The 283,912-nt window shown below is 51.2% G+C and overlaps 9 protein-coding genes and 1 long non-coding RNA gene across 16 annotated transcripts in view; 4 read left to right on the top strand and 6 right to left on the bottom strand.

Moving 5' to 3' along the window:
• Positions 1–18,890, bottom strand: part of KCNK3 (potassium two pore domain channel subfamily K member 3) — a 24,528-nt gene extending 5,638 nt beyond the window's left edge. The window contains exon 1 of the mRNA XM_066547656.1: positions 18,608–18,890. Coding sequence (XP_066403753.1) covers positions 18,608–18,890 — 283 coding nt within the window. The remainder of the gene's footprint in view (positions 1–18,607) is intronic.
• Positions 18,891–46,748: 27,858 nt separating this feature from the next.
• On the top strand, positions 46,749–57,766 carry LOC136554318 (fibrinogen-like protein 1). Its single transcript, XM_066546166.1, has 6 exons — positions 46,749–47,123; positions 48,724–48,946; positions 50,650–50,787; positions 52,254–52,470; positions 55,494–55,689; positions 57,332–57,766. Exons 1-6 carry the CDS (start codon positions 46,749–46,751, stop codon positions 57,476–57,478), a joined length of 1,296 nt encoding a protein of 431 aa, XP_066402263.1. The 3' UTR covers positions 57,479–57,766.
• Positions 57,767–61,836: 4,070 nt separating this feature from the next.
• Positions 61,837–73,004, bottom strand: STMN4 (stathmin 4). 2 transcript variants are annotated; one of them, XM_066547654.1, is made up of 6 exons: positions 72,927–73,004; positions 67,388–67,444; positions 65,719–65,814; positions 64,629–64,834; positions 64,349–64,540; positions 61,837–63,673 (listed from the first exon to the last, which is right to left on the bottom strand). In XM_066547654.1, the coding sequence occupies exons 1-6, from the start codon at positions 72,988–72,990 to the stop codon at positions 63,545–63,547; spliced, it is 744 nt and encodes a 247-aa protein (XP_066403751.1). In that variant the 5' UTR covers positions 72,991–73,004; the 3' UTR covers positions 61,837–63,544. The 2 variants fall into 2 exon arrangements, with proteins under 2 accessions (XP_066403751.1, XP_066403752.1); XM_066547655.1 differs by having other exon boundaries at positions 61,837–63,248; positions 72,927–73,003.
• Positions 73,005–77,777: 4,773 nt separating this feature from the next.
• Positions 77,778–82,645, top strand: LOC136555098 (uncharacterized). Of its 2 annotated transcripts, XR_010783429.1 has the most exons (4): positions 77,778–77,928; positions 78,858–79,161; positions 79,687–80,316; positions 81,605–82,645. It is a non-coding gene; the product is annotated as an uncharacterized lncRNA (long non-coding RNA). The 2 variants fall into 2 exon arrangements; XR_010783428.1 differs by lacking the exon at positions 77,778–77,928 and having other exon boundaries at positions 78,793–79,161.
• On the bottom strand, positions 79,550–91,899 carry TRIM35 (tripartite motif containing 35). The gene is made up of 7 exons (XM_066547652.1): positions 91,480–91,899; positions 88,381–88,843; positions 86,146–86,241; positions 83,416–83,646; positions 82,067–82,089; positions 81,647–81,768; positions 79,550–80,282 (listed from the first exon to the last, which is right to left on the bottom strand). Exons 1-7 carry the CDS (start codon positions 91,563–91,565, stop codon positions 79,723–79,725), a joined length of 1,581 nt encoding a protein of 526 aa, XP_066403749.1. The 5' UTR covers positions 91,566–91,899; the 3' UTR covers positions 79,550–79,722.
• A 2,490-nt stretch (positions 91,900–94,389) lies between these two features.
• DRC1 (dynein regulatory complex subunit 1) lies at positions 94,390–122,565 on the bottom strand. 2 transcript variants are annotated; one of them, XM_066545969.1, is made up of 16 exons: positions 122,272–122,565; positions 119,509–119,602; positions 116,844–116,956; positions 114,714–114,897; positions 113,705–113,842; positions 109,299–109,385; positions 106,570–106,692; positions 103,659–103,798; positions 103,444–103,578; positions 99,892–100,121; positions 98,868–99,040; positions 98,623–98,712; positions 97,441–97,527; positions 97,172–97,326; positions 94,736–94,876; positions 94,390–94,645 (listed from the first exon to the last, which is right to left on the bottom strand). In XM_066545969.1, exons 1-16 carry the CDS (start codon positions 122,559–122,561, stop codon positions 94,531–94,533), a joined length of 2,295 nt encoding a protein of 764 aa, XP_066402066.1. In that variant the 5' UTR covers positions 122,562–122,565; the 3' UTR covers positions 94,390–94,530. The 2 variants fall into 2 exon arrangements, with proteins under 2 accessions (XP_066402066.1, XP_066402067.1); XM_066545970.1 differs by lacking the exon at positions 103,444–103,578.
• Positions 122,566–124,743: 2,178 nt separating this feature from the next.
• Positions 124,744–208,803, top strand: PTK2B (protein tyrosine kinase 2 beta). 3 transcript variants are annotated; one of them, XM_066547649.1, is made up of 31 exons: positions 124,744–124,873; positions 148,121–148,431; positions 150,915–151,093; positions 151,991–152,078; positions 153,683–153,762; positions 156,554–156,616; positions 158,024–158,078; positions 162,655–162,795; positions 163,716–163,790; positions 163,900–164,001; positions 165,198–165,315; positions 165,987–166,026; positions 166,140–166,186; positions 166,421–166,474; positions 168,290–168,387; positions 168,489–168,573; positions 170,156–170,256; positions 172,792–172,907; positions 173,481–173,581; positions 173,689–173,778; positions 176,656–176,860; positions 178,535–178,649; positions 178,776–178,841; positions 181,411–181,536; positions 197,975–198,121; positions 198,962–198,997; positions 199,478–199,505; positions 199,736–199,782; positions 201,487–201,627; positions 204,487–204,567; positions 206,613–208,803. In XM_066547649.1, exons 2-31 carry the CDS (start codon positions 148,231–148,233, stop codon positions 206,826–206,828), a joined length of 3,042 nt encoding a protein of 1,013 aa, XP_066403746.1. In that variant the 5' UTR covers positions 124,744–124,873; positions 148,121–148,230; the 3' UTR covers positions 206,829–208,803. The 3 variants fall into 3 exon arrangements, with proteins under 3 accessions (XP_066403746.1, XP_066403745.1, XP_066403744.1); XM_066547648.1 differs by lacking the exon at positions 124,744–124,873 and adding an exon at positions 125,473–125,524 and having other exon boundaries at positions 197,975–198,109; XM_066547647.1 differs by lacking the exon at positions 124,744–124,873 and adding an exon at positions 125,473–125,524.
• A 4,195-nt stretch (positions 208,804–212,998) lies between these two features.
• On the bottom strand, positions 212,999–231,832 carry CHRNA2 (cholinergic receptor nicotinic alpha 2 subunit). Of its 2 annotated transcripts, XM_066547650.1 has the most exons (6): positions 231,762–231,832; positions 222,342–222,487; positions 218,485–218,529; positions 216,862–216,971; positions 214,753–215,821; positions 212,999–213,124 (listed from the first exon to the last, which is right to left on the bottom strand). In XM_066547650.1, exons 1-6 carry the CDS (start codon positions 231,817–231,819, stop codon positions 212,999–213,001), a joined length of 1,554 nt encoding a protein of 517 aa, XP_066403747.1. In that variant the 5' UTR covers positions 231,820–231,832. The 2 variants fall into 2 exon arrangements, with proteins under 2 accessions (XP_066403747.1, XP_066403748.1); XM_066547651.1 differs by lacking the exons at positions 218,485–218,529; positions 222,342–222,487; positions 231,762–231,832 and adding an exon at positions 217,832–217,861.
• Positions 231,833–248,183: 16,351 nt separating this feature from the next.
• Positions 248,184–281,414, bottom strand: EPHX2 (epoxide hydrolase 2). The gene is made up of 19 exons (XM_066547646.1): positions 281,314–281,414; positions 277,044–277,128; positions 273,734–273,893; positions 271,233–271,426; positions 268,826–268,948; positions 267,867–267,935; positions 265,993–266,088; positions 264,766–264,844; positions 263,291–263,325; positions 262,564–262,590; positions 261,268–261,353; positions 260,954–261,065; positions 260,314–260,388; positions 258,600–258,645; positions 257,374–257,476; positions 257,149–257,218; positions 253,553–253,633; positions 249,876–249,934; positions 248,184–248,576 (listed from the first exon to the last, which is right to left on the bottom strand). Exons 1-19 carry the CDS (start codon positions 281,409–281,411, stop codon positions 248,492–248,494), a joined length of 1,683 nt encoding a protein of 560 aa, XP_066403743.1. The 5' UTR covers positions 281,412–281,414; the 3' UTR covers positions 248,184–248,491.
• Positions 281,410–283,912, top strand: part of LOC136554317 (L-gulonolactone oxidase-like) — a 74,778-nt gene continuing 72,275 nt past the window's right edge. Inside the window, exon 1 of the mRNA XM_066546165.1 lies at positions 281,410–281,472. Within this exon, the coding sequence (XP_066402262.1) occupies positions 281,410–281,472 (63 nt within the window). The remainder of the gene's footprint in view (positions 281,473–283,912) is intronic.

Here is a 283,912-nt window from a genome sequence, read left to right as displayed (position 1 = left end):
CTAAGAGTATCACCTGAGCATTGCCTGAAAGCATCACCTGAGCATTCTCTGAGCATCGCTGGAGTATCCCCTGGCAGCACCACCTAAGAGTATCACCTGAGCATTGCCTGAAAGCATCACCTGGCAGCATCAGCTGAGCATCACTGGAGCATCACCTGAGAGAACCACCTGGCAGCATCACCTGAGCATTGCCTGAAAGCATCACCTGAGCATTCTCTGAGCATCACTGGAGTAGCACCTGGCAGCATCACCTGAGAAACAGCTGAGCATCACTGCAGCATCACTGGAGCATCACTGGAGCATTACCTGAGAGCATCCCCTGATCCATCCCTGCTTTGTGTGCCCCCTCCCTGTTCCCTGTGTCCCTTCCTGCCCCTTGTGTCCCTCTGTCCCTGTTCCTCATGCCCCTTCCCTGTTCCCTGTGTCCCTACCCTGTTCCTCATGTCCCATCCAGTTCCCTGTGTCCCTCTCTCCCTGTTCCTCACGTCCTTCTCATTCCTCATGTCCCTTCCCTATTCCTCATGTCATTCCCTGCTCCTTGTGACCCTTTCCAGTTCATTGTGTCCCTTCCCTGTGTCCCCTCCCTGTTCCCTGTGTCACTTCCCCTGTTCCTCATATCCCATCATGTTCCCTGTGTCCCTCTCTCCCTGTTCCTCATGTCCCTTCCCTATTCCTTGTGCCAATCCCTGTTCCTCGTGACACTTCCCTGCGTCCCTTCCCTGTTCCTTTTGTTCCTTCCCCATTCCTTCTGTCCCTTCCCTGTCCCTCGTGTCCCTCTCTCCCTGCCCCTCATGTCCCTTTCTCCCAATTCCTTCTGTCCCTTCCCTGTTCCTCGTGTCCCTCTCTCCTTGTTCTTCATGTCCCTCTCTCCCTGTCCCTCGTGTCCCTCTCTCCCAGCCCCTCGTGTCCCTCTCTCCTTGTTCTTCATGTCCCTCTCTCCCGGCCCCTCGTGTCCCTCTCTCCCCGTTCCTCGTGTCCCTCTCTCCCTGTCCCTCATGTCCCTTTCTCCCAATTCCTTCTGTCCCTTCCCTGTTCCTTGTGTCCCTCTCTCCCTGCTCCTCGTGTCCCTCTCTCCCAGCCCCTCGTGTCCCTCTCTCCCAGCTCCTCGTGTCCCTCTCTCCCTGTCCCTTGTGTCCCTCTCTCCCTGTTCCTCGTGTCCCTTTCTCCCAATTCCTTCTGTCCCTTCCCTGTGTCCCTCTCTCCCTGCTCCTCTTGTCCCACCCCTGTGTCCCTCTCTCCCAGCCCCTCATTCTCCCTCCAGTCCCACATCCCGAGCCCTCATCCTGCCCTTCCCCATCCCCTCCCCAGCAATTCCCCAATCCCCCGTTCCGGCTGTTTGGGTTGGATTTTGGGACGGAGCCTCCCGCAGTGCCCACGGGTGCCTTTCCAAAAGCCTCCCTGAGCATCCTCCTGCCCTTTCCTGCCCCCTCCAGCCTCTCCATCCCTCCCCGGCCTCCCGCAGCTATTTTTAGCGCCCTTTCCCGAGGGAAGGGAGTTTATGAGCTCTCCAAGCGTCGGTCAATCCCCCGATCCCCCCCCGTTCCCGGTTTTAGCAGGAGCTGCCTGAGCTCCGGCACGTCTGAGGGTGGGGGGAAGGTCGGGAATGGCAGGAGAGGGAAAACCCCGGGAAAACGGCCCAAGGGGCGACCCCCAAATCCCTCCGGGACCCGCGGGCGGCGAGGAATTGTGTTGGAGAGGAAGGCACATCCCAGCCGGGAAATCCGCCGGGAATAACCCCTGGAATTCCGGCTCGTTCCCCACCTCCTGCCCCCTGGCCCTTCCCAGCTCCCAGGGGTGTCCCTGGAGCCGAGCGGGGCCGGGACGAGCCGGGATCCCGCTCCGGGCAGGGCCGGGAGCAGGGATCGTGTCCCCAGGGAGGGAGGATGACACGTCCCGCAGGAACGCGGCCGATCCTGGCCTTTTTAGGGCCGGAGGAGCGGGGCTGGATCCGGCCCCGGAGCAGGTGCAGGGCTGGCCCCGGGCCTGGAGCGGATCCCGGCTGTCGGGGCGATGGATGGCCGGGATTAGCGGGACAGCTGCGGGAACGGGCTGGGAACGGGCAGGGAAGGATCTGCGGGAATGGGGATGGGGACTCCGGGAGGGGCAGGGGATGGGGCAGGGAATGGGGCAGGGGGTTTTGGGAATGGGGCAGGGGGTTTAGGGAACCTGGACAGGGAAATCAGGGAAGCAGGGGATGGGATTCAGGGAGATTCAGGGAATGGGGAAGGGGGATGCAGGGAATGGGGCAGGGGATGCAGGGAATGGGAAAGGGGGATTTAGGGAATGGGGCAGAGGATGCAGGGAATGGGGCAGGGGGTGCAGAGAATGGGGCAGAGGATGCAGGGAATGGGGTAGGGGGTTTAGGGAACCTGGACAGGAAAATCAGGGAAGCAGGGGATGGAATTCAGGGAGCAGGGACAGGGAGATTTAGGGAATGGGGCAGGGGATGCAGGGAATGGGAAAGGGGGATTTAGGGAATGGGGCAGGGATGCAGAGAATGGGGAAGGGCATGGAAGGAGCCTCCTCGTGGCAGCCCTCCCCATATCCCACTGCTCCCAGTAAGGATCAGCATCTGCTCCCAGTAGGGATCATTGTCCCATTGCTCCCAGCGAGGATCCCGTTGTTCCCAGTAAGGATCCCGCTGTTCCCAGCAAGGACCCCACTGTTCCCAGTGAGGATCCCACTGTTCCCAGTAGGGATCATTATCCCACTGTTCCCAGTAAGGATCCCGCTGTTCCCAGTAAAAATCCCACTGCTCCCAGTAAGGATACTGCTGTTCCCAGTAAGGATCCTGAAGGATCCTGCTATTCCCAGTAAGGATCCCACTGTCCCCAGTAAGAATCTCATGGTTCCCAGCAAGGATCCCACTGTTCCTAGCAAGGATATGGCTGTTCCCAGTAAGGATCCCGCTGTTCCCAGTATGATCCCACTGTTCCCAGCAAGGATCCTGCTGTTCCCAGTATGATCCCACTGTTCCCAGCAAGGATCCCGCAGCTCCCAGTATGTTCCCACTGTTCCCAGTAGGGATCATTGTCCCATTGCTCCCAGTATAATCTCACTGTTCCCAGTAGGGATCCCATTGTTCTCAGTAAGGATCCCGCTCTTCCCTGTATGATCCCGCTGCTCCCAGTAAGGATCCCATTTTTCCCAGTAAGGATCCCACTGTCCCCAGTATGATCCCGCTGTTCCCAGCAAGGATCCCACTGTTCCCAGTAAGGATTCTGCTGCTCCCAGTAAGGATTCTGCTGTTCCCAGTAAGGATCCCACTGTTCCCAGTATGATCCCACTGCTCCCAGCAAGGATCCCGCTGTTCCCAGCAAGGATCCCGCTGTTCCCAGTAGGGATCATTGTCCCATTGCTCCCAGTATAATCTCACTGTTCCCAGTAGGGATCCCATTGTTCCCAGTAAGGATCCCGCTGTTCCCAGTAAAAATCCCACTGTTCCCAGTAAGGATCCTGCTGTTCCCAGTAAGGATCCCCCTGTCCCCAGTATGATCACGCTGTTCCCAGCAAGGATCCCACTGTTCCCAGCAAGGATCCCACTGTTCCCAGTAAGGATCCCGCTGCTCCCAGTAAGGATCCCACTGTTTCTAGCAAGGATACGGCTGTTCCCAGTAAGGATCCCGCTGTTCCCAGTAAGGATCCCACTGTTCCCAGTATGATCCCACTGTTCCCAGTAAGGATCCCGCTGCTCCCAGTAAGGATCCCGCAGTTCCCAGTGCTGGGGCCACCCCAGCTGTCCCCAGGCCGGGGGAGGGGACGCAGCTGTCCCCAGAGACCCCCGCGTGCCCGGGAAGAGCAAACGCGCCTGGAGATGGCGGCTGGGAATGGCAGCAGGTGCTGGGGACAGCGGAATTCCAGCCTGTCCTGGAAAACACGGAGCTGGCACCGAGGGACACGGCCAGGGGACACGGGCAGGGGACACGGGCAGGGGGACACGGGCAGGGGGACACGGGCAGGCGACACGGGCAGGGAGACATGGACAGGGGACATGGCCAGGGGGACATGGCCAGGGGACACGGTTAGGGGGACACGGGCAGGGGGACATGGACAGGGGACACGGACAGGGGGACACAAGCAGGGGACACAGGCAGGGGACACAGGCAGGGGGACATGGGCAGGGGGACACGGACAGGGGGACACGGGCAGGGGGACATGGGCAGGGGGACATGGTCAGAGGACATGGACGGGGGACACGGGCAGGGGACACAGGCAAGGGACATGGAGAGGGGGACACGGGCAGGGGGACATGAACAGGGGACACGGACAGGGGGACATGGGCAGGGGGACATGGGCAGGGGACACGGGCAGGGGGACACGGGCAGGGGGACATGAACAGAGGACACGGGCAGGGGGACATGGGCAGGGGACATGGGCAGGGGACACAGGCAGGGGACACGGGCAGGGGACATGGAGAGGGGGACATGAACAGGGGACACGGACAGGGGACATGGGCAGGGGGACACAGGCAGGGGACATGGCCAGGGGGACACGGGCAGGGGGACATGGCCAGGGGGACGCGGTTAGGGGACATGGACAGGGGACACGGGCAGGGGACATGGACAGGGGGACATGGGCAGGGGGACACAAACAGGGGGACACGGACAGGGGACTCCTGGGTCCTGAAGGGCCACCAAAATCCCCAGGTGGGCCTGAGGGACACAGGAAGGGATGTGGGGACACCAAAATCCCTGGATGGGGCTGGGGGCAGCAGGAAGGGGACATGGGGACACCTCCTGCAGCCAGAGCAGTGGGATGGGATCTGGGATGGGCTGAACTGGGAATGGAGAGCTGGGACTCCCAAAATCCCGACTGCCCGTGTTCCAGCTGTTCCTTGGATCCATCCCTGCATCCATCCATCCCTGCATCCATCCATCCATCCATCCATCCATCCATGGAGACATGGTTCCATGGATCCTTCCATCCATCCATCCATCCATCCATCCATCCATCCATCCATCCATCCATCCATCCATCCATCCATCCCTCCATCCCCATCCCCAAATCCCCTCTCCCATCTCCCCCCTTCTCCCACATTCCCCCCCAGAAAATCGGGATCCCATTCCATGGTGGGGGTGCTGGAACATTCCAGGATCCCCCCCAATGTGATCCCAAGGATCAGGGACCCCCAGGACCCCCCATTCCCAGTGGGATTTGGGTGGGGGGGCGGGGTTGGATGTGGGGCCGGACCCTGATCTCCCCCCTTTATTCCCACATCCCCCCACATTCCCGCACCATTCCCAAAGGGACTCGGCTCCTCAGCGTGATCCCACCCCCCTGCCTCCCCCGGGATTTTTTGGGGTGTGGGGGGTGCCTGATTCCCCCTCCCCCAGCGCCTGCCGCGGCCGGGGGGGTCGGGATGGAGTCATGGAAAATCCCGGCGCCGGCCAAGCTCCCTGTTTGCGCCAAAACTGGCAATTTTTCCTTGGATTCTGGGACCCCGCCAGGCCCCTTCCCGCCCCCCCCCGCCCGTGCCGGCCCTCGCCTGGCCCGGGAAAAGGGGGGGGCCCGCAGCGGGAAGGGGGGGCCCGAATAAAAACCCCTCAGGGATTTTGGGGTGGATTTTGGGGTGGATTTAGGGGTGGATTTGGGGTGGATTTGGGGGTGGATTTGGGGTGGATTTTGGAGTGGAGTTTGGGGTGGATTTTGGGATGGATTTAGGGATGGATTTTGGGATGGATTTTGGGGTGGATTTAGGGGTGGATTTTGGGAAGGATTTAGGGGTGGATTTAGGGGTGGATTTTGGGAAGGATTTGGGGATGGATTTAGGGATGGATTTGGGGTGGCTTTAGGGATGGATTTTGGGATGGATTTTGGGGTGGACTTAGGGGTGGATTTTGGGTGGATTTTGGGGTGGATTTGTGTCCCAAAATGGTCGGGGATGGGTGTCCAGGCCCTTCCCAGGAAAATGGGGATGAGGATGTGGGGTGGGGATTTTGGGATGGGGATGGAGATTATGGGATTTTGGGATGGGAATGTGGAGTGGGGATATGGGATGGGGATGGGGATATGGAGTGGGGATTTGGGATGAGGATGAGGGATGGGGATTATGGGATGGGGATGTGGAGTGGGAATGTGGGATGGGAATGGGGATGTGGGATGGGGGTATGGGTGGGGACTGGGATGGAGATTATGGGATGGGGATGTAGCATGGGGATATGGAATGGGGATTGGGATGGATTTTATGGGATGGGAATGGGGGTGTGGGATGAGGGATGGACATTATAGGATGAGGATGTGGGGTGGGAATGTCGGATGGGGTTGGGATGTGGGATGGGGATGCAGGAGGAGGATATGGGATGGGAATGCAGGGTGGGAATGGGGACAGGGATATGGGGTGGGAATGCAGGATGGGAATGGGGACAGGGATATGGGATGGGAATGCAGGGTGGGAATGGGGACAGGGATATGGGGTGGGAATGCAGGGTGGGAATGGGGACAGGGATATGGGGTGGGAATGCAGGGTGGGAATGGGGACAGGGATATGGGATGGGAATGCAGGATGGGAATGGGGACAGGGATATGGGATGGGAATGCAGGGTGGAAATGGGGACAGGGATATGGGGTGGGAATGCAGGGTGGGAATATGGACAGGGATATGGGGTGGGAATGCAGGGTGGGAATGGGGATGCAGGACAGGAAGGAGGAATGGATCCAGTCCCTTTCCCTGGGAGCTGCTGATTCCATCCATCCATCCCAGAAATCCCATTCCAGGCTCTCGGATCCACCCTGAGCCCGAGCCACCAGCCCTGGTGCTTGGGAAAAAACAGGAAAAACTCCCAAACTTCCGGAAATCTGGGGTGACTTTCCCTGGTGCTGATCCCCCTGGCCCACGGTTCTCGTTCCTCGCTCCTGGTCGGGACTTGCTGGGATTTTGGGAGGAATGAGCTGGGAAAGGCCAGGGGCGGGAATTAATGGGAATTAATTAATGGTGTTGCTCCTGGATGGAAAAAAGACAGGAATTTATGGCCTGGGCAGGAGAGGGGGATGGGGAGGGAGGATCCAGAGGGGCCCCAATCCTGATCCTGAGCCCAATCCTGATCCCAATCCTGATCCTGAGCCCAATCCTGATCCCAATCCTGATCCTGAGCCCAATCCTGACCCCAATCCCAACTCTGATCCTGATCTCAATCCTGACCCCAACCATGATCTTGATCTGGATCTCAGACCCAATCCCAATCCCAATTCCAATCCCAATCCCGATCCCAATCCCGATCCCAATCCCTGACCTGGATCCCATGGAAACAACCCCAAGGCCTCCCCACCTCGGGTTTTGCCGGAGCCTCCTTGGGAAGAGATTCCCAGGAAAAGGCGCCAGATCCAACCCGGGCTGGGATTGTGCCCCTAAATCCCCATCCCAGTGGGAAGCGGCTCCGATCCCAATGGGAAATCTCCTCATCCTTATCCAGCCCCTTCCTGCTCATTCCCAGCAGGAAAACCCCTGGATGCAGAGGAGTCAGGAGGAACATCCAGGAATCCCAGAGTGGAACAGGGGAGGGAAGCGATCCCGATTTTCCAACAATTCCCACAATTTTCCAGCAATTTCCAACAATTCCAACAATAGATGGGATGCTCCAACAGCCCCTGGGATGGCCGGGATCACTTTCCTGGGAAAATTCCAGGAATTCCAGGAATATTCTCCTTTTCCTGCTGTTAATTCCAAAGCCTGTGGATGGTTCGGGAGGTGCCAGCATGAATTTCCATGGAAATGGTTTTTTTTGTGGAATGGGAGCAGGAATGTCCCAAGGGGTTGGGAGGAATTCCAACCCTGGAATTGAGGCAGGAATTCCCTGGATTTCCCCTTTCCCTGCTGATCCCAAGGAGCAATTTCCATGGAAATGGTTTTTTTTTTCCTGTGGAATGGGAGCAGGAATGTCCCGAGGGGACAGAGAGAGCTCCTTATCCCAGCAATTCCCAACAATTCCCAGAGATTTCCCCCCACAGAGGACAGAGGGGACAGAAGGGACAGAGGTGACACGGGGGTCAGGAGGACAGAGGGACAGAGGGGACAGGGGGGACAGAGGGGACAAGGAGGGACAAATGGGGACTGAGGGGACAGAGGGGACAGAGGGGACAGAGGGGACAGAGGGGATTGAGGGGACAAGGGGGGACAGGGACACAGGAGGGACAGGGGGGACAGAGGGGACAGAAGAGACAGAGGGGATTGAGAGGACAGGGTGGGACAGGGAGACAAGAAGGACAGAGGGGACAGAGGGGACAGGGGGGATTGAGGGGACAGAGGGGACAGAGAGGACAAGGGTGGGACAGGGACACAGGGGGGGTAGAGGGGACAGAGGGGACAGGGGGATTGAGGGGACAGAGGGGACAGAGAGGACAAGGGTGGGACAGGGACACAGGGGGGATAGAGGGGACAGAGGGGACAGGGGGATTGAGGGGACAGAGTGGGACGGGAGGGACAGAGGGGACATGGGGATTGAGGGGACAGAGAGGTCAGGCGGTGACAGGAGGGACAGAGGGGATAGGGGGGACAGAGGGGACAAGGAGGGACAGGGAGACAAGAAGGACAGAGGGGACAGAGGGGACAGAGGGGACAAGGGGGATTGAGGGGACAAGGGGGGGACAGGGACACAGGAGGGACAGGGGGGACAGGGGGGACAGAGGGGACAGGGGGGACAGGGGGGACAGAGGGGATGGAGAGGAAAAGGGGGGGACAGGGACACAGGAGGGACAGGGGGGACAGAGGGGACAGAAGGACAGGGGGGACAGGGGGGACAGGGGGGACAGAGGGGACGGAGAGGAAAAGGGGGGGACAGGGACACAGGAGGGACAGGGGGGACAGAGGGGACAGGGGATTGAGGGGACAGAGGGGTCAGGGGGTGACAGGAGGGGACAGAAGGGAAGGGGAGGGGGCTCTGAGGGGACGGGGGGGGGGACGGTGAGTGACAGGAGGGGGCAGAGGGGACAGAAGGAGGACAAGGGGGGGGGGTGACAAACGGGGACAGAAAGGGACAGGGGGAGACCACAGGGGACAGCAGCAGGTGACAAACGGGGACAGAGGGGCCCGGCCTCCCGCCGGGCGCTGTTCCCGTGGCAGGGGCCGGGGCGGGCGGCGGCGGGGACAGATGGTGACACCGCGGGGACATTCGCCACCTGCTCCCGCTGCGCGCGGCCGCGGGGGAGGCGGGGCGGGGACCGGCCCTTGGGGAGCGGGGATTTTGGGATCGGGATTTTGGGATCGGGGTTTTGGGATCGGGGTTTTTGGGATCGGGGTTTTTGGGAGCGGGGTTTTGGGATCGGGGTTTTTGGGATCGGGGTTTTTGGGAGCGGGATTTTGGGAGCGGGGTTTTTGGGATCGGGGTTTTTGGGAGCGGGGTTTTTGGGATCGGGATTTTGGGAGCGGGGTTTTTGGGAGCGGGGCTTTTTGGGATCGGGGTTTTGGGATCGGGGTTTTGGGAGCGGGGTTTTTGGGAGCGGGGTTTTTGGGATTAGCACTTTTGGGAATGGGGTTTTTGAGATCAGGGGTTTTTGGGATTGGCTTTTTTAGGATCTGTTTTTTTGGGATTGGGATTTTTGGGATCGGGGTTTTTGGGATCAGGGTTTTTGGGACTGTGATTTTTGGGATTGGTACTTTTAGGATCGGGGTTTTTGGGATCGGGGTTTTTGGGATTGGGGTTTTTTGGGACTGTGATTTTTGGCATTGGCACTTTTAGGATCGGGACTTTGGGATCGGGGTTTTTGGGATTGGGGCTTTTGGGATCGGGTTTTTTAGGATCTGTTTTTTTGGGATTGGGATTTTTGGGATCGGGATTTTAGGGATCGGGGTTTTTGGGACTGTGACTTTTGGGATTGGCACTTTTAGGATCAGGACTTTGGGATTGGGGTTTTTGGGATTGGGACTTTTGGGATCGGGGTTTTTAGGATCTGTTTTTTTGGGATTGGGATTTTTGGGATCAGGGTTTTTGGGATCAGGTTTTTTGGGACTGTGACTTTTGGGATTGGCACTTTTAGGATCGGGGTTTTTGGGATCGGGGTTTTTGGGATTGGGACTTTTGGGATCGGGACTTTGGGATCGGGGTTTTTGGGATTGGCACTTTTGGGACTGTGACTTTTGGGATCGGGGTTTTGGGATCGGGGTTTTTGGGATTGGCACTTTTGGGATCCGTGTTTTTGGGAGGCATCCAGAACCAGAGCAGCCCGCCCTGGCTCGGGACAGCGTCAGGGGTGACAAGGGACACTGCCGGTGACACTGCCACCACCCCGGGGACATCCCAGCCCCTGGAATCGCGGGATGGGGACAGAGGGGACATCCCAGCCTCTGGAATCGCGGGATGGGGACAGAGGGGACACCCCAGCCCCGGGAATTTCTCGGGAGCCGCGGGAAAGCTTTGGAGGAGCGGCGGGAGCTGCTCCTCTCCCGGCTTTTTTTCATGGAAAAAAGGAAAAACCCCCAAACCCCAAATGGATTCAAAGTTTTCCCAGCGGGATCTATAATCCCGGATTTTCCTCCCCCTATCCCACCAGGATCTGTAATCCCAGATTTTCCCCCACCGGGATCTCCCCCACCTCAGGAGCTGCTTCCCAATCCCAGTCTGGCTTTTCCCTGTCCCACCAAGAGCTGGCTGGTGAATTCCTGGGAAAATCCCTTTTTTTTCCTGCCCTGGAAAATCCAATTCCATGGGAATAAAGGGATTTTCTCCCCCTTTTCCCTGGATTTGGAGGGGTCTCTTCTCATTCCAGCCCCATCCCAGTGTTGCTGCCATATGCAGCCACCCAAATCATGGATTTTGTGGGATTGTGGGATTCTGGGATCTTCCCGCACATCCGGGTGTCCCAGCCCCTTCCCCACATCCCTGGAAATTCCGGGAAAATCAGGCTGGATACAGCAAAAGCCATTTGGGGCCATTCCCTCTGCAATTCCAACATTTGGGATATTGGGAATCCTCGTCCCAATCCCAAAGCAGCTCCCATGTGGAGCCCAACTCCAGGATTTAAGGTTTGGAGCATTGGGAGTGGCTGGAATTTTTGGGATGCAACCTTTGGGTTGGGATCAGCCCCGCTCCAGCATTCCCAGCTCCTGGCAGTGGGATTGGGAATTCCGGGATCGGGAATCCCGGGAGAGGCAGAGCGGGATCCCAGTCCATCCTTGGGATGGATCCCAGTGGATCCGTGCCCCTCTCCGGCATTTCGGGATTCCTGGGATGGGCTGGATCCCACTGGATCCTGCTGGATCCCACTGGAGATTTCCAATTCCTCCCATCCTGTCCAACACCGGAGGATCGGCCGCAATTCCAGAGCTTTTCCAGCTGCTCCTGGCAGCCGGGAGAGGCCCGAGCCGGGATAACGGGAATGGTAAACACTGGGACAATGGGATAATGGGATTGAAAAAGACTGGGATAATGGGAATGGCAAACACTGGGATAATGGGAATGTCAAACACCAGGAAAATGGGAATAGTAAACACCGGAATAATGGGATAATGGGAATGGCAAACAGTGGGATAATGGGATAATGGGAATAGCAAACAGAGGGAAAATGGGCATGGCAAACACTGGGATAACAGGAATGGCAAACACTGGAAAAATGGGAATGGCAAACGCTGGGATAATGGGGTAATGGGATAATGGGAATGGTAAACACCGGGATAACAGGAATGGCAAACACCGGGCAAACGGGATAACGGGAGTGGCAAACACTGGGATAATGGGATAATGGGAATGGCAAACACCAGGAAAATGGGATAATGGGAATGGCAAACACTGGGATAATGGGATAATGGGAATGGCAAACGTTGGGATAATGGGATAATGGGAATGGCAAATGCGGGGATAATGGGATAACAGGAATGGCAAACACCGGCATAGTGGGATAATGGGAATGGCAAACACCGGGATAATGGGATAATGGGAATGACAAACAGCAGTATAATGGGGTTGAAAACACCAGGATAACAGGAACAATAAACACCTGGATAAAGGGAATACTAAACACTGGGATAACGGGAATAGTGAATACCAGGATAATGGGATACTGGGAATGGCAACACCGGGATAACAGCTCTGGGAATAACAAATACTGGGATAAAAGCCCCGGGAATAACGAATGCCCTGACACTGGGATAATGAGAATAAATAAACATTGGGAAAACAGCCCTGGGAATAATGAACGCCCTGAGGGTGGGAATGGCAAACACCGGGATAAAAGCCCTGGGAATAACAAACACCAGGATAAAAGCCCTGGGAATGACAAACACCCTGACACTGGGATAATGGAAATAACAAACACTGGGAAAACAGTCCCTGGAATAATGAACGCCCTGAGGGTGGGAGTGTAAAACACAGCGATAAAAGCCCCGGGAATAACAAACACCAGGATAAAAACCCCGGGAATAAAAAACAGCCTGACCCGGGGAATAATAAACATTGGGAAAACAGCTCCAGGAATAATGAACACCCTGAGGGAATAACAAACACCGGGATAACAGCCCTGGAATAACAGCCTGATAAAAGTCCCAGGAATAAGGAACACACAGGGAATGGGAATAACCACTCTGGGAATGACAAACAGCAGGATAACAGCTCTGGGAATAATGAACGCCCTGAAGGTGGGAATGACAAACACCGGGAGAAAAGCCCTGGGAATAATGAACACCCTGACACCGACACCGGGATAATGGGAATGACAAACACCGGGATAAAAGCCCTGGAATAACAGCCTGACACCGGGATAACAGCCCCAGGAATAAGGAACACCCAGAAAGTGGGAACAACAGCTCCGGGAATTACAAACATCGGGATGACAGCCCCGGGAATAATATTGGGATAAAAGCCCTGGAAATAACAAACAGCCTGAGACCAGGATAATGGGAATGACAAACACTGGGAAAACAGCCCCGGGAATAACGAACGCCCTGAGGGCGGGAATGACAAACACCGGGATAAAAGCCCTGGAATAACAGCCTGACACTGGGATAAAAGCCCCAGGAATAAGGAACACCCAGAAAGTGGGAATAAGAGCTCTGGGAATTACAAACACTGGGATAACGGCTCCGGGAATAACAACACCGGGATAACAACCCCAGGAATAACAAACAGCTTGAGACCGGGATAATGGGAATAACAAACACTGGGAAAACAGCCCCGGGAATAATGAACGCCCTGAGGGTGGGAGTGTAAAACACAGCGATAAAAGCCCCGGGAATAACAAACACCAGGATAAAAACCCCGGGAATAAAAAACAGCCTGACCCGGGGAATAATAAACATTGGGAAAACAGTTCCGGGAATAATGAACACCCTGAGGGAATAACAAACACCGGGATAACAGCCCTGGAATAACAGCCTGATAAAAGTCCCAGGAATAAGGAACACACAGGGAATGGGAATAACCACTCTGGGAATGACAAACAGCAGGATAACAGCTCTGGGAATAATGAACGCCCTGAAGGTGGGAATGACAAACACCGGGAGAAAAGCCCTGGGAATAATGAACACCCTGACACCGACACCGGGATAATGGGAATGACAAACACCGGGATAAAAGCCCTGGAATAACAGCCTGACACCGGGATAACAGCCCCAGGAATAAGGAACACCCAGAAAGTGGGAACAACAGCTCCGGGAATTACAAACATCGGGATGACAGCCCCGGGAATAATATTGGGATAAAAGCCCTGGAAATAACAAACAGCCTGAGACCAGGATAATGGGAATGACAAACACTGGGAAAACAGCCCCGGGAATAACGAACGCCCTGAGGGCGGGAATGACAAACACCGGGATAAAAGCCCTGGAATAACAGCCTGACACTGGGATAAAAGCCCCAGGAATAAGGAACACCCAGAAAGTGGGAATAAGAGCTCTGGGAATTACAAACACTGGGATAACGGCTCCGGGAATAACAACACCGGGATAACAACCCCAGGAATAACAAACAGCTTGAGACCGGGATAATGGGAATAACAAACACTGGGAAAACAGCCCCGGGAATAATGAACGCCCTGAGGGTGGGAGTGTAAAACACAGCGATAAAAGCCCCGGGAATAACAAACACCAGGATAAAAACCCCGGGAATAAAAAACAGCCTGACCCGGGGAATAATAAACATTGGGAAAACAGTTCCGGGAATAATGAACACCCTGAGGGAATAACAAACACCGGGATAACAGCCCTGGAATAACGAACGCCCTGAGGGTGGGAATGACAAACAGGGGGAGAAAAGCCCTGGAATAACAGCCTGACACTGGGATAAAAGCCCCAGGAATAAGGAACACCCAGAAAGTGGGAATAACAACTCTGGGAATAAAAAAAACCCTGGGATGGAAGCCCTGGGAATAACAAACACTGGGATAACAGCTCTGGGAATGACAAACACCGGGATAACAGCCCTGGGAATAATGAACACCCTGACACTGACACCGGGATAATGGGAATAATAAACTTGGGTGGAAAAAAAACGGGAATAACAAACACCGGGATAACAGCGCTGGGAGTGACAAACAGCCTGACACCGGGATAATGGGAATAATGAACATTGGGAACACAGCCCCGGGAATAATGAACGCCCTGAGAGTGGGAATAAGAGCTCTGGGAATAAAAAAAACCCCTGGGATGGAAGCCCTGGGAATAACCAACACTGGAATAACGACTCTGGGAATGACAAACACCGGGATAAAAACTCCGGGAAGAACGAGCACCCCGAGCCCAGCGTTTCAGCTCCGGGAATTCTTTTGCTTCCACACACCGGGATTTAGGGCCTGTGAAACCTCCCCGCGTCCACACCCCAAATCTGGGAACCCACGAGCACCCCAATACCCGGATCTGAGCCCCAGGAACAAACAGGCACCCCAATATCCCTGTCCCAATCCTGGGAATGCACCCAGGGACACCCCAAAATCCCTGTGACAGCCCTGGGCACCCAGGGACACCCCAAAATCCCTGTGACAGCTCTGGGCACCCAAAGACACCCCAAAATCCCTGTGACAGCCCTGGGGAACCAGAGACACCCCAAAATCCCTGTGACAGCCCTGGGGAATCAGGGACGCCCCAAAATCCCTGTGATAGCTCTGAGGAACCAGGGACACCCCAAAATCTGTGACAGCTCTGGGGAACCTGAGACACCCCAAAATCCCTGTGACAGCTCTGGGGACCCAGGGACACCCCAAAATCTGTGACAGCCCTGGGGAACCAGGGACACCCCAAAATCCCTGTGACAGCCCTGGGGACCCAGGGACACCCCAAAATCCCTGTGACAGCTCTGGGGAACCAGGGACACCCCAAAATCCCTGTGACAGCTCTGGGGACCCAGGGACACCCCAAAATCTGTCCCTAAGCTGGTGCCCCCATCCCATTATCCCATCGCATCCCTCCCCTCTCCCCATGGGACCCGTGGAAATGGCGGCCAGGGCCCTGTGTCACTGCTGTCCCTGCCATGTCCCCTCGCTGTCCCCACCCCTCAGGCCCTCCCTAGGGCTGAGTCTGGGGGACAGTTGGGGAGCAGGGGACATTGGGTGACCCCAGCCACCCCTGGAGGGGACCCAAAGGCCAGAGGGGTGACAATGAGGGTGACAGGGGGTGACAATGGAGGTGACAGGGGGGTGACAATGGGGGTGACAGAGGGATAGGTGCCAAAGGGGGCACCCTCAGTGACACTCCCAGGGTGGGGACAGGGCTGGGGACATCCTTGAGAGTGGGGGACAGCAGTGGGGGACAGACAGACAGAGTGGGGGACCCGCTGGGAGAGCCTGGCAGGATGGGGACACGTCCCTGTCCCTATGGGGCTGGGGACACTACAGGGACACGTCCCTGTCCCCATGGGGCTGGGGACACTACGGGGACACGTCCCTGTCCCTATGGGGCTGGGGACACTACAGGGACACGTCCCTGTCCCCATGGGGCTGGGGACACTACGGGGACACGTCCCTGTCCCCATGGGGCTGGGGACCCTACAGGGACACGTCCCTGTCCCTATGGGGCTGGGGACCCTACGGGGACACGTCCCTGTCCCTATGGGGCTGGGGACCCTACGGGGACACGTCCCTGTCCCCATGGGGCTGGGGACACTACAGGGACACATCCTTGTCCCTATGGGGCTGGGGACACTGCGGGGACACGTCCCTGTCCCCATGGGGCTGGGGACACTACAGGGACACCTCCCTGTCCCCATGGGGCTGGGGACACTGCGGGGACACATCCCTGTCCCTATGGGGCTGGGGACCCTACAGGGACACCTCCCTGTCCCCATGGGGCTGGGGACACTATGGGGACACGTCCCTGTCCCTATGGGGCTGGGGACCCTACAGGGACACCTCCCTGTCCCCATGGGGTTGGGGACACTACAGGGACACGTCCCTGTCCCCATGGGGCTGGGGACACTGCGGGGACACGTCCCTGTCCCCATGGGGCTGGGGACACTGCGGGGACATGTCCCTGTCCCCATGGGGCTGGGGTCCCACAGGGGGGTCCGGCCCAGCAGAGCCACCTTGGGGGGGGTGACAGCACCTTGGGGACACATCCCAGGGTCGGGAGGGTCCCGGCCGGGAGCGTTCCCCGGTCCCGGGGGTCCCGCGGGGGTTTCCCGGTGGGAGAAGGGTGGGGCGGAGCCTCGGCACTGCGGGATCGGGGATTTGGGGGGGGCTTGGGCGGGGAATCGCCCCAAAAACATCGGGATGGGAAACGGGACCAGGGCAGGGGAATCGCCCCAAAAACATCGGGATGGGAAACGGGACCAGGGCAGGGGAATCGCCCCAAAAACATCGGGATGGGAAACGGGAATCAGGGCAGGGGGGTGGCCCCAAAAACATCGGGATGGGAAACGGGAATCAGGGCAGGGGGGTGGCCCCAAAAACATCGGGATGGGAAACGGGAATCAGGGCAGGGGGGTGGCCCCAAAAACATCGGGATGGGAAAAAGGGGGATTGCCCCGATCCCAAAGGATGGGAGAGATGGGAATCCAGGCAGGGGGATCGCCCCGATCCCAAGGGATGGGAAACAGGGGGTTCTGGGCAGGGGGATCACCCCGAAAACCCCGGGATGGGAGAGAAAGGGGTCCGGGGTTTTTTTCTCGGTTCTGGGGGAGCTGGAGAGGGATTGCCCCAATCCCACCGGGATGGGAGACGGGAATCCGGGCAGGGGGATGGCCCCAAAAACATCGTGATGGGAAACGGGAATCAGGGAAGGGGGATGGCCCCGATCCCAGGGGATGGGAGATAGGGGGGACCGGGCAGAGGGATCACCCCAAAACACCGGGATAGGAGACGGGAATCCGAGCAGGGGGATCGCCCTCGATTCCAAGGGATGGGAGACAGGGGGGACCGGGCAGGGGGATCGCCCCCAAAACACCGGGATGGGAAACGGGGGGGACCGGGATCGCCCCGAAAACACCGGGATGGGAAACAGGGGGATGGCCCCGGTTCCACCGGAATAGGAGAGAGGGGAGACCGGGCAGGTTTTTCCCGGAGCCGGAGAGGGATCGCCCGGATCCCACCGGGACGGGAGAGAGGAGGGGACCGGACAGGGGGATGGCCCCCAAAACACCGGGGTGGGAGACAGGGGGGTCCTGGCAGGTTTTTCCCGGTTCTAGAGGAGCCGGGGAGGGATTGCCCCGATGTCAGGGAATGGGAGAGAGGGGTCCGGGCACAGGGATCACCCCGATCCCAAGGGGTGGGAGAGAGGAGAGTTCGGGCAGGTTTTTCCCGGTGCTGGAGGAACCGAGTGGAGGGATCGCACCGATCCCAAGGGATGGGAGAGAGGGGGCACCGGGCAGAGGGATCGCCCCGAAAACACCAGGATGGGAAACACTGGGGTCCGGTCAGGGGGATCGCCCCGAAAACACCGGGATGGGAAACAGGGGGGTCCGGGCAGAGGGATCGCCCCCAAAACACCCGGAGGGGAAACAGGGGGGTCCGGGCAGGGGGATCGCCCCCAAAACACCGTGATGGGGAAGAGGGGGGTCCGGGCAGGGGGATCGCCCCCGAAACACCGGGATGGGAGAGAGGGGGCACCGGGCAGGGGGATCGCCCCCAAAACACCCGGAGGGGAAACAGGGGGAGCCGGGCAGAGGGATCGCCCCCAAAACACCGGGATGGGGAAGAGGGGGGTCCTGGCAGAGGGATCGCACCGATCCCAAGGGATGGGACCAAGAGCACCGGGGGGGTTTTCCCGGTGCCGGAGGAACCGAGCAGAGGGATCGCCCCGGTCCCACCGGGATGGGGAAGAGGGGGGTCCTGGCAGGGGGATCGCCCCGAAAACACCGGGATAGGAGGGAGGGGGTCCTGGCAGGGGGATCGCCCCGAAAACACCGGGAGGGGAAACAGGGGGGTCCAGGCAGAGGGATCGCACCGATCCCAAGGGATGGGAAACAGGGGGAGCCTGGCAGGGGGACCGCACCGATCCCAAGGGATGGGACAGAGGGGGGGTCCGGGCAGGTTTTTCCCGGTGCCGGAGGAACCGAGCAGAGGGATCGCCGCGGTCCCAGCGGGACGGGCGGCGGCAGCGGTGGCGGGGGGGTCTCCGGGCGGCGAAAGCCCCGAGCTCCCGATTTCCTCCCGCTCCCTCGGGGACAGGCGGGGCTTTCCCGGTGCTTCCCGCGTGGATCCCACCGGGAAAAAACCCGAACCGGGATCTGCCGGGCGGGGCGGGGGCAGCCGGTACCTATGGTGGTGATGACGGTGATGGCGAAGTAGAAGGAGCCGGCGAATTTCCACTGGACGCCGGCGTTGTGCGGCTTGAGCTTGAGCACGACCCGCTCGAGCTCGCCGTAGCTCTCGGCGCTCAGGTTGTACTTTCTCTTGAGCTCGTCGCTCTTGGCCTCCAGCCGCCGCCTCTCCGCCGTCTCCGCCTCGGACTCGAGCGCGTCGAAGACGGCGGCGCCCACCAGCAGGTAGGTGAAGGTGCAGACGATCAGCGCCAGCGTCCGCACGTTCTGCCGCTTCATGGTGCGCCGGCGGCGGCTGCGGGGCGCGGCGGGGCCGGCTGGGGCATGGCGGCAGCGCCCGGGCACGGCGGGCGGGCGGGCGGGCGGGCGGCCGGGGGAGGCGGCCCAGGCGCGGCTGCGGCGGCCGCGGCGGCGGCGGGGCCGGCGGAGGAGCGGGAGGAGGGAGAGGGAGGGAGAGGGAGGAGGAGGAGGAGGAGGAGGAGGAGGAGGAGGAGGGGGAGGAGGAGGAGGGAGGGAGGGGGCGGAGCTGTCCTTCAGCACCGGCGCCCCCGGGGACCCCCCGAGTGTCGCACGGGGCCGGGTGACCCCCGGTGACCTCCCCGGTGCCGGGAGCCGAGTCCGCGCCTGGAACAGGTCCCAAAGCCCAGATCCCAATTGCCAGCTCTGGGAATGGATCCCAAAGCTCAGGTCCCAAATCCCAACCCTGGGAAGATCTCCCAAAACCCCGAATCCCAACTCTGGGAACAGCTCCCAAACCCCAAACCCCAAATCCCAAACCTGGGAACAGGTCCCAAAACCCCAAATCCCAACTCCCAACTCTGGGAACAGCTCCTAAAGCTCAAATCCCAGTTCCCAAACCTGGGAACAGCTCCCAAACCCCGAAGACCAACTTTGGGAACAGCTCCCAAACCCCAAAGCCCAACCTTGGGAACAGCTCCCAGACCCCAAACCCCAAAGCCCAACTCTGTAACAGCTCCCAAAACACAGATCCCAATTCCCAAACCTGGGAACAGCTCCCAAAACCCCAAAGACCAACTCTGGGAACAGATTCCAAACCCCAAACCCCAAATCCCAGCCTTGGGAACAGCTCCCAAACTGCAGATCCCAACCCCAGCCCTGGGAACAGCTCCCAAAACCCCAAATTCCAAATCACAGCCCTGGGAACAGCCCCCGAAGCTCAGATCCCAGTTCCCAAACTTGGGAACAGCTCCCAAACCCCAAATTCCAAACCCCAGATCCCAAACTCCAAATCCCAACCCTGCTCCAGGGCTGTGTCTCCACCTGCACCCCATCCCATCCCATTATCCCATTATCCCATTATCCCATCCTATCCCATCCCATTATCCCATCCCATCCCATCTCATCCCATCCCATTATCCTGTCCCATCCCATCCCATCCCATCCCATCCCATTCCATTCCATCCCATCCCATCCCATCATCCCAACCCATCCAACCTTTCCTGGGACGCTCCCAGGGATTCTCTGGGAATTGCAGCCCAGCCAGGAATCCCTTCCCAAGATCCCACCATCCCAAGCTCCCCTTTCCCACTGGAAGCCATTCCCTGGCTCCTGCCCCTCCAGCCCTTGCCCCAATCCCAGCTCTCCTGGAGCCCCTTTGGGATGGGCAAGCGGCTCCAAGGATTCCCTGGATCCTCCCCTGATCCAGCTGCACATTCCCAGCGCTCCCAGCTCCGTGTCCTGCTGATTTTGGGATCCCAATTCCATGTGGGCTCTCACCCGGGTGGAATTCCCACTTTTCCTGCTGTCGGATATTGGGATCACCCCAGGATCCTTGTGGGACTGGATGGTGCTACCCTCTGGAGCAGGGAATATTTTCCAAGTTTTCCATCCCAGGACTGGTTCTGTCAGCTGCTGTCACCCGAAACCAGAGGACAATTGTCCCTCACACCTGTGCTGGCACCTCAACCCAGCCCTGATCCCATGGGAATTCCAGAGTCCCAGGGAATTCCAGCCAGGGATATGGGATAGGGGATATGGGATAGGGGACAGGGGATATGGGATATGGGATGTGGGGTTAATGGGGTACTGTGGGCTGTGGGGAGCTGTGGGTTGTGGGGTGCAGGGATTAATGGGGTGCTGTGGGGTTAATAGGGTATGGGGTATGAGGTTCAGGGTTATGGGGTGCTGTGGCTTATGGGGTGCAGCGTTATGGGGTGCAGGGTAATGGTGTGCGGGGTTAATGGGATGTGGGTTAATAGGGTGCTGTGGGTTATGGGGTGCTGTGGGTTACAGGGTGCAGGGTTATGGGGTTCTGGGTTAATGAGGTGCTGTGGGTTGTGGGGTGTGGGCTTAATGGGGTGCAGGGTTACGGGTTATGAGGTTATTAGGATGCTGTGGGTTAATGGGGTGTGGGGTTAATGGGGTGCTGTGGGTTATGGGGTGCAGGGTTATGGGGTGTGGGGTTACTCGAGTATGGGTTATGGGGTAGGGGTTGCAGGGTTAATGGGGTGCTGTGGGTTATGGCATGCAGGGTTATGGGGTGCTGTGGGGTATGGGGTGCAGGGTTATGGGGTGTGGGGTTATGGGGTCCTGTGAGTCAATGGGCTGTGGGGTTAATGGGGTGCTGTGGGTTATGGGGTGCTGTGGGTTATGGGGTGTGGGTTTAATGGGGTTCTGTGGGTTATGGGGTGCTGGGTTTTGGCATGCTGTGGGTTATGGGGTTCTGTGGGTTGATGGAGTGTGGGGTTAATGGTGTATGGGGTTAGAGGGGTGTGGGGTTAGTGGGGGTATGGGGTTAGTGGGGTGTGGGGTTAACGGGGTGCTGTGGGTTATGGGGTACAGGGCTATGGGGTGCTGGGTTAATGAGGTGCTGTGGGTTATGGGGTGCGGGGTTAATAGGGTTCAGAGTTATTGGAGTTCTGTGCGTTGTTGGGTGCTGTGGATTGTGGGGTGCAGGGTTATGGGGTACACGGTTATGGGGTACAGAGCTATTGGGTCTTTGTGCGTTATTGAGTGCTGTGGGTTATGGGGTGCAGGGTTATGGGGTGCAGGGTTATGGGGTGCTGTGGGTTATGGAGGGCAGGGTTATGGGGTGCTTTGGGTTATGGGGTGCTATGGGTTATGGAGTGCAAGGTTATGGGGTACACGGTTATGGGGTACAGAGCTATTGGGGCTTTGTGCGTTATTGAGTGCTGTGGGTTATGGGGTGCAGGGTTATGGGGTGCTGTGTGTTATGGAGTGCAGGGTTATGGGGTTCAGAGTTATTGGGGTGCTGTGCGTTATTGGGTTCTGTGGGTTATGGGGTGCAGGGTTATGGGGTGTGGGGTTAATGGGGTTCAGAGTTATTGGGGTGCTGTAGGTTATTGGGTGCTGTGGGTTATGGGGTGCAGGGTTATGGGGTTCAGAGTTATTTGGGCTCTGTGCATTATTGGGTGCTGTGGGTTATGGGGTTCTGTGGGTTATTGGGTGCTGTGCGTTATTGGGTGCAGGGTTATGAGGAGCTGTGGGATGCAGAACTGCAGGATCTGGGATCGTTGGGATCCCCTGGGATTCACCCTGGCAGGGAGCGGCGTTTTTGGGAACAAAGATCCGCGGGATCCGTCCCGGCTGCCGGAGCTCCTCGGCCTTTTCCCGCTCCCGGGGTGCGGCAGCTGCCGCGACAGCTTGGGCTGGATCCGGCTGATCTGGCACCGCTCGGCATGGAGAGGGAAACTGGGAATGGCCTGGCAGCCACGGCATCCTGGGAAAGACATCCCAAATGTCCCTGATCCACAGAATCCTGGGAATCACATCCCAAATGTCCCTGATCCACAGAATCCTGGGAAATATATCCCAAATGTCCCTGATCCACAGAACCTGGGAATCACATCCCAAATGTCCCTGATCCACAGAATCCTGGGAAACAAATCCCAAATGGCCCTGATCCACAGAATCCTGGGAATGATGTCCCAAATGGCCCTGATCCACAGAATCCTGGGAAATATATCCCAAATGTCCCTGATCCACAGAATCCTGGGAAACAAATCCCAAATGGCCCTGATCCACAGAATCCTGGGAATCGCATCCCAAATGTCCCTGATCCACAGCATCTGGGAAACAAATCCCAAATATCCCAACAGCATCCTGGGAATCACATCCCAAATGTCCCTGATCCAATGAATCCGGGAAATATAACCCAAATATCCCAAAGGCATCCTGGGAATTGCATCCCAAAATATCCCAACAGTATCCTGGGAATCAAATCCCAACCATCCCATTGGCATCCTGGGAGTCACATCCCAAATGTCCCTGATCCACAGAATCCCGGGAATTGCATCCCAACCATCCCTGATCTGGTTTCCCTCTCCCCATCCCAGTTTCCCTCTCTCCCATCCCAGTTTCTCTCTCTTCCATCCCAGTTTCCCATTTCCCCCATCCCAGTTTCCATTTCCCCCATCCCAGTTTCCCTCTCTCCCATCCCAGTTTCCATTTCCCCCATCCCAGTTTCCCTCTCTCCATCCCAGTTTCCATTTCCCCCATCCCAGTTTCCATTTCCCCCATCCCAGTTTCCCTCTCTCCCATCCCAGTTTCCCTCTCTCCCATCCCAGTTTCCATCTCCCCCATCCCAGTTTCCATCTCTCCCATCCCAGTTTCCATCTCTCCCATCCCAGTTTCCCTCTCCCCCATCCCAGTTTCCATCTCCCCCATCCCAGTTTCCCTCTTTTCCATCCCAGTTTCCCTCTCTCCTTGTCCCCTCTCCCCTTTCCTGACCTGAGTCATTCCCTGGCCCCCAGAGATTCCCGAACTCCGGCCGCTGCTGCCTCTGGAAAACCACAAATGGATCCGGGCTCCAGCCGGGCCATTTTCTCCCTCCTTGCTGCCAAAAATAAAAGGAATTAAGAGCAAAAAAAAACCCCAAAAATCCACCCGAAATTGCTCCTAAAAAGCCGAATGCGCTCCCGCTCTTCCGCCGGCGCTGCCGAGTCATTCCCAAAAAGCTTCGATTTTGGTTTTGTGGGATTCTAATGGATCTGAGCCCCGGCACCGGCGATTCCCGTGGGACTGGGGCTGCCTGACGAGGCTCCTGCAGCTTCCAAGGCTCCGTGTCCTGGCCCAGCCCTTCCTGATCCGCCTCGGGAAAATCCTGCGGGAATTTTCTTCCCGTCGCCACCTTTGGAGGGGTTTTGGGAGTGGAAATGCGGGAATGGGGAGTGTTGGGAATTCCTTGTTATCCCATCTCTGGGATTATGGGATGAACTCCTGGCCCATCCTGGGAACTGGGCCGGGAGTTCTGGAATTGCAATCCAGGGATTCGGGTGGGATTTGGGATGGGCCGAAGGAAAGGACCTTGTGCAGGTGGCTCTGGGTATCCCAAGGCATCCGTTCCAGAGGATTCCTTCTCCCAGGGTGGGAATTTGGGATCCCTGGATATCCCATGGGAACGGGCACTGATGGAACAGGACACAGCCTGGGACTGTCCTGCATTTCTGGACATCCAGGGAATTCCTGAGGGACTCCTCCCTCTGGAAAACAGAGCTGGGATGGGATAATGGGATAATGGGATTATGGGATTATGGGATGGGATGGGATGGGATGGGATGAGTTTCTCCAAAACCTACCCTTGGACACTGCCAGGGATCCAGGGATTCTCTGGGAATCCCAGCCCGGCCGGGAATCCCTTCCCAGGATCCCACCATCCCAAGCTCCCCTTTCCCACTGGAAGCCATTCCCTGGCTCCTGCCCCTCCAGCCCTTGCCCCAATCCCAGCTCTCCTGGAGCCCCTTTGGGATGGGGAAGCGGCTCCAAGGATTCCCTGGATCCTTCCCTGATCCAGCTGCACATTCCCAGCTGCTCTCCCAGCCCTGGAGCAGCTCCGTGCTCCCCTCCAGCCTCTCTCCAGCAGCTCCACACCCTCGGGATGTTGGATCCCAGACCGGAAGCAGCTCTGCAGGTCGGGAATTCCCTGAGCCAGGAATTTGCTTTTTCCTCCATCCCAGCAGCCCCAGCTCCAGGAACTGGGAATTTTCCTTGGCTGTGAAAAGTCCTTTTTTTGGTGGAGTCACTTCCAGAGTTTTGGGGAGCTCCTGGGATCTCCAGGTGAGGCGGGAATGGGGTGGAAAAGGGAACATCCCCCAGATTCCAGGTGGAAACCTGATCCTACAAATCACTGCTGCTCATCCCAGTGGGGTATTGGAATGTCCCAGTCCCGGGGGAGGGTAGCCAGGATCCATCCCAATGGGATATTTGGGATGTCCCCACTGGGATCCATCCCAGTGGGATATTAGGGATGTCCCCATTGGGATCCATCCCAATGGGATATTCAGGATGTCCCCACTGGGATCCATCCCAGTGGGATATTAGGGATGTCCCCATTTGGATCCATCCCAGTGGGATATTTGGGATGTCCCCATTGGGATCCATCGCAGTGGGATATTCGGGATGTCCCCACCCCCGGGAGACAGCCGGGATCCATCCCAGTGGGATATTCGGGATGTCCCCCATTGGGATCCATCCCGGTGGGACACTTGGAATGTCCCCATTCCAGGGAGGCCGCTGGGATCCATCCCAGTGGAATGTCCTAATTCCAGGGTGGTAACTGGGATCCATCCCAGCGGGATATTTGGGAGTGTCCCAGTTCCAGGGAGGCAGCCGGGATCCATCCTGTCCCCGCTGTCCCCGCTGTCCCTGTTTTTCCCGCTGTTCCCGCTGTTCCCGCTCTCTCCAGCCATCCCGATTTAGCTCCGCTGAAAGCTTTGCTTTTCCTGATGTGATTTTTCCTGACGTGGAGCCCTTCCCGCCCTCCCTTCCCTCGGGATGCGCTCCCTGCGGATCTGACACTTCTGGGCCAGCGGCAGCCGCCCCTCCATCCCCCCAAATCCCACCGGGAATCCCAATCCCGGCCCTCAGAACGCCCCTATCCCGTAAAAAAAACCCCTCCCAAACCACCCCATCCCGGCCGGAGCCGCCCGATCCCGACAAAACCCAAGGAAAACATGGAGCTGGCTGTCTGTGCCATCTGGAGCACAAGGAAATGGAATTTTAATTAAAAACTCATGAGCTGGATGCTATAAATACCTCGGAGCGCTGGAAGTTATTCCCACATTGGGAACACCGAGCTCCCATCCTGAGCCCGGAGACGGGAGCAGGGTTGGGATCGGGGTTTTTTATCATTCCTGGAAGTGTTTGTTTGCTTTTCCCTCATTATTTCTTTTTCTGGGAGCACTCAGGGGTTTGGGGGAGCTCCGGGTTGGAGGCAGCAAATCCTAGGAATTCTCTCTCCGGGTAGTTTGGAGCCTGGATTTCCAAGCTGTTGGGATAACATGGATGAAGAAGCAGCAAAGTTTTGGAAAATCCCCAAAATTCCAAGTGCTCTGCGCTCCCAAAAATCAGCTGAGAGGAAACTCGGATTCTCTGGCTGGAAAGTGAACCTGATCCTGGATCTGAGGGGTGATCCCTGGAATTAACAGGAAAAGGGATTCCCTGGGTGGGATCCAAAATCCTCCTGCTCCAGGATTTTCCTGGAGAACAGGGACAGATCCAGACCAGAGCGGAACATCCCGACCCCTGTCCGGACAATTCCAACACCTGGAATCCAGGGATGCACCAAGTCCAATATCCCCGCTGGGAATCTTGAGAAAGGGGCTCCATCCCAGATTTCCCTCAGGGCTGGAGCCCATGGATCACAGCGGGAATTTGGCCCGGAGCAGGAGCAGGGGGTTGATCCTGATCCCGATCCTATGGAATGCAGGGAATGCAGGGAATGCAGGGAATGCAGGCCTTGGGATCTCTGGGAAGCCGGGGAGCATCCTGGAAGTGCATGGGGGTGATTTGGGATCATTCCCACCTCTTTTCCATCTCCAAGGGAAAAGAGGTGGGAATGATCCCAAATCCTGGATCCCAGATCCCAAATCCCAGATCCCGGATCCTCCATATCCGCACAGCAAATCCTGTTCCACAGAGAGCCGGTTTTGGGATTCCTGCTGGGAATTTCTTCCCAGCTGCTCCCAGCCCATCCTCTGGGGGAGTCCCTGTGCCGAAGGATTTGGGATCCCGGCCCTTCCCGAGCTGTTTTCCAGGGAAGAGGGAGCAGAGCCAGCCTGGATGGAACCCAGGAGGGAGCAAACCCACCCCATGGATCCCTGCTCCGGAGTTTTTATGGGAGCAGGGCCTTCCCAAGGCTCCCAGGGATAAGGAGACCCCATGGGTGAGGAATTCGGGGATGGAATAATCCACTTTTAAAAACAATTAGCCCGGCAAACCTTTTATTCCCGGGAAAAACCCGCATTGCAACATCCATTTGTGATCCCTGCTGATCCCGCAGGATATTCCCACGGGAGTTTGGGATTCAGAGGAGCAGCTCCAAAATCCTCCCTCTTCCGGGGGTTTTTCCCTTCCTGGAGACCTCCACATCCATCAGGAGCTCGGGCTCATCAGGAATTCCCTTCTCCCACTGCTCTTTCGGAGCTGCTGGGCTCTGAGCCTCGGAAAAGCAGGAGCCGCCAGGAAATCGGGATGTGCTGGGGATAAATTCCCACCCATCCTCTCCCTGTCCCAAAAAAGCCGGAGCTGGGAATGTGGAGGCAGCCGGAGCAATGTAAACACGGAGCTGTGCAGTCAAAACAAGGAAAATCCGATGTTTTTCCCGTTTTTTCAGGAGAGGGAGAGCTCTGCCTCCAGGAGATAACCGGGATGGGGGAGGAATGTTTTCCCTTGGCTCCGTGGGTGCAGAATTCCCAGAGCTGAAGCAGCCGGGAGGATTTCGGGATCAAAGGAGAGGTTTGGGATGGGAAGGGGCCTCAAATCCCAGCCCAGCCCAATCCTGAAACCAATCCCAGGACGCTCCAACATTTCCATGGGACGCTCCCAGGGATTCTCTGGGAATCCCAGCCCAGCCAGGAATCCCTTCCCAAGATCCCACCATCCCAAGCTCCCCTTTCCCACTGGAAGCCATTCCCTGGCTCCTGCCCCTCCAGCCCTTGCCCCAATCCCAGCTCTCCTGGAGCCCCTTTGGGATGGGGAAGCGGCTCCAAGGATTCCCTGGATCCTCCCCTGATCCAGCTGCACATTCCCAGCTGCTCTCCCAGCCTGGCATTGGATCCAGCCCCATCCCGACTCCTCCTTGAGAAGGAATTTCGAGATCCAGGGATTTCACTGGGAGTTCAGGACTCCAGGAAGGGTCTCTCCTTCCCTTTTCCATCCCTGAATTCCATGAAAATCCCTCGGGATGGATCCTGAGTGTCCTTGATCCCAGAATCCTGGAATGGTTCAGGATGGGATCCATGGACCTTCAATCCCATCCCAGGGACACTTCCCACCATCCCAGGGTGCTCCAAATCCACCCTTGGGCACTGCCAGGGATCCAGGGATTCTCTGGGAATTCCAGCCCAGCCCATTCCATCACCATTCCCACATCCAGGATGAGCTCCCTGGGCTGATCCCACTGGGATCATCCACGGGAGGAGTGGTTGGGGTCTCGGCGTGGCACAGGAGGAGATCCATCCACCAAATCCCACTCTGGAATTCTGTCGGGATCCCAAATTCCCTTACCGTCCTTCTCCCCACAAACCAACCTCAGCCAGAATTCCTCTGGGAATTCCCTCACACTCCCAGGCTGGAAAAGCTTGGAAAAGACCTCCGGGCTCATCAAATCCAAATTTTGACCAAATCCCCATGGAAAATTGCCACATCCACTCATTTTTTAAACAATTCCAGGGATCCTGACTCCACCATTCCAACGTCCATCCCCTCTTCCAGAGGAGAAATATTCCAGAATATCCACCCATACCTTCCCGGGGGTCCTTTCCCCGTGTCCTGAGTTTGGCTGGATCCATCCCCGTGGATCCCACGGCATTCCCACGGAGCATTCCCAAGGCTCGGGGATCATTCCCAGTGCCGGAGCCGCTGCCTTGGCTCGGGAGCGGATCTTGGCAGCCGCTCCCGGCTCTGCTCCACCTCGGCCAGTCCCAAATCCCGGGAGATTTTCCAGCCTGTCGGGATTTACGTCAGCCTGGCACGGCCTGGAAAAGCTCCCTGGCACTGGGAATGGGGGCAGATCCCAAACCATCCCAGGGTTTCCTTAAATCCCAAACGTTTCAGGGGGTGCTGCTCTGTTAGAAGTCCTGGAGAGGGAGGAAATCGTGGAATTTTTGGGGGGGTCCTGGAATGGTTTGGGTGGGAAGGGACCTTAAATCCCATCCCACTCCATGGGCAGGGACAACAACTCCCACATTCCCAGATCGCTCCCGCCTGGCCTTGGACACTTCCAGGGATCCAGGGCCAGCCACAAATTCCCTGGGAATTCCATCCCAGCCTCCCAGGGAAGGATTCCTTCCCCGTATCCCAGCTCCAAATCCAATCCCGGATCCTCCAGGGATTCCTGGGGTTGCTGCCCCCGTCCCGAGCTGGCACCCCCTGGATCCGAGCCTGGAAGTGCCAATCCCGCTGGGAATGACCATCCCAAGCCCAGGCAGCGCCTCCTGCTCTCCCAGCCGGGACATTCCCGGCTCCATCCCGCCCTGGCTTTGGGGCTGGGGCAGCTGGGAGAGAAAATCCCAGCGGGATCGGGACTGGGAATGGGGCGGGACACGCCTCCGTGTAATTCCCGGGATTTTGGCTCCCGATCCTGAGTTTTCCCAGCCAATCCCTACCCTGGCCAGGCTGGGTCAGGACATGGAGGATTTTATATGCGAATTCCATGAGGAAAGCTGGGAAGGACGCTTGGGAGGGGCAGCTGGATCCTGCTGGGATGTTGTGCAGAGCACAGGGAATTCCCAGAGGGATCGACAGCTCCTGGAAAGGAGCAGAGCCCGGGCGGCGCTTCCAGAGGGCAGAATTCCAACTGCCCACGGCCACCGGGCCCAAGGAATTCTTCTGGGAAGCTCCAAAATGTGGAGCAGCGTCTCCCGGGATCCCCAGGGATCAGCTCCGGTGGGATCCCAGCCCCTACCCATGGATTGGCCCCGGGATCAGCTGATCCCAGCCCTGCTGGGAAGGAGGGAAGGAGTGAGCCGGGAGCCAGGCTGGGAGAGCAGCTGGGAATGTGCAGCTGGATCGGGGGAGGATCCAGGGAATCCTTGGAGCCGCTTGCCCATCCCAAAGGGGCTCCAGGAGAGCTGGGATTGGGGCAAGGGCTGGAGGGGCAGGAGCCAGGGAATGGCTTCCAGTGGGAAAGGGGAGCTTGGGATGGTGGGATCCTGGGAAGGGATTCCTGGCTGGGCTGCAATTCCCAGAGAATCCCTGGGAGCATCCAAGGGTGGATTTGGAGCACCCTGGGATGGTGCGAAGTGTCCCTGGAATTGTGGGATTGAAGGTCCGTGGATCCCATCCCAAACCATTCCGGGATTCTGGGATCAGGGACACTCAGGATCCATCCCGAGGGATTTTTATGGAATTCAGGGATGGAAAAGGGAAGGGAGACCCTTCCTGGAGTCCCAAATTCCCAGTGAAACCCCTGGATCCCAAAATTCCTTCTCAAGGAGGCGTCGGGATGGGGATGGATCCAATGCCAGGAGAGCTGGAGAAGGATTTGGGAAAAGGGCCTGGAATGGCAGGACAGGGAATGGCTCCCACCATGGCCAGAAGGTCGGGATTCTGGGATTTTGGGATTTTGGGAAGGAATTCCCAGCTGGGAAGGTGGGGAAGGGCTGGGCTGGAATTCCCAGGAAATCCCTGGATTTCTGGCAGTGTCCAAGGAAATGTTGGAGCACCCTGGGATCAGGGACAGTTCCAGGATTGGACTGGGATGGGATTTGAGGTCTCTTCCCACCCAAACCATTCCATGATCCTATGGCTCCCTGCTCTGGGAATTCCCTGTTCCTCCCTCCCCAGCCCAGGCTTTCCCTCTCCATCCCACCCTGGCCTCCCACTGCTTCCCTCTCCCTTTGGAATCCCTGTCCCAGGATCTCCACTCCAGGCAGAGCTGGATCCGACCCTTTCCCATCCCCAGTGGATCCCCCATGGGCTGAATCCCGTCCCTTTTCCCACCCCAGCTCCACGAGATCCATTTTCGGGAACGGTTCCGTGCTCCGGGCCCTGCGTCAGCGGCTCCGGCTCCGGAATTCCCGGGAACAAAGGGCAAAGCCCCAATCCATCTTTTTTTTTTTCCCCAAAACTGGGCACGGGGCCAGGCCTTGGCACTGCTGCTCCGGCAGCAGCCAAGGATTCCACAGAATCCCTGGGAAAAAGCCCGGAAAAGGAGATGAGAGGGACTCCTGGTGTCCGACGGGAACAAGCAGGAGAATTCCCGAAAAAAAGCCGGGCACGGGATCCAGGGGCACTGCTGGAATGTGGGTTCCCAGCAGGGCGGGGGGACGTGGCCCAGGTGAGTCACAGCCTGGGGAATTCCGGAACTGGGAGCGGGAATTCCTTGTCCTGCTCAGGGATGATGAGCCTGGGAATCACGAGAGGATGCAGAGGCAGCATTGGGATTTTCGTTTTTCCTAAAAAAAAAAAAAAATAGTGGGGAAAAGTGAAGGGAAAAGGGATTGCTCGAGGATACTGAGGGAAGTGGATTTGTATTCCAGAGGGAAAGCTCCCGGTTAGAACCAAACCACGGTCCCTGGGAACACGGGATGAGGGATTGGCTCCGGATCCATGTGGCTCCGAGCAAACCCAAGGTGAGCTGGAATTACCCTGCAGGACCCATTTGGGAATTCTTCCTGTTTTTCCAAGAGTTTTTTTGCTCTTTTTCCTGTCAGTTTCCAGCACCTGGAGGTGGTTGTGGATTCCCAAGGATCCCGCCTGAATTCCAGCTGGGATCACCCCAGGAATCACTTCCAGACCAAAGGTAGGAATTGGATAATCAGGGAATCATCAAGTATCCTGAATTTTGGGGATGATCCCAGGCTGGGATCCAGGTGTCCAGGAATCGGTGTCAGGATAACTCTGGGACATTCCCAAATTCCATGACAAACCTGGAATGCCACGGATCTGCCACGAACCCCCTTTGCCACTCCTCTGTCCCTCCAGGATCTCCTGGAATCCCAAAGTTCCTCAGGTGGATCCGGACACCAAAGTCTGGGAATTGCCTGGAGCCTGGAAAACCACGATTTCAAGGTGGTTCTTCACCATTCCTTCTGCTCCAAGGAAATTCCCAATCCTGGAATTACAGAATGGTTTGAGGGGGGCGGGGGGAAGGTTTCAATCCCATCCCATTCCATGGGCAGGGACACCTCCCATGATCCCAGGTTGCTCCAAGCCCCTGGAAATCTGGCCTGGAAAACTTCCAGGGATTCGGCAGCCACAGATTCCCTGGGAATCCTCAGGGATTTGGCTTGGTCCCAGCAGATCTCGCAGGGTTCGGAATTCTGCTTCCAAGGGGAATCTGGGATTTGCATCCCTCAGGAATCCTGGATAACCTCTCCCTTCCCTGACCTTGTTTCTCCTTCTGGAAAGATTTTCCTGAACTTTCCCTTCCTTTCCTGCCTTTGGAGCCTGGAATCTTTCCACCACCAGGACACAGGGAGAATCCCTTCCCATCCCTCAGTTTTTCCCCCTTTGGAAGCAGCAGGATGGGCCCGGCCCGGCCTCTTCCCACCACAAAAAATTCCAAATCCCCCCCAGCTGCTCCTCCTGCAGGTCGGATTTTCCTGGAAAATCACGGGAAGCAAGGAAAGCAAAGGCCCCGGTGAGCCGGGATCCGGGAGCATCTCGGAATGCCGGGAATCCGAGGCTGACCCCGGGAGCTGCTGGAACCAGGACACAACAACCCCGGGAGGAGCGAGGCTGGGAAAGCCACAGGATGTGACAGGGAGGGAGGAAATCAGGGAAAATCAATCAGGGAAAACCAGGGAAAATCCCATTTCCAGCACAAACCAACCCTGACAGGGAAGGAGGGAATGGAGCATTCCCGGATCCGCCGCGTTCCCAGGCAAACCCAACAGTGCCAGCCCGGATCCACAGCCAGGAAAAACGGGATCTGGAGCTGTTTCCTGTTTTCCCTGCCCTTTCCAGGGCTTTTCCCGTGGTTGCAAATCCCAACGGGAGCAGCCAGAGGAGGGCTGGGAATGGGACGCTGATCCCAGCCTTGGGACAGCGGGAATGTCCTGGACATCAACAGAATCCAGGGAATGGCACCGGGATGGAGCAGCTGTGGGGAGATTCCCCACCCAGGCTCTTCAGGGAAAAATCTTTGGGATCCCCACCAATGCAGATGGAAAAAGTGGGGAATTCCTGCTGGGAATGAGCCAGGAGAGGTTCCAGAGGAAAAATCCAGGCTCTGTCCCCCCTTTTCCTGGAGATCAAGCTGCTTTATCAAGGCTCCTCCCCGAGGGAATCTTGGAATTTTGGGTGGGAAGGGACCTCAAGGTCCCTCCAGTCCATGGACAGGGGCATTTCCCATTAATCCACCTGGATTTTCCCACATTTCCATTCACGCTTCTCCTCCAGGAGTGGGAATGGCCGATCCCCCTGGACGAGGCCTCTGGGGGGGCTTTTTTCCATAGATTTCCCTCGTTGCTTTTCCCTGCTTTCTCCTCTGCTCTGAAGCCGATCCCCGCGTCCAAAACTTTTCCCAGCGGGATTTTCCCAGCCTGAATCCCAGGATTGCCACCGTGGCTGGACGTGGCCGCTCTTCCCCGGAGCTCCATGGTGGGAATCTGGGAATTCCCATCCCACCCCACACCACATCCCCCCCCACTGCTCCCCATCCCATTGGGATCCCAGATTTCCCGGAGCTCGGGGGTGGTTTTTTTGGGAAAAGGGAGGGACGATGGCCCTTGGGGACGCTCTGTTGTCCCCGGGCGGTGTCCGTGACCTTGGGAAGGGCAGCGCCGCTGTTGGGAGCATTCCAATATCCACGTTTTCCGCTTCCGAGCCCTCGGGGCTGGGCTGTGGGCAGGGACGAGGCTCCTCCGGCTCCTCCGGATCCATGGGAACACCGCAAGGACCTCCCCGGTGTCCTTATCCCCAAGCCGGGATGCGGCGGGGAGGGGAGGGAATCATCCCAATCCCTTGGGATCCTCCCAGTCCTGGATGTTCTGTGCTCCCTCGGAATGCCCCACCCCGCTCTCCAGGAGCCCCGGGGGATCCGTCCTGGAATCCCCTGGAATCCCCTGGGAATGGTTTTCCGTGCGGGTGGAAGGAGATGGGGAACGAACGACACGGGAGGTGCTTCAAAATCCCAGGATTTTTGTGCCTAAGGGAGAACGCGGGGCTGGGAAGGGCCCTCCTGGAATGTTTGGGAAGGATTCTGGAAGGTTCTCCTGGAGCTGAGCCCCCTCTGGGACATTTTCCTGCCTCCATCAGCGCATTCCCGGATGTCCCAGTAGGATGCATCCGGCCCCAAATCCATCCCCGTCATGGATTCATCCCCATCCATGGGATTTCATGGAATTCCGGCATGGTTTGAGTGGGAAGGGACTTCAAATCCCATCCCATTCCAACCCCAATGTTTCCATGATCCCAGGGAGCTCCGACGGTTCCTTGGACACTCCCAGGGATCCTCTGGGAATTCCAGTCCAGCCCGTCCCCACTCTCCCAGATGGGAATTCCTTCCCAAGATCCCACCCGTCCCTGCCTTGTTCCTCCTTGATTCCAGCTGTGGAAAATCCCATTCCCGAAGCCTGGAGCAGAATTTGGAGCAAGTTCCACGCCCTCCACTCCACCTGAAGAGGTGGAAAAGACAGGGAAAAGTGGAAAATCCATGGAAGGCACATTTTCCAGAGGGATCAGCTGTCCCCACCTGGAGGAGATGCACAGGCAGAAATGTGGGAAAATCCGGGATAGTGGGAAGTGTGCCTGCCCATGGAGAGGGGTGGGATGGATGGGCTTTCAGGTCCCTTCCCACCCAAAGCCAATCTTTGATTCCCACCAAAACCATTCCGCGATTCCCATCAAAACCGGTCTGTGATTCCCACCCAAACCATTCCCCGATTCCCAACGGAACCATTCAATGTTTTTCCCTCAAACCATTCCGTGATTCCCACCAAAACCATTCCATGACTCCCACCAAAACCATTCCACGATTCTCATCAAAACTATTCCATGATTCCCACCCAAACCATTACACGATTCCACCAAACCGTTCCGCGATTCCCATCAAAACCATCCCCTGATTCCCACCCAAACCATTCTGTGATTCCCACCTAATCCATTCCCTGATTCCCACTAAAACCATTCCATGATTCCCACCTACACCGTTCCGTGATTCCCACCCAAACCATCCCCTGATTCCTAGCGGAGCCATTCCATGTTTTCCCCTCAATCCATTCCGTGATTCCCACCCAAACCATTCCGTGGTTCCCACCCAAACCATTCCATGGTTCCCACCCACACCATTCCATGATTCCAAGGGATCCTGCACCTCCTGTATCCCATCTTACCCCTCATCCCTCCCAGATCCTGCTCCCCATTCCTGGAACCGGCAGCAGCCGGAGGCAGGGGCTGCCTTTGATGGTTTTCCAGGAAATCCAAGGACACGGAACGAGCGGGAGAGGCCCATTAGGGCCGGCAGGTGCCTGATGGAAAACAGAGACGGCCGCAGGCGCTTCCCGAAATCCAATTAGGGATTGTAAACAGCTCTGCTGGGCTGGGCCTGCACACCGGGACAAATCCTGCGGAAAATGCTCCTGGGGGAAGGGTTCCTGGGAAAAGGGGGGATTTTGGGACAGCCCAGGGAGCTGGGAGGGGGGAAATGGGGCCAAGCTCGGCCCAGGTTTGGATCCGGTTCTGTCCCAGTGGTGGGAGAGGAGCTGAGGGGGGGAAAATGCAGGAGGCAAAATCCAGGAACCTCTGGGTTTGGGTTCTGCACCTCTGGGTTTGGGTTCTGCACCTCTGGATTTGGGTCCTTCACTCTGGGTTTGGGTTCTGCACCTCTGGGTTTAGGTCCTGCACCTCTGGATTTGGATCCTGTGGATCTGGGTCCTGCACCTCTGGATTTGGATTCTCCACGTCTGGGTTTGGGTCCTTCACTCTGGATTTGGGTTCTGCACCTCTGGATTTGGGTCCTTCACTCTGGGTTTAGGTTCTGCACCTCTGGATTTGGGTCCTTCACTCTGGATTTGGGTCCTGCACCTCTGGATTTGGGTCCTTCACTCTGGATTTGGGTCCTGCACCTCTGGATTTGTGTCCTTCACCTCTGGATTTGGGTCCTTCACTCTGGGTTTAGGTCCTCCACCTCTGGGTTTGGGTCCTGCACCTCTGGGTTTCTGTCCTTCACTCTGGTTTTGGGTTCTGCACCTCTGGGTTTGGATCCTGCACATCTGGATTTGGGTCCTTCATGCTGGGTTTGGGTCCTTCATCTCTGGATTTGGGTCCTCCACATCTGGATTTGGGTTCTGCACGTCTGGGTTTGGGTCCTTCACCTCTGGGTTTGGATCTTCCACCTCTGAGACTGGATCCTTCATCTCCAGGTCTGGATCCTCTGGATTTGGATCCTTCATCTCTGGGGTTGCATCCTTCATCTCCGTGTTTGGATCCTCTGGATTTGGGTCCTGGCGTGGCCTGGAGTGCCACTGTCCCTCCCCTCCCACCCCGCTGTGCCGAGATTTGGGGAATCCTGGAATGGTTTGGGTGGGAAGGGACCTTCAATCCCACCCCATCCCAACCCTGCCACCCCCCTCTGGCCCAGGGTGCTCCAAGCCTCTTCCATCCTGGCCTTGGACGCTTCCGGGGACAGCAAAGGGATCTCGCCCAGGAATGTTTTCCTCATTTCCTGCTGTTTCTGGGGGACAGGGACAAACTGATCCCTTTTGGTTCCTTTTTTGGGGGAGCAGGACCCTTTCCCTGATCCCGGCTCCCTCCAGCTGTTCCTGATCCTGCACATCCCTTCTCCAGCTGGGATGTGGGAGCGGGACAAGGGAGGAGGATGGAGCCAGCGGGAGGGAATTTGGGCAAGGGCTGGAGGGGCAGGAGCCAGGGAATGGCTTCCAGTGGGAAAGGGGAGCTTGGGATGGTGGGATCTTGGGAAGGGATTCCTGGCTGGGCTGGGATTCCCAGAGAATCCCTGGGAACGTCCAAGGAATGTTTGGAGCACCCTGGGATTGTGGGATTGAGGGTCCGTGGATCCCGTCCCAAACCATTCCGGGATTCTGGAATCCAGGAAACCCAGGATCCATCCCGAGGGATTTTTATGGAATTTGGGGATGGAAAAGGGAAGGGAGACCCTTCCTGGAGTCCTGAATCCCCAGGAAATTCCCTGGATCTCGAAATTCCATCCCAGAGAGGAGTTGCAATAGGGATGGATCCAATCCAGGAGAGCTGGAGAGGGATTTGGGAAAAGGGCCTGGAAAGCCAGGACAGGGAATGGCTCCCACTATGGCCAGAGGGTCGGGATCAGGGGATTTTGGGATTTTGGTAAGGGATTCCTGGCTGGGCTGCAATTCCCAGGAAATCCCTGGATCCCTGGCAGTGTCCAAGGAAATGTTGGAGCACCCTGGGATCAGGGATGGTTTCAGGATTGGACCGGGATGGGATTTAAGCTCTTTCCCACCCAAACCATTCCAGGATTCCACGGAACATCAGACCCCAGCATCCAGAGCCACTGGAATGAGGAATGGCAGCTGTTCCCTGCTCCAAAGGCTGGAACAGAGCCGGGATCCAGAGCCTGGATCAGATCTGATCCAACCCGGACCTTTCCAGAACCAACCTGCAAAGTGGAAGATCCTGGCTGGGAGCCGACATTCCCGGTCCCTCTCCCGGACATTCCGGATGCGCTCCCACCACCTCCTCTGCCTGTTCTAAACTTGGATTATTTCACCTCCAGGGCACTTTCCCGTTTTTCCACCCCAATCCCCGTTTTCCCCTCGTGTCGGATCCGGCGTCCCAGGTGTCCAGTGCCACCGTCTGCTTCCCAAACAGATGGATAAGGAGCTTTTTCCAGGGAGATAACGGCATTAGGGAGTCTGCCGGGAATTAGGGAAGCGCTCACAGGATTTATTATGGAGCTTAATCCAATTCCAGCCCCAGGAGAGTTTGAGCTCCGCATCCACAGCCCTTGGAGCAGAACAGACAAATCCAATTCCGATCCCCTGGAAAACCTCGGCACGGGGCGAGGGCGGCACCGCCGGGATGCTCCAGCTGGAGCAGGAATCCTTGGAGATGGAGCGGCGGGAAAATCCGCAGGGCTGGGAGAGGGGGATCCAAACTGGGATTGGGGTGCCCCGGGTAACCCAGCCTCAACATTCCCGATCCGTATTACCCAACCCAAACATTCCCGATCCGTGTCACCCAAGCTGAACATTCCCAATCCATGTCAACCAGCACTCCCGACAATCCTGTTCCAAATCACTCAACCCGAACATTCCTGATCCGTGTCACAAGACTGAACATTCCCAGTCCATGTCACCAGCCTGCGCATTCCCAATCCCAACATCAACATTCCCAATCCATGTCACCAACACCAACATTCCCAATCTACTTCTTCCAGACTGAACCTTCCCAATCCATGTTATCCAACCCCAGCATTCCCAATCCATGTTGCCCAACCCAAAATTCCCAATCTATGCCTCCAACTCGAGCATTCCCAATCCATGCCACCAGCCTGAACATTCCCAATCCACGTCACCAACCCAACATTCCCAATCCATGTCACCCATCCTGAGCATTCCCAATCCGTGTCACCCATCCCCAACATTCCCAGTCCATGTTGCTCAACCCAACATTCCCAATCCATGTCACCCATCCTGAGCATTCCCAATCCCTATCACCCAGCCTGAACATTCCCAATCCGTGCCACCCAACATCAACATTCCCAATCCACGTCACCAACCCCAGCATTCCCAATCTACTTCTTCCAGACTGAACCTTCCCAACCCGTGTTATCCAACCCAAACATTCCCAATCCATGTTGCCCAACCCAACATTCCGAGTCCATGTCACCAGCCCCAATGTTCCCAATCAACATCTTCCATTCTGAACCTTCCCAATCCAGTTTATTCAACCCCAACATTCCCAATCCATGTCATCCACAGGGAAGAATCCCTTCCCAAGATCCCACCATCCCAAGCTCCCCTTTCCCACTGGAAGCCATTCCCTGGCTCCCTCCAGCCCTTGCCCCAATCCCAGCTCTCCCGGAGCCCCTTTGGGATGGGGAAGCGGCTCCAAGGATTCCCTGGATCCTATTTTTTTGTGCTTTGATCCCTCAGAGCTTCATCCCACGGGATTGGACTGCTGGGAACCCCAGCCTGGATCCATCCCAGCAGCTCCAGAGGATCCTGGAATGGTTTGGGTGGGAAGGGCCCTTCAATCCCATCCCATTCCATGGACACTTCCATGGTCCCAGGGTGCTCCAAACTTTCCTTGGGAAAGGGAGGGCAAAAGAGGTGGGAAAAAGAGGGGAAAAGAGGAGGAAAAGGAGGGTGATGAGAGATGAAAAAGGAAATAAAACGATGATAAAAGAGGTGTGAACTGAGAGTAAAAGAGGCGTAAAAGGGGAGCAAAAAGGTTTAAAAAGAGGAGTAAAAGTGGTAAAAGAATGGGAAGAAGGTGTAAAAATAAGAGTAAAAAAAGTGTGAAAAAGGAGTCAAAGAGGTGCAAAAGGGGGGTAAAAAGGTGTAAAAATAAACGTAAAAATGGTGTAAAAAAGTAGTAAGAGAGGTGTGAGGGGAGGGTAGATGGGTTCTGAAAGGGACTTGATAAGAGATAGAAAAAAAGAAATATAATTTCCTTTTTAAAGAAAATTTCCTTTTTTAAAAAAATTAAACTTTTTTTAATAATTAAATTTTTTTTTTATAAATTTTTAAAATTCCTTTTTGATAAAAGGAAATAAAATGCTGATGAAAGAGATAAACTGAGATGCTCGTAGGGGCCCTCAAAGGTTAAAAAAATGATGATAAAAGAGCTGCGAAAGGGTGGGAGTGTGACCCCAAAATCCCCCGTGCTCCCAGGGCCTTGCCCATGGAATTGTGCCCCTCTCTGGATCCCATCCCAGGCCGGGATCAGGCTCAAGGACAAATTAATGAGCGGCTTTAATTAATTATCCCCCCCCCAGAAGCAGAGGGGAGGGCGGGGCACAGATGTTGTCCACAGCTGGATACGGGAGATCCCAATCCCAGCCCCAGGAAGGGACTGGGAGAGACCCGGGAATGAGGATGCGCCCCGATCCCGCTGGGAATGAGCCTGGGCCGGAGCTGGGAATGGCCAGGAAGGGTCTGGGAGTTGCCATCGGCCGTTTCCAAGGTGTAATCACCAGGATTAGAGGGATTAGGGGAAAGCAGGACGCGGCAATTCCCTTAATTCCACACATTTGCGCTCCCGGGGAGCATCCGGGGACAGCCTGGAATGGTTTTCCAGGGGGATTCTCCATCCTCGATCCCAGCCTGGACGTGGATCAGCACAAATCCCCTGGAATACGGAGAGGAGCTGGGGCTGGGATTTTGGGAAGCAATTCCTGGCTGGGAGGCTGGGGAGCGCCTTGGGTGGAATTCCCAGAGAATCCCTGGCAACCTCTTTTTCCCCTCATTTGGCCACCCCTTTTCCACCCCTTTTCCTCCTCTTTTTTCCACCTCTTTTCCCTCCTTTTTCCACCCCTTTTCCCTTCTCTTTCCACTGCTTTTTCCCCTCTTTTCCCACCTCATTTCCCCTCTTTTTTCACTTCTTTTCCCTCTTTTCCCCCCTCTTTCCCCCTCTTTTTCCACCTCTTTCTCCCTCCTTCTCCACCTCTTTTCCCTTCTCTTTCCACCCCTTTTCCCCACCTTTCTCCCTCTTTTCCCACTTCTTTTCCCTCCTTTTCCCCCTCTTTTCCCCCTCTTTTTCTCCCTCTTTCCCCCTCTTTTCCCACCTCTTTCCCCCTATTTTTCCCACCTATTTCCCCCCTTTTCCACTTCTTTTCCCTTCTTTTTCCACCTCTTTCCCCCTCTTTTTTCCACATCTTTTCCCCTCCCTTTCCCAAGGAAAGTTTGGAGCACCCTGGGATCATGGAGGTGTCCATGGAATGGGGTGGGATTGAAGGGCCCTTCCCACCCAAACCATTCCAGGATCCTCTGGAGTTGCTCCAGGCTGGAATTCTGTCCCAGCAGAAAAATACTTTGGGATGTGGCTCCAAGGGGGAAAAAAAGGATCCAGGGAATCCTTGGAGCCGCTTCCCCATCCCAAAGGGGCTCCAGGAGAGCTGGGATTGGGGCAAGGGCTGGAGGGGCAGGAGCCAGGGAATGGCTTCCAGTGGGAAAGGGGAGCTTGGGATGGTGGGATCCTGGGAAGGGATTCCTGGCTGGGCTGGAATTCCCAGAGAATCCCTGGATCCCTGGCAGTGTCCAAGGAAAAGCTGGATGAGATTCTGGGATAGTGGGAAGTGTCCCTGCCCTGGGAATGGTTTGGGATTCAAGGTCCCATCCCACCCAACCCGCCCCTTCATTTTGGGATCCATCCCTCCTGCTCATCCCAGGAGCATCCAAGGCTTTTGCAGAATTCCTGCCGGGATTTGCAGATCCCACAGCTCGTTCCTGGCTGATTTATGATCCCAAAAAACCAAAAAAAAAAACCCCCAAAAAAACAGGGAATTGTTCCTCTTGAAAGGCAAAGAAATGGAGCGGCCTCGTTATCCCGGCAATCAAAGAGAGCTTTTCCTTGGGATTTTTCCAGGTTTTTCCTGCTGGCGTCACCAGCATCCATCACCTGCCTGGGGCTTCAAAGGCGGACGGAGAGATCCGTGACACGGGAAACGTGATCCCGTGTCCCAGAAAAAGAGCCCGGAGGGGGAATTCTGAGCTGCGCTGAGGGAATCCGACAACGGCTCCCGAGGGTTCCGTTAAAATCCAGGGGGTCTGGAGAGATTCCATCAGAATTATCCGGGAAAACCCCACGGAATCATGGAATTGTTTAGGTGGGAAAAGAGCTCAGAGGGTGCCGAGTCCACAGGGGATTTGTTCCTCTTCCATTTTCCCGGGAATGTGCATCCTCAAGAGGAAAATTCCATCCTGGAGGGCCAAAAGCTGGGATTTGCAAATTTCGTGGAATTCTGGAATGGGTTGGGTGGGAAGGGACCTTCAATCCTGCCCCATTCCAACCCCGACGCTTCCACCATCCCAGCGTGCTCCAAGTTTTCCATGGACACCCCCAGGGATTCTCTGGGAATTCCAGCCCAGCCAGGAATTCCTTCCCAAAATCCCAAACTTTTCCGTTTAAAACGCTTCCTTTCCATTATTTCCCCCACCATCCCCACTCCATCCCGACATTCCAGCCCTGCCCTTTTCCCGGGATCTCAAATCCCACCTGGACAGGGAATCCTGGAATGCCGGGACACCGGGAATGGGGATCCTCCCTGAGGACATTTCCATCCTGGAGGGCCAAAAGCTGGGAGCAGAGCTGGGACTTGGAAATTTCGTGGAATTCTGGAATGGGTTGGGTGGGAAGGGACCTTCAATCCCGCCCCATTCCAACCCCCACGTTTCCACCATCCCAGGGTGCTCCAAGTTTTCCATGGACACCCCCAGGGATTCTCTGGGAATTCCAGCCAGAGGATTCCATTCCCTTCCCAAGGAATGGAAGGAATGGAATTCTCTGGCTGGAATTCCCAGAGAAAATTCCATTCCTTCCCAAAAATCCCAAACTTTTCCGTTTAAAACGCTTCCTTTCCATGATTTCCCCCCCACCATCCCCGCTCCATCCCGACATTCCAGCCCTGCCCTTTTCCCGGGATCTCCAATCCCACCCGGACAGGGAATCCTGGGATGCCGGGACACCGGGAATGGACCCTCCCCGGTGCCATTGGGATTTAGGGCAGGAATTCCTCCCTCGGGAGCTCCCAGGGATGCAATTCCCGAGCTCTTGCTGCCCTCTAAAGGGCCGGATCGGGAGGAGCGGCCGAGCGATCCCGGCAGGCGGGGAAAAATCCATGGAAAAGCCGGAAAATTCCTCCCCTTGGAATCTCGGGTTTGAGCTGGGAGCGGCTCCAGACCCAAAGGGGGATTCGGGATCGCCCGATCCAGGTGGGAACATCCGGAAAGGAACTCCGGGATCAGATCCCGGTCCAGGGAGGGCCCTGAGGTTCTGCCCTTCCCATTAAAGATCCCAAAGAATTCCCGGATCCATCCTGGGTTTTCCTTCATTTTCTTCCCAAGTTTTTCTTCTTATTTTTAATTTATTTTTTTGGATTTTTTTCCCCCCGATTTTGTTGCCTTCGTTTCCACCTTTCCATTCTTTCCTCCTTTTACTGCTTTTCCTCTTTTTCTTTCCTTCGTTTCCTTCCTCGGTTCCTCCGGGGCATTCCCGGGATTTTTTGGGAAGGGCGGGGCCTGAGGATCCCGCGGAGCTCTGCCTCAGTTTCCCCATTCCCAAATTCCTGCAGCTGGGAAGGGAAAAGGGGGAAAAAAAGGGGAAAAGGGGAAAAGGGGAAAGAGGAAAAGGGGGAAAGGGGAAAAGGGGGAAAGGGGAAATGAAAAAGGGAAAAATGGAGAAAAAGGGGAAAAGGGGGAAATGGGAGAAAGGCAGAAAGGGGGAAAAGGGGAAAATGGGAAAAATGGAAAAGGAGAAATGGAAAAAGGGAAAAATGGAGAAAAAGGGGAAATGAAAAAGGGAAAAAGGGGGAAAATGGGAAAAGGGAAAAAGGGGGAAAAGGGGGAAAAGGGGAAAAGGAGAAAAAGGGAAAGGGGGAAATGGGGAAATGGGGGAAAGGCAGAAAGGGAAAAAAAAGGGGAAAATGGAAAATATGAAAAAGGAGAAAAGGGAAAAATGGAGAAAAAGGGGAAAAGGGGGAAGGGGAAAGGGGGAAAAAAGGGGAAAAAAGGGGAAAAGGGGGAAAAAGGGGGAAAAAGGGGGAAAGGGGGAAAAAGGGGAGAAGGGGGAAAAAGGGGGGGGAAAGGGGGAAAAAGGGGGGAAATGGAAAAAAGGGGAAAGGGGGAAAAAGGGGGAAAAAGGGGGAAAGGGGGAAAAAGGGGGGAAAAGGGGAAAAGAGGGAAAGAGGGGAAGGGAAAAAAGGGGAAAAGGGAAAAGAGGAAAGGGGAAACAGGGAAAAAGAGAGAGGGGGGAAAAAGAGGAAAAAGGGGGAAAAGGGGAAAATGGGGCAGGAAAAGGAAAGGAAAGGAAAGGAAAGGAAAGGAAAGGAAAGGAAAGGAAAGGAAAGGAAAGGAAAGGAAAGGAAAGGAAAGGAAAGGAAAGGAAAGGAAAGGAAAGGAAAGGAAAGGAAAGGAAAGGAAAGGAAAGGAAAGGAAAGGAAAGGAAAGGAAAGGAAAGGAAAGGAAAGGAAAGGAAAGGAAAGGAAAGGAAAGGAAAGGAAAGGAAAGGAAAGGAAAGGAAAGGAAAGGAAAGGAAAGGAAAGGAAAGGAGGAGGAGAAGGGGGCGGAGGGAGGAAGGAGGGGAAGGCGGGAGGCGCGGCCCCGCTGCTGAATAATTCATCGGCGGCAGCGGGGGAAGCTCCGCACCGGCCCCGAGACCGCCCCGAGCCGCGCTCCGCGCCGTTCCCGTTATTCCGGAGGCTCCGGAATAATCCCGGCGGGGGCTGGGAAGGTCAGGCCGGGGCTCCCGGGGTCCTCCTGCCCGCCGGCGCCTCGCTCATCCCTATTTTTAGAGCCCTGAGAGGATCAGCGGGAATCAAGGATCCCGTGGCCTCCGCTCGCCGCGGGCACCGGGCCCGGACCCGGAGCTGGACGGGCCCGGAGAGCCCGGCCTGGAACGTCCGAGGTGCGCTGGGAATTTGTGGAAGTTCGTTCTGGGATTTGTGGGAGTTCTGGGAGTTTTGGGAGTTGCGGGATTTGTGGGGGAGCAATGGGATCCCCCCCCCCGCCCCCCCAGCCCGGTTCCTTATCCGTGGTTTTAATCCGGAGAAAGGTCGGGAAAAGACGGAGGGAATGTTGGGAGGGGTTAAATCCGTGTCCAGAATCCTTGGGAATGGCTGGGATGGGATTGGGAATGTTGGGAAGGGTCAAAGCCGTGTCCAGAATCCTTGGGAATGGCTGGGATGGGACTGGGAATGTTGGGATGGGTCAAAGCCATGTCCAGAATCCTTGGGAATGGCTGGGATGGGACTGGGAATGTTGGGATGGGTCAAAGCCGTGTCCAGAATCCTTGGGAATGGCTGGGATGGGATTGGGAATGTTGGGAGGGGTCCTGGATCCTTGGGAATGGCTGGAATGGGATTGGGAATGTTGGGAGGGGTCCTGGATCCTTGGGAATGGCTGGAATGGGATTGGGAATGTTGGGAAGGGTCTAATTCATGGGGGGATTCCTTGGGAATGGCTGGAATGGGATTGGAAATTTTGAGGGGGGCTCTGATCCATGAATCCTGAATGCTTGGGAATGGCTGGAATGGGATTGGGAATTTTGAGAGGGGTTAAATCCATGTCCCGAATCTTTGGGAATGGCTGGAATGGGGTGAGAAATTTAGAGGGGGTCTGATCCATGAATTCTGAATGCTTGGGAATGGCTGGGATGGGATTGGGAATGTTGGGGGGGGGGTCCTAAATCCTTGGGAATGGCTGGAATAGGGTGGGAATGTTGGGAGGGGTTAAATCCATGTCCTGAATCTTTGGGAATGGCTGGAATGGGATACGAAATTTAGAGGGGGTCTGATCCATGAATCCTGAATGCTTGGGAATGGCTGGAATGGGAATGGGAATGTTGGGAGGGGTTAAATCCATGTCAGGAATCCTTGGGAATGGCTGGAATGGGGTGAGAAATTTAGAGGGGTCTGATCCATGAATTCTGAAATCCTTGGGAATGGCTGGAATGGGTTTGGGAATTTTGGGATGGGGGTGTCCAATCCATGTCCTTTTTTCCTGGGAATGGCTGGAACGGGATAGGGAAGTTTAGTGGGATCCAACCCATGCCGTGTTTCCTTGGGAATGCCCGGAAGGATCCAGGAATTTTGGCAGCACCTCTGGATGCTGCTCCCAAAAAATTTTCCATCCCGCATCCCCTTGCTCTGATTCCCATTCCCAGGAAACGCCGGAATTCCGGGATACCCAGGAATTCTCCTTCCAAATTTCCGGAATTCCCAAGAATTCGCTCACCTCATCCCGATTTCCACACCTTCCAAACCGCTCCAGAGGGAGGGAATTGCAGCCCACGGAGCCGGAAGAGAGCGGAGGATCCCAACCGATCCCAGCCTGGAATTTCACGGGATCAGATCCCGACTGGTGCTCCGTGACCCCCCATCCCATAAATCCGCATTTCCCAGGGATTGTGGGAAATAAATCCGGATTTCCCAAAATTGCGGGAAATAAATGCGAATTTCCCGGGATTGTGGGAAATAAATCTGAATTTCCCAAGATTGTGTGAAATAAATCCACATTTCCCAGGATTGTGGGAAATAAATCTGAATTTCCCGGGATTTTGGGAAATAAATCCAAATTTCCCGGGATTGTGGGAAATAAATCTTAATTTCCCGGGATTTTGGGAGATAAATCCGCATTTCCTGAGATTGTGGGAAATAAATCTGAATTTTCAGTGATTGTAGGAAATAACCTCGCATTTCCTACAGTTGTGGGAATTAAATCTGAATTTTCCAGGATCGTGGGAAATAAATCCGCATTTCCTGGGATTTTGGGAAACAAGTCTGAATTTTCTGTGATTGTGGCAATTAAATCTGAATTTTCTGTGATTGTGGGAAATAAATCCACATTTCCCAGTATTGTGGGAAATAAATCTGAATTTCCTGCAATTGTGAGAATTAAATCTGAATTTTCCAAAATTGTGGGAAGTAAACCCGCATTTCCCGGGATTTCGGGAAATAAATTTAAATTTCCCAAAACTGTGGGAAATAACCCACATTTCCCGGGATTGTGGAAAATAAATCCACATTTCCTGGGATTTTGGCATATAAATCTGCAATTTTTGGGATTGTGTGAAATAAATGCCAATTTCCCAGGATCGTAGGAAATAAATCCCATATTTTTGGGGGGGATTGTGGGAATTAAATCTGAATTTCCCAGGATTGTGGGAAATAAATCCGAATTTCCAGTGATTGTGGGAAATAAATCTGAATTTCCTGCAATTGTGAGGATTAAATCTGAATTTCCCAAAATTGTGGGAAGTAAACCCGCATTTCCCGGGATTGTGGGAAATAAATTTAAATCTCCCAAAATTGTGGGAAATAACCCACATTTCCCAGGATTGTGGAAAATAAATCAGAATTTCCTGGGATTTTGTCATATAAATCTGCATTTCCTGGGATTGTGGGAAATAACTGCGAATTTCCCAGGATTGCAGGAAATAAATCCCATATTTTTTGGGGGGATCATGGGGAATTAAATCCGAACTTCTCGGAATCGCGGGAAACGAATCCAAATTTCCCAGGGATCGGCGGGAGCCGGCTTTAAAGCCGCCCCAATGGAATTCCAACCGGGAAAGGCCGCCTTGCTCTCCCTCCTCTTCCTGGCCTCTCTGGTCCGCCAGTCCCCGGGGAAGTCCCTTCCCGCCGGCTACCGGGAGCACGAGGATCCGCGGGGATCCCCGGGATTGATCCGGTGCGGCGAGTACAGCAACCAGGTGCTGCCGGACGGGCGGTGCCGCATCGTGGCCACGCTGCCGCAGGGCGACGAGCAGCGCTGCCCGGACCTGTTCCGCTGCACCGACGAGGTCTCCTACTGGCTCCACGAGAACGAGGAGCGCAAGCAGCAGATCCTGGAGCTGCGCGAGCTCATCTCCGAGCTCCAGGAGGAGCTCCGCAACCACCGGCACCGCCTCAAAGCCCTGGAGATACAGGTGAGGTCCAAGGGGTCGTAGGGGGTTTGTTCGGTGCGGCAGTTCTGGTTTTTGGGAATTTGGGAGGAATGGAATCTCCTCCACCTTTGGTCCCTCTTAGCAGGAGCTGTGGCTCCGTCCCATTCCCAACGCCCTGGAGATCCAGGTGAGGTCCAAGGCCGCAGCCCCATGGGGTTTGTTCGGTGGGGCGGTTCAGGTTTTTTGGAATTTGGCAGGGATTTGGATCAGGAGCATTCCAGGGTTAATTTCCTCAAGATCAGTCCCAGACCTCTGGGTTTCATCCATGGAATCTCCTCCACCATTGGTCCCTCTTAGCAGGAGCTGTGGCTCCGTCCCATTCCCAAAGCCCTGGAGATCCAGGTGAGGGTGGCGACCGTGGCGGGCGTTTTATTTCCCTGGGGGATTCCGGCTCCTGGAGTTTGGCAGGGTTGGAACTTGGATTCCAGGGTTAATTGCCTCAAAAACAGTCTCGAATCCTTGAGTTTTATCCATGGAATCTCCTTAACTTGTGGAAGGGCTGTGGCTCCATCCCATTCCCAAAGCCCTGGAGATCCAGGTGAGGTCCAGCCCATGGGGGTTTTGTTCGGTGGGGCGGTTCAGGTTTTCTGGAATTTGGCAGGGATTTGGATCAGGAGCATTCCAGGGTTCATTTCCTCAAGATCAGTCCCAGACCTCTGGGTTTCATCCATGGAATCTCCTCCACATTCGGTCCCTCTTAGCAGGAGCTGTGGCTCCGTCCCATTCCCAAAGCCCTGGAGATCCAGGTGAGGGTGGCGACCGTGGAGGGCGTTTTATTTCCGTGGGCGATTCCGGTTCCTGGAGTTTGGCAGGGTTGGAACTTGGATTCCAGGGTTAATTGCCTCAAAATCAATCCCGAATCCTTGAGTTTTATCCACAGAATCTCCTTAACTTGTGGAAGGGCTGTGGCTCCATCCCATTCCCAAGGCCCTGGAGATCCAGGTAAAAGTGGCGCCCATGGGGTTCATTCCGTGGGTGGTTCCAGCTCCTGGAATTTGGCAGGGTTGGAACTTGGATTCCAGGGATAATTCCCTCAAGAACAGTTCCAAATCTTTGAGTCTTATCCGTGGAATCTCCTCCATGGAATGGAGGAGATTTTGGAAAGGCAGTGGATCCATCCCATTCCCAAAGCCCTGGAGATCCAGGCAAAGGTGTCCCTGGGAATATTTTTGGTGGGCGCTTCCATCTCCTCGGATTTTGCAGGGTTGGAACCGGGATCAGGAGCATTCCAGGCATAATTTCCTCAAAAACAATCTCAAACCCTTGAGCTTTGTCCATGGAACACCCTCCACCTCCGATCCTTCCTAGGAAAGGCTGTGGATCCATCCCATTCCAGGACGGTTTCCCCACACCAGGCCTGGATTTCCGCCCATGCCATGGATCAGGAGCATTCCCACACTCCCAACCTGCTCTTCCCTGCCCTCTCACAGAATCCTGGGAATATCAGTCTGGCTGGGATCCTCCGTGAGAATTCCAACCCCAACCATGAGAATTCCTTGGCATCTTTGACCCACCACCCCACCACCCCGCCATCATTCCCAATCCCATTGTTTTTCCCATTTTTTCCCCCCCGCGCCGGCAGCAGGAGGAGGCGGCGGGGCGGAACCAGAGCCTGCTCCAGAGGCTGCAGGACCTGGAGCAGCATTCCCGGGAATCCAGCACGCTGCAGCACATCCAGGCCACGCTGCTCTACGACATCCAGGCGCAGATCAACAACATCTCGGCGCTGGCCGACTGGGCCTGGAGGAACCCCAGCTGCCTCCACCCCGCCGACATCCGCGCCCAGCAGGAGATGCGGCATCCAGGTGGCAGCGGGAACGGGGCCGGGAATGGGGCCGGGAACGGGGCCGGGAATGGGATCGGGAATGGGGCCGGGAATGGCGTGGGGATCCCGCTCCATCCCGGTTCTGTGAAGACTTCCATTGCTCCGTGGGTGTAGGATGCGCTCAGGATCACACCTGGACTTTGCACAAATCCTGGCATCCAAAAAACCCCCACAAAAATTCCCAGAAATCTGCTTTTACCATGAAAAAAAATCTTTTTGTCCCGCTTAAAAATGCAATTTTTTTTTTTTTAATTTCTCTGGTTTTAGTGATTTTTTTTTTCTTTTTTTTTTGGCTGGGATTTTTGGTTCTTTTCCAGGAAGAGATGTAGCATGCAGGTGGTGGGAATGGGATCGGGAATGGGATTGGGAATGGGGCCGGGATCCCACTCCATCCCAGTTCTGTGAAGACTTCCATTGCTTTTCCAGCTCCGTGGGTGTAGGATGCACTCAGGATCACACCTGGACTTTGCACAAATCCTGTGAATCCTGGCATCCAAAAAGCCCCCAAAAAATTCCCAGAAATCTGCTTTTACCATGAAAAAAATTCTTTTTTTCCCGCTTAAAAGTGCAACATTTTTTTAAATTTCTCTGGTTTCAGTTAATTTTTTTTTCTTTTTTTTTTTTGGCTGGGATTTTTGGTTCTTTTCCAGGAAGAGATGCAGCATGCAGGTGGTGGGAATGGGATCGGGAATGGGATTGGGAATGGTGGTGGGATCCCGCTCCATCCCAGACCTGTGGGGGTTTCCGTAACTTTTCCAGCTCTGTGGATGTGGGATGTGCTCAGGATCACACCTGGAGTTTGCCCAAATCCAGGGAATGTTTTCCATCCAAAAGCCGAAAAAAAAATCCAACTGAACGATTTTTTGTAAATTCTCTGGTTTTAGTGAATTTTTTTTTTCTGGGTTTTTGGGTATTCTCCCCAGAATAATTTCAGATTTTCCCTGGAATAATTTGTGATTCTCCCCAGATTACTTTCAGATTTTCCCCGGAATAATCTGTGATTCTCCCCAGAAATATTTCAGATTTTCCCTGGAATAATTTGCGATTGTCCCCAGAATAATTTTGGATTTTCCCTGGAATAATTTCAGATTCTCCCCAGAACAAATTAAATTTTTCTTGGAATAATTTGGTATTTTCCCAGGAATAATTTTGGATTTTCTCTGGAATAATTTGAGATTCTCCCTGAAATAATTTCAGATTATCCCCAGAATAATTTGGTATTCTGCCTGGAATAATTCCGGGATTTTCCCTGGAATAATTTCGGATTTTGCTTGGAATAATTTATGATTCTCCCTGGAATAATTTCAGATTTTCCCTGGAATAATTTGGGATTCTCCATGGAATAATTTTGGATTTTCCCCAGAATAAGTTCAGATTTTCCCTGGAATAATTCGTGATTCTCCCAGGAATAATTTTGAATTTTTCCTGGAATAATTTATGATTCTCACGGGAATAATTTCAGATTTTCCCTGGAATCATTTGGGATTCTCCCTGAAATAATCCCCTTTAAGTTCTGGAAAACTCTGCAAAAATCCCCAGTGACCATTGAAACCCGGACCCTCATTGCCAAAATTTCACCCCTGAACCCCCAAATCCCGGAATTTTTTTTTTTTTCCCAGCTTTTTCCCAACGTTTACGGGAAAATCCGTAACCGCGTCTCCCTTTTCCCGCTCCCGTTCCCAGAAATCAAGCACGGCCGGAACTGTCCCATCGACTGTGCGTCCGTCTACTCCAACGGGCTCCGGAGATCCGGGATTTACAGCATCCTGCCCTCCGTGCGCGGAATTCCCATCGAGGTCCTCTGCGAGATGGACACCGAAGGTCCGGAATTCCCGAGGGATTTCTTTGTTGTTGTTGCTGTTGTTGTTGTTGGATCCCGGTGATTCCAGGGCTGGTTGGGAGCTGGGATGGTTCCCAAGGCTGCCGGAGATCCGGGGAGGGTTTGGGAATTGCTCCGGTGGGAATTTTGGGGCGTCCCGGGATGTTGGAGGGATGATCCTGGTGGGTCTCATCCGGATATTCTGGGATTTGAGTTCAAGGCAGGCGTGGGGAATCCTAAATCCTGGAATGGTTTGGGTGGGAAAGGACCCTTAAATCTCGTCCCGTTCCAATCCCGGCACCTCCCGCTATCCCCCTGGGTGATCCAATTTTCCTTGGATGTTCCCAGGGATCCAGGGATTCTCTGGGAATTACAGCCCAGCCAGGAATTCCTTCCCAAATCCCCAAATCCCGACCCTCTGGCCATGGTGGGAGCCATTCCCTGTCCTGCCATTCCAGGTCCTTTTCCCAAATCCCTCTCCAGATCTCCTGGATTGGCTCCATCCCCATCCCAACTCCTCTCCAGGAGGAGATCCAGGAGCTTCCCTGGGAACTGGGGACTCCAGGAAGGGTCTCCCTTCCCTTTTCCATCCCCGAATTCCATAAAAATCCCTCGGGATGGATCCTGAGTGTCCTTGGTCCCAGAATCCCGGAATGGTTTGGGATGGGATCCATGGACCTTCAATCCCGTGATCCCAGGGTGCTCCAACCTTTCCTTGGACACTGCCAGGGATTCTCTGGGAATTCCAGCCCAGTCGGGAATTCCTTCCCAAGATCCCAAAATCCCGAAATCCCAACCCTCTGGCCATGGTGGGAGCCATTCCCTGTCCTGCCATTCCAGGCCCTTTTCCCAAATCCCTCTCCAGGAAGGAATTTCGGGATCCGGGGATTTCACTGGAAATTCGGGACTCCAGGAAGGGTCTCCCTTCTCTTTCCCATCCCCAAATTCCATAAAAATCCCTCGGGATGGATCCTGAGTGTCCTTGATCCCAGAATCCCATTGATGGTATCCATGGACCTTCAATCCCACAATCCCGGGGTGCTCCAACCATTCCTTGGACACTGCCAGGGATTCTCTGGGAATTCCAGCCCTGCCCCTCCCCACCCTCCCAGCCAGGAATTCTTTCCCAAGATCCCAAAATCTCAAAATTCCCGACCCTCTGGCCATGGTGGCAGCCATTCCCTGTCCTGCCATTCCAGGCCCTTTCCCCAAATCCCTCTCCAGCTGGAGATTTGGGATTTCTCTGGGAATTCCAGCTCAGCCGGAAATCCCTTCCCAAAATCCCACCCCAATATCCCCATTCCCAGCGGGAAGCCATTCCCTGGCTCCTGCCCCTCCACCCATTCATCCCAAATCCCAGAATCCCAGCTCTCCTGGACAACTCCAGGGATTCGAACTCCGCTTTTGCCCGACGGATCTGCCTGGAACCCTCCGGGTTTCCCCCTGGATTCTCCCGTTTTCCCGTCAGGGGGCGGCTGGACCGTCATCCAGAGGCGCCAGGACGGATCCGTGGATTTCAACCGGACCTGGAACGAGTACAAGGAAGGGTTCGGGGACCTCAACGGGGAATTCTGGCTGGGCAACGACAACATCCACAGGATGACCAGCCAGGGGGATTATTCCCTACGGATCGACCTGGAGGACTGGAATAACAAACACAAACACGCCTTCTACCAGGTCTTCAGGTAAAACCCGGGATGATTCCCGGGATTCCGAACCCCCGGGCAACGGGAATTCCGTCCGGGGAGGTTTCCGGGCTGAGCGCAGCCTCTCCTTCCCTTCCCGCCTGGATTTCACCCCAAATTTGGGATGGAAGTTGGACGTGAGCCAGGGAATGTGCGGCGTCACCCGGCCGCGCCCAAATTCCAAATCCATGGAGGGAGGAGGTGTGGGATCCCATGGATAATCCCTGGCACTCTCCCCGGTTTTTCTGGCCCCAGCTATTGAGCTCTGAGTCCAAAATCCGAGGATTTTGAGGGATTTGTCCCAACATTCCTCAAAGGGGACTCAAAATTTTTCCCAGTCTGGAATTTTTCATCCCCACTCAATGATTTCCTGGAATAGTTTGGAATTTCCGGCCCTTCCCCTTTTCCTGTGTTTTATTTTTCCAACTGCATCAGCCACATCCCGGATCATTCCAGAGGGACCAGGAGTGTCTGGATTGTCCCATTCCCTGTTTCTCCTGCAAATGCTCGGGGCTCCTGAAATCCTGGAATGTTTTGGGTGGGAAGGGACATTTCCAACCTCATCACATCCCATGGGAAGGGACACCTCCCATTATCCCAGGCTAATCCAAGCTTTCCTGGGACACTGCCAGGGATTCTCTGGGAATTCCAGCCCAGCCAGGAATCCCTTCCCAAGATCCCACCATCCCAAGCTCCCCTTTCCCACTGGAAGCCATTCCCTGGCTCCTGCCCCTCCAGCCCTTGCCCCAATCCCAGCTCTCCTGGAGCCCCTTTGGGATGGGGAAGCGGCTCCAAGGATTCCCTGGATCCTCCCCTGATCCAGCTGCACATTCCCAGCTGCTCTCCCAGCCTGCCATTGGATCCAGCCCCATCCCAAATATGGGAAGGAATTTTGGGATCCAGGGGCTTCACTGGGAATTCGGGACTCCAGGAAGGGTCTCCCTTCCCTTTTCCATCCCCAAATTCCATGAAAATCCCTCGGGATGGATCCTGAGTGTCCCTGATCCCAGAATCCCGGAATGGTTTGGGATGGGATCCACGGACCTTCAATCCCATCCCAGGGACACCTCCCACGATCCCAGGGTGCTCCAAATCCACCCTTGGACACTGCCAGGGATCCAGGGATTCTCTGGGAATCCCAGCCCAGCCAGGAATCCCTTCCCAAGATCCCACCATCCCAAGCTCCCCTTTCCCACTGGAAGCCATTCCCTGGCTCCTGCCCCTCCAGCCCTTGCCCCAATCCCAGCTCTCCCGGAGCCCCTTTGGGATGGGCAAGCGGCTCCAAGGATTCCCTGGATCCTATTTTTTTCCCTTGGAGCCACATCCCAAAGTATTTTTCTGCTGGGACAGAATTCCATCCCGGAGCCATCCCAGCAGCTCCAGAGGATCCCGGAATGGTTTGGGTGGGAAGGGCCCTCCAATCCCATCCCATTCCATGCCCTGCCATATCCCTGGCGCAGCCTGGGATTCTGGGAGCTGTCAGGGTTGGAATGGGATGGGCTTTAAGGTCCTTTCCCACCCAAACCATTCCATAATTCCGTGATTCCACTAATTTATAATCCCTGGGATGCTCCTTAAGTGGGGAGCTCTGGATAATTAATCGGATTTTCCCAAGGCTCCCACATTCCTTTGTCGTGGTTTCCCAGTCTTGCTTCACTCCCTCATCTTTGGGCTGAAAATTCAGAATTTTCACCCTGAAATTCCCAAATTCCCGACCACACCCATCCCACAGAAAAGAAATAAAAACCCCCTCATCCTTGGTTTTTTGAGGAGATCAATCCCAGCAGGGACGCAGCCTGGGCAACCCCGCCTCAGGAACGGAAAATTAAAATTCCGACACAATTCCAACAATCCCAAGGAAAAATTCCTTTGTTTCCCCCCCTCCCGCCACTGGCAGCATCGAGGACGAGGAAAATTCAGAATTCAGAATATTCAGGATATTCAGAAAATTCAGAATATTCAGAATATTCAGAATATTCAGAAAATTCAGAATTTTCATCCCGAAATTCCCACACCCATCCCACAGAAAGGAAATAAATTCCCTCATCCTTGATTTTTCGAGGAGATCAATCCCAGCAGGGACGGAGCCAGAGCAACCCCACCTCAGGAACGGAAAATTAAAATTCCGACACAATTCCGACAATCCCAAGGAAAAATTCCTTTGTTTTTCCCCTCTGGCAGTATCGAGGATGAGGAAAATTCAGAATATTCATAAAATTCATAAAATTCAGAAAATTCAGAATTTTCATCCCAAAATTCCCAAATCCCTGACCACAGAAAGGCAATAAAATGCCCCAGGCTGGAAAATGAAAATTCCGACAGAATTCCGACAATCCCAAGGAAAAATTCCTTTGTTTTTCTCCCCCCACCGTCAGCACTGAGGACGAGGAAAATTCAGAATTCAGAATATTCAGAATATTCAGAAAATTCAGAATTTTCATCCTAAAATTCCCAAATCCCTGACCACAGAAAGGCAATAAAATAGCCCAGGCTCGAAAATGAAAATTCCGACACAATTCCGACAATCCCAAGGAAAAAAATTCCGTTCTTTTTCCCCCCCCCACTGGCAGCATCGAGGACGAGGAAAATTCAGAATTCAGAATATTCAGGATATTCAGAAAATTCAGAAAATTCAGAAAATTCAGAATTTTCATCCTAAAATTCCCAAATCCCTGACCACAGAAAGGCAATAAAATAGCCCAGGCTCGAAAATGAAAATTCCGACACAATTCCGACAATCCCAAGGAAAAAAATTCCGTTCTTTTTCCCCCCCCCACTGGCAGCATCGAGGACGAGGAAAATTCAGAATTCAGAATATTCAGGATATTCAGAAAATTCAGAAAATTCAGAAAATTCAGAAAATTCAGAATTTTCATCCCGAAACTCCCAAATCCCCGACCACAGAAGGCAATAAAGTACCCCAGGCTGGAGAATGAAAAAAATGAAAAATTCCGACAGAATTCCGACAACCCCGAGGAAAAAAATTCCTTTGTTTTTCCCCCCCCCCCCCCAATCCTCGGCAGCATCGAGGATGAGGAGAACTTCTACCGGCTGCACGTGGACGGGTTCAGCGGCACCGTGGAGGATTCCTTCGCTTGGTACCACGACAAGAGGAGCTTCAGCACCCCGGATTCCGGGAACGTCTGCGCCGAGATCTCCCACGGGGGCTGGTGGTACCACCAGTGCTTCTTCTCCAACCTCAACGGCGTCTACTACAAGGTGAAGGGAGGGGATGTTGGGAGGGAATTTTGGGGAATTTTTCTTTTTCCCGGTTGGAGATTTTTTTTTTGCCACGCCCCCCCCCCCCCAAAAAAAAAGGGATGGATGTCAAGGAAAAGCGGGATGGAGAGGGTGGGAGGGTGTTGCTCCTGGAATCGTGGAATTGTTGTGGTTGGAAAAGTTCTCTGAGGCTGAATCCAACCATTCCCAGCAATTCCAATCCTGATACTGATCCGTGTCCTCCCAAATCCATCCAGGAATGGGAAATCTGCCCAAAATCCAACCAAAATCCAACCAAAATCCAACCAACCCTCCCCTGGCACAGCTGGACCCCATCCCTCATTTTCTGGGAGATCATTCCGGGATTGTTGAGGTTGGAGAAGTTCTCTGAGGCTGAATCCAACCATTCCCAGCAATTCCAATCCTGACACTGATCCGTGTCCTCCCAAATCCATCCAGGAATGGGAAATCTGCCCAAAATCCAACCAAAATCCAACCAACCCTCCCCTGGCACAGCTGGACCCCATCCCTCATTTTCTGGGAGATCATTCCGGAATTGTTGAGGTTGGAAAAGTTCTCCGGGGCTGAATCCAACCATTCCCAGCAATTCCAATCCTGCTCCTGTGTTTCCAAGAGGTTGTTTTATCCATGATCCCATCCCAAAACGCTGCCAAGTGTTTTCCACTTATAGTGGGTTTGGTTCGTTACTTAAATTAATGTTAATTAATTTAATTTTGTTAATTTAATGTTGTAATTTTCTTTAGTTATGTTAATTAAATTAATTTATTTTAATTTGTCATTATTTTTTCAATTTTGAGATTTATTAAATAATGTGTTGATGAGTGGGTTTGGTGTTATTATTATTATTATTATTATTATTATTATTATTATTATTATTATTATTATTATTATATTATTATTATGTATCATAATAAAATTAATTAATATAATAATATTGATAAATATTATTAATAATACCATTAGTACAATAATATACTAGTAATATTATAATGATAATATTATATTAATATTATATAGTGTTATAATAATATTATAATTATTTTATATGATAATGTTACTATTATATTATTATAATACATAACAGTATTATTTTTTATTTTATAATTATTATATATTTATATATTTATATAATTTATATATATATAAAATTATATAGATTTATATAATTTATATAAATCTATAAATCTATAAAATCTATAGAATATATAAAATACAGAAAATCTATAAAATATATACAAATGTTTAGAAATATAGAAACAATAAATATTATTGTTAATAATAATTATTATAATTACTATAAATTATATATTATCATATATTATAATTATAACGTATTTAATTTTTGTCGTGACACAGGATTAGGAGAGAGGTAAAGTCGATTTAAACCTTTAAAAGGCTACAAACCAGCATTTTATCAAAAGCAACTAAAAGTTCTAAAAACGGACTAAGAATCAAACCAAATTATTTTATTCTTTACTGATTATGTTGTTTTTATGGTTTTGTTAATATGTCTGTATTTTGGGGTTGGTTTTTTTTGCCGTATTTTGGGTTTTTTTGTTGTATTTTGGGGTTGTTTTGGTTTTTTTTTTACCCGATCTCCTTTCCCTGCTCTCCCCCGCAGGGCGGCCGCTATTCCATCAAGAACCGGAAGATGCTGGGCCCGGACGGGATCGTGTGGTATTCCTGGAAGGACACGGACTACTATTCCCTGCGGAAGGTGGTGATGATGATCCGGCCCCGCGCCTTCCGGCCCCACCTCTCCCCGTGACGCCTGCCCGGGACCTTCCCCGGCTCCGCGTCCCACGGGACGGCGGGAAGGGAGGGCCGGGAATGGCGCCGGGAAGCGGATTCAGGATGGGCCAAGCTGGTGCTGTTGGGTTTTGTGGGAATGGGCCCAGCCGGGATCCAACCGGGAATTGATCCCAGGGATCCAACGTGGGAGATCTCCTGGGAATGTGGAGGTGGTTCCTGGGAAGGGAATGGATCCAACAGGGATCCAGCACGGAAGCGATCCGAGACCTCCAATGTGGGAGATCTCCTGGGAATGTGGAGGTGATTCTGGATCCAGTTGGGATCCAATGGGGAATTGATCCAACATGGGACATGTCCTGGGAATGTGGATCCAACCAGGACCCAAATCCCCTGGGAATGTGGAGGTGATTCCTCGGAAGGGCATTCCCAAGACTAAATCCAGCTTGGAAGGGAATGCATCCAATCAGGATCCAAATCTGGGAATGTGGAGGTGATTCCTGGGAAAGGAGTGGATCCAACCAGAATCCAACCGGGAATTGATCCGAGTGCTCCAACGTGGGAGATCTCCTGGGAATGTGGAGGTGATTCCTGGGAAGGGAATGGATCCAACAGGGATCCAGCATGGAAGCGATCCGAGACCTCCAATGTGGGAGATCTCCTGGGAATGTGGAGGTGATTCTGGATCCAGTTGGGATCCAATGGGGAATTGATCCAACATGGGACATGTCCTGGGAATGTGGATCCAACCAGGACCCAAATCCCCTGGGAATGTGGAGGTCATTCCTCAGAAGGGCATTCCCCAGACTAAATCCAGCTTGGAAGAGAATGCATCCAATCAGGATTCAAATCTGGGAATGTGGAGGTCATTCCTGGGGAAGGAATGGATCCAACCAGAATCCAACCGGGAATTGATCCCAGGGATCCAAGGTGGGAGATCTCCTGGGAAGGTGGAGGTGATTCCTGGGAAGGGAATGGATCCAACAGGGATCCAGCATGGAAGCGATCCGAGACCTCCAATGTGGGAGATCTCCTGGGAATGTGGAGGTGATTCTGGATCCAGTCGGGATTCAACGGGGAATTGATCCAACGTGGGACATGTCCTGGGAATGTGGATCCAACCAGGACCCAAATCTCCCGGGAATGTGGAGGTGATTCCTGGGAAGGGAATGTGGATCCAACCAGGACCCAAATCTCCCGGGAATGTGGAGGTGATTCCTGGGAAGGGAATGTGGATCCAACCAGGACCCAAATCTCCTGGGAATGTGGAGGTGATTCCTGGGAAAGGAATGGATCCAACTGGCATCCAACGGGAAATTGATCCGAGTGCTCCAATGTGGGAGATCTCCTGGGAATGGGGAAGGGAATGGATCCAGCCGGGATCCAACCGGGAATTGGTCCAAGTGCTCCAACGTGGGAGATCTCCTGGGAATGTGGAGGTGATTCTGGATCCACTTGGGATCCAATGGGGAATTGATCCAACATGGGACGTGTCCTGGGAATGTGGATCCAAGCAGGACCCAAATCTCCCGGGAATGTGGAGGTGATTCCTGGGAAGGGAATGGATCCAATGGGGAATCGATCCGAGTGCTCCAGTGTGGGAGATCTCCTGGGAATGTGGGGGTGATTCCCGGGAAGGGAATTCCCAAGACTAAATCCAGGATTTCGGGTGCTGGGAATCAGCTCCAGGCTGATCCGCGTGGAGTTCCATGCCCGCCAACCCAATGGGAATTTCCCAAGGGAAGCAACGGAAGCGCTCCTGGGGGGGTTTTCCCCGTGGGATTTGATGGAGCAGATTTTATTCCTGAGGATTTGCATCCCGTTTCCGAAGATCCCGAAGATCCACAGCCGCGGGGATGCAGGGAATCGGCTCCGAGGGAAACTGGGAGATCCAAGGTTCATTCCCAGAGATGGAATCACGGGAAAACGAGGAAGGATTGTGTTCCACACCCTTGGGAATAAAAATATTCCAAATGCAAGGATTCCAAAGCGCAAAAAAAACCCCCAAAAAACTGGGAAGTTTTTCCATTTCCCCTTCCATTTTCACCTCCCTGCCCTTCCTCCGGCAAAGAATTCCGGATGGATTTCCCGTCCATCCTAAAAGGGGATCAGGAATGATCAGACAGGATTTAAACCCCATTTTTTTCCACTGCCTTAATCTGGATAATTAGAATTGATTTGGCTAATTTGAATAATTGATTTGAATAATTAATTTGGATAGTTAATTTTAATTTTCCATGGGTAGTTTCAGCCGGAAACCCTCCTTTTTTCCTGGCTTTGCCTTTTCCCGGGATCTGGATTTGGAATCTGGGACTCGGCTCCACCCTTCATGAACTTGGTGATGAATATTTAATTTAATTTAATTTAATTTAATTTAATTTAATTTAATTTAATTTAATTTAATTTAATTTAATTAATATTGAACTCAATATTTAATTAGATGACCATTTTTCCTATTCCATGTTTTCTGAGGAGGGAAAAATGGATTTATCCCTTCCAACCATTCCCTTCCCTCTTGGTGCTCTCCTGGTGGATTCCTTCTGACATTCCGGACTCTGTTTTCCCTGGAATGTCATTTTTTATGGATAAATCCATGGAAAAGTTGCCTTCCAAGCATCCCACAAATAAATAATTCCCAGAGAATGAACCAATGTTTTTTTCTTGTTTCCCAAGATTCTCCTGGATGTGTTTTGGATCTGAACATTCCCATTGGATCACCAGCCAAAATTCCATGATCCTTCCTGGATAATATCCTGCTAAGGGATTAATGAATCACTTAATAAGCAGAAGCTTAATTAATTAATTAATGATCCCATTACTGCTTTTATCCCAGGTGCAAATTCCTCCCTTTTATCCAAGTCTTGGATTCCAGGAGGATCCAGGGAATCCTTGGAGCCTTTTCCAGAAGGAAAGGAGAGCTGGGATTGGGGCAAGAGCTGGAGGGAGCCAGGGAATGGCTTCCAGTGGGAAAGGGGAGCTTGGGATGGTGGGATCTTGGGAAGGGATTCCTGGCCGGGCTGCAATTCCCAGAGAATCCCTGGATCCCTGGCAGTGTCCCAGGGGTGGATTTGGATCACCCTGGGATGGTGGGAATTGTCCATGGGATGGGATTGAGGGTCCATGGATCCCATCCCAAACCATTCTGGGATTCTGGGATCAAGGACACTCAGGATCCATCCCCAGGGATTTTTATGGAATTCGGGGATGGAAAAGGGAAGGGAGACCCTTCCTGGAGTCCCGAATTCCCAGTGAAACCCCTGGATCCCGAAATTCCTTCCCAAAGAGGAGTCGGGATGGGGCTGGATCCAATGGCAGGCTGGGAGAGCAGCTGGGAATGTGCAGCTGGATCAGGGGAGGATCCAGGGAATCCTTGGAGCCGCTTGCCCATCCCAAAGGGGCTCCAGGAGAGCTGGGATTGGGGCAAGGGCTGGAGGGGCAGGAGCCAGGGAATGGCTTCCAGTGGGAAAGGGGAGCTTGGGATGGTGGGATCTTGGGAAGGGATTCCTGGCTGGGCTGGGATTCCCAGAGAATCCCTGGGAGCGTCCCATGGAAATGTTGGAGCGTCCTGGGATAATGGAAGGCATCAATGGGAGAAAAAGAATTCCCCAAATCCTCGTTCCTCCGGATTCCCCAGGCCGTGGAATGCGATCATCCTGGAATCCTGGAGTGGTTTGGGTGGGAGGGGACCTCAAAGCCCACCCCATTCCATGGACAGGGACACCTCCCACCATCCCGGGTTTTTCAGGAAGTGTGGATGGATCCATGTCCTCTTTTCCTGCCCCACCTGGACACCACGGGAATCCCAGCTGCACCCGCAGGGAAGCCCAACCCCCTTTCCCTGGATTTGTCTGATCCCACACCCATGGGAATCACCCATCCTCAAAGATTCCCAGGATCAGGGAGGATCCTGGGATCTCCTTATCCCGGATCAGAGAGGATTGGACACTTTGGACCCTCTGGAATGCTGCTCCTGAATTTTGTTCCCATTTTCTGATGGAAAAAGACGGAAGGGGAACATTCCCATTGCTTCCTCCGTGGAGCTGGACCAGGAATTCCCAGGATTTCCTCCTGACCCTGAGGAACGGATTTTTTTTTTTTGCCTATTCCATGGATATTCCACGGATGGATGTTCCCATCTCATATCCAGCTCTTTCCCAGTTTCCTCCTCTCCCAGCACACGGATGGAATTGGGATCCGACTCCCAGCTCCAGGTCTGGGACGGGAAAATTTCATGGGATGAGTTTGGAACTCCCAAATTTTGGGGAATGGGGAGGGAGGGGGAACAGCCCAGCCTCCCACCCTAATTCCCTCCTTTTCCCAACAGTGGGATGCCCCAATCCCGAAAAAAAAAAAACCACACGGGAAGCACCGCAGGGATCATGGAAACCAAAGGAAAGGCCAAGGCAGTTTTATTTACATCCGTAGTGTACAAAAAAAAGGACAGCTCGTGCCACAATCCGTCCCCGATCCCGTTTTCCCCCCTTTTCCCCAGGGTTCTCCCCGGGGCTCCGGGTCGGAGCTCGGAATGTCTTACCCGGACACGGCGGAGACCCAACCCCTTCGTTCACACACGGGCTGGAATTTTGGGGGGAGCTGCAGCACTGGGAAGCGCTTCCAGCAGCTGGGAGTGCAGGGAATTCCCACCCCGTCCCCTGGAAAATCCAATTCTTCCTTCTCCCCGCCCTTCCTGGAGGCAGAGAATCCCCCCGGGAATCATGGCAGCTCCCAAAAAAAGCATCTCCTGGAATACTGAGGAGGTTTTCCACCCTCCCTGGTGTCACCAGGAGGTGCCACCGCGTGTCCCCAAAGGGTTCCCATGGATATTTTTCCCTGCTCTCCGCAGGGCTCCGTCCCACCTCCAGCTTTTTCCCTGAATTTTCCCTCATTCCCTTCCACCGTGGTCTCCACAGCCCTGCCCTGGCTTCTCCTGCTGCTCCATCTCCGGGAGCCGATGGTTTTCCAGCTGGAAAAGGGGGGGGTTTCACCCAAGAATTCCCAGTGGGGTTGCGAATTCCCATTTTTTGGGAGGTTCTTACTAAAAAAGCTTCTTTGGGAATTCACGGGGCTTTCCAATGTCACCCCTTGGGAAGGATCATGGGCGTCTCCAACAGCTGGGAAAAAACCTTTGGAGCAAGGGAATTTCACTCCCTGACCACTTCCAACGGTGGCGGTGGGTAAAAAAAAACTTCTCCCCCTTCCCGAAACGGTGCTGGAAGGGCAAAAAAATCCAGGAAGAGATCCCAAATCCGGGCGGGAGCAAGGGAGGGAGGGAGGGACACCAAGAGATGCCGCAGCCCACGGATGGGATGGGATGGGATGGGATGGGATTGGACGGAGAAGACTCCGGAGGGATTCCCGCCCGCCCCGCCTGCCCAGCACCAAATTAAAGTCACACACGACGCACATTTCCCACAATTCCCGCCCCACCCGCTCCGCATTCCCGGGATTTGCCCCGGGCATCACCTCCTCATGTCCCCTCCGGACCTGGCTGACGGGGCGGGACCCACGCTGGGGTGGGCATCCCGAAATTCCCGCCCTCATCCCTTTCCCTCCCCACCCTCCCCCGGAACGACGACGACGACGACTCCGATGGCTTCACCCCCTCAACTCGTCACATCCACGAACAAAGAAAGCAGAGGAACGTCCACCATTCCCACACCATTCCGACCTTGGAGCTGCCTGGAAGCCTCCGGCACCTCCCCGGAGCTGTCAGTCCGAGCAGAGCCTCTTTACCTGGAGGCTTCTTCCTTGAGCTCCTTGTTTTTCCTCACTTCTTCCGCGTGTTTGTCCTGTGGGATCGGGAAGGAGGAGGGGGAGGAGGAGGAAGAGGAGGAGGAGGAAGGAGGAGGAGGAGGAGGGGAACACGCGTTAGCCGGGTTCCAGGATTCCGGGATCCCCACGGACAGCGGCTCCGGAGGGGTTGAAGGCACGAGGTTCATCCCAAGCGTCCTCTCCTCCCCTGGGGTCACTTTAAGGGCTGCTGGTGGCACTTGGGGACACTTTGTCCTCGCCCTCTGGCTACGAGGGAGACGTCAACCGTCCCGGGAAGCCCCATGGAGCTGGGATTGGCTGGGATTTTCCGGCATTATCTGGCGCTCTCCGCCTCTGCCCCAACGGAGGCGTTCGGAGAAGGGCCCTGGGCGGGCTCCGGATGTTTTGGAGGGAGCTGGAGGTGGTGAGGGTGGGATTTTCCGTGCGGAGGTTGGGAACAGACCTGATTCGGGAGAGAGAAGAGGGCTGGAAGGGTGGGAATGGCTCCCAGCACGGAGCTGGGGAGCTGCTGGATCCGTGGGATGGGACACGGGGGGAGATCCGCCAGCCCGGAGGTGGGAAAAGTGCGAGGGGAGCGGCGGGGATGGGGCTGGGATGGAATTTCCAGAGAAATTCGGGAAATCCTGGAAATTGGGGCTGCCCCTGGATCTCTGTAAGTGTCCAAGGAAGGGTTGGATGGGGCTTGGAGCAACCTGGGATAGTCCAAGGAAAGGTTGGAGCAACCTGGGATGGTCCAAGGAGAGGTTGGAGAAACCTGGGATGGTCCAAGGACAGGTTGGACGGGGCTTGGAGAAACTTGGGATAGTGGAAGGTGCCGGGGGTAGAACCGGATGATCCTAAAGGTCCCTTCCAACCCAACCATCCCAGGATTCTACAATTCCTGGGATTCTGAGTCCCGCCTCGGTGGGACACGGGAAAAGGAAGGGCTTTGCTTATCCATGGACAAGACCCAGATCCCAACTCTCCGACCTCTCCCAAGCCTACAGATCCACCCAGGCAGGACCCTCCCCAATCCCAGTGGATCGCTGAGTTTGGGTGGGAAGGGAAGCGGGACCCCCAGGAGCCACCATTATCCCGAATATCCCGACTCATCCCAACCCCTTTTCCCGGCGCCCACCTTCTCCTGGAGGCGCTCCAGCATGGCCGCCAGGTGGGCCTCGCGGTTCTCCTTGTTGGATTCCATCTTCTGCGCCAGCTTCTCCTTGGCCATCTTGATGAAGTTGTTGTTCTCCTCGATGGCCTTCTGGATCACTTCCCGCTCGTGTTCCCGCTTTTCCGCCAGGTGCTTCAGCAGCTCCGCCTCCTGGTACTGGGGGGGGCGGCATTCCCGGGATAAAGTCACCTCTTCCCAAAAAAAGGGGGAACCCAAAAAAACCAGGGTGGGGGAATTCACCCACCTTCCTCCTCTCCTCCGCCGCTTCCAGCTTCTTCTGGATCTCCTCCAGGGAGGGGTCGCGGCGCCGGGGCAGGGAGGCGTTGAATTCCGGAATTCCGTCGAAGGACGGGGGCTTCAGGATGACCTCGAAGGACTGGCCCGAGGTGCGCTTGTTGAGCTCGATCACTTCCATGTCGGAGATGACGCACCAGGTCAGATCCACCGTGTCTGGGTTGGGGGGGGGAAAGGGGGCGTGGGATGAGCGACGGGAATTCCCATTGCCGGGATTTCGGCACCCGTGGAAGCCGATTCTGCCATCCCTGGTATCCATGAGTTTCACCAAGGTTTAGCCCAAAAAGCATCCCTGGGGTTCAGGGATGTGGGAAGTGGGGGTAAAATATCTGGGATTCCCATGGATGGGGCTGAGGTGGGAATATTTGGGAGAGCTGAGGGGTTGGGAATGTTCCTGTCTCTCCATCTCTCCCTGCTTTGGGAAGTGGGAATGGGATCATGGTCCCTTTTCCAGTGTGGATCCTCCTGGATAACCTGGAGGAGCCCCCCAAGGCTCTTCCATGGGCTCTGGACATGGATTGGGATGAATCACCTGGAGCTGAAAAATACGGATATGGGATGATGGGATAATCCTGGAGCCTCCCTGGATCCCAACCCATCCATGAGGTCAGGTTGGGAATATTTGGGAGATCTGAGGGTTGGGAATGTTCCTGAATCTCCATCTCTCCCTGCTTTGGTTAGTGGGAATGGGATCGTGATCCCTTTTCCAGTGTGGATCCCCCTGGATAACCTGGAGGAGCCCCGCAAGGCTCTGGACATGGATTGGGATGAATCACCCGGAGCTGAAAAATATGGATCTTACATTCTGGGATGAAGGAACTGAGCCCTGCTGGATCCCAACCCATCCATGGGGTCGGGTTGGGAATATTCGGGAGATCTGCGGGAGCTGCCCAAGCCCCTCCAGATCCCAACCCAGCCTTGTGCTGAATTCCCAGAAAACTCCAGAGCTTCTGTGCCCCAGGGTGACCCTGCTCGTGCCAAGGAGGGGCTGGATCCCCCCAGAAATCCCGGAATTCCGGGGGTTGGGAAGGGGGTCCCACCTTCGTAGGCGTAGGTCGGCTTGTTGAGGGGATCCGAGAGGAAACAGGAGCAGAAGAGGGAGACGAGGGGCAGCTCCTTCATCTTCTCCTTGTAGGCTGGGAAGAGACGACGGCGTCGGGATCAGAATTCCAAGTGGGATCAGAGGGATGGAAGGGTTGGGATGGAAGGGAAAAGGGATGGAGGGGATTCCAAGTGGGATCAGAGGGATGGAAGGGCCAGGGAAGGGGTTGGGATTGGGGGAAAAACGGGATTGAGGGGATTCCAAGAGGGATCAGAGGGGTGGAAGAGCTGGGGAAAGGGTTGGGATGGACGGAAAATGGGATGGAGGGAATTCCAAGGGTCAGGGAAGTTTTGGGATAGGGGTCAGTGGAATGAGGGGGCTGCCATGTATTAGGAAAAGTTTGGGATTGGGGTCAGTGGGATGAGGGAGGCTCCACGTGCCAGGGAAAGGGTTGGGATGGGGGAAAAGGGATGGAGGGATTTCCAAGGGTCAGGGAAGGGATGGGATTGGGATCAGAGGGGGGTGGGGGGAGGTTCCATGTGCCAGCAAAAGTTTGGGATTGGGGTCAGAGGGATGGGGGTGCTCCATGTGCCAGGAAAAGTTTGGGATTGGGATCAGAGGGACTGAGGGGGTCACTCCATGCCAGGCAAGGGCTGGGATTGGGGTCAAAGGAATGGAGAGGCTCCAGGTGCTGGGGAAGGTTTGGGATCGGGATCAGAGGGAAGAGGGAGGCTCCACATGCCAGGGAAATGGTTGGGATGGGGGGAAAAGGGATGGAGGGATTTCCATGTGCCAGGGAGAGGGGTGGGATTGGGGTCAGAGGGATGGGGGGAATTCCACATTCCAGGTAAAGGGATGGGATTGGGATTAGGGGGAAGAGGGAATTCCATGTGCCAGGAAAGGGATCAGGATCAGAGGGATTCGAGAATTCCACATTCCAGGGAAGGGATGGGATCGGGATCAGAGGAATGGAGGAAATTCCACATTCCAGGAAAGGGATGGGATCGGGATCAGAGGAATGGGGGAAATTCCACATTCCAGGGAAGGGATGGGATTGGGATCAGAGGAGTTGGGAATTTCCACATCCCATGGAAAGGATTGGGATGGGGATGGCGGCCAGCCCCAAACATTCCAAGCAGGATGAGCTGAGGATCCCAGACGTGCAAAGGGAAAACTCAGGAATGGCCCGGGATTGTCCCGTGCTGTCGATCCCAGTTTGTCACTACTGGGATGGGATTGGGGAGCACTCCAGGGTCGGGATGACACCTTGGGATGGGTTTGGGGAGCACTCCAGGGTCGGGATGACAGCCCGGGATGGGTTTGGGGAGCACTCCAGGGTCAGGATGACAGCCTGGGATGGGTTTGGGGAGCACTCCAGGGTCGGGATGACAGCCCGGGATGGGTTTGGGGAGCACTCCAGGGTCGGGATGACAGCCCGGGATGGGTTTGGGGAGCACTCCAGGGTCAGGATGACAGCCCGGGATGGGTTTGGGGAGCACTCCAGGGTCGGGATGACAGCCCGGGATGGGTTTGGGGAGCACTCCAGGGTCGGGATGACAGCCCGGGATGGGTTTGGGGAGCACTCCAGGGTCGGGATGACAGCCCGGGATGGGTTTGGGGAGCTGAGGATGGGGGTGAGAGGTGGGGGGGGTTGTGGGGTGGCGTACCGGCCAGAGTCATGGCGAGGAAATCCTTGGAATTCTGCAGGAAAAGCGATCCTGGGCCTGCGGAGGGAAGGAAGGGATCGGGTCAGCGGTGAGGTCCTGGGAATGGGATGGTGGGATGGAAGGATGGAATTATGGAATATAGGGATAGTGGGATATAGGGATAATGGGATATAGGGATAATGGGATATAGGGATATAGGGATGATGGGATGGGATAGGATGGGATGGGATAATGGGAAGAGATGGGGTGATTTGGGATTTGGATGGGATGGGATAATGGGACAGGAACACACTGGAGTAATGGGATTGTGTGGGATGGGATAACGGGATGGGATGGGATAACGGGATGCGATGGGATGGGATAATGGGATAAGGGGATGGGATGGGATGGGATGGGATGGGATAAGGGGATGGGATAATGGGGTGGGATGAGATGATTTGGGATGGGAATGCACTGGGATACTGGGATGGGATAATGGGATGAGGATGGGGTAGGATAATGTGATAGGAATGCAATGGGATAATGGATGGGATGGGATGATTTGGAATGGGATGGGATAACGGGATGGGATAATGGGATGGGATGGGATGGGATAATGGGATGGGATGATTTGGGATGGGATGGGATAACGGGATGGGATGGGATGATTTGGGATGGGATGGGATAACGGGATGGGATGGGATAATGGGACAGGAACACACTTGAGTGATGGGATTGTGTGGGATGGGATAATGGGATGGGATGATTTGGGATGGGATGATTTGGGATGGGATGGGATAATGGGATGGGATGATTTGGGATGGGATGAGTTGGGATGGGATGATGGGAAGGGGTGGGATGGGATAATGGGACAGGAACACACCGGCGTGACGGGATGGGATGGGATGGGCACGCACCGGGATGACGGACACATCCCGTGGGATATTCCTGCCACACTCCGCCCTTCCCAACCCACACACGTGTGGACACGTGCCGGGAGCCACACACGGACACACCTGGACACACCTGGACACGCCTGGACACGCCTGGACACACCTGGACCCCTCCCAAATTCCCCCTCCAATTCCCCCCACTCGTGTCCCAACATTCCCAGCCCTCAGCTCCCCCCTTCCCATTGCTCCAGGATCCTCTCCTGCATCCCACTGGGATCATCCCCGGGATCTCCAGGACCCACACCCACCCCCAGGGCTTGGAATGGGAATTGGGAATGCTGAAAACCAGGATAATCCAGGCTGTCCCCCATTCCTGGGGTTTTTGGGTGTGGAAATGTGGAATCGCCCTTCCAAAGCACGGAACGAGGTGGGATTTGGGGATTATTCCCAGATTTTGATCCCCAAATCCCTCCTGCGAAACAGGGATCCTTAAATCCCCGCAGCTCCCGAGGGAATGAGCATTCCAGGGCTGCGCCATGCCCCACCCATCCCGATAAATTCCCAGCCCTCCTTCCCAAATCCTGCTGGGAATCCCAAAAATAACCTGGCTGCAGCTTCCAGAGGCTGCTGGGAGGAGGTGGGAACAGGGAGAAAATCTGGGAAATATCCAGCTGGGATCCACTTCTCCTGACAGGGCTTGGGTGGGGATGGATTCCTGGGTTCTGGTTATCCACGGATAACCCAGCTGGAAGCCATTCCTTGGCTCTGGCATTCCCACCCCAAATCCAGCTTTTCCCTGGGATCCGCCAGCATTCCATGCCCGCTCCCCAGCCCTCACGTGGCGTTCCCACGGGATGAAACGTGGGGATCGCCCACCAGGGCCGGAACGGGTGGGAAACGGGATCCATCCCTATGGATACGGCAGGATGGGAGGGGAGTGGCCCAGCCCCGTTCCTGCCTGGATTGGAGACGATTTTCCAGGGGTTTGGAGGAGGGAATTCCTTCCCTGCCCCGTTCCCAGTGGGAGTGGGCTGTGGCAGGGGATCTGCTGCCGTCACCCCAAAATCCCCGTGTGGATGGGATGATCCCGATCCTGACCAGGCTATCCCATTCCTGAACGAGCGATCCCATTCCCAGACAGGCGATCCCATTCCTGAATGTGTGATCCCATTCCCAGACAGGTGATCCCATTCCTGAACGTGTGATCCCATTCCTGAACGTGTGATCCCATTCCCAGCCAGGTGATCCCATTCCAAACCACGCCATCCTATTCCTGGCTGCACAATCCCATTCCCGACCACACAATCCCATTCCCGAACACGTGATCCCATTCCAAACCACGCCATCCTATTCCTGGCCACACGATCTCATTCCCAGCCACACAATCCCATTCCCAACCAGGTGATCCCATTCCTGACCACTTGATCCCATTCCCGACCACGCTATCCCATTCCCAGCGAAGTGATCCCATTTCCAGCCCCACCATCCCATTCCCGACCACACGATCCCATTCCAAACCACGCAATCCCATTCCTGACCATGCCATCCTATTCCCGACCACACAATCCCATTCCCAACTATGAGATCCCATTCCCAGCCACGGGATCCCATTCCTAGCCAGGTGATCCCATTCCCAACCACACAATCCCAAAATCCCAAACATGCAATCCCATTCCCAGCCCCGCCATCCCATTCCCAACCTCACCATCCTATTCCAAACTACATGATCCCGTTCCCAAGCATGGGATCCCATTCCCAACCACACAATCCCATTCCCAGCCAGGTGATCCCATTCCCGACCATGCCATCCTATTCCCAACCATACAACCCCATTCCCGACCATGTGATCCCATTCCCAGGCACAAAATCCCATTCTCAACAACACCTTCCCATTCCCAGCCAGGTGATCCCATTCCAAACCACGCTGTCCTATTCCTGGCCACACGATCCCATTCCCAGCCACATGATCCCATTCCCAACCCCGTGATCCCATTCCCAGCCACACCATCCCATTCCTGACCACACAATCCCGTTCCAAACCACGCCATCCCATTCCCGACTGCGTGATCCCATTCCCAGCCAGGGGATCCCATTCTGAACCATGCAACCCCATTCCGAAACACACAATCCCAAAATCCCAGCCACACAATCCCATTCCCACCCACACTATCCCATTCCTGGCCACACAATCCCATTCCCAACCACATGATCCCATTCCCAGCCACACCATCCCATTCCCAACCTCGTGATCCCATTCCCAGCCACAAAATCCCATTCCCAACCACACAATCCCATTCCAAACCACACCATCCCATTCCCAACCACCAAATCCCATTCCAAACCACACAATCCCAAAATCCCAGCCACACAATCCCATTCCCAACCACACCATCCCATTCCCAACCACACCATCCCATTCCAAACCACCAAATCCCATTCCCAACCACACCATCCCATTCCCAGCCACGGGATCCCATTCCCAAACCGCGGGATCCCATTCCCAGCCAGCCGCACGTGGCAGGGCGAGGGATCCCGCAGGATCCACCCTCCGCAGAGCTGCCTTCATCCCTTTTCCCACCCTGAATCCCATGGGAAGGACCCTCCCATCTCCCATCATCTCCCATCTCCCATCATCTCCCATCTCCCATCATCTCCCATCTCCCATCTTTTTCCCTGGAAAAAGCATCCACCCATGGATGAAGGAATGGGAAGGGATTTGTGGAGGGGGGGGGTCCCCATTCCCTGCCTGGAAAACTGGGAAGCTCCAGAGGGGGGAAAAATGGGATGGCAGTTCCTTTTCCCTCCCCCCCCCACCCCTCATCCCTTTTTTTCCATTTCCCTGGAATAAAAATTCCAGCGGCCGCTTCCACCGGCAGAAATTCCACATTTTTTGGGGGGGGGGGGGCTCTGGGTGGGGCCGGCGCAGCCCCCGAGGGGGTGCAGAATCCCGGGAATGCTGAAGAGGATCCTCCCAGGACAACAGGGCGAGGGGCTCCCAAAAATCTGGGGCAGGGTGGGGATCCCAGGAATGCGGAGGGAGCGGGGTCCGCCCCGGGAATTTGGGACTCCGAGGATGCTGGGGGCGGGGGGGGGGCGAAATCCCGGGATTTTGGGGGGGTTCGGGTGCCCCGAGGATTTTGAGGGTGCAAAATTCATGATTTTGGGGGGTTTTGGACCTCGAGGATGCTGGGGGGGGGGCAAAATCCCGGGATTTTATGGGGATTCCGGTCCTGTGAGGATTTTGAGGGTGCAGAATCCCAGGATTTCGGGGGGATTTGGTCCCCCGAGGATGTTGGGGGGGGGTGAAATCCCAGGATTTTATGGGGGTTGGGGTGCCCCAAGGATTTTGAGGGTGCAGAATCCCGGGATTTTGGTCCCCCCAAGGATTTTGAGGGTGGAGAATCCCGGGATTTTAAGGGGGGTTCTGGTCCCCCAAAGATTTTGAGGGTGCAGAATTCCAGGATTTGGGGGGGGTTTGGTTCCCCAAGGATTTTGAGGGTGCAGAATCCCGGGATTTTGGTCCCCCCAAGGATTTTGAGGGTGCAGAATCCCGGGATTCCGGGGGGGTTCTGGTCCCCCAAGGATTTTGAGGGTGCAGAATTCCAGGATTTGGGGGGGGGGGTTTGGTTCCCCGAGGATTTTGAGGGTGCAGAATTCCGGGATTTTAGGGGAGTTTTGGTCCCCCCGAATATGGTGGGGGGTGCAGAATTCCTGGATTTTAGGGGGATTTGGGTCCCCCGAGGGTTTTGAGGGTGCAGAATCCCGGGATTTTAAGGGGGCTCGGGTCCCCCAGGGGTGCTGGAATGGGGGTCCCCCCCCTCAGAAATGGGGGTCGCCGAGGATCCCGGGATTTTGGGGGGGGGGGGGATCCCCTAAAGGATTCTGGGGGTGGGGGGGATTCTGCGGATCCCCGGAAAATTCTGGGAACTCTGGGAATGCCGGGGGTGCAGAATCCCTCGGGAATTCTGGGGGTGCGGAGACCCCGAGGACGCTGATCCCCCCCCAAACCCAAACTGGGGGGCAGCAGCCGAGGATGAGGATGGGGATGAGGATGGGGTGGGGAGTGGGGAGGGGGAAATCTCCAAAAAGAAGGGGATAAGGAATTCCAGACAGATGGAAAACGCCCCGGGAAGAGCGGGACCAGCACCCCAAAAGGGATGGGGACACCAGGGGGGACAAAATGGGGACCCCCAGAACAAAACTGCCGAACACCCGCCCCCTCCACCCCAAACCCATCCAAACCCTCCTGCCCTGAACGGAACCGGCTAAAATTAAAAATTCCCCCAAAAAAATTCCCAAAATAGACCCCCCCGAAAACTGCCCCCCAAAAAATTCTCAAAAAAAAAGCCAAAAAAATCCCCCCCCTCAAAAAAAAAATTTCACAAAATAATCCCCCCCAAAAAATGGCCCCAAAAAATTGTCAAAAAAATTCCCAAAAAATTCCCATAAAATTCCAGCGGGGTCTGCCGGACTCGCCCCACGGCGGTGGTCGCGCTGCTCCTCTCCCCACATCCTTTACGACCCCCCACCCCCCAAAATCTGCCGCACTTTAACCCCCCCCTATACAGACCCCCAAATCCACCCGAACCCTCCTGCCCTGAACGGAACCGGCCGAAATTCCCCCCAGAAAATCCCCATAAAATTCCAGCGGGGGCTGCCGGACTCACCCCACGGCGGCGGTCGCGCTGCTCCTGGCGCTCTCCCGGCTCCTTTAACGCGGCTTTGGAACATCCCGGGCGGGGGGTCCCCAGCGCCCCCCATGACATCATCGCCCGGCCCTCTGATTGGTCGAGAGCCCCGTGCGAATGAGGGCCCCGCCCGGTGACGTCACAGCCCGCAGCTATTTTGGGGGTTGGAGCAGGGAAAGGGGAAAAAAAAAAGACGGGGGAAAAAAAAAGGGATGGGTGGAAAAATTAAGGGATTAAAAAAAAAAGGGGGGGTTTTGGGGTGAAAAATGGGGATTTTGGGGGTTGGATTGGAAGGAGGGATGCGGAGCAGGGAGGAGATGGAGGGGACAAAGTGACAAAGGGACACGGAGGGGTTCGGGGCGTCGCGAGGGGGGCGAGTGTCCCTGGTCCCTTTTGTCACATGGTGGGGACATTGGGGTGTCCCCCGAATCTGGGGGGCAGAGGAGTGACATCGATATGGGGGGGGCGACAATGGGGTGACACTGATATAGGGGGACAGTCAGGTGACATCGATATGGGGGGACAATGGGGTGACAACTCCAGGGTGGGGGGAGAGACAGTGGGGTGACATCGATATGGGGGGACAATGGGGTGACAGCTCCAGGGTGGGGGAGAATGGGGTGACATCGATATGGGGGGACAATGGGGTGACAGCTCCAGGGTGGGGGACAATGGGGTGACATCGATATGGGGGGACAATGAGGTGACATCAATGTGGGGGAGGGACAATTGGGTGACACCGATATGGGGGGGACAATGGGGTGATATCGATATGGGGGGACAATGGGGTAACATCGATATGGGGGGACAGTGGGGTGACATCAGTGTGGGGGGGAGGGACAATGGGGTGACATCGATATGGGGGGGACAATGGGGTGATATCGATTTGGGGGGACAATGGGGTGACATCGATATAGGGGGACAATGGGGTGATATCGATTTGGGGGAATAATGGGGTGACATTTCCAGGGTGGGGGACAGTGGGGTGACATCAGTGTGGGGGGGAGGGACAATGGGGTGATATCGATATGGGGGGACAATGGGGTGATATCGATATAGGGGGACAATGGGGTGATATCGATTTGGGGGAATAATGGGGTGACATTTCCAGGGTGGGGGACAGTGGGGTGACATCGATATGGGGGGACAATGGGGTGACATCAATGTGGGGGACAGTGGGGTGACATCGATATGGGGGGACAATGAGGTGATATCGATTTTGGGGGGGACAATGGGGTGACATCGATATGGGGGGGGGAAATGGGGTGACATCGATTTGGGGGGACAATGGGGTGACATCTCCAGGATTTGGGGACAACGGGGTGTCCCCTCCATCCTGAGGGACAATGGGGTGACATCTCCAGGATTTGGGGACAATGGGGTGTCCTGTCCTGTCCTGTAGGACATTGGGCCGTCCCCTCCACCCTCCCATCCCCAGGACATGTCCCAATCCCGAACCCACCCCGTCCCATCATTCCCAGCCCCAAATTCCCACCAGGACTCGTCCTCCATCCCCAATCCGGGCCACGGGAACACGGAGAGGCCGAGCCCCAGATCCCAAAACTATTTTGGGGCGAGCGGAGTCTCCGGGGAATCCGTGTGGAACGAGGGCACATCTGGAGCGCCGAGTCCTTCCCAAATTCCATCTCTCCTTCCCCAAATCCACCTCATCCCGGCCTATATTCCACCCGTCACGTGCCCGGCACCTCTGGGAATCATCCCGGTATTTTTAGGTTCTGGGTTTCTCCGTCACATTTTGGGAACGTGGATTGCTCTGGAAAAGGGATTTAGGGTGGGTTTTGGGGGACAGGATATCGGAAAGGATGGGATGGTCCCCATGGAATTTGGGGAGGAATTGGTTATTCCGGCTCTCCTTCCCCAAATCCGCCTCATCCTGGCCTCTTTTCCACTGGTCACATCCCCAGCACCTCTGGGAATCATCCCGGTATTTTTAGGTTCCGGATTTCTCCGTCACGGTTTGGGAACATGGATCACTCTGGAAAAGGGATTTAGGGTGGGTTTGTGGGGGACAGGATATCAGGAAGGACGGGATGGTCCCGTTGGAATTTTGGGGGTGAATTGGGTATTCCAGATTTTCTTCCCCAAATCCACCTCGGGTTTTTTTGGGTTTTTTTGGACATTCTGGCTCTGGAATGTTTGATTCCAGGTTGGGTGGGGATTGGAGAAATCTGGAATAGGGGAAGGCATCCTTGGGGTGGGATTTAAGGACCATTCCCACCCAAACCCTTCCACGACCCAATGATTCCATGGCAAGGACACCCCGCTGAAATTCCCAAATTTCCAATCCTTTCCCCACCACCTTCCAAGCGGGCGGAATTTGGGATTCCCGTGGGAACTGGAGCACATTCCAGAGGGACAAAGGCCGGGAAAGGGTCAAATCCCAGCGGCCAAGCTGGGGACAAAGAGCCCTTGAGTGGCTCCGGGGACAGCCCGGCCGTGCCTGGCACTGGCGGCTCCTTTGAGATTCCCAGGATTCAGGCCCTTCCCGGGATCCCAGCTCTGGGCAGCACCCCCTTCCTGGTGGCCCTGGTGGCCATGGATCAGATCCTGGAGGTGGGAATGATGCTGGGAGCGGCACTGGGAGGGCCACCCCTGGAGGTGGCTCCTGTCCCCACATTCCAGGTGTGGCTGTTTTTAGGGATGGATTTTGGGATCAGATCCTGGAGCTGGGAATGACTGGGAAGGTCACACCTGGAGGTGGCTCCTGTCCCCACATTCCAGGAGTGGCTTTTTTTAGGGATGGATTTTGGGATCAAATCCTGGAGCTGGGAATGGCACTGGGTGCACTGGGAGGATCACATGTCCCCATTTCAGGTGTGGCTTTTTTAGGGATGGATTTTGGGATCAGACCCTGGAGCTGGGAATGGCACTGGGAGGGCCACACCTGGAAGTGGCTCCTGTCCCCACATTCCAGGAGTGGCTTTTTTAGGGCTGAGCTGGAATTCCCAGACAATCCCTGGATCCCCGGCAGTGTCCAAGAAAAAGTTGGATGGGGTTTAGATCACACTGGGATCATGGGAAGTGTCCCTGGGATGGGATTGAAGGTCCATGGATCCCGTCCTGAACCATTCCGGGATTCTGGGATCAAGGACACTCAGGATCCATCCCGAGGGATTTTTATGGAATTCAGGGATGGGAAAGGGAAGGGAGACCCTTCCTGGAATCCTGAACTCCCAGAGAAGCCCCTGGATCCCGAAATTCCTTCTCAAGGAGGAGTCGGGATGGGGCTGGATCCAACGCCAGGCTGGGAGAGCAGCTGGGAATGTGCAGCTGGATCAGGGGAGGATCCAGGGAATCCTTGGAGCCGCTTCCCCATCCCAAAGGGGCTCCGGGAGAGCTGGGATTGGGGCAAGGGCTGGAGGGGCAGGAGCCAGGGAATGGCTTCCAGTGGGAAAGGGGAGCTTGGGATGGTGGGATCCTGGGAAGGGATTCCTGGCTGGGCTGCAATTCCCAGAGAATCCCTGGATCCCTGGCAGCGTCCAAGGAAAGGTTGGATCACCCCGGGATGCGGGAGGTGTTGGGGTTGGAATGGGGTGGGATTTGAGCTCCTTCCCACCCAAACCATTCCCTTTCCATGATTCCTGTCCCTGGGAATTCCAGCGGTTCCCAGAATTCCCGGAGAATCTCCCCCGGTGGCTCCCGCATCCCCAGAAATCCCCCAAATTCGCCCCCAAAATCGCCCAAACCCCCCAAATTCTTGGGATGCTCCGGGTACCAGGCGGGAGGGGAGGGGCGGGGCAAAGGCGCGGTGTCGGGCGCTGATTGGTCAGAAATTACATCATCGATGAGCTGCCGGCGATGGAGGCCCCGCCCCGAATCCTGGGTGGGTCCACGGGGATCCCGGGATTGGGGCGGGAATTGTGGGAAAATTGGGAAAAAAGTGACGGGATTTTTGTTGGAAATTGGGATAAAAATGGGAAAATGGGATGGGGGAAATGTGGGAAAAATATGGGGGAAATTAATGAAAATAAATGTGAAATAAATTTTTAAAATATATGCCAAAAATAGAAAATAAATTTAAAATAAACATGGATTAAATTTAAAATAAATGCAAAAACAAATATAAAATAAATATGTAAAATAGAGAATGAATATAGAATAAATATAAACGTAAGCCCCTAAAATATGGTATAAAGCAAATCAAAAAATAAATACAACATCCCCAAAATACAAAATAAATTCAGAATAAATTAAGAAATTATGATAAATAAATAGTTATGATTGAATGGATATAAAATATTTCCATCAAATATAAAATGCAAAATAATATATAGAAGAAATACAAAAAGAGAAGTAAATACTGTATGTAAACACAAATTAATTAAAATTTTACAATTAAGGTAAACATTAAAAAATACCGAAAGTAAGCGTCAAAATATGAATAAACAGTGATCAAAAATAAAAGTTAAAATGAAAGTCTAACAAACAAAAGTAAAAGCGAAAAAACAGTTTTAAAAGTAAAAATAACAGTAAATAAAAATAAAAATAAATGTTACCATTTAAAAAATATAACGATTTTAGTATTAAAGTTGAAATAAAGGCCTAGGGAAGAAAAATTAAAATTAATTAATTTTCTTCAACCCATTAAGAAATAAAATTAATTTTAAAATTATAAATTAAAACTCAAAAGCAAAATAAATTAAAACCTAAAAAATAAAACCAAATTGTAAAAGAAAAAATAAAAATAAAAATAAAAATAAAAATAAAAATAAAAATAAAAATAAAAATAAAAATAAAAATAAAAATAAATAAAAATAAAAATAAAAATAAAAATAAAAATAAAATAGACAAAATAAAAATAAAAATAAAATAGACAAATAAAACTAAAAATAAAAATAAATATAAAAATAAAAATAAAAATTAAAAGTAAAAATAAAAATTAAAAAAACTATCAGTGAGACCCTTCCAAGCAAGAATCTGCTTTTTCCTGGGTGGAATTCCAGGTTTTGGGATGGAAAAGGTGCAGAGGAACCCCTCGACCCCCTCCAGGGTTTCCCCACATTTATCCTCCAAAATTCCCAGAAAAAAGGGAAAAATCCCAGGCCTCGCATTCCCAAATGCATCTCAAATGTGCCAGAATTGGGGTTGGGATGCCCAGAATTCTGGGAATTGCCGGCATTTTGGGGTGGTGGGAAACGTCAGGATATGGGATGGGGAGGGGGATTGGGATGGGGAGGAGGGATTGGATTGGGATTTGGATTGGGGTTGGGATTGGGATTGGGGTTGGGGATGGGGATGGGGATGGGATGGGATGGGCATGGGAATTGGGATGGGATGGGATGGGATGGGATGGGATGGAATAATGGGATGGGATTAGGATTTGGGATTTGGATTGGGGTTGGGATTGGGGTTGGGATTGGGGTTGGGATTGGGGGTGGAATTAGGGTTGGGATGGGGATGGGGATTGGGGTTGGGGTTGGGGTTGGGGCTGGGATGGGATGTGCATAGGAATTGGGATGGGATGAGATGGGATTGGGGTGGGATGGGATGGAATAAGTGGATGGAATAATGGGATGGGATTGGATTTGGGATTTGGATTGGGATTGGGGTTGGGGTTGGGATTGGGATTGGGATTGGGATGGGATTGGGGTGGGACAGGATGGAGAGAAGGGATGGAGATGGGAATGGGATGGGATTGGGGTTGGGATTGGGATGGGGATGGGGATTGGCACGGCAGAGCAGGATTGGGGTGGGATGGGTTAGGATTGGAATTGGAATTGGAATTGGGATGGGATGTGGATGAAAATGGAAATGGGATGGGATGGGATGGGATGGGCTGGGATGGGATGGGATGGGATGGGATGGGATGGAGGGAAGGTGGATGGGGATGGGATGTGCAGGGATTTGGGATGCTGCAAATCCCTTTTTCCCCTCCTTTGCCGTATCCAGGGATACGCCGTGGGAGGACCCCGGGGTCGCCCCCAGCTCCAGCCTCTCCCTTTTGTTTTCCCTCCTCCCTCTCTCGTTCCTGAGGAGCTTCCTGAGCAAATGCCGGGAAACCATGGAAACCACCCGCTCCCGGTGGAATCCAGGCAGGAAAAAAGCAGGAAAAAAGCAGGAAAAAAGCAGGAAAAAAGCAGGAAAAGGTCGGGAAGGGCCACCCAGGCCCCTTCCCTTCCCCCATGGAATCACCTGAAATCCCAAGGACCCACCTGGATTTGGGAAAAAACCGTTTGGGTGGGATTAACTCCGGGTAAAAACTCTGAACTTCCTCCTTTTCCCAACACCAACGAGGCATCTTCACTGGATTCCCAGAGCTGGGAATTCGGGGAAAAACCCCTCGGAGGGAAAAAGCTGTGGGGAAAAGGGTGGAGAAGGTGGGATGCTCCCAGGGGTGTTCCCACTGATGGTTTTCCATGTGTCAAATCCCGTGGGATTTTCCCCTTCCAAGAGCTGGGATAAGGATCACAGCAGGGATTCCTGGATCCCTAAAAACTGTGGGGGAAAAAGCCTCTAAATCCTTTAATTCCTTATTTGTCAAGGAAATCCTTTCTTCCCAAAGCATTCCCAGCTTGGATCCATGGCAGAGAGCTTCAGGAAAATTTGGGATTTGGGCACAGAACCACACAGGGGGAGGGATATATGGATAATATTTCTAATGTTTATTAATATTTATTAACGATAAAAACCTGAGACAACACGAACAAATCTTTTTATCCCTGCTTATTTTTCCTTTTTTTTTTTTTTTTTTTTGTTGTTGTTGTTTTTCCCGGAAAAGCACCTGGAGAACCCCGCTGGGAGGCGAGGAGACATCTCAGGTCGGGACATCCTCAAGGACACGGATGCGGAGCGGGCAGATCCGGAGCGTCTTGGTGTTGGCATCGCCCTGGGTGTTGCCCACGTAGAAATAGGGGAAGACGGGCCCGCCGAACTTCTCGTGGAACGTGTAGATGTGGCTCTGGAGGTCGGCGTCGTAGAAGGACAGCTCGCCCTCGGTGCAGTCCAGCTCCACCCGGACCCTCCGGATGTTCCCCGGCGCCGTCTGCGAGCGCACGGCGTTGGACGCCCGGCACTCGTCCTTGCCCTGGAGGTGGTAGATGTACCAGAAGCCGGAGCGGGAATCGTGGTGGTAACTCCAGTGGGAGCCTCTGTGGGGCCGGGAGACGCCCACCCTCCAGTTGGTCAGCCCGCCCAGGTCCACCTGCCAGGTGTGGAAGCCTTCGGAGAAGCCGCGGGAGCCCAGGATGCAGGGGGCGGAGGTGAAGCGCTCCGGGTTCTCCACGGAGCCCTTGTAGCTGCAGATGGAGACGCTGGAGAGGTCCTCGGAGACGGAGAGCCAGCCCGCGGCCGAGTTGGGATCCAGGCTGAAGGGGACTGCGGGGAAGGGGACGGTTTTATGGGAAGCTTGGTAGGGACCCGTCTGTCCCTCCGTGGAGCCCTCGATGGGATCCGTTCACACATGGATCCTTCCATCCCTACATGGATCCTTCCATGGATTCATCCATGGATGCCTTCCTCCATCCCTCCGTCCATCCATGGTTCCTTTCATGAATCCATCCATGGAACCTTTCATGGATTCATCCATGGATCCCTTCCTCCATCCATCATCCATCCATCCATGGTTCCTTTCATGAATCCATCCATCCATCCATCCATCCATCCATCCATCCATCCATCCATCCACGGACCCTTCCATGGATTCATCCATGGATCCCTTCCTCCATCCCTCCATGGAACCTTCCATGGATGCATCCATCTGTCCCTCCATCCATGGATCCATCCTTCCCTCGATCCATGGATCCTTCCATCTGTCCCTCCATCCATGGATGCTTCCATGGATCCCTCCATCCATCCATTCATCAATCCATCCCTATCCATGGTTCCATTCATCCATGGATCCATCCATCCATTCACGGATCCATCCATCCATCCATCCATCCATCCATCCATCCATCCATCCATCCATCCATCCATCCATCCATCCATCCCTACACCGATCCCTGTCCATGGATTTGTCCCTAACCCACATCACCCCTGGCAAACACAGATTCCCAAGTTTCCCTTTTTGAGGAACAAGCCCCTCCCTTCACTTCCCCAATCCCCAATCCCATCTCCACATTTCCCATCTTTCCAGACCCCACCACCATTTTTAGGGATTTATCCATCTCCACATTTCCCATCTTTCCAGACCCCATCACCATTTTTAGGGAGGAATCCATCTCCACATTTCCCATCTTTCCAGACCCCATCACCACCATTTTTTGGGAAGAATCCACTTCCACATTTCCCATCTTTCCAGACTCCACTACCACTATTTTTAGGGCTCAATCCATTTCCACATTTCCCATCTTTCCAGACGGCCCCACCACCATTTTTAGGGAAGACTCCACTTCCACGTTTCCCATCTTTCCAGACCCATCACCATCATTTTTAGGGAAGAACCCCTCTCCACATTTCCCATCTTTCCAGACCCCATCACCATCATTTTTAGGGAAGAATCCCTCTCCACATTCCCCATTTTTCCAAACCCCACTGCCACCATTTTTAGGGAAGAATCCACTTTCACATTTCCCGTCTTTCCAGACCCATCACCATCATTTTTAGGGAAGAATCCATCTCCACATTTCCCATCTTTCCAGACCCCACCGCCACCATTTTTAGGGAAGAATCCCTCTCCACATTTCCCATCTTTCCAGACCCCCTGGAAAACCCCACTCTGGACATTCCCAGCTCCTCACCGGCGGTGATGGTGTCCAGCATCTTCTTCCACACGTTGTACTGGAGCGATCCCAGGTATTTGGCCACGTCCAGGAGCAATCCCGAGGGAACAGCTTCCGGCTCCTCGGCCGTGCAGGCGATCCTAGGGCAGGGATTGGCCGTGGAGAAAGGATTGGGATGAGGCACCCGGCATCTCCCAAGCTTGTCCTCCCTCCGTTCCCGCAAAATCTGGGATTTAACGCTTCCCACAAACCCCGAAATCCCGCTTTTTGTCCCCGCCGTCCTGCCTGGAACACGCAGGGGGCATCCAGCACCTGGGAGGGGACGCTGGAATTTTCTTGGAGCGGGGAGCTCAGGAGACCCCATCCGGCCAGCGGGAAGGGCTCAGCCATTCCCAGATTCCCATGGATATGGGATTATGTGACGGGACCAGGACCTACCTCCGCTTGCGGTTCTTGTGGGTCTGGAAAAGAGAAGAAAAGAGGAATCAGATCTTGGCTGCCACCGGAATTCCAACAGCCCATGGATCACTTGGGGGTGGCTGGATTGGGATCCCGGAGGGAACTGCCATGGGCAATGTGGGAATTACCACCAGGAATGTGGGAATTACCATGGGGTAATGTGGGAAATTACCATGGGGAATGTGGGAATTACCATGGGGAAATGTGGGAATTATCATGAGGAAATGTGGGAATTACCACAAGGAATGTGGGAATTACCATGGGAAATGTGGGAATTATCACCGGAAATGTGGGAATTACCATGGGGAATGTGGAAATTACCATGGGGAATGTGGGAATTACCATGGAGAAATGTGGGAATTACCACCAGGAAATGTGGGAATTACCATGGGGCATGTGGGAATTACCATGAGGAAATGTGGAAATTTGGGAATTACCACGGGGAATGTGGGAATTACCATGAGGAAATGTGGGAATTACCATGGGGAATGTGGGAATTACCACAGGGAATGTGGGAATTACCATGGTGAAATGTGGAAATTACAACCAGGAATGTGGAAATTACCATGAGGAAATGTGAGAATTACCATGGAGAAATGTGGGAATTATCATGAGGAAATGTGGGAATTACCATGGGGCATGTGGGAATTACCATGGGGAATGTGGGAATTACCACCAGGAATGTGGAAATTACCATGAGGAAATGTGAGAATTACCATGGGGAATGTGGGAATTTGGGAATTGCCATGGGGAAATGTGGGAATTTGGGAATTGCCATGGGGAATGTGGGAATTACCATGGGGAAATGTCGGAATTACCACCAGGAATGTGGGAATTACCATTGGGAAATGTGGGAATTATCACTAGGAATGTCGGAATTACCATGGGGAATGCAGGAATTACCATGGGGCATGTGGAAATTACCACCAGGAATGTGGGAATTATCACCGGGAATGTGGGAATTACCACCAGGAAATGTGGGAATTATCACTGGGAATGTGGAAATTACCATGGGGAATGCGGGAATTACCATCGGGAATGTGGGAATTACCATGGGGGAATGTGGGAATTACCATCGGGAATGTGGGAATTACCATGAGGAAATGTGGGAATTACCATGAGGAAATGTGGAAATTACCATGGGGAATGTGGAAATTACCACGGGGAATGTGGGAATTACCATGGAGAAATGTGGGAATTACCACAAGGAATGCAGGAATTACCACGGGGAATGCAGGAATTACCACGGGGAATGCAGGAATTGCCACGGGGAATGCGGGAATTGCCACGGGGAATGCGGGAATTGCCACGGGGAATGCGGGAATTACCATCAGGAAGGTGAGGTCGTCCTGCTTGAGGTCGGCCTCGAGCCGCGCGGCCTCGTTGAGCAGGGCCTGGCTGGCCTCCGCCAGCTGCTCCATCTTGCCCTGGATCAGATCCTGCTTCCGGCCCGCCTCCTCCCGGAGCTGCGCCAGCACCGCCTGCTCCTCGTCCCACAGGAACTTGTGCAGCTTCTCGAACTCCCACTTCACCTGGCGCTCCAGGCGCTCCGATTCCACCTGCGAACGTCGGCGCCTTGCTCCGGGCGGGAACGGTGGGAGCGCCCGAATTCCCGGGATTCCTCCTTCCCAGAGCTCAGGGACTCACTGGGATCACTGGGATCACGCTGCCCTTCCCAAATTCCCATCCCTGCTTCCCAAATCCCCATCACTCTCCTTTTCCAGGATAGAATCAGGGCTTTACTCCCACTGCATTCCCAAATCAGGATCAGCATCAATCCCTAATCTGGAGCACCCAAATTCCTTGGATTCCCCATTCCCAGTGCTCAGGGATTCCCTGGGATCACTGGGATCACGCTGCCCCTCCTGAATTCCCATCCCTGCTTCCCAAATCCCCATCACTCCCATTTTCCAGGATAGGATCAATGCTCCACCCCCAGCCGCATGTGCAGGTTTGGGATTGGGTTCAATCCCACCCCTGGACCGCCCAAATTCCCTGGATTCCCCATTCCCAGAGCTCAGAGATTCACTGGGATTCCCTGGGATCACGCTGCCCTTCCCAAATTCCCATTTCCACTTCCCAAATCCCCACCACTCTCCTTTTCCAGGATGGAATCAGGGCTTCACCCCAGCTACATTCCCAAATCAGGATCAGGATCAATCCCACCACTGGAGCACCTGAATTCCCTGGATTCCCCATTCCCAGAGCTCAGGGATTCAGTGGGATCACGCTGCCCTCCCCAAATTCCCATCCCTGCTTCCCAAATCCCCATCACTCCCATTTTCCAGGATAGAATCAGGGCTTCACCCCAGCTACATTCCCAAACCCAGATCAGCATCAATCCCACCCCTGGAGCACCTGAATTCCCTGGATTCCTCCTTCCCAGAGCTCAGGAATTCCCTGGGATCACGGTGCCCTTCCCAAATTCCCATCCCCGCTTCCCAAATCCCCACCACTCTCCTTTCCTGGGATGGGATCAGGGCAAGTTTGGGATTGGGTTCAATCCCACCTCTGGAGCGCCCGAATTCCCTGGATTCCCCATTCCCAGTGCTCAGGGATTCCCTGGGATCACTGGGATCACGCTGCCCTTCCTAAATTCCCATCCCTGCTTCCCAAATCCCCATCACTCCCATTTTCCAGTATAGGATCAGTGCTACACCCCAGCTGCATGTGCAGGATTGGGATTGGGATCAATCCCCCCTCTGGAGCAACCAAATTCCCTGGATTCCCCATTCCCAGAGCTCAGGGATTCCCTGGGATCACACTGCCCTTCCCAAATTCCCATCCCTGCTTCCCAAATCCCCACTGCTCCCTTTTCCAGGATGGAATCAGGGCTTCACTCAAGCTGCATTACCAATCAGGATCAGGATCAATCCCACCTCTGGAGCATCCTGAATTCCCTGGTTCCCCCTTCCCAGTGCCCACAGATTCCCTGGGATCAGTGGGATCATGCTGCCCTCCCCAAATTCTCATCCCTGCTTCCCAAATCCCCACTGTTCACTTTTTCCAGGATGGGATCAGTGCCCCCCGTGGCTGCATGTGCAGGTTTGGGATTGGGATCAATCCCACCTCTGGAGCACCCAAATTCCCTGGATTCCCCCTTCCCAGAGCTCAGGGATCACTGGGATCATGCTGCCCTTCCCAAATTCCCATCCCTGCTTCCCAAATCCCCACTGCTCTCCTTTTCTGGGCTGGGATCAGGGCTCCACCTCAGCTGCAGGTGCAGGTTTGGGATCGGGATCAATCCCTAATCTGGAGCACCCAAATTCCTTGGATTCCCCCTTCCCAGAGCTCAGGAATTCCCTGGGATCACTGGGATCACGCTGCCCTTCCCAAATTCCCATCCCCACTTCCCAAATCCCCACCTCTCCCGTTTTCCAGGATGGGATCAATGCTCCACCCCCAGCCGCATGTGCAGGATTGGGATTTGGTTCAATCCCACCACTGGAGCACCTGAATTCCCTGGATTCCCCATTCCCAGAGTTCAGGGATTCACTGGGATTCCCTGGGATCACGCTGCCCTTCCCAAATTCCCATTTCCACTTCCCAAATCCCCACCACTCTCCTTTTCCAGGATGGAATCAGGGCTTCACTCCCACTGCATTCCCAAATCAGGCTCAGGATCAATCCCACCTCTGGAGCATCCCAATTCCCTGGATTCCCCATTCCCAGAGCTCAGGGATTCCCTGGGATCACGCTGCCCTCCCCAAATTCCCTTCCCCACTTCCCAAATCCCAACACTCCCATTTTCCAGATAGGATCAATGCTCAACCCCAGCTGCATGTGCATTTTTGGATTGGGTTCAATCCCACCTCTGGAGCACCTGAATTCCCTGGATTCCCCATTCCCAGAGCTCAGGAATTCCCAGAGCTCACTGGGATCACGCTGCCCTTCCCAAATTCCCTTCCCCACTTCCCAAATTCCCATCACTCTCCTTTTCCAGGATGGAATCAGGGCTCCACGCCATTGAACGTGCAGGATCGGGATCGGGATCGGGATCGAGATCGGGATGAGGATCGGGATCGGGGTCGATCCCAGCTCCAGGAGGGAACACGCACCTCGTTGTGCCGGGAGATGGATTCGTAGGATCGCCGCACGGCCCCAAAATCCTTGGCTTTATCCCTCAGGGATGACTCCATGTTCGCCAGCTTGGCCTGCAAGGGGGGGGAGACACCCTCAGGACTCCCCCATTCCCAGGATTTTCCGGGATTTTTCCGGGATGAACACCCTCAGAGCCGGATCCGTGCTCTATCCAACCCTTCCCCTCGGGCAGCAGGGAGGAAGAGGAGCTTTGATCCATAGGGAATGCTCCTCTCTGTTGTTTGGGATATCCCGTCCCCGCCCATCCCGGTGCTCTGGGCAGCTCCATTCCCACTCCCATTCCCCATTCCCACTCCCATTCCCACTTCCATTCCCATTCCCACCCATCCCATTCTCACTCCCATTCCCATTCCCCATTCCCCATTCCCACCCATCCCATTCCCACTCCCATTCCCACTCTCATTCCCATTCTCATTCTCCACTCTCATTCCCATTCCCATTCCCACTCTCATTCCCATTCCCATTCCCACTCCCACTCTCATTCCCACTCCGATTCCCATTCCCCATTCCCCATTCCCATTCCCATTCCCATTCCCATTTCCCATTCCCACTCTCATTTCCACTCCCACTGCCATTCCCATTCCCATTCCCATTCCCATTCCCATAAATCCACTCTCATTCTCGTTCCCATTCCCATTCCCCCTCCCCATTCCCACTCCCACTCCCATTCCCACTCCCATTCCCATTCCCTCTCCCCATTCCCACTCCCACTCCCATTCTCTTTCCCACTCCCATTCCCACTCCCCATTCCCACTCCCATTCCCGTTCCCGTTCCCATTCCCAGGAACCCCAGCCAAGCTTTTCCCGCCACGTTTGAAATCCAGTGGGATGAGTCAGGGCGGTGCCGGCTGTTTTCCAGCATGTCCTGGCAGCATTCCCAGCTCCTGGCCGCATCCCATCCCCTCCTCCTCCTCCTCCTCGGGCAGCCACATCCCTCCTTTCTGCCGGAATTGTGCAACTCCCAAATCCCAGCCCCGCTCCCAAAGCCTGGAATAACCAGCGTGGCTGGATCCGAGCTGGGATCACCGGGAATAATCATCCTGCTCCCTTTTCCCGCGGGATCATCATCGGGGATGGCGCTGGATAATTAAAGGGCAGGAGAGCATCCAGCAGCCGCCACACGCCCGCAGGGAAGCGTGGCTGCCTCATCCCAAATCCTGGGAAATCTGGGACAGCTCCAGGTTTTAGGGGTGCCTCTCTTTGCCGTCCACGCATGGGTGCATCCATGGATTCATCCCTGCATCCATCTATGTTCATCCATGGATCCATTTATCCATGGATCCATTGCTCCCTTCATCCATCCATCCATCCATGGGTGCATCCATGGATTCATCCATCCATCCATCTCTGTTCATCCATGGATCCATTGCTCCCTCCCTCCATTCATAGATCCATCCATCCATCATCCATCCAACATCCATCCAACATCCATCCATCCATCCATCATCCATCCATCCATCCATCCCTCCATCCATCCATCCATCCATCCATCCATCCCTCCATCTATCCATCATCCATCATCCATCCATCCATCCATCATCCATCCATCATCCATCCATCCATCCATCCATCCATCCATCATCCATCCATCCATCCATCCATCCATCATCCATCCATCCATCCATCCATCCATCCATCCATCCATCATCCATCCATCCATCCATCCATCCATCCATCATCCATCCATCATCCATCCATCCATCCATCCATCATCCATCCATCATCCATCCATCATCCATCCATCATCCATCCATCCATCCATCCATCCATCATCCATCATCCATCATCCATCCATCCATGTCCATCCATCCATCATCCATCCATCATCCATCCATCCATCCATCCATCCATCCATCCATCCATCCATCCATCCATCCATCCATCCATCCATCCATCCATCCATCCATCCATCCATCCATCATCCATCATCCATCATCCATCCATCCATCCATCCATCATCCATCCATCCATCCATCCATCCATCCATCCATCCATCCATCCATCCATCCATCCATCCATCCATCATCCATCCATCCATGTCCATCCATCATCCATCCATCATCCATCCATGTCCATCCATCATCCATCCATCATCCATCCATGTTCATCCATCCATCCATCCATCATCCATCCATGTTCATCCATCCATGTCCATCCATCCATCCATCCATCCCGCCCCACCATCCCCTCACCCTAAAATCCGCCGCCGCCTCCTGCACCGGCCTCATCTTGTGCCCCTGGTGCTCCTTGGACCTCTGGCAGGAGAAGCACGCCAGCTCCTTGTCCTCCAGGCAGAAGAACTTGGGCTCCTCCTGGTGCGCGGGGCACCGGGCCACGCCGCGGCTCTGCCGCTGCCCTTCCTCCCTCAGCACCAGCTCCACCAGGTTCCTCAGCGTGTGGTTGACGCGCAGCTCCTCCAGCGAGGACCTCTCCTTGCACAGGGGGCACGCGTGCCGCCGGTGCTCCCACGAGCGGCTGATGCAGCCCTTGCAGAAGTTGTGCCCGCACGGCAGCGTCACCGCTTCCCGGAACGGCTCGTAGCAGATGGGGCACAGCAATTCCTCCTTCAAGCCCGGCGCGCTGGATGCTGCTGGAGCTGCCGAGCTGCTGCTGCTGCTGCTGCTGCTGGGGCAGGCATCGTCTCCGTTTTCCATGCTGCGGGATTTTTGGGAATGGGATTTATTTTTTAATTTTTTTTGTTTCCCCCACTAAAGCTGCCCCGACCGGACAAACGGCTCCGCTTTCTGATGCAACCGCTCGGTTTCCTGCCGGTGACTCAGCCGCGCTCCCTCCCGCCCGCTGACACCGCCCCGGGGCCGCTGCCGGGGGGGTTCCGCACCGCGGGGACGGCGGCAAAAGTGGCTGGGACCCCCTCAGCCCCGCGGTTCGACCGAGAACCTTGCCCCGGACACGCCCGGGGCAGCCCCGGTGCCGGCTCTGGGTGCCCACGTCCCGGTCCCGGTCCCCTAAACTCGGGGCTGCTCCGGTGCCCGGTTCTGGGTTCCCAGGTCCCGGTTTCGGTCCCTCAAACTCGGAGCTGCTCCGGTGCCGGTTCTGGGTGCCAATGTCCCGGTCCCGGTCCCCCAAACTCGGGCAGCCCCGGTGCCGGTTCTGGGTGCCCATGTCCCGGTCCCGGTCCCCCAAACTCGGGGCTGCCCCGCTCCCCCAAACTCGGGGCTGCTCCGGTGCCCGGTTCTGGATCCCCGGTCCCGGTCCCCTAAACTTGGGGCAGTCCCGGTGCCGGTTCTGGGTCCCCAGGTCCCGGTCCCGGTTCCCCAAACTCGGGGCAGTCCCCGTGCCCCTTTCTGGGTTCCCAGGTCCCGGTCCCCTAAACTCGGAGTTGCTCCGGTTCTCCACCCTCACACGGGGCTGCCCCAGTTCCCCAAACTCGGGGCTGCTCCGGTGCCCGGTTCTGGGTCCCCAGGTCCCGGTCCCGGTCCCCCAAACTCGGGGCTGTTCCGGACCCCCAAACTCGGGGCTGCTCTGGTGCCCGGTTCTGGGTCCCCAGCTCCCGGTCCCGGTCCCCCAAACTCGGCGCCGCTCCGGACCCCCAAACCCGGGGCTGCTCCGGTGCCCGGTTCTGCATCCCCAGGTCCCGGTCCCGGTCCCTGTCCCCCAAACTCGGGGCTGCTCCTGTCCCCCAAACTCGGGGCTGCTCCGGTGCCCGGTTCTGGGTCCCCAGATCCCGGTCCCGGTCCCCCAAACTCGGCGCCGCTCCGGACCCCCAAACCCGGGGCTGCTCCGGTGCCCGGTTCTGCATCCCCAGGTCCCGGTCCCGGTCCCTGTCCCCCAAACTCGGGGCTGCCCCCGTGCCCGGATCCGGCTCCCCCGCCCTCTCCCGGGGCAGCTCCGGTGCCCGGTTCCGGTCCTCATGTCCCGGTCCCGGGTCCCACCTCCGGGGCCGCTCGGGTGACCGGAGCTGGACCCTCTGTCCCGAACCCGGATTTGGACCCTCACCCCGGGGTTCTCCCCCGTGCCCGGGCCCCGGGACAGCCCCGGTTCCCCAAATTCGGGTCCGGACCGGTGTCCCCCCGACACGGGCCAGCCCCGGGTGTCCGGACCTGCAATCCCGGGGCTGCTCCGGTGACCGGTCCCCCATCCCAGGAACAGCCCCTGTCTCCCATCCCGGCACTATTCCGGTGCCCGGTCCCCCAAATCCGGTGCCCGATCCCGCTCCCTCAAACCCGGCCCAGCCCCTGCCCCCCATCCCGGGGCCACTCCCGGTGCCCGGTCCCGGTTCCTCAGCCCCGGTCCACCCCCGGTCCCCCACTCCCGGTGCCCGGTCCCGGTCCCCCAAACCCGGACCAGCCTCTGTCCCCCATCTCGGGGCTGCTCCGGTGCCTCGTACCCCAATCCCGGTGCCCGGTCCCTCATCCCGGAGCCATTCCGGTGCCCCGTACGCGAATCCCGGTGCCCGGTGCCGGTTCCCAAGTCCCGATCCCCCATCCCGGGGCCGCTCCGGTGCCCCGTACCCCAATCCCGGTGCCCCGTACCCCAGTCCCGGTGCCCGGTGCCGGTTCCCAAGTCCCGATCCCCCATCTCGGGGCCATTCCGGTGCCCCGTACCCCAATCCCGGTGCCCGATCCCCCATCTCGGGGCCACCCCGGTGCCCCGTACCCCAATCCCGGTGCCCCGTACCCCAATCCCGGTGCCCCGTACCCGAGTCCCGGTGCCCGGTGCCGGTTCCCAAGTCCCGATCCCCCATCCTGGGGCCATTCCGGTGCCCCGTACGGCAATCCCGGTGCCCGATCCCTCATCCCGGGGCCACCCCGGTGCCCCGTACCCCAATCCCGGTGCCCGGTGCCCGCTCCCAAGTCCCGGTCCCTCATCCCGGAGCCATTCCGGTGCCCCGTACCCCAATCCCGGTGCCCGGTGCCGGTTCCCAACCCCCGATCCCTCATCCCGGGGCCGCTCCGGTGCCCCGTACCCCAATCCCGGTGCCCGATCCCTCATCCCGGGGCCGCTCCGGTGCCCCGTACCCCAATCCCGGTGCCCCGTACCCCAGTCCCGGTGCCCGGTGCCGGTTCCCAAGTCCCGATCCCCCATCTCGGGGCCATTCCGGTGCCCCATACCCCAATCCCGGTGCCCGATCCCCCATCCCGGGGCCGCTCCGGTGCCCCGTACCCCAATCCCGGTGCCCCGTACCCCAGTCCCGTTCCCGGTTCCCAAGCCCCGGTCCCGCTCCACGTGGCGCTATCCCGGTACCTGCCGGCCCTTCCCGGTGCCGGTGCCGGTTCTGGGGGGGTTCCGCGGTACCGGGGGGTGTCAGAGGGTTGGGCCGGGGCTCTCACCTGGCGGACCGGACCTGGCACCGTTTGCAGCGCTCCCTCCTCCGCTGCAGGCGGCGCAGGGGGCCCCGCTCCCCTTCCCGCGACATTCCCGGTGTTCCTGATATTCCCGGAGCTCCCGGAGGGCGGAGCGGGATGGGAGGGTCGGGACGAGGCTCCGGGGGGACGTTCCCGGTGCTGGCCCGGCCTCTCCCGGCCCGGAGCCGCCCCCGGACGGGAAATTTTGGGATCCCAGAAATGCCAAAAAATTCATTTTTTTTTTTCCTCTCTCCTCTCCCGTTTCCACCGGGAATGGAATCCCCCGAGGAATTCCTCCCGGGGATTTTCCAGGCGCGGCGCCCGCCTGGAGTTCTGCCCGTTCCTGTTTTTCCCCTTTTCCCTGTTTTCCACCCGCGCCAAAATTCCCTGGGGTTTTTTTTTGGTTGGTTGGTTGGTTTTGGTTTTTTGGGGTTTTTGGGGGGTTTTTTGGTTTTTTTTTTTTTTGTTTTTTTCACGTTCCTACCTCGGGTGTCGCGTGGCGCCTCCCAAAATCTCCCGCTCCTCCCCCCCTCCAAAAAAAAAAAAAAAAAAAAAATTCTTCCGCCGTGGGAAGCGGGGAGAAATTCAAAAATTCTCCAAGGAAAGACAAACAACGGGGGGGAGGGAAAGAAAAAAAAAGGGGAAAAAAAGGAAAAAAAAAAAAAAAGAAAAAGAAAAAAAAAGAGAAAAAAAAAGAAAGAAAAAAGGGGAAAAAAAGGAGGAAGAAAAAGAAAAAGGGAAAAAAAGAGGGGGAAAAACAGGGAAAAGAAGAAAAAATAAGAGAAAAAAGGAAAGAAAAAAAGGAAGAAAAAGAAAAAAAGGTAAAAAAATAGGGGAGAAAAAGGAAAAAGAAGAAAAAATAAGAGAAAAAAAGAAAGAAAAAATAAGAGAAAAAAAAGAAAGAAAAAAGGAAAAAAAGAAGAAAAAAAAGGAAAAAGAAAAAAACAAGACGTGGAAAAAAAAAAGAAAATTAAAAATAAAAAGATAATTTTTTTTTTTTCCCAGCCTTTGGAGCCGTTTTTTTTTTCCAAAGGCTGCAAGTCCAAGGTTAAAGATAAAACTGGCTGGGAATCCACGCTGGGAATGTGGGAATGTGAGATTGGACTGGTGGGAAGAGGGGGATGGGGAAAAAAAAAAATCAAAAAAATCCCTGCTGGGAAAAAAATCTCAGCCTGGAATTTGTGGGAATTCGGGGGACAGGGAAAAGGGGGATCGGGGTGGGATTTTCGGGAAGAGCCAGAGGGGGAAGCAGGAGGGATCATGGAATTGTTAAGGGTGGAAAACCCTCAGGAATAATCAGCAAATTCCAGGATCTGTGTCCCCGCCCCCCCCAAATCCAGAGGGATTTGAAATCCTGCCTGGAAAACCCTTCCCGGGCAGGAATTCCAAGCCTTGAACATTCCATGGGGGCTCTTGGGATCCTTGGAGCTGTCAGGGATGTCTGGGATTTTGGGAAGGAATTCATCCCCTGGGAAGGTGGGGGAGGGCCTGGGCTGGAATTCCCAGAGAATTCCCTGGAAATGTCCAAGGGAAGGTTGGAGCACCCTGGGATTGTGGAATTCCCGGAATTTGACGATTCCAGGCCTCAGATCCCAGGAGCTTGTGGCACTTCCCACAATTCCGAGAATTCCCTGGATCATGGAAGGTGTCAGGGCTGGAATTAAGATGGGATTTAATCTTCCATCCCGGAATTTGGGAATGCCATGCCTCAGATCCCAGGAGTTTGTGGCACTTCCCACAATTCCAAGAATTCCCTGGATCATGGGAGCTGCCAGACTTGGAATAGGATGAGATTTAGGTTTCCATCCCAGAATCTGGGAATTCCAGGCCTCAGATCCCAGAGTTTTGTGGCACTTCCCACAATTCCAAGAATTCCCTGGATCATGGGAGCTGCCAGGCTTGGAATAGGATGGGATTTAAGCTTCCATCCCGGAATTTGGGAATTCCAGGCCTCAGATCCCAGAGTTTTGTGGCACTTGCCACAAGAATTCCCAAGAATTCCCTGGATCATGGAAGGTGTCAGGGTTGGAATTGGGATGGGATTTAGGCTTCCATCCCAGAATTTGGGAATTCCAGGCCTCAGATCCACCAGTTTTGTGGCACTTCCCACAATTCCAAGAATTCCCTGGATGGTGGAAGATGTCAGGGTTGGAATGGGATGGGATTTAATCTTCCATCCTGGAATTTGGGAATTCCAGGCCTCAGATCCACCAGTTTTGTGGCACTTCCCACAATTCCAGGAATTCCCTGGATCATGGGAACTGCCAGACTTGGAATAGGATGAGATTTAGGTTTCCATCCCAGAATCTGGGAATTCCAGGCCTCAGATCCCAGAGTTTTGTGGCACTTCCCACAATTCCAAGAATTCCCTGGATGGTGGAAGATGTCAGGGTTGGAATGGGATGGGATTTAATCTTCCATCCTGGAATTTGGGAATTCCAGGCCTCAGATCCACCAGTTTTGTGGCACTTCCCACAATTCCAGGAATTCCCTGGATCATGGGAACTGCCAGACTTGGAATAGGATGAGATTTAGGTTTCCATCCCAGAATCTGGGAATTCCAGGCCTCAGATCCCAGAGTTTTGTGGCACTTCCACAATTCCAAGAATTCCCTGGATCATGGGAGCTGCCAGGCTTGGAATAGGATGGGATTTAAGCTTCCATCCCGGAATTTGGGAATTCCAGGCCTCAGATCCCACGGTTTTGTGGCACTTCCCACAATTCCAAGAATTCCTTGGATATTGGAAAGTGTCAGGGCTGGAATGGGATGGGATTTAAGCTTCCATCCCGGAATTCCAGGCCTCAGATCCCACGGTTTTGTGGCACTTCCCACAATTCCAGGAATTCCCTGGATCAGTGGAACCCCCGGATGTGCTCCCATTCCCCGCGCACAGCTCCAGATTTTGGGAATGATTTATTAACCCCTTGCCCGGGACTCCTGGCTCAGATCCAGGGAAATCCACGCCCACCGCCGGCCATTCCCGGGTTTTGCTCCATCCCGGTGTCCGGAATATCCCCGGGAATGCGAGGCCGAGCTCAGCGCCCTTGCGTGGATCCCAGATATTCCTCCAGCAGCATTCCCAGCTCCGAGTTCTGCCGCTGCAGGGCCATGGCCTCGGAAAAGAGCTCGGATCTCCTGGTCAGCACTTTGCTGGGAAAGGAACGCCAGGAAAACCCGTGGGATCTCGTGGAAAAACCCCTGGAATTGTCCCAGTCCCGCCCCACCCCGGCAGGCACTCACTGATATTCCAGGAGCGCGGCTCCGAGCGCGTCCCAGAGTTTGAGTTTCCGCTGGGGAATGATGCGGGTCAGGGCTTCCCAGTATTCCCCGTCCTTGGAATTGTCCCGGACGTCCTGGATCTCCCTGGGGGGTCCTTCGTCCCTGGGGATGGAGAACGGATCCTTGGGATGGGGAGAGAAAATCCTTGGGATGGGGAGGAAACCCCTGGGATGGAGAACGAATCCTTGGGATGGGGAGGAAATCCTTGGGAATAGTGGACAAATCCTTGGGATGGAGAGAAAATCCTTGGGAATAGTGGACAAATCTTTGGGATGGAGAGCAAATCCTTGGCAATTGGGAATTCAAAATTTGGAAAAAAATCCTTGGGATGGAGAACAAATCCTTGGGATGGAGGAGAAAACCTTGGGATGGGGAGGAAACCCCTGGGATGGAGAACAAATCCTTGGGATGGAGAAAAAATCTTTGGGAATAGTGGACAAATCCTTGGGATGGAGAGCAAATCCTTGGGATGGAGAGCAAATCCTTGGCAATTGGGAATTCAAAATTTGGAAAAAAATCCTTGGGATGGAGAACAAATCCTTGGGATAGACAAAAACAAATCTTGGGAAGGAGAACAAAACTTTGGGATAGAGAGCAAGTCCTAGGAATGGAGAACAAATTCTTGGGATGGAGAACAAATCCTTGGGATGGAGAACAAATCCTTGGGATGGAGAAAAAATCTTCGGGAATAGAGGACAAATTTTTGGCATGGAGAGCAGATCCTTGGAATAAAGAACAAACCCTTGGGGTGGAGAACAAATCCTTGGGAAGGAGAACAAATCTTTGGGATGGAGAACAAATCTTAGGGATAGAGAAAGAAAACTTGGGATGGAGAACAAATTCCTGGGGTGGAGAACAAATCTTTGGGATGGAGAACAAAACCTTGGGAAGGAGAGCAAATCCTTGGCAACTGGGAATTCAAAATTGGGAAACAAATCCTTGGGAAGGAGAACAAAACTTTGGGATGGAGAGCAAATCCTTGGGATGGAAAGGAAACTCTGGGAATGGACAACAAATTCCTGGGATGGAGAACAAATCTTTCAGGATAGAGAAAAGTCTTGGAATGGACAATGGAGAACAAATCTTTGGGATGGAGAACAAATCTTAGGGATAGAGAAAAAAACCTTGGGATGGAGAATGAATCCTTGGGATGGAGAAGAAATCCTTGGGATGGAGAGCAAATATTTGGAATGGAGAACAAATCCTTGGGAATAGAGAACAAATCCTTGGGATGGAGAAAAAAACCCTGGGAATAGAGAAAAAAAACTTGGGAATAGAGAACAAATCCTTGGGATGGAGACTAAATCCTTGGGATAGAGGGCAAATTTTTGGGATGGAGAACAAATCCTTGGGATAGAGAATAAATCCTTGGCAATTGGTAATTCAAAATTGGGAAACCAATTCTTGGGAAGGAGAACAAAACTTTGGGATGGAGAGCAAATCCTTGGGAATAGAGAACGAATCTTTGGGATGGAGAACAAATCCTTGGGAAGGAGAAGAAACTCTGGGAATGGAGAACAAATTCCTGGGGTGGAGAACAAATCTTTGGGATGGAGAACAAAACCTTGGGAAGGAGAGCAAATCCTTGGCAACTGGGAATTCAAAATTGGGAAACAAATCCTTGGGAAGGAGAACAAAACTTTGGGATGGAGAGCAAATCCTTGGGATGGAAAGGAAACTCTGGGAATGGACAACAAATTCCTGGGATGGAGAACGAATCTTTCAGGATAGAGAAAACAATCTTGGAATGGACAATGGAGAACAAATATTTGGGATGAAGAACAAATCTTAGGGATAGAGAAAAAAAACCTTGGGATGGAGAACAAAACCTTGGGATGGAGAACAAATCTTAGGGAAGGAGGAAAAAAGCTTGGGATAGAGAGCAAATCCTTGGAATGGACAACAAATTCCTGGGATAGAGAACAAATCCTTGGGATGGAAAACAAATCCTTGGGAAGGAGAAGAAACTCTGGGAATGGACAACAAATTCCTGGGGTGGAGAAGAAACTTTCAGGATAGAGAAAACTCTTGGAATGGACAATGGAGAACAAATCTTTGGGATGGAGAACAAATCTTAGGGATAGAGAAAAAAACCTTGGGATGGAGAGCAAATCTTGGGAATGGAGAACCAATTTTTTGGGATAGAGATCAAATCTTTGGGATGGAGAGCAAATCTTCGGGATGGAGAGCAAACCCTTGGGAAGGAGAACAAACCCCGTCTTTACCTCCCTTCCCAGCTCCTGGATCACCTCCTGCCTGGTTTATTCCCAGCCTTGGGAATCTCCTGATCCCTGAGGGAAGACTGGGAATCTCTTCCTCCAAGCAGAACCACCCAGGAACCCCCAGGACATTTCCCTGGGATCCCCAGTTTGGCTCCATCCCCGTCGCCATTCCCACCTCAGCTTGGCAAATTCCTGCAGGAATTCCCTCAGGATCGTCAGGACGTGATCCGCTTGGACGGACGGGACGCGAGGGGCGCTCCCGGGGGGTCCGCCCTGGGAACGGGATCCGCTCTTCCCGGCCGGATCCGCGGGATCTCCTACCTGGCTGACCTGGAGGGAGAAAAGCCGGATGTGGCGTTTTCGGGATGAACGCGCCCGTCTCTTCCTTCCTGCAATTCCTGGGATGCCCTTCCCAGGGGGATCTGCCGGCTGGGGATCTCCTACCGGGATCTTGGGCGCGTGGTGGGATTCGTAGTCCAGGAAAAAATCCACGAGGGCACGCAGCTCGTCCTCGTCCTCGATCCGGAGGGCCTGGGAAAAGCGGGAATTCCATCGCGGTTCCGTGGGAGGATGGGCGAGGTGGGGGGGGGGTGGGAGGGAATTTTCCCGGAGCAGGGGAAAGGCGGGAATTCTGGGAAGTGCTGGGGGATAAGCAAGGAGGAATGGCGGGAAGGGGTGGGTGCGGGACAGCCACGGAATATCCGCGGGTGGGAAAGTCTGGGAAGAGGCTGGGGGAGCCCTGGAGGGTGTTTAAATCACTGGGATGGGCTGGAGGCGGGAATCTGGGAATCATGGAATGTTCTGGGTGGGAAGGGACCTCACAGCTCATCCCGATCCATGGGCGGGGACACCTCCCACCATCCCAACCCTGGGACACTGCCAGGGATCCAGGGATTCTCTGGGAATCGCAGCCCAGCCAGGAATCCCTTCCCAAGATCCCACCATCCCGAGCTCCCCTTTCCCACTGGAAGCCATTCCCTGGCTCCTTCCAGCCCTTGCCCCAATCCCAGCTCTCCTGGAGCCCCTTTGGGATGGGGAAGCGGCTCCAAGGATTCCCTGGATCCTCCCCTGATCCAGCTGCACATTCCCAGCTGCTCTCCCAGCCTGGCATTGGATCCAGCCCCATCCCGACTCCTCCTTGAGAAGGAATTTTGGGATCCAGGGGCTTCACTGGGAATTCAGGACTCCAGGAAGGGTCTCCCTTCCCTTTTCCATCCCCAAATTCCGTGAAAACCCCTCGGGATGGATCCTGAGTGTCCTTGATCCCAGAATCCCGGAATGGTTTGGGATGGGACCCATGGACCTTCAATCCCATCCCAGGGACACTTCCCACCATCCCAGGGTGATCCAAATCCACCCTGGGACACTGCCAGGGATCCAGGGATTCTCTGGGAATCCCAGCCCAGCCAGGAATCCCTTCCCAAGATCCCACCATCCCAAGCTCCCCTTTCCCACTGGAAGCCATTCCCTGGCTCCCTCCAGCCCTTGCCCCAATCTCAGCTCTCCCGGAGCCCCTCAAGTGATTCCCTGGATCCTCCACTGATCCAGCTGAGCATTCCCAGCTCCATCTCCTCCCCGGTGCTCAGCATTCCAACCCCAATCCCAGGAGATCCCATCCCCACCCACCTGGAAGATGGTTCGGAGCTGCTGGACATCGTTCCTGGGTCCCACCACCTCCCGCAGCGGCTTCAGGAGTTTGTTCTCCAGCAGGAATGCCTTGGGAAAAAGCCCGGGAAGAGGTGGCAGGGTGAGAATTCCCAGCCCTCATTCCAAAGGGATCCACCAAAAAAACGCAAAAAACCCCAAAAAAACCCAAAAAAACCCCCTGGATCTGGGGCTGATCCCGGATCCCGAGCTCCGGCACCGCTCACCGACTCCTCGCTCGTGACCTCCAGGATTCTCCGGAGGGTTTTCCTGGGAATGCCCGGCCGGGATGTGATTCTGTCCTCCATCCTTTCCTGGTTTTCCTTCCCGCCCTCGGCGCTCCGGGCTCCTTTCTTCCTACTCCTCCTCCCTTCCTGCTCCGCTTTTCCAGGGTTGATCCCTGAAAGTCAGAGAGGGAAGTGGGAGCAAGGTCCCAAAACCAAACCATTCCCAAGGTGTGAATCCCTGGAGAACAAAGCTCCTGGGAGGAGAGCTGATTCTTGGGAAAACTGGGAAAAATCATAGCGGGAATGTCCCTTGGGATGAGCTAACGCAGGGATGGCGACTCATGGAAGATCCCAACTGGAGCAAGATCCCAAACCATGGGAACTCTTGGAAAACAAAGCTCCTGGGATCACAGCTGATTCTTGGAATTGGGAAAATTGGGAAAAACACAGCGGGAATACCCCTTGGAATGAGCCAATGCAGGGATGGCGACTCATGGAAGATCCCAACTGGAGCAAGATCCCAAACCATGGGAATTGTTGGAAAACAAAGCTCCTGGGATCACAGCTGCTTCTTGGGAAAACTGGGAAAAACACAGTGGGAATATTCCTTGTGATGAGCCAACGCAGCGCTGGCGACTCCTGGAAAATCCCAACTGGATCAAGATCCTAAACTGTGGGAATCCCTGGAAAACAAAGCTCCTGGGATCACAGCTGCTCCTTGGGAAAACTGGGAAAAATCATAGCGGGAATGTCCCTTGGGATCAGCCAACGCAGGGATGGCGACTCATGGAAAATCCCAATGGGAGCAAGATCCTAAACCATGGGAATTGTTGGAAAACAAAGCTCCTGGGATCACAGCTGCTCCTTGGGAAAACTGGGAAAAACACAGCGGGAATATCTCTTGGGATGAGCCAACTCAGGGCAGGCGACTCCCGGAAAATCCCAGCCGGAAATCCCGAGGATTGGCGGAACACAGGCGCCTTTCCAAGGAGGGAGAATTCCCAAGGAATTTAGGGATTCCCACCTTCCAGAAGCTTCGCGGCCAGCTCCATGGCGTCCCTCTTCTCCTGGCTGCCTCCCAGGGGTCCCACGTTGTCCATGAACCACAACTGGGGCTCTTCCCACGGCATTCCCAGCTGCTGGACGTGGATGATCCGATCGGCGTCCAGAACCTCCCGGATCAACGCTTTGGCCTCTTCCTCGTTCACGATCCAAACCTGCCGGAACCGCTCGGCGCTGCTGCGCGACAGCTGCCTGGAAAAATGCCAACAATCCCAATCGTTCCTTTTGGTAAAATTTTAAAAGTTTAATAGTAATAAAATTGTAATAATAGGAATATGAGTAATAAAAATGTGGAGAATTAAGATTTAGGGTAATAAAATTGCTACAAAATTCCAGGTTCACGATCCAAACCCGCCGGAATCGCTCGGCGCTGCTGCGCGACAGCTGCCTGGAAAAATGCCAATAATCCCAATCGTTCCTTTTGGTAAAATTTTAAAAGTTTAATAGTAATAAAATTGTAATAATAGTAATATAATTAGAGAAATAAAAATGTGGAGAATTAAGATTTAGGGTAATAAAATTGCTACAAAATTCCTCGTTCACGATCCGGACCCGCCGGAACCGCTCGGCGCTGCTGCGCGACAGCTGCCTGGAAAAATGCCAACAATCCCAATCGTTCTTTTCTTAAAAATTTTAAAAGTTTAATAGTAATAAAATTGTAATATAATTAGAGTCATAAAAATCCAGACCATTGGGATTTAAGTAAATAAAACTGTAGTAAAATTGTAAAAATAAAGAATAAAATAGGAGTCATAAAAATCCAGACCATTGGGATTTAAGGTAATAAAACTGTAGTAAAATTGTAAAAATAAATAATAAAATTAGCATAATAAAAATTTGGACAGTTCAGATTTAGGGCAATAAAATTGTAATAAAATTGTAAAAATAAATAATAAAATTGGGTGATAAAAATGTGGAGAATTAGGATGTAGGGTAATAAAACTGTAATAAAATTCCTCGCTCACGATCCAAACTTGCCGGAACCGCTCGGCGCTGCTGCGCGACAGCTGCCTGGAAAAATGCCAGTAATCTCAATCGTTCCTTTTTTTAAAATTCTAAAAGTTTAATAGTAATAAAATTGTAATATAATTAGAGTCATAAAAATCCAGACCATTGGGATTTAAGTAAATAAAACTGTAGTAAAATTGTAAAAATAAAGAATAAAATAGGAGTCATAAAAATCCAGACCATTGGGATTTAAGGTAATAAAACTGTAGTAAAATTGTAAAAATAAATAAGAAAATTAGCATAATAAAAATTTGGACAGTTCAGATTTAGGGCAATAAAATTGTAATAAAATTGTAAAAATAAATAATAAAATTGGGTAATAAAAATGTGGAGAATTAGGATTTAGGGTAATAAAACTGTAATAAAATTCCTCGCTCACGATCCAAACTTGCCGGAACCGCTCGGCGCTGCTGCGCGACAGCTGCCTGGAAAAATGCCAACAATCCCAATCGTTCCTTTTTTGTAAAATTTTAAAATTTTAATAGTAATAAAATTGTAATATAATTAGAGTCATAAAAATCCAGACCATTGGGATTTAAGGAAAAATAAAGAATAAAACTGGAGTCATAAAAATCCAGACCATTGGGATTTAGGGTAATAAATCTGTAATAAAATTGCAAAACTAAATAATAAAATTAGAGAAATAAAAATTTGGACCATTGGGATTTAAGGTAATAAAATTGTAGTAAAATTGTAAAAATAAATAATAAAATTAGAGTAAAAAATGTGGACAATTAGGATTTAGGATAATAAAATTGCGATAAAATTGTAAAAATAAATAATATAATCCGAGTAATAAAAGTCTGGAAAATTTGGATTTAGGATAATAAAACTGTAATAAAATTGTAAAAATAAATAATAAAATTAGAGTAATTAAAATCTGAACAATTTGGATTTAGGACAATGAAAACAAAGAGTTACGGATGGGCCGGGTCCCTTTTTCTGGGCAAAATAAGCCCAAAAAAGGCCCCAGGTTAACAGAGGATTAACCCTTTAAAGCAACAGCCTGTTGCATATTCATAGACCTCATCCATGATGCATAAATTCAATTTAAACACAGGATTCTGTCTGGGCAGTGTCAGCTTCTTCCTCTCAAACATCCTCAGGGCTGAGCGAGGCAGGAGGAAGTTCATTTCTTCTGATAATTCAAATATCAGACTAATTGATTTATATATATAATATTTTATATTATATATAAAAATTCTATAATAATGTAAATAATAATGATATAATTTATATAATTTATATAATTATATAAATTATATGATGATTTATATAATACTTATATAATTTCTATAATAATTATATAATCATATAATTTATATTATAATTTATCTAATGATTATATAATTTATTTTTCTCGGAAAGAGAAATAAATTCTTTTTCTCTGAAAGATTTCGGTGTCCTCTGGCTGCTATCTCAGAGAGATTACCTCATTCCTTTCTTAAAGAAAATTTCTCACATACAAAGATTCTATTTTAACATTATATATTTATATATATATTTATTGTAATATACAATATATATGATTTATAATATATAATATTATATGTATTATATAATTAATAACAATGTAATTATATAATAATATAATAATTATATATAATATATAATAATAGAATAATATAAAAATTAGTAATAATTGTATATTATTATATTATATAATAATAACTATATAATTAAGAATTACATAATAATATATGTTATATATTAAATAATATGTATGATATAATTATATATTATATATTATATAATTATATAATTATATATTATATATATTTATATATAACTATATATATTAATAAATATAGATACAATTACATATATTTATTAAATATAATATAATATAATATAATATAATATAATATAATATAATATAATATAATATAATATAATATAATATAATATAATATAATATAATATAATATAATATAATATAATATAATATAATATAATTTTTATATATAATTTATAGATATGATTATATTTTATATAGTATATATGTATATATATTATATATTATATATTATAGATATTTATATTTATATATTTATATATAATTTATTCATATAATTATAATTTATATATATAATTGATATAATATAATTATAATATATATCTATATCAAAATTATATATATAAAATTATATATATATAAATTATATATATAAATATATATAATTATAAATACATATTTATAATATATCATCACAATATTATACATATATGATATATATGCTATATGCTATATGATATATGATATATTATATATTATATATTATATATTTATTATAATATATATTTATATACATATATATATATTTAACACATTACTCGAAAAATTAATACAGCACAACTTTCTAACAAAACACATATAACATTAATTTTAATATCTCATCTTATTCCTATTATTTCATATTTAAAATTCCTGAAAAGCCGACAATAAAATACGCATTTTTCCACAGGGAAGGATCCCCCCGGGGTCGGAATTCCAGGCGCTCCCCACCTCATCCGGTCCCGCGTCTCCTGGAACTGCCCGGCCACCCGCTCCAGCTCCGATTCCAGGCCCTGCTTTTCCTCCTGGAATTTCGCCTCCTGCTTGGCCATTCTGTCCTCCAGCAGCTCCAGGGTGGCCCTGAGCCTGGGAAGGGACGGAGGGCCCGGGAGTGGGGGCAGTGGGAAAAGCTCTGGGGTGGGATTTGCCCCCGGCACGGGCTTTACCGGCTGATTTTCCTCTTCTGCAGGGATCGGAGCGTGGAATTTTCCACGTCCAGCTGCCGGAGCACGTCCAGGTTGTATTCCAGCTTCACCTGGTTCAGGTGGTAAATGCCCTTCATCTGACGGAGCTTCCTCTCCAGGCGCTGGAATTCCGTGGAGGCGGGGGAAGGAAAACAAAAAAAAAAAATCACAGAGAATTCCATGGAAATTCCATGGAAAAAAAAATCACAAAGACAAAGCCACAAAGACAAACCCACAAAAGCAACCCCTTCATCTGACAGAGTTTCCTCTCCAGGCGCGGGAATTCCACGGAGGGGGAATAAAAATAAATTCACAAAGAATTCCCTGGAAATTCCATGGATTTCCATGGAAATTTCATGAGGAAAAACCCACAAAGACAAACCCACAAAAGCAACCCCTTCATCTGAATGAGTTTCCTCTCCAGGCACTGGAATTCCATGGAGGGGGAATAAAAATAAATTCACAAAGAATTCCATGGAAATTCCATGGATTTCCATGGGGGAAAAAACCCACAAAGAATTCCATGGAAATTCCATGAGGAAAAACCCCACAAAGACAAACCCACAAAAACAACCCCTTCATCTGACCGAGTTTCCTCTCCAGGCACTGGAATTCCATGGAGGGGGAATAAAAATAAATTCACAAAGAATTCCATGGAAATTCCATGAGAAAAAGCCCACAAAGAATTCCATGGATTTCCATGAGAAAAAGCCCACAAAGAATTCCATGGAAATTCCATGGATTTCCCTGGGGAAAAAAACCCACAAAGAATTCCATGGAAATTCCATGAGGAAAAAACCCCACAAAGACAAACCCACAAAAGCAACCCCTTCATCTGACCGAGTTTCCTCTCCAGGTGCTGGAATTCCATGGGGAATAAAAATAAATTCACAAAGAATTCCATGGAAATTCCATGGATTTCCATGGAAATTCCATGGGAAAAAACCCACAAAGACAAACCCACAAAAGCAACCTGGAGTTTCCTCTCCAGGTACTGGAATTCTGTGGGGGGGGGAAAGAAATCACCAAGAATTCCATGGAAATTCCATGAGAAAAAACCCACAAAGAATTCCATGGAAATTCCATGAGGAAAACCATCACAAAGACAAACCCACAAAAGCAACCCCTTCATCTGAACGAGTTTCCTCTCCAGGTACTGGAATTCCATGGAGGGGAAATAAAACCCAAAAAATCACAAAGGATTCCATGAAAATTCCATGGAAATTCCGTGGGGAAAAAAAACCCACAAAGAATTCCATGGAAATTCCACGGGAAAAAAACCAAAACCACAAAGACAAGCCCGGAGTTTAGGGAAACCCCAGGGAAATTCCCAGAAGGGTTTGGATTCCCCAGGAAAAAAAACACAAAAAAAAAGCTGGAATTAAATCCCAGCAGGGCCAAGGGAATTCTTTCCCTTCCCAGAGGATGGAGGAAAGGCACGATCCAGGGGTTAATTCCCAAAAATCCCACCTGAGGCAGAAATCCAAAGGCAAATCCCAAAAAACCATCAGGGAAGCCCTTCCCAATCCCAGGCTCTCCCAGCTTGGAATTCCCACCCTAAATCCCAGCTCCAATTTTTGCTTCCAGGTTTTTGTTGTTTTTTTTTTTTTTCCACCTGCAGCAGGCACGGAGAATTCCCAATCCTCTTCCTTAGGGAATTCTGAGTTTTGTTGGGATTAATATTGGGATATTTTACACCTGTGTGGGGAGGAAAACATTCCTCAAATCCCGTGGAAAACTTTTCCCGGAACAGCCTGAGGGATTTCTCTGTTATTATCCCTGTTCCCAAGGCTGCTCCAAAAACCAGGATAAAGTTGTGGAACACCAGGAGGGAAAATTATCTCCGGAGCCTCCCCCCAGCCACAGCTCAAGGTTGTTTTCCCAACGTTTTCCCGTCTTTCCAACGGCCCCACGGCAATCCCTGGGAATGCTGAGCTCCAGCACGGAGCCGCTCCCATCCCAAAACACCCGGGAACATCCCACACTTCCCAGTTATCGGGAACTGGGGGTGTGGAGCTGCTGGAGCGAGGCCAGGGAATGCTGCAGGGCTGGGAGAGCAGCTGGGAATGTGCAGCTGGATCAGGGGAGGATCCAGGGAATCCTTGGAGCCGCTTCCCCATCCCAAAGGGGCTCCAGGAGAGCTGGGATTGGGGCAAGGGCTGGAGGGGCAGGAGCCAGGGAATGGCTTCCAGTGGGAAAGGGGAGCTTGGGATGGTGGGATCCTGGGAAGGGATTCCCGGCCGGGCTGGGATTCCCAGAGAATCCCTGGGAGCCCCCAAGGGTGGATTTGGATCACCCTGGGATGGTGGGAAGTGTCCCTGGGATGGGATTGAAGGTCCATGGATCCCATCCCAAACCATTCCGGGATTCTGGGGTCAAGGACACTCAGGATCCATCCCGAGGGATTTTTATGGAATTCGGGGATGGAAAAGGGAAGGGAGACCCTTCCTGGAGTCCTGAATTCCCAGTGAAGCCCCTGGATCCCAAAATTCCGTCTCAAGGAGGAGTCGGGATGGGGCTGGATCCAATGGCAGGCTGGGAGAGCAGCTGGGAATGTGCAGCCGGATCAGGGGAGGATCCAGGGAATCCTTGGAGCCGCTTCCCCATCCCAAAGGGGCTCCAGGAGAGCTGGGATTGGGGCAAGGGCTGGATGGAGCCAGGGAATGGCTTCCAGTGGGAAAGGGGAGCTTGGGATGGTGGGATCTTGGGAAGGGATTCCTGGCTGGGCTGGGATTCCCAGAGAATCCCTGGGAGCATCCAAGGGTGGATTGGGATCACCCAGGGATGTTGGAGGTGTCGGGGCTGGAATGGGATGGGATCTGAGGCCCCTTCCCACCCAAACCATTCCAGCATTCCCAGTGGTGATTCTGTGATCCGGGGCCTTTCCCGGTACCTCCACGTCCTGCTCCAGCTGGGATTTCAGGTTGTCGTGGATCTCCACGCTCGCATCCTGCAGCTCGTTCAGCTGCTGCTCGAAATCCAGCGCCTTGTCCATCTGCTTCCGCAGGAATTCCAGCTGCGGGAACAAGGAGAGCCTCATCCCACCACATCCCACCTCCTCCAACCTCATCCAACCTCATCCCACCTACTCCAACCTCATCCAAACTCCTCCAACCTTATCCCACGTCATCCAACCTCTTCCAAGCTCATCCAACCTCCTCCAACCTCATCCCAGGTCATTCCAGCTCATCCAACCTCATCCAACCTCCTCCCACCACAGCCAAGCTCATCCCAACCTCATTCCACCTCCTCCAAGCTCATCCAACCTCATCCAACCTCATCCAGACTCCTCCAACCTTATCTCACATCATCCAACCTCTTCCAACCTCATCCAACCTCATCCAATCTCATCCAACCTCATCCCAGGTCATTCCAGCTCATCCAACCTCTTCCAACCCCATCCCACCTCCTCCAACCTTATACCAAGCCATCCAACCTCATTCCATCCTCATCCAACTCCATCCCACCTCTTCCCGCCTAATTCCAGCTCATCCAACCTCCTCCAACTCCATCCAACCTCCTCAAGCCTCCTCCAACCTCATCCCGCTTCATCCAACCCCATCCATCCTCCTCCAGCCTCAGCCAACCCCACCCCATCTCCTCCCACCACATCCAACCCCATCCAACCTCCTCCAACCTCATCCAGACTCCTCCAACCTTATTCCACCTCATCCAGGCTCATCCCACCTCATCCAGGCTCATCCCACCTCACCCAACCCCATCTAACCTCATTCCAGCACATCCAACGTCCTCCAACCTCATCCCATCTCACCCCAGGTCATACAGGCTCATCCAACCTCCTCCCACCTCTTCCAACCTCATCGAACCCCATCCAAGCCCATCCACCCTCCTCCAACGTCATCCAACCTCCTCCAACCTCATCCAAACTCTTCCAACTTTCTCCAACCTCATCCAAGCTCATCCATCCCCGCCCATTCTCATCCAACCTCATCCCACTTCATCCATCCTCATGCAATCCCATCCAATCTCACCCAACCCCATCCCACCTCACCCAACCCAATCCCACCTCACCCAACCCCATCCCACCTCCTCCAACCTCATCCCACCGCCTCCCACCTCGTCCAACCTCATTCCATGTCATCCAAACTCATCCAACCTCCTCCAACCTCATCCAACCCCATCCCATCTCATCCAACCTCATCATCCAAGCTCCTCCCACCACATCCAACCCTATCCAACCTCCTCCAACCTCACCCAACCTCATTCCATATCATCCAAACTCATTCCAAGCCCATCCAACCTCATCCAAGCCCATCCCACCTCATTCAGCCTCTTCCAACCTCATCCAAACTCCTCCAATGTCCTCCAACCTCATCCAAACTCTTCCAACCTCCTCCAACCTCATCCCACCCCATTCCACCTCCTCCAGTCTTATCCAACCTCCTCCAACGTCCTCCAGTCTCATCCAGTCCCATCCAACCCCATCCAACCTCATCTTCCAACCTCCTCCAACCTCATCCCACCCCATCCAACATCATCCAACCCCATCCAACTCCACCCAATCTCCTCCACCCTCATCCAACCCCATCCAACCTCTTCCATCCCGATCCCAGCCTGTTCCCACCACCCCAATCCCAATCCCAATCCCAATCCCAATCCCCCCAGCCCCTGCACGCTGCCTTCCCGGCATTCCAAGATGCCGGAGCACGGAATGGCTGGAATGTGGAGCGTGTCCAGGGAAGGGAATGGATTGGGAATGGGGCTGGAGCCCCGGGAGAAGCTGATGGAGCTGGGAAAAAAAATGGTCTCAGGCTGGAGAGCAGGAGGCTCCAGAGGGACCTTCCCCACTCTGGAATTCCCAGAAAAGTTGGAGTCAGGTGGGATCGGCCTCCACTCCCAAGGGATAAGTGGGAAAGCGCCGAGGGAGGTTTAGCTGGAAATTGGGAACAATTCCCACCTGGAATGGGTTTTCCAGGCCTGGAAGGGCTGCCCAGGGCAGGGTGGAGTCCCCATTCCCGGCGGGATTGAAATCCAGGTGGATTTGGCGATTTTGGGGGGGTTTGTGGGAATGGTTGGACTCGGTGATCCCAGAGGGACCTTTCCCACTCTGGAATTCCCAGAAAAGTCAGAGCCAGGTGGGATTGGCCTCCACTCCCACAGGATAAGAGGGAAAATGCCAAGGGAGGTTTAGCTGGAAATTGGGAACAATTCCCACCTGGAATGGGTTTTCCAGCCCTGGAAGGGCTGCCCAGGGCAGGGTGGAGTCCCCATTCCCGGTGGGATTGAAATCCACATAGATTTGGTGATTTTAGGGCTGGGAATGGTTGGACTCGGCGATCCCAGAGGGACCTTTCCCACTCTGGAATTCCCAGAAAAGCTGGAGCCAGGTGGGATTGGCCTCCACTCCCACAGGATAAGAGGGAAAATGCCAAGGGAAGGTTTACCTGGAAATTGGGAACAATTCCCACCTGGAATGGGTTTTCCAGCCCTGGAAGGGCTGCCCAGGGCAGGGTGGAGACCCCATTCCTGGAGGGATTGAAATCCAGGTGGATTTGGCGATTCTGGGGGGGTTTGTGGGAATAGTTGGACTCGGCGATCCCAGAGGGGCCTTTCCCACCCTCAGCGATTCCCGGGATCCCAAAAATCTCCCACGGGATTCACCTCCTGCTCGTTGTGGGCCCGCATGGCCTCGTTCCACCTTTCCCGGTTGCTCGCCAGCATCTCCCGCCGCTCCTCCTCGAACGCTTTCTGCGGAAAAATTGGGAATTTCGCACTGGGATCTCGGGGGGTGGGAACAGCCGGGCGGCGACGCTCGGGGGTCGCTCCCAAAGTCGTTCCCGACCCCTCTCAAAACTCCGGATTCCAACCTCACCCACCCAAATTCCATCCACGGCTCCGAGTTTTTGGGGTTTTTTCCCCTCCCCCAAAAAGATGCCGAGAAGAACAGATTTGGTGATTCCAAACAATTCCGCGGGTGAGCAGGGAGATAAAAACCAGCACTGGGAGATAAAGGAAAAAATGGGACGGACGCCACTGATTGATGGGTGCGGAAAAAAATATTTGATCTTACAAATAAACTTTGGGGTTTGCGGATAAATTAAACATGGAAATATGAAAGAAACAACGGGGAGAAAAAACCCAAAATTCAGTAAAAGTTAAAAATGAAAAGGGAGGGTTGGACATTAGAGGGAAAATCTTTGGGATCAGGAGTTTTGGGAAGCCTGAACCTCTCAAGTACCTCAGAAATGGGGAAAAAAATCCTAAATTTCCTAAGAATTAAAAATGAAAAGGGAGGGTTGTACATTAGAGGCAAATCTCTGGTATCAGGCGTTTTGGGGAGTCTGTACCGCAGAAATGGGGAAAAAATCCTAAATTTCATATGAATTAAAAATGAAAAGGGAGGGTTCTACATTAGAGGGAAAATCTTTGGGATCAGGAGTTTTGGGAAGCCTGAACCTCTCAAGTACCGCAGAAATGGGGAAAAAATTCCTAAATTTCGTAAGAATTAAAACTTAAAAGGGAAGGTTCTACATTAGAGGGAAAATCTCAGGAGTTTTGTGAAGTCTGAACCTCTCAAGTACCTCGGAAATGGGGAAAAAATCCGAAATTTCGTAAGAATTAAAAATGAAAAGGGAGGGTTGTACATTAGAGGGAAATCTCTGGTATCAGGTGTTTTGGGGAGTCTGTACCTCAGAAATGGGGAAAAAAGCCCTAAATTCTGTAAAAATTAAAAATGAAAAGGGAGGGTTTACATTAGAGGGAAAATCTCTGGAATCAGGCATTTTGGGAAGTCTGAACCTCTCAAGTACCTCAGAAATGGGGAAAAAACCCCTAAATTTCGTAAGAATTAAAAATGAAAAGGGGAGGGTTGTACATTAGAGGGAAAATCTTGGGAGTTTTGGGAAGTCTGAACCTCTCAAGTATCTCAGAAACGGGGAAAAAAAATCCTAAATTTCGTAAGAATGGAAAATGAAAAGGGAGGGTTGTACATTAGAGGGAAATCTCTGGTATCAGGCATTTTGGGGAGTCTGTACCTCAGAAATGGGGAAAAAAACCCTAAATTCCATAAGAATTGAAAATGAAAAGGGAGGGTTGTACATTAGAGGGAAAATCTCTGGTATCAGGAGTTTTGGGAATCTGAACCTCTCAAGTACCTCAGAAATGGGGAAAAAATTGTAAATTTCATAAGAATTAAAAATGAAAAGGGAAGGTTCTACATTAGAGGGAAAATCTCTGGGATCAGGCATTCTGGGGAGTCTGTACCTCAGAAATGGGGAAAAACCCCCTAAATTTGGTAAGAATTAAAAATGAAAAGGGAGGGTTGTACATTAGAGGGGAATCTTTGGGATCAGGAATTTTGGGAAGTCTGAACCTCTCAGGTACCTCAGAAATGGGGAAAAAATCCTAAATTCCATAAGAACTGAAAATGAAAAGGGAGGGTTGTACATTAGAGGGAAAATCTCTGGTATCAGGCATTCTGGGGAGTCTGAACCTCTCAAGTACCTCAGAAATGGGGAAAAAAACCCCAAATTTCGTAAGAATTGGAAATTAAAAGGGGAGGGTTGTACATTAGAGGGAAAATCTCAGGAGTTTTGTGAAGTCTGAACCTCTCAAGTACCTCAGAAATGGGGAAAAAAATCCTAAATTTCGTAAGAATTAAAAATGAAAAGGGAGGGTTGTACATTAGAGGGAAAATCTCTGGTATCAGGGGTTTTGGGGAGTCTGTACCTCAGAAATGGGGAAAAACCCCCTAAATTCCGTAAGAATTGAAAATGAAAAGGCAGGGTTGTACATTAGAGGGGAATCTTTGGGATCAGGAATTTTGGGAAGCCTGAACCTCTCAAGTACCTCAGAAATGGGGGAAAAATCCGAAATTTTGTAAGAATTAAAACTTAAAAGGGAAGGTTCTACATTAGAGGGAAAATCTCAGGAGTTTTGTGAAGTCTGAACCTCTCAAGTACCTCAGAAATGGGGAAAAAATCCGAAATTTCGTAAGAATTAAAAATGAAAAGGGAGGGTTGTACATTAGAGGGAAAATCTCTGGTATCAGGGGTTTTGGGGAGTCTGTACCTCAGAAATGGGGAAAAACCCCCTAAATTCCGTAAGAATTGAAAATGAAAAGGCAGGGTTGTACATTAGAGGGGAATCTTTGGGATCAGGAATTTTGGGAAGCCTGAACCTCTCAAGTACCTCAGAAATGGGGGAAAAATCCGAAATTTTGTAAGAATTAAAACTTAAAAGGGAAGGTTCTACATTAGAGGGAAAATCTCAGGAGTTTTGTGAAGTCTGAACCTCTCAAGTACCTCAGAAATGGGGAAAAAATCCGAAATTTCGTAAGAATTAAAAATGAAAAGGGAGGGTTGTACATTAGAGGGAAAATCTCTGGTATCAGGGGTTTTGGGGAGTCTGTACCTCAGAAATGGGGAAAAAAGCCCTAAATTCTGTAAAAATTAAAAATGAAAAGGGAGGGTTGTACATTAGAGGGAAAATCTTTGGGATCAGGCGTTTTGGGAAGCCTGAACCTCTCAAGTACCTCAGAAATGGGGCAAGAGAGAAGGAAAATGCAGCTGGGAAATTGGGATAAAAAGAGAAGGAAATGGGAATAAAAAGGGAAGGAAATTGGGATAAAAATGGAGGCTGCATCCTCCAAAAATTGGAGAGATCCCAGGGGAATGCCCCATGGCCTCTCCCTCTATTGCAATAAAGGAAATCTATAAAATGTATAAAAGAATTTATATATATATAAAACATATAAAATATATAAAAGAATTTATACATATATATAAAGCAAATGTATAAAATATATATATGAAAGAATTTATATATACATATAGAAAGCAAATTTATAAAATATAAAACAGAATTTTTATATATAAAGCAAATACATATATATAAATTCTTTTATATATTTTATAGAAAGAAAATATATAAAATATATAAAAGAATATATAAAGCAAATCTATAAAATATATCAAAGAATTTTTGTATATATATAAAGCAAATCTTTAAAATGTATAAAAGAATTTATATATAAAAGAATTTATATATACATATATAAAGCAAATTTATAAAATATAAAAGAGAATTTATATATATAAAGCAAATCTATAAAATATATAAAAGAATTTATATATAAAAAGCAAATCTATAAAATATATAAAAGATTTTATATATATAAAGGAAATCTATAAAATATAAAAAAGAATTTATATATATAAAGGAAATCTATAAAATGTAGAAAAGAATCTATATATATAAAGGAAATCTATAAAATATAGAAAATAATTTATTTATATATATATAAAGGAAATCTATAAAATATGTCAAAGAATATATATATTTAAAGCAAATCTATAAATTATAGAAAATAATTTATATATAAAAGAATTTATATGTACATATATAAAGAAAATTTATAAAATATAAAACAGAATTTATATATATATAAAGCAAATCTATAAAATATACAAAAGAAATTATTTATATATGTAAAGCAAATCTGTAAATATATCAAAGAATTTATTTACATATATAAGGCAAATCTATAAAATATATCAAAGAATATATATATTTAAAGCAATCATATAAAATATATCAAAGAATTTATTTATATATGTAAAGCAAATCTATAAAATATATCAAAGAATATATATAAAGCAAATCTATAAAATATATAAAAAATATATAAAAGAATATATATTTAAAAGATACAAAATATAGAAAAGAATTTATATATATATAAAGCAAATCTATAAAATATATAAAAGGATATATAAAGCAAATCTATAAAATATATAAAAGAATTGTTTATATATATTTAAAGCAATTATATACAATATATCAAAGAATTTATATATATATATAAAGCAATTATATAAAATATATAAAAGAATTTTTATATATATATTTAAAGCAAATACATAAAAAATATCAAAGAATAAAGCAAAAAGAAGACTCCTGCTCCCTTTTTGGCCATAAGCCTCTGGTGTTTGTGGACTGATTTTCCCGAAAATACGGAAAACGAAGCGATTTTCCCGTTTTCCCCGTTTTCCCCGGGATTTGCGTACCTCGATGCGCCGGAGGTGGTGCCGGTAGGACCTGAGCATATTCCGGGTTTGCTCCTCCATCCTTTCCAGGAGCACCCGGACGGCCTCCGCCTGCTCCCGCAGGGCCTGCTCGTACTGCTCGTCCCGGGCCCTCAGCTCCTGGGAAATCCAGGGAAAAGGAGGCTGTGATCAGCGGGAATCCTCGGGGGATCATCGGGGAACCCCCGGGGAATCATCGGGGAATCATCGGGGGATCCTCGGGGAATCCTCGGGGAATCCTCGTGGAATCATCTGGGAATCACTGGGGAATCATCAGTGAGTCCTCAGGGAATCATCAGTGAATCCTCAGGGGAATCATCGCGGAATCCTCGGGGAATCATCAGGGAATCCTTGGGGAACCCTCAAGGAATCCTCGGGGATCCTCAGGGAATCACTGGGGAATCATCGGGGAGTCCTCAGGGAATCATCAGTGAATCCTCAGGGGATCCTCGGGAAATCCTCAGGGACTCCTCGGGGAAATCCTTGGGGAATCCTCAGGGAATCATCGGGGAACCATCAGGGAATCCTCGGGGAATCATCTGGGAATCCTCAGGGAACCCTCAAGGAAGCCTCATTAATCCTCAGGGAATCCTCGGGGAATCCTCAGGGGATCCTCGGGGAAAGGGGCAGGACACGGAACTGTCATGGATTGGTGGGAAGGGAGCTTGAGGATCACCCAATTCCAACCCTGCCATCCCAGGGTGATCCAACCTCTCCTGGGACATTCCCAGGGATTCTCAGGGAATCCCTTCCCAAGATCCCACCATCCCAAGCTCCCCTTTCCCACTGGAAGCCATTCCCTGGCTCCTGCCCCTCCAGCCCTTGCCCCAATCCCAGCTCTCCTGGAGCCCCTTTGGGATGGGGAAGCGGCTCCAAGGATTCCCTGGATCCTCCCCTGATCCAGCTGCACATTCCCAGCTGCTCTCCCAGCCCTGGATCCACACCAGGGGTGCTCCAGCCCCTGGGAGCAGCCCCGAGAATTCCCAAATACCTCCTGGAGCTCCCGGATGAGCTGGTTCTTCCCGGCCAGCAGCTGCTCGCACTCCTCCCGCTGCTGCTCCAGCAGCTCCCACAATTCCTGCGGGATCTTCACCTCCCCCGCCAGGGCCCACTTGGAGTTGATCTCCTCCAACTTTTCCGTGCCGTGCACGGCGTCCGCCTCCAGCTTCTCCAGCCTGAGGCAACGCAGGGAATCAGGGAGCTGGGATAGGGCTGGGATTGATCCACACATGGGGTTCTTCCCCTCCCTGAATCCCGTCCCTGAATCCCGTCCCTGAATCCCTTTCCTAAATCCCTTTCCTGAATCCCTTCCCTTCCCTGAATTCCTTTCCTTCCCAAAATGCCTTCCTAAAATCACTTCCCTAAACCTCTTCCCTAAATCCCTTTCCTTCCCTAAATCCATTCCCTAAATCCCTTCCCTAAAATCCTTTTCCTTCCCAAATCCCTTCCCTGAATCCCTTCCCTAAATCCCTTCCCTGAATCCCTTCTCTTCCCTAAATCCCCTCCGTGAATCCATTCCCTAAATCCCTTCCCTGAATCCATTCCCTGAATCTCTTCCCTAAATCCATTCCCTAAATCCCTTCCATGAATCCCTTCCCAAAATCCCCTTCCCTGAATCCCTTTCCTAAATCCCTTCCCTGAATTCCTTTCCTTCCCTAAATCCCTTCCATGAATCCTTTCCATGAATCCATTCCCTAAATCCTTTTCCTTCCCTAAATCCATTCCCTGAATCCATTCCCTAAATCTCTTGCCTAAATCTCTTCCATGAATCCCTTCCCAAAATCCCTTCCCTAAAATTCCTTCCTTCCCTAAATCCCTTCCATGAATCCTTTCCATGAATCCATTCCATAAACCCTTTTCCTTCCCTAAATCCCCTCCCAAAATCCCTTCCCTAAATCCCCTCCCTAAAATCCCTTTCCTTCCCTAAATCCCTTCCCTAGATCCTTTTCCTTCCCTAAATCCATTTCCTAAATCCATTCTCTGAATTCCTTTCCTTCCTTAAATCCCTTCCCTAAATCCCTCAATTCCTCCCCTGAATCCCTTCCCTAAATCCCAGGAGCGTGGATTTGGTGTTTCCTGGAATTTCTGGGAATGGGGCTGATGGGAAAGCAGGAGACAACCTCGGGATGATCCTGATGGGAAGATCAGGGAATGCCCAGAGGCTGGAAAAACCTTTGGAAAAAAAAATCCCAGTGGGGAAATTTTGCGCTGCCAGAGCAGGATGGGCAGGGCCTTTCCTGGAATGTGCTCAGGAATTCCAAGAAGGAATTCCAGGATGGTTTGGGATGGGATCCACGGACCTTCAATCCCAGCCCAGGGACACTTCCCATGATCCCAGGGTGCTCCAAATCCACCCTTGGATGCTCCCATGGATTCTCTGGGAATTGCAGCCCAGCCAGGAATCCCTTCCCAAGCTCCCACCATCCCAAGCTCCCCTTTCCCACTGGAAGCCATTCCCTGGCTCCCTCCAGCCCTTGCCCCAATCCCAGCTCTCCTGGAGCCCCTTTGGGATGGGGAAGCGGCTCCAAGGATTCCCTGGATCCTCCCCTGATCCAGCTGCACATTCCCAGCTGCTGTGCCAGCCTGGCATTGGATCCAGCCCCATCCCGACTCCTCCTTGAGAAGGAATTTCGGGATCCAGGGGCTTCACTGGGAATTCGGGACTCCAGGAAGGGTCTCTCCTTCCCTTTTCCATCCCCGAATTCCATAAAAATCCCTCGGGATGGATCCTGAGTGTCCTTGATCCCAAAATCCCAGAATGGTTCGGGATGGGATCCATGGACCTTCAATCCCGTGATCCCAGGGACACTTCCCACAATCCCAGACTGCTCCAGCCTTTCCTTGGACACTCCCAGGGATTCTCTGGGAATTCCAGCCCAGCCGGGAATCCCTCCCCAAGACCCCACAATCCCAAACTCCCCTTTCCCACTGGGAAAGCCATTCCCTGTTTCCCATCCCTCCATCCCACTCCCAAATCCATCTCCACCTCTCCAGGAAACCTCCAGGTAAAACTCCCTCAAACCACCTGGGCCAGGTGGGATTTCCGGGACCTTGTCGAGGGCTGGAATTTCCCATGGGAATCCAGCAGAATTCCCAAATCCCCGGCTCCTGCCCCGCTCACCTCCTGCGCTTCTCCCGCCTGTCCTTTTCCCGCCGCCGCGATTCCCGGAGGTCGGATTCCACCTGGACGTTGGTCAGCAGCTGCGTCCCGTGGAAAAGCAGCTTGGCCAGGGCCTGCCGGGGCAAGGGGACATCCCGGGAATCTGGGCTTGGAATGCACCAATCCCGGATCCTCCCTGTCCCTGGGCTGGGCGGGAATCCAAGTCCAAGGATCCCGGTCAAATGCCAGTCCCCTAAAAGATCCCGAAATCCATTTCTTTTTTTTTTTTTTTTTCCCTAAATCCCTTCCCTGAATCCCATCCCATAATCCCACCCCATAATCTCATCCTGGAATCCTATCCCAGAATCCCATCCTGGAATCCCATCCCGGAATCCCACCCCACAATTCCATCCCATCCCATCCCACCCCAGAATCCCATCACAGAATCCCATCCCATAATCTCATCCCAGAATCCCATCCTGGAATCCCACCCCACAATTCCATCCCATCCCAGAATCCCATCCCAGAATCCCATCCCAGAATCCCATCCTAAAATCCCACCCCACAATTCCATCCCATCCCAGAATCCCATCCCAGAATCCCATCCCAGAATCCCATCCCGGAATCCCATCCCATCAGAGAATCCCATCCCATAATCTCATCCGATAATCCCATAATCCCATCCCAGAATCCCACCCCACAATTCCATCCCATCCCAGAATCCCACCCCACAATTCCACCCCATCCCATCACAGAATCCCATCCCATAATCTCATCCCAGAATCACATTCCATCCCATAATCCCATCCCAGAGTCCCAATGCCAGAATCCCATCCAGGAATTCCATCCCATCCCAGAACCCCCATTTAAAGTTGGAAAAGCCCAACCATTCCCAGCACCAAGGATCCCACTCAAATCCCGGTCCCTGGGGAGTTCCTCTCCCGGTTTTTGGCCCAAAAAGGAGGAAAACAAGGGATGGGAAGGGATCCAAGGGGAGATTCCTATTGGATCCCAAATCCTGGTCCTGTTGAATTTCTCTCCCAAGTTTTTTGTCCCATCAATGGGGACACCAAGGATCAAAACAAGGGATAAGGAGGGATCCAAGAAGAAATTCCCATTGGATCCCAAATCCCGGTCCTGGGGAGTTTTTTCCCTATTTTTTGTCTCATCAATGGGACACCAAGAAGGAAAACATGGAACAAGGAGGGATCCAAGAGGAAATTCCCATTGGATCCCAAATCCCGCTCCTGTTGAATTTCTCTCCCCATTTTCTTCCCCATCAATGGGGACACCAAGGAGCAGAAGGAGGGATAAGGAGGAATCCAAGAAATTCCCATTGGATCCCAAATCCCACTCCTGGGGAGTTTCTCTCCTGGATTTTTGTCCCACCAAGGGGACACCAAGGAGGAAAACATGGAACAAGGAGGGAGGGATCCGAGAGAAAATTCCCATCAGATCCCAAATCCCGGTCCTGGGGAGTTTTTTCACTATTTTTTCTCTCATCAATGGGACACCAAGAAGGAAAACATGGAACAAGGAGGCAGGGATCTAAGAGGAAATTCCAATCGGATCCCAAATTCCGGTCCTGGGGAGTTTTCTCCTGGATTTTTGTCCCATCAAATGGACACCAAAGATCAAAACAAGGGATAAGGATGGATCCAAGAGGAAATTCCCATCAGATCCCAAATCCTGGTCCTGTTGAATTTCTCTCCCAAGTTTTTGTCCCACCAAGGAGACACCGATGAGGAAAACATGGAACAAGGAGGGATCCAAGAGGAGATTCCCATCAGATCCCAAATCCCGGTCCTGGGGAGTTTTCTCCTGGATTTTTGTCCCACCAAGGGCACACCAAGGATCAAAACAAGGGACAGGGATGGATCCAAGAGATTCCCATTGGATCCCAAGGATCCAGCCCCAGTCCCACTCCTGGGGAGTTTCTCTCCCGGTTTTTGGCCCAGAAAGGAGGAAAACAAGTGGACATTCCCATTGGATCCCAAATCCCACTCCTGGAGAGTTCCTCTCCTGGATTTTTGTCCCACCAGGGGGACACCAAGAAGGAAAACAGAAGGAACAAGGAGGGAGGGATCCAAGAGGAAATTCCCATCGGATCCCAAATCCCACTCCTGGGGAGTTTCTCTCCCAGTTTTTGGCCCCAAAATGAGGAAAATAAGGGACAAGGAGGGACCCAAGAGGAAATTCCCAGCAGATCCCAAATCCCGGTCCTGGGGAGTTCCTCTCCCGGCTTTTTGTCCCATCAAAGGGGACACCAAGAAGGAAAACAGAAGGAACAAGGAGGGATCCAAGAGAAAATTCCCATCATTCCCAGAAAGATCCCAAATCCTGGTCCTAAGGTGGTGTTCTCCCATTTTTTTTCGTCCCATCAAGGAGAAGCCAAGAAGGAAAACATGGAACCAGGAGGGGTCCAAGAGGAAATTCCCATTGGATCCCAAATCCCAGTCCTAAGGCGTTCTTCTCCCTTTTTCTTTTTTGTCTCATCTCTCACAGTTTTTGGCCCAAAAAAAGGAGGAAAATAAGGGATAAGAAAGAATCCAAGAGGAAATTCCCATTGGATTTCAAGGACCTGGCCCAAATTCCCACTCTGGCGTTTCTCTCCTGGATTTTGGCCCATAAAGGAGGAAAACCAGGGATAAAGGATCCAAGAGGAGATTCCCAAATCCTTCCTCACCCTCTCGGTCTCCTCGATCAGCTTCAGGCTCTTCCTCTTCTCTTCCTCCTCTTCCTCCTCCTCTTCCTGCTCCACCTTCTCTCCAAGCGCTTCCCTGGGAGCAAAACCGGGAAAAGTTGGGAATATTTTATAATATTTAATGAGAATATTTATAAGAATTTTATATATTAATATAATTTATTTTAATTTATATAAATGTATATAAAATTTATATATAAATATAATTAATATAATATAATATAACATAATATAATATAATCCAATATAATATAAACCAATATAATATAAACTAATATATTCTAATATAATGTAATGTAATATAATAAAAATAATAGAATATATTGTAATATGATGTAATTAATGTCAATTTAATTAATATAATTTTTGGGGGGATTTGGGATTGGGATGATGATTTTTTTGGGATTTGGGATGATCCTGGTGGGATCCTTCCAGCTCAGGATATTCCAATGGGATCGGGAAGGGATTTGGGATGATCCTAGTGGGATCAATCCCAGGTGGGATCAGGAAAGGGTTTGAGATGATCCCAATGGGATCCTTCCCACTCAGGATATTCCAGTGGGATCAATCCCAGGTGGTTCCTTGGGATGGGGAAAGGGTTTGGGATGATCCCAGTGGGATCCTTCCAGCTCAGGATATTCCAATGGGATCAGGAAAGGATTTGGGATGATCCCAGTGGGATCCTTCCAGCTCAGGATATTCCAATGGGATCAGGAAAGGATTTGGGATGATCCCAGTGGGATCCTTCCAGCTCAGGATATTCCAATGGGATCGGGAAAGGATTTGGGATGATCCCGGTGGGATCGTTCCTGTGGGATCAATCCCAGGTAGGATTGGGAAAGGATTTGGGATGATCCCAATGGGATCGTTCCCACTCAGGACATTCCAGTGGGATCAGGAAAGGGTGTGGGATGATCCCAGTGGGATCCTTCCAGCTCAGGATATTCCAATGGGATCGGGAAAGGATTTGGGATGATCCCGGTGGGATCGTTCCTGTGGGATCAATCCCAGGTAGGACCTGGAATTATTTGGAATGATCCTGGTGGGATTCTTCCCACTTGGGATATTCCAGTGGGATCAATCCCAGGTGGGATCAGGGAAGAGATTTGGGATGATCCCAATGGGATCCTTCCAATGGGATCAATCCCAGGTGGGATCGGGAAAGGATTTGGGATCGGGAAGGGAAGGAGGAGCCCGGCGGGGCGACAGATGAGATTCCATGAATTCGGAATTCCTGCTGGGAATGGGATCCACGGGCACCTCGCTGTGGGTCAGGCTGGGGGGAAGCGGTGCTTTCCATCCCAATTTTCCCTAAAAACAGCGGGAAAAGCGGGATCCTGACCCAGCCCCAGCTCGGGAGCGGATCCATCACAGTGGGATCCGATCCGGACAGGGAATCCATGGGATCCAGTTCAATCCCAGGGAAAATCCTTTGGGGAAAGGATCCCGGGATGGATCCGGGGTGGGAACGGGGATTTGTCCAAGTGGGAACGGGACTGTCCCAGGGATGAGATGTCCTGAACTTTGGGATCGGCTGGGATTGGGAATGGTGATCCCTGGGATCGGGAATCTCCTCCCAGGGGGATCCCAGAGCTCCTGCGCCCGCCCGGGAATTGTTTGGGAATGTTTGGGATCCAGGGGAGGCCCCGGCCTGGGGCCGCTTTGGGGACACTCCTGGGCCCCTGCCCCCTCCCAGCCCCCACTGTGGGAATGTTCTGGGATTTGGGAATGGCCCTGAGCTCTGGGATTGGGACTGGGATTGGGATGGATCCCCAGCCTTTGGGATGGATCCTGAGTTTGGGATTGGGATGGATCCTGAACCTTTGGGGTGGATCCTGAGTCCGGGATTGGGATGGATCCTGGGCCTTTGAGATGGATCCTGAGTCTGGGATTGCGTCTGGGATGGATCCTGAGTCTGGGATTGGGATTGGGACGGATCCTGGGCCTTTGGGATGGATCCTGAGTCTGGGATGGATCCTGGGCCTTTGGGATGGATCCTGAGCTCTGGGATTGGGTTTGGGATGGATCCTGAGCCTTTGGGATTGGGATGGATCCTGAGTCTGGGATTGGGATTGGGTTAGGAATTAGATCCTGAGCCTTGGGGATGGGTTTGGGATGGGTTTGGAGCCCTGGGATTGGATCCTGAGCCTGGGATTGTGTCTGGGATGGATCCTGGGCCTTTGGGATGGATCCTGACCCTGGGATTGGGTTTGGGATGGATTTGGAGCACTGGGAATGGTCCTGAGCACTGGGGATGGGTTTTGGATGGATCCTGAGCCTGGGATTGGGTTTGGGATGGACCCTGAGTTCTGGGAATGTACCTGAGCACCTAGGATAGGTTTGGGATGGATCCTGAGTTCTGGGATTGGATTTGGGATGGATCCTGATTTCTGGGAATATTCCTGAGCCCCTGGGAGGGATTTGGGGTCAATCCTGAGCCTGTGGGGTGTGTTTGGGAGAGATCCCAAGCCTGGGATTGGGTTTGGGACGGACTCTGAGCCTGGGACTCGGTTTGGGATGGACTCTGAGTTCTGGGAATGTTCCTGAGACCCTGGGATGGGTTTGGGACAAATCCCGAGCCCCGGTTCTGCTTCCGAGCCCCGGTTCCGAGCCCCGGTTCCGATTCGGAGCCCCGGCTTTGGGGTCGGCTCCTGATCTCCGGCCCAGTTTGGGGTGGGGAACCCCCCAGGACCACCCCCATCCCTCTGGAAAACCGGGAATGGGGCCCGGCCCCCCGTTCCTCACCGGCGCCGGACATCGATGCGGGTCCGGCGGGCGGCGATTCGCTGCTGCCGCGCCCAGTCCGCACCGGACCCGGTACCGGCATCGGCACCGGCATCGGGAACGGCATCGGTACCGGGACCGGGATCAGCAACGGGACCGGAATCGGGATAGGGACCGGTACCGGGATCGGGACCGGGATCAGCACCGGGATCCAGCTTGGGATGGAGTTTAGGATCGAGTTCAGGCTCGGGCTCGAGCTCCGCGAGCTCCAGGCTCGGGCCTGGGCCCGCCCCGTCCTCCCCCGGCTCCATGAGCACACCTGGGCGCAGGTGCGCGCCCGTTACTGCGCATGCGCGGCTCCCGTTACACCCCCCCCCCCCCCCGCCAACGGCAGCTGCGCGACGCCCACTACGCATGCGCGCACCTTGAGCGTCCCTCGTTGCCTAGCAACGCGTGAGGCATCACGGGGGCGTTGCTGCGCATGCGCAGTAGCGCTTCCCGTAGCTTGGCAACGGCGGGAGCATCATGCCCCCCCCCGCGCCCTCCCAAATTTTCCCGGTGCGTTTTCCGTGGGAAACAGCGGGAAAAAGGCACCGGGAGAGATCCTCCCGCCCCTTCCCGCCGGGAACCGGGAGCTCGGGACGGGGATGGAATGAGGGAAGGGGCTGGAATGGAATTCCCAGAGAATCCCTGGGAATGTCCCAGGAAAGGCTGGAGCACCCCGGGATCGGGGTGGGAATGGGATGGGATTGAGGGTCCATGGATCCCATCCCAAACCATTCTGGGATTCTGGGATCAAGGACACTCAGGATCCATCCCGAGGGATTTTTATGGAATTCGGGGATGGAAAAGGGAAGGGAGACCCTTCCTGGAGTCCCGAATTCCCAGAGAAGCCCCTGGATCCCGAAATTCCTTCCCAAGGAGGAGTCGGGATGGGGATGGATCCAATGGCAGGCTGGGAGAGCTGGGAATGGAGGGAATTCCATGGGAAAGGGGAGCTTGGGATGGTGGGATCTTGGGAAGGGATTCCTGGCTGGGCTGGGATTCCCAGAGAATCCCTGGATCCCTGGCAGTGTCCAAGGGTGGATTTGGAGCACCCTGGGATGGTGGGAAGTGTCCCTGGGATCATTGGATTGAAGGTCCATGGATCCCATCCCAAACCATTCCGGGATTCTGGGATCAAGGACACTCAGGATCCATCCCGAGGGATTTTTACGGAATTCGGGGATGGAAAAGGGAAGGGAGACCCTTCCTGGAGTCCTGAATTTCCAGGGAATTCCCTGGATCCCAAAATTCCTTCTCAAGGAGGGGTCGGGATGGGGCTGGATCCAATGCCAGGCTGGCACAGCAGCTGGGAATGTGCAGCTGGATCAGGGGAGGATCCAGGGAATCCTTGGAGCCGCTTCCCCATCCCAAAGGGGCTCCAGGAGAGCTGGGATTTGGGATTTGGGATGAAGGCTGGAGGGGCAGGAGCCAGGGAATGGCTTCCAGTGGGAAAGGGGAGCTCGGGATGGTGGGACCTTGGGAAGGGATTCCCGGCCGGGCTGGGATTCCCAGAGAATCCCTGGCAGCGTCCCAGGACAGAAGTCCCATCCCAATTCCCGAGGATTTGCTTTTCCAGCCTCCCTCGCGGCCGAGCTCCAGGATTTCTGGGAATTCCATGAATTCCGTGAATTCAGGCAGGGAGCAGAGCCCTCCAGGCCCAGCGTTCCCGGGCCCTTTCCTTCCTCCTCCTCCTCCTCCTCCTCCTCCTGCTGCTGCTGCTGCTCTGGGATGTGGGAGCTGCCTGTTGCCATGGGGGGTTGCCATGGGATTGGGATCCGCAGTTTCCATGGAAATCGTGGGAGGTTGGGAATGGGATGGGACGGAGGGGGAGGGGAGGGGGGAAGGGGCTGAGGCCCTGCCAGGATTCCCGGGATGGCCCCAAATTTGGGGAAAGTTTCCACCTCTTCTTCCCCAATTCCTGCTTTTTGGGGTTTTTTTTTCCTTCCTTCCTGGAATGTTCCTTTTCCAGGGAATTTCGCAGGCCCTGGTGGGGCTGATCTGGGGGTCAAGGGTTGGGAATATTCCGGGGGACAATTTATGGAAAATCCCAGATTTTTGGGATTCCCGAATCCTTTCAGATTGCTCCGGGATGCAGCAATCCAAATGATTCCCTCCAGGAGATGGGAAAAGAAGGGAAAAATCCGGGAATTTCAGCCCGATCCATCCCTCCAATCCCTTTTCCCAACCCTGATCTCAAAGGATGAGGAAAAATGGGATGAACCCACAACCTGACCCCATCCACCCACCCACCCACCCTCATTCCTGCGCTTTTCCAGGATTTTCCTCGGGAAAAGTCCCCCAAAAGTCATTCGGAAGTGGAATTACCCAAGTAAATAAATGGAATGATTGAGGTTTGGACGGCCGGGAAGCCCCGAATTCCTTGGAATGCTGGAACGGGGGAGGGGGGGGATGAGGGGGACGGAAGGTTGGGATTTTTTTGTCCCAGCTCCAGAAGATGGCAGCAAGAACCCGCGGCATTCCCGGCGCCGGGAACAGCTCCGTCCAACCCCCTGGAAGCGGCTCCAACTTCTCCCGCTCCCAAATCCCGGCCGGATCCCTCGGAGCTCATCAAAAAAAAGTGAGTAAATCCCTATTTAAAAAAAAAAAAAAAAAAAAATTATTTTAATTTTATTTTATTTTTATTTTTATTTTTATTTTATTTTTATTTTTTAATTTTATTATATTTTATTTTTATTTTATTTTTATTTTATTATATTTTATTTTATTTTTTATTTTATTTTTTAATATTATTTTTATTTTATTTTTATTTTATTTTATTTTATTTTATTTTATTTTATTTTTATTTTATTTTATTTTTTAATATTATTTTATTTTATTTTTATTTTATTTTATTTTATTTTATTTTATTTTATTTTATTTTTTAATTTAATTTAATTTTATTTTATTTTATTTTACTTTATTTTAATTTATTTTATTTTATTTTTTATTTTATTTTTTCCCGGGATGCCGCAATTCCAAAGCGTCGCTCCCTAGCGATGGGAGAGGGAAGGGGAAAAAAAAATAAAAAGGAAAAATAATAATTAAAAAAAAAAAAATCCCGGCGGATTTTGATTCCCAGCTCTCCGTGCCAATGGAAAAAGGGGAAAATTGGGAAGTGGAAGGAAAGGGGGGAGGGAGCAGCGGTTTCCCGGGAACCGTTCCCGGAGCGACCACGGGATCGCCTTTGGAAAGGGAAAAGGGAGCATGGGATGGCTCAGCCGCCTCCTGAGTGAGTCCGCGGGAATCCGCCGGGATTCGGGATCATCTCGGGAATTATTCATCGGGAATTTGGGGGGGCAGCGTTTTCCAAGCCCAAAATCGTCCGGGACTGGAGGTGGGACGGGACGGGAAAAGGGCGAGGAGGAGGAGGAGGAGCGGGATGGTTCCCGTCGGAACTCCTGCGTGGAGATTCCCGGGGGGAATTTTTTTTGGGGGGGATGATCCGAGAGCCGGGGAGATTCCCGGAGGGAATTTTTGGGGGGATTCGAGAGCCGGGGAGATTCCTGGGCAGCCCCGAGGATCCAGGATTCCAGCCGGGAGCGTGGGAACTGCGCATCTCCGAGTGCGTGGGAGAGCTCGGGAACAGCCGGGAATGGGAATCTTGGGGATCCAGGGGATCCAGGGATCTGCTCGGGATCCCGGGATTTGGGGTCCCTAAAGGGGAATTCGAGGTGGATTGCCCGGGATGTGGGATTCCAGAGAAGGGGATGTCGGAATTCCCCGGGGGTTGTGGGCAATGGGGGAGCCCCACGTCCCCTGCGGGGTCGTTCCCGAATTTTAGGGGTCGTGGCCAGGTGGGACCACCTGGATCAGGGAAAATTTGGGAGCAGCGGGGAAGGAAAAGGAGATGGGGGAATGGGAATGGGGATGGGGATGGGATTGGGAGTGGGAATGGGAATGGGGATGGGATTGGGAATGGGATTGGGAATGGGATTAGGAATGGGATTGGTTTAGGATTGGGAATGGGATTGGGAGTGGGAATGGGAATGGGGATGGGGATGGGATTGGGAATGGGATTGGGAGTGGGAATGGGAATGGAAATGGGGATGGGGATGGGATTGGAAATGGGATTGGGAATGGAAATGGGATGGGGAATGGGGATGGGAATGGGGATGGGAATGGGGATGGGATTAGGATTGGGAGTGGGATTGGGAATGGGGATGGGAATGGGGATGGGATTAGGATTGGGAGTGGGATTGGGAATGGAAATGGGATTGGAAATGGGAAGGGGATTGGGAATGGGGATGGGAGTGGGAATGAGATTGGGAGTGGGATTAGGATTCGGAGTGGGATGAGCCGGGTGTCTTTGGACTCCGTCGTGGGCTGCAGCTCCACAGGAATTCCCACTGGGAATTTCGGGAAGGGTTCACCCCCCCCCCGCCTTCACTTCCCCATTCCCACTGGGAATTCCCAGCACATCCCGGGATCACAGCCACCCCCAAACTGTGGGATCAGGGGCACCCCACGGCTCCCCTTCCCTTCCCACTTTTCCTCCTGGCATTCCCAGCAATCCCTAAACCACTCTGGGATCGGGATTTGGGATCGGGATTGGGATTCCTCCTCCATGAAGGATCCTTGGGGCAGAATTCCCAGGATCCCGGGAATCCCAGGATTGGGAAGGATCCTCTGGGCCAGGAACGGGCTGGGAGAAGAATCCTGGCAGGGGCTGCAGCTCCACAGGAATTCCCACCTGGAATTTTGGGAATTCCCACCTCACTTCCCCATTCCCACGGGGAATTCCCAGCACACGCCCAAACTGTGGGATCAGGGGCACCCCACTGCTCCCCTTCCCTTCCCATTTTTCCTCCTGGCATTCCCATAATTTTAAACCACTCTGGGATCTGGATTGGGATCGGGATTGGCATTGGGATTGGGATCGGGATCGGGATCGGGATTCCCCCTCGGTGCAGAACCCTCGAGGCAAGAATTCCCAGGATCCCGGGAATCCCAGGATTGGGAAGGATCCTCTGGGTCAGGAACGGGCTGGGAGAAAAATCCCGGCAGGGGCTGCAGCTCCTCAGGAATTCCCACCTGGAATTTCAGGAGGAGCTCACCCCCGCCTCCTTCACTTCCCCATTCCCGCCGGGAATTCCCAGCAAATCCCGGGATCGCCGCTGCGGGATCAGGGGCGCGCCCCACCGCGCCTCTTCCCGGTTTCCCCCCATGGCGTTCCCATCATTCCCAGCCCCTCTGCGCGGCTCGGCTCGGGTCCGTCCCGCGGGCGGAATTCCCAGAATTCCCAGGATCCCGGGGATCCCGGCACCGCCGGGGCGGGGGGGGGGGGGGGGGGGGAGTGGCGGCGCTTCCCGGCACCGCCCCCCCCGCTCCTTCCCCCTTCCTGCCCCGGCTCCTTCCGCGCCCCGGGAGCCGCCCCGGCTTCTCCCGGGATATCCCCCCGATCCCCGCGCCGGGACATTCCCGGGATATCCCCCCCATCCCCGCCCCGGCTTCTCCCGGGATATCCCCGCTCGCTCCCAGCGCCGGGAGATTCCCGGGAATCCGCGCCCGGAATTCCCGGCGGGTTCCCAAAGCTCCGCCGCGCAGGTGAGGGGGTCCCGGAGTTTTCCGGCTGCTTTTGCCGGGTTTTCGTCCCGGTTGGCTGGGAAGCGCTGTCTGGAAGTGTCCGGGATTCGGGATTTGGGATTCGGGATTTGGGATTCGGGATTTGGGATTCGGGATTCGATTCCCACCAGGAGCCGGGATTCAGGATTTGGGATTTGGGATCCGATTCCCACCAGGAGCCAGGATTTGGGATTTCGGATTTGGGATTCAGAATCCAATTCCCACCAGGAGCCGGGATTCAGGATCTGATCCCATTGGGAGCCAGGATTTGGGATTCGGGATTTGGGATTTGGGATCCGATTCCCACCAGGTGCCGGGATTTGGGATTTGGGATCTGGGATCTGATTCCCACCAGGATCCAGGATTTGGGATTTGGGATCTGATTCCCACCAGGTCACAGGATTTGGGATTTGGGATTTGGGATTCGGGATTCAGGATTCGGGATTCAGGATCTGATCCCACCAGGAGCTGGGATTCAGGATTCAGGATTCAGGATTCAGGATTCAGGATTCAATTCCCACTGGGATTCGGGATTCAGGATTCGGGATTTGGGATTTGGGATCTGATTCCTGCCAGGAGCCAAGATTTGGGATTTGGGATTTGGGATTTGGGATTTGGGATTCAGGATCTGATCCCGTGGGAAGGTGAGAGCCGCTTCCCAAATTCGGGAAACGCCGGGAAGAGCCGAGGGAATGGGAGCAGGAGCTTTTCCACCATCCCCTTCCCAACATTCCGGGAAAACCGGGATGAGCTCCTGGTGGAGCCGGCGGTGGGGGTGGGATGGTGGAGGTGGAAACTCGGGAATTTGGGAATACGAGAGCCGAGCACCGGGAGTTCCGTGGGATTTGCTGGAATCGAGGTTTTCCCGGCCGTTCTGGAAGCTGGGATTGGGAATGCTGCGGGTTTTGCTGGGACTTGGGTGGATCCGGGGGGGGTTTCCGTGACCCTCCTGGAATGATCCCGCCGCCGGATCGCTGGGATTGGGACGGGGATCCCCATCGGGGAAGGTCCCGGGGGGTGCGGGAATGTCCCAGGGGATCATTGGGAACACCCAGAGTCTGACCTGGAGTCGGGAAGGATTTGGGAATCTCAGAGCTGGGAAATTCCAGGAGCAGGATGAGAGTCCCCGGCCTCCATCCGGAAGATCCATGGTGTCCAGAGCTTTTCCAAGGGCTGGGAATGCGGAGTTGGAATCCTTTGGGGGTTTTTTTTTTTTCCCCCTGGTGGGACGGAGCTGGAAATCCGGGAAATTTTCCGGGTGGGATCTCCACGGTCCCTCCGCCGCCGGGAAAGGGGCAAAACCCGGGATAACCAGCAGGAAAATTCCCACAAGGAATAAAAGGAGGGTTTCCCATGGAAAATCCCACGGGTTTGGCTGTGTTGGCCCTCAGGGTGGATCCCAGGAAGGATCCTGGGAATGGATCCTGGGAAGAGCTGGGGTGGATCCCAGAAAGAGTGGGGATGGATCCTGGGAAAGATCCCTGGAAGGATCTCGGAAAGGACAGGGATGGATCCCAGGAAGGATCCCGGGAATGGATGGGAATGGATCCTGAGGAGGCCAGGGAAGGATCCCAGGAATGGATCCTGGAAAGGATTCTGGGAAAGATCCCGGGAAGGGCAGGGATGGATCCTGGGATGGATCCTGGGAAAGATCCCGGGAAGGGCAGGGATGGATCCTGGGAAAGATCCCGGGAAGGGCAGGGATGGATCCTGGGAAAGATCCCTGGAATTATCTCGGAAAGGACAGGGATGGATCCCAGGAAGGATCCCGGGAATGGATCTGGGGAAGGATCCCAGAAAAGATCCCAGGAAGGATGGGAATGGATCCGGAGGAGGCCAGGGAAGGATCCCAGGAATGGATCCTGGGAAGGACAGGAATGGATCCTGGGAAGAGTGGGGATGGATCCTGGGAAGGATCCTGGGAAAGATCCCGGGAAGGGGCAGGCATGGATTCTGGGATGGATCCTGGGAAGGATGGGAAGGGATCCTAAGGAGGGCAGGGATTGATCCCAGGATGGATCCCAGAAAGGATGGGAATGGATCCCAGGAAGGATCCTGGGAAGAATCCCAGGAAGGATCAGGGGAAGGATCCTGGGAAGGACTGGGATGGATGCCAGGAATCATGAGGATCAATCCCAGGAATTATGGAGGTGGATCCCAGGAATTATGGGGATCAGTCCCAGGAAGGATCCCAGAAAGGATCATGGGAAGGATCCCAGGAAAGATCCCAGGAAGGGCAAGGATGGATTCTGGGATGGATCCCAGGAAAGATTCTGGGAAGGATGGGAATGGATCCAGAGAAGGGCAGGGATCGATCCCAGGAAGGATCCCAGGAAGGATCAGGGGAAGGATCCCGGGAAGGACTGGGATGGATCCCAGGAACTATGAGGATCAATCCCAGGAATTACGGGGATCAATCCCAGGAATTACGGGGATCAGTCCCAGGAATTATGGGGATGGATCCCAGGAATTATGAGGATCAATCCCAGGAATTACGGGGGCGGATCCCAGGATTTACGGGGGCGGATCCCAGGGGTTACAGGGGCGGATCCCAGGGGTTACGGGGGCGGATCCCAGGGGTTACGGGGGCGGATCCCGGGGGTTACGGGGGCGGATCCCGGGGGTTACGGGGGCGGATCCGGGGGTTACAGGGAGGGGAGGGCCGGGATGCCGTCGGGGCCGTGTTTGAGGCGGCGGCAGCGGCGGCAGCGGCAAAAGGGGAACAGGAAGAGGCCGAGGCTCCCGACAGCCCCCGGGAAACCTCGGGAAGCTCCGGAGCCGGGGCCAGCAACGGCCCCAAAAACCCCGTCCGTCAAAATCCCGGGATCTGGCGGGGGAAATCCCGGGATCTGACAGGTAAAATCCCAGGATCTGAGGGGAAAAATCCTGGGATCTGACAGGAAAATCCCAGGATCTGAAGGGAAAATCCCAAGGTCTGACAGGGAAATCCCGGGATCCAAGGGGAAAAATCCTGGGATCTGACAGGAAAAGCCAAGGATCTGACAGGTAAAATCCCAGGATCTGAAGGGAAAATCCCAAGGTCTGACAGGGAAATCCCGGGATCCAAGGGGAAAAATCCTGGGATCTGACAGGAAAAGCCAAGGATCTGACAGGTAAAATCCTGGGATCTGAAGGGAAAATCCCAAGGTCTGACAGGGAAATCCTGGGATCCAAGGGGAAAATCCCAGGATCTGACAGGAAAATCATGGGATCTAATGGGATTATCCTGGGATCTGATGGGAAAATCCTGGGGTCTGACAGGGAAATCCCAGGATCTGACAGGAGGATTCTGGGATCTGATAGGGAAATCCTGGGATCTGACAGAAAAATCCTGGGATTTGACAGGAAAATCCCAGGATCTGACAGGTAAAACCCCAGGATCCAATAGGAAAATCCCTGGATCTGATGAGAAATCCTGGGATCTGACAGGGAAATCCTGGGATCTGACAGGGAAATCCCGGGATCTGACGGGAAAACCTGTTCCAGGAAGGGTGGGAAGCACCAGGAAGGAGCCTTGGATGGGGCTGGGACGGCTCCGGAGGGCAGGAAGTGCTGGAATTCCAGGATTCCCAGGAAAAAACCGGGATATTTGGAGGGATGGGAGTTGTTACGTCCCAGGAAAAGTGGGAAAGGATTCCCAGGGCTGCGGATTCCATGGAGGATTCCTGGGATCTGACTTATCCTGGCCGGATCCCAGTCCGGTCTTTGGCATTCCCGGGGTTATCCAGGTGCAATCCGACCTTTTCCAGCTCGGGGTCGAGGCTGGAAAAGCGGGAATGTCGATGGAAACGTCGGGAGCTGTTTGATCTGGGGCTGCTCCAAGCGGGGAATGGGCTGGGAAAGGTTCCCGGGAAAAAAAAATGGGGAATGGGATTTTGGGTGAAAAAGGGGGAATCGGGGTAAAAAAGGGGTTGATATGGGGGGGGATCATGTGGGAATGATGGGAATGTGGGAGTGATGGGAATGATGGGAATGTGGGAATGTGGGAATGAGGGGAATGTGGGAATGATGGGAATGATGGGAATAATGGGAATGTGGGAGTGATGGGAATGTGGGAATGAGGGATATCTAGGAATGATGGACAGGTGGGAATGATGGGAATGTGGGAATGATGGACACCTGGGAATTATGGGAGTGTGGGAATGATGGGAAAATGGGAATTATGGATATCTGGGAATGATGGGAATGTGGGAAGGATTGGAATAGGGGAATGATGGAAATGATGGGAATGATGGGAGCGATGGGAATGATGGGAGCGATGGGAGTGATGGGAATGATGGGAAAATAGGAATCATGGATATTTCAGGATGAGGGATATATGGGAATGATGGGAATGATGGACACCTGGGAATGATGGGAATGTGGGAATGATGGGAATATGGGAATGAGGAATATCTGGGAAGGATGGATATGTGGGAATGATGGGAATGATGGAATGATGGGAATGTGGGAATGAGGGATATCTGGGAATGAAGGGATCCATGGGAACGATGGGCACATGGAGAAGAGGGATGTGTGGGAATGAGGGATAGACAGAAATGATGGACACGTGGGAATGAGGGATACATGGGAATGAGGGATATCTGGGAATTACGGACACATGGGAATGATGGGAATGATGGGAATGGATCATCCACGATTTGGGAATTTGGCAGAGCCGTGGGATCTCAATCCTGGGTCAGCACAGGCCGGAAAATGAATTCCCAAAATTTTCTGGGATCACCTTTGGGCGGGGGCACAGGTGGAGCTGGGCCAGGTGGGGAATTCCTTCTTTCCTGACCTGAAAAAAATTCCGGGATTTGGGATTTTCCGAAGCCTGGGGGATGCTCTGGGATGTCTTTCCTTGGGATCGCTCCCGGCTGGAGCAGCTGGAACGGCCAAAACGTCCATCGGGATGGGGATTAGTGGGAATAATTTGGAAAACCGGGGAAAATTCCCTGAAACTTGGGAATTTTCCCTGAGGGGAGGATGCGGCGACCCCCCCCCCCTCTTGATCCCATGGAAAATTATTCCTGGGATCCCATGGAAAATTGTTCCTGGGGTTGGCTGCAGGGCTGGGAATGACGAGGCGGGGGGATCGCGCGGGCAGAATTCCAGAGGTTCTGTGGATTTGGAATCGCGATCCCCAAACAGCCCCAAAAAAAAAAAAAGAAAAGAAAAAAAAAAAAGGCGGGATTGAGGATGATCCTCCTGGAAGCTTCCATCCCGAAATTCCAGGACATCTGGTGGAGAGCTTTTCCTTCCCAGATGGTCGGGTCTGATGGGGAATGTCGGGAACGCAGAGTTCCTTCCCTGCTCTCCCCTGATCCTGAGTCATTCCCGTGCGTGGGATTCCCGGCAGCGCTCCCGGCCGGGGGCGGATTCCCGGGAAAAGGTCGGATACCCGGGGAAGGGGTTGGATTCCCGGGGAAAAAAGGTCGGATACCCGGGAAAAAAGGTCGGATTCCTGGGAAGCAGATCCTGAAGGGATGAGGGGAAAGAAGGGGAAAGAGGGGAAAAATGGGATGCAGGGAAAAGTGGGGAGCTGGAGGGAAAACGGGATGCAGGGAAAAGTGGGAAGGAGGGAAAACGGGATACAGGTGGTGATGGAATGCAGGGAAAATGGGATACAGGTGGAAATGGGAAGCAGGGAAAATGGGGAGCAGGGAAAATGGGATGCAGAAAAAATGGGAAGCGGGGAAAAACAGAGGGCAAAAGGAGATGGGATGCGGGTAAAATGGGATGCAGGGAAAAGGGATTCCCAGGAAAAGGTCGGATACCCAGGAAGGGGTTGGATTCCCGGGAAAAGGTCGGATTCCTGGGAAAAGGTCGGATTCCTGGGAAGGGGTCGGATTCCTGGGAAGCAGATCCTGAAGGGATGAGGGGAAAGAAGGGGAAAGAGGGGAAAAATGGGATGCAGGGAAAAGTGGGGAAGAGGGAAAATGGGATACAGGTGGAAATGGGAAGCAGGGAAAAACAGAGGGGCAAAAGGAGATGGGATGCGGGTAAAATGGGATGCAGGGAAAAGGGATTCCCGGGAAGGGGTCGGATTCCTAGGAAGGGGGAGGGAATGAGGGGAAAGAAGGGAAAGAGGGGAAAATGGGAAGCAGGGAAAAGTGGGAAGGAGGAAAAACGGGACACAGGTGGTGATGGGATGCAGGGAAAATGGGATACAGGTGGAAATGGGAACAGGGAAAATGGGATGCAGAAAAAATGGGAAGCGGGGAAAAACAGAGGGCAAAAGGAGATGGGATGCGGGTAAAATGGGATGCAGGGAAAAGGGATTCCCGGGAACGGGGTCGGATTCCCGGGAAGGGGTTGGATTCCTGGGAAGCAGATCCTGAGGGAATGAGGGGAAAGAAGGGGAAAGAGGGGAAAAATGGGATGCAGGGAAAAGTGGGGAGCTGGAGTGGATGGGGTGCAGGGGAAGATGGGAAAATGGGAAAATGGGATGCAGGGAAAAACAGGGAGCAGAAGGACATGGGATAGAGGGGAAGGTGGGATACAGGTGGAAATGGGAAGCAGGGGGAGATGGGAAGCAGGGAAAATGGGATTCAGGAGGAGATGGGAAGCAGGGAAAATGGGAAGCAGGGAAAAAGGGGAGCTGGAGGAGATGGGATGCAGGGAAAACGGGATGAAAGAGGAGAAAAGAAACGGGGAAAATGGGATGCAGAAGAAAATGGGGAGCTGGAGAAGGTGGGATACAGGGGAAGCAGGGAAAATGGGATGCAAGAGAGATGGGATACGAGGGAAACGGGAAGTGTGGGGAAAATGGGGTAGGAGAGAGATGGGATGCAGGGAAAACGGGATGCAGGGGGAGGTGGGAAACGGGAGAAATGGGAAGCAGGGAAAACGGGAGGCAGGGAAAAACGGGGAGGTGGAGGAGATGGGGTGCAGGGGAAAATGGGGAGCACAAGGAGATGGGAAGCAGAGAAAACGGGAGGCAGGGAAAAACGGGGAGCTGGAGGAGATGGGATAGAGGGGAAGGTGGGGATACAGGTGGAAATGGGAAGGAGGGAAAAACGGGATACAGGTGGAAATGGGATGCAGAAGGAGGTGGGAAGCAGGGAAAACGGGATGAAAGAGGAGAAAAGAAACGGGGGAAATGGGATGCAGGGAAAATGGGATGCAGGGGAAAATGGGGAGCTGGAGAAGGTGGGATACAGGGGAAGCAGGGAAGATGGGACACAAGAGAGATGGGATACGAGGGAAACGGGAAGTGTGGGGAAAATGGGGTAGGAGAGAGATGGGATGCAGGGAAAACGGGATGCAGGTGGGAATGGGGAGCAGGGAAAATGTGAGGCGGAGAAAATGGGATGCAGGGAAAAACGGGGAGCTGGAGGAGATGGATGCAGGGGGAAAATGGGAAAATGGGAAAATGGGATGCAGGTGGAAATGGGAAGCGGGGGAGATGGGATACAGGGGGAGGTGGGGAAACAAGGAAAACAGGGCAGAGAGATGGGATGCAGGGAAAACGGGATACAGGTGGTGATGGGATGCGGGGAAAATGGGATACAAGAGACATGGGATACGAGGAGAATGAGAACTGTGGGAAAATGGGATGTGGGAGAGATGGGGAGCAGGGAAAATGGGAAGCAAGAGGAGAGGGGAGCACAGGAAAATGGGATGCAGGGGGAGGTGGGAAGCAGGGAAAAACAGGGAGCGAAAGGAGATGGGAGGCAGGGAAAATGGGAAGCAGGGAAAATGGGAAGCAGGGAAAATGGGATGAAAGAGGAGAGGGGAGCCCAGGAAAATGGGATGCAGGGGGAGGTGGGAAGCAGGGAAAACGGGATGCAGGAGAGACGGGACGCAGGGAGAATGGGACGCAGGAGGAGATGGGACGTGGGAAGCAGCGGGATTTGGGAAGTGACGGGATACGGGGAAGTTGGGATGTGGGAAGTGATGGGACGCAGGGAAAATGGGGGTTTGGGGATTTGGGATGTGTGTCTCTGCCCAGCCTTGCTTCCAACCCCAGGCACTCTGATGTTTTCCCACTCTGGAAAAGTTGGAATTACAGCCGGTGCTGGGTGCTGGGTCCCAATTCCGGTCCCGATTCCAGTGCCGGGTGCCAGTTCTTGGTCCCGGTTCTGGTCCCAGCACCAGCATGGGGCGCTGGGTTCTGGGTCCCGGTGCCGGTTCCGGTTCTAGCGCTGGTGTTGGGTGCTACGTCCCGCTGCCGGTTCTGGTTCCAGCGCCTCTGTCCGGTGCCGGTTGCTGGTTCCAGCACCGGTGCTGGGTTCTGGGTCCCGGTTCTGGTGTCAGGCGCTGGGTTCTGGGTCCTGGTGTCACTGTTGGGTGCTGGGTTCTGGGTCCTGGTGCCGGTTCTGGTGTCAGGCGCTGGATTTTGGGTCCCGGTGCCAGTGTTGGGTGCTGGTCCTGCTGCTGGTTCCGATCCTGAGTGCCGGGTCCCAGTGCCACTGTTGGGATGCTGGGTTCTGGGTCCCGGTGCCGGTTCTGGTGTCAGGTTCTGGGTCCTGTTGCCAGTGTTGGGTGCTGGTACCGGTGCTGGTTCCGATGCTGAGTGCCGGGTCCCAGTGTCACTGTTGGATGCTGGGTTCTGGGTCCTGGTGCTGGTTCTGGTGTCAGGTGCTGGGTTCTGGGTCCTGTTGCCACTGTTGGGTGCTGGTACCGGTGCTGGTTCCGATGCTGAGTGCCGGGTCCCGGTCCCGGTGCCACTGTTGGGTGTTGGGTGCTGTGTTTTGGGTCTCGGTTCCGCTGCCAGTCCCAGCGTCAGGTGCTGGGTTCTGGGTCCCGGTGCCGGTTCCAGTGTCAGGTGCTGGGTTCTGGGTCCCGGTGCCGGTTCCAGTGTCAGGTGCTGGGTTCTGGGTCCCGGTGCCGGTTCCGGTGTCAGGTGCTGGGTTCTGGGTCCTGGTGCTGCTGTCAGGTGCTGGGTGCTGGGTCCCGGTGCTGGTTCTGGTCCTGGGTGCTGGGTTCTGGTCCTGGTGCTGGTCCCGGTTCCAGTGCCGCTATCAGGTGCTGGGTGCTGGGTCCCGGTGCTGGTTCTGGTGTCAGGTGCTGGGTTCTGCTCCTGGTTCTGGTGTCAGGTGCTGGGTGCTGGGTCCCGGTGCTGGTTCTGGTGCTGGGTTCTGGTCCTGGTGCCAGTCCCGGTGCCACTGTTGGGTGTTGGGTGCTGGGTTCTGGGTCCCAGTTCTGGTGCCTGGTGCTGGTCCCACCCCTGGTCCCGGTGCCGGGTGCTGGGTTCTGGGTCCCGGTGCCGGTTCCGGTGCTGCTGTTGGGGGTCAAATGCCGGGTCCAGGTGCTGGTTCAGGGTCCTGGTCCCAGGTCCTGGTGCCGGTCCCGGTTCTGGTGCTGCTGTTGGGTGTCAAGTGCTGGGTCCTGGTGCTGGTTCAGGGTCCCAGTCCTGGGTTCTGGTGCTGCTGTCGGGCACTGGGTTCTGGGTCCCAGTGCCAGTGCCGGTTCCGGTACTGGGTTCTGGGTGCCGGTTCTGGTGTCAGGTGCTGGGTTCTGGGTCCCGGTGCCGCTGTTGGGTGCTGGGTGCTGGTGCCGGTTCTGGTGTCAGGTGCTGGGTTCTGGGTGCCGGTTCTGGTGTCAGGTGCTGGGTTCTGGGTCCCGGTGCCGCTGTTGGGCACTGGGTTCTGGGTGCCGGTTCTGGTGTCAGGTGCTGGGTTCTGGGTCCCGGTGCCGCTGTTGGGTGCTGGTGCCGGTTCTGGTGTCAGGTGCTGGGTTCTGGGTGCCGGTTCTGGTGTCAGGTGCTGGGTTCTGGGTCCTGCTGCTGGTCCCAGCGCCACTGTTGGGTGCTGGTGCTGGTTCCGATGCCAAGTGCCGGGTCCCGGTGCCGCTGTTGGGTGCTGGGTTCTGGGTGCCGGTTCTGGTGTCAGGTGCTGGGTTCTGGGTCCTGGTGCTGCTGTTGGGTGCTGGGTTCTGGGTCCTGGTTCCGGTGTCAGGTGCTGGGTCCCGGTTGGGTGCTGTGTTCTGGGTCTCAGTTCCGGTGCCCGCTGCCAGCCCCGGTGTCAGGTTCTGGGTCCCGCTGCCGGTCCTGGTTCCGGTCCCAGTGTCGGTGCCAGTCCTGGTGTCAGGTGCCAGGTCCCGCCCCCGGTGCCGGGTTCTGGGTCCTGGTGCCGGCTCCAGTGCTGCTGCTGGGTGTTGAGTGCCGGGTCCCGGTGCCGGTCCCGTGTCCCGGTGCCGGTCCCGTGTCCCGGTGCCGGTTCCGTGTCCCGGTGCCGGTTCCGTGTCTCGGTGCCGGTCCCGTGTCCCGGTGCCGGTCCCGTGTCCCGGTGCCGACTCCGTGTCCCGGTGCCGGTTCCGGTCCCTCCTCTGCGCACCCGAGCCGGTCACAGCAGGAAGCGCCACCGGCGCTCGCTCGGTGCCGGTTCCGTGTCTCGGTGCCGGTTCCGTGTCCCGGTGCCGGTCCCGTGTCCCGGTGCCGGTCCCGTGTCACGGTGCCGGTTCCGGTCCCTCCTCTGCGCACCCGAGCCGGTCACAGCAGGAAGCGCCACCGGCGCTCGCTCGGGTCCTGGTCCGTGTCCCGGTGCCGGTTCCGTGTCCCGGTGCCGGTCCCGTGTCCCGGTGCCGGTTCCGGTCCCTCCTCTGCGCACCCGAGCCGGTCACAGCAGGAAGCGCCACCGGCGCTCGCTCGGGTCCTGGTCCGTGTCTCGGTGCCGGTTCCGTGTCCCGGTGCCGGTCCCGTGTCCCGGTGCCGGTTCCGGTCCCTCCTCTGCGCACCCGAGCCGGTCACAGCAGGAAGCGCCACCGGCGCTCGCTCCGCGCGGCGACAGCGGCGACGCCTCGGGGGCGCCAACAGCGGGGCCACCCCGGGGGCGACAGCGGCGACAGCGGGGCCAGCACCACTCCGTAAGTGCCGCTGGCATCCCGGGAATCCCGCGCACCGGGAGTCCCGAACACCGGGAATTCCGCGCACCGGGAATTCCGCGCACCGGGAATCCCGAACACCGGGAGTCCCGCGCACCGACCGGGAGGAGCCGCCGCTCACCTGGCGGAGGGCGGATCCCGGGAAAACTCATCCCGGAGGATTCCCCGCGGCGGGGCGGCGGGGAGGGGAATTTTGGGGCCCGCGGGGCGGGAGGGGAACCCCTCGGAGTTGTCACCCGGGTGCCACCCGGGGCTTGGCGGCAGCGCCCGGCCGGGGGAGGCGACACCGGGCGGGGACGGAGCCGAACCTCGCCGCGAGCCGCCGGTGGCGACTTCCTGGTGCGGGGAGGTGGCCCCGGGCCCCGCGGGGACCTTGGCGGTGACAGGAGGTGGCACCGGAGGCTGGAGGAGGGGTGGTGGCACCGAGGGGACACCGAGGGGACACCGAGGGTGACAGGAGGGGGCAGGGAGGGGACGTTGGTGGCAGCGCCGGGCCCGGTTTCGTTTCCTCCGCGTCCCCGCGGTTGCGTCACGGGGAGCGCGGGGATGCGCGCCCAGGGCCGAGGGGAGGTGACAGAGGCTCGGCGACAAGGGGGTGGCGATGGCACCAGGGACGCTTGGCCAGGTCTGGAAAGCGCGGGGGGGAATTTGGGGTGGGAAGGCCCGGACGGGGCGGGGGAATGGGCGCGATTGTGCCTGGCGTCCTTGCGGGGTTTGAGGGGACATTGGTGTCCCTTGATGTCCCCCCGTGTCCCTTGATGTCCCCCCGTGTCCCTCGATGTCCCTCGATGTCCCTCGATGTCCCTTGATGTCCCTCGATGTCCCTCGATGTCCCTCGATGTCCCTGGATGTCCCTGGATGTCCCCAGCTGTGGCCATGAGGGTGCTGCTGGGAATTCCCGTTGGGATTTTCCATGGGATGCTCCCTGCGTGCCGTTCCCAGCCACGGGGACAGGATGGGGACACTCTGGGGACACTCTGGGGACACCCAGCCCCGCCGTCCCCGTGCCACCCCCGTGGGAACGGGGCCGGAAATGAGGAAAAATTGTGTGTGTGTGGGGGCAAAAAAAAAACCAACCCCATAACTGGAACACTTCTGTCCCTAAAAAATCCCCTAAAAATCAGCTGCTCTCATCCCTGTTCTCGGGGCTGGATTTGGGGTCGTGCCCGCCTGGAATTCCCTGGGAGCCCAAACCCGTCCAGGTTTCATCGGGATCGGGGCGGCCTCGGATTCTGGGGGACGGGAAGGGACGAGGTGGGGGAGGCGGCCTGGGCTGCTCTTGGGGCCACCTGGGGAGGGGACACGGCCCCAGAGTCACCCGGGGTTGTGCAAAGGATGTGGCTTCCTGCAGAGAGGCCCTGGGGGTGGGGAAAGAGCAGAAAACCCCAAAGAAAACCGCCCCGAAAAAAACCCCAAAGCCGGAGGTGAATTAAAAACCCTAAAAACTGGAGGTGAATGAAAAACCCTAAAAAACCCGGAGGTGAATAAAAAACCCTAAAATCCAGAGGTGAATAAAAACCCCAAAATCCGGAGGTGAATAAAAAAACCCAAAATCCGGAGGTGAAAAAAAAATCCCAAAATCTGGAGGAGAATAAAAAATCCCAAAATCTGGAGGTGAATGAAAATCCCAAAATCTTGAGGTGAATAAAAAATCCCAAAATCTGGAGGTGAATAAAAAACCCCAAAATACAGAGGTGAATAAAAAAACCCAAAATCCGGAGGTGAAAAAAAATCCCAAAATCTGGAGGAGAATGAAAATCCCAAAATCCAGAGGTGAATAAAAAACTCCAAAATACAGAGGTGAATCAAAAACCCCAAAATCTGGAGGTGAATAAAAATCTCAAAATCTGGAGGTGAATAAAAAACCCCAAATCTGGAGGTGAATAAAAAAACCCAAAATCTGGAGGTGAATAAAAAATCCCCAAAGCCGGAGGTGAAAAAAAATCCCAAAATCCGGAGGTGAATAAAAAAACCCAAAATCTGGAGGTGAAAAAAAATCCCAAAATCCGGGGGTGAATAAAAAACCCCAATTCCGGAGGTGAATAAAAAATCCCCAAAATCCGGAGCTGAATAAAAATCCCAAAATCCGGAGGTGAATGAAAATCCCTAAAAAACCTGTAGGTGAATAAAAAACCCTCAAACCCAGAAGTGAATAAAAACCCCAAAATCCGGAGGTGAATAAAAAACCCCAAAATCCGGACGGGAATAAAAATCCCAAAATCCGGAGCTGAATAAAAATCCCAAAACCCAGAGGTGAATAAAAAACCCCAAATCCGGAGGTGAATAAAAAAATCCCCAAATCCGGAGGTGAATAAAAAAATCCCCAAATCCGGAGGTGAATAAAAACCCCAAAATCCAGAGGGAAATAAAAAATCCCAAAATCTGGAGGTGAATAAAAATCTCAAAATCTGGAGGTGAATTAAAAATCCCAAAATCCAGAGGTGAATAAAAATCCCAAAATCTGGAGGTGAATAAAAATCTCAAAACCCGGAGGTGAATAAAAAATCCCCCAAATCCGGAGGTGAATAAAAATCCCAAAATCCGGAGGTGAATAAAAATCCCTAAAAAATCTGGAAGCGAATAAAAATCTCCAAACTCTGGAGGAGAATAAAAATCTCAAAATCTGGACGTGAATAAAAAACCCCAAAATCTGGAGGTGAATAAAAAATCCCAAAACCCAGAGGTGAATCAAAATCCCTAAATAACCTGGAGGTGAATAAAAAACCCTCAAACCCAGAAGTGAATAAAAATCCCAAAATCTGGAGGTGAATAAAAAACCCCAAAACCCAGAAGTGAATAAAAAATCCCAAAATCCGGAGGTGAATAAAAGTCCCAAAATCTGGAGGTGAATAAAAATCCCTAAAAAATCCGGAAGTGAATAAAAATCCCCAAATTCTAGGGGAGAATAAAAATCTCAAAATCTGGACGTGAATAAAAAACCCCAAAATCTGGAGGTGAATAAAAAATCCCAAAACCCAGAGGTGAATGAAAATCCCTAAAAAACCTGGAGGTGAATAAAAAACCCTCAAACCCAGAAGTGAATAAAAATCCCAAAATCTGGAGGAGAATAAAAATCCCAAAATCCAGAGCTGAATAAAAATCCCCAAAATCCGGAGGTGAATAAAAAACCCCAAAATCTGGCGGTGAATAAAAAAACCCAAAATCTGGAGGTGAGTAAAAAATCCCAAAATCTGGAGGAGAATAAAAAACCCCAAAATCCGGAGCTGAATAAAAGTCCCAAAATCCGGAGGTGAATAAAAATCCCTAAAAAATCTGGAAGTGAATAAAAATCCCCAAACTCTGGAGGAGAATAAAAATCTCAAAATCTGGATGTGAATAAAAAACCCCAAAATCTGGAGGTGAATAAAAAATCCCAAAACCCAGAGGTGAATCAAAATCCCTAAATAACCTGGAGGTGAATAAAAAACCCTCAAACCCAGAAGTGAATAAAAATCCCAAAATCCGGAGGTGAATAAAAAACCCCAAAATCCAGAGGTGAATAAAAAACCCCAAATCCGGAGGTGAATAAAAATCCCAAAATCTGGAGGAGAATAAAAATCCCAAAATCCGGAGGTGAATAAAAAACCCCAAAATCTGGAGGTGAATAAAAATCCCCAAAATCCGGAGGTGAATAAAAAACCCCAAAATCTGGAGGTGAATAAAAAACCCCAAAATCCGGAGGTGAATAAAAAACCCCAAAATCCGGAGGTGAATAAAAAACCCCAAAATCTGGAGGTGAATAAAAAAACCCAAAATCCAGAGGAAAATAAAAAACCCCAAAATCCGGAGGTGAATAAAAATCCCCAAACTCTGGAGGTGAAAAAAAATCCCAAAATCTGGAGGTGAATAAAAAACCCCAAAATCCGGAGGTGAATTAAAAATCCCAAAATCCGGAGGTGAATAAAAATCCCCAAACTCTGGAGGTGAAAAAAAATCCCAAAATCTGGAGGTGAATAAAAAACCCCAAAATCCGGAGGTGAATTAAAAATCCCAAAATCCAGAGGTGAATAAAAACCCCAAAATCCAGAGGTGAATAAAAATCCCAAAATCTGGAGGTGAATCAAAAACCCCAGAGAGTGAAAAGATCCCAAACTGGTTTGGGGTGAGAGGGAGCTTAAATCCCATCCTGGTCCGATCCCGAGATTTCCATGATTCCAGGGTGATCCCACTTTTCCTTGGATATTCCCAGGGATTCTCTGGGAATCCCAGCGTAGCCGGGAATCCCTTCCCAAAATCCCCAAATCCCCCAAATCCCCAAATCCCCCAAATCCCCAAAATCCCCAAATCCCGACCCTCTGGCCACGGTTGAGCCATTCCAGGCCCTTTTCCCAAATCCTTCTCCGGCTCTCCTGGATTGGATCCAGCCCCATCCCGACTCCTACTTGGGAAGGAATTTTGGGATCCAGGGGTTTCACTGGGAATTCAGGATTCCATGAGGGTTCTCCCTTCCCTTTTCCATCCCCGAATTCCATACAAATCCCTCGGGATGGATCCTGAGTGTCCCTGATCCCAGAATCCCGGAATGGTTTGGGATGGGATCCATGGACCTTCAATCCCATCCCAGGGACACTTCCCACCATCCCAGGGTGCTCCAAATCCACCCTTGGACACTGCCAGGGATCCAGGGATTCTCTGGGAATTGCAGCCCAGCCGGGAATCCCTTCCCAGGATCCCACCATCCCAAGCTCCCCTTTCCCACTGGAAGCCATTCCCTGGCTCCTGCCCCTCCATCCTTCATCCCAAATCCCCAATCCCAGCTCTCCTTTCCCTCTGGAAAAGGCTCCAAGGATTCCCTGGATCCTCCCGCGATCCGGCTGCGCATTCCCAGCTGCTCTCCCAGCCCCGGATCGCTTCCCCCGGCGGTTTAATCGTTAACCCGAACTCCTCCGGAGCCGGAATTCCAGGCTCCAGAGGCTCCTCCGGATGCGGAATTCCTCGTTGTTCCAGAGGCTCCGGCCGCACCTTTGCTCCCTCCCGGCGCCGCCCGAGGCCAGCGGGGCCCGCCCGGGGCTCCCGGACCCAACCCGGGACAGCCCCTCGGCGTTCCCGAAAACCCTCGGGAACGGCAAAATTTGGGATCCCTTTGGATCCCAGAATTCGGGATCACCCCAGATCCTCGTCCCGGTTTTTATTTCTGGGAAGGGAGGGTTGGAGCCGTTTGGTTGTGGTGAAATTTTAAAGCAGATTTGGGATTTTTGGGGTTTTTTTTTATCCCGATTTGGGATCCCTTTGGATTCCAGAATTCGGGATCACCCCAGATCCTCATCCCAGTTTTTATTTCTGGGAAAGGAGGGTTGGAGCTGTTTCACCTTTGGTTGCAGTGAAATTTTAAGGCAGATTTGGGATTTTTGGGGTTTTTTTTAATCCCAATTTGGGATCCCTTTGGATTCCAGAATTCGGGATCACCCCAGATCCTCATCCCAGTTTTTATTTCTGGGAAGGGAGGGTTGGAGCCGTTTGGTTGTGGTGAAATTTTAAAGCAGATTTGGGATTTTTGGGGGTTTTTTTAATCCCAATTTGGGATCCCTTTGGATTCCAGAATTCGGGATCACCCCAGATCCTCATCCCAGTTTTTATTTCTGGGAAAGGAGGGTTGGAGCTGTTTCACCTTTGGTTGCAGTGAAATTTTAAGGCAGATTTGGGATTTTGGGGTTTGTATCCCCTCTAAAAATCCCAAATCCCTTTGGATTCCAAAATTCGGGATCACCCCAGATCCTCATCCCAGTTTTTATTTCTGGGAAAGGAGGCTTGGAGCTGTTTCACCTTTGGTTGTAGTGAAATTTTTAAGCATATTTGGGATTTTGGGTTTTTTATCCCCTCTAAAAATCCCAAATCCCAAATCCCTTTGGAACTCAAAATTTGGGATCACCCCAGATCCTCATCCCAGTTTTTTTCTGGGAAGGGAGGGTTGGAGCTGTTTCACCTCTGGTTGGAATTTAAAGGCAGATTTGGGATTTTTGGGGTTTGTATCCCCTCTAAAAATCCCAAATCCCTTTGTATCCCAAAATTCGGGATCACCCCAGATCCTCATCCCAGTTTTTATTTCTGGGAAGGGAGGGTTGGAGCCGTTTGGTTGTGGTGAAATTTTTAAGGCAGATTTGGGATTTTTGGGGTTTTTTTAATCCCAATTTGGGATCCCTTTGCATCCCAAAATTTGGGATAATCCCGTATCCACATCCCAGATTTTTTTTCTGGGAAAGAAGGGTTGGAGCCATTTGGTTGTGGTGACATTTTTAAGCAGATTTGGGATTTTTGTGGGTTTTTATCCCCTCTAAAAATCCCAAATCCCTTTGGATCCCAAAATTCGGGATCACCCCAGATCCTCATCCCAATTTATTTTTTTTTTTGGGAAGGGAGTGTTGGAGCCGTTTCCCCTTTGGCTGCGGTGACATTTTTAAGCAAATTTGGGATTTTTGGGGGTTTTTTATCCCCTCTAAAAATGAAGGCGATAATTGGTCTGAGTCAAGGTGGGAGTGGGGTCACTCTGGAGGTGACAGGGACATGCAGGTGTCACCATGGAGATGACAAGGACATGGAGGTGTCACTGTGAAGGTGACAAGGATATGGAGGTGTCACCATGGAGGTGACAGGGACATGGAGGTGTCATCTTGAGGGTGACAAGGATATGGAGGTGTCACCATGGAGATGACAAGGACATGAAGGTGTCACTGTGAAGGTGACAGGGACATGGAGGTGTCACCATGGAGGTGGCAGGGACATGGAGGTGTCACCATGGAGGTGACAAGGACATAGAGGTGTCACTGTGAAGGTGACAAGGACATGGCGGTGTCACCATGGAGGTGACGGGGACATGGTACTGTCACTCTGGGGGTGACAGGGACATGGAGCTGTCACCGTGGAAGTGACAAGGACATGAAGGTGTCACCATGGAGATGACAGGGACATGGAGGTGTCACTCTGAAGGTGACAGGGACATGGAGCTGTCACCGTGGAGATGACAAGGACATGGAGGTGTTGCTGTGGTGGTGACAGGAAGACAGAGATGTCACTGTGGTGGTGACAAGGACATGCAGGTGTCATCATGAAGGTGACAGGGACATGGAGGTGTCACCATGGAGGTGACAGGGACATGGAGGTGTCACTGTTGTGGTCATGAGGACATGGAGGTGTCATCATGGTGGTGACAGGGACATGGAGGTGTTGCTGTGGTGGTGACAGGGACACAGAGTTGTCACTGTGGATGTGACGGAGACATGGAGGTGTCACTGTTGTGGTCATGAGGACATGGAGATGTCACCATGGAGGTGACAGGGACATGGAGGTGTTGCTGTGGTGGTGACAAGGACATGGAGGTGTCACTGTGGAGGTGACAAGAGCATGCAGGAGTCAATGTGGAGGTGACAAGGATTTGGAGGTGTCACCGTGGAAGTGACAGGGACATGGAGATGTCCCTGAGGAGGTGTTGGGGACACAGAGATGTCACTCTGGAGGTGACAGGGACACGGAGGTGTCCCTGAGGAGGTGTTGGGTACACAGAGATGGCTCTCTGGAGGTGACAGGGACACAGAGATGTCACTCTGGAGGTGTTGGGGACACAGAGATGTCACTCTGGAGGTGACAGGGACATGGAGGTGTCACTCTGGAGGTGACAGGGACACGGAGGGCTCGCTGTGGAGGTGTTGGGGACACAGAGATGGCTCTGGGGGTGACAGGGGCACGGACATTGCTCTGGGCAGGGTGGGGACATCATTGTCACTTTCCCCCTTTTCCCCCTTTCCCATTTTTCCATTTCCCCCTTTTCCATTTTTCCTGTTTCCCTTTTCCCCATTTCCCTTTTTCCCCTCTTCCCTTTCCTTTTCCCCCATTTCCCCTTTTTCCCCTCCTTTCCTCTTCCCCCCCTTTCCTCTTTTCCCCTTTTCCCCCTTTCCCTTTTTCCTATTTTCCCCATTTCCCCCTTTTCCCCTCTTTCCCTTCTCCTTTTTCCCTTTCCCCTTTCCCTTTTCCCCCATTTCTCCCCTTTTCCCCCTTTCCCCGCATTTCTCCCCTTTTCCCCCTTTTCCCCCTTTTCCACCTTTTCTCCCTTCCCCCTTTTCCCTTTCCCCATTTCACTTTTTCCCTTTACCCCTTTTTCCCCTTTTCCCCCTTTCCCCTCTTCCCTTTCCCCTTTTCCCTTTCCCCCTTTTCCCCCATTTCCCCTTTTCCCCCTTCCCATTTCTCCCCTTTTTTCCCTTTTCCCCTTTTTTCCCTTTCCCCCTATTTCCCTTTTCCATTTCCCCCTTTCCCTTTCCCTGTTTTCCCCTTCCCCCCCTTTTTCCCCTTTTCTCCTTTTCCCCCTTTCCCCCATTTCCCCCCCTTTTCCCCTTTCCCATTTCCCCTTTTCCCCTTTTTCCCCTTTTCTCTTCCATTTCCCCTTCCCCATTTCCCCCCCTTTTCCCCTTTTCCCTTTCCCCTTTTCTCCTTTTTCCCCCTTTTTCCCTTGCCCCTTTTCCCTTCATTTTCCCTTCCTTTTCCCTTTTCCCCCTTTTCCCCCCTTTTCTCCTTTTCCCCCTTTCCTCCCTTTTCCCTCTTTTCCCCCTTTTCCCTTTTCCCCTTCCCATTTCCCTTCCTTTTCCCCTTTCCCCCTTTCCCCCATTCCCCCCCCTTTTCCCCTTTCCCATTTCCCCTTTTCCCCTTTTTCCTCTTTTCTCTTCCATTTCCCCTTCCCCCTTTCCCCTTCCTTTCCCCTTCCTTTCCCCTTCCCTTTCCCCCTCTTCCCCTTTTCCCTTTCCCCATTTTCCCTTTTTTCCCTTTTCCCCTTCCCCCTTTTCCCCTTCCCATTTCCCTTCCTTTTCCCTCTTTTCCCCCTTTCCCCTTTCCCATTTCCCCTTTTCTCTTCCATTTCCCCTTCCCCCTTTCCCCTTCCTTTCCCCTTCTTTTCCCCTTCCTTTCCCCTTCCCCTTTTCCCCTTCCCCTTTTCCCCTTTCCCCCTTTTTCCCCCATTTTCCATTTTTTCCTTTTTCCCCCTCTTCCCCTTTTCCCTTTTCCCCTTCCCATTTCCCTTCCTTTCCCCTTCCTTTTCCCCCTTTTTCCCCTTTTCTCTCTTTTCCCCCCTTTCCCCTTCCCCCTTCCTTTCCCCCCTTCCCCCCTTCCATTTCCCCTTCCTTCCCCCTTCCTTCCCCCTTCCATTTCCCCTTCCCCTTCCTTCCCCCTTCCCCCTTCCCCCTTTCCCCTTTCCCCTTCCCCCTTCCCCCTTCCTTCCCCCTTCCCCCTTCCTTCCCCCTTCCATTTCCCCTTTCCCCTTTCCCCTTTCCCCTTCCCCCTTCCCCCTTCCCCCTTCCCCCTTCCCCCTTCCATTTCCCCTTTCCCTTTTCTCCTTTCCCCCCATTTTCCCCCCATTTCCCCCCATTTTCCCCCCGTTTTCCCCCCGTTTTCCCCCCGTTTTCCCCCCGTTTTCCCCCTGTTTTCCCCCCATTTTCCCCCCTCCGTTTGTCACCGTCCCAACCCCTCCTGGCAGGGCAGGGATGTTCCTCCCCTGAGGCCCCGCCCGGGGCTGCTCTCCTGAGGACGTCCACGCTCCCCGAGCCGCCGGCACGGCCCCGCAGCCTCCCCGGCACCCTCGAGGCCATGGACACGCCGGATCCCGATCCCCACAATCACCGGGATCCCCGCCGGGATCCCCGCCGGGAGGAGGAGGAGGAGGAGGAAGGGGAGGAGGCAGGGGAGGAGGAGGAGACGCACATCCTCAAGGTTTGCTTCTACAGCAACAGCTTCAACCTGGGCAAGAACTTCAAGCTGGTCAAGTGCTCCGTGGCCACCGAGATACGGGTAGGGGGGCAAAGGGCGGGGGGTTCGGGGCGGGAAATTCGGGAATTCGGGGTTGGGGATTTGGGAATTCGGGGCTGGGGATGGGGAATTTGGGACTGGGAATTGGAAATTCGGGGGTGGGAATTGGGAATTTGGGGGTGGGGATAAGGAATTTGGGGTTGGGGTTGGGAATTCAGGGCTGGGATTGGGAATTCGGGGCTGGAATTGGGAATTCGGGGTGTAAAATGGGAATTCAGGGCTGGGATTGGGAATTCAGGGCTGGGAGTGGGAACTTGGGGCTGGGATTGGGAATTTGGGGCTGGGATTGGGAATTCGGGGCTGGGGATTGGGAATTTGGGACTGGGAATTGGGAATTCGGGGCTGGGATTGGGAATTTGGGGCTGGAATTGGGAATTTGGGGCAGAAATTGAGAATTTGGGGGTGGGAATTGGGAATTTGGGTTTTGGATTTGGAATCCTGGGCTGGGATTGGGAATTTGGGGTTGGAATTGGGAATTTGGGGTTGGGATTGGGAATTTGGGGTTGGGATTGGGAATTCAGGGCAGAAATTGGGAATTTGGGGCTGGGATTGGGAATTTGGGGCAGAAATTGGGAATCCGGGGCTGGGATTGGGAATTCAGGGCTGACGTTGGGATTTTGGGGCTGGGATTGGGAATTCAGGGCAGAAATTGGGAATTTGGGACTGGGAATTGGGAATTGGGAATTTGGGGGTGGGAACTGGGAATTCGGGGTTTGGATTGAGAATCTGGGGCTGGGAATTTGGCGCAGAAATTGGGAATTTGGGACTGGGAATTGGGAATTTGGGGGTGGGAATTCGGGGTTTGGATTGGGAATTTGGGGCTGGGAACTGGGAATTTGGGGCAGAAATTTGGAACTCGGGGCTGGGACTGGGAATCCGGGTCTGGGATTGGGAATTTGGGGCAGGAATTGGAAATTCGGGGCTGGGGTTGGGAATCTGGGGTTGGGATTGGAAATGTGGGGCTGAGATTGGGAATTTGAGGTTGGGATTGGGATTTTGGGGTTGGGATTGAGAATTCCGGGCTGAGATTGGGAATTCTGGGCTGGATCGGTTGGAGCCGCTTCCCCATCCCAAAGGGGCTCCAGGAGAGCTGGGATTGGGGCAAGGGCTGGAGGGAGCCAGGGAATGGCTTCCAGTGGGAAAGGGGAGCTTGGGATGGTGGGATCTTGGGAAGGGATTCCTGGCTGGGCTGGGATTGATCCCGCTTTTTTCCCCCAGGAGTTGATCCTGTGGGATCCCCACTCCTCAGATCCCTGGGGTTTTTTCCCCTCAGGAGTTGATCCCTGTTTTTTCACCCTCCCCAGGAGTGGATCCCTCCTCACCAGATCCCTGTTTTGGGGTGTTTTTTTTTTTTTCCCCCAGGAGTTGATCTCTGGTTTCCCCCCCCTCCGCCAGGAGTTGATCCCTGTTCCCCCCCCCCCCAATCTCCCCAGGAGTTGATCCCTGTTTTTCCCCATCCCTCTCCCCAGGAGCTGATCCCTGTTTTTCCCCATCCCTCTCCCCAGGAGCTGATCCCTCCTCACCAGACCCCTGTTTTTATCCCCCCATCCATTTCCCCAGGAGTTGATCCCTGTTTTTCCCCCCCAGGAGTGGATCCCTCCTCACCAGATCCCTGGTTTTCCCCATCTCCCCAGGAGCTGATCCCTGTTTTTTCCCCCCCATCTTCCCAGGAGTTGATCCCTGTTTTTACACACACCCACACACCCACACACCCCCCATTTCCCTAGGAGTGGATCCCTCCTCACCAGATCCCTGTTTTCCCCGCAGGAGGTGATCCCTGTTTTTATCCCCTGTCCCCAGAAGGTGATCCCTCCTCACCAGATCCCTGTTTTCCCCCATCCCATTTCCCCAGGAGTGGATCCCTGCTCACCAGATCCCTGTTTTTATCCCTGTCCCCAGGAGAGGATCCCTCCTCACCAGATCCCTGTTTCCCCCAACAGGAGTGGATCCCTCCTCACCAGACCCCTGTTTTTATCCCATTTCCCCAGGAGGGGATCCCTCCTCACCAGATCCCTGTTTTTCCCCCAACAGGAGTGGATCCCTGCTCACCAGATCCCTGTTTTCCCCAACAGGAGTGGAACCCTGCTCACCAGATCCCTGTTTTTATCCCATTTCCCCAGGAGCGGATCCCTCCTCACCAGATCCCTGTTTTTATCCCCTGTCCCCAGGAGTGGATCCCTGCTCACCAGATCCCTGTTTTCCCCCCTGTTCCCCCCCCCCAACAGGAGTGGATCCCTGCTCACCAGATCCCTGTTTTTCCCCCAACAGGAGTGGATCCCCGCTCACCAGATCCCTGTTTTTCCCCCAACAGGAGTGGATCCCTGCTCACCAGATCCCTGTTTTTATCCCATTTCCCCAACAGGAGTGGATCCCTGCTCACCAGATCCCTGTTTTTATCCCATTTCCCCAACAGGAGTGGATCCCTGCTCACCAGATCCCTGTTTCTCCCCCCCTGTCCCCCACAGGAGGTGATCCGCTCGATCCTGCAGAGCGGCCGCGTGGGGCCGGCCATCCGCCTGCCCGGCTGCTACGGGCTGCGCCTCAAGCACCTCAAGTCGCAGCAGGAGCACTGGCTGCACCCGCGCCTCACCGTGGCCCAGGCGCGGCGCAAGTACGAGCGCCGGCACCCCGAGGCCGAGTGGAGGTGGGACACGCGCGCGCGGCGAGGGGGGCGCTGGCGTTGTCACCTTGGGCGCCCGCTGGCACCCGTTGTCACCCTTTGGCACCCTTTGTCACCCATTGTCCCCGTGTCCCCTTTGTCCCCTTTGTCCACTTTGTGCCCATCGTCCCCTTTATCCCCTTTGTCCCCTTTTTCCCCGTTGTCCCCATTCTCCCCATTGTCCCCATGGGTGTCCCCTTTGTCCCCATTCTCCCCATTGTCCCCTTTGTTGCCGTTGTCCCCTTTGTCCCCCATTGTCCCCTATTGTCCCCTTTGTTTGTCCCTTTTATCCCCACTGTCACCCTTTGTCCCCTTTGTCCCCTTTATCCCCATCGTCCCCTTTGTCCCCTTTGTCACCCATTGTCCCCCATTGTCCCCATTGTCCCCTTTGTCCCCATTGTCCCCTTTGTCCCCGTTCTCCCCATTGTCCCCTTTGTTGCCGTTGTCCCCTTTGTCCCCCATTGTCCCCCATTGTCCCCTTTGTTTGTCCCCTTTATCCCCACTGTCACCCTTTGTCCCCTTTGTCCCCATTGTCCCCATTGTCCCCGTTGTCCCCATTGTCCCCTTTGTCCCCCATTGTCCCCCATTGTCCCCTTTGTTTGTCCCCTTTATCCCCACTGTCACCCATTGTCCCCTTTGTCCCCCATTGTCCCCTTTGTCCCCCATTGTCTCCCCTTTTTTCCGCATTGTCCCCCTTGTCCCCTTTGTCCCCTTTGTCCCCCATTGTCCCCATTCTCCCCATTGTCCCCGTTCTCCCCATTCTCCCCATTGTCCCCTTTGTCCCCTTTGTCCCCCATTGTCCCCATTCTCCCCATTGTCCCCATTGTCCGGAATTGCCGCGAGTGGCGGTGGTGGCATCACGGGGGGGTTTTTGTGTCCCAGGTACGACCTCCAGATCCGGTACCTGCCCGAGGATTTCATGGAGAGCTTCAAGGAGGACAGGACCACGCTGCTCTACTTCTACCAGCAGGTCAGGGCTGCTCCAGGAGCCCCCAAATTCCCCAAATTCCCGACATTCCCCAAATTCCCGAGGTTTTGGCGCCTCGGGGTGGCGGTGGTGGCACTGTCCTGGTGATGGGAAGGGGCAGCGAGGACGTGCAGGGGTGTTCATGGATGTTCAGGGAAGTCCAGGGACATCCAGGGACATCCAGGGATCTCCAGGGACATCCAGGGACATCCAGGGACATTCAGGGATCTCCAGGGACGTCCAGGGACATCCAGGGCTGTCAAGGGACATCCAGGGACATTCAGGGATCTCCAGGGATACCCAGGGACATTGAGGGACATCCAGGGATCTCCAGGGACATCCAGGAACGTCCAGGGCTGTCAAGGGATATTCAGGGACATCCAGAGACATCCAGGAAAGTCCAGGGACATCCAGGAACATTGAGGGACATCCGGCGATCTCCAGGGACACCCAGGGAGATCCAGGGATGTTCAGGGACGTCCAGGGAAATCCAGGGACATTCAGGGATGTCCAGGGACACCCACGGACACCCAGGGACACCCACGGACATCCAGGGACGTCCAGGGACATCCAGAGAAGTTCCTGGACATCCAGGGATCTCCAGGGACATCCAGGGACATCCAGGGCTGTCAAGGGACATCCAGGGACATTCAGGGACATTCAGGGACATTCAGGGATCTCCAGGGACATCCAGGGACATCCAGGGCTGTCAAGGGACATCCAGGGACATTCAGGGACATTCAGGGACATTCAGGGATCTCCAGGGACATCCAGGAACGTCCAGGGACATCCAGGAACATTGAGGGACATCCGGCGATCTCCAGGGACACCCAGGGAGATCCAGGGATGTTCAGGGACGTCCAGGGAAATCCAGGGACATCCAGGGACATCCAGGGACACCCACGGACATCCAGGGACGTCCAGGGACATCCAGAGAAGTCCCTGGACATTCAGGGATATCCAGGAATGTCCAGGGACATTCGGGGACGTTCAGGGATGTCCAGAGACATCCAGGGAGATTCAAGAACATCCAGGGACGTCCAGGGACATCCAGGGACATCCAGGGATGGGGGAGGGTGTGGGCAGTGCCAGCATTGCCTGCCACCATCCCCTGCCACCATCCCTGCCACCATCCCTGCCACCATCCCCTGCTGTCCCTGGGTGTCCCGGGTGTCCCCACTGTCCCCTGGGTGTCCCCTGCTGTCCCCGCTATCCCCTGCTGTCCCTGGGTACCCCTGGGTGTCCCCTGCTGTCCCCATTGTCCCCACGGTGACACTCTGTCCCTGGGTGACCCTGGGTGTCCCCTCCTAACCCCACTGTACCCGGGTGTCCCCACTGTCCCCTGGGTGTCCCCTGCTGTCCCTGGGTGTCCCGGGTGTCCCCACTGTCCCCTGGGTGTCCCCTGCTGTCCCCGGTGTCCCCGGGTGTCCCTGGGTATCCCTGGGTGTCCCCTGCTGTCCCCATTGTCCCCACGGTGACACGCTGTCCGAGTCTCCCTGCTGTCCCTGGGTGTCCCCTGCTGTCCCCACTGTCCCCCGTGTCCCCCAGTGTCCCCGGGTGTCCCCCGGGTGTCCCCTGAGTGTCCCCACTGTCCCCGCTGTCCCCAGCTCCGCAGTGAGTACATGCAGAACTACGCCAGCAAGGTCAGCGAGGGCATGGCGCTGCAGCTGGGCTGCCTCGAGCTCAGGTACGGTCCCCTGCTGTCACCTGTGTCCCCTGGTGTCACCTGTGTCCCCTCCTGTCCCCTGGTGTCACCCTGGTGTCACCTGTGTCCCCTCCTGTCCCCCTGTGTCCCCTCCTGTCCCTGGCGCTGCAGCTGGGCTGCCTCGAGCTCAGGTACGGTCCCCTGCTGTCACCTGTGTCCCCTGGTGTCACCCTGGTGTCACCTGTGTCACCTGTGTCCCCTGGTGTCACCCTGGTGTCACCTGTGTCCCCTCCTGTCCCCCTGTGTCCCCTCGTGTCCCTGGCACTGCAGCTGGGCTGCCTCCAGCTCAGGTACGGTCCCCTGGTGTCACCTGTGTCCCCTGGTGTCACCTGTGTCCTCTGGTGTCACCCTGGTGTCCCTCTGTGTCCCCTGTCCCTTGTGTCTCTGTGTCACTCTGTCCCTTTGTTCCCTCCTGTCCCTGGCGCTGCACTGGGCTGCCTCCAGCTCAGGTATGGCCTGGCACTGTCCCCTGCTGTCCCCCTGCTGTCCCCTGGTGTCTCCAGGTGTCCCTTTGTGTCCCCTGGTGTCCCCTGGTGTCCCCTCCTGTCCCCTGGTGTCCCCTGATGTCCCCTGGTGTCCCCTGGTGTCCCCTGGCCCTGTGTCCTTGTGTCTTTCTGTCTCTGTGTCGTTTTGTCCCTGTGTCCCCTTGTCCCCACGTGTCCCTTGTCCTCTTGTTCCCATGTGTCCCCTTGTGTCCCTCTGTCCTTGTGTCTTTGTGTCCCCATCTCCCCTGTCCCTGTGTCCCCTTGTCCCCGTGTCCCCTGGCCCTGTGTCCCTGTGTCCCCTTGTCCCCATGTGTGCCTGTGTCCCCATGTGTCCTGGTGTCCCCATGTGTGCCTGTGTCCCTGTGTCCCTGTCCTGGTGTCCCCTGTGTCCCCTGTCCCTGTGTCCCGATGTCCCCATGTCCCCTGTGAACCTGTCTCATTCTGTCCTTGTGTCCCTATGTCCCTGTGTCCCTTGTCCCCATGTGTCCCTGTGTCCTTCTGTCCTTGTGTCCTTGTGTCCCTGTGCCTTTTTGTCCCCATGTCCCCTGTCCCTGTGTCCTTGTGTCCCTGTGTCCCGTGTCCCTGTGCCCCTGTGTCCCCGTGTGCCCCTGTCCCCCTGTGTCCCTTGTCCCCATGTGTCCCTGTGTCCTTCTGTCCTTGTGGGGATGGGCAGGGAAGTTCCAGCTCCTCTGGGGGTGGCAGGAGGACCATGGGGGACATGGAGGGACAGAGGGGACATGGGAGACACGAGGGACATGGGGACATGGGGGACACGGGGGATGGGGGGGATGTGAGGGACATGGGGGACATGGAGGGACATGGGGGACGTGGGGACGTGGAGGGACATGGGCGATGTGGGGACATGGGGATGTGGGGGTCATGGAGGGACGTGGGGGGACATGGGGACATGGGAGACACTGGGGACATTGGGGACATGGAGACAAGGGGGACATGAGGGACATGAGGGTGTGGAGGGACATGGGGACATGGAGACAAGGGGGTCATGAAGGAAATAGGGGGCATGAAGACATGGGGGACATGGAGGGACATGGAGGGACATGGAGGGACATGGGGGGACATTGGGACATGAGGGACACAGGGATGTGGGGACATGAGGGACATGGGGGACATGGAGGGACGGGGAATATGGAGACAGTGGGGACATGGAGGGACATGGAGGATGTGGGGACATCCCACACCAGGGACATGAGGGACATGGGGACATGGAGGGACATGGGGGACATGAGGGACATGGAGGGACATGGAGGGACATGGAGGGACATGGAGGGACATTGGGACATGAGGGACACAGGGATGTGGGGACATGAGGGACATGGGGACATGGGGGATATGGGGACACAGGGACATGGGGACATGGAGGGACATGGGGACATGCATGGAGGGACATGGGGGACATGAGGGACATGGAGGGACATGGGGGATGTGGGGGATGTGGGGACATGGGGGATGTGGGGACATGAGGGACACGGAGGGATGTGAGGGACAAGGGGGATGTGGAAGGACATGGTGGGACATGGAGACAAGGGGGACATGGGGGGACATGGGGACACAGGGACATGGGAACATGGGGGGACATGGGGACATGGGGACATGGGGACATGATGCCCTGGTGGCACGTGTCACAGGCTGGTGTCCCCGTGTCCCCAGGAGGTTCTACAAGGACATGGGGACATGGAGGGACATGGGGACATGGGGACACGGTGGCATGTGTCACGGGCTGGTGTCCCCGTGTCCCCAGGAGGTTCTACAAGGACATGGGGACGTGGGGACATGGAGGGACATGGGGCCACGGTGGCACGTGTCACAGGCTGGTGTCCCCGTGTCCCCAGGAGGTTCTACAAGGACATGGGGACACGGGGACATGGAGACATGGGGCCATGGTGGCACGTGTCACAGGCTGGTGTCCCCGTGTCCCCAGGAGGTTCTACAAGGACATGGGGACATGGGGACATGGAGGGACATGGGGACGTGGGGACATGGGGGACATAGGGCCATGGTGGCACGTGTCACAGGCTGGTGTCCCCATGTCCCCAGGAGGTTCTACAAGGACATGGGGACATGGGGCCATGGTGGCACGTGTCACAGGCTGGTGTCCCCGTGTTCCCAGGAGGTTCTACAAGGACATGGGGACATGGGGACATGGGGACACGGTGGCACGTGTCACAGGCTGGTGTCCCCGTGTCCCCAGGAGGTTCTACAAGGACATGGGGGGACATGGGGACACGGGGACACGGGGACATGGTGGCACATGTCACATGTGTCCCCAGGAGGTTCTACAAGGACATGCCCCAGAACGCGCTGGACAAGAAATCCAACTTCGAGTTCCTGGAGTGAGTCCAGCCCGGAGCCACCGCCCGACCCCGGGGCTGGGGACGCGCGGGGGGCCTTCCTCACCTGCCTCATCTTCATCGTCTGCATCGTTCTCCTCGCCCTCCTCATCTTCATCATCATCATCCTCCTGCGGCTCCTCATCCTCCTTATTTTCCTCATCCTCCTCACCCTCCTCATCTTCATCGTCTGCATCGTTCTCCTCGCCCTCCTCATCTTCATCATCATCATCCCCCTGCAGCTCCTCATCCTCATCCTCCTCACCTTCATCATCCTCCTGCAATTCCTCATTTTCCTCATCTTCATCATCCTCCTGCAGCTCCTCATCCTCCTCACCTTCCTCATCTTCATCATTCTTCTCATCATCCTCATCTTCCTCATCATCATCATCATCCTCTTCACCTTCCTCATCCTCCTTCTCTTCATCATCCTCCTCACCCTTCTCATTGTCCTCATCTTCCTCATCATCCTGCTATTCCTCATCCTCCTCATCCTCATCATCCTCCTCCTGCAGCTCCTCATCTTCTTATCCTCACTCATCTCCTCATCCTCCTCATCTTCCTCATCCTCTTCATCCTCCTCCTCATCCTTCTCATCCTCCTCATCTTCATCATCCTCCTGCAGCTCCTCATCCTCCTCATCTTCATCATCCACATCATCCTCCCGCTACTCCTCATCCTGCTATTCCTCATCCTCCTCACCCTCAGCATCCTCCTCATCCTCCTCATCCTCCTCATCTTCCTCATCTTCATCATCCTCCTCATCTTCCTTATCTTCCTCCTCATTCTCCTGCTGCTCTTCATCCTCCTCATCCTTCTCATCCTCCTCATCTTCTTATCCTCACTCATCCCCTCATCCTCCTCGTCTTCATCATCCTCCTCATCCTTCTCATCTTCATCATCCCCGTCATCCTCCTGCTGCTCCTCATCCTGCTGTTCCTCATCGTCCTCATCCTCCTCACCCTCAGCATCCTCCTCATACTCATCATCCTCATCCTTCTCATTCTCCTCATCTTCCTCATCTTCATCATCCTCATCCTCCTAATTCTCCTCCTCCCCATTCTCCTCATCTTCATCATCATCCTCCTTATCGTCATCATCCTCTTCACCTTCCTCATCCTCCTCATCTTCATCATTCTCCTGCTACTCCTCCTCCTCCTCATCTTCATCTTCCTCCTCACCTTCCTCCTCATCCTCCTGCTGCTCCTCATCCTGCTATTCCTCATCCTCCTCACCCTCAGCATCCTCCTCATCCTCCTCATCCTCCTCATCTTGCTCCTCATCTTCCTCCTCATCCTCCTGCTGCTCCTCATCCTCCCTCACCTCCTCATGCTGCCCGGTTCCTCCGGAGCTGCCCCCCATCCCCGCTCCTGTCCCGCTGACATTCCCGGCGTTCTCTGCCCGCTGCAGGAAGGAGGTGGGCCTGGACCTCTTCTTCCCCACCCAGATGCTGGAGAACCTCAAGGTGAGGGGCACCCGGGCGTGACACGGCCGCGGCGCCTGCGGCGTGTGTCACCGCGCCCCTGTGGGTGTGTCCCTGTGTGTCCCTGTGGGTGTCCGTGTGTCTGTGTGTGTCTGTGTGTCCCTGTGTGTCACCGCGCCCCTGTGGGTGTGTCCCTGTGTGTCCCTGTGGGTGTCCGTGTGTCTGTGTGTGTCTGTGTGTCCCTGTGTGTCACCGCGCCCCTGTGGGTGTGTCCCTGTGTGTCCCTGTGGGTGTCCGTGTGTCTGTGTGTCCGTGTGTGTCCGTGTGTCACCGCGCCCCTGTGGGTGTGTCCCTGTGTGTCCCTGTGGGTGTCCCTGTGTCTGTGTGTCCCTGTGTGTGTCCCTGTGGGTGTGTCCCTGTGTGTCCCTGTCGGTGTCCGTGTGTCTGTGTGTCCGTGTGTGTCCCTGTGTGTCCGTGTGTCACCGCGCCCCTGTGGGTGTGTCCCTGTGTGTCCCTGTGGGTGTCCGTGTGTCTGTGTGTGTCTGTGTGTGTCCGTGTGTCACCGCGCCCCTGTGGGTGTGTCCCTGTGTGTCCCTGTCGGTGTCCGTGTGTCTGTGTGTCCCTGTGTCTGTGTGTCCCTGTGTCCTTGTGTGTCCCTGTGGGTGTCCCTGTGGGTGTCCCTGTGTCTGTGTGTCCCTGTGTCCCTGTGTGTCCCTGTGTCCTTGTGAGTCCCTGTGTGTCCCTGTGTGTGTCCCTGTGTGTCCCTGTGGGTGTCCCTGTGGGTGTCCCTGTGTCTGTGTGTCCCTGTGTGTCCCTGTGGGTGTCCCTGTGGGTGTCCCTGTGGGTGTCCATGTGTCTGTGTGTCCGTGTGTGTCCGTGTGTGTCCCTGTGTGTCCCTGTGTGTGTCTGTGTGTGTCTGTGTGTCCATGTGTCTGTGTGTCCCTGTGTCCTTGTGAGTCCCTGTGTGTCCCTGTGTGTCCGTGTGTCTGTGTGTCTCTGTGTCCTTGTGAGTCCCTGTGTGTCCCTGTGGGTGTCCCTGTGTCTGTGTGTCTCTGTGTGTCTGTATGTCCCTCTGTGTGTCTGTGTGTCCCTGTGTGTGTCCGTGTGTCTGTGTGTGTCTGTGTGTGTCTGTGTGTCCATGCGCGTCCCTGTGTGTCCCTCTGTGTGTCCATGTGCCCACGTGTGCCCACGTGTGCCTGCGTGTGCCTGTGTGTGTCCGTGTGTGTCCCTGTGTATCCGTGTGTGTCCATGGTGTTCATGTGTCCCTGTGTCCCTCTGTGTCCGGTGTGTCCGTGTGTCCATGTGTGTGTCTGTGTGTCCATGTGTCCGTGTGTCCGTGTGTGTCCCTGTGTGTCCCTGTGTCCATGTGTGTCCCGGTGTGTCCGTGTGTCCATGTGTGTGTCTGTGTGTCCATGTGTCCGTGTGTCCGTGTGTCCCTGTGTGTCCCTGTGTGTCCCTGTGTGTCCCTGTGTCCATGTGTCCGTGTGTCCGTGTGTGTCCCTCTGTGTCCGTGTGTCCATGTGTCCATGTATGTGTCCATGTGTGTTTCTGTGTGTCCCTGTGTCTGTGTGTCCATCTGTATCCGTGTGTCCGTGTGTCCATGTGTCGGTGTGTCCCTGTGTGTCCATGTGTGTCCCTGTGTCCATCTGTATCCGTGTCCCTGTGTGTCCCTGTGTGTCCCTGTGTGTCCGTGTGTCCCTGTGTCCATGTGTGTGTCCATGTGTGTATGTGTGCCCCTGTGTGTCCGTGTGTCCCATTGTGTCCCTGTGTCTGTGTCCATGTGTGTCTCTGTGTGTCCGTGTGTCCCTGTGTCCGTGTGTGTCCCTGTGTGTCCCTGTGTGTCCGTGTGTCCATCTGTATCCGTGTGTCTGTGTGTCCGTGTGTGTCCGTGTGTCTGTGTGTCTCTATGTCCCTCTGTGTGTCTTCCTGTGTGTGTCCCTGTGCGTCCGTGTGTCCCGTTGTGTGTCTGTGTGTCCCTGTGTGTGTCCGTATGTCCACGTGTCTGTGTGTCCATGTGAGTCCCTGTGTGTCCGTGTGTGTCTGTGTGTCCGTGTGTCCCTGTGTGTCCGTGTGTGTCTGTGTGTCTGTGTGTGTCCCTGTGTGTCTGTGTGTCCCTGTGTCCGTGTGTCCCTGTATCTGTGTTTCTCTGTGCGTCCATGTGTGCGTCCCTGTGTCCCTGTGTGTCCATGTGTGTCCATGTGTCCCTGTGTGTCCATGTGTGTGTCCGTGTGTCCCTGTGTGTCCATGTGTGTCCCTGTATGTCCCTGTGTGTCCGTGTGTCCCTGTGTGTCCGTGTGTCCCTGTATCTGTGTTCCTCTGTGTGTCCATGTGTGTCCCTGTATGTCCCTGTGTGTCCGTGTGTCCCTGTGTGTTCATGTGTCCGTGTGTCCACGTGTCCATGTGTGTCCCTGTGTGTCCCTGTGTGTCCGTGTTCCCATATCCAACACTGCGTCCATCCCTCCATTCCCAAATCCAACACCGCGTCCATCCCGCCATTCCCAAATCCAACATCCCGGTGTTCCCATATCCCACACTGCCCCCAGTCCCAGTGTTCCCATATCCAACACCGTGTCCATCCCGCTGTTCCCAAATCCAACATCCCGGTGTTCCCATATCCCACACTGCCCCCAGTCCCAGTGTTCCCATATCCAACACCGTGTCCATCCCGCTGTTCCCAAATCCAACACCCCCTTCCTGTACCCGGCGCCCCCAAACCCAACGTCGTGTCCATCCTGTTCCCATATCCCACACTGCCCCCAGTCCCAGTGTTCCCATATCCAACACCGTGTCCGTCCCGCCGTTCCCAAATCCAACACCCCGTTCCCGTCACCGGCGCCCCCAAACCCGACGTCGTGTCCATCCCCGCCGTTCCCATATCCCGCCCCGATCCCAGTGTTGCCGGTGTTGTCCCGCCAGCCGCGGCAGCTGCGGAAGATGATCCAGCAGATGTTCCAGCAGTACGCTTTCGCCCCCATTCCAGTGTTCCCATAATCAACATGGCCCCAATGCCGGTGTTCCCATATCCCACACTGCCCCCAGTCCCAGTGTCCCCATATCCAACACCGTCCCCAGTCCCAGTGTTCCCATATCCAACACCGTGTCCATCCCACCATTCCCAAATCCAACACCCCGTTCCCATATCCCATCCTGCCCCCAGTCCCAGTGTTCCCATATCCAACACCATCCCCAGTCCCAGTGTTCCCATATCCAACACCGTGTCCGTCCCGCCGTTCCCAAATCCAACACCCCGTTCCCATATCCCATCCTGCCCCCAGTCCCAGTGTTCCCATATCCAACACCATCCCCAGTCCCAGTGTTCCCATATCCAACCCCGCGTCCATCCCGCCATTCCCAAATCCAACACCCCGTTCCCATATCCCACACTGCCCCCAGTCCCAGTGTTCCCATATCCAACACCATCCCCAGTCCCAGTGTTCCCATATCCAACACCGTCCCCAGTCCCAGTGTTCCCATATCCAACACCGTCCCCAGTCCCAGTGTTCCCATATCCAACACCGTGTCCATCCCACCATTCCCAAATCCAACACCCCGTTCCCATATCCCATCCTGCCCCCAGTCCCAGTGTTCCCATATCCAACCCCGCGTCCATCCCGCCATTCCCAAATCCAACATCCCGGTGTTCCCATATCCCACACTGCCCCCAGTCCCAGTGTTCCCATATCCAACACCGTGTCCGTCCCGCCGTTCCCAAATCCAACACCCCGTTCCCGTATCCAACACTGCCCCCAGTCCCAGTGTTCCCATATCCAACACCATGTCCATCCCGCTGTTCCCAAATCCAACACCCCGTTCCCATATCCCACACTGCCCCCAGTCCCAGTGTTCCCATATCCAACACCGCGTCCATCCCGCCATTCCCAAATCCAACATCCTGTTCCCATATCCCACAGTGCCCCCAGTCCCAGTGTTCCCATATCCAACACCGCGTCCATCCCGCCATTCCCAAATCCAACACCCCGTTCCCATATCCCACACTGCCCCCAGTCCCAGTGTTCCCATATCCAACACCGCGTCCATCCCGCCATTCCCAAATCCAACACCCCGTTCCCATATCCCACACTGCCCCCAGTCCCAGTGTTCCCATATCCAACACCGCGTCCATCCCGCCATTCCCAAATCCAACATCCTGTTCCCATATCCCACAGTGCCCCCAGTCCCAGTGTTCCCATATCCAACACCGTGTCCGTCCTGCCATTCCCAAATCCAACATCCCGGTGTTCCCATATCCCACACTGCCCCCAGTCCCAGTGTTCCCATATCCAACACCGCGTCCATCCCGCTGTTCCCAAATCCAACACCCCGTACCCATATCCCACACTGCCCCCAGTCCCAGTGTTCCCATATCCAACACCATGTCCATCCCGCTGTTCCCAAATCCAACACCCCGTACCCATACCCCACGCCGCCCTCATCCTGACCTTCCCAAACCCGACATCGTGTCCATCCCCGCCGTTCCCAAATCCAACACCCCGTTCCCGTACCCGGCGTTCCCAAACCCGACACCGTGTCCATCCCCTCCGTTCCTGTATCCGCCACCCTATTCCCGTATCCCACGCCAATCCTGGTGTTCCCGGTGTTGCCGGTGTTGTCCCGCCAGCCGCGGCAGCTGCGGAAGATGATCCAGCAGACGTTCCAGCAGTACGCGCTGCTGCGGGAGGAGGAGTGCGTCCTGAAATTCCTGCACACCCTGAGCACCTTCGCCCCCATCGACCAGGAGAGCTTCCGGTGCCAGCTGGTCGTGAGTGCCCGGAAAAATGGGAGACCGGGGATTTGGGGAGGTGGGGATGTGGGGATGTGGGGATGTGGGGATTTGGGGATTTGGGAATGTGGGGATGTGGGGATTTGGGCATGTGGGGATTTGGGGATGTGGGGATGTGGGGATGTGGGGATTTGGGGATGTGGGATTTGGGATAGGGGATATGGGATTTGGGATAGGGGATAGGGGATAGGGGATATGGGATGTGGGATATGGGATATGGGATAAGGGATGTGGGATATGGGATGTGGGAGAGGGGATAGGGGATGTGGGATATGGGATATGGGATATGGAATGTGGGATATGGGATATGGGATATGGGATGTGGGGGATATGGGATAGGGGATATGGGATGTCGGGTATGGGATTTGGGATATGGGATAGGGGATATGGAGATGAGAGGCCACCAGGATGTTCCTGATGGTGATGTCCCTGGGATTTGGGATCCGTGGGATAATGGGATGTGGGATTTGGGATATGGGATATGGTATAAGGGGATTTGGGATATGGCATAATGGGATATGGGATATGGGATAATGGGATGTGGGATAGGGGATAGGGGAAAGGGGTTATCGGATGAGGGATAGGGGATATGGGTAGGGGATATGGGATGTGGGTTGTGGGATGGGATGGGATTGGATGGGATATGGGATATGGGATATGGCATGGGATGGGCTGGGCTGGGATACGGGATGGGATATGGGATGGGATACGGGATGGGATATGGGATAGGACCCGACACCCTTGGAACGGACGTGGCGGACAGCGACGGAACGGGGCGGAGCCAGCCAGAGATGGGATGAGGGCGGGGCTGGGGTCTGATGGCGGTGGGGCGGGATCTGACCTGACCCTCGGGAACGCCCCTCATCCCAAATCCCCGCCCCGGCTCCTGCTGCCCGCAGCAAGGATGGAACATCACCGTGGACCTGGTGATCGGCCCCAAGGGCATCCGCCAGGTGACCAGCGAGGACACCAAGGTGGGAATGGGAATGCCAGGCTGGGAACTGGGAACTCCCCCCCGCCGCGGGCTCGGGGGGGTGAAACCTCCCCCGGATGGAATTCCCGAGGAACTCCCCCCCTTCCCAGCCCACCTGCCTGGCGGAATTCCGGGATATCAAATCCATCCGGTGCTCCACCACCGAGGACGGGCAGGCCCTGCTGCAGCTGGGGCTGGGCGGGACCCCCCCGGTGAGGAGCTGGGGAGAATTCCTGGGAATGCCGTAGCTCATATCCCACGTCCCATATCCCACGTTCCATATCCCACATCCCATATCCCCTATCCCATATCCCATATCCCACATCCCATATCCCACATCCCACATCCCACATCCCCTATCCCATATCCCACATCCCACATCCCACATCCCATATCCCACATCCCACATCCCACATCCCATATCCCACATCCCATATCCCACATCCCACATCCCCTATCCCATATCCCATATCCCACATCCCCTATCCCACATCCCACATCCCATATCCCACATTCCATTTCTTACATCGCATATCCCCTATCCCACATCCCATATCCCATATCCCACATCCCCTATCCCATATCCCATATTCCACATCCCATATCCCATATCCCACATCCCCTATCCCATATCCCATATTCCACATCCCACATCCCATATCCCACATCCCCTATCCCACATTCCACATCCCAGATTCCCATATCCCACATCCCATATCCCACATCCCATTTCTTACATCGCATGTCCCCTATTCCATATCCCATATCCCACATCCCACATCCCATATCCCACATCCCCTATCCCATATCCCATATCCCACATCCCGTATCCCGCATCCCATATCCCACATCCCATATCCCCTATCCCATATCCCACATCTTGGGTGCCATCCTGGGTGTCATGGAATCCTGGGAGGGGTGGTTATGGAAAACTGGGATCGTGGAGAAGGGGTGACCCCGATCCATGGGATACCGGCATGGGATCAGTGATGGGATCGGGCAGAAGAGGTGACCCTGATCCATGGGATGGCGGGATGGGATCAGGGATGGGATCGGGGATGGGATCAGGGTGGGATCGGGGTGAAGGGGTGACCCCGATCCATGGGATACCGGCATGGGATCAGTGATGGGATCGGGGTGAAGGGGTGACCCCGATCCATGGGATGCCAGGATGGGATCAGGGATGGGATCGGGCAGAAGAGGTGACCCTGATCCATGGGATACCGGGATGGGATCAGGGATGGGATTGCGGTGAAGGGGTGACCCCAATCCATGGGATGCCGGGATGGGACCAGGGATGGGATTGGGGTGAAGGGGTGACCCCCATCCATGGGATGGCGGGATGGGTGGGTTGGGATCAGGGAGAAGGGGTGACCCCGATCCCGTGCTCCCATCCCGGCATTCCCAGTCGCTGTCGATCCGGACGTCGTCGCTGGCCGAGGCGGAGAACATGGCCGACCTGATTGATGGATACTGCCGGCTCCAGGGGGGAACGGAGACCTCGCTCATCGCCTTCCCCGGGAAAGGTGGGGATGCGGCGGGGTGGCCTGATGGGATCCATGGGATCCATGGGATAATGGGGTATGGGACTGGGATGGGATCCATGGGGTGGCATCCATGGGGTGGGATCCAGGGGATGGGATAATGGGATGGAGAGAAAGGATGGAGATGGGATAGGATCCATGGGATAATGGGATAATGGGGTAATGGAATTCAGGGGATGGGGTGGGATAATGGGATGGGATCAGATCATGGGATGGAATGGGATCCATGGCACGGCGTCATGGGATGCAATCCATGGGATGGGATGGGATGGGATTGGGACGGGATGGGATGGGATGGGATCATGGAATGGGATGGGATTGGGATGGGATCAATGGGTTGGGATAAGGAGTTGGGATTAATGGGATAATGGGATCATGGGATGGGATTGGGATGGGATAATAGGATGGGATGGGATGGGATGGGATTGGGATGGGATCATGGGATGGGATCATGGGATGGGACAATGGGATGGGATGGGATCCAGGGCATTGGATGGGATCCATGGGATAGGAATATAGGTAGTGTTGGAATGGGGTGGAGTGGATGGGATGAAGATGGGGTTGGGATTGGGATTGGGATTGGGACGGGATTGGGATGGGATTGGGATGGGAATTGGGAATGGGGATGGGACCTTTCCCCGCCCTCCCCGCAGACCGCGAGAAGAGGATCAGCCTCCCGCAGATCCCGGCCCCGTGAGTGATCCCCAGCCCTTTTCCCGGGATTCCCCATCCCCGGCGCGGGGCCGGGATCCCGTTCCCCACCCCACATCCCCCGTCCCGCTCCCTGACCCTCTTCCCACCCTCAGGAATCTCGGGGAGCGGCTCTCCACGCTTTCCCACAGCACCAGCGGCGGTGAGTCCCCGTTCCCACCGTCCCCGTTCCCACCGTCCCCGTTCCCACCGTCCCGCTCCGGGGCGCGTTCCGTGCGGGATTCGGGAACGCTGGACACGCCCAGCTCTTCTCCAGAGGGTTGGGATGCATCCCAGCGTCCTGCGGGGAGCACCGGACCCTCTGGAGATGCTGGAAGACCTCCCACGCCCCGCCGAACCTCCTGATCCCATTCCCGCGTCCCGTTCGCTCCCCCAGATTCCGAAATCTACGCGGAAATCCTGGACGAGTCCTCAAGGCCGAGATCTGGAAGTAGGTGGCTCCCGTGGGAATTCTGCGGCCGAGGGGTCCCAGTCCCTCCTGCCCCATCCCAAATTCCCATCCCGGCCTCACCAAAGCTCCCAGAAGGTCCTGGGGGAGCTTGGGATGAGGCGTGAGGCAGGATCCATGGATCCATGCGGGAACGATGGAGATGGGAGGATCCATGGATCCTCATAGTTCCTCATGGATCCTCATGGATGGAGAGGGCAGGATCCATGGATCCTCATAGTTCCTCATGGATCCTCACGGATGGAGAGGGCAGGATCCATGGATCCTCATAGTTCCTCATGGATCCTCATGGATGGAGAGTGCAGTATCCATGGATCTTCATGGATGGAGAGGGCAGGATCCATGGATCCTCAGGGATTCTCATGGATCCTCACGGATGGAGAGGGCAGGATCCATGGATCCGTGTAGGAATTTTGGAGGTGGGAGGATCCATGGATCCTCATGGATCTTCATGGATGGAGAGGGCAGGATCCATGGATCATCATGGATCTTCATGGATCGTCATGGATGGAGAGGGCAGGCTCCATCAATCCACGTGGGAATTTTGGAGAAGGCAGCATCCATGGATCCTCATGAGTCCTCATGGATCCTCATGGATCCTCATGGATCATCCTGGATGGACAGAGTCGGATCCATGGACCTTCCTGGATGGAGATGGGAGCATCCGTGGCTCCTCATGGCTCCTCATGGGTGGAGATGGGAGCATCCATGGATTGTATTGGTTCCTCATGGTGGAGATGGGAGGATCCATGGATTGTCATGGCTCCTCATGGCTCCTCATGGATGGAGATGGGAGCATCCATGGATCCATGTGGAAGCTCTGGAGATGGGAGGATCCATGGATTGTCATGGCTCCTCATGGCTCCTCATGGGTGGAGATGGGAGCATCCATGGATCCATGTGGAAGCTCTGGAGATGGGAGCATCCATGGATCCATGTGGAAGCTCTGGAGATGGGAGCATCCATGGATTGTCATGGCTCCTCATGACTCCTCATGGATGGAGATGGGAGGATCCATGGATCCAGGTGGAAGCTCTGGAGATGGGATCCTCACGGATCCATGTGGAAGTTCTGGCGATGGGAGGATCCACGGATCCATGTGGAAGTTCTGGAGATGGGAGCATCCATGGCTCCTCATGGCTCCTCATGGATGGGGATGGGACCATCCATGGATCCATGTGGAAACTCTGGAGATGGGATCCTCACGGATCCATGTGGAAGCTCTGGCGATGGGAGCATCCATGGATTGTCATGGCTCCTCATGACTCCTCATGGATGGAGATGGGAGGATCCATGGATCCATGTGGGAACTCTGGAGATGGGATCCTCACGGATCCATGTGGAAGCTCTGGAGATGGGAGCATCCACGGTTCCTCACGGGTCCTCATGGATGGAGATGGGAGCATCCATGGCTCCTCATGGCTCCTCATGGGTGGAGATGGGAGCATCCATGGCTCCTCATGGCTCCTCATGGGTGGAGATGGGAGCATCCATGCATCCATGTGGAAGCTCTGGTGATGGGAGGATCCATGGATCCATGTGGAAGCTCTGGCGATGGGATCCTCACGGATCCATGTGGGAACTCTGGAGATGGGAGGATCCATGGATCCATGTGGGAACTCTGGAGATGGGATCCTCACGGATCCATGTGGAAGCTCTGGAGATGGGAGCACCCACGGCTCCTCACGGGTCCTCCTGGGCCCTGGAGCCCACGGAGACGCCTGCTGGCCACGGACGTCTCCCGGCCGCTCGTCCCCACGCCCCACGCTCACGGAGTGTCCCCGTGCCCCGTTCCAGCGCAGCCCTTTGGCATCTGCCGCGACGCCGTGGCGCTGGGCCGCATCCTGGGCGAAGGCTTCTTCGGAGAGGTCTACCAGGGCACCTACACCACGCCCGTGAGAGCCCACCCCCAACCCCGATCCCAAAGCCCAGATCCCCAGCTCCGGGCTGCCCCATTCCCGCTTTTCCCCTCTCCTCTCCTGTCGTCCCCCGGCAGAAGGGGGAGCGCCTGGACGTGGCCGTCAAGACCTGCAAGAAGGACTGCAGCCCCGAGAACCGCGAGAAGTTCCTCAGCGAAGCCGGTACCGCGCGCAGGCGGCGTCACGGGGGGGCTTTGGGGTGCCTGAGGGTCCTTTTGGGGATTTTTGGGGGATCCTGAGGGTCCTTTCGGGATTTTTGGGGCTGTTCTGAGGGTCCTTTTGGGGTTCCTGAGGGTCCTTTTGAAATTTTGGGGGTTCCTGAGGGTCCTTTTGGGGTTTTTGGGATTCCCGAGGGTCCTTTTGGGATTTTTGGGGGGATCCTGAGGGTCCTTTTGGGGTTCCTGAGGGTCCTTTTGGGATTTTTGGGCGATTCTGAGGGCCCTGCCATGATTTATTTGAGATCCTGAGGGTCCTGCTGAAGGTTTTGGGGATCTTGAACCTTTGGGATCTTGGACCATTGGGTCCTTTTGGGGTTTTTGGGGTTCCTGAGGGTCCTTTTGGGAATTTTGGGGTTCCTGAGGGTCCTTTTGAAATTTTGGGGGTTCCTGAGGGTCCTTTTGGGGTTTTTGGGGTTCCCGAGGGTCCTTTTGGGATTTTTGGGGGGATCCTGAGGGTCCTTTTGGGGTTTTTGGGGCTGTTCTGAGGGTCCTTTTGGGATTTTTGGGGGGATCCTGAGGGTCCTTTTGGGGTTTTTGGGGCTGTTCTGAGGGTCCTTTTGGGATTTTTGGGGCTGTTCTGAGGGTCCTTTTGGGGTTCCTGAGGGTCCTTTTGGGGTTTTTTGGGGTTCCTGAGGGTCCTTTTGGGATTTTTGGGCGATTCTGAGGGCCCTGCCATGATTTATTTGAGATCCTGAGGGTCCTGCTGAAGGTTTTGGGGATCTTGAACCTTTGGGATCTTGGACCATTGGGTCCTTTTGGGGTTTTTGGGGTTCCTGAGGGTCCTTTTGGGAATTTTGGGGGGGATTCTGAGGGTCCTTTTGGGATTCCTGAGGGTCCTTTTGGGATTTTTGGGGTTCCTGAGGGTCCTTTTCAAATTTTGAGGGTTCCTGAGGGTCCTTTTGGGATTTTGGGGGTTCCTGAGAGTCCTTTTGGGATTTTTTGGGATCCTGAAGGTCGTTTTGGTGTTTTTTGGGGGATCCTGGGGATCTTCATGAGGTTTTTTGGGGATCCTGAATGTCCTGGTGAAGACTTTTTGGGATCTTGAAGGTCCTTTTGGGATTTGGGGGGATTCTGAAGGCCTTTTTGGGATTTTTTGGGATCTTGAAGGTCCTTTTGGGACTTTTTTTTATTCTGAAGGTCCTTTTGGGGTTTTTGGGGATCTTGAAGGATCTTCATGAGTTTTTTGGGATCCTTGAAGGTCTTTTTGAGTTTTTTTGGGGGATCCTGGGGATCTTCATGAGGTTTTTTGGGGATCCTGAAGGTCTTTTTGGGGTTTTTTGGGGATCTTGAAGGATCTTCATGAGTTTTTTTGGGATCCTGAAGGTCCTTTCGGGGTTTTTTTGGGGATCCTGAGGGTCCTGCCGGGGTTTTCTTGGGGATCCCAAAGGAACAAGGAGCCCCTTGGGAATTCCGGATGGAGGACGGAGGAGTTGATCCATGCCCAGAATCCTGGGACAGGATCCCAAAAAGCCCCCGGATCGGGGGGGGAGGGAGGGAATTCCACCTCCGTGCTGTGTTCCCCGCAGTGCTGATGAAGAAGCTGGAGCACCCCCACATCGTGAAGCTCATCGGCATCGCCGAGGACGAGCCCACCTGGATCATCATGGAGCTCTACCCCTACGGAGAGGTGAGACAGCCCCGGCCCCGATCCCGATCCCGGCCCCGATCCCGGCCCCGATCCCGATCCCGATCCCGATCCCGGCCCCGATCCCGATCCCGATCCCGTTCTCGTGGATGGAGACAGCGGGAGCCATGGATCCATGCGGGAATGATGGAGAGGGCAGGAGCCATGGATCTTCATGGATCCTCATGGATCCTCATGGAAGGATCCATGGATACTTGTGGATCTTCATGGATGGAGAGGGCAGGATCCATGGAACGTCATGGATGGAGAGGGCGGGATCCATGGATCCTCATGGATCTTCGTGGATTCTCATGGAAGGACCCATGGATCCTCATGGATTGTCATGGATCTTTCTGGATGGAGAGAGCAGGATCCATGGATCCTCATGGATGGGGAGGACAGAATCCATGGATCCTCCCAAATCCTCATGGATCCTCATGGATGGGGAGGGCAGGATCCATGGATCTTCATGGATCCTCATGGATCTTCATGGATTCTCATGGGTGATGTGGGCAGGATCCATGGATCCTCATGGATGGGGCCTGCAGGATCCATGGATCCATGTGGGAATTTTGGAGAGGGCAGGATCCATGGATCCTCATGGATCTTCATGGATGGAGAGGGCAGGATCCATGGATGCTCATGGATCTTCATGGATCCTTATGGAAGGATCCATGGATCCTCATGGATCCTCATGGATCTGCATGGGTGAAGAGGGCAGGATCCATGGATCCTCATGGATGGAGATGGGAGGATCTATGGAACTTCATGGATCATCATGGATGGAGAGGACAGAATCCATGGATCCTCCCAAATCCTCATGGATCCTCATGGATGGGGAGGGCGGGATCCATGGATCCTCATGGATCTTCATGGATCCTCATGGAAGGATCCATGAGATCCTCATGGATCCTCATGGATCTTCATGGGTGAAGAGGGCAGGATCTATGGATCCTGATTGATGGGGCCTGCAGGATCCATGGATCCATGTGGGAATTTTGGAGAGGGCAGGATCCATGGCTCCTCATGGATCTTCATGGATGGAGAGAGCAGGATCCATGGAACGTCATGAATGGAGAGAGCAGGATCCATGGATCCTCATAGATCCTCATGGATCCTCATGGATCCTCATGGATCCTCATGGATCCTCATGGATGGAGAGAGCAGGATCCGTGGATCCATGTGGGAATGATGGAGAGGGCAGGATCCACAGATCCTCACGGATGGAGAGGACAGCATCCATGGAGCCTCACAGATCCTCATGGATCTTCATGGGTGGAGAAGGCGGGATCCATGGATCCTCATGGATGGAGATGGGAGGATCTATGGAACTTCATGGATCATCATGGATGGAGAGGACAGAATCCATGGATCCTCCCAAATCCTCATGGATGGAGACAGCGGGATCCATGGATCCATGTGGGAATTTTGCAGAGGGCAGGATCCACAGATCCTCATGGATGGAGAGGGCAGGATCCATGGATCCTGATTGATGGGGCCTGCAGGATCCATGGATCCATGTGGGAATTTTGGAGAGGGCAGGATCCATGGCTCCTCATGGATCCTCATGGATGGAGAGGGCAGGATCCATGGATCCTCATGGATCTTCATGGATCCTCATGGATCTGCATGGGTGAAGAGGGCAGGATCCATGGAACGTCATGGATGGAGACAGCAGGATCCATGGATCCTCATGGATGGAGATGGGAGGATCTATGGAACGCCATGGATCGTCATGGATGGAGAGGACAGGATCCATGGATGCTCATGGATCTTCATGGGTCCTCATGGAAGGATCCATGGATGCTCATGGATCTGCATGGGTGAAGAGGGCAGAATCCATGGATCCTCATGGATGGGGCCTGCAGGATCCATGGATCCATGTGGGAATTTTGGAGAGGGCAGGATCCACGGAACCTCATGGATGGAGATGGAAGGATCTATGGAACTTCATGGATCGTCATGGATGGAGAGGACAGAATCCATGGATCCTCCCAAATCCTCATAGATCCCCATGGATCCTCATGCATCTGCATGGGTGAAGAGGGCAGGATCCATGGATCCTCCCAAATCCTCATGGATCCTCATGGATGGAGATGGGAGAATCCATGGATCCTCACGGATGGGCAGGGCGGGATCCATGGATCCCCACGGATGGGCAGGGCGGGATCCATGGATCCCCACGGATGGGCAGGGCAGGATCCATGGATCCCCACGGATCCTCACGGATGGGCAGGGCGGGATCCATCGATCCCCATGGATGGGCAGGGCGGGATCCGTGGATCCTCACGGATGGGCAGGGCGGGATCCGTGGATCCTCACGGATGGGCAGGGCGGGATCCATGGATCCTCACGGATGGGCAGGGCGGGATCCATGGATCCCCACAGTTGGGCAGGGCGGGATCCGTGGATCCCCACAGTTGGGCAGGGCGGGATCCATGGATCCCCACGGTTGGGCAGGGCGGGGTCCGTGGGGGGGTGCCGCGGTGTGTCCCGCCGTTCCGGGGCTGATCCCGTGGGGAACGTGCTCCGTTGCAGCTGGGCCAGTACCTGGAGCAGAACCGGGCGGGCCTGGCCGTGCCCACGCTGGTGCTGTTCGCGCTGCAGGTCAGCAAGGCCCTGGCCTACCTGGAGGCCATCAGCTGCGTCCACAGGTGAGCCCCGGGATCCGGGATCCGGGATCCGGGATACGGGATTCGGGATTCGGGATTTGGGATTTGGGATTTGGGATGGGGCCGGAGCCCCATGGAATTTCGGGGTGATGGGGGGGGGGGGTGGTGGGAGATGGGGCCGGGAGCAGGGGTGGGGAGGGGGTGGAGGCTCTGGGAGCTGCGTGGGCTGGGTGAGGCTGCTCCTGCTCCGGCCCGTCTGCAGCCGTCCCATCATCCCATCATCCCAAAATCACATTATCCCAATATCCCAGTATCCCAATATCCTGTCATCCCATCATCCCGTTATCCCAATATCCCGTCATCCCATCATCCCGTTATCCCAATATCCCATCATCCCATCATCCCATCATCCCATTTCCCCAAATCCCACATCCCAAATGCCGGATCCCATGGATCCCATGGATCCCACGGATCCCGAATCCCAGGGACATCGCCGTCCGGAACATCCTGGTGGCCTCTCCTCTCCATTATCCCATTTTCCCAAATCCCACATCCCAAATGCCAAATCCCATGGATCCCATGGATCCCACGGATCCCACTGATCCCGAATCCCAGGGACATCGCCGTCCGGAACATCCTGGTGGCCTCCCCGGAGTGCGTCAAGCTCGGCGACTTCGGCCTCTCCCGCTACATCGAGGATGAGGAGTACTACAAAGGTGGGATCCGTCCCGCGGGATCGGGCGCCGGGGATCCCCTGGGATCCCTCGGGACGGCCGGGGATGGGGGAAACGCGGGATCGGGATCATTCCCGGCCTCGTTCCAGCTTCCGTCTCCCGCCTCCCCATCAAGTGGATGGCGCCCGAATCCATCAACTTCCGGCGCTTCACCACGGCCAGCGACGTCTGGATGTTCGGTGAGAGAGGCGGGAACGAACGGCGGGAACGAACGGCGGGAACGAATGGCGGGAACGGCGGGAATGGCGCGCGGCCGGCACTCGGAATGAGGGGGGTGGGATCCCGGGACTCAGAATCGGGGGATCCTGGGATTCAGAATCGGGGGATCCTGGGATTCAGAATCGGGGGGTGGGAGCCCAGGATTTAGAGGGGGATCCTGGGATTCAGCATTGTGGGGTGGGACCCTGGGATTCAGAGGGGGATCCCGGGATTAAGAACTGTGGGATCCTGGGATACAGAATCGGGGGGTGGGATCCCAGGATTCAGAATTGGGGGATCCTGGGATTCAGAGGGGGATCCTGGGATTCAGAATCATGGGATCTGGGGATTCAGAGGGGGATCCCGGGATTCAGAGTGAGATTCTGGGATTTATCATTGTGGGGTGGGATCCTGGGATTCAGAGGGGAATCCCGGGATTCATCATCTTGGGGTGGGATCCTGGGATTCAGAGTGGGATTCCAGGATTCAGAGTGAGATTCCGGGATTCAGAATCATGGGATCCCGGGATTCATCATCTTGGGGTGGGATCCTGGGATTCAGAACTGTGGGATCCCAAGATTCAGCATCATGGGGTGGGATCCCGGGATTGATCCTCTTCCTGTGTGTGGGGTGGGATCCCGGGATTCATCTGCTTCCCATGGCATGGAGGGGATCCTGGGATTCCTGTGATTCCCGTGGCATGGAACGGGATCTTGGGATTCAGAATGGGATCCTGAAATTCATCATCATGGAGCGGGATTCTGGGATTGATCTGCTTCCCGCGGCGTGGAACGGGATCCTGGGATTCAGAACTGTGGGATCTGGGGATTCAGAACTGTGGGATTCTGGGATTCAGAATCGTGGGGTGGGATCCCGGGATTCAGAGTGGGATCCCGGGATTCAGAGTGAGATCCTGGGATTCATCATTGTGGGCTGGGATCCCAGGATTCATAGGGGGATCCCAGGATTCAGAGTGGGATCCTGGGATCCAGAGTGAGATTCCGGGATTCAGAAGTGTGGGATCCTGGGATTCAGAATGGGATCCTGGGATTCATCATCATGGAGTGGGATCCTGGGATTCAGAGTGGGATCCCAGGATTCAGAATTGTGGGATCCCAGGATTCAGAATTGTGGGATCCCGGGATTCATCATCGTGGGGTGGGACCCTGGGATTGAGAATGGGATCCTGGAATTCCTCCTCATGGGATGGGATCCTGGGATTCAGAATCGTGCTCTGGGATTCCCATGATTCCCATGATTCCCATGATTCCCGTGATTCCCATGGCACGGAGCAGGAATCCCAGCACACTGCTCCCTTCCCCACGGCACACGCAAGCGCAAACCCCGCTCCCGAATTCCCAAACTTTTTTTTTCCCCCCCCCAGCTCCAGATTATCCCAGTTTTTCCCCTTTGGGAGAACCCATCCCTTAGGTGGGAAGGGCTTCCGTTCCCCCATCCCTTAGGAGCTTCCTAAAAATCCAGCCGGGATTTTTGGGAGGGGGAAAAATTTTGGGATCGCTTAAAAAAACACCAAAAAAACCCCAAAAACAAACAAAAAAACCCCCCCAAAAAACAAAAAAAAAACCCAAAAAACCCCCAAAAACCCCAAAAAACCCAAAAAACCAATCTCCAGCCCCTCAAAACACCACCGGATCCCCCCCCCAAAAAAAAACCCCAAAAAATTGTTGGATTCCTGGGGTGAACTGTCGGATTCCTGGGGTGAATTCTCGGATTCCCTGGGTGAATTGTCGGATTCCCGGGGGGAATTGTCGGATTCTCAGGGTGAACTCTCGGATTCCCTGGGTGAATTTTCGGGTTCCCGGGGGGAATTGTCGGATTCCCGGGGGGAGTTGTCGGATTCCCGGGGGGAATTGTCGGATTCCTGGGGTGAATTTTTGGATTCCCAGGGTGAATTGTCGGATTCTCGGGGTGAACTGTCGGATTCCTGGGGGGAATTGTTGGATTCCTGGGGGGAATTTTTGGATTCCCTGGGTGAATTGTCGGATTCTCTGGGTGAATTGTCGGATTCTCGGGGTGAACTCTCGGATTCCCGGGGGGAATTGTCGGATTCCCGGGGTGAACTGTCGGATTCCCGGGGTGAATTGTCGGATTCCCTGGGTGAATTGTTGGATTCCCAGGGTGAATTCTCAGATTCCTGAGGGGAATTTTCGGATTCCCGGGGTGAATTCTCAGATTCCTGGGGGGAATTCTCGGATTCCCGGGGGGAGTTGTCGGATTCCTGGGGTGAATTGTCAGATTCCTGGGGTGAATTTTTGGATTCCCAGGGTGAATTGTCGGATTCTCGGGGTGAACTGTCGGATTCCTGGGGTGAATTGTTGGATTCCTGGGGGGAATTTTTGGATTCCCTGGGTGAATTGTCGGATTCTCTGGGTGAATTGTCAGATTCTCGGGGTGAATTTTCGGATTCCCGGGGTGAACTCTCGGATTCCCGGGGGGAATTGTCGGATTCCCTGGGTGAATTGTTGGATTCCCAGGGTGAATTCTCAGATTCCCGAGGGGAATTTTCGGATTCCCGGGGGGAATTCTCAGATTCCTGGGGTGAATTGTTGGATTCTCGGGGGGAGTTGTTGGATTCCCGGGGGGAATTGTCGGATTCTCAGGGTGAACTCTCGGATTCCCTGGGTGAATTTTCGGGTTCCCGGGGGGAATTTTCCGATTCCCAGGGGGAGTTGTCGGATTCCCGGGGGGAATTTTCCGATTCCCAGGGTGAATTGTCGGGTTCTTGGGGTGAATTGTCAGGTTCCCTGGGTGAATTCCCGGGTTCCCGGGGTGAATTTCCGGGTTCCCGGGGGGTTCCGGCGGGGCCCTGACGCGGGCACTGGGCGCTGCCGCCGCAGCCGTGTGCGTGTGGGAGATCCTGAGCTTCGGGAAGCAGCCGTTCTTCTGGCTGGAGAACAAGGACGTGATCGGGGTCCTGGAGAGGGGCGACCGCCTGCCCAAGCCCGACCTGTGCCCGCCCGTGCTCTACACGCTGATGGCGCGGTGCTGGGACTACGACCCCGGCGAGAGGCCCAGGTTCCAGGAGCTCGTCTGCAGCCTCAGGTGCGGCCCGGAGCGGGGCGGGATCCACGGGAAAGGGCGGGAATGTTGAGGGGGGAAAAGCTGGGAAAACATTCAAATCGGGAGAATTTATGGGAAATTTCGGTGTCGGAGGAGCCTCGGAGCCCCTTTGGAGCCCCTGTGCCAGGAACCAAAGCCCTTCCAAAGGGTCTCCAAAGGGTCCCCAAGGCTCCTCCAAGCCCCAATTCCCGGAGCTGCTCTGCAGCCTCGGGTGGGGCCCGGAGCGGGGCGGGATCCACGGGAAAGGGCGGGAATGTTGAGGGGGGAAAAGCTGGGAAAACATTCAAATCGAGAGAATTTATGGGAAATTTCGGTGTCGGAGGAGCCTCGGAGCCCCTTTGGAGCCCCTGTGCCAGGAACCAAAGCCCTTCCAGCCCCATCCCCTCCCAAAGGGTCTCCAAAGGGTCCCCAAGGCTCCTCCAAGCCCCAATTCCCGGAGCTGCTCTGCAGCCTCGGGTGGGGCCCGGAGCGGGGCGGGATCCACGGGAAAGGGCGGGAATGTTGGGGCGGAAAAGCTGGGAAAAGGGTCAGGTTTGGAATTTTTAATGAAAAGTTTGGGTTCAGAGCCTTTCCCGGGAATGGAAACGCTCCAGTTCCAAAGGGAATTCTGGAGGATCCATGGAGGGATGGAGGGGTTGGGAATGTGGATGAAAAATCCGGGAAAAACTTGGGAACGGGAGATTTTATGGAAAAGTTTGGGTTCAGAGCCTTTCCTGGGAAAATCCAAACCCTCCAAAGGGTTTCCAAGGCTGGGAATTCTGGAGTGGGATGGGGAGGTTGGAATATTGAGGTGAAAAATCTCAGAAAAGTGTGGGATTGGGAATTTTGATGGAAAAGTTTGGGATCAGAGCCTTTCCTGGGAATCAAAGCACTCCAACTCCAAAGGGAATTCTGGAGGATCCACGGAGAGATGGATTGGTGGGAATGTGGATGAAAAATCTGGGAAAAACTTGGGATTGGGAGATTTTATGGAAGAGTTTGGGTTCAGAGCCTTTCCTGGGAGAATCCAAACCCTCCAAAGGGTCTCCGACGCTGGGGGAACTCTGGGGTGGGATGGAGAGTTTGGAATATTGAGGTGAAAAATCTCAGAAAAGTCTGGGATTGGGAGAATTTATGGAAAAGTTTGGGTTCAGAGCCTTTCCCGGGAATCCAAACATTCCAGCTCCAAAGGGAATTCTGGAGGATCCATGGAGGGATGGATTGGTGGGAATGTGGAGGAAAAATCTGGGAAGAGCTTTTGGATCGGGAGTTTTTATATGGAAAAGTTTGGGTTCAGAGCCTTTCCTGGGAAAATCCAAACCCTCCAAAGGGTTTCCAAGGCTGGGAATTCTGGAGTGGGATGGAGAGGTTGGAATATTGAGGTGAAAAATCCGGGAAAACTCTGGGAGCGGGAGATTTTATGGAAAAGTTTGGGTTCAGAGCCTTTCCTGGGAAAATCCAAACCCTCCAAAGGGTCTCCGAGGCTGGGGGAATTCTGTAGTGGGATGGAGAGGTGGGAACGTGGTGGAAAAATCCGGGAAAAGTCTGGGATCGGGAGTTTTTATATGGAAGAGTTCGGGTTTTTCCTGGGCAACCCCGAGCGCTTCCAAAGGGTCTCCGGGGGCCGGGAATTCCCGGGATGGTGACCCGGCCGCCGTCCCCGCCCTGTCCCGGCAGCGACATTTACCTGATGGAGAAGGAGCTGGCCAAGGAGCAGGAGCGCAGCAGCCGGCACCGCCCGCCCAGAATCCTGGAGCTGCCGGAATTCCAGGAGCCGCCGCCGCCGCCCAAGGTTGGGACGGGGCCGAGACCCCCGGGCGGGGACGGAAATTCGGGATTGCCCGGGACGATCCAGAGGAATTCCCGGTTCTGTTTCGTTTCGTTTTTTCCCCCCCTCCCTCCGTCCTCGTTCCCGCAGCCCAGCCGGCCCTCGTACAAGCCGCCATCCCAGAATAACCTCCTGGCTCCCAGGCTGCAATTCCAGGTGAGGAATTCCCGGGATTTCGGGCGCCCGGGGGGGTGGGGAGATCCCGGGGCTGTGTCCGTCGGGGAATCCCGGGAGCGGCCGAGGTTGGAAAAGGCCTTGGAGAACCCCGGGGGGGGTCCGACCATCCCCGTACCCCCAAAACCCACCGGGGTTCGAATCCATCCGGGAATTCCGGGGATTGAATCCGCCGCTGTCCCGGGTTAATGGATGGGTTTTCCCGTGCGGGAGTCGTTCCTGGTATCCCGAAATATCCCGAAATATCCCGAAATATCCCGAAATATCCCGAGCCCACTTTTAGCATGAGGCCAATCCCGATCCGAGTGCAATTCCCGCTCTTCGGAGGCCAGAATGTCCCAAAACATCCCAAAACATCCCACAATTTCCCAAAAATTCCCCAAATAGCCCAAACTATCCCAAAAAATCCCTAAATATCTGAAAAAATCCCAGAATTTCCCAAAATATCCCGAAATTTCCCCAAACATCCCATAATTTCCCAAAAATTCCCCAAATAGCCCAAACTATCCCAAAAAAATCCCTAAATATCTGAAAAAATCCCAGAATTTCCCAAAATATCCCGAAATTTCCCCAAATATCCCATAATTTCCCAAAAATTCCCCAAATAGCCCAAACTATCCCAAAAATATCCCTAAATATCTGAAAAAATCCCAGAATTTCCCAAATATCCCGAAATTTCCCAAAATATCCCAAGCCCCTTTTTTGGATGAGATCAATCCCCATCCAAGACAGCTCCTGGCACAATTCCTGCTCTTCGGTGGCCAGAATGTTCCAGAATATCCCAAAAAAATTCCCAAATATCTGAAAATATTCAAAAATATCTGAAAAAAATCCCAAAATATCCCAAAATATCCCAAAATATTCCAAAATATTCCAAAATTCCCCAAAGTATTCCAAAATAGCCCAAAAGAATCCTAAAATATTTGAAAATATCCTAAAACACCCCAGAATATCCCAAAACATCCCCAAAAAATACCCTCAAATACCCCAGAATATCCCAAAATCCAAAAAATAGCCTAAAATAGCCCAGAATATCCCAAAATATTCCAAAATATCCCAAAATATCTGAAAAAAATCCCAGAATATCCCAGAATATCCCAAAGTATTACCAAAATATCTCAGAATATCCCAGAGTATTCCTGAATATCCCGAACTATCCCAAGCTATCCTGAAGTATCCCAGAATATCCAAGAATATCCCCAAACATCCCAAAATATCCCAAAAATTCCCCAAAATATCCCAAAACAGCTCAAAAACTCCGAAAATATTTCAAAATATCCTAAAGCGCCCCAGAATATACCAAAATCCAAAAATATCCTAAAATAGCCCAGAATATACCAAAGTATTCTCAAATATCCCAAAGTATTCCCAAAATATGTCAGAATATCCCAAACTATCCCAAACTATCCCAAAATTCCCCAAAATATTCCAAAACAGCCCAAAAAAATTCCAAAAATATTTTTGAAATATCCTAAAATACTCCAGAATATCCCAAAACATCCCCCAAAAATATCCTAAAATACCCCAGAATATCCCAAAATCCAAAAAGTCCTCAAATAGCCCAGAATATCCCAAAATAAAAAAATATCCCAAAATACCCCAGAATATCCCAAAATGTTTCACAATATCCCAAAATATCCCAAAATATCCAAAAAACCCCCAAAATATCCTGAAGTATCCCAGAATATCCAAGAATATCCAAGAATATCCCAAAATATCCCAAAGTATTCCAAAGTATCCCAAAATTTCCCAAAACACCCCAAAATACCTGAAAAAAAATTTCCCCAAAATTCCCCAAAACGTCCCCAGGAACATCCCCAAGCCCCCGTCCAGGCCCATCCCCATCCCGCTCCCAGCGCCGTCCGCGCGTCCGTCCCCGTGTCCGTCCCTGTGTCCGTCCCTGTGTCCGTCCCTGTGTCCATCCCTGTGTCCGTCCCTGTGTCCGTCCCCGTGTCTGTCCCCGTGTCTGTCCCCGTGTCCGTCCCCGTGTCCGTCCCTGTGTCCGTCCCCGTGTCCATCCCTGTGTCCGTCCCCGTGTCCGTCCCCGTGTCCATCCCTGTGTCCGTCCCCGTGTCCGTCCCTGTGTCCGTCCCCGTGTCCGTCCCCGTGTCCATCTCCGTGTCCGTCCCTGTGTCCGTCCCCGTGTCCGTCCCCGTGTCCATCTCCGTGTCCGTCCCTGTGTCCATCCCTGTGTCCGTCTGTGTGCCCATGTCCACCCCTGTGTCCGTCCCCGTGTCCATCCCTGTGTCCATCCCCGTGTCCGTCCGCACGTCCGTCCCCGTGTCCACCCCTTGTGTCCGTCCCCATGTCCGTCCCCGTGTCCATCCCTGTGTCCATCCCTGTGTCCATCCCTGTGTGTCCATCCCCGTGTCCATCCCTGTGTGTCCATCCCCGTGTCCGTCCCCGTGTCCACCCCTTGTGTCCGTCCCCGTGTCCGTCCGTCCGCGCATCCGTCCGCGCTAACCCCGCTACCGCCGCCGCTGCCGCTGCCGCTGCCGCCGTGGTTCCCGGCGCCGCCGTGGTTCCCGTCCCGGCATTCCCGGATTCCCAGGTTCCGGAGGGGCTCTGCGCCAGCTCTCCCACCCTCGCCAGCCCCGCCGAGGTCCCGAGCCCGGCGCTCTCCCGGCGCACGCCGCCCCCGGCCCGGCACGGCGGCTTCAAGAGGCACAGCGTGAGGGTAAGCGCCCACGGCGCCGCCGCCGCCGTCACCACCACCAGGCCCAGGCCTTCCCGGCGCTCCGAAAACCACTCGGAGACCGGCCCGGCGGGATTCGGGAGACGGAGGAATTCCCGGTGCTCAAAAATCGTCCCGGTTTTGGGATCCATTGGGATCCGCTTCCCGTCGGGATTTGGCATCCAGAGGAATTCCCAATCCTCAAAATCCATCCCGTTTTTGGGATTGATTTCCCATTGGAATTTGGCATACGGAGGAATTCCCAGTCCTCAGAAACCCCTCAGAGATCGGCCCGAGGGGATTCGGGGAAATTCCCAATCCTCAAAAATCCCTCAGAGATTGTTTTGGTTGGATTCGGCATCTGGAGACCTTCCCAGTCCTTAAAAACTGTCCCATTTCTGGGATGTCCTTCCTGTTGGGATTCGGGGTCTGGAGGAATTCCCAATCCTCAAAAATCCATCCCGATTTTGGGATCTGCTTCCCCTTGGGATTTGGCATCCTGAGGAATTCCCAATCCTCCAAAAAAAATCCCTCAAAGATCGTCCCGATGGGATTTGGCAGCCGGAGGAATTCCCAATCCTCAAAAATTGTCCTGTTCGGATTCGGCATCTGGAGACCTTCCCAATCCTCAAAAATGGTCCCATTGTTGGGATCCATTTCCTGTTGAGATTTGGCATCCAGAAGAATTCCCAATCCTCAAAATCCATCCCGTTTTTGGGATTGATTTCCAATTGGAATTTGGGATCTGGATGAATTCCCAATCCTCAAAAATCCCTCAGAGATTATCCTGGTGGGATTTGGCAGCCGGAGACCTTCCCAATCCTTAAAAATGGTCCCATTTTTGGGATCCATTGGAATCCACTTCCCATTGGAATTTGGCATCTGGAGGAATTCCCAATCCTCCAAAAAATCCCTCAGAGATCGGCCTGAGGGGATTCGGGGGAATTCCCAATCCTCAAAAAATTGTCCAATTTTTGGGATCTGCTTCCTGTTGGGATTTGGGTTCCAGAGGAATTCCCAATCCTCAAAAATCCCTCAGAGATTGTTTTGGTTGGATTCGGCATCTGGAGACCTTCCCAGTCCTTAAAAACTGTCCCATTTCTGGGATGTCCTTCCTGTTGGGATTCGGGATCTGGAGGAATTCCCAATCCTCAAAAATCCATCCCATTTTTGGGTGGGATCCATTGGAATCCTGCTTCCCCTTGGGATTTGGCATCCAGAGGAATTCCCAATCCTCCAAAAAATCCCTCAGAGATTGTCCCGGTGGGATTTGGCAGCCGGAGGAATTCCCGATCCTCAAAAATCCTCCCGTTTTTGGGATCCATTGGGATCCACTTCCTGTTGGGATTTGGGATCCAGAGGAATTCCCAATCCTCCAAAAAATCCCTCAGAGATCGTCCCGATGGGATTTGGCAGCCGGAGGAATTCCCGATCCGCAAAAACCCTCCCATTGCTGGAATCTATTGGGATCCACTTCCCGTTGGGATTTGGGATCCAGAGGAATTCCTGGTTCTCAAAAACTCCTCAAAGATCGTCCCACTGAGATTCGGCATCTGGAGAAATTCCCAATCCTCAAAAGTGTTCCCATTGTTGGGATCAATTTCCCATTGGGATTTGGGATCCGGAGGAATTCCCAGTCCTCAAAATCCCTCCCATTTTTGGGATCCGCTTCCCGTTGGGATTCGGGATCTCGATTCCTTCCCAGTCCTCAAAATCCGTTCCATTTTCGGGATCCCTTTGGATCTGCTTCCTGTTGGGATTTGAGATCCAGAGAAATTCCCAATCCTCAAAATCCCTCCCATTTTTAGGATTTGGGATCTGGATGCCTTCCCGATCCTAAAAATCCCTCCCATTTTTGGGATCTCCTTCCCGTTGGGATTTGGGATCTCGATTCCTTCCCAGTCCTCAAAATCCGTTCCATTTTCGGGATCCCTTGGGATTTGCTTCCCGTTGGGATTTGGGATCCGGAGGAATTCCCAATCCTCAAAAATCTTCTCTTTGGAATCCATCGGATCCACTTCCCACTGGGGATCCTAAAAAATCCATCCCATTTTTGGGATCTGCTTCCCACAGGGATTTGGGATCTGGAGGAATTCCCAATCTTCAAAATCCATCCCATTTTTAGGATTTGGGATCTGGATGCTGATGCCGATTTTTGCCCCAAAAGGCGAGAAATTACTGCTTAAGAGACTCAGTCAAATAAGCAGGAGGTATTTTATTACGACGTCGGAGAAATCCTAAAATGGGATTTCTGAATCTTTACAGCAAAAGCATACCTTTTTATACAATTTTAGGTTTGGGATTACATCATATTCATGCATATACATATGGGGAGTGGTGTAGGCGGAGCGTGGGCGGGGACTTCTCTTTTGAGGATCTTCTCAGGGGTCGTTCCGGTCGGCCTTCATCAGCTTCGAGGAGTCTTCCTCTTTAAACTTTTGAACCTCTCCCCAAATTTGGTCAATTCCCGGTGTAGTTGGCTTAGTCTCCAGGCCTTGGCAAGGGTCTCAGGGTCAATTTGACATGTTGGCCCTAAACGTGCTTTACCCAGCAGTTCTTCTTGGTTCTGAAATGCACTGAACTTATCACTGTCTGTCCTTATCTCTTCCCTGTCATTGTGTTCCATACCTTACCCAATTTATTGCTCTATGTGATTTCCTAACATTGAATATTTCTCATAACTGCTTTATATTCTATGCTTTAACCCATCATCTCTTGAAAGTAACTGTTTTAGGGGCTTCATTTCCCTCCTTTTCTTATAACTTACGAATTCTTTCGTCAAGTTCTAATCCTTCGGGGCGTTGATACGCCCGCACCATCGCCCAAATCATTTGGATCTTACTCATCAAGGATTTCAGCCTCCACCACAAGCATAGGTTCATAAAAGTCAGTATAAGCATTGCTATAGTTAAGATTAGTATCGGGTGTATCAGGTAATGAAAGACCTGTGTTGCTGTTGGGGAAAATCCTGTGAAAACGTCCCACCAGTGGTGTTGGCCTACTTGTTCTACTTCAGTCAGGATGTTTTTTATTCTTTCTGAGTTGTGCTCCACCTGTAGGACCATGCGCTTGACTGTTTGGTTCACTTTTTGCACCAGTCTTCTTACTTCTGGATGCACGAGCATCGCCTTAAGAACCTCAACATCCATACCTATCTGTAATTTTGGCAACTCATGATACAGGTCGTAGTCTGCATTAATTAGCTGCTGGGTGGTTACAGGAGCGGTATAGTTAAAATCACAACCTATAATCTTGGTAAAATTACATACACAAAAGTTAGTATTGTTAGTTTCCTCTTGGCAACTATCTACAGTTACGTTACTGCAAGCTGTTCTGACGCAGGTGCATCCATTCCCTACATAATAAACCTGCGACCGTACTCTATTGTGTAGAAGCATTTCAAAAGTGCATACACTATTTTCAGCATCTAAGTATAAATCTTCTGTTTCTACTATAGCATTTTACATATGTATCCTAGTTGCCCCCTAGGAATACATGCTTCTGTACTAACAGACTGCCACTTATTTTTGGCGTCATCATAACTCGCCCAAACATTATGATCTACTGGCCTAACAAGGACATTCTGATGTATGGTCCCTAAGGTAAGGATAGGGAAAATCGCCCTTTCCTCTGCAGCACTGATGGTAAGAACATAGGCTTCAATGTGCTCATGCTGTGGTACATAAGTAAAGTTTACTAATTGCCACCAGGCTTGATGGTCCCTTTCAAATTGTGTAGTATGACTATCCTTCAGTATCGTCTCTCTTATTTCCTGGGACAGCGTTCCTGACGTTCCTTCTCTTATTATCCCTGCTGCCACTGACTGTACCCACTGTTGTGTTTGTGTGCATTGGATAGCAAGCGCAATTTCCTTGCTAATGTCTCCTGTATAGCCGGCAATTCTAGCAAAATCTTCAGCAGTGTGATTTGCTACCAGGGTTAGTAACCTAACTACCAGTGATTGTGTTTCTGCCAATGTAAGCATGGATAAACTCAGGGGCACTTTAAGTTTTCTTAAGTTGGTGGTGACAGTACTCAATTTGTTAACCAATACCTCTTAATCTATGGTATTCGGTATTTCAAATTCAGTGCCGACCCATCTACTTATATCCCTTTGCGCCCGCCTGTGATAAGACCTAGTAGCTAGCCATGCCTCTCATCCTTTAAGGCTTTGTTGTATGAACGGTTGACAGTCCTTTTGCAGATGGGTAATGTTAGTCTGAATATTCATCTGCACCTTTTTCAGAGAGTACGTGGGGTCTAGCAGCAGTTTCAGTTTATCTGACCTCCTTATTACCTGGGGCCCGATAAAGGTTAAGTTATGCACCTTTCTACATTCAATTGGTAGAGTAATTTCTTGGGGCAAGTCTAAATTTGGATATAAGGAGATCACGTCTTCCGGTGATGCCACTTCGTATCTGGTAACACGTCTGGGGAAACTAGTACCCTGTTCCAGCGTTTTCGACTCCCTTTCACATGCGAACGTCATCGACTGATCTAACCTAAATGCCATCTCACACTGTGCTTTCCCTTCCTCGGGACCGCTAGATGCTACGATCTTTCCCACAGGAAAGAGGAGAGGGTGAGGGTCAAAGGTTATATTTTGAGGATGTAGTTCCCCAAGTGAATCTTCTCTATAAATTACCGAGTTTCGGGGTTGTGATCCAGGTGGGTCTTCCCTGAAGTCACTCCACAGACATGAAATTGGGCCCTTTTGCTGGATCCAAACGGTGGGCTTGCCCATTTTCACTAAACTAAAGGTAATCAGATTATGTATAAGAGTTGGCATCAAGGGTTGGATTGTTAATACCAGCCGCCTTGTTTTTCCTTCTACTGGGTCAAGTTCCCGGCACCCAATTTGGATTTGATCTCCCTTCTGTGCCACTAGGTATGTCCGCTTATCCCATTCCTCTTTTGGGTATGACTGATTGTTACGTAAGGCATAAACCTCAAAATGGGGCCCCTTCATCCCTGACTCCGGATGAATGCACTGGTGTGCATTGGACCATGGGTCTATTGGGGCAGAGTTTCGAGGAAAAACTACATTCTGCCCGAATTGTATGGATGTTAGAAAAATAACTATCATAAGTATGGTTTCCCCCATTGATCTTCCTACCATTTGTATTTAATGTCAGTTTGTGCTGGATTCTCTCGTGATCCCGAGGGGTCAGCTGATTCAGAAGGCTCCACATCCAAGGCAGGTCTTATCCATTTAGCTGGGATCCAAAGAGAACTTGGCTGGCATTCATATGGAACCCCAAGGGTCTGATGATCAGGATAGTAGGGGTCTGGAGTGGAATCCGGGTCACGGTGTCTACTCCTCTTGTTTACTCCCCGGTGCTTTCTTGACCCGTGAGTAATGGATCCACGTAGGTCGCTCCTTGATTCGAACCACGGTGAAGGTGGTCAGCAGCACTTGGAAAGGTCCCTCCCACTTTTCTTGTAGGGGTTTTCCTAAAAGATTCTTAACATACACCCAATCACCGGGATTAAAAGGATGCAACTTACAGTTAGGTTGTTTAGGTTGGTGATCAATCACCACCGCAGCATTCTTGTCAAATTGCTTCCCCACCATAATCACATAGTCATAAATATACTGATTACCTATTTGATCTACAGCGTCCCCATTTACAGTTTGCATAGCATAAGGTCTGCCGTACAGAATTTCAAATGGGCTTAGCCTTTCTTTCGATCTTGGCTTGACTCTCAGTCTAAGCAGAGCAATAGGCAAAGCTTGATACCAATGCAAATTAGTCTCCTGGCATATTTTGGCAATCTGCTGCTTAATAAGATGGTTCATCTTTTCCACCTGGCCGCTGGCCTGTGGGCGATAGGGCGTGTGTAATTGCCATTTGATTTGTAGTGCTTTGCTTATTGCCCTTACCACTTTTGCACAGAAATGTGTACCCCTATCCGAAGAAATGCTCTTCGGTACCCCAAACCGTGGAATGATTTTATTCAACAGTACTTTGGTCACTTCCCTTTCCTTATTTGTTCTGCAAGGGAATGCTTCAGGCCACCCAGAAAATGTATCAGTTAATACTAGCAAATATCGGAACCCTCCTTTTCTTGGGAGCTCAGAAAAATCAATTTGCCACACTTCACCTGGGAATTTACCTCGATTTATGGCCCCTGGATGTATCTTAGTTCCTGTATTCGGGTTGTTCTTCAAGCACCTCTCACACTGGGATGTGACATGTTTTACAGTGGTGAACAATTTTGGTCCTGCTATCCGAGCCTGCAAATACTGGTATAGCGGGTCCAAACTCCAATGGGCTTTCTCGTGTTCTGCTTTCACAAACTGCCACATCGTATTCCCTGGTATTATTAACTGTCCCGTTTCCAATTGACCCCAACCATTCTCTAACATTTTACCTTTATTTCTCTGAATCCACCTGTGATCTGACTCCTGATATTCTGGCCGAAAATTTGTGTCTAACTCACCTGGTACTAGAGCTGCTACTTTTATTTCTTCAGTTCTTGCAGCAGCTAATTTAGCCTCTGCGTCTGCTTTTCTATTCCCTATCTCCGGGATAGTGTCCCCCTTTAAATGTCCCTTACAATGCATTATGGCCACCTGTGCTGGGAGCTGGACTGCTTCCAGCAGTCGCAGGACCTCTTTTGCGTGTTTGACTGTTTTTCCTTGAGCAGTTAACAGTCCCCTTTCTTTCCAGATGGCCCCATGAGCATGTACGACGGAAAAGGCATACTTAGAGTCTGTCCATATGTTGATCCGCATGTTCTCCGCCAATTCCAGGGCTCGAATCAGAGCTATCAGTTCTGCCTTCTGGGCTGCAGTCCCTGCGGGTAAAGGGTTCGACTCAATTACCTCTTCTGCGGTGGTAATTGCATAGCCGGCCATTCTCACTCCCTGCCTCACGAAGCTGCTTCCATCCGTGAACCAGTCGTCCGCATCTTCGAATGGTTCTTCTTTGAGGTCCGGGCGGCTGGAGTAGACGGCCTCAATTGTTTCCAGGCAGTCGTGCTCGATCGGCTCTGCTGGGGCTCTCCCTTCTAGGAATAAAGCTGGGTTCACAATGTTAGTGACCTGAATAGTCACGTCATCTGACTCAGCCAAAATGGCCTGGTATTTTAAAAATCTGGAAGGTGACAGCCAGTGGTTACCTTTCTGCTCCAACACAGCTGAGACGGTGTGAGACACCAGCACCGTTACCTTTTGGCCGAGCGTGAGTTTCCTGGCCTCTTCGATATTAATGATTACTGCGGCCACTGCTCTCAGGCAGCCAGGCCATCCCTTGCTTACTTCATCCAACTGTTTGGAGAAGTAGGCCACAGCTCTCTTACGTGGTCTTAACTGCTGTGCCAGGACTCCTAGGGCCATCCCCTGTCGCTCGTGGGAGAACAGCCAGAATGGTCTTGATACATCTGGGAGACCTAAAGCTGGTGCTCTCATTAGCTCCTGTTTCAGCTTTTTGAAGGCCCCCTCTGCTTCGGGAGTCCAAACTAGGACACTCTTGGTCTCTTTCAACAAATCATACAGCGGTTTAGCGAGCATCCCGTACTGGTAGATCCATAGCCGACACCAACCTGTCATCCCCAGGAAGGCACGCAGTTCTCTCACCGTCTCTGGTTTAGGCATCTGGCAGATGGCCTCTTTTCTGGCTGCTCCCAGGGATCGCTGTCCTCTGGAGACTTCGTATCCCAGGTACACCACTTCTTTTTGCACCAGCTGCGCTTTCTGTTGGGAGACTCGATATCCACTTAAACCCAGAAAGTTTAACAGGGAAATAGTCCATGCAATGCACTCTTCTTCTGTCACTGTTGCTATTAGGAGGTCGTCTACGTACTGTAGGAGAGTGCCATCTCCCAGCGGCCTTTCCCACTGCTCTAACTCTTTGGCTAACTGATTCCCGAAAATCGTGGGGGAGTTACACCATCCTTGGGGCAATACTGTCCACGTAAGTTGGGTCTTTCTTCCTCTATCCACAAATTCCCACTCAAAGGCAAAAATCTTTTGACTCTCAGGAGCTAAAGGAAGGCAGAAGAATGCGTCTTTCAAATCCAATACGGTGAACCATGTCAAACTATCTTTCAGTTTAGTTAAAAGCGTGTATGGGTTAGCAACTACCGGATGTAATGTCTTGGTTATCTTATTTACTGCTCTCAAGTCTTGGGACTAATCTATAAGTTCCATTAGGTTTCTTTACTGGCAGAATTGGGGTGTTAAAATCTGATTCACATTCTATCAATAATCCTAATTCTAAGAACTTTTTAATTATGGGCTCGATTCCCTTTCTATCTTCTAACTTCAGTGGGTATTGTTTCCTAACCACCGGCCTTGCTCCAGGTATAAGTTCAATAATGATAGGTGTTGCTTGTTTTGATTTCCCAGGTGTATCAGTAGCTCATACTAGTGGGTATACTTCACTTAGGATTCGCCTGATGTTATGATTCTCAGGCTTTGGTTCTACACAGCTGATTGTCAGGCTTAGAGCTGTGATCAGCTGTTCTTCACTTACTTGGAATTCCAATTTGTCTTTGTTGAACTTTATTATAGCTCTCAAATTTTCCAGTAGATCTCTCTCCAATAAGGGCTTTGGCGAATTTGGTAAATACAGGAACTGATGAATTCTCATTTGTTTCCCAATTTTGTATTTGATGGGTTTCAAAAAGTAAGCTTTTTCTGGTTGGCCTGTTGCTCCCACAACTTGCACAAATTCATCACTTTTAGGTACCAATTCCTGATTTAGAACCGAAAAGGTTGCTCCCGTATCAATCAAAAAGTCCAATTCCTTTTCACCTTCTCCTAGCTCTATTTTAACCAGTGGGTCTGCTAGGGAACGGCCCACCGGTCCCCCTCAGTCGTTATCCTGTTGTGTGGCCGTAGTAGTGCCCAATAGTCTCTCCCTTAACTGGGGGCATTCCTGCTTCCAGTGTCCCATTTTCAGGCAGTACGCACACTGGTTTGGCCCCACTCTAGTTGGGTGGGGTTGGAGTCTCCCCCCCCTTCTTGCCGGATTGCCTCTACCTCTTCCCCTGGTTCCAGGTCCCGAGTAACTTGTATTCTGAGCTGCCACGGCTACAGCAACCACTCGAGCTATCTTCCTGTCCTCCTTTTTCTTCTCTTCAATTTCTCTATTATTATACACCTTCCATGCCTCATTTAGCAGTGTCTCCAGGTTTTTATTTGCTGGATGCTCAAGCTTTTGCAATTTCTTCCTGATGTCTGGATTACTTTGTCCCATCATTAATCCTAACAGGTGTTGTTTCCCTTCTTCCGTCGCTGGGTCCAGGGGTGTGTATTGTCTCATGGCTGCCCTAAGTCTATCCAAGAACTCTGATGGGGTCTCATCCTTTCCCTGCCTGATGTCATATAGCATTGACCAATTGATAGCCTTGGGGATCGCGTTACGCAAGCCCATTGCTATCAGTTTTCTATACTGCACTAACCGCTGATAGTGGTCTGCATTGCCCGGGTCCCATTCTGGTTTGCTGCTGGGAAAATTATCTTCTAGTCTCCCCGATAATAGTTGAGCATGTCGCTTTCCTGTTTCCAATACGAGTTCCCTTTCTGTATCTGTCAGCTCTGACAACATCACCTCTATATCCTCCCAATCAATATCCAAATTCTTTACCATTAATTCAAACCTCTTTGCTACTCCCTCCGGATTCCTTCTAAAATTCTTTGCCTCATCCCTCCAATTATTTAAATCATTGGTCGAGAACGGCACCTTTACTCTTGTCCTTTCCCCTACCATTGGCACAACTTGTCGGAGGGGAGCTATCGTGTGGTTCCCCCCCTCTCTTTGCTTTGCTTCCTCCCGTGCCACAGATCTGGTATAATACGAGTGGCTGATCCCTTCCCCGGGATCTTCTTCCTGTACCTCGGTGCCTTCTCGATTCTTTCTCTTTCTTCCGACCTTAACGGGCTAGCCTTCCCCCAACTCTTATCTAACTCCTGGTTTGGGGAGGGGCCCTGGATGGTATTCCCACAGGCTTATTTCACTCTCTTTTCCATTGTCCCTCCTTGTTAGCTTAAGACATCGCTGCCCAATGCTACATGCATCGCAGCAACGTTCTTTAGGTTTTGAGCCTTTCTTATCCTTTTCCAGGGCTAGTACCAGAGGGTCTTGAGGGGCTGCATTAATTCCACACTCCTTTTGCCACTCAGGTTTATTCCTCAGGGTGAAGAACATGTCTGCATACATCACCTCATCCCATTTATTGAGCCGGCGGAGGAAGAGCATTAGTTGTAAAATGGTATTATAATTAATTGTCCCCTCTGGTGGCCATTTCTCACCATCATCCAATTTATACAACGGCCACCACTGCGTGCAGTATTTAAGGAGTGTCTTTTTACTTATATTTCCTTCTGGAATCCCCCCTAAGTCCTTCCAATGCTTCAGAATACATCCTAAGGGGGTTTTCATATTTATATCTTTGCTCGGTTGACTCCCCATTGCTATTTTCTGGGTCGGTGTTTCTTATCTCACTAAGTAAATCTCCTTCCCACAAGCACTATATACCAGTTTATCTTAGCACCTCATTCATACAATATCCAAGCGCTTCGTCCTTTTCTGACCTGGCCTCTCGCGAGGGACAGGAACTGCAGAGCCGGACTCCCACTCGCTTCGCAGCCGGGCTGCGTCTCAGACACACTCTCTCATACACGGTGCCAATTCATTCAAACTGTCCTACCTTTCCGTTCTATCAGAATACACTGCTTTACCGTAAGATGTCGCCGGCAGACCGTAAGATACCGATATTGGTCGGCTCCAGGCCGTCACACACTCGCAAAACTGTAAATCAATAGTACGGTTTTGCCGATAATATCACAACAAATTTCAGACAACATAAAAACCACTAAACTCGTCCCTTTGCAAAAATCTTACAGTCAATACATCAAAGCATACAACAGGGTTAAACAAAGGTATAAAACATATACACTCCTTCCAAGTTCCTCCAAGGGAGTGGAGAAAATTGGACCGAGTCCCGGAATTTAGTTCAGTTCAAATAAAAACAAAAACTGACCACTCTTTTTAACCCTTAAATCACAGTTTCAAACAAACCAACAAGATCAATGCAAGAAGAAAAAGTGCATCAGAGTCTTGCCTCTTTTTTCTTACTCTCCTTATTATTATTTTTTTTTTTTTTTTTTTTTTCTCTTTTTTTTTTTTTTTTTTTTTTTCTTTTTTCCTCTTTTTTTTTTTTTTTTCTTTTTTTTTTTTCTTCCAATTACCAAAAGGTACCCACCAAAGGCATCAATTACTGGTTAGCAAAGACACCAATTACCAAAAGGTACCCACCAAAGGCATCAATTACTGGTTAGCAAAGACACCAATTACCAAAAGGTACCCACCAAAGGCATCAATTACTGGTTAGCAAAGACACCAATTACCAAAAGGTACCCACCAAAGGCATCAATTACTGGTTAGCAAAGACACCAATTACCAAAAGGTACCCACCAAAGGCATCAATTACTGGTTAGCAAAGACACCAATTACCAAAAGGTACCCACCAAAGGCATCAATTACTGGTTAGCAAAGACACCAATTACCAAAAGGTACCCACCAAAGGCATCAATTACTGGTTAGCAAAGACACCAATTACCAAAAGGTACCCACCAAAGGCATCAATTACTGGTTAGCAAAGACACCAATTACCAAAAGGTACCCACCAAAGGCATCAATTACTGGTTAGCAAAGACACCAATTACCAAAAGGTACCCACCAAAGGCATCAATTACTGGTTAGCAAAGACACCAATTACCAAAAGGTACCCACCAAAGGCATCAATTACTGGTTAGCAAAGACACCAATTACCAAAAGGTACCCACCAAAGGCATCAATTACTGGTTAGCAAAGACACCAATTACCAAAAGGTACCCAAAAATACCAATTAGGGATTTTTTACCAGAGCGTCCTCTGGTTTACCCTCCGGTGGTCACGTCTGACCCCGTGTTCCCATAAAGCGCTTTATCCTAAAACCAATGAACAATGATAAAAATACCTCTTTAATTTGGAGCAGGAGAAGCAGGAGATGCAGGGAACCCTTCGTCCACCAAAGAGCGCTTGGTCCGAGGGGGAGTCTCTTCTGACAAAAAGTCGTCAGGGGCGCCCAGAGGGTCCCAGCCCCGGACCCAGCGAGGGGACTCCTCAGATCCTGGATCCCCTGCTTCGTCCCATCTGGGTCGCCAGAAATGATGCCGATTTTTGCCCCAAAAGGCGAGAAATTACTGCTTAAGAGACTCAGTCAAATAAGCAGGAGGTATTTTATTACGACGTCGGAGAAATCCTAAAATGGGATTTCTGAATCTTTACAGCAAAAGCATACCTTTTTATACAATTTTAGGTTTGGGATTACATCATATTCATGCATATACATATGGGGAGTGGTGTAGGCGGAGCGTGGGCGGGGACTTCTCTTTTGAGGATCTTCTCAGGGGTCGTTCCGGTCGGCCTTCATCAGCTTCGAGGAGTCTTCCTCTTTAAACTTTTGAACCTCTCCCCAAATTTGGTCAATTCCCGGTGTAGTTGGCTTAGTCTCCAGGCCTTGGCAAGGGTCTCAGGGTCAATTTGACATGTTGGCCCTAAACGTGCTTTACCCAGCAGTTCTTCTTGGTTCTGAAATGCACTGAACTTATCACTGCCTGTCCTTATCTCTTCCCTGCCATTGTGTTCCATACCTTACCCAATTTATTGCTCTATGTGATTTCCTAACATTGAATATTTCTCATAACTGCTTTATATTCTATGCTTTAACCCATCATCTCTTGAAAGTAACTGTTTTAGGGGCTTCAATGCCTTCTCAATCCTAAAAATCCCTGCCATTTTTGGGATCTGCTTCCCGTTGGGATTTGGGATCCGGAGGAATTCCTAATCCTAAAAATCCCTCCCATTTTTGGGATCTCGATTCCTTCCCAGTCCTCAAAATCCGTTCCATTTTCGGGATCCCTTGGGATTTGCTTCCCGTTGGGATTTGGGATCCGGAGGAATTCCCAATCCTCAAAAACCATCCCATTTTCAGCATTTGGGATCTGGAGACCTTCCCAATCCTAAAAATCCATCCCATTTTTGGGATCTATTTCCTGTTGGGATTTGAGATCTGGAGGAATTCCCAATCCTCAAAATCCCTCCGATTTTTGGGATTGATTTCCCACTGGGATTTGGGATCCGGAGAAATTCCCAACACTCAAAAATCCCTCCCATTTTTGGGATCTCGATGCCTTCCCAGTCCTCAAAATCCGTTCCATTTTCGGGATTCCTTGGGATCTGCTTCCCGTTGGGATTTGGGATCCGGAGGAATTCCCAACCCTCAAATTCCCTCCCGGTTTTTGGGTTCCGCTTTCCGCTTTCCCGCCGCCGCTTTCCCGCCGCCGCCGCTCCCCGCTGGATCCCCTGGAGGCTCAAATCCCATCCCCAGCATCTCTGGGATCTCTCCCGGTTTCCCCACCCCACATCCCGCATTTTTCTTTTTGGGATGCCATTCCCAAAAAAAAAAAACCAAAAAACCAAAACAACGGAGCCTGGAATGGGTTTCCGGCCGGCTCCGCCGTGGGATCCCGCCCGAAATTCCTGAGGGGGATTTTTCCCGCTGGTTTTGATCCCGGAGTTTCTCCTGGGGGCTGGGATGCTCCAGGCTGGTGCGCTGGGAACGCCGTGGTCGCCTCTCCTGGCTGGAATTTCCCTCTTTTCCCCCATTTTCCCCCATTTTCCCAACTTTTTCCCCCCTTTCCCCCCATTTTTTCCTTTTTTCCCTCTTTTTCCCACATTTTTTCCCCATTTTCTCCCCTTTTTTTCCCCTCTTTTTCCTCTTTTTGCCCCATTTTCTCCCCTGTCCCCCCTTTTTTCTCCCTTTTCCCCCTCCATTTTTTCCCCTCTTTTCCCCCCAACTTTTTTCATTTTCCCCTTTTATCCCCCTTTTCCCCCATTTTACTTTTTTCCCCTTTTTTCCCCTTTTTTCCCCTTTTTTCCCCTTTTTTCCCCTTTTTTCCCCTTTTTCCCCTTTTTTCCCTTTTCCTGTTTTTGTCACTACTCCCCCTTTTCCTTTTTCCCCCCTTTTTCCCCCTTCCCCCCAATTTTCCCCTTTTTTCCTCATTCTTTCTCCTTTTCCCTTTTTCCTCTTTATCCCCATTTCCCCTTTCCCCTTTTCTCCTTTTTCCCTTTTCCCCCATTTTTCTCCTTTTATCTCTTTTCCCCTTTTCTTCCCTTTATCCCCTTTACCCCTTTTCCCCATTTTTCTCCTTTTCCCCCCTTTTCCCCCTTTATCCCATTTTCCCCTTTTTTTCTCCTTTTCCCCTTTTCCCAGTTTCTCCCTTTCCCCCATTTTTCCTCCTCTTTTCCCATTTTTCCCATTCCCCCTTTTCCCCTTTTCTGCCTTTTTCCCCTTTCCCCCTTTTCCCATTTTTCTCCTTTTTCCCTTCCCCCCTTTATCCCCCTTTTTCTCATTTCCCTCCTTTTTCACCTTTCCCCTTTTTCCCCTTTTCCCCCTTCCCACTTTTCCCCTTTTCCCCTTTTTCCCTTTCCCCCTGATTTTTCCCCCTTTTTCCCCTTCCCCCTCTTTCCAATTTTCCCAATTCCCCTTTCCCGCCTTTTCCCCCTTTTCACATTTTCTCCTTTTTTCTCCTTTTTCCTCATTTCCCTCTTTTCCCCTTTTCCCCCTTCTCCCCTTTTCCCTCCTTTATTCCCCCTTTCCCATCTTTATTCTCCCTTTTTCCCCTTTTCCCCCCTTTCTCCATTTTCTCCCTTTTCCCTCCTTTTCTCCTTTTCCCCTTTCTTCCTTCCTTCCCCCCATTTTTCCTCTTTCCCTTTTTCCCCTTTTCCCCCCCTTTCTCCCCTTTCCCATTTTTATCCCTATCCTCCCTTTATCCCCCTTTTTCCCACTTTTCCTCCCTTTCCCCCTCTTTCCTGTTTTCCCCATTTCCCCTTTTCCTGCTTCCCCCTCTTTCCCCTTTTCCCCCTTTCCCTTTTTTTCCCTCTTTCCCCTTTTCCTCCTCCCCTTTTCCCCCTTTTTCCCTTTTCCCCCATTTTCCCCATTCCCCCCTTTTCCATTTTCCATCTTTGCCTTTTCCCCCCTTCTTCCCCATTTCCCCCTTTTTACTCCTTTTCCCCCCCTATCCCTCCTTTTTCCTTTCCTCCTTTTTCTCCTTTTCCCCCTTTTCCCCTTCCCCCCCTTCCCCCCTTTCCCCCCATTTTTCCTCCTTTTTCCCCTTTCCCCCATTTTCCCATTTTTCTCCCCCTTTACCCATTTTCCCATTTTTCCCCCTTTTCCATTTTCCCCTTTCCCTCCTTTTCCCCTTCTCACCTCTTTCCCATTTTCCCCCTTTTCCTCCCTTTTCCCCTCTTTCCCCTGTTTTCCCCCTTTTTCCCATTTTTCCTCCTTTATCCCCTTTCCCCCATTTCCCCCTTTCCCCTTTTCCCCTTTATCCCCATCCCCTCCCTGCTTTTTTCTCCTTTTTCCCTTTCCCCTTTTCCCCTCTTTCCCCCTTTTCCCACATTTTTCCACTTTCCCTTTTTTCCATTTTCCCCCATTTTTCCTCCTTTATCCCCTTTTCCCCTTTCCCCCTTTCCCCTTTTCCTTTTCCCCATTTTCTCCCTTTCCCCCATTTTCCCATTTCCCTTTTTTTCCCTCTTTCCCTTTTCCCCCCATTTTCCCCCTCTTTCTCCTTTCCTCCTTTTTCTCCTTTTTCTCCTTTTTCCCTTTCCCCTTTTCCCCTCTTTCCCCTCTTTCCCCCTTTCCCCCATTTTCTCCCTTTCCCTCATTTTCCCATTTTTCTCCCCTTTTCCCCCTTTTCCCTTTTCCCCATTTTTCCCCATTTTTCCCCCTTTTCCTCCCACCCTCCCCTCCACCCTCTCCAGCCCCACACTGGGAACCCCTCCCTGGAACTCCATCGACTCCTCGCTACGGAGGGAGCTCATTAACTCCTAATTAACTCCACAATCACCCATTAATCGATCGCCGATCATCCCCCACAACCATTAATCGATCACCGATCATCCCCCACAATCAACCATTGATCGATCACCGATCATCCCCCACAATCAACCATTAATCGATCACCGATCATCCCCCACAATCAACCATTGATCGATCACCCATCATCCCCCACAATCAACCATTAATCGATCACCGATCATCCCCCACAATCAACCATTAATCGATCGCCGATCATCCCCCACAATCAACCATTAATCGATCGCCGATCGTCCCCCACAATCAACCATTAATCGATCACCGATCGTTCCCCACAATCAACCATTAATTGATCGCTGATCATTCCCCACAATCAACCATTAATCGATCACCGATCGTTCCCCACAATCAACCATTAATCGATCACCGATCGTCCCCCACAATCAACCATTAATCGATCACCGATCGTCCCCCACAATCAACCATTAATCCACCGCCGATCATCCCCCCCCCCCCGATGGGTGGTGTGGTTTATTTCCCGGGATAACGGGCATTCCCGGGATTCCAGGAGGAGGATTTCCAGCGGCCCTCGAGCCGGGAGGAGGCGCAGCAGCTGCTGGAGCTGGAGCGGCTGCGGGTGGAGCAGGCCATGGAGCGCCAGCAGAGGGAGATGCTGGAGGATCAACGCTGGCTCCAGAAGGAGGTCCAGAACCTGGTCAGACATCCCGGAATTCCCAAAAAATCCCGTCGGGAATTGTCCCTCGTGGGATGGGTTGGGTGGGGATCACGTCCGGATGGGGTTCCTGGAGAGCTCTGGGAATTCCTTGCTGAAATCCCACAACCCCAAGCTCCCCTTTCCCAGGGAATTCCCTCCATTCCCTTCCCTTTTCCATCCCCGAATTCCATGAAAATCCCTCGGGATGGATCCTGAGTGTCCTTGATCCCAGAATCCCGGAATGGTTTGGGATGGGATCCACGGACCTTCAATCCCATCCCAGGGACAATTCCCACCATCCCAGGGTGATCCAAATCCACCCTTGGACGCTGCCAGGGATCCAGGGATTCTCTGGGAATCCCAGCCCAGCCAGGAATCCCTTCCCAAGATCCCACCATCCCAAGCTCCCCTTTCCCACTGGAAGCCATTCCCTGGCTCCTGCCCCTCCAGCCCTTGCCCCAATCCCAGCTCTCCTGGAGCCCCTTTGGGATGGGGAAGCGGCTCCAAGGATTCCCTGGATCCTCCCCTGATCCAGCTGCACATTCCCAGCTGCTCTCCCAGCCTGCCGTTGGATCCAGCCCCATCCCGACGCCTCCTTGAGAAGGAATTTTGGGATCCAGGGACTCCACAATCCAAGGGAATATTTGGAATGTTGGGGAACGTTAAGGCATTTTCAGTTGCACTTTATTATTATTATTATTATTATTATTATTATTATTATTATTATTATTATTATTTTGAAAACAGGAATTTCCACCCCTTTTTCCTCCCTTTTCCCCCCCTTTTCCCATTTTTCCCCATTTTTCCCCACCTCTCACCCTCTTTTCCCCCCTTTTCCAGGATCCCAAGGTGTTCCTGAACAACAACGTTCCCCCGGTGAGTGATCCCAGAAATCCCGGGAAAATCCACCCCTGTCTTTGGGAGAATTATCCAGAAAATGGGAATTCCCAAGGTGGGGGGGGGGTGGGGGTTGGATCCCAGGACCCTTCCCAACATTCCAGCAGGGAATGGTGACATTTCCTCCCTCTTTCCTCCCTCCATCCCGAATTTTGTGGCCTTTCCTCCCTCCATCCCGAATTTTGTGGCCTTTCCTCCCTGTATCCCAAATTTTGGGGCTCCTCCTCCCTCCATCCCAAATTTTGGGGCATCTCCTCCCTCTATCCCGAATTTTGGGGCCTTTCCTCCCTCCATCCCGAATTTTGGGGCATCTCCTCCCTCCATCCCAAATTTTGGGGCTCCTCCTCCCTCTATCCCGAATTTTGGGGCTTCTCCTCCCTCCATCCCAAATTTTGGGGCATCTCCTCCCTGTATCCCGAATTTTGGGGTCTCTAATTCCCGATTTTCCCCCCCTTCCAGCTCCTCCCGGAGAAGGAGACAGATTACAGTGAGTCCCTGCCGATTCCCACCCCGGAATTCCCACCCGGAATTCACCTCGGGAACGTTTCCCCGTGGATCCGCCCCCCCGCCCCCAGTGAAATTCCCATTTTTTCCCCGAGCTGGGAAATCTGGGATTGGGATCCCAGGGGAAGGGGTTGGGTGCGGATCCCGGGGTTTCGTGGCGCTCCCACGATTCCCTGGAATCTTCTGGAATGATTTTTCCCTCCCTTTTCCCAGCGCAATTCACGGGGCCCCCCCAGAAGCCGCCGAGACTTGGGGCGCAGGTAAGACCTGGGATGGATCCGGGATCCGGATCCCTCTGGGATCCACAGGGCGGGAATTTTCCCGGCCGGTCCCAGCTCCAGAGGGGTCAGACGGGATCGGGATCGGGATCGGGGCTGGGATCGGGGCCGGGGCCGGGATCGGGATCGGGATTGGGGCCGGGGCCCGCCGGGAAATCCCAAAGGATTCCAGGATGGTTTGGGTGGGAAGGGACCTTCAAGATCCCAGGGACATTGATCCTTGGACATTCCCAGGGATCCAGGGATTCTCTGGATCCAGGAATTCCTTCCCAAGATCCCAAAATCCCCAAATCCCGAACCTCTGGTCATGGTGGGAGCCATTCCCTGCCATTCCAGGGTCCCAAATCCCTCTGGATTGGATCCAGCCCCATCCCGACTCCTCCTTGAGAAGGAATTTCGGGATCCAGGGGCTTCACTGGGAATTCGGGACTCCAGGAAGGGTCTCCCTTCCCTTTTCCATCCCTGAATTCCATAAAAATCCCTCGGGATGGATCCCGAGTGTCCCTGATCCCAGAATCCCGGAATGGTTTGGGATGGGATCCACGGACCCTCAATCCCGTGATCCCAGGGACACTTCCCACCATCCCAGGGTGATCCAAATCCACCCTTGGACGCTCCCGGGGATTCTCTGGGAATTCCTTCCCAAGATCCCAAGGGAAGGAACCTCCAACCCCACCCCATTCCATGGTCACGGAATTCCAGGTTCCTCCAATCCCAATCCCAGCCTTTCCCAGGGATGGGAGCACCACAACCCCTTGCTGACAGATGCTGATTTTCCCGTTTTTCCTGGAGTTCCTGATCCCCGTTATCCCTGCTATCCCGGAATTCCTGATCCCGTTATCCCAGAATTCCTGATCCCTGTTATCCTGGGATTCCTGATCCCGTTATCCCTGTTTTCCCTGTTATCCCGCAATTCCTGATCCCTGTTATCCCGGAATTCCTGATCCCGTTATCCCCGTTATCCTAGAATTTCTGATCCCGTTTTCCCTGTTTTCCTGGGATTCCCAATCCCGTTATCCCTGTTATCCCGGAATTCCCGATCCCATTATCCCTGTTATCCTGGAATTTCTGATCCCGTTATCCCTTTAATCCTGGAATTTCGGATTCCTCTTTTCCCTGCTATCCCAGGATTCCTGATCCCATTATCCCTGCTATCCCGGAATTCCTGGAATCCCGTTATCCCTGTTTTCCCTGTTATCCCAGAATTCCCGATCCCATTATCCCTGTTATCCTGGAATTTCTGATCGCATTATCCCTGTTATCCCGGGATTCCCGATCCCGTTACCCCTGTTTTCCCTGAATTCCTGATCCCATTTTCCCGGGATTCCTGATCCCATCATCCCTGTTATCCCTGTTTTCCCTGCCATCCCTTTTGATCCCTGTTTTCCCTGTTATCCTCGCTATCCCTTTTTATCCCTGTTTTCCCCGCAATCCCTGTTTTCCCTGTTTTCCCGATCCCGTCATCCCTGTTATCCTGGAAATTCTGATCCCGTTTTCCCTGCCATCCCTGCTATCCCTGTTTTCCCTGCCATCCCTGTTTATCCCTGTTTTCCCTGTTATCCTCGCTATCCCTTTTTATCCCTGTTTTCCCTTTTATCCCTTTTTATCCCCGTTTATCCCCGTTTATCCCCGTTTATCCCCTTTTCACCCCCTGTTTTCCATCCCCGTATCCCCCTCCGGTCCCAGCTGCGGCCGGCGCCCACGGCGCGGCTGGACCGCTCGGCGGACGCGGTGTACGGCAGCGTCACGGAGCTGGTGCGCGCCGTGCTGCAGCTCAAGGACGACATCGGCCGCCTGCCGCCCCACGGCTACGTCCTGGCCGTCAAGGTGGGCGCCCGTCCCGCGGGAATCCCCCCGGGAACCGGGCATCCCCATTGGCTGATGCCGTTTTGGGAAGGGGGGGCGTGTCCCGGAGAGGGGGAGATTCCGGAATTTCTGGGTGGTCCTTGGGATCCTTGGGTCCATGGTGGGGGAGGCTCCAAATGTTCCCTGTTCCTCTCTTGGGTCCTTGGATCCGTGGTGGGATCTCCAACATTCCCTGCTCTTCCCTTGGATCCATGGTGGGAGAGTCTCCAACATTCCCCTGTTCCTCTCTTGGATCCTTGGATCCATGGTGGCACCAATTCCCAAATTTCCAACCTCTCCATTGGGTCCTTGGATCCGTGGTGGGGGCTCCAACATTCCCTGCTTTTCCCTTGGATCCGTGGTGAAGAGTCTCCAACATTCCCTGTTCCTCTCTTGGATCCATGGTGGGACCAATTCCCACATTCCCAGCTCCTCCACTGGGGCTTTGGATCTGTGGTGGAACCTCCAACATTCCCTGTTCTTCCCTTGGCTCCATGGATCCATGGTGGGACCAATTCCCGCATTCCCAATTCCTGCATTGGGTCCTTGGATCCATGGTGGGACCTCCAACATTCCCCGTTGGATCCTTGGATCCATGGTGGGACCAATTCCCAAATTTCCAACCTCTCCATCGGGTCCTTGGATCCGTGGTGGGATCTCCAACATTCCCTGCTCCTCCCTTGGATCCGTGGTGGGAGAGTCTCCAGCATTCCCTGTTCCTCTCCTGGGGCTTTGGATCCATGGTGGGATCTCCAACATTCCCTGCTCCTCCCTTGGATCCATGGTGGGAGAGTCTCCAACATTCCCTGTTCCTCTCTTGGATCCTTGGATCCATGGGGGCACCAATTCCCAAATTTCCAACCTCTCCATTGGATCCTTGGGTCCATGGTGGGGGAGGCTCCAAACGTTCCCTGTTCCTCTCTTGGGGCTTTGGATCCGTGGTGGAACCTCCAACATTCCCTGTTCTTCCCTTGGCTCCGTGGATCCATGGTGGGACCAATTCCCGCATTCCCAATTCCTGCATTGGATCCTTGGATCCATGGTGGGAGAGTCTCCAGCATTCCCTGTTCCTCTCTTGGATCCTTGGATCCACGGCGGCACCAATTCCCAAATTTCCAACCTCTCCATTGGATCCTTGGATCCATGGTGGGACCAATCCCAGCATTCCCAGCTCCTCCATTGGATCCTTGGATCCATGGTGGGAGAGTCTCCAACGTTCCCTGTTCCTCTCCTGGGGCTTTGGATCCATGGTGGGACCAATTCCCAAATTTCCAACCTCTCCATTGGGTCCTTGGATCCGTGGTGGGGGCTCCAACATTCCCTGCCCTTCCCTTGGGATCCTTGGGTCCATGGTGGGACCAATTCCCAAATTTCCAACCTCTCCATTGGATCCTTGGATCCGTGGTGGAACCTCCAACGTTCCCTGTTCTTCTCTTGGATCCTTGGATCCATGGTGGGACCAATCCCAGCATTCCCAGTTCCTCCATTGGATCCTTGGATCCATGGTGGGAGAGTCTCCAGCATTCCCTGTTCCTCTCCTGGGGCTTTGGATCCATGGTGGCACAAAATCCCAAATTTCCAACCTCTCCATCGGGTCCTTGGATCCATGGTGGGATCTCCAACACTTCCAGCTGCTCCCTTGGATCTTGAGATCCATGGTGGGAGCAATCCCAGCATTTCCAACTTTTCCATTGGATCCCTGGATCCATGGTGGGAGCAATCCCAGCATTCCCAGCTCCTCCATTGGAATCTTGGATCCATGGTGGCAGGGTCTCCAAAACTTCCAGCTCCTCCCTTGGATTCAATTCCCATGTTCCCAGATCTTCTCTTGGGATCCTTGAACCAATTCCCAGCTCCTCCCATGGATCCTTGGATCAATGGTGGGATCTCCAACATTCCCAGCTGCTCCATTGGATCCTTGGATCCATGGTGGGAGAGTCTCCAACATTTCCTGCATTGGATCCTTGGCGGGATCTCCAACATTCCCAACTCTTCCATTGGCTCCCTTGGATCCGTGGTGGGATCTCCAACATTCCCTGTTCCTCCCTTGGATCCTTGGATCCATTGTGGAATCTCCAACACTTCCAACTCTTCCATTGGCTCCTCGGCTCCATGGTGGGATCTCCAACATTCCCAGCTGTTCCTCCCATGGATCCTCGGATCCGTGGCAGAATCTCCAACATTCCATTGGCTCCTCGGCTCCATGCTGGGACCCATTCCCACATTCCCACATTCCCACATTCCCGGCTCCCTCCTTGTCTCCACGGTTGGAGCCTCTCCCACCTCTCCTGGACAGACCCCTCCCCTCATCCCACCCCCAACCATTCCCACCGGGAATCCACCCCTGGTGGGATCCATTCCCTGCTGGGATCCATCCCCTGCTGGGATCCATGCCCTGGTGGGATCCATTCCCTGGTGGGATCCGTGCCCTGGTGGGATCCACGCCCTGGTGGGATCCACCCCTGCTGGGATCCACGCCCTGGTGGGATCAATCCCTTGGTGGGATCCGTCCCCTGGTGGGATCCGTGCCCTGGTGGGATCCACCCCTGGTGGGATCCGTGCCCTGGTGAGATCCATTCCCTGGTGGGATCCGTGCCCTGGTGGGATCCATTCCCTGCTGGGATCCATCCCTTGGTGGGATCCGTGCCCTGGTGGGATCCATTCCCTGGTGGGATCCGTGCCCTGGTGGGATCCATCCCCTGCTGGAATCCATTCCCTGGTGGGATCCACCCCTGGTGGGATCCATTCCCTGCTGGGATCCGTGCCCCGGTGGGATCCGTGCCCTGGTGGATCCGTGTCCCGCTGGGATGGATCCATGCCGAGGTTCTCCGGGCCCCGCAGAACATCGGGCTGTCCCTGCGGAAGCTGATCGGCAGCGTCGACGCCGTCCTGCCCGAGCTCCCGGCCTCGTCCCGCACCGAGGTACCCGCGGCGGCGTTCCCGAAACTCCCCACTCTTACGGAAAATTCCGGAAAATTCCCCGGAAATTCTGGAAAAACGCTCCCCGCACTGACCTTGGATCGGTGGATCCGTGGTGGGATCGATTCCCACGATCCCAGATCCTCCTTGGGATCCTTGAACCGATTTCCTGGGGAAATTCCCAAAATTTTCTGGAAAAATTCAGGAATTTCCTGAGAAAAATTCTGGAATTTTCTGGAAAAAAATCTGGAATTTCCTGGAAAAATTACAGAATTTTATGGGAAAATCATGGAATTTTCTGGCAAAAATTTCCAGAATTTTCTGGGAAAAAAAATCCAGAATTTTCTGGGAAAATGCTGGAAATTTCTGGGAAAACTTCAGAATTTTCTGGAAATATGTCAGAATTTCCTGGAAAAATTCTTGAATTTTATGGGAAAAAAAATCCCGGAATTTTCTGGAAAACTTCCCTTATTTCCTCGAAAAATTATAGAATTTCCTGGAAACAATTATGAAAATTTCTGGGAAAAATATGGGATTTGCCGGAAAAATTCTGGAATTTTTCTGGCAAAAAAATCCAGAATTTCCTGGAAAAAATGATGGAATTTTATGGCAAAAATCCAGAATTTCCTGGGAAAATTCTGGAAAATTTTCCAGGGAAAATGTCAGAATTTTCTGGAAAATTTCTGGAATTTCCTGGGAAAAATACGGAATTTTCTGGAAAAACCATGGAACTTCCTGGGCAAATGTCAGAATTTCCTCGAAAAATGTCAGAATTTCTTGGGGAAAAAATCCAGAATTTTCTGGGAAAATTCTGAAACTTCCTGGAAAATTTCTCTGGGAAAAATTCTTGAATTTCCTGGGGAAAAAATCCAGAATTTTCTGGGAAACATTCTTGAATTTCCTGGAGAAAAAATCCAGAATTTTCTGGGGAAAAAATCCAGAATTTCCTGGAAAAATTCTGCAGCTTCCTGGAAAATTTCCCTGGGGAAAAAATCCAGAATTTTCTGGGAAAAATGTCAGAATTTCCTGGGGGAAAAAAATCCAGAATTTTCTGGGAAAAAATCCATAATTTTGTGGGGAAAAAATCCAGAATTTCCTGGGAAAAATTCTTGAATTTCCTGGGGAAAAAAATCCAGAATTTCCTGGAAAAAATCTGCAGCTTCCTGGAAAATTTCCCTGGGAAAAATTCAGAATTTCCTGGAAAAATTCTTGAATTTTATGGGAAAAAATCCTGGAATTTTCTGGAAAACTTCCATTATTTCCTGGGAAAATTATGAGAATTTCTGGAAAAATCATGGAATTTTCTGGCAAAAATCCAGAAGTTTCTGGAAAATGCTGGAAATTTCTGGAAAAAACATTGGATTTTCTCGAAAAATTCAGGAATTTCCTGGGAAAAGTATGGGATTTGCTGGAAAAATTCTGGAATTTTCTGGAAAAACCATTGAATTTCCTGGGAAAATTCCAGAATTTTCTGGGAAAAAATGTTGGACTCTTATGGCAAAAATTATGGAACTTTATGGGAAAAGCATGGAAATTTCTGGGAAAAAAATCTGGGAATTCCTGGGAAAATTCTGGAGCTTCCTGGGAAAGTTCTCTGGGAAAAATTCAGAATTTCCTGGGGAAAAAATCCAGAATTTCCTGGGGGAAAAAAATCCAGAATTTTCTGGGGAAAATTCTTGAATTTCCTGGGGAAAAAAATCCAGAATTTCCTGGAAAATTTCCCTGGGAAAAAATCAGAATTTCCTCGAAAAATGACAGAATTTCCTGGGGGGAAAAATTTTCAGAATTTCCTGGGAAAACTCTTGAATTTCCTGGGGAAAAAATCCAGAATTTTCTGGGAAAAATATCCAGAATTTTCGGGGGAAAAAATCCAGAATTTTCTGGGAAAAATTCTTGAATTTCCTGGGGAAAAAATCCAGAATTTTCTGGGAAAAATTCTTGAATTTCCTGGGGAAAAAATCCAGAATTTTCTGGGAAAAATTTTCTTGAATTTCCTGGTGGTGGGAGGGAACAAACCCCCCAACCAACCCGTGACTTTCCGTGGGCAGATCGAGGGCACGCAGCGGCTGCTGAAGGCGGAGCTGGCGGCGCTGGTGGGGAAGACGCGGCTGGCGCAGCAGGGCTGCGGCCCCGCGCTGGCGGCCGAGCTGCGCCGGCAGATGCTGGCGGCCGCGCACGCCCTGGCCATGGACGCCAAGAACCTCCTGGACGCCGTGGACCAGGCCAGGCTCCGGGCCCGCCTCGCCGCCCCCTGCCCCGAGTGACCCAAATGAGGAGCCAGGATGGAAGCTTCCGGAAAACCGGGAGGGAGGGGGGAAATGGTGGAATTCCCAGCGGTGGTGTTGGGGTTTGGGGTTTGGTTTTGGTGTTTCCTTTGCTCTTCTTCTCCTTCCTCTTCTTCTTCTTCCTCTTCTTCTCCTTCTTCTTCCTCTTCTTCTCCTTCTTCTTCTCCTTCTTCTTCTCCTTCTTCTCTTTTTTCTTCTTCTCCTTCCTCTTCTCCTTCTTCTTCTTCTTCCTCTTCTTCTCCTTCTTCTTCTTCTTCTTCTTCCTCTTCTTCTTCTCCTTCCTCTTCTTCTTCCTCTTCTTCTGCTCCTCCTCCTTCTCTTTTTTCTTCTTCTCCTTCCTCTTCTCCTTCTTCTTCTTCTCCTTCTTCTTCTTCCTCTTCTTCCTCTTCTTCTCCTTCTTCTTCTTCCTCTTCTTCTCCTTCTTCTCTATCTTCTCCTTCTCCTTCTTCTTCTTCCTCTCCTCTTCTTCTCCTTCCTCTTCTTCTTCCTCTTCTTCTTCTCCTTCTCCTTCTTCATCTTCTTCTTCTCCTTCTTCTTCTCCTCCTTCTTCTTCTCCTTCCTCTCCTTCCTCTTCTTCTCCTTCTTCCTCTTCTTCTTCCTCTTCTTCTCTTTCTTCTTCCTCTTCTTCTCCTCCTTCTTTTTCTTCTCCTTCCTCTTCTTCCTCTTCTTCTTCTCCTTCCTCTTCTTCTCCTTCTTCTTCTTCTTCTCCTTCTTCCTCTTCTTCCTCTTCTTCTCCTTCTTCTTCCTCTCCTTCTCCTTCCTCTTCTTCTTCCTCTTCTTCTCTTTCTTCTTCCTCTTCTTCCTCCTCCTCCTCCTCCTCGTCCTCCTCGTGTCTCGCCAAGCGTCGCGGTTGGGAAAATGGGAGGGGCCTGGTGGGGTTTTTTCCTTGGAAAAATGGGAGGTTTGGGGGTTTTACTTGGGAAAAATTGAGGTTTTTTTGGGGGGGGTTTCATTGGAGAAATTGGAGGGTTTTCCTCGGAAAAGATGGAAGTTTTTGGGTTTTTATTTGGCAAAATTTGAGGGTCTGGGTTTGAGGTTTTATTTGGGAAAAATTGAAGATTTTGGGGGGTTTTCCTCGGAAATAATGAGATTTTTTGGGTTGAGGGGTTTTGGGATTTTTTTCGTGGAAAAATGGGAGGTTTGGGGCTTTTATTTGGGAAAAATTGAAGGTTTTTTTGGGTTTTCATGAGAAAAATTTGAGGGTTTTCCTCGGAAATAATGAGGGGTTTTGGGGTTTTCCTCGGAAAAATTTGAGGGTTTTCCTTGGAAAAAATGGAAATTTTTGGGTTTTAATTTGGAAAAATTTGAGGGTTTGGGTTTGAGGTTGTATTTGGGAAAAATTGAAGTTTTTGGAGGGTTTTGCTTGGAGAAATTGGAGGGTTTTCCTTGGAAAGATTTGAGGGTTTTCCTTGGAAATACTGAGGTTTTTTTGGGGTTTTCCTTGGAAAAATTGAGGGGTTTTGGGTTTTTCTCATGGAAAAATGGGAGGTTCGGGGGTTTTTTTGGGAAAAATTGAAGTTTTTGGGGTTTTCCTCGGAAATAATTTTCTATTATTTTCCAATTTTCCAATGAAAAGCCCCAGAGGTTTTCTGGGGTTTTCATCAGAAAAATTGAGGGGTTTTGGGTTTTTCTTCGTGGAAAAATGGGAGGTTTGGAGGGTTTTTTGGGAAAAATTGAGGTTTTTTGGGGGGTTTTCCTTGGAGAAATTTGAGGGTTTTCCTTGGGAAAAAAAATGGAAATTCTGGGGTTTTTATTTGGAAAAATTGGAGGGTTTTCCTTGGAAATAATGAGGGGTTTTTTTGGGTTTTCATCAGAAAAATTGAGGGGTTTTGGGGTTTGTTTTTGGTTGAAAAATTGGAGGTTTTGGGGGTGTTCGGCTGATCCCACCTGGGGTTTTCCTTGGAAAAAGATGGAAGTTTTTGGTTTTTTTAGTTGGAAAAATGGGAGTTTTGGAGGTTTTGTTTGGGAAAAATTGCAGTTTTGGGGGTTTTCCTTGGGAAAAAAGGGAGGTTTTGGGGGTTTTACTTGGAAAAGATGGAAGTTTTTGGGGGTTTATTTGGAAAAATGAGGTTTTGGGGGGTTTTATTTGGAAAAAAAAAAGGGATTTTTTGGGGTTTTTTTTGGAAAAAAGGAGGGTTTTGGAAAAAAAAGGGAGGTTTTGGGGGCTCTCTTTGGTAAAAAGGAAAACCCTTGGGAAAAAAATTGAGGTTTTGGGGGTATTATTCGGAAAAAAATTGAAGTTTTTGGGTTTTTATTTGGAAAAAAAAATGGGAGGTTTTGGGGTTCTCCTTGGAGAAAATGAGGGGTTTGGGGTTTTTCCTGGGAAAAAATGGAGGGGTTTGGGTTTTTCTTTGGAAAAAAGGGAGGTTTTGGGGTTTTTATTCGGAAAAACTGGAGGGTTTGGGGTTTTTCCTTGGAGGAAAAGGAGGTTTCGGGTTTTTCCTTGGAAAAAAGGAAAACCCTCGGAAAGAAAGGAGGTTTTGGACGTTGTCCTTGGAAAAAAAGGAGATTTGGGGGGGGTTCCTTGGAAAAAAGGGAGGTTTTGGGGGAAAAAAAGGAGGTTTTGGGGGAAAAAAAGGAGGTTTTGGGGGTTTTCCATGGGAAAACTTTTCTCTTGGTGGGTTTCCAGTGGGATCCATCCTGGGATGGCCGCGGGCGGCTCGGGGCCCTGGGGCGCGCCGGGAGCCCGAGGGCGGCGCGGATTTTTTTGGGTTTTTTTGGGTCGAAATCCCGGGAATTCGGCGTTTTTGGGGTTCTTTTTCCCCCCCTCCCTCGGACGTTGCACAGAGGATTTTATTTAACGGCGGCTTCCGGAACCTTCGGGACTCGGGGCGGGGACGCACAGACCTGGAGAACGTTGCCTCTTCCAGCTGCGTCGTTCCCGAATTTCGCGCTTCCGGTTTTTTTTCCCGCGGCGTTTTCTCCCCCGCAGTTTTCCCCCAATTTTTGGGGGGTTTTTTTGTTGTAATTTTTTTTTTTTTTCCCCCCCTCTTCCCGGCTCAGATAAAACCGTGCGCCAAAATCCCGCCTTGGCCTCTCCTTTGCCGCCCTCCCCGCCCGGAATTGCCTTGGAATGGTTGGGGGGGGGGGTCGGAGACTGCTTGGGATGGCGGCCGTGGGGAATCGCGCATGGAATGGGGACGGATCAGCGTTCCGCGCCCAGAACGGCCCCGGGGACGGTGGGATCATCACGGGATGGTGGGACCATCATGGGATGGTGGGATCATCACGGGATGGTGGGATCATCATGGGATGGTGGGATCATCATGGGAGGGTGGGATCATCACGGGATGGTGGGATCGTCACGGGACGGTGGGATCATCATGGGATGGTGGGATCACGGTCGTGTCCCTTCTGCATGGACAACCCGAGGTGTTATCCCTGTCCCGTGACCTCCTGGGATGGTGGGATCATCATGGGATGATGGGATCGTGTCCATGTCCCTCCTGCACGGACCATCTGAAGCTTTATCCCTGTCCCGTGACCTCCTGGGATGGTGGATCATGGGATCACAGGATGATGGGATCACGGGATGATGGGATCGTGTCCGTGTCCCTTCTGCAAGGACCATCTGAACCCTTATCCCTGTCCCGTGACCTCCCGGGATGGTGGGATCACAAGATTATGGGATGATGGGATCATGTCCGTGTCCCTTCTGCAAGGACCATCCACAGGGTTCTCCTTGTCCCACAACTTCCCGGGATCACGGGATGGTGGGATCGTGTCCATGTCCCTTCTGCATGGACAACCCAAGGTGTCATCCCTGTCCCACGACCTTCTGGGATGGTGGGATCACGGGATCATGGGATCATGGGATCACGGGATGATGGGATCGTGTCCATGTCCCTTCTGCAAGGACCACCTGCACCTTTATCCCTGTCCCACGACCTCCTCGGATTGTGGGATCGTGGGATCACGGGATCATGGCTCATGTCCCTTCTGCAAGGGCCGTCCACAGGGTTCTCCTTGTCCCACAACTTCCCGGGATCACGGGATGGTGGGATCGTGTCCATGTCCCTTCTGCATGGACAACCCAAGGTGTTATCCCTGTCCCATGACCTCCTGGGATGGTGGATCATGGGATCACGGGATGATGGGATCATGGGATGGTGGGATCGTGTCCATGTCCCTCCTGCACGGACCATCTGAACCCTTATCCCTGTCCCGTGACCTCCTGGGATGGTGGGATGGTGGGATCACAGGACTATGGGATCATGGGATGATGGGATCATGGGATCGTGTCCCTTCTGCAAGGACCATCTGAACCCTTATCCCTGTCCCATGACCTCCTGGGATGGTGGGATCATGGGATCACGGGATGGTGGGATCACGGTCGTGTCCCTTCTGCAAGGGCCGTCCACAGACTTCTCCTTGTCCCACAACTTGCCGGGATCATGGGATGACGGGATCGTATCCGTGTCCCTTCTGCATGGACAACCCGAGGTGTCATCCCTGTCCCACGACCTTCTGGGATGATGGGATCATGGGATCACGGGATGATGGGATCGTGTCCATGTCCCTTCTGCAAGGGCCATCTGAACCCTTATCCCTGTCCCATAACCTCCTGGGATGGTGGGATCACAAGATGATGGGATCATGGGATCATGGTCATGTCCCTTCTGCATGGACAACCCGAGCTGTTATCCCTGTCCCACAACTTCCTGGGATCCTGGGATGGTGGGATGATGGGATCATGTCCATGTCCCTTCTGCACGGACCATCCCCAGCATCTCCCCCAACTTCCTGGGATGGTGGGACCAGAGGATGATGGGATCGCGGGATCGCGGGATCACGTCCCATCTCCCACACCACCCGCGGACACGCCCAGCCGGTCACCCCCACCCCTTTCCCCACCCTCCATCCCCACTGCAGATCTCCCACGGCTCCCACCTCCCCACCAGCCTCCAGCAGGACACGGCCACCACCACTCCCACCACCATTCCCACCATTCCCAGCCCCATTCCCACCATTCCCAGCACCATTCCCAGCCCATCCTAGGTCACGCCGGCCACGGTGCCCAGCAGGCAGCAGATGATGATGAACATCCACAGGAAGATCCGGTCAATCCCACAACTTCCTGGGATGGTGGGATCATTGGATGATGACGGGATCACAGGGTGATGATGGAATCATGTCCATGTCCCTTCTGCACGGACCATCCACGGTGTTATCCCTGTCCCATGACTTCCTGGGATTTTGGGATTTTGGGATGATGGGATCATGGAATTGCAGGATCATGTCCTTGTCCCTTCTGCACAGACCATCCACAGCATCTCCCACAACTTCCCGGGATCATGGGATGGTGGGATCACGGGATTGTGGGATCATGGAATTACGGGATCACGTCCATGTCCCTTCCGAACCCTTATCCCTGTCCCACGACTTCCTGGGATCATGGCATGGTGGGATCACGGGATCACGTCCACCCCTTTCCCCACCCTCCATCCCCACTGCAGATCTCCCACGGCTTCCACCTCCCCACCAGCCTCCAGCAGGACACGGCCACCACCATGCCCACCACCATTCCCACCACCATTCCCACCATTCCCACCACCATTCCCACCACCATTCCCACCACCATGCCCACCACCATTCCCACCATTCCCACCACCATTCCCACCATTCCCACCACCATTCCCACCACCATTCCCACCATTCCCACCACCATTCCCAGCATTCCCACCACCATTCCCACCACCATTCCCAGCACCATTCCCACCATTCCCACCACCATTCCCACCACCATTCCCACCACCATTCCCACCACCATTCCCACCATTCCCACCACCATTCCCACCACCATTCCCACCACCATTCCCACCACCATTCCCACCATTCCCACCACCATTCCCACCACCATTCCCACCATTCCCACCACCATGCCCAGCCCCATTCCCAGCACCATTCCCACCACCATTCCCACCATTCCCAGCACCATTCCCAGCACCATTCCCACCACCATTCCCAGCCCCATTCTCAGCCCCGTTCCCAGCACCATTCCCAGTCCATCCCAGTCCCATTCCCAGCCCCATTCCCACCACCATTCCCACCATTCCCAGCCCCATTCCCACCACCATTCCCAGCCCCGTTCCCAGCACCATTCCCAGCACCATTCCCAGTCCCATTCCCAGCCCCATTCCCAGTCCATCCTAGATCATGCCGGCCAGGTATGGCGGCAGGAAGAGCCCCACGGTGCCCAGCAGGCAGACGATGATGAACATCCACAGGAAGATCCGGTCGATCACCATGGCCACGTACTTCCAGTCCTCCTTCACCTGCCGGCGGGAAGAGGGAGCCTGGATCCCTCGGGAATGCCCCATCCCGGGAATCTCACGGGGTCAGGAGAGCACCCTGAGCTTCCTGGGAATCCCCTCGGGGGTGAGGAGACGCCGAGGTTCATGGAAAATTCTGGAATTTTCTAAGAGATCTTGAGGTGGGGGGTGGAGGTCTCCATCTTGGACCTGGGGTTTTCCAAACCCACTTTGGGAAAAGCAGGAATGGGGCCAAGAGGGGTGGGAGAGGTGAGGAGACCACCCAGAGCTTCCTGGGAATCTCCTTGGGGTGAGGAGACGCCGAGGTTCATGGAAAATTCTGGAATTTTCTGAGAGATCCGGAAGTGAGGGATGGAGGTCACCAGGGCGGAGCTGATCCCACCCGGGGTTTTCCAAACCCACTTTGGGAAAAGCGGGAATGGGGCCAAGGGTGGGAGATGGACCGTGGATCTTCTCCGTGGGTTTGGATCCTTGGGGAGCAACCATGGATCCCAGAACTTCCCTTCCCATTTTTGGGATCCTGGAACCAAACCTGGATCCCAGAACAGCTCTTCCCATTTTTGGGATCTCCAGCCCCATCCACGGATCCCAGAACTTCCCATTCCATTTTGGGACCTCCGGCCCCACCCACACATCCCAGAATTTCCCTTCCCAATTTCGGGACCTCCAGCCCCATCCGTGGATCCCAGAACTTCCCAATTCTGGGATCTCCAGCCCCATCCAGAGATCCCAGTAATTCCCATTTTTGGGATCTCCAGCTCCATCTGAGGATCCCAGAACTTCCCATTCCATTTTTGGGATCTCCATCCTCATCCAAAGATCCCAGATCTGCCCTTCTCAATTTTGGGATCTCCATCCTCATCCAAAGATCCCAGATCTGCCCTTCTCAATTTTGGGATCTCCAGCTCCATCCATGGATTCCAGACCTTCCCAATTCTGGGACCTCCAACCCCATCTACAGATCCCAGAACTTCCGAATTTTTGGACCTCCAACCCCATCAATGGATCCCAATTTTGGGACGTCAAGGACCAACCACGGATCCCAGAACTTCCCATTCCCAATTTTGGGATCTCCAGCCCCATCCTGTGGATCCCACAACTTCCCTTCCCAATCTTGGGATCTCCAGCCCCATCCGTGGGTCCCAATTCTGGGACCTCCAGCCCCATCCCTGGATCCCAGAACTTCCCGATTCTGGGATCTCCAGCCCCATCCAGAGATCCCAGTAATTCCCATTTTTGGGATCTCCAGCTCCATCTGAGGATCCCAGAACTTCCCATTCCATTTTTGGGATCTCCATCCTCATCCAAAGATCCCAGATCTGCCCTTCTCAATTTTGGGATCTCCAGCTCCATCCATGGATTCCAGACCTTCCCAATTCTGGGACTTCCATCCCCATCCCTGGATCCCAGAACTTCCCAATTTTTGGACCTCCAACCCCATCCATGGGGTCCCGATTTTGGGACGTCAAGGACCAACCATGGATCCCAGAACTTCCCATTCCCATTCCCAATTTTGGGATCCCCATCCCCATCAATGGATCCCGATTTTGGGGCGTCAAGGACCAGCCACGGATCCCAGAACTTCCCACTCCCAATTTTGGGATCCCCATCCCGCGGCTCCCGGCACTCACGGAGAAGTCGGCGTCCTCGGCCCTCAGGTGGTCGGCGATGTACTGCACCCCTTCCAGAGCCTTCATCATCCTCGGGGACAGCGCCAAACCCCGCTCCGAGCCTTCCTCCCCCTTCTCCTCCTCCTCCTCCTCCTTGTCCTTCCCCTTGGACGATCCGCGCGACCCCGCGGGTTTTTTCCCGTAGCGGAACTGGCTTCCCTTGGGTTCCACGGGGTGGCTGGGGTAGGCCTTCTCCTCCTCCTCCTCCTCCTCCTCCTCCTCCTCCTCCTCCTCCTCCCACTTGTCATCCACGTCGGTCTCCAGCCAGCAGCGGGACGTGCTCAGCCGCGCCCCGGGGCGCCCGCGCGGCCCCCGCGCCCCGTCCTGGGGCGGCCTCTTCATGGAGAGCCACCTGGGCACCAGGCCCAGGAAGAAGCTGCGCACCCAGGCGGGCATGGCGTGCGTGCTGGGCGAGCGGTGGTGCACGTTGAGCACGAAGACGGTGATGATGATGGAGAGCGTGACGAAGATCATGGTGAAGAGCAGGTACTCGCCGATCAGCGGGATGACCAGCGAGGTGGACGGGATGATCTCGGTGATGAGCAGCAGGAAGACGGTGAGGGACAGCAGCACGGAGATGCACAGCGTGATCTTCTCGCCGCAGTCCGAGGGCAGGTAGAAGACCAGGACGGTGAGGCAGGAGATGAGCAGGCAGGGGATGATGAGGTTGATGGTGTAGAAGAGCGGCAGGCGGCGGATGACGAAGTAGAAGGTGATGTCGGGGTAGATCTCCGTGCAGCAGTCGTACTTCTTGGAGTTGTAGGTGCCCACGGCGTTGATGATGGCCCACTCGCCGCTCTCCCAGTAGTCCTTGAGGTCCACCTGGTGGTCCATGTTCTCCAGGTCGATCTTGGCCTTGTCGTAGGTCCAGGAGCCAAACTTCATCTTGCAGCTCTGCTGGTCGAAGGGGAAGAAGGTGACGTCGATGCTGCAGGAGCTCTTGTAGATGGCGGGCGGCACCCAGGTGACTGTGCCGTCCCACGACAGGTGCGCCTTGGTCATGTGCGTCACCGCGAACTCGCCGTCGGCGCTGGAAAACACGGAATGGCCTTGGGATGGGCCTTGGGATGGGGTTGGGATGGTCAGGAATGGTCAGGAATGGGGTTGAGATGGGGTTGCAATGGTCAGAGATGGGCTTGGGATGGTCAGGAATGGGGTTGGGATGGGGTTGGGATGGTCAGGAATGGCTTGGGATGGTCAGGAATGGGGTTGGGATGAGCTTGGGATGGTCAGGAATGGGGTTGGGAAGGGGTTGTGAAGGTCAGGAATGGGGTTGGGATGGGCTTGGGATGGGCTTGGCATGGTCAGAGATGGGGTTGGGATGAGCTTGGGATGGTCAGGAATAGTCAGGAATGGTCAGGAATGGGGTTGGGATGAGCTTGGGATGGGGTTGGGATGGTCAGGAATGGGGTTGGGATGGTCAGGAATGGGGTTGGGATGGTCAGGAATGGGGTTGGGAAGAGCTTTGGTTGCAGAAGGGATGAAGGTGGGATGAGGTGGGATGGGATGGGATGGGATGGGGCAGGAGAACAGGCGCGCCTTGGTCATGTGCGTCACCGCGAACTCACCGTCGGTGCTGGAAAACACGGAATGGCCTTGGGATGGGCTTGGGATGGGCTTGAGATGGTCAGGGATGGTCAGGAATGGGGTTGGGATGGGGTTGGGATGGCCAGGAATGGGGTTGGGATGGCCACGAATGGGGTTGGGATGGTCAGGAATGGTCAGGAATGGGGTTGGGATGGGGTTGGGATGGCCAGGAATGGGCTTGGGATGAGCCTAGGGATCAATCTTGGGATGAGCCTTGGTTGGAGAAGGGATGAAGGTGGGATGGTATGGGATGGGACGATGGGACGATGGGACGATGGGACGATGGGATAGTGGGATAATGGGATAATGGGATAATGGGACGATGGGACAATGGGATGATGGGATAATGGGATGATGGGATGATGGGATGATGGGACGATGGGATGATGGGACGATGGGATGATGGGACGATGGGATAGTGGGAAGGCATTCCGGGCGTTCCCGGCTACGCCAGGAATTCCCCGCGCCAGCCCCGTCCCTCACTTGTTGTAGAGGACGAGGTCGGGGATCCAGATCATCTCGGAGGGCACCCGGATGGAGGTGACGTTGTCGTACTCGGCCGGGTCCCAGCGCAGCTTGTAATCGCTCCATTCCTGCGAGGAGATCCACGGGGGTGATCCGTGGGGATGATCCATGGAGGAGATCCATGGGAGAGATCCGTGGGAGAGATCCGTGGGGATGCTCAATAGGGATGATCCATGGGGATGATCCACGGGGCAGATCCATGGGGATGATCAATGGAGCAGATCCGTGGGGATGATCCATGGGGCAGATCCATGGGGATGATCAATGGGGGTGATCCATGGGGATGATCAATGGAGCAGATCCGTGGGGATGATCCACGGGGCAGATCTGTGGGGATGATCCATGGAGATGAACCGTAGAGGGGATGGTCCATAGAGGGGATCCGTGGGGATGATCCGTGGAATGATCCGTAGGGATGATCCATGGGGATGATCCGTGGGGCGGATCCATGGGGCGGATCCATGGGGATGATCCATGGAGGAGATCCATGGGGATGATTCGTGGAGGGGATCCGTGGGGATGATCCGTGGGGGATGATCCATGGGGGGATGATCCATGGAATAGATCCGTGGGGATGATCCATGGGGATGGCCCCAGAACACCGTGGGAATGGACATTTCCAAATCCCAACCCCAAATCCCATTCCCAAATCCCATTCCCATTCCCACCCCAAAATCCCACTCCTAAATCCCACTCCCAAATCCCAATCCCAATCCCAAATCCCATTCCCGGCACCTGTTTCAGCCAGATGTTGGCGGTCATCATCTGGTTCTACAAATCCCAATCCCAAATCCCATTCCATATCCCAATCCCATTCCCAAATCCCAAATCCAGATCCCAAACCCAAAATCCCGAATCACACTCCCAAATCCCTTTCCAAATCCTAATCCCAAATCCCGATCCCAGATCCCAAATCCCGATCCCACACCTGTTTCAGCCAGACATTGGTGGTCATCATCTGGTTCTACAAATCCCAAACCCCAAATCCCACTCCCAAATCCCAAATCCCCAATCCCGATCCCGCACCTGTTTCAGGCAGACGTTGGCGGTCATCATCTGGTTCTACAATCCCAATCCCAAATCCCATTCCATATCCCAATCCCATTCCCAAATCCAGATCCCAAACCCAAAATCCTGAATCCCACTCCCAAATCCCTTTCCAAATCCAAATCCCAAATCCCAAATCCCAAATCCCAAATCCCAAATCCCAAATCCCATTCCCACACCTGTTTACATTGGTGGTCATCATCTGGTTCTACAAATCCCACTCCCAAATCCCTATCCTAAACCCCATTCCCAAATCCCAAATCCCAATCCTAAACCCCATTCCCAAATCCCAAATCCCGAATCCCAAATCCCGATCCCACACCTGTTTCAGCCAGACGTTGGTGGTCATCATCTGGTTCTACAAATCCCAAATCCCCAATCCCAAATCCCCAATCCCAAACCCCCAATCCCAAATCCCCAATCCCGATTCCGCACTTGTTTCAGCCAGACGTTGGTGGTCATCATCTGGTTCTACAAATCCCAAATCCCCAATCCCAAATCCCCAATCCCCAATCCCCAATCCCGATCCCGCACCTGTTTCAGCCAGACGTTGGTGGTCATCATCTGGTTCTTCTCATCCTGCGGTGGGAACGAGGGATGAGCCGGGAGACCCCGAGGGATTGAGGGACGGTCCCAAAAATTCCAGGGCATCCCAAAATTCCAGGGCAATCCCAAAATTCCAGGGCAATCCCAAAATTCCCAGCCCCCACAGGGATCAGTTCCTTGGGATGAGTTTTCCCGGGATTTGTGGTCGCTAGAGGGCAGCAGGGAATCGGATTTGGGATAGGGGATGGGGATATGGGGATAGGGGATGTGGGATATGGGATATGGGATATCGGGTATGGGATGTGGGATAGGGGATGTGGGATATCGGGTATGGGATATGGGATATGGGATATGGGATAGGGGATGTGGGATATCGGGTATGGGATATGGGATATGGGATATGGGTTAGGGGATGTGGGATATCGGATATGGGATAGGGGATGTGGGATATGGGGATATGGGATGTGGGATATGGGATGTGGGATATGGGATATGGGATATGGGATAGGGGATGTGGGATTGGGATGTGGGATTGGGATGTGGGACAGAGGGACAAAGCGTTAAAGGATTTAGGGACGGGGATAGGGGGATAGAGGGACAAAGGGCTATGGGATAGGGGGATAGTGGGGTAGGGGATAGAGGGATATGGGATAAGGGGATTTTGGGATGGTTGGAGAAAGGGATTTGGGAGAGAGGCATAGACAAATACAGGGATGGGGGATAGGGGGGTAAAGGGAGAACTGGATAAAGGGATATGGGATAGAGGGATATGGGATAGGGGATAGAGGGATATAGGATAGGGGATATGGGATAGGGGATAGGGGATAGAGGATATGGGATAGGGGATATGGGATAGGGGATAGAGGGATATAGGATAGGGGATAGGGGGATATGGGATGGGGGATATGGGATATGGGATGGGCGATCGGGGGATACATGGATAAAGTGACCTGGGGCAGGGGGATATAGGAATCGTGGGCAGTGGGGTAACGGATATGGGATATGGGACAGAGGATATAGGGATGGGGGATAGCGGGATATGGGACAGAGGGATATGGGATATGGGATAGGGGGATATGGGATATCGATAGGGGGATATGGGATGTGGGATAGAGGGATATGGGATAGAGGGATATGTGATAGGGGGATCTGGGATCTGGGATATGGGATAAAGGGATATGGGGCAGAGGATATAGGGATGGGCAATAGGGGGATATGGAATATGGGATATGGGATAAAGGGATAAAGGGCAGAGGATATGGGATGGGCGATAGGGGGATATGGGGTATGGGATAAGGGGATAGAGGGATATGGGATAAAAGGATGTGGGATAGGGGGATATAGTTCTGGGGGATAGGGGATAAAGGGAGAAATGGATAAAGGGAGATAGGAATGGGGGATAGAAGGATAGGGGGATATAGGAATGGGGGATAGGGGGATAAAGGGATACAGGGATATGGGATAGAGGGTCATCGGGATAACGGGATAACGGGATCCATGGAAAACGGGTATAGGGATGGGGGATACAGGGATGGGGGATAAAGGGATAGAGGGTTATCGGGATAATGGGATAACGGGATCCATGGATAACGGGTGTAGGGATGGGGGATACAGGCATAAATGGATAAAGGGATAAAGGGATATGGGATGGGGGGTGTACGGATGGGAATCACGGCTGCAGAACCCTGCGAATTTCGAATCCTGGGAAATTCAACCACAGAATCCCAGGAATTCCAACCCCAGAATCCCAGAAATTTCAGCCCCAGAATCCGAGAAATTCCAACCCCAGAATCCCAGAAATTTTGACCCCAGAATCCCAGAAATTCCAACCCCAGAATCCCAGAAAATTCAACCCTGAAATCCTGGGAATTCAACCCCAGAATCCCACAAATTTCAGCCCTGGAATCCCAGGAATTCCAACCCCAGAATCCCAGAAATTTCAGCCCCGGAATCCTGTGAATTCCAACTCCAGAATCCCAGAAATTCTGGCCCCGGAATCCCAGGAATTTCAGCAACAGAATCCTGGCAATTCAGCCTGAGAGTCCTGGGAATTCGGACGCAGAATCCCAGGAATTCCAACCGCAGAATCCCAGAAATTTTGCCCCCAGAATCCCAGAAATTGCAACGCCAGAATCCCAGGAATTACAAGAGAATCCCAGAAATTTTAGCCATGGAATCCCAGAAATTCCAGACCGAGATCCCAGGAAATCCAGCCCCAGAATCCCAGAAATTCCAACCCCCAAATCCCAGGAATTCCAACTCCAGAATCCCAGAAATTTTGGCCCCAGAATCCCAGGAATTCCAACCCCGGAATCCCAGAAATTCCAACCCCCGGAATCCTGGGAATTCAACCCCAGAATCCCAGAAATTTCAGCCCCGGAATCCCGGGAATTCCAACCCCAGAATCCCAGAAATTTCAGCCCTGGAATCCCAGGAACTCCAGACCGGGATCCCAGGAATTCCAACCCCAGAATCCCAGGAATTCCAACCCCAGAATCCCAGAAATTTCAGCCCCAGAACCCCAAAAATTCCTACCCCAGAATCCCAGAAATTTCAGCCCCGGCATCCCAGGAATTCCAACTCCAGAATCCTGGAAATTTTGGCCCCAGAATCGCAGAAATTTCAGCCACGGAGTCCCAAAAATTCCAACCCCAAGATCCCAGAAATTTTGGCCCCGGAATGCTGGGAAGTCATCCCCAGAATCCCAGAAATTTCAGCGCCGGAATCCTAGGAATTCCAACCCCAGAATCCCAGAAATTCCAACCCCGGAATCCCAGAAATTTCAACCCCCGGAATCCTGGGAATTCAACCCCAGAATCCAAGAAATTCCAGCCTCAGAATCCCAGGAATTCCAACCCCATAATCCCAGAAATTTCAGCCCTGGAATCCTGTGAATTCCAACCCCAGAATCCCAGAGATTCTGGCCCCGGAATCCCAGAAATTTCAGCAACAGAATCATAGAAATTTTTGCCCCAGAATCCCAAAAATTCCAATCCCAAGATCCCAGAAATTTTGGCCCTGGAATGCTGGGAAGTCATCCCCAGAATCCCAGAAATTTCAGCCCCAGAATCCCAGAAATTTAAACCCCAGAATCACTGGAATTCCAACCCGATAATCCCAGACATTTTGGCCCCAGAATCCCAGAAATTTCAGCCCTGGAATCCCAGGTATTCCTACCCCAGAATCTCAGAAATTTCACCACCAGAATCCCAGAAATTCCAGACCGGGATCCCCGGAATTCCAACCCCAGAATCCCAGGAAATCCAGCCCCAGGATGCCAGGAATTCCAACCTGAGAATTCCAGGAATTCCAACCTGAGAATTCCAGGAATTCCAACCCCAGAATCCCAGAAATTTCAGCCCTGGAGTCCCCGGAATTCCAACCCCAGAATCCCGGAGGTTTGGGCCCTGGAATCCCAGAAATTTCAGCCCCGGAATCCCGGGAATTCCAACCCCAGAATCCCAGAAATTTCAGCCCCAGATTCCCAGGAATTCAGATGCAGAATCCTGGGAATTCCAACCTCAGAATCCCAGAAATTTCAACGCCAGAATCCCAGGAATTACAAGGGAATCCCAGAAATTTTGGCACTGGAATCCCAGAAAATTCAACCCCAGAATCCTAGAAATTCCAAGCCCAGAACCGCAGAAATTTCAGCCCCGGAATCCCAGATATTTTGGCCCCAGAATCCCAGAAATTCCGGCCCTGGAATCCCCGGAATTCCAACCCCAGAATCCCAGAAATTTCAGCCCCTCAATCCCAGAAATTCCGGCCCCTCAATCCCAGGAATTCCAGCCCCCCCGGAATCCCAGGAATTCCGGCCCCGGAATCCCGGGAATGCGGCGCACCACGTCGATGAGCTGGGCGATGGAGAGGCCGAAGCGCACGATGACGACGTCGGAGGTGTTGGGCACGGGCCGGGACCAGCGGTTGTAGCCGGAGAAAAGGCGCTTGAAGAGCCGGTCCTCGGCGTGGCTGCGCCGCTGCGCCCGCCCTGCGCCGCCACGGAACGTGCCGGAAAATAGTCCGGGAAATATTCCATAAGTATTGCAAAAATATCCCGGAAATATCCCAGAAATATTCCAGAGTTAATCAGGAAATATTGTGGAAATGTTGTTGTCATATTAGAAATATTCCAGAAATATTCCAGAATTAATCAGGAAATATTGCAGAAATATCCTGGAAAATATTCCAGAAATATCCCGGAAAATATTCCAGAAATATCCCAGAAATATTCCAGAATTAATCAGGAACTATTGTGGAAATATTCCAGAAATATTCCAGAAACATTCCAGAAATATTCCGGAAATATCCCAGAAATATTCTGGAAATATTCCAGAATTAATCAGGAAATATTGTGGAAATGTTGTTGTCATATTAGAAATATTCCAGAAATATTCCAGAAATATTCCAGAATTAATCAGGAAATATTGCAGAAATATCCCAGAAAATATTCCAGAAATATCCCGGAAAATATTGCAGAAATATCCCAGAATTAATCAGGAAATATTCCAGAAATATTCCGTAAACATTCCAGAAATATTCCGGAAATATTCCAGAAATACCCCAGAGATATTCCAGAATTAATCAGGAAATATTGCGGAAATATTCCAGAAAATATTGCAGAAATATCCCAGAATTAATCAGGAAATATTGCAGAAATATCCCAGAAAATATTGCAGAAATATCCCAGAATTAATCAGGAAATATTCCAGAAAATATTCAGGAAATATTCCAGAAATATTCTGGAAACATTCTGGAAACATTCCAGAAATATTCCAGAAATATTCCAGAATTAATCAGGAAATATTGCAGAAATATCCCGGAAAACATTCCAGAAATATCCCAGAAATATTCCAGAAATATTCCAGAATTAATCAGGAAATATTGCGGAAATATTGTGGAAATATTCCAGAAATATTCCGTAAACATTCCAGAAATATTCCGGAAACATTCCAGAAAATATTCCAGAAATATCCCAGAAATAATCAGGAAATATTCCGGAAATATTCCGGAAATATCCCAGAAAATATTCAGGAAATATTCCAGAAATATTCCAGAAACAACCCAGAAATATTCCAGAAATAGTCCAGAAAATATTCCAGAAACATCCCAGAAATATTCCGGAAATATCCCAGACATATTTCAGAAATATCCCAGAATTAATCAGGAAATATTGCAGAAATATCCCAGAAAATATTCCAGAAATATCCCAGAAATATTGCGGAAATATTGCGGAAATATTCCAGAAATATTCGTAAACATTCCAGAAATATTCCAGAAATATCCCAGAAAATATTCCAGAAATATCCCAGAATTAATCAGGAAATATCCTGGAAATATTCCAGAAAATATTCCAGAAATATTCTGGAAACATTCTGGAAACATTCCAGAAATATTCCAGAATTAATCAGGGAATATTGCAGAAATATCCCAGAAAATATTCCAGAAATATTCTTGAAATATCCCAGAAACAACCCAGAAATATCCCAGAAATATTGCAGAAATATTAGAAATATTCCAGAAATAGTCCAGAAATATTCCAGAAACATCCCAGAAAATATTCCAGAAAATATTCCAGAAACATCCCGGAAATATTCCGGAAATATCCCAGAATTAATCAGGAAATATTGCCGAAATATTGTGGAAATATTAGAAATATTCTGGAAATATTCCAGAAATACCCCAGAGATATTCCAGAATTAATCAGGAAATATTCCGAGAAATATTCCAGAAATATTCCAGAAATATTCTGGAAAATATTCCGGAAATATTCTGGAAAGAATTCAGAAATATTCCAGAAATATTCCAGAAAATATCCCGGAAATATTCCAGAAAATATCCCAGAAATATCCCAGAAATATTCCAGAATTAATCAGGGAATATTGCAGAAATATCCCAGAAATATCCCAGAAATATCCCAGAAATATTCCGGAATTAATCGGGAATTAATCGGGAATTATTCCAGATTTATTAGCGAATTAATTGAGAATTAATTGGGAATTATTCAGGAATCATTTTCCCACCATTTTCCTTTTCTTTCCCCCTTTTTCCCCCATTTCTTTCCCCACCATTTCCCCCTTTTCTTCCTTTTTTTTCCTTTTTTCCTTCATTTTCCTTCCCCTTTTCCTGTAAATCCCTGGAGCCTTCGGCTTCTGCCAGGCCTGGATCCTGAGGGGATCCAGAAAATTCCACAGGGACGGAGAAATTGGGAAAAGGGGGAGAGAAAAAGGAAAAAAAGGGGGGAAAATGGGGGGAAAAGGGATGGGAAAAGAGGGAAAAAGGGATGGAAAAGGGAGGGGGAAAAGGGAGGGGGAAAAGGGGGGAAAATGGGGGGAAAATAGGGAAAAAGGGACGGGAAAAGAAGGAAAAATGGGGGAAAAAGGGATGGGAAAAATGGGGGAAAAGGGATGGGAAAAGGGATGGAAGGAGGGAAAGAAAAAGGATGGAAAAGGAGGGAAAAAAGGGGTGGAAAATGGGTGGGAAAGAAATGGAAAAGGGAGGGGAGTAAAGGAAGGGAATTGGGGGGAAAAGAGGGGAAAAGGGATGGGAAAAGGGACAGAAAAAGGATGGAAAAGGGGGAGAAAAGGATGGAAAAGGGAGGGGGAAAGGTGGGAAAAGGGAGGGGGAAAGGTGGGAAAAGGAGGGGAAAATCTGGGGGGAAAAGAGGGGAAAAAGGGATGGGAAAAGGAGAAGAAATGGGGGGAAAAGGGATGGGAAAAAAGGGGTGGAAAAGGAGCAAAAAATAATGGAAAAGGGAGAGGGAAAAGGGAGGGAAAAGAGGGGAAAAAAGGGATGGGAAGAGAAATGGAAAAGGGAGGGGAGTAAAGGAAGGAAATTGGGGGGAAAAGGGGGGAAAAAGGGATGGGAAAAGGGAGGGGGAAAAGGAGGGAAAATGGGGGGAAAATGGGGAAAAAGGGATGGGAAAAGGGGGAAAAATGGGGGGAAAGGGATGGGAAAAAAGGGGTGGAAAAGGGGCAAAAAATAATGGAAAAGGGAGGGGAGTGAAGGAGGGAAATTGGGGGGAAAAGAGGGGAAAAAGGGATGGGAAAAAGGGGTGGAAAAGGGGCAGAAATAATGGAAAAGGGAGAGGGAAAAGGGAGGGAAAAGAGGGGAAAAAGGGATGGAAAAGGGGTGGGAAAGAAATGGAAAAGGGAGGGGATTAAAGGAAGGAGATTGGGGGGAAAAGAGGGAAAAAGGGGTGGGAAAATGAGAAGAAATGGGGAAAAAGGGATGGGAAAAGGGGGGAAAGGGAGAGGGGAAAGGGGTGGGAAAAGGGGAAAAAATGGGGGAAAAAGGGATGGAAAAGGGGTGGAGGGAGAGAAAATGGATGGAAAAGGGGGAGAAAAGGGGGAGAAAAAGGATGGAAAATGAGGGGGGGAAAGGTGGGAAAAGGAGGGGAAAATCCGGGGGGAAAAGGGGGAAAAAGGGAATGGAAAAGATGGAAAAAAATGGGGGAAAAGGGATGGGAAAGGAATCCAGGGAGGGAGGGAAAAGGGATGGAAATTGGGGGAAAGGAGGGAAAAAAGGGGTGGGAAAGGGGCAGAAAATAATGGAAAAGGGAGAGGGAAAAGGGAGGGAAAAGAGGGGAAAAAGGGATGGAAAAGGGAGGGGATTAAAGGAAGGAAATTGGGGGGAAAAGAGGGGAAAAAGGGGTGGGAAAAGGGGGGAAAAGGGAGGGAAAGGGAGGGGGAAAAGGAGGGAAAATGGGGGGAAAATGGGGAAAAAGGGATGGGAAAAGGGGGAAAAATGGGGGGAAAGGGATGGGAAAAAGGGGTGGAAAAGGGGCAAAAAATAATGGAAAAGGGAGGGGAGTGAAGGAGGGAAATTGGGGGGAAAAGAGGGGAAAAAGGGATGGGAAAGGAATCCAGGGAGGGAGGGAAAAGGGATGGAAATTGGGGGGAAAAAGAGGGAAAAAAGGGGTGGAAAAGGGGCAAAAATAATGGAAAAGGGAGAGGGAAAAGGGAGGGAAAATGGGGGGAAAATGGGGAAAAAGGGATGGGAAAAGGGGCAAAAAATGGGGGAGAAAAAGGATGGAAAAGGAGGGGGGAAAGGGGTGGGAAAAGGAGGGAAAATCCGGGGGAAAAGGGGAAAAAGGGATCCAGGGAGGGAGGGAAAAATGGGGGGAAAGGGGGAAAATAATGGAAAAGGAGAGGGAAAAGGGAGGGAAAGGGAGATGGGAAATGGAGGGAAAGGGATGGGAAAAGAGGGAAAAAAGGGATGGGAAAGGGAGGGGGAAAAGGGGGAAAAGGGGGAAAATGGGGAAAAAGGGATGGGAAAAGGAGAAGAAATGGGGAAATTGGGGGGAAAATGGGGAAAAAGGGATGGGAAAAGGGGTGGAAGGAGGGAAAGAAAAAGGATGGAAAAGGAGGGAAAAAAGGGGTGGAAAATGGGTGGGAAAGAAATGGAAAAGGGAGGGGAGTAAAGGAAGGGAATTGGGGGGAAATGAGGGGAAAAAGGGGGGGGAAAAGGGGGGAAAATGGGGGGAAAAGGGATGGGAAAAAAGGGGTGGAAAAGGGGCAAAAAATAATGGAAAAGGGAGAGGGGAAAGGGAGGGAAAAGAGGGGGAAAAAGGGATGGAAAAGGAGTGGAAAAGAAATGGAAAAGGGAGGGGATTAAAGGAAGGAAATTGGGGGGAAAAGAGGGGAAAAAGGGGTGGGAAAAGGAGAAGAAATGGGGGAAAAAGGGATGGGAAAAAAGGGACAGAAAAAGGATGGAAAAGGGACAGAAAAAGGATGGAAAAGGGAGGGGGGAAAAGGTGGGAAAAGGAGGGGAAATCCGGGGGGAAAAGAGGGGAAAAAGGGAATGGAAAAGATGGAAAAAAAATGGGGGAAAAGGGATGGGAAAGGAATCCAGGGAGGGAGGGAAAAGGGATGGGAATTGGGGGGAAAGGAGGGAAAAAAGGGGTGGGAAAGAAATGGAAAAGGGAGGGGATTAAAGGAAGGAAATTGGGGGGAAAAGGGGGGAAAAAGGGATGGGAAAAGGAGAAGAAATGGGGGAAAAGATGGAAAAAATGGGGGAAAAAGGGATGGGAAAAGGGGGGAAAGGGAGAGGGGAAAGGGGTGGGAAAAGGGGAAAAAATGGGGGAAAAATGGGGGAAAAATGGGGGGGAAAAGGGATGGAAAAGGGGGAGAAAAAGGATGGAAAAGGAGGGGGGGAAAGGTGGGAAAAGGAGGGAAAATCTGGGGGGAAAAGGGAAAAAGGGATCCAGGGAGGGAGGGAAAAATGGGGGGAAAGGGGGAAAATAATGGAAAAGGGAGAGGGAAAAGGGAGGGAAAGGGAGATGGGAAATGGAGGGAAAGGGATGGGAAAAGAGGGAAAAAGGGATGGGAAAGGGAGGGGGAAAATGGGGGGAAAAAGGGATGGGAAAAGGAGAAGAAATGGGGGGAAAAGGGATGGGAAAAGGGGTGGAAGGAGGGAAAGAAAAGGGATGGAAAAGGAGGGAAAAAAGGGGTGGAAAATGGGTGGGAAAGAAATGGAAAAGGGAGGGGAGTAAAGGAAGGAAATTGGGGGGAAAAGAGGGAAAAAGGGATGGGAAAAGGGACAGAAATGGGGGAAAAGGGAGGGGGGAAAGGTGGGAAAAGGAGGGGAAATCCGGGGGGAAAAGGGGGAAAAAGGGAATGGAAAAGATGGAAAAAAACGGGGGAAAAGGGATGGGAAAGGAATCCAGGGAGGGAGGGAAAAGGGATGGGAATTGGGGGGAAAGGAGGGAAAAAAGGGGTGGGAAAGGGGAAAAAATAATGGAAAAGGGAGAGGGAAAAGGGAGGGAAAATGGGGGGAAAATGGGGAAAAAGGGATGGGAAAAGGGGCAAAAAATGGGGGAGAAAAAGGATGGAAAAGGAGGGGGGGAAAGGGGTGGGAAAAGGGGAAAAAATGGGGGGAAAATGGGAAAAAATGGGGGAAAAATGGGGGGGAAAAGGGATGGAAAAGGGGGAGAAAAAGGATGGAAAAGGAGGGGGGAAAGGGGTGGGAAAAGGGGAAAAAATGGGGGAAAAATGGGAAAAAATGGGGGAAAATGGGGGGGAAAAGGGATGGAAAAGGGGGAGAAAAAGGATGGAAAAGGAGGGGGGGAAAGGTGGGAAAAGGAGGGAAAATCCGGGGAAAAAGGGAAAAAGGGATCCAGGGAGGGAGGGAAAAATGGGGGGAAAGGGGGAAAATAATGGGAAAGGGCTCGAGGGTTGTGGGAATCTGGGGGGGATTTTGGGGAATTTTGGGGAAAATTTGGGAGAATTTGGGTTGGAATTTTGTGAGAATTTTTGGTTTGGGGTTTTGAGGCAATGTGGAGAAATTCCAGGGAATTTGGGGGGTTTGGGGGGAATTTTGGGGGGTTTTGGAAGAATTTTGGGGGAATTTTTGGAGGAATTCCGGGTGAAATTTGGGGGAATTGGGGAGGAAATTTTGGGGAATTTTGGGGGGAATTTTGGGAGAAGTTTGGAAGAATTTTGGGGGAATTTTTGGGGGAATTTTGGGTGAAATTTGGGGGAATTTTTAGCAAATTTTGGGAGAATTTTGGGTGAAATTTGGGCAATTTGGGGGCGATTTTTGGGGATTTTTTGGGGGTAATTTTGGGGGAACTTTGGAAAATTTGGGGGAATTTTAGAAAAATTTTGGGGAATTTTTGGAGGAATTCCGGGTGAAATTTGGGGGAATTGGGGGGGAAATTTTGGGGATTTTTTGGGGAAATTTTGGGAGAAGTTTGGAAGAATTTTGGGGAATTTTTGGGGGAATTTTGGTTGAAATTTGGGGGAATTTTTAGCAAATTTTGGGGGAATTTTGGGGAATTTTTGGAGGAATTCTGGGGGAAATTTGGGGAAATTTTAAAGCAAATTTGGGATTTTTTGGGGGAAATTTTGGAGGTAATTTGGGAGAATTTTGGGGAAATTTTGGAGGAATTCTGGGGGAAATTTGGGCAATTTGGGGGCGATTTTTGGGGATTTTTTTGGGGGTAATTTTGGGGGAACTTTGGAAAATTTGGGGGAATTTTTGGGGGAAATTTTAAAGCAAATTTGAGAGAATTTTGGGGGGATTTTGGGGGGATTTATTTTTATATTTTTGGGGATTTTCGGGGGGTGTTTGGAGATTTCTGGGGTGATTTTGGGGGAATTCTGGGTGAAATTTGGGGGAACTTTTTTGAAAATTTTGGGGGAAATTTGGGGGAATTTTTGAAGGAATTCTGAGTGAAATTTGGGGGAATTTTGGGGGGATTTTTAAAGCAAATTTGGGAGAATTTTGGGGAATTTTTGGGGATTTTTTTGGGGAATTTTTGGGGATTTTTTTGGGAATTTTAAAGCAAATCTGGAAGAATTTGTGGGAATTTTTGGGGAATTTTGGAGGATTTATTTTTAGATTTTTGGGGGAATTTTGGAAGAATTTTAGGTGAATTTTTGGAGGAATCCTGGGTGAAATTTGGAAGAATTTGGGGGCAATTTTGGGGGTAATTTTGAGGGAATTTTTTGAGGATTCTGGATGAAATTTGGGAGAATTTTGGGGGGAATTTTGGGGGGAATTTGGAAGAATTTTGGGGGGAATTTTGGGTGAAATTTGGGGATTTATTTTTAAATTTTTGGGGATTTTGGGGGGTGTTCGGAGATTTCTGGGGGAATTTTGGGGGGAATTTTTTGAACTTTTGGCGAATTTTTTTGGAATTTTGGGAGATTTTGGGAGAATTTTGGGGGAATTTTGGGTGAAATTTGGGGGAATTTGGGGGCGATTTTTGGGGGTAATTTTGGGGGTAATTTTGGGGGAACTTTGGAAAATTTGGGGGAATTTTTGGAGGAATTTTGGGGGAATTTTGGGGGAAGTTTTTTTGAATTTTTGGCGAATTATTTTTTGGTAATTTTGGGAGATTTGGGGAGAATTTTTCTTTATATTTTTGGGGGAATTTTTGGGGGAATTCTGGGGGAATTTTGGGGGAATTTTGGGGGGATTTTTAAAGCAAATTTGGGAGAATTTTGAGGGAATTTTTTGGGATTTTTTTGGGGAATTTTTGGCAAATTTTTTTTTTGAATTTTGGGAGATTTGGGGGGAATTTTGGGGGAATTTTGGGGGAATTTCTGGAGGAATTCTGGGGGAAATTTGGGGGCGATTTTTGGGGGAAATTTGGGAGAATTTTCGGGGAATTTTGGGGGCATTTTGGTGGAAATTTTAAGGCAAATTTGGAAGAATTTTGGGGGAATTTGGGGGGAATTTTTTGCGATTTTTTTTTGAATTTTGGGAGATTTTGGGGAGAATTTTGGGGAAATTTTGGGGGAATTCTGGGGGAATTTTTGGAGGAATTCTGGGTGAAATTTGAGGGAATTTGGGGACAATTTTGGAGGAACTTTGGAAAATTTGGGGGAAATTTTGGGGAATTTTGGGGGAATTTTGGAGGATTTATTTTTAAATTTTGGGGGAAATTTTTTTGAATTTTTGGCGAATTATTTTTTGGTAATTTTGGGAGATTTGGGGAGAATTTTTCTTTATATTTTTGGGGGAAATTTGGGAGAAATTTGGGGTAATTTTGGGGGGATTTTTAAAGCAAATTTGGGAGAATTTTGAGGGGATTTTTTGGGGGAATTTTGGGGGATTTTTGTGGGGATTTTAAAGCAAATCTGGAAGAATTTTGTGGGAATTTTTGGGGAATTTTGGAGCATTTTTTGAATTTTTGGCGAATTTTTTTTGGAATTTTGGGAGATTTGGGGAGAATTTTTTAAAATAATTTTGGGGGAATTTTGGAAGAATTCTGGGTGAAATTTGGGTAATTTGGGGGCGATTTTTGGGGATTTTTTGGGGAGAATTTTGGGGGAATTTTAGAAGAATTTTGGGGGAATTTTGGGGGAATTTTTAGCAAATTTGGGGGAAATTTGGGACAATTTTGGGGAATTTTGGGGGAATTTTTGCGGATTTTTTGGGAATTTTTTGGGGAATTTTGGAAGATTTATTTTTACATTTTGAGGGATTTTGGGGAATTTTTTGGGGAATTTTTGGCGAATTTGTTTTTAAATTTTGGGAGATTTTTGGAAGATTTTTGGGGCAATTTTGGGGGAATTTTTGGAGGAATTCTGGGGGAAATTTGGGGGAATTTGGGGGGAATTTTGGGGGAATTTTGGAAGAATCTTGGGAGAATTTTAGGGGAATTTTGGAGGATTTTGGTTTAATTTTGGGGGGTTTTGGGGGGAATTTTTTGGGGAATTTTTGGGGAATTTTATTGGGGATATGGGGAGAATTTTTTCGAAGATTTTTGGGTGAATTTTGGGGTGAATTTTGGGGGTTTTGGGGCCGTTTCTCACCCCCTCGCAGCAGCTCGAGGCAGCCCAGGAGCAAAAACCAGAGCGGGAAAATCCCCATGGGGAGGCCGGGAAACCCTGCAGGGAATGGAATAATTAATGAGTTAATTAATGAATGAATGAATTAATAATTAATGAGGCTATGGAATGAATGAATGAATGAATGAATCACGAATGAGGCTATGGAATTAAAGAATTGGTAAATAATTAATGAAGCATTACTGAGGTTATGGAATTAAAGAATGAATGAATGAATTAATTAATAATTAATGAATCATTGATGAGGTTATGTAATTAAAGAATGAATGAATTAATGAATTAATAATTAATGAATCATTAATGAGGCTATGGAATTAAACAATGAATTAATTAATTAATAATTAATGAATCATTAATGAGGCTATGGAATTAAAGAATGAATGAATTAATAATTAATGAATCATTGATGAGGTTATGTAATTAAAGAATGAATTAATGAGTTAATTAATGAATGAATTAATAATTAATGAGGCTATGGAATAAAAGAATGAATGAATTAATTAATGAATGAATTAATGAATTAATAATTAATGAGGCTATGGAATTAAAGAATGAATTAATTAATTAATAATTAATGAATCATTAATGAGGCTATGGAACTAAAGAATGAATGAATTAATGAATGAGTTAATAATTAGTGAATCATTAATGAGGCTATGGAATTAAAGAACGAATGAATTAATGGATTAATTAATAATTAATGAATCATTAATGAGGTTATGTAATTAATTAATTAATAATTAATGAATCATTAATGAGGCTATGGAATTAAAGAACGAATGAATTAATGAATTAATTAATAATTAATGAATCATTAACGAGGCTATGGAATTAAAGAATGAATGAATTAATGAATGAGTTAATAATTAATGAATCATTAATGAGGGTATGGAATTAGAGAATGAATGAATTAATGAATGAATTAATAATTAATGAATCATTAATGAGGCTATGGAATTGAAGCATGAATGAATGAATTAATGAATTAATTAATAATTAATGAATCACTAATGAGGCTATGGAATGAAAGAATGAATGAATTAATGAATTAATGAATTAATTAATTAATCATTAATGAGGCTATGGAATTAAAGAATGGATGAATGAATTAATTAATAATTAATGAATCATTAATGAGGCTATGGAATTAAACAATGAATGAATGAAGCATTACTGTGGTTATGTAATTAAAGAAGGAATTAATTAATGAATGAATAATTAATGAGGTTATGGAATTAAAGAATGAGTTAATTAATGAATGACTCATTACTGAGGTTATGTAATTAAAGAATGAATGAATTAATAATCATTACTGAGGTTATGGAATTAAAGAATGGGTAATTAATTAATGAATCATTACTGAGGTTATGTAATTTAAGAATTAATTAATTAATTAATCATTACTGAGGTTATGTAATTAATGAATGAATGAATTATTACTGAGGTTATGTAATTAAAGAATGGGTAATTAATTAATGAAAGAATCATTACTGAGGTTATGGAATTAAAGAATGAATGACTTAATTAATGAATCATTAATGAGGTTATGTAATTAAAGAATGAATGAATTAATTAATGAATCATTACTGAGGTTATGTAATTAAAGAATTGGTAAATAATTAATGAATCATTAATAAGGTTATGCAATTAAAGAATGAATGAATTAATGAATCATTACTGAGGTTATGTAATTAAAGAATGAATGAATCATTAATGAGGTTATGTAATTAAAGAATGATTTAATGAATGACTCATTACTGAGGTTATGTAATTAAAGCATTAATTAATTAATTAATTAATCATTACTGAGGTTATGTAATTAAAGAATGAATGAATCATTACTGAGGTTATGTAATTAAAGAATGGGGAATTAATGAATGAAGCATTAATGAGGGTATGGAATTGAACAATGAATGAATTAATGAAGCATTACTGAGGTTATGTAATTAAACAATGAATGAGTTAATTAATGAATCATTACTGAGGTTATGTAATTAATGAATAGGTAATTAATGATGAATCATTGCTGAGGTTATGTAATTAATGAATGGGTAATTAATGATGAATCATTGCTGAGGTTATGGAATTAAACAATGAATGTATGAATTAATGAAGCATTACTGAGCTTATGTAATTAAAGAATGATTTAATTAATGAATCATTAATGAGGTTATGTAATTAATGAATGGGTAATTAATGATGAATCATTAATGAGGTTATGTAATTAATGAATGGGTAATTAATGATGAATCATTAATGAGGTTATGTAATTAATGAATGAATGAATCATTACTGAGGTTATGTAATTAAAGAATGAGTTAATGAATCATTACTGATGTTATGCAATTAAAGAATGGGTAATTAATTAATGAATCATTAATGAGGTTATGGAATTAAAGAATGAACGAATGAATCATTACTGAGGTTATGTAATTAAAGAATTGGTAAATAATTAATGAATCATTGCTGAGGTTATGTAAATAAAGAATGAATTAATTAATGACTCATTACTGAGGTTATGGAATTAAAGAATGGGTAATTAATGAATCATTAATGAGGGTATGTAATTAAAGAATGAATTAATGAATCGTTAATGAGGTTACGTTATTAAAGAATGAATTAATGAATGACTCATTACCGAGGCTATGTAATTAAAGCACGGCTAATTAATGACTCATTGCTGAGGTTAAGTAATTAAAGAATGAATTAATTAATGAATCATTAATGAGGTTATGCAATTAAAGAATGAATGAATGAATTAATGAATCATTACTGAGGTTATGTAATTAAACAATGAATTAATGAATGACCCATTACTGAGGTTCTGTAATTAAAGCATGGCTAATTAATTAATGACTCATTACCGAGGCTATGTAATTAAAGCATGGCTAATTAATGACTCATTACTGAGGTTCTGTAATTAAAGCATGGCTAATTAATTAATGACTCATTACCGAGGCTATGTAATTAAAGCATGGCTAATTAATGACTCATTACCGAGGCTATGTAATTAAAGCACGGCTAATTAATGACTCATTACCGAGGCTATGTAATTAAAGCATGGCTAATTAATGACTCATTACCGAGGCTATGTAATTAAAGCATGGGTAATTAATTAATGACTCATTACCGAGGCTAAGTAATTAAAGCATGGGTAATTAATTAATGACTCATTACCGAGGTTATGTAATTAAAGCATGGCTAATTAATGACTCATTACCGAGGCTATGTAATTAAAGCATGGCTAATTAATTAATGACTCATTACCGAGGTTATGTAATTAAAGCATGGCTAATTAATGAATGACTGATTACCGAGGTTATGTAATTAAAGCATGGGTAATTAATGACTCATTACCGAGGCTATGTAATTAAAGCGTGGCTAATTAATTAATGACTCATTACCGAGGTTCTGTAATTAAAGCATGGCTAATTAATTAATGACTCATTACTGAGGTTCTGTAATTAAAGCATGGCTAATTAATGACTCATTACCGAGGCTATGTAATTAAAGCATGGCTAATTAATGACTCATTACCGAGGTTCTGTAATTAAAGCATGGCTAATTAATGACTCATTACCGAGGCTATGTAATTAAAGCATGGCTAATTAATGACTCATTACCGAGGTTAAGTAATTAAAGCATGGCTAATTAATGACTCATTACCGAGGTTAAGTAATTAAAGCATGGCTAATTAATTAATGACTCATTACCGAGGTTAAGTAATTAAAGCACGGCTAATTAATGACTCATTACCGAGGTTAAGTAATTAAAGCATGGCTAATTAATGACTCATTACCGAGGTTAAGTAATTAAAGCATGGCTAATTAATTAATGACTCATTACCGAGGTTATGTAATTAAAGCACGGCTAATTAATGACTCATTACCGAGGCTATGTAATTAAAGCACGGCTAATTAATTAATGACTCATTACCGAGGCTATGTAATTAAAGCATGGCTAATTAATGACTCATTACCGAGGTTATGTAATTAAAGCATGGCTAATTAATGACTCATTACCGAGGTTCTGTAATTAAAGCATGGCTAATTAATGACTCATTACCGAGGCTATGTAATTAAAGCATGGCTAATTAATGACTCATTACCGAGGCTATGTAATTAAAGCATGGCTAATTAATTAATGACTCATTACCGAGGTTAAGTAATTAAAGCATGGCTAATTAATGACTCATTACCGAGGTTAAGTAATTAAAGCACGGCTAATTAATGACTCATTACCGAGGTTCTGTAATTAAAGCATGGCTAATTAATTAATGACTCATTACCGAGGCTATGTAATTAAAGCATGGCTAATTAATGACTCATTACCGAGGCTATGTAATTAAAGCACGGCTAATTAATGACTCATTACCGAGGTTCTGTAATTAAAGCATGGCTAATTAATTAATGACTCATTACCGAGGTTCTGTAATTAAGGCACGGCTAATTAATGACTCATTACCGAGGTTCTGTAATTAAGGGGGCAGAAAATTAATTAATTAAGGAGAAAGGAATTAATTAAAATAATGAATTGATTCTGATAGGAATAAATATGGGAATGGTGAATGGGTTAATGAATAATAAGATTAAATTAGGGAATTAATTAATTTATCACTAATGAGGTAATAATGAAGGGAATCTATTGAATGTTAATATATTAATGATTAATAATGGTTAAATTAATTAATTTAATGGAATAGAAATCAGCATGGTAATAATGGATCTAATACAGTAAATACCTTAATAATGAATATATTGCTAATTAATAATGAAGAAATTAATTAATTTAAGGTAATCAAAATAAAAATGGCAATAATGAATCTAATCTATCAAATAAATTAATAATCAATATATTAATAATGATGAAATTATAATTTCAAGTAATCTGAATAAATATGATAATAATGAATCTAATGTTAATGAATAATAAGAATAAATTAGGGAATTAATTAATGTGTCATTAATGGGGTAATAATGAACAGAGTGTTAATATATTAATGATTAATAATGGTTAAATTAATTAATTGAATGGAATAGAAATCAGCATGGTAATAATGGATCTAATACAGTAAATACCTTAATAATGAAAATATTGGTAATTAATAATGAATTAATTAATTAATTTAAGGTAATCAAAATAAAAATGGCAATAATGAATCTAATCTATCAAATACATTAATAATCAATATATTAATAATGATGAAATTATAATTTCAAGTAATCTGAATAAATATGATAATAATGAATCTAATGTTAATGAATAATAAGAATAAATTAGGGAATTAATTAATGTGTCATTAATGGGGTAATAATGAACAGAGTGTTAATATATTAATGATTAATAATGGTTAAATTAATTAATTTAATGGAATGGAAATAAACATGGCAATAATGGATCTAATACAGTAAATACCTTAATAATGAAAATATTGGTAATTAATAATGAATTAATTAATTAATTTAAGGTAATAAAAAATGGCATTAATGAATCTAATCTATCAAATACATTAATAATCAATATATTATAAAGATTAAATTATTATTTTAATGTAATCTGAATAAATATGATAATAATGAATCTAATGTTAATGAATAATAAGAATAAATTAGGGAATTAATTAATGTCGCATTAATGGGGTAATAATGAACGGAATCTATTGAGTGTTAATATATTAATGATTAATAATGGTTAAATTAATTAATTTAATGGAATAGAAATAAACATGGTAATAATGGATCTAATACAGTAAATACCTTAATAATGAAAATATTGGTAATTAATAATGAATTAATTAATTAATTTAAGGTAATAAAAAATGGCAATAATGAATCTAATCTATCAAATACATTAATAATCAATATATTAATCATGATTAAATTATAATTTCAAGTAATCTGAATAAATATGATAATAATGAATCTAATGTTAATGAATAATAAGAATAAATTAGGGAATTAATTAATGTGTCATTAATGGGGTAATAATGAACAGAGTGTTAATATATTAATGATTAATAATGGTTAAATTAATTATTTTAATGGAATGGAAATAAACATGGTAATAATGGATCTAATACAGTAAATACCTTAATAATGAAAATATTGGTAATTAATAATGAATTAATTAATTAATTTAAGGTAATAAAAAATGGCAATAATGAATCTAATCTATCAAATACATTAATAATCAATATATTAATCATGATTAAATTATTAATTTCAAGTAATCTGAATAAATATGATAAAAAGAATCTAATGTAATTAATACATTAATAATGATAAATTTATTAATTATAATAATAAATAAATTAATTAATTTAATGTAATATAAATAAATACAATAATCATGATTCTAATCTATTAAACACATTAATAATCAATATATTAATAATTAATAATAAATAAATGAATTAATTTAGTGTAATATAAATAAATATGGTAATAATGAATCTAATATATTAAATACATTAATAATTAATATATTAATAATTAACACTAAATAAATTAATTAATTTAGTGTAACATAAATAAGTATGGTAATAATGAATCAAATATATTAAATATAATAATAATTAATATATTAATAAATAATAATAAGTAAATTAATTAATTTAGTGTAATATAAATAAATACGATAATCATGAATCTAATCTATGAAATACATTAATAATCAATATATTAATAATTAATAATACATAAATTAATTAACTTAATGTAGTATAAATAAATATGGTAATCATGAATCTAATCTATTAATACATTAATAATCAATATATTAATAATTAGTAATAAATAAATGAACTAATTTAAGGTAATATTTAAAAATATGGTAATCATGAACCGAATAGATTTAATACATTAATAATTAATATATTAATAATTAATAATAAGTAAATTAATTTAGTGTAATATACATAAATACGGTAATCATGAATCTAATCTATTAAATACATTAATAATTAATATATTAATAATTAATAATAAGTAAATTAATTAATTTAATGTAATATAAATAAATATGATAATCATGAATCTAATTGATTAAATACATTAATAATCAATATATTAATAATTAATAATAAGTAAAATAATTAATTTGGTGTAATATAAATAAACAAGGCAATAATGAATCTAATGTATTAAATACATTAATAATTAATTTATTAATAATTAATAATAAGTCAATTAATTTAAGGTACTATAAATAAATATGGTAATAATGGATCGAATATATTAAATACATGAATAATGAATGCAGTAATAATTAATAATAAATCAATTAATGTAATATAAAAAAAATGGCAGTAATGAATCTAATATATCAATACGTTAATAATGAATGTATTAATAATTAATAATAAATGAATTAATTTATGGTAATATAAATAAATATGGCAGAAATGAATCTAATATATTAAATACATTAATAATGAATGTATTAATAATTAATAAAAAATCAATTAATTTAAGGTAATATAAATAAATATGGTAACAATGAATCTAATATATTAATACATTAATAATGAATATATTAATAATTAATAATAAGTAAATCAATTAATTTAATGTAATATAAATAAACAAGGCAATAATGAATCTAATGTATTAAATACATTAATAATGAATATATTAATAATTAATAATAAATGAATTAATTTAATGTACTATAAATAAATATGGCAGAAATGAATCTAAGATATTAAATACATTCATAATGAACTTATTAATAATTAATAATAATTCTTATTTTAAGGTACTATAAATAAATATGGTAATAATGGATCGAATATATCAATACATTAATAATGAATATATTAATAATTAATAATAAGTAAATTAATTAATTTGGTGTAATATAAATAAACAAGGCAATAATGAATCTAATGTATTAAATACATTAATAATTAATTTATTAATAATTAATAATAAGTCAATTAATTTAATGTACTATAAATAAATATGGCAGAAATGAATCTAAGATATTAAATACATTCATAATGAACTTATTAATAATTAATAATAATTCTTATTTTAAGGTACTATAAATAAATATGGTAATAATGGATCGAATATATCAATACATTAATAATGAATATATTAATAATGAATAATAAATCAATTAATTTAATGTAATATAAATAAATATGGCAAAAATGAATCTAAGATATTAAATACATTAAATAATTAAATAATAATTAAATTAATAATTTAAAGTAATAGAAATGAATATGGTAATAATGAATCGAATATATTAAATCCATTAATAACAAAAATTAATTAATTAAACGTAATATAAATAAATAAGGCAATAATTAATCGAATTCATTAAGTACATTAATAATGAATATATTAAAAATTAATTTAATGTATCACAAACAAATCGGGTAATAATGAACCGAATATATTAAATTCATTAATAAGGAATAAAATAATAATGATTAATAAATTTATTAGTTAATGTAATAAAAATATGGTAATAATTCATCTATTAAATACATTAATTAGGAATATATTAATAATTAATACGTAATTAATTAATTGAAGATGCTATAAATAAATATGGCAATAATGAACCGGACATATTAAATACATCAATAATTAATATCTATTAATAATTACAATGAATAAATTGATTAATTGAATGTAATATAAAATAGATGGACAGAATACATTAAAGCTATTCAATACATTGATAATTAATAGACTAATAATTAATTAATTAATTAATTAATTAAAATAATTAATTAATTAATTTAGGGGAGATTTTTGGGGAATTTTGGAGGATTTTTTGGGGGGATTATGGGGGATATTCCATGGATTTTTCCAGAATTTTCCCTGGATTTTTCCAGGATTCTTTTAGGATTTTTCCAGGTTTTTTCCAGGTTTTTTCCTGGATTTTTCCTGGATTTTTTGGAGTTTTTCCAGGCTTTTTTCCTGGATTTTTCCAGGTTTTTTCCTGAATTTTTAAAGGATTTTTCCTGAGTTTTTCCTTCAGCTTTTGGAGATTTTTCCAGGATTTTTCCTGGGTTTTTTTCCTGGATTTTTCCAGGTTTTTCCGGGATTTTTTGGGGATTTTTCCCGGATTTTTTGGGAAATTTTTGGGGGATTTTTTTTTTGTTTTCCCGGATTTTTTTTAGGATTTTTTCCTGAATTTCCCCCGGATTTTTTCCAGATTTCTCCATTTTTTTCTCCCCTGATTTTTAAATTATTCTTATTTACAATTTTGGGGTTTTTTTTATTCTTCCCGGATTTTTTTAGGTTTTTTTCCTTTTTTTCCCCCAGGATTTTTTCCCTCTTTTCCCTTTTTTTCCCCAGATTTTTCCCTGGTTTTTTCCGGATTTTTCCCCTTTTTTTCCCGGATTTTCCCCCCTTTTTTCCCCCCTTTCTTTCCGGATTTTTCCCCTTTTTTTCCCTTTTTTTCCCCGTTTTTATCCCGGATTTTCCCCCTTTTTTCCCCCTTTTTCCCGGATTTTCCCCTTTTTCCCCCCTTTTTTTCCCCTTTTTTCCCCCCTTTTTTTTCCGGATTTCTCCCCCGGATTTTTCCCCCCTTTTTTCCCCTTTTTTCCAGATTTTCCCCCTTTTTTCACCCAGATTTTTTCCCCTTTTTGTCCCGGATTTTTCCTGGTTTTTTTCCCTCTTTTTTCCCCTTTTTTCCCCCCTAATTTTTTCCCTTTTTCCCGGATTTTTCCCCTTTTTTTTCCCGGATTTTTTCCCCCTTTTTTCCCAGGATTTTCCCCATTTTTCCCGGTTTTTTCCCCTTTTTTCTCCCAGATTTTTTCCCCTTCTTATCCCGGATTTTCCCCCTTTTTTTCCCGGATTTTTCCCTTTTTTTCCCCCTTTCTCCCCAGATTTTTCCCCTTTTAGTCCCAGATTTTTCCCCTTTTTTTCCCGGATTTTTCCCCTTTTTTTCCCCCTTTTTTCCCCTTTTTTCCCCCCCTTTCTTTCCGGATTTTCCCCACTTTTTTCCCCCCTTTTTCCCGGATTTCTCCCCCGGATTTTTCCCCTTTTTTTTCCCGGATTTTTTCCCCCTTTTTTCCCAGGATTTTCCCCATTTTTCCCGGTTTTTTCCCCTTTTTTCTCCCAGATTTTTTCCCCTTCTTATCCCGGATTTTCCCCCTTTTTTTCCCGGATTTTTCCCTTTTTTTCCCCCTTTCTCCCCAGATTTTTCCCCTTTTAGTCCCAGATTTTTCCCCTTTTTTTCCCGGATTTTTCCCCTTTTTTCCCCCTTTTTTTCCCTTTTTTTCCCCCGGATTTTTCCTCCGGATTTTTCCCCTTTTTTCCCGGATTTTCCCCCTTTTTCCAGGATTTCTCCCCCGGATTTTTCCCCTTTTTTTCCCAGATTTTTCCCCTTTTTCCCCCCCTTTTTCCCCCCTTTTTTCCTCTTTTTTCCCCCTTTTATCCCGGATTTTTCCCGGATTTTTCCCGGATTTTTCCCGGATTTTTCCCGGATTTTTTCCCCCTTTTAGTCAGGTTTTTTTCCTCTTTTTTCCCCCCATATTTTCCCCCCTTTTTCCCGAATTTTTCCCCTTTTATTCCCGGATTTTCCCCCTTTCACCCCCCCCTTTTTGTTCCGGATTTTTCCCTTTTTTCCCCCCCTTTTTCCCGGATTTTTCCTGTTTTTTTCCCCGATTTCCCCCCCTTTTTTCCCGGATTTTCCCTCTTTTTTCACCCTTTTTTCCCCGTTTTTCTCCCAGATTTTTTCCCCTTCTTATCCCGGATTTTTCCCTTTTTTCCCCCTTTCTCCCCGGATTTTTTCCTGTTTTTTCCCCGGATTTTTCCCCCTTTTTTTCCCCCCCTAATTTTTTCCCTTTTTCCCGGATTTTTTCCCCTTTTTTCCTCGTTTTTTTCCCGGATTTTCCCCCTTTTTTCCCCCTTTTTTTCCCCCTTTTTTTCCACGGATTTTTCCTCCGGATTTTATCTTTTTTCCCCGGATTTTCCCCCTTTTTCCCCGGATTTCTCCCCCGGAATTTTCCCCTTTTTTTCCCAGATTTTTCCCCGGTTTTCTCCCGGATTTTCCCCTTTTTTCCCCCTTTCTTTCCGGATTTTTCCCCTTTTTTTCCCCTTTTTTTCCCGGATTTTCCCCCCTTTTTTCGCCCTTTTTTTCCCCCCTGATTTTTTCCCCCTTTTTTCTCGGATTTTTCCCCCTTTTTCCCCCCCTTTTTTTCTCCGGATTTTCCCCCTTTTTTCCCGGATTTTTCCCCCTTTCCCCCCCTTTTTTTCCCCTTCTTTTCCCGGATTTTCCCCTTTTCCACCCCTTTTTTCTTCTTTTTTTCCCCGGACTTTTCCGCTTTTTTCCCCGGACTTTTCCCTGTTTTTTCCCCTTTTTTTTCCCTTTTTTTCCCCTTTTTCCGACATTTAACCCCTTCCCTGCCACTCTCCTCCCCCTCCCTTTTCCCACAAAACCCCCTCAGGAACCCCCAGGTTTTTTTTTTCTGGAAATTTTTCCCCTTTTCCCTCCAACTCCTGCAAAACTTTTCCCTCCCCATCCAAAAAAAAAAAACCAAAAAAACCAAATTTAAAAATTTCCCATTTTGGGACAAAAAACAGGGAAAGGGGGGGGGTGGGGACCCCGATTTTGGCGGGAAAAATCGCGATTTTGGCGCGAAAAAGCCGCGGGAGTTTCCTGACCTGAGAGAGGAGAAAATCCCGAGGAGCGGGGAGCGAGGGATCGGGAAAGGGGCGGGGCTTAGAGTGGGCGGGGCTTGGGAAGGGGCTCGGGAGTGGGCGGGGCTTAGGGAAGGCGCGCGACTCAGGCAAGGGGCGGGGCTTGGGAGAGGGCGGGGCTTGGGGAAGGGGCGGGGGTTGAGAATGAGGGGCGCGTAGGGAAGGGGCGGGGCTTGGGGAAGAGGCGGGGCTTGGGGGGCGGGGCTTGGAAAGGAGCGGGGATTAGGGAAGGAGCGGGGCTGGAGAGGGGGCGGGGCTTAGGGAAGGGGCGGAGCTTGGGAATGAACGGGGGGATCAGGGAAGGCGCGGGGCTCACCAAAAAGGCGGGGCTTAGGGAAGGGGCGGAGCTTGGGAATGAACGGGGCTTAGGGAAGGCGCGGGGCTCAGCAAAGGGGCGGGGCTTAGGGAAGGGGCGGAGCTTGGGAATGAACGGGGATTAGGGAAGGCGCGGGGCTCAGCAAAGGGGCGGGGCTCAGGGAAGGGGCGGAGCTTGGGAATGAACGGGGATCAGGGAAGGCGCGGGGCTGGAGAGGGGGCGGGGCTTAGGGAAGGGGCGGAGTTTGGGAATGAACGGGGATTAGGGAAGGCGCGGGGCTGAGGGAAGGGGCGGGGCTTAGGGAAGGGGCGGAGCTTGGGAATGAACGGGGATCAGGGAAGGCGCGGGGCTCAGCAAAGGGGCGGGGCTTAGGGAAGGGGCGGGGTTTGGGATTGAACGGGGATTAGGGAAGGGGCGGGGCTCAGGGAAGGGGCGGGGCTTGTGAGAGGCCGGGGCTAAGGAGAGGCGCGGGGGTTGGAGGCGGGGCTTATAAAAGGGGCGGGGCTTAGGGAAGGGGCGGAGCTAAAGGAAGCGCCGTCGCTTATGAGGGGGCTTGGGGAGTGGGCGGAGCTTTGGAAGGGGCGGGACTTGGGAAAATGGGCGGAGCTTGGAGGAACAGGGCTTAGCGGCAGAGCTGGAGAGTGGGCGGGGCTTAGGGGACGAGCGGGGCTTGGGGAAAGGGGCGGGGCTTGGGGTGGGCGGGGCTTGGGACTGGGAGGGGCTTGGGAGGGGCCGGGATTATGGGCGGGGCTGGAGAGTGGGCGGGGCTTGGGGAAGGGGCGGGGCTTAGGAATGAGCGGGGGCTGGGGCAGGCACGGAGGTTTGGGGATTTTTGGGATTTTGGGGGATTTTGGGGGATTTTGGGGGATTTTTGGGAATTTTTGGGATTTTTTTTTGACTTTTGAGTTCTTTGGGATTTGAGGATTTGGGGATTTCTTGACTTTTGGGGAATTTGGGGCTTGGAAGTTTTAGGATTTGGGGTTTGAGGTTCTTTGGGATTTTGGAGATTTTTGGGATATTTGGGATTTTGGGAATTTGGGATTTTGGGGATTTGGGGATTTTGGGATCTTCGGGGTTTCAGATTTGGGGCTTTTGGGGATTTTGGGGATTTGGGGCTTTCGCAGATTTTTAGGATTTGGGATTTTGGGGATTTTGGGATTTAGGATTTTTACAATTGCTGGGGTTTGGAATTTTTGGGGTTTGGGATTCCGAATTTTGGGGATTTGGGGTTTGGGGAGAGGAAAAAGGGGCTGGGAATTGGCTGAGGATGAGGAGGGAGAGGAAATCTGGGAATGAGGGGGAGGAAAAATTGGGAATTTGGGGGATTTTTGGGAGTTTTTTGGGGAATTTTTTGAGAATTTTTGAGGAATTTTGGGGGCAATTTTGGGGGATTTTTTGGGAATTTTTTTTGGAATTTTGTGGAAGTTTCGGGGAAATTTTTTGGGAATTTTTGAGAATTTGTGGAGAATTTTTGGGAACTTTTGGGAAATTTTGGAGATTTTTTTGGGAATCTTTTGGGGATTTTTTGAGAATTTTCAGGGAGTTTTTTGGGGAATTTTCAGGGAATTTTGGGGGAAAATTTGGGGGAATTTTTTGGCAATTTTTTGGAAATTTTTCAAAATTTTTACGAATTTTTGGGGAACTTTTGGGGGGAATTTTTGGGGATTTTTGGGAACTTTTTAGGGAATTTTTGGGGGGATTTTTTGGAAATTCTTTTGGGGAATTTTTGGAGGAATTTTTTGTGGAATTTTTTGGGGATTTTTGGGGGAATTTTTTTGGAATTTTTGAGGATTTTTGGGGAATTTTTGGGGGGGAATTTTGGGGAATTCTTTGGGGAATTTTTAGGGAATTTTTGGGGGATTTGGGGGAATTTTTTCAGAATTTTTGGGGAAATTTTGGGGAATTTTTGTTGAAATTTTTGGGAATTTTGGGGATTTTTTGGGGAATTTTTTGGAAATTTTTGGGGGGGTTTTTGGGGAAAATTTTGGGGATTTTTTTTAGTTTTTGGGAATTTTACGGAATTCTTTGGGGATTTTTTGGGGGGGGGGATTTTTTTTTTTAATTTTTGGGGAATTTTTTTTGAATTTTGGGGGCAATTTTTGGGGAACTTTTTTGGGAAATATTTGGGGAATTTTTGGGGGAATTTTGGGGGAATTTTGGGGGAATTTTGGGGAATTTTGGGGGAATTTTTTGGGAATTCTTTGGGGCATTTTTGGGAATTCTTTGGCCTCAGGATGTTTGGGGCTTTCTGTGGTTTCCAAGCATTCCAAGGAACAGAAAATCGCTTTAAAAATCCCGAATTTTATTTTTCCATGTTTGCAACGGAATAAGGAACAGAATGAACGGGGAGTCCTCGATGAGTGATTATTAATTATCGATTATTAATTATCGATTATTAATTATCGATTATTAATTATCAATTATTAATTCGTGATTAGTAATCATTATTAATTATCGATTATTAATTATTGAGTGTTAATTTTAATTATCGATTATTAATTATCAATTATTAATTCTTGATTAGTAATCATTGATTACTAATTATCGATTCTTAATTATCAGTTATTAATTCTTGATTAGTAATCATTATAAATTATCGATTATTAATTATTGATTGTAAATTTTAATTATCGATTATTAATTATCAATTATTAATTCTTGACTAGTAATTATCAATTACTAATTCTTGATTAGTAATCATTGGTTATTAATTATCGATTCTTATTTTTAATTATTAATTCTCGATTATTGATTATTAATTATCAATTATTAATTCTTGACTAGTAATTATCAATTATTAATTTTTGATTAGTAATCATTGGTTATTATTTATCCATTATTAATTGTAATTATTAATTCTCGATTATTGATTATTGGTTATTAATTATCAATTATTAATTCTTGATCGTTAATCCTTGATTATTAAGCAATAAAGCGAGAGATTCTCATTAATGAATGATTGGTCATTAATTGTTAGGAATTCATTTCCTGGATTCTTCAAAGTTGGGAATTCCAGGGGAAAATTCCCAGAAATTCCAGGGGAAATTCCTGCTGAAAATCCGGAATTTTGGGGAATTTTTGGGAATTTTTGGGAATTTTGGGGGAATTTTTTTTGATTTTTATTGAGAAATTTTTGGGGATTTTTTGAGGATTTTTGAGGAATTTTGGGGGAATGTTTTGGATAATTTTGGAATTTTGGGGAATTTTTTGGGGAATTTTAGGGAAATTTTTGGGATGTTTTTGGGAAAAAATTTTGGGGAATTTTTTGGAATTTTTTGCTGAATTTTTGCGAATTTTTGGAGAATTTTGGGAATTTTTAGGGGATTTTTGGGGAATTTTTTTTTGAATTTTTGGGGAAAAATTCCCACAAATTCCAGGGCAAAATTCCTGCTAAAGGAATGTTTGGGGGGGGATTTTTTGAGAGTTTTTTGGGAATTTTTGGGGGAATTTTTTGGAGATTTTTCAGAATTTTTGGGGAATTTTTGCAGGATTTTTGGAGATAATTTTGGGGAATTTTGGGGGGAATTTTAGGGAATTTTGGGGAATTTTTTGGAATTTTGGGGGGATTTTTTTATTTTTATTGAGAAATTTTTGGGGATTTTTTGAGGATTTTTGAGGAATTTTGGGGGAATGTTTTGGAAAATTTTGGAATTTTGGGGAATTTTTTGGGGAATTTTAGGGAAATTTTTGGGATGTTTTTGGGAAAAAATTTTGGGGAATTTTTTGGAATTTTTTGCTGAATTTTTGCGAATTTTTGGAGAATTTTGGGGATTTTTGGAGAATTTTTGGGGAATTTTTTTTTTGAATTTTTGGGGAAAAATTCCCACAAATTCCAGGGCAAAATTCCTGCTAAAGGAATTTTTGGGGGGGGATTTTTTGAGAGTTTTTTGGGAATTTTTGGGGGAATTTTTTGGAGATTTTTCAGAATTTTTGGGGAATTTTTGCAGGATTTTTGGAGATAATTTTGGGGAATTTCTGGGGGAATTTTAGGGAATTTTGGGGGATTTTTGGGAATGTTTTTGGGAAAAAATTTTGGGGAATTTTTTGGAATTTTTTGCTGAATTTTTGAGAATTTGTGGAGAATTTTGGGAATTTTTAGGGGATTTTTGGAGACATTTTTGGAGAATTTTTGGGGAATTTTTTTTTGAATTTTTGGGGAAAAATTCCCACAAATTCCAGGGCAAAATTCCTGCTAAAGGAATTTTTGGGGGGGATTTTTTGAGAGTTTTTTGGGAATTTTTTGGGAATTTTTTGGGAATTTTTGGGGGAATTTTTTGGGAATTTTTCAGAATTTTTGGGGAATTTTTGCAGGATTTTTGGAGATAATTTTGGGGAATTTTGGGGGGTTTTTGGGAATGTTTTTGGGAAAAAAATTTGGGGAATTTTTTGGAATTTTTTGCTGAATTTTTGCGAATTTGTGGAGAATTTGGGGAATTTTTAGGGGATTTTTGGTGAAATTTTTCAGAATTTTTAGGAATTTTTGGAGAATTTTTTTTTTTGAATTTTTGGGGAAAAATTCCCACAAATTCCAGGGCGAAATTCCTGCTAAAGGAATTTTTGGGGGGGATTTTTTGAGAGTTTTTTGGGAATTTTTTGGGAATTTTTCGGAATTTTTGGGGGAATTTTTCGGGAATTTTTGGGGGGAAAATTCCCAGAAATTCCAGGGAAATTTTCCTGCTGAAATCCCGGAATTCCTGGGGGAAAATTCCGGCTCAGAGTTTGGAATTCCCGGGCAGGGGCGGCTCCGGGGGGAGATTTCCCAACCAATGCAGGAGGATCCGGTTCAGCTCCAGCGGCCTGGGGGACACAGAACGACGGCATCACCGCGGGAATTGGGGGAATTTTGGGAATTTTGGGGAAAATTTTTGGGGAATTTTTAGGAATTTTTTGGGAATTTTTGGGGGGGATTTTTTGGAGATTTTTGGAAAAATTTTGGGGATTTTTTTTTTTTGATTTGTTGGGAATTTTTGGGGTAATTTTGGAGGGATTTTTTGCAGAAATTTGGGGAATTTTGGGGGATTTTTTTTGGGGAACATTGAGGGAATTTTTGGAGAAATTTTTGGGATTTTTGAGAATTATTTGGGATTTTTTTGAGGAATTGGTTGGGAATTTTTTGGAAATTTTTTTGATATTTTTGAGGATTTTTAGGAATTTGGGGGTATTTTTTGGGAAATTTTGGGGCATTTTTGGGGATTTTTTTTGGGAATTTTTTGGGGAATTTTTGGGAATTTGGGGGAATTTTTGCAGGATTTTTTGGGAATTTTGGGGAATTTTTTGCAGAATTTTTGGGAATTTTGGGGCAATTTTTTGGGAAATTTTGGGGAATTTTTTGGAGATTTTTGGGAATTTTTAAAGAATTTTTGGGGGATTTTTGGGAATTTTTGGGGGAATTTTTGGGGGAATTTTTGGGGGAATTTTTGGGGGAATTTTTCAGGATTTTTGTGAATTCTGGTATTTGGGGAATTCGGGATTTTTTGGGATTCAGGAATTTTGGGGAATCCTGGGCATATTTCGGCTGCTGGATTCCAGAATTTGGGAATTCCATGATTGGGGAATTTTGGGAATTCCGGGATTTGGGAACTTTGGGAATTCTGGGATTGGGGAACTTTGGAATTCCGGGATTGGAGAATTTGGGGAATTTGGGGAATTCTGGGCTTTGGGAATTTGGGGAATTTTGGGAATTCTGGGAATTCCGGGCTTTGGGAATGTGGGGAATTTGGGGAATTTGGGGAATTTTGGGATTTGGGAATTTGGGGAATTTGGGGAATTTGGGGAATTTGGGGAATTTTGGGATTTGGGGAATTTGGGGAATTTTGGGAATTTTGGGAATTTTGGGAATTCCGGGCTTTGGGAATTTGGGGAATTTGGGGAATTTGGGGAATTTTGGGAATTTTGGGAATTTTGGGAATTCCGGGCTTTGGGAATTCCGGGCTTTGGGAATTTGGGGAATTTTGGGATTTGGGAATTTGGGGAATTTGGGGAATTTGGGGAATTTTGGGAATTCCGGGCTTTGGGAATTTGGGGAATTTGGGGAATTTGGGGAATTTGGGGAATTTGGGGAATTTTGGGAATCCCGGCTGTTCCGTGTGTCCCCACCTGTCCATCTGTGTCCAGTGCCCGCACTCCTGGATGTGGCCGCGCTGCAGCCTCGGGATCTGCGCCGGGAGGGGCCCGGATGGAGCCGGAACCTTCCAGAACCTTCCGGAACCTTCCGGGACCTTCCGGAACCTTCCCACCATTCCCGCCATTCCCACGGCAACAGAAATTCCCCCATTCCTCCCCATTTCCCCCAGGGTTTTCCTGGATTTTCCAGGAATTTCCCAAGATTTTCCCCAAGATTTTCCCTGGATTTTTCCCAATTGTTTCCCGTATTTTTCCCATTTTTTCCCCCAGGTTTTTCCTGGATTATTTCCCAGATTTTTTTTTTACTTTTCCCCGATTTTTTTCCCAGATTTCCTCCAGATTTTTCCCGGATTTTCCAAGAATTTTCCCAGATTTTCCCCCTGGATTTTCCCCCAGATTTGTCTCAGATTTTTCCTGGATTCTTTCCCAGATTTCCCCTGGGTTTTTCCCATATTTTTCCCACTTTTCCCCCCAGATTTCTCCCATATTTTTCCTGTATTTTTCCCACATTTCCCGCAGATTTTTCCTGTATTTTTCCCATTTTATCCCCATTTTTTTCCTATTTTTTCCCAGATTTTCCCCAGATTTTTTCCCAAATTTTTCCTAATTTTCCCCCATGTATTTCCCATGTTTTTCCCAATTTTTCCCCATATTTTTCCCTTTTTTCCCGTGTTTCCCCCCAGATTTCTCCCACATTTTTCCTGTATTTTTCCCAATTTTTCTCCTTTTTTTTTCCCCATTTCTTTTCCAATTTTTTCCCCATATTTCGCCCAGATTTTTCCCAGATTTTTCCTGGATTATTTCCCAGATTTCCCCTGGGTTTTTCCCATTTTTTCCCTTTTTTTCCCCATTTTTTCCCCCAGATTTCCCCTGGATTTTTCCCCCAAGTTTTTCCTGTATTTTCCCATTTTTTCCTATTTTTTCCCCCACATTTTCCCTGGGATTTTTCCCAATTTTTCCCATTTATTTCCCATTTTTCCCCCAGAATTTCTCCCTTTTTCCCTGTATTTTTCCCCATATTTTCCCCCAGATTTCCCCCAGGTTTTTCCTGTATTTTTCCCAATTTTTCCCCATTTTTCCCTATTTTTTCCCCATTCTTTCCCCTTTTTTTCCCCATTTTTTCCCCGTATTTTTCCCATATTTTTCCTAATTTTCCCCCATGTTTTTCCCAATTTTCCCGTATTTTTCCCATTTTTTCCCATTGTTTTCCTATTTATTTCCCAGATTTTTCCCCTGATTTTTCCCATTTTTTTCACCCTTTTTTCCCCCATTTATTTTCCATTTTTTCCGAGATTTCCCCCAGATTTTTCCCAGATTTTCCAAGAATTTTCCCCCAGATTTCCCCCAGATTTCTCCCAGATTTTTCCTGTATTTTTCCCAGATTTCCCGCAGATTTTTCCTGTATTTTTCCCATTTTATCCCCATTTTTTTCCTATTTTTTCTCAGTTTTTCCCCAGATTTTTTCCCAAATTTTTCCTGGATTTTTCCCATAATTTTCCCATTTTTCCCCCAGTTTTCCCCCAGGTTTTTCCTGTATTTTTCCTCATTTTACCCCATTTTTTCCCTATTTTTTTCCCAGATTCCCCCCAGCTTTCCCCTGATTTTTCCCATTCTTTCCCTTTTTTTTCCCTTTTTTTCCCCCCATTTTTTCCCAATATTTTTCCCATCTTTTTCCCATGTTTTTCCTCATTTTCCCCCATGTTTTTCCCAAGTTTTCCCCATATTTTTCCCCGTATTTTTCCCATTTTCCCCCTGTATTTTTCCTGTATTTTTCCCACATTTCCCCCAGGTTTTTCCTGTATTTTTCCCCTTTTTTCCCCATTTTTTTTCCAATTTTTTCCCAGCTTTCCCCCAGATTTTTCCCAGATTTTCCAAGAATGTTCCAAGATTTTCTCAGATTTTTCCCCTGGATTTTCCCCTGGATTTTCCCCCAGATTTTTCCCGGATTCTTTCACAGATTTTTCCCAATTTCCCCCCAGATTTCTCCCACATTTTTCCTGTATTTTTCCCAATTTTTTCCCCTTTTTTTTCCCCATTTCTTTTCCAATTTTTTCCCCACATTTCGTCAGATTTTTCCCAGATTTTTCCTGGATTATTTCCCAGATTTTCCCCAGATTTTTCCCAATTGTTTCCCGGATTTTTCCCATTTTTTTCCCAGATTTTCTCCCAGATTTTCCCTGTATTTTTCCCCGTATTTTCCCCCAGGTTTTTCCTGTATTTTTCCCATTCTTTCCCCGATTTCCCCCAATTTTTTCCCATTTTTTTCCCATTTATTTTCCTATTTTCGTTCCCAGATTTCCCCCAAATTTTTCCCAATTGTTTCCTGGATTTTTCCCATTTTTCCCCAGATTCTCCTCAATTTTTCCCACATTTTCTCCCATTTTTTCCCTGGATTTTCCCCCAGATTTGCCCCAGGTTTTTCCTGTATTTTTCCTCATTTTACCCCATTTTTTCTCCATTTTTTCCCAGTATTTTTCCCATTTTTTCCCATATTTTTCCTAATTTTCCCCCATGTATTTCCCATGTTTTTCCCGGATTTTCCCCATTTTTTCCCTGATTTTTCCCATTTTTTCCCCCAGATTTCCCCCAGATTTTTCCTATATTTTTCCCCTATTTCCCCCAGGTTTTTCCTGTATTTTTCCTCATTTTACCCCATTTTTTCCCTATTTTTTTCCCAGATTCCCCCCAATTTTTCCCATTCTTTCCCTTTTTTTTCCCAGTATTTTCCCCAATTTTTCCCACTTTTTCCCAAATTTTCCCATTTTTCTCCCCAAATTTTCCCATTTTTTCCCCATTTTTCCCCAGTGTTTCCCCAATTTTTTCCCATATTTCCCCATTTTTTCCCATTTTTCTGCCCGTATTTTTCCCATTTTTTTCCCCGTATTTTTCCTGGTTTTTTCCCATATTTTCCCCATCTTTTCCCCATAGTTTTCCCATTTTCCCCCAATGTTTCCTCATTTTTTCCCCAATTTTTCCCTTTTTTTCCCGTATTTTCCGAATTTCTTCCCCATTTTTCCCCATTTTTTCCCCATATTTTTCCCCCATTTTCCCCCCAATTTTCCCCCAATGTTTCCCCATTTTTCCCCAATGTTTCCCCAATTTTTTCCCAGATTTTCCCCAATTTTTTCCTTTTTTTCCCCCAATTTTTTCCCGTATTTTCCCCATTTTTCCCCCAATTTTCCCCCAATTTTCCCCCATTTTCCCCCCAATTTTCCCCATTTTTCCCCCATTTTCCCCCCATTTTTCCCCCAATTTTTCCCCATTTTTCCCCCAATTTTTCCCAATTTTTCCCCCATTTTTCCCCCAATTTTCCCCAATATTTTTCCCCCATTTTCCCCCCATTTTCCCCCCAATTTTTCCCCATATTTTTCCCCCATTTTTCCCCCAATTTTTCCCCATATTTTTCCCCATTTTTCCCCCATTTTCCCCCATTTTCCCCCCAATTTTTCCCCCATTTTTCCTCCAATTTTTCCCAATTTTCCCCCCATTTTTCCCCCATTTTTCCCCCATTTCCCCCCCATATTTTCCCCCATTTTTCCCAATTTTCCCCCCATTTTTCCCCCATTTTTCCCCCATTTCCCCCCCATATTTTCCCCCATTTTTCCCCATTTTTCCCCCATTTTCCCCCGTTTTTCCCCATTTTTCCTCACCCACGTCTCCATGCCTTTGCTCAGGCCGGGTTTCAGCACCGGATCCTCCCCGGCCGTCACCATCAGCGCCGGGATCGGGATCTGCCCCGGGGACCAACCGGAATTGGGGATCCAGGGGGGATTTGGGGGATCCCAGAGGGGGAAAAATGGGATCTGGGGGATCCTGAGGGGATCTGGGGGATCCTGAGGGGATCTGGGGGGTTCTGAGGGGATTTGGGGGGTTCTGAGGGGATTTGGGGGATCCCGGGAGGATTTGGGGGATCCAGGGGGGATTTGGGGGATCCTGAGGGGATTTGGGGGATCCAGGGGGGATTTGGGGGGTCCCAGAGGGGATTTGGGGGATCCAGGGGGGATTTGGGGGATCTTGACAGGATCCAGGGAAGATTTCAGGGATCCCAGAGGGGAAAAAATGGGATCTGGGGGATCCTGAGGGGATTTGGGGGGGTCCCAGAGGGGAAAAAAATGGGATTTAGGGGATCCTGAGGGGATTTGAGGGATCCTGAGGGGATTTGGGGGATCCTGAGGGGATCTGGGGGATCCTGAGGGGATTTGGGGGGTCCTGGGGGAATTTGGGGGATCCTGAGGGGATCCAGGGAAGATTTCGGGGATCCCAGAGGGGAAAAAATGGGATCTGGGGGATCCAGAGGGGATTTGGGGGATCCAGGGGGGATTTGGGGGATCCCAGAGGGGATTTGGGGGATCCAGGGGGGATTTGGGGGATCCCAGAGGGGATTTGGGGGATCCAGAGGGGATTTGGGGGATCCTGAGGGGATTTGGGGGATCCTCGGAGGATTTGGGGGATCCAGAGGGGATCCAGGGAAGATTTTGGGGATCCCAGAGGGGAAAAATGGGATCTGGGGGGTCCTGAGGGGATTTGGGGGATCCTGAGGGGATTTGGGGGATCCTGAGGGGATTTGGGGGGTCCTGAGGGGATCCAGGGAAGATTTCAGGGATCCCAGAGGGGAAAAAATGGGATCTGGGGGATCCAGAGGGGATTTGGGGGATCCTGAGGGGATTTGGGGGATCCAGGGGGGATTTGGGGGATCCCGGGAGGATTTGGGGGGTCCTGAGGGGATTTGGGGGATCCCAGGAGGATTTGGGGGATCCTGAGGGGATTTGGGGGATCTTGACAGGATCCAGGGAAGATTTCGGGGATCCCAGAGGGGAAAAAATGGGATCTGGGGGATCCAGAGGGGATTTGGGGGATCCAGGGGGGATTTGGGGGGTCCCAGAGGGGAAAAAAATGGGATTTAGGGGATCCTGAGGGGATTTGGGGGATCCTGAGGGGATTTGGGGGATCCCGGGAGGATTTGGGGGATCCTGAGGGGATTTGGGGGATCCTGAGGGGATCTGGGGGATCCTGAGGGGATTTGGGGGATCCCGGGAGGATTTGGGGGATCCTGAGGGGATTTGGGGGATCCAGGGGGGATTTGGGGGGTCCCAGAGGGGATTTGGGGGATCCAGGGGGGATTTGGGGGATCTTGACAGGATCCAGGGAAGATTTCAGGGATCCCAGAGGGGAAAAAATGGGATTGGGGGGATCCTGAGGGGATTTGGGGGATCCAGGGGAGATCCAGATGGGATTGGGGGGATCCAGAGGGGATCTGGGGGGATCCTGAGGTGAAGATTTGGATTTGGGGGATCCAGGAGGGACAAATGGGATGTGGCTGATCCAAAGTGGATCCAGAGGGGATCTGGGGGGATCCTGAGGGTGAAAAATTGGATTTGGGGGATCCAACAGGATGTGGATGATCCAAAGTGGATCCAGAGGGGATCTGGGGGATCTGGTCAGGATTCCGAGGGGGGAAATGGGGGTTGGGGGATCCAGAGGGGATCCAGGCGGGACTGGGGGGATCCAGGCAGGATTCGGAGCAGGATTCAAATCGGGAGCGGGATCAGGACTGGGGTCGGGATCAGGATTGGGATCAGGATTGGGATCAGGATTGGGATGGGGATCGGGTCAGGATCAGGGTCAGGGATCCTTTTGGGCTGGGGATTGGGGTCACTCCTCACTGTCCAGGCCCTGGCGCTCAGGGATCAGGGCTGGGATCAGTTTGGGGATGGGGATGGGTTTGGGATCCTGTTCAGGGATCATTTTTGGGATCGGGTTCTCCCCTCACTGTGCGTCCCCCGGCGCTCAGGGCCCAGCTCAGGGATCAGGATTGGGATGAGGATTGGGATCATTTCGGGACAGGGATCAGGATTGGAATCAGTTTTGGGATGTGGATGGGTTCAGGATCAGGTTCAGGGATCATTTTGGGACAGGGATCGGGGCCATGATCAGGGCCGGGATCAGGATTGGGATCAGGACTGGGGATGGGGATGGGTTCAGGATCGTGCTCAGGGATCAATTTTGGGCAGTGGATCTGGTTCATTCCGCACCGTCTGGCCCCTGGCGCTCAGGGATCAGGGCTGGGATCAGGGCTGGGATCAGGGCTGGGATCAGTTTGGGATCATTTTTGGGACAGGGATGGGTTCAGGATCAGGTTTAGGGATCATTTTTGGGACGGGGATCGGGTCCAGGATCAGGCTCAGGGATCATTTTGGGCAGTGGATCGGGTTCATTCTGCACCGTCTGGCCCCTGGCGCTCAGGGCCCAGCTCAGGGCCCAGCTCAGGGATCAGGGCTGGGATCATTTTGGGATCATTTTTGGGACAAGGATCAGTTCAGGATCAGGTCAGGGATCATTTTTGGGATGAGGATCGGGTTCTCCCCTCACCGTGCAGCCCCCGGCGCTCAGGGCCCAGCTCAGGGATCAGGGCTGGGATCAGGATTGGGATCAAGGCCAAGATCAGGATTGGGATCAGTTTGGGATGGGGATCAGTTCGGGATCGTGTTCAGGGATCATTTGGGGATGGGGATGGGTTTGGGATCCTGTTCAGGGATCATTTTTGGGATCGGGTTCTCCCCTCACCGTGCGGCCCCTGGCGCTCAGGGCCCAGCTCAGGGATCAGGGCTGGGATCATTTTTGGGACAGGGATCAGGTTCAGGGATCATTTTTGGGATGGGGTTCACTCTGCACCGTCCTGCCCCTGGCACTCAGGGATCAGGGCCAGGATCAGGATTGGGATGGGGATTGGGATCATTTTTGGGATGTGGATGGGTTCGGGATGGGTTCAGGGATCATTTTTGGGATGTGGATGGGTTCGGGATGGGTTCAGGGATCATTTTTGGGACAGGGATTGGTTCAGGGATCATTTTTGGGATAGGGATGGGTTTGGGATCAGTTCAGGGATCATTTTTGGGATGTGGATGGGTTCGGGATGGGTTCAGGGATCGTTTTTGGGATCAGGTTCTCCCCTCACCGTGCGGCCCCCGGCGCTCAGGGCCCAGCTCAGGGATCAGGATTGGGATCAGGATTGGGACAGGGATCAGTTCAGGGATCATTTTTGGGATGGGGATGGGTTCAGGGATCATTTTTGGGATGGGGATGGGTTCAGGATCAGGTTCAGGGATCATTTTTGGGACAGGGATGGGTTCAGGGATCATTTTTGGGATGGGGATGGGTTCGGGATCAGTTCAGGGATCGTTTTTGGGATGTGGATGGGTTCGGGATGGGTTCAGGGATCGTTTTTGGGATCGGGTTCTCCCCTCACCGTGCGGCCCCCGGCGCTCAGGGCCCAGCTCCAGTTCTCCCTCATGTTCCGGTACCAGTTCAGGGCCCCCCTGGGAACGCCCGCAATGAGCCCGGGGCGGATCCCGGGGGATGATCCCAGGGTAGGGATCCCGGGGGATCCCGGGGCGGATCCCGGGGGATGATCCCAGGGTAGGGATCCCAGGGGATCCCGGGGGATGATCCCGGGGCGGATCCCGGCTCTCACCTGAAGCCGGCCTTGCGGAACTGCCGCGTGTAGTGCTCCAGCACGGCCGGGGGCAGCAGGCGGCTCTCGGGGGGATCCTCGGGGAGCCCCGCCAGGAGCCCCCCTGCAAACAGAGGGATCCCCCAGATCCCAAGGGATCTCCACAGGGCCCTCAGGATCCCACTGGGATTCCCAAGGATTCCCCCGTTCCCAGGGGATTCCCCAAATCTCAGAGGATCCCCCCCCACCGCCAGATCCCAAAGGATCCTCCCATTTCCCAGGAATCCCCCAAATCCAGCAGGATCCCCCACATTCCCAGAGGATTCCCCCATTCCCAGAGGAACCCCCTAATCCCAGAATCCCCCATTTCCAGAGGAAACCCCAAATCCCACAGGATCCCCGGGATCTGGGGATCCCCAATCCCACAGGATCCCCCATATCCCAGAGGATCCCCCACTCCTGGCATCCCCCAAATCCCAAGGGATCCCCAGATCCCGGGGATCTCCATTCCCGCGGGATACCCAATCCCAGAATCCCCCATTCCCAAGATCCCCAAATCCCAGGGGACACCCCCCCATTCCCAAGGGATCCCCCAAATCCGAGGATCCCCCTCAAATCCCAGAAGATCCCCCAATCCCAGAAAATCTCTCACATCTCAGGGGATTCCCCATTCCTGGAATCCCCCAAATCCCACAGGATCCCCAATCCCAGGGGATCCGCCATTCCCAGAATCCCCCATTCCCATGGGATCCCCCATTCTCAGAGGATCCCCAATCCCAGAATCCCATAAATCCCACAGGATCCCCAATCCCAGAATCCTCCATTCCCAGGGGATCCCCAATTCCTGGCATCCCCTGAATCCCACAGAATTCTCAAATCCCAGGGGATCCCCAATCCCAGAATCCTCCATTCCCAGGGGACCCCCTCCCCCCCATTCCCAAGGGATCCCCCAAATCCCAGAATCTCCCCCAAATCCTGGGGGATCCCCCATTCCCACAGGATCCCCCAAATCCCAGGGTCCCCCTCAAATCCCACAAGATCCCCCAATCCCAGAGGATCTCTCAAATCTCAGGGGATCCCCCAAAATCCCACAGGATCCCCCATTCCCAGGGGACCCCCAATCCCAGAATCTCCCATTCCCAGGGGATCCCCCCATTCCCAGGGGATCCCCCGATCCCAGGGATCCCCCCCCATTCCCAGGGGATCCCCCCCGATCCCAGGGATCCCGGTGTTCCCGGATTCCCGACCTCTCTCCCGGACGCGCCGCAAGTCGAGGTTCACCAGGAGCCGATCCTGCGGGATCAGGGGATCAAACCCCAGGAATTCCCACGTCCCAAGGGATTGGGGAACGCCGGGGGACAGATCCCAGAAACCCCAGGAATTCCAGGGGATCCCGGGAAAACAACGGGATCGGGGGGTGGTCCCGGAGCGAGGGATCCCATTGGATGCTCCAAAGGCACTCTGGGGTTTCCCATTCCTTCGGGATCCCAGTCCAGCCCCTCGGCAGATCCCGATCCCGATCCCACCCTGATCCCAGTCCTGATCCTGATCCTGATCCTGATCCTGATCCTGATCCCAATTCCAGTCTCAATCCCGATCCCAATCCCAATTCTTGTCCTGATCCCAACCCTGATCCCCAATCCAAACCTTGATCCCGATCCTGATCCCAACCCCATCCCATTCCCCATCCTGATCCCGATCCCAATCCTACTCCAAATCCCGTTCTTAATCCAAACCCCAATCCCGATCCCATTCCCAACCCAACCCCAACCCCAACCCCAATCCATGCCCAATCCCATTCCCGTTCTCAATCCTGATCCCCAACGTGATCCCAATCCCAATCCCAATCCCAACCCTGATCCCCAATCCCATCCCAATCTTGATCCTGTCCCTCAACCCAAACCCGATCCCCAATCCCAATCCCGATCCCAATCCCGATCCAAATTCCATTCCTAATCCCCAACCTGATCCCAACTCCAATCCCGATCCCAATCCTGATCCCATCCCAATCCCAATGGAAATCCCATTCCCAACCTCAATCCCAATCCCAATTCCAATCCCAATCCTGATCCTGTCCCTCAACCTAATCCTGATCCCCAATCCCGATCCCCAATCCTGATCCAAATTCCATTCCCGATCCCATCCCCAATCCCAATCCTCGTCCTGATCCCAACTCCAATCCCATCCCAATCCGAATGGAAATCCCATTCCCGACCCCAATCCCGATCCAATCCCAATCTTGATCCTGTCCCTCCCCCGATCCCACTCCCATCCCCAACCCCAACCCCAATGCCGATCCCAATCCCAATGGAAATCCCAATCCCGACCTCAATCCCAATCCCAACCCTGATTCCAATCCCAATCTTGATCCCAACCCCAATCTCGATCCCATCCCAATCCAACCCCATCCCAATCCCAACCCCAATCCCACACCCGACCTCAATCCCAATCCCCAACCCCAATCCCGATCCAATCCCAATCCCAATGGAAATCCCATTCCTGACCTCAATCCCAATCCCATTCCCGATCCCAAATCCCAATCCCATCCCAATCTTGATCCTGGCCTTCAACCCAATCCTGATCTCCATTCCCAATCCCATCCCCAATCTCGATCCTGATCCCGAATCCCAGATCCCAATCCCCAATCCCCAATCCCAATCCCGAATCCCAGATCCCAATCCCCGATCCCGATCCCAATCCCCGATCCCAATCCCATTCCCGATCCCAAATCCCGATCCCAATCCCATCCCCGATCCTGATCCTGTCCTTCAACCCAATCCTGATCCTCAATCCTGATCCCCAATCCCGATCCTGATCCCAATCCCAACCCCAATCCCGGTCCCAAATCCCAGATCCCGTTCCCAATCCCGATCCCATTCCCGGTCCTCAATCCCGATCCCATTCCCGGTCCTCAATCCCGATCCCCAATCCCGGATCCCGAATCCCGGATCCCGTGATCACCTCGGGCCGGGAGGATCGGATCAGGATCTTGAGGGTCCTCCCGATGTCCTTCTCCAGCTCCGCCTCCGCCACGCCCTAAAGCACCGGGAAAAACCCCAAAAACACCAGGATCGACCCCAAAAACAAAACCTGAGATCGGAGCCGGGATTGGGATTCAGGGATGTGGGATTTTGGATTCGGGATCAGGGATTTGGGGATTTTTTTGGGATTCAGGATTTGGGATCTGGGATTTGGGATCAGGAATTTGGGGATTTTGGGGGTTTAAGGATTTGGAGTTTAGGGATTTGGGATTTTTTGGGATTCAGGATTTGGGGTTTAGGATCAGGGATTTGGGATTTTTTGGGAGTCGGGATTTGGGATCTGGGATTTGGGATCAGGAATTTGGGGATTTTTTGGGATTTAGGATTTGGGATCTGGGATTTGGGATCAGGAATTTGGGGATTTCTTGGGATTCAGGATCTGGGGTTTAGGATCAGGGATTTGGGATTTTTTGGGATTTGGGGTTTGGGGTTTAGGATCAGGGATTTGGGGATTTTTTGGGGTTCAGGATTTGGGGTTTGGGATGAGGGATTTGGGATTTTTTGGGGTTCGGGATGAGGGATTTGGGGATTTTCTGGGGGTTCAGGATTGGGGCTCTCACGGGCTCCTGGAAGTAGAGCTGGTAATCGAATTCCGGGATGTGGCTCAGCCTCTCCATGACATCGGAGTCGGGGTCGGGCGGCCGGAACGGGGTGTTCAGAACGGCCACGGCCCTACAACAAACACCCGGGCAGGAAAATTATTCGGGATTCTGGGATGCCGGGAATTCCAGGAATTCCCGGGACTTTCTTTTTTTTTTTTGGGATTTCTTTTGATTTTTTTTTATTATTTTTTGGGAGTTTCTTTTGGGGTTTTTTTTATTTTTTTGGGATTTTTTTGGGGTTTTTTTGGGGGTTTTTGAGGTCCCGGCCTCACCGGATGCGCTCGGGGTAGAACAGAGCCAGGTTCCAGGCCATGGCCCCGCCCCAGTCGTGGCCAACCAGGATCACCTGCGGGATTCCCTGCGGAGAGGAGACAAATCCCAAAAATCCCCCCAAAAAAATCCCCCGAGATCCCCGAAGGCGCAGACACCAAAAATGCCAAATCCCAGAAAACCCAGATCCCGAAAATCCCAAATCCCCAAAAATCGCAGATCCCAAACCCCAAAAATCCCAAAACCCCCTGAAATCCCCAAAGTCACAGACACCAAAAATGCCAGATCCCGAAAACCCAAATCCCCAAAAATCGCAAAGCCCAAATCCCAGAAATCCCGAACCACCCAAAGGACAAACGCCAAATCCTAAACCCCAAAACCCCAAATCCCAATTCCAAATCCCAAAAAATCCCAAAAAATCCCCAAAAATCCCCCAAGTCCCGATCCCAAAAATCCCCAAATCTCAAAGCTCAGATCCCAAATCCCAAATATCCCAAATATCCCAAATCCAAATCCCCAAAAATCCCCAAAAATCCTCAAAATCCCAAAAATCCCCTAAAGTCACAGATGCCAAAAATCCCAAACCCCAAAACCCAGATACCCAATCCCAAATCCCAAAAAAGCCAAATCCCAAAAATTCCAAATCCCGAAAAACCCAAATCCCAAAAAATCACAGATCCCAAATCCCCAAATCCAGCCAAACCCATCAAATCCCAAACGCCAAATCCTAAAGCCCAAAATCCCAAATCCCAAAAATTCCAAATCCCAAAAAATCCCCAAAAATCCCCAAAATCCAGATGCCAAATCCCAAATCCCAAAAATCACAAATCCCAAAAGTCCCAAACCCCCCAAATCCCAAACACCAAATCCTAAAGCCCAAAACCCCAAATCCCAATTCCAAATCCCAAAAAATCCCAAAAAATCCCAAAAAATCCCCAAAAATTCCCAAAATCCCCAAAGTCGCAGATCCCAAAAATCCCCAAATCCCCAACCCCAGATCCCCAATCCCATATCCTGAAAAATCTGAAAAATCCCAAAAATCCCAATTCCAAATCCCCTAAATCCCCAAAAATCCCCAAAATCCCAAATCCTAAACCCCAAATCCCAAATCCAAATCCCCAAAATCCCCAAACATCCCCAAAAATCCCCAAAAATCCCCAAAAATCCCCAAAAACCCCAAATCCTAAACCCCAAATCCCAATTCCAAATCCCCAAAATCCCCAAAAATCCCCAAAAATCCCAAACCCCAAAATCCCAGATCCCAAACCCCAAAATCCCCAAAAATCCCAAATCCTCACCAGTTTATCCAGGAAAGTGATGAAATCCTGGGAAAAGGACGGGACCGGGATCAGTGGGGTCGGGATTGGGATCAGTGGGGTCAATGGGATCAGGCCCCGTTGGGTTGGGATCATTGGGGTCAGATTGGGATCACTGGGATCAACGGGATCGGATCGGGATCAGTGGGGTCAATGGGATTGGGATCAATGGGATCGGGATCAATGGGATTGGGATCAGGCCCCATTGGGATTGGGATCAATGGGGTCAGATTGGGATCACTGGGATTGGGATCACATCGGGATCGGGATCATTGGGATCGGGATCAGGCCCCGTTGGGATCGGGATCATTGGGATCAGATCCCATTAGGATTGGGATCAGCGGGATCGGGATCAGGATCAGATTGGGATCAGTGGGGCCAATGGGATCAGATTGGGATCATTTGGATTGGGATCACATTGGGACTGGGATCAGCGGGATCAGATCCCATTAGGATTGGGATCGGCGGGATCGGGATCAGGATCCGAGTGGGATCAGATTGGGATTGGGATCAGCAGGATCAGGGTCAGATCCCATCAGGATTGGGATCAGTGGAATTGGGATCAGACCCCATTGGGATCACTGGGATCAGATTGGGGTCATTGGGATCATTTGGATCCCCTTGGGATTGGCCCCTCCCAGCCCTGGAATTCCCAAATTCCCCAAAATTCCCCAAATTCCCCAAATTTCCCCAATCCCACCCCGCTCACCTTGCAGATCTGTTCCTGGGAATATTCCGAGATCTCTGCCGAGAGAAAATTCCCACAGTTTCTTTTCCATGAAATTTTTTCCAGGAATCTTTTCCCCGTTTTTTCCCCCCCAAATTTTTTTCTCCCCCCAATTTTTTTTTCCAGGATTTTTTCCCAGTTTTTTCCCGGCCATTATCAATTCAATTCCCATTGTTTTTAATTCCCATTGTTATCAATTCCCATTGTTATTAACTCCCATTGTTATTAGCTCCCATTTTTATCAATTCCTGCCATTATCAATTCCCGCCGTTCATTATCAATTCAATTCCCATTGTTATCAATTCCCTTCCTGCCATTCGTTATCAATTCCCATTGTTATCAATTCCCATTGTTATCAATTCCCGCCACTCGTTATCAATTCCCATTGTTATCAATTCCATTCCCGCCATTTGTCATCAATTCAATTCCCACCGTTATCAATTCCCATTGTTATCAGTTCCATTCCCGCCGTTCGTTATCAATTCCATTCCCATTGTTATCAATTCCATTCCCATTGTTATCAATTCCCATTGTTATCAATTCCCATTGTTATCAATTCCATTCCCATTGTTATCAATTCCCGCCGTTATCAATTCAATTCCCACCATTATCAATTCCCATTGTTATCAATTCAATTCCTGCCGTTATCAATTCCCATTGTCATCAGTTCCCGCCATTCATTATCAATTCAATTCCCATTGTTATCAGTTCCCGCCATTATCAATTCAATTCCTGCCGTTATCAATTCCCATTGTTATCAATTCAATTCCCATTGTTATCAGTTCCCTTCCCGCCGTTCGTTATCAATTCAATTCCCATTGTTATCAATTCCATTCCCATTGTTATCAATTCCCTTCCTGCTGTTATCAATTCCCATTGTTATCAATTCCCGCCATTTGTTATCAATTCCCGCCATTGGTTATCAAGTCCCCCCCTTGGTTATCAAGTCCCTCCATTGGTTATCAATTCCCGCCATTGTTATCAGTTCCCCTCCCGCCATTGGTTATCAATTCCCGCCATTGTTATCAGTTCCCGCCCGTTGGTTACCAATTCTGCCTTTGGTTATCAGTTCCCGCCATTGTTATCAGTTCCCCTCCCGCCGTTGGTTATCAGCAGTTCCCCCCCGTTGGTTATCAGCAGTTCCCCCCGTTGGTTATCAGCAGTTCCCCCCCCCATTGGTTATCAGCAGTTTCCCGCTGTTGTTTATCAGCAGTTTCCCCCCGTTGGTTATCAGCAGTTCCCCCCCGTTGGTTATCAGCAGTTCCCCCCATTGGTTATCAGCAGTTCCCGCTGTTGGTTATCAGCAGTTTCCCGCTGTTGGTTATCAGCAGTTTCCCGCTGTTGGTTATCAGCAGTTCCCCCCATTGTTTATCAGCAGTTCCCCCCCGTTGGTTATCAGCAGTTCCCCCCCCCCCCCGCTGTGGGTTATCTGTCCCGCTGCAGTTCCGGTCTCTCACCGTGGGGGGCGCTGCTGTCCCCGTACCCTTTCATGTCCAGGGCGAGCACGCGGAACCCGGCCCGGGCCAGGGGCACCATCTGGGGGGGGGGGACACCCCACAGCCTTGGAGGGGGAGGGGGCAGCGCCCTGGGATCCCCCCCAGATCCCACCTGATCCCCAGGATCCCCACAGCCTTGGAGGGGGGAGCGCCTGATCCCAGGATCCCACCCCAGATCCCGCCCGATCCCGGCACACCCCGCCCGATCCCCGGGATCCCCACAGGTCCCACCTGATCCCCGGGATCCCCGCACACCCCGCCCGATCCCCGGGATCCCCACAGCCTTGGAGGGGGGAGCGCCCGATCCCTGGGATCCCCCACATCCCACCCAATCCCCAGGATCCCCGCACATCCCACCCGATCCCTGGGATCCCCCACATCCCGCCCAATCCCCAGGATCCCTGCACATCCCCCAGGATCCCCGCACACCCCGCCCGATCCCTGGGATCCCCGCACACCCCGCCCGATCCCTGGGATCCCCAGGATCCCCCCAGATCCCACCCGATCCCCAGGATCCCCGCGCACCCCACCCAATTCCCGGGATCCCACCCGATCCCTGGGATCCCGCACACCCTGCCTGATCCCCGGCATTCCCAGCACAGCCTGGGCAGTCCCCGGGATTCCCCCAGATCCCGCCTGATCCCCGGGATCCCCCACACCCTGCCTGACCCCCAGGATCCCCCCAGATCCCACCCAATCCGTGGCATTCCTGGCACACCCTGCCCAATCCCGGGATCCCCCGCACCCCGCCCGATCCTCGGGATCCCACCCGATCCCCGGCATTCCCCACACATCCCAGCCAATCCCCGGAATCCCCGCACACCCTGCCCAATCCCCGGGATCCCCGCCCGATCCCGGGATCCCCCACACCCTGGACAATCCCCAGGAACCCGCACATCCCAGCCGATCCCCTGGGATCCCCCCAGATCCTGCCCGATCCCTGGCATTCCTGGCACACCCCGGCCGATCCCCGGGATCCCGCCCGATCCCCGGGATCCCAGCACACCCCACCTGATCCCAGGGATCCCCGCGCGCCCCGGCCGATCCCCGGGGATCCCACCCAATCCCCGGGATCCCACCCGCTCCCCGGGATCCCAGCACACCCCACCTGATCCCAGGGATCCCCGCGCACCCCGGCCGATCCCCGGGGATCCCGGGACCGTTTTGGGACGGGCTCTGGGTGCTGACCTGGAAGCGCCAGGAGAGCCAGCACTCGGGGAAGCCGTGGCACAGGCAGAGGGCGGGGCCCCGGCCCAGCTCCGCAAAGTGCAGCCGCACCCCGGGCTGGGGAGAACAGAAATGGGAATAAAAACCATGGGAATCCTGCGGGGAGCCGGGAAAATGCGGGAACGGACATTCCAGCCCTGCCCGGGATGAGGGAAAATGCGGGAACGGACATTCCAGCCCTGCCCGGGATGAGGAAAATGCGGGAACGGACATTCCAGCCCTTCCTGGATCCAGGAAAATGCGGGAACGGACATTCCAGCCCTGCCCGGGATGAGGAAAATGCGGGAACAGACATTCCAGCCCTTCCTGGAGCCGGGAAAATGCGGGAACGGACATTCCAGCCCTTCCCAGAGGGGTGAGGAAAATGCGGGAACGGACATTCCAGCCCTTCCCGGATCTGGGAAAATGCGGGAACGGACATTCCAGCCCTTCCCGGATCTGGGAAAATGCGGGAACGGACATTCCAGCCCTTCCTGGAGGAGCGGGGAAAATGCGGGAACGGACATTCCAGCCCTTCCTGGATCCAGGAAAATGCGGGAACAGACATTCCAGCCCTGCCCAGGATGAGGAAAATGCGGGAACGGACATTCCAGCCCTTCCCAGGGTGAGGGAAAATGCGGGAACGGACATTCCAGCCCTGCCCAGGATGAGGAAAATGCGGGAACGGACATTCCAGCCCTGCCCAGGATGAGGAAAATGCGGGAACGGACATTCCAGCCCTTCCCAGAGGGGTGAGGGAAATGCAGGAATGGACATTCCAGCCCTGCCCGGAGCGCTAAATGATCCCAAGGTCGGAAATCCCGGCCATGCCCGAGATTCCGGCCATTCCCACCCATTCCCAGAAGATCCCACCCATTCCCAGAAGTTCCCAGCCATTCCCAGATGATCCCAACCTTGATTCCCAGATGCCAGAAGATCCCAGCCTGGGATTCCCAGCCATTTCCAGAAGTTCCCACCCATTCCCAGAAGATTCCGGCCATTCCCAGAAGATCCCAGCCTGGAATCCCACCCATTCCCAGAAGATTCCCAGAAGATCCCAGCCTGGGATTCCCAGCCATTCCCAGAAGATCCCAGCCATTCCCAGAAGATCCCAGCCTGGAATCCCACCCATTCCCAGAAGATCCCGGCCATTCCCCATTCCCAGAGGATCCCACCCATTCTCAGAAGATCCCAGCCTTGAATTCTGCCCATTCCCAAGATTCCAGCCTGGAATCCGAACCCAATCCCAGATTCCAGAATATTCCAGCCTTGAATCCCAACCATTCCCAGAAGAGCCAAGGCATTCCCAGAAGATCCCACCCATTCCCCATTCCCAGAGGATCCCAACTTTGATTCCCCGATCCCGGAAGTTCCCAGCCCAGAATTCCACCCATTCCCAGATCCCAGAAGATCCCAGCCTGTGATTCCACCCATTTCCAGAAGATCCCATCCATTCCCAGAAAAACCCAGCCTGGAATCCCGGCCATTCCCAGAGGTTCCCACCCATACCCAGAAGATTCCCCCCATTCCCAGAAGATCCCAGAAGATCCCAGCCTGGGATTCCCCCCATTTCCAGAAGTTCCCAGCCATTCCCAGAAGATCCCACTCATTCCCCATTCCCAGAAGATCCCAACCTCGATTCCCATATCCCAGAAGATCCCAAATCCCAGCGGATCCCAGCCCGGAATCCCAAATCCCAGAAAATCCTAGAAAATCCCAAATCCCAGCAGATCCAGGCCTGGATTCCCCAATCCCCGCGGATCCCAGAAGATCCCAAATCCCAGTGGATCCCAGAGGATCCCAATCCCGGCGGATCCCAGGCCGTGTTCCCGGGTTCCGTTCCCGCTGTTCCGTACCCGGATCCGGACGAATCCGTGCGCGACCTCGTCGGGAGCCACCGGCTCCAGATCCTCCACGCCCAGCAGCTGCCGGGATTCGGGGATTTTTGGGATTGGGGATTTGGGATCGGGGGTTTGGGATTTGGGAATCAGGGATTTGGGATCGGGGGTTTGGGATTTGGGGATCGGGGATTGGGGGTTTGGGGATTTGGGATTGGGATCGGGGATCGGGAATTTGGGATTTGGGGATTTGGGATTTGGGGGTTTGGGATCGGGATCGGGAATTTGGGATTTGGGGATTTGGGATCGGGGATTTGGGGATTTTTGGGATTTGGGGATCTTTGGGATTTGGGATCAGGGATTTGGGATTTGGGGATTTTTGGGATCAAGGATTTGGGGATTTTGGGGAATTGGGATCAGGGATTTGGGGGTTTTTGGGATTTGGGGATTTTTGGGATTTGGGAATTTTTGGGATTTGGGGATTTTTGGGATCGGGTATTTGGGGATTTTAGGTTTAAGATTTGGGATTCAGGGTTTGGGATCTCAGTTTTGGGATTTGGGATCAGGGATTTTGGATCATGGATTTGGGATCAGGGATTTGGGGATTTTGGGGATTTGGTGGATTTGGGGGATTTGGAGATTTGGGGATTTTTGGGATCAGGGATTTGGGGATTTGTGGGATTTGAGATTGGGGGTTTGGGGATTTTTGGGATTTGGGATCAGGGATTTGGGGATTTTGGGGATCTGGGATTTTGGATTTGGGATTTTTTGGGGATTCTGGAGCTTGGATTTTTTGGGATCTGGGATTCGGGAATTTTTTCGGGATTCGGGGATTTTGGGGATCAGGGTCTCCTCCCAGCCCATCCCCTGCAGCTCCACCACCCCAGGCCCATCTCCCCCCACGGGACCCCAGGGAATTTCCCACGGCCGGACCCCAGCAGGCCCCGGGATCGGGAATTCCGGGGTTTTTCCCGTGCCTGGATCCCGGTGATCTCCTGCAGCTCCCCCAGGGCCGTCCCCGTGTCCCGCACCAGCACGGCGGCCGCGCCCAGCGCCCGCGCCGCCTCCACGGCCGCCTCCCGCGCCTCCACGAAAACCACCTGGGGAACAACCCAAAAAAAAAACCACCCAAAAAAAACCCCAAAAAACGGGAATTTCGGGATTCTGGTGGTGGCATCTCCGCGGCTTCACATTCCCGGGAACACCCAAGGATTCAACCACGGATTCGTGGGATTGGACAATTCCAAATTTTCTGGGTTTTTGGGATTGTGGAGGCATCTCCCGGAGCTTCACATTCCCAGGAATATCCAAGGATTCATCCAAGGATTCGTGGGATTGGAAAATTCCAAATTTTTTTGATTTTTGGGATTGTGGTGGCATCTCCCAGGGCTTCACATTCCCGGGAATATCCAAGGATTCAACCACGGATTCGTGGGATTGGACAATTCCAAATTTTCTGGGTTTTTGGGATTGTGGTGGCATCTCCCGGAGCTTCACATTCCCGGGAATATCCAAGGATTCAACCACGGATTTGTGGGATTGGAAAATTCCAAATTTTCTCATTTTTTGGGATTGTGGTGGCATCTCCCGGGGCTTCAAATCCCTGGGAACACCCAAGGATTTGGGGGATGGACAATTCCTAATTTTCTGGGTTTTTGGGATTGTGGTGGCATCTCCCAGAGCTTCACATTCCCGGAATATCCAAGGATTCAACCACGGATTTGCGGGATTGGAAAATTCCAAATTTTCTGGGGTTTTGGGATTGTGGTGGCATCTCCCAGGGCAGGGTTTCCCAACTCTGACAACATCCAAGGATTTGGATGATGGAAAATCCCAATTTTTCCAGGATTGTGGTGGCATCTCCTGCAGCTTCCCAACCCCAAGACCATCCAAGGATTCATCCAAGGATTTGAGGGATGGACAATCCTCATTCCCAGATTTTTTTTGGGGATTATGGTGGCATCTCCTGGAGCTTCCCAACCCTGACAACATCCAAGGATTTGGATGATGGAAAATCCCAATTTGCCAGGATTGTGGTGGCATCTCCCAGGGTTTCCCAATCCTCAGAAAATCCCAAGATTTGGGGGATGGACAATCCCCCATTCCCTGGAATTTTTGGGATTGTGGCGGCATCTCCCAGGGCTTCACATTCCCAGGAATATCCAAGGATTCATCCATGGATTCGTGGGATTGGAAAATTCCAAATTTTCTGGGATTTTGGGATTGTGGAGGCATCTCCCAGGGCTTCACATTCCCAGGAATATCCAAGGATTCATCCAAGGATTCGTGGGATTGGAAAATTCCAAATTTTCTCGTTTTTTGGGATTCTGGTGGCATCTCCGGGGGCTTCAAATCCCTGGGAACACCCAAGGATTCATCCAAGGATTTGTGGGATTGGAAAATTCCAAATTTTCTGGGGTTTTGGGATTGTGGTGGCATCTCCCAGGGCAGGGTTTCCCAACCCTGACAACACCCAAGGATTTGGATGATGGAAAATCCCAATTTTCCGGGATTTTGGTGGCATCTCCTGCACCTTCCCAACCCCGAGACCATCCAAGGATTCATCCAAGGATTTGAGGGATGGACAATCCTCATTCCCAGATTTTTTTTTTTGGGATTATGGTGGCATCTCCTGGAGCTTCCCAACCCCGGTACCACCCGAAGACTTGGATGACGGAAAACCCCAAATTTTTGGGATTTTGGTGGCATTTCCCAAGGCTTCCCAACCCCGGTACCACCCAAGGATTTGGATGATGGAAAACCCCAAATTTTCCAGGATTTTGGTGGCATCTCCTGGAGCTTCCCAACCCCGGTACCACCCAAGGATTTGGATGATGGAAAACCCCAAATTTTCGGGGATTTTGGTGCCATCTCCCAAGGCTCCCCAACCGCAAGAACACCCAAGGATTTGGATGACGGAAAACCCCAAATTTTCGGGGATTTTGGTGCCATCTCCCAAGGCTCCCCAACCGCAAGAACACCCAAGGATTTGGATGATGGAAAACCCCAAATTTTCGGGGATTTTGGTGCCATCTCCCGAGGTTTCTCAACCCCAAGAACATCCAAGGATTTGGATGACGGAAACCCCCAAATTTTCGGGGATTTTGGTGCCATCTCCCGAGGTTTCCCGCCCCCGGTACCACCCAAGGATTTGGATGACGGAAAACCCCAAATTTTCGGGGATTTTGGTGCCATCTCCCGAGGTTTCTCAACCCCAAGAACACCCAAGGATTTGGATGACGGAAACCCCCAAATTTTCCGGGATTTTGGTGCCATCTCCCGAGGTTTCCGGCCCCCGGTAGCCCCACCCCGCGCTCCGGGCCATTCCCACCCCTCCGTTCCCGGGATATTTTTGTTCCTCCCCCGGGCGGGCGGTGCCGTCACCTCCTGCGGCGGCGGCGCCCCCAGGGCGCGCAGGGCGCGGGCGAAGGCCTCGGGCTGGGGCTTGGCGGCGCCGATCCGGCAGGATTCCAGCACGGGCCGGAAGCGGCGCCGCAGCCGCTCCTGGAGCGCGGCCCAGAGGCGGCGCCAGGCGGTGTCGTCCAGCCAGGCGTCGGCCAGGACGCACGGCTGCACCCCTGGACAGTGGGCAGGGAACGAACGCGGCGGGAATCGGCACCCCCGGCGACGCCGCCGGCCCCCGCCCGCCGCTCCCGGAATTGCCGGAATTGCCGGAATTGCCTGGTCCGGGTGGCCGCCCTCAGCAGCCGCCGTTCCCAACGTTCCAAACCCGGCATGCCCAACATTCCCGCCATTCCCACCATTCCATTGGCACCGTTCCCAACATCCCCAAGGTTCCAGACCAAACATCTCCAAGGTTTCAGACCCACCATTCCCAACATTCCAAACCCAACATTCCAAACACTCCAAACCAAACATTCCCAGCAATCCATTCCCACCAATCCCAACATTCCCAAGGTTCCCAGACCAAACCTCCCCAAGGTTTCAGACCCAACATTCCCAACATTCCAAACCCAACATTCCCAACACTCCAAACCAAACATTCCCAGCATTCCAAACCCACCAATCCCAACATTCCCAAGGTTCCAGAGCAAACATCTCCAAGGTTTCAGACCCACCATTCCCAACGTTCCATTCCCACCATCCTCAGCATTCCCAATGTTCCATCCCCACATTCCCAACATTCCAAACCCACCATTCCCGCCATCCCATTCCCACCATCCCCAAACATTCCCAAGGTTCCAGACCCACCATCCCCAACACTCCAGACCCACCACATTCCATTCCCACCGTCCCCACCATTCCAAACCCAACATTCCCAACATCCCCAAGGTTTCAGACCCACCATTCCCAGCATTCCAAACCCAGCATTCCCAACATTCCCAAGGTTCCAGACCAAACCTCTCCAAGGTTTCAGACCCAACATCCCCAACATTCCAAACCCGCCATTCCCAACACTCCAAACCAAACATTCCCAGCATTCCAAACCCACCATTCCCAACATTCCCAAGGTTCCCAGACCAAACCTCCCCAAGGTTTCAGACCCAACATTCCCAACATTCCATCCTCACCATCCCCAGCATTCCGAACCCACCAATCCCAACATTCCCAAGGTTCCCACACCAAGCATCTCCAAGGTTTCAGGCCCAGCATTCCCAACATTCTGGACCCACCATTCCCACCATCCCATTCCCACCATTCCCAAACATTCCCAAGGTTCCAGACCCACCATCCCCAACATTCAGGACCCACCAATCCCAACATTCCCAAGGTTCCCACACCAAACATCTCCAAGGTTTCAGACCCAGCATTCCCAACATTCCATCCGCACCATTCCCACCATCCCATTCCCACCATTCCCAAACATCTCCAAGGTTCCAGACCCACCATCCCCAACACTCCAGACCCACCACATTCCATTCCCACCGTTCCCACCCTTCCAAACCCAACATTCCCAACATTCTGACGCCACCATCCCAACATTCCAGACCCAACATTCCCAAGGTTCCAGATGCAAACCTCCCCAAGGTTTCAGACCCAACATCCCCAACATTCTGGACCTACCATTCCCAACATTCCATCCCCAACATTCCCAGCAATCCATTCCCACCGTTCCCAACATTCCCAAGGTTCCAGACCAAACCTCTCCAAGGTATCAGACCCAACATCCCCAACATTCCAAACCCGCCATTCCCAACACTCCAAACCAAACATTCCCAGCATTCCAAACCCAGCATTCCCAACATTCCCAAGGTTCCCAGACCAAACCTCCCCAAGGTTTCAGACCCAACATTCCCAACATTCCATCCCCAACATTCCAAACGTTCCAGACCCACCACATTCCATCCTCACCATCCCCAGCATTCCGAACCCACCAATCCCAACATTCCCAAGGTTCCCACACCAAGCATCTCCAAGGTTTCAGGCCCAGCATTCCCAACATTCTGGACCCACCATTCCCACCATCCCATTCCCACCATTCCCAAACATTCCCAAGGTTCCAGACCCACCATCCCCAACACTCCAGACCCACCACATTCCATTCCCACCATCCCCACCATTCCAAACCCAACATTCCCAACATTCCCAAGGTTTCAGACCCAACATCCCCAACATTCCAAACCCAACATTCCCAACACTCCAAACCAAACATTCCCAGCATTCCAAACCCAGCATTCCCAACATTCCCAAGGTTCCCAGACCAAACCTCTCCAAGGTTTCAGACCCCACGTTCCCAACATTCCATCCCCACCACATTCCATTCCCAACATTCCAGACCTCTCCAAGGTTTCAGACCCCACGTTCCCAACATCCCGTCCCCACCATCCCCAACATTCCGGACCCACCCCACCCCATCCCCGGCATTCCCCGGGATTCCCGGGATTCCCCCCGGATCCCGCCCAGCGTTCCGGGCCCGTCCTCACCGTGCTCCCGCAGCCGCGCCGCCGCCCGCAGCATCCCGGGCTCGAGGCGGCCGCGCTCCAGCAGCTCCCGGAAGGGCCGGGACACCGCGAAGCCCTCGGGAACGGCCGCGCCCAGGGAGCGCAGCCGCGCCCGGCACCGCGCGTCCAGCTCCTCCAGCAGCTGCCGAGAAAAAATAACGGGAAACGGGGGAATTCCCAAAATTCCGGGGGGGGGGGTGAGGAATACCCCAAAATCCGGGAAATTCTCTGTTGGGGAATACCCCAAAATCCGGGAAATTCTCGGGTGGAAAAGTGGAGAAATCTTGGGGAAATCCTGGATGGAGAAATCCCAAAATCTGGGAAATTCCCGGGTGAAAAAGAGGAGAAATCTTGGGGAAATCCCCATTGGAAAAGGATCAAAATCTTGGAGAAATCCTGGATGGAAAAACCCCAAAATCTGGGAAATTCTCTGTTAGGGAAATACCCCAAAATCTGGGAAATTCCTGGTTGGGATAAGTGGAGAAATCTGGGGAATTCCTGGTTGGAAAACGAAGAAATCTGGGAAATTCTCGGTTGGGAAAGTGGAGAAATCTTGGGGAAATCCTGGATGGAAAAACTCCAAAATCCGGGAAATTCTCAGTTAGGAAAAACAGCAAAATCTGGGAAATTCCTGGTTGGAAAAACCCCAAAATCTGGGAAATTCTCACTTAGGAAAAACAGCAAAGTCTGGGAAATTCCTGGTTGGAAAAACCCCAAAATCTGGGAAATTCTCACTTAGGAAAAACAGCAAAATCTGGGAAATTCCCGGGTGGAAAAGAGGAGAAATCTGGGAAATTCCCCATTGGAAAAGGATCAAAATCTTGGAGAAATCCTGGATGGAAAAACCCCAAAATCTGGGAAATTCTCAGTTAGGAAAAACAGCAAAATCTGGGAAATTCCCGGGTGGAAAAGAGGAGAAATCTGGGAAATTCCCCATTGGAAAAGGATCAAAATCTTGGAGAAATCCTGGATGGAAAAAAACCAAAATCTGGGAAATTCTCACTTAGGAAAAATCCCAAAATCTGGGAAATTCTTGGTTGGGATAAGCGGAGAAATCTGGGGAATTCCTGGATGGGATAAGCGGAGAAATCTTGGGGAAATCCTGGATGGAGAAATCCCAAAATCTGGGAAATTCCCCGGTTGGGAAAGTGGCGAGATCTTGGGGAAATCCTGGATGGAAAAACTCCAAAATCCGGGAAATTCTCAGTTAGGAAAAACAGCAAAATCTGGGAAATTTGTGGTTGGAAAAACCCCAAAATCTGGGAAATTCCTGGTTGGAAAAACCCCAAAATCCGGGAAATTCTCACTTAGGAAAAACAGCAAAATCTGGGAAATTCCTGGTTGGAAAAACCCCAAAATCCGGGAAATTCTCACTTAGGAAAAACAGCAAAATCTGGGAAATTCCCGGGTGGAAAAGAGGAGAAATCTGGGAAATTCCCCATTGGAAAAGGATCAAAATCTTGGAGAAATCCTGGATGGAAAAAAACCAAAATCTGGGAAATTCTCAGTTAGGAAAAACAGCAAAGTCTGGGAAATTCCTGGTTGGGAAAACTCCAGAATCTGGGAAATTCCCAAACGGAAAAGCCCCAAAATTCCAGAGAAATCCCGGTTGGAAAAGCCCCAAAAATTCCAGGAAATTCCCGGTTGGAAATGTCCCAAAATCCAGGAAAAATCCCAGCTGGAAAAGCATCAAAATCTTGGAGAAATCCTGGATGGAAAAATCCCAAAATCTGGGAAATTCTCAGTTAGGAAAATCAGCAAAATCTGAGAAATTCCTGGTTGGGAAAGCGGAGAAATCTTGGAGAAATCCTGGATGGAAAAATCCCAAAATCTGGGAAATTCCAGTTGGAAAAGCCCCAAAATTTGGGAAAAAAATCCCAATTGGAAAAGTTCCAAAATTTTTGAAATTCCCGGTTGGAAAAGCCCCAAAATCCAGGAAAAATCCCAGCTGGAAAAGCATCAAAATCTGGGAAATTCCCGGTTGGAAAAATCCCAAAATTCTGGAGAAATCCCAGCTGGAAAAGCCACAAAATCTGGGAAATCCCAGTTGGAAAAGCCGCAAAAATTCCGGGAAATTCCCAGTATGGAAAAGCCCCCAAATTCAGGAAATTCTGGGTTCTAAAAGCATCAAAATCTTGCAGAAATCCTGGATGGAAAAACCCCAAAATCTGAGGAAAATCCCAGTAGGAAAAGCCCCAAAATTTGGGAGAAATCCTGGATGGAAAAGCCCCAAAATTTGGGAAAGTCCCAGTTGGAAAAGCCCCAAAATCTGGGAAATTCCTGGTTGGAAAAACTCCAGGATCTGGGAAATTCCCAAACGGAAAAGCCCCAAAATTCCAGAGAAATCCCGGTTGGAAAAGCCCCAAAATTTGGGAAATTCCTGCTTGGAAAAGCCCCAAAATCCAGGAAAAAATCCCAACTGGAAAAGCCTCAAAATCTGGGAAATTCCAGTTGGAAAAACCCCAAAATCCGGGAAATTTCCTGTTGAAAAAACCCCAAAATCTGGGAAACTCTGGGGGTCGATCCCAAATCCCAAAGGTGGATCCCAAATCCCAAACGTTGATCCCCAAAGGTTGATCCCAAATCCCCCAGGGTCGATCCCAAATCCTCCAGGGTCGATCCCAAATCCCCCAGGTTGATCCCCAAAGGTGGATCCTAAATCCCAAAGGTGGATCCTAAATCCCCAGGGTTGATCCCAAATCTCAGAGCTTGATCCCCAAGGTGGATCCCAAATCCCCAAGGTCGATCCCAAAGGTGGATCCTGAATCCCCAGGGTCGATCCTGAATCCCCCGGGTCGATCCCAAAGGTTGATCCCAAATCCCCCAGGTGGATCCCATAGGTCGATCCCAAATCCCCCCGGGTCGATCCCAAATCCCCCCGGGTCGATCCCAAAGGTCGATCCCAAATCCCCAGGGTTGATCCCAAATCCCAAAGGTTGATCCTAAATCCCCAAGGTTGATCCCCCAAGGTGGATCCCAAAGGTCGATCCCAAATCCCCAGGGTCGATCCCACAGGACGATCCCAAATCCCCCAGGGTCGATCCCAAATCCCCCGGGTTGATCCCAAATCCCCCAGGGTCGATCCCAAAGGTCGATCCCAAATCCCAAAGGTTGATCCCAAATCCCCCAGGGTCGATCCCACAGGACGATCCCAAATCCCCCAAGGTGGATCCCAAATCCCCCCGGGGTCGATCCCACGATCCCAAATCCCTGGGGTGGATCCCGGATCCCCCAACGTGGATCCCGGATGCCCGGGTGGATCCCCCGGGTGGATCCCGGATCCCAGCCCCACCTGGCTGAGGCCGATGTGGCCCCGCAGCGCTCGGGCCCGGGGGCTCTGGGATCCGCCCGAGTCCAGAACGGCCTCAAAGAAACCCCTGGAGAGAAACAACGAGGGTCAGAGCCCAGAAACCCCAAAAACCCCAAAAAAACCCCAAAAAACCCCAAAAAACCCCGAGGGTCAGAGCCAAAAAACCCAAAAAACCCCAAAAAACCCCAAAAAAAACCCCAAAAAACCCCAAAAACCCCGAGGGTCAGAGCCCAAAACCCCCAAAAACCCCAAAAAACCCCCAAAAAAACCCCAAAAAACCCCAAAGGTCAGAGCCCAAAAACCCCAAAAAACCCCAAAAACCCCAAAAAACCCCCAAAGGTCAGAGCCCAAAAACCCCAAAAAAACCCCGAAAAACCCCGAAAAACCCCAAAGGTCAGAGCCCAAAAAACCCCAAAAAAACCCCAAAAAACCCCGAAAAACCCCAAAGGTCAGAGCCCAAAAAACCCCAAAAAAACCCCAAAAAACCCCGAAAAACCCCAAAGGTCAGAGCCCAAAAACCCCAAAAACCCCAAAAACCCCAAAAAACCCCAAAAAAAGCCCAAATGGTCAGAGCCCAAAAACCCCAAAAAACCCCAAAAAACCCCCAAAGGTCAGAGCCCAAAAAACCCCAAAAACCCCGAGGGTCAGAGCCCAAAAACCCCAAATCCCAGATCCCATAAAATCCCAAACCCCAAATCCCATAAAATCCCCAAACCCCAAAGGTCAAATCCCATCCAAACCCCAAATCAGATCCCATAAAACCCAAATCAGATCCCAAAAACCCCAAAGCTCAGACCCCATAAAAACCCCAAACCCCAAAGGTCAAATCCCATAAAAACCCAAAGCAGAGATCCCATAAAAAACCCCAAATCCCAAAGGTCAAACCCCATAAAACCCCAAAGCTCAGATCCCAAAAACCCCAAATCCCAGATCCTAAAAAAATCCCAAACCCCAAAGGTAAAACCCCATAAAACCCCAAACCCCAAAGGTCAGAGCCCAAAAAACCCCAAAAAAACCCCAAAAAACCCCGAAAAACCCCAAAGGTCAGAGCCCAAAAACCCCAAAAACCCCAAAAACCCCAAAAAACCCCAAAAAACCCCGAGGGTCAGAGCCCAAAAACCCCAAAAAACCCCAAAAAAACCCCAAAAAAACCCCAAAAAAACCCAAAAAAACCCAAAAAACCCCAAAAAAACCCGAAGGTCAGAGCCCAAAAACCCCAAAAACCCCAAAAAACCCCCAAAAAAACCCCCAAAAACCCCAAAAACCCCCGAAAAAACCCCAAAAACCCCCGAGGGTCAGAGCCCAAAAACCCCAAAAACCCCCGAAAAAACCCCAAAGGTCAGAGCCCAAAAAACCCCAAAAACCCCAAAAACCCCAAAAACCCCAAAAAACCCCAAAAAAAGCCCAAATGGTCAGAGCCCAAAAACCCCAAAAAACCCCAAAAAACCCCGAAAAACCCCAAAGGTCAGAGCCCAAAAACCCCAAAAACCCCAAAAAACCCCGAAAAACCCCAAAGGTCAGAGCCCAAAAACCCCAAAAACCCCAAAAACCCCAAAAACCCCAAAAAACCCCAAAAAAAGCCCAAATGGTCAGAGCCCAAAAACCCCAAAAAACCCCAAAAAACACCCAAAGGTCAGAGCCCAAAAAACCCCAAAAACCCCGAGGGTCAGAGCCCAAAAACCCCAAATCCCAGATCCCATAAAATCCCAAACCCCAAATCCCATAAAATCCCCAAACCCCAAAGGTCAAATCCCATCCAAACCCCAAATCAGATCCCATAAAACCCAAATCAGATCCCAAAAACCCCAAAGCTCAGACCCCATAAAAACCCCAAACCCAAAGCTCAGATCCCATAAAAACCCCAAACCCCAAAGGTCAAATCCCATAAAATCCCAAACCCCAAAGGTCAAATCCCATAAAATCCCAAAACCCAAAGCAGAGATCCCATAAAAAACCCCAAATCCCAAAGGTCAAACCCCATAAAACCCCAAAGCTCAGATCCCAAAAACCCCAAATCCCAGATCCTAAAAAAATCCCAAACCCCAAAGGTAAAACCCCATAAAACCCCAAACCCCAAAGGTCAAATCCCATAAAATCCCAAACCCCAAATCCCAGATCCCATAAAATCCCAAATCCCATAAAAACCCCAAACCCCAAAGGTCAAATCCCACAAAGCCCCAAAGCTCAGACCCCATAAACCCAAATCAGATCCCAAAAACCCCAAAGCTCAGATCCCATAAAAACCCGAAAGCTCAGATCCCATAAAAACCCCAAACCCCAAAGGTAAAACCCCATAAAACCCCATTAAACCCCAAAGCTCAGATCTCATAAAATCCCAAAGCTCAGATCCCAAAAACCCCAAATCCCAAAGCTCAGATCCCCTAAAAACCCCAAATCCCAAAGGTCAAATCCTCATAAAACCCCAAAGGTCGGATCCCAAAAAACCCCAAAGGTCAGACCCCATAAAAACCCCAAACCCCAGATCCCATAGAAACCCAAATCCCAAATGACAGATCCCAAAAACCCCCAAACCCCAGATCCCATAAAGGCCCAAATCCCAAAGCTCAGATCCCATAAAACCCAAATCAGATCCCAAAAACCCCAAACCCCAGATCCCAAATCCCAGATCCCATAAAATCCCAAATCCCAGATCCCATAAAAACCCCAAACCCCAAAGGTCAAATCCCATAAAAACCCCAAAGGTCAAATCCCAAAAAACTCCAAACCCCAAAGGTCAAATCCCATAAAATCCCAAATCCAAAATCCCAGAAAACCCCAAATCCGAAATCCCAGATCCCCAAAAACCCCAAATCCCAGATCCCATTAAAAACCCAGATCCCAAAGGTCAGATCCCATAAAAACCCCAAACCCCAAAATCAGATCCCATAAAATCCCAAATCCGAAATCCCAGATCCCCAAAAACCCCAAATCCCAGATCCCATAAAAACCCCAAATCCCAGATCCCATAAAAACCCAAACCCCAAACCTCAGATCCCAAATCTCAAATTCCAAACCACAAACCCCCATCCCAATCCCAAAACCCCAAATCCCAAAAATCCCAGATCCCGAATCTAAATCCCAAACCCCAAATCTCAAAAGCCCCAAAAACCCCAAATCCCAAAAAATCCCAAATCCCAAATCCTGAAATCCCAAACCCCAAATCCCAAACCCCTGATCCCAACCCCAAATCTCAAATCCAAATCCCAAAAAGCCCCAAAGACCCCAAATCCAAAACCTCAAACCCCAAATCCCAAACCCCAAAAAACTCCAGACCCCAAATCCCAAATCCCCAATCCCAAACCCCAAATCCTCAATCCCCAAATTCAAATCCCCAAAATCCCAAACATTCCCAATTCCCATAATCCCAAAAACCCCAAACCCCAAACCCCAAAAACCTCCAGACCCCAAACCCCAAATTCCCAAACCCCAAATCCAAATCCCAAAAACCCCAAATCCCAAATCCCAAACCCCAAAAGCCCCAAATCCAAATCCCAAAAACCCCCAAACCCCCAAATCCAAAACCTCAAATCTCAAAAATCCCAAATCCCAAAAACCCCAAATCCCAAAAAATTCCAAATCCCAAATCCCAAACTCCCAATCCCAAAAATCCCAAATCCAAATCCAAAACCCCAAAAATCCCAAATCCCAAATCCAAAACCCCAAATCTCAAAACCCCCAAAAACCCCAAATCCCAAAAAATTCCAAATCCCAAATCCTGAAATCCCCAAATCCCAAAAACCCCAAATCCAAACCCCAGCCCCCAAATTCCCAAATCTCCCAAACCCCAAAAATCCCCAAAAACCCCAAACCCCAAACCCCAAAAATCCCAAAAAACTCCAGACCCCAAACCCCAAATCCCAAAAACCCCAAACATTTCTAATTCCCAAATTCCCAAATCTCCCAAATCCCAAACCCCCAAACCCAAAAACCTCCAGACCCCAAACCCCAAATCCCAAACCCCAAAAAACTCCAAACCCCAAAAACCCCAAATCCCAAAAACCCCAAACCCCAAAAACCCCAAATCCCAAAAACCCCAAAACCCCCAAACTTCCTAAACTCAAACTTCACGCGGGCGGCGCCGCCAACCACAAAATTCTCGCGTTGATTCCGTGGGACTCGAGCGCCGCCGCCCCGCATTAACGCGCGGGCGGGCGCTTTCGGCCGTGCCAGGCGCGGCTTTACCAAAGCGAGCCCAAACCGAACCGAACCGAACCAAACCGAGCCCAACCGAGCCCAACCGAGCCGGGCCTACCTGGGCAAGGCCCAGTCGCGCTCGCAGGCGTGCAGAAAGTGCTGCAGGCCCGGTTTGAGCAGAACCCCGAGGTCGAAGATCACAGCCCGCGGCGCCATGGCCGCCGCCGGAGCCGGGACTCGAACCCGCGGCCTCGAACTTTGGCCCAGTTTAGACCGCGCACCCTCAAAGAAGCCACGCCCCTCACGTCAAAGAAGCCACGCCCCTCACGTCGCCCACAGCACCCACAGAAGCCGCGCCCCCTCAGCGAACCCTCTCCAATCATTTGGGGGAATTTTTGGGGGGATTTTAAAGAGTTTTGGGAGATTTATTTTTTATTATTGGGGATCTCTGGGGGAATTTTTTGGGTTTTAGGTTTTTTTTTTATTTTGGGGGCTTTTTGGGGGATTTCTCCCTTCACGTCGCCCACAGCACCCACCGAAGCCACGCCCCCTCAGCGAAGCCTCTCCCTTCAATCTTTTGGGGGGGATTTTAAAGAGTTTTGGGAGAATTTTTTTATTATTGAGGATTTTGGGGGGAGATTTTTGGGGAATTTTTTGGGTTTTAGGGTTTTTTTTTTATTTTGGAGGCTTTTTTGGGGATTTCTCCCCTCACGTCGCCCGCAGCACTCACCGAAGCCACGCCCCCTCAGCGAAGCCTCTCCCTTCAATCTTTTGGAGGAATTTTTGGGAGGATTTTAAAGAGTCTTGGGAGAATTTTTTTATTATTGAGGATTTTGGGGGGAGATTTTTGGGGAATTTTTTGGGTTTTAGGGTTTTTTTTTTATTTTGGAGGCTTTTGGGGGATTTCTCCACTCACGTCGCCCACAGCACTCACCGAAGCCACGCCCCCTCAGCGAAGCCTCTGCCTTCAAAATTTTGGGGGGATTTCTGGGGGGATTTTAAAGGATTTTGGGAGATTTTTTTTTTAATTTCTGGGGATCTTTAGGGGAGATTTTTTTGGGGATTTTTTGGGTTTTAGGGTTTTTTTTTGTTTGGGGGGCTTTTTGGGAGATTTCTCCCCTCACGTAGCACTCACCGAAGCCACGCCCCCCCAGCGAAGCCTCTCCTTTCAAACTTTTGGGGGAATTTTTGGGGGGATTTTAAGGAGTTTTGGGATATTTTTTTTTCTTATTAGGGAGGTTTGGGGGAGGTTTTTGGGGGGATTTTTTGGGTTTTAGGTTTTTTTTTTATTTTGGGGGCTTTTTTGGGGATTTCTCCCTTCACGTAGCCCACAGCACTGACCGAAGCCACGCCCCCTCAGCGAAGCCTCTCCCTTCAATCTTTTGGGGGAATTTTTGGGAGGATTTTAAAGGAGTTTGGGGAGATTTTTTTTTATTTTTGGGGATCTTTGGGGGAGATTTTTTTGGGGGATTTTTTGGTTTTAGGTTTTTTTTTATTTTGGGGGCTTTTGGGGGGATTTCTCCCCTCATGTCGCCCACAGCACTCACCGAAGCCACGCCCCCTCACCGAAGCCTCTGCCTTCAAACTTTTGGGGGAATTTCTGGGGGGATTTTAAAGGATTTTGGGAGATTTTTTTTTATTATTGGGGATCTTTGGGGAGATTTTTGGGGGGATTTTTTGGTTTTAGGTTTCTTTTTTATTTTGGGGCCTTTTTGGGGGATTTCTCCCCTCACGTCGCCCACAGCACTCACCGAAGCCACGCCCCCTCAGCGAAGCCGCTCCCTTCAATCTTTTGGGGGAATTTTTGGGAGGATTTTGGGGTTTTTTTTTAAATTTTTGGGGATCTTTGGCGGAGATTTTTTGGCGGATTTTTTGGGTTTTAGGTTTTTTTTGTTTTGGGGGCTTTTTGGGAGATTTCTCCCCTCACGTAGCACTCACCGAAGCCACGCCCCCTCAGCGAAGCCTCTCCCTTCAATCTTTTGGGGGAATTTTTGGGGGGATTTTAAGGAGTTTTGGGAGATTTTTTTTTCTTATTAGGGAGGTTTGGGGAGATTTTTGGGGGGATATTTTGGGTTTTAGGATTTTTTTTATTTTGGGGGCTTTTTTGGGGATTTCTCCCTTCACGTAGCCCACAGCACTGACCGAAGCCACCGCCCCCTCAGCGAAGCCTCTCCCTTCAAACTTTTGGGGGAATTTCTGGGGGGATTTTAAAGGATTTTGGGAGATTTTTTTTAATTTTTGGGGATCTTTGGCGGAGATTTTTTGGGGGATTTTTTGGGTTTTAGGATTTTTTTTTCTTTTGGGGGCTTTTTGGGGGATTTCTCCCCTCACGTAGCACTCACCGAAGCCACGCGCCCTCAGTGAAGCCTCTCCCTTCAAACTTTTGGGGGAATTTTTGGGGGGGTTTTAAAGGATTTGGGAGATTTTTTTTTATTTTTGGGGATCTTTGGGGGAGATTTTTTGGGGATTTTTTGGTTTTAGGTTTTTTTTTTATTTTGGGGGCTTTTTGGGGGATTTCTCCCCTCACGTAGCACTCACCGAAGCCACGCCCCCTCAGCGAAGCCTCTCCCTTCAATCTTTTGGGGGGATTTAAGTGATTTTGGCAGATTTTTTTGAGGATTTTTTTGTTTTTAGGATTTTTTTTCTTTTAGGGGCTTTTTGGGGGATTTCTCCCCTCACGTCGCCCACAGCACTCACCGAAGCCACGCCCAATAAGG

The sequence above is a fragment of the Molothrus aeneus genome, chromosome 3 (assembly GCF_037042795.1).
Source record: "Molothrus aeneus isolate 106 chromosome 3, BPBGC_Maene_1.0, whole genome shotgun sequence".
Taxonomy (NCBI): domain Eukaryota; kingdom Metazoa; phylum Chordata; class Aves; order Passeriformes; family Icteridae; genus Molothrus; species Molothrus aeneus.
This window is presented reverse-complemented; position numbering and strand designations above follow the sequence as displayed.

Coding starts and splice junctions, on each gene's coding strand:
- CHRNA2 (XM_066547650.1), bottom strand. CDS start 231,819: ATGGGGATTTTCCCGCTCTGGTTTTTGCTCCTGGGCTGCCTCGAGCTG. Junction 222,488..231,761: donor CCTCGAGCTGCTGCGAGGGG/GTGAGAAACGGC, acceptor GTGGCGGCGCAG/GGCGGGCGCAGCGGCGCAGC. Junction 215,822..216,861: donor GACCTCGTCCTCTACAACAA/GTGAGGGACGGG, acceptor CGTGTTTTCCAG/CGCCGACGGCGAGTTCGCGG.
- STMN4 (XM_066547654.1), bottom strand. CDS start 72,990: ATGTTCCAAAGCCGCGTTAAAGGAGCCGGGAGAGCGCCAGGAGCAGCG. Junction 64,835..65,718: donor GCCGACCTACGCCTACGAAG/GTGGGACCCCCT, acceptor CCCCCAACCCAG/ACACGGTGGATCTGACCTGG. Junction 64,541..64,628: donor CGGCGGAGGAGAGGAGGAAG/GTGGGTGAATTC, acceptor CGCCCCCCCCAG/TACCAGGAGGCGGAGCTGCT.
- PTK2B (XM_066547647.1), top strand. CDS start 125,500: ATGGGATGGCTCAGCCGCCTCCTGA. Junction 178,650..178,775: donor AGCCGCCGCCGCCGCCCAAG/GTTGGGACGGGG, acceptor TCGTTCCCGCAG/CCCAGCCGGCCCTCGTACAA. Junction 198,998..199,477: donor TGAACAACAACGTTCCCCCG/GTGAGTGATCCC, acceptor CCCCCCTTCCAG/CTCCTCCCGGAGAAGGAGAC.
- DRC1 (XM_066545969.1), bottom strand. CDS start 122,561: ATGGAGCCGGGGGAGGACGGGGCGGGCCCAGGCCCGAGCCTGGAGCTC. Junction 106,693..109,298: donor GGGCCCACAACGAGCAGGAG/GTGAATCCCGTG, acceptor TTGTTCCCGCAG/CTGGAATTCCTGCGGAAGCA. Junction 97,528..98,622: donor AGCTCCGAACCATCTTCCAG/GTGGGTGGGGAT, acceptor CGCTTTTCCCAG/GCCCTCCGGATCGAGGACGA.
- EPHX2 (XM_066547646.1), bottom strand. CDS start 281,411: ATGGCGCCGCGGGCTGTGATCTTCGACCTCGGGGTTCTGCTCAAACCG. Junction 273,894..277,043: donor GCCACATCGGCCTCAGCCAG/GTGGGGCTGGGA, acceptor TTTTCTCGGCAG/CTGCTGGAGGAGCTGGACGC. Junction 257,477..258,599: donor GCGGCGCGTCCGGGAGAGAG/GTCGGGAATCCG, acceptor CTCTGTTTGCAG/GGGGGCTCCTGGCGGGGCTC.
- TRIM35 (XM_066547652.1), bottom strand. CDS start 91,565: ATGTCGCGGGAAGGGGAGCGGGGCCCCCTGCGCCGCCTGCAGCGGAGG. Junction 82,090..83,415: donor ACGACCTCACCTTCCTGATG/GTAATTCCCGCA, acceptor TCTCTTTTCCAG/ACCCACAAGAACCGCAAGCG. Junction 80,283..81,646: donor GCTGGACACCATCACCGCCG/GTGAGGAGCTGG, acceptor CCTTCCCCGCAG/TCCCCTTCAGCCTGGATCCC.
- LOC136554318 (XM_066546166.1), top strand. CDS start 46,749: ATGGAATTCCAACCGGGAAAGGCCGCCTTGCTCTCCCTCCTCTTCCTG. Junction 48,947..50,649: donor GCAGGAGATGCGGCATCCAG/GTGGCAGCGGGA, acceptor TCCCGTTCCCAG/AAATCAAGCACGGCCGGAAC. Junction 50,788..52,253: donor CTGCGAGATGGACACCGAAG/GTCCGGAATTCC, acceptor TTTTCCCGTCAG/GGGGCGGCTGGACCGTCATC.